At 53.8% G+C, this 281,187-nt stretch overlaps 10 protein-coding genes across 16 annotated transcripts in view; 4 read left to right on the top strand and 6 right to left on the bottom strand.

Moving 5' to 3' along the window:
• Positions 1-10,373: 10,373 nt before the first annotated feature.
• Positions 10,374-26,653, bottom strand: LOC308275768 (CMRF35-like molecule 2; the record flags this gene model as incomplete). The annotated part of the gene is made up of 6 exons (XM_080714120.1): positions 10,374-10,557; positions 13,229-13,331; positions 20,144-20,222; positions 22,062-22,379; positions 23,544-23,584; positions 26,554-26,653. The coding sequence occupies 6 exons, from the start codon at positions 26,651-26,653 to the stop codon at positions 10,374-10,376; spliced, it is 825 nt and encodes a 274-aa protein (XP_080570246.1).
• An 18,383-nt stretch (positions 26,654-45,036) lies between these two features.
• Positions 45,037-101,825, top strand: RAB37 (RAB37, member RAS oncogene family; the record flags this gene model as incomplete). 2 transcript variants are annotated; one of them, XM_080713433.1, is made up of 9 exons in its annotated part: positions 45,037-45,108; positions 89,838-89,948; positions 97,922-97,963; positions 99,160-99,226; positions 99,316-99,368; positions 100,748-100,813; positions 101,375-101,431; positions 101,510-101,586; positions 101,720-101,825. In XM_080713433.1, the coding sequence occupies 9 exons, from the start codon at positions 45,037-45,039 to the stop codon at positions 101,823-101,825; spliced, it is 651 nt and encodes a 216-aa protein (XP_080569559.1). The 2 variants fall into 2 exon arrangements, with proteins under 2 accessions (XP_080569559.1, XP_080569558.1); XM_080713432.1 differs by lacking the exons at positions 45,037-45,108; positions 89,838-89,948 and adding exons at positions 94,109-94,201; positions 96,865-96,975.
• A 2,711-nt stretch (positions 101,826-104,536) lies between these two features.
• Positions 104,537-122,780, top strand: NHERF1 (NHERF family PDZ scaffold protein 1; the record flags this gene model as incomplete). The annotated part of the gene is made up of 6 exons (XM_080712169.1): positions 104,537-104,953; positions 118,894-119,055; positions 119,870-120,023; positions 121,220-121,260; positions 122,272-122,361; positions 122,592-122,780. The coding sequence occupies 6 exons, from the start codon at positions 104,537-104,539 to the stop codon at positions 122,778-122,780; spliced, it is 1,053 nt and encodes a 350-aa protein (XP_080568295.1).
• Positions 122,781-125,838: 3,058 nt separating this feature from the next.
• NAT9 (N-acetyltransferase 9) lies at positions 125,839-131,937 on the bottom strand (the record flags this gene model as incomplete). The annotated part of the gene is made up of 6 exons (XM_080712235.1): positions 125,839-125,973; positions 126,066-126,160; positions 126,308-126,367; positions 127,396-127,539; positions 128,294-128,403; positions 131,846-131,937. The coding sequence occupies 6 exons, from the start codon at positions 131,935-131,937 to the stop codon at positions 125,839-125,841; spliced, it is 636 nt and encodes a 211-aa protein (XP_080568361.1).
• Positions 131,938-133,713: 1,776 nt separating this feature from the next.
• On the top strand, positions 133,714-194,622 carry TMEM104 (transmembrane protein 104; the record flags this gene model as incomplete). The annotated part of the gene is made up of 9 exons (XM_080712730.1): positions 133,714-133,758; positions 144,262-144,383; positions 146,644-146,725; positions 147,136-147,232; positions 148,319-148,399; positions 152,523-152,622; positions 153,189-153,297; positions 175,953-176,046; positions 193,862-194,622. The coding sequence occupies 9 exons, from the start codon at positions 133,714-133,716 to the stop codon at positions 194,620-194,622; spliced, it is 1,491 nt and encodes a 496-aa protein (XP_080568856.1).
• A 5,409-nt stretch (positions 194,623-200,031) lies between these two features.
• Positions 200,032-212,107, bottom strand: GRIN2C (glutamate ionotropic receptor NMDA type subunit 2C; the record flags this gene model as incomplete). The annotated part of the gene is made up of 12 exons (XM_080712962.1): positions 200,032-201,072; positions 201,962-202,194; positions 203,736-203,923; positions 204,383-204,543; positions 204,893-205,122; positions 205,236-205,361; positions 206,372-206,525; positions 206,699-206,864; positions 207,005-207,216; positions 208,030-208,144; positions 208,739-209,337; positions 211,709-212,107. 12 exons carry the CDS (start codon positions 212,105-212,107, stop codon positions 200,032-200,034), a joined length of 3,624 nt encoding a protein of 1,207 aa, XP_080569088.1.
• Positions 212,108-219,389: 7,282 nt separating this feature from the next.
• On the bottom strand, positions 219,390-228,757 carry FDXR (ferredoxin reductase; the record flags this gene model as incomplete). Of its 6 annotated transcripts, none has more annotated exons than XM_080713331.1 (12): positions 219,390-219,520; positions 219,668-219,838; positions 220,426-220,597; positions 220,680-220,879; positions 220,998-221,082; positions 221,283-221,390; positions 222,663-222,764; positions 223,015-223,128; positions 223,308-223,406; positions 223,601-223,693; positions 227,875-227,969; positions 228,679-228,757. In XM_080713331.1, 12 exons carry the CDS (start codon positions 228,755-228,757, stop codon positions 219,390-219,392), a joined length of 1,449 nt encoding a protein of 482 aa, XP_080569457.1. The 6 variants fall into 6 exon arrangements, with proteins under 6 accessions (XP_080569457.1, XP_080569456.1, XP_080569453.1 ...); XM_080713330.1 differs by having other exon boundaries at positions 223,308-223,430; XM_080713327.1 differs by having other exon boundaries at positions 221,283-221,408; positions 223,308-223,430.
• Positions 228,758-233,879: 5,122 nt separating this feature from the next.
• FADS6 (fatty acid desaturase 6) lies at positions 233,880-243,310 on the bottom strand (the record flags this gene model as incomplete). Its single annotated transcript, XM_080713647.1, has 6 exons — positions 233,880-234,029; positions 234,562-234,741; positions 236,328-236,515; positions 238,210-238,390; positions 242,381-242,547; positions 243,157-243,310. 6 exons carry the CDS (start codon positions 243,308-243,310, stop codon positions 233,880-233,882), a joined length of 1,020 nt encoding a protein of 339 aa, XP_080569773.1.
• A 25,828-nt stretch (positions 243,311-269,138) lies between these two features.
• USH1G (USH1 protein network component sans) lies at positions 269,139-272,535 on the bottom strand (the record flags this gene model as incomplete). The annotated part of the gene is made up of 2 exons (XM_080712731.1): positions 269,139-270,360; positions 272,372-272,535. 2 exons carry the CDS (start codon positions 272,533-272,535, stop codon positions 269,139-269,141), a joined length of 1,386 nt encoding a protein of 461 aa, XP_080568857.1.
• A 1,422-nt stretch (positions 272,536-273,957) lies between these two features.
• The window catches only part of OTOP2 (otopetrin 2), a gene marked incomplete at both ends in the record, with an annotated part of 9,232 nt that continues 2,002 nt past the window's right edge, over positions 273,958-281,187 (top strand). The window contains 5 exons of the mRNA XM_080712963.1: positions 273,958-274,270; positions 274,800-274,936; positions 276,546-276,604; positions 276,967-277,100; positions 279,315-280,192. Coding sequence (XP_080569089.1) covers positions 273,958-274,270; positions 274,800-274,936; positions 276,546-276,604; positions 276,967-277,100; positions 279,315-280,192 — 1,521 coding nt within the window. The remainder of the gene's footprint in view (positions 274,271-274,799; positions 274,937-276,545; positions 276,605-276,966; positions 277,101-279,314; positions 280,193-281,187) is intronic.

Genomic DNA, 281,187 nt, shown 5'->3' on the forward strand with positions numbered 1-281,187 from the left:
ACAACAACCAAAAAGAAAAACCAGCCAGGCGTGGTGGCGCACACTTGTAATCCCAGCATTTGGGAGGCTGGGACAGGAGGATCATGGTTCGTGGACAGCTTCAGCTACTTAGTGAGGCTCTCTGTAACTTAGTGATATCCTGTTTCAAAATAAAGAATAAAAAATAGGGCAGAGGGTGTAACTCTGAGGTCAAATGCCCCTGGGTTCCATCTCCAGACCCACAAAAAAAAAAAAAAGCCTACAAGAACAAAAATAACAAATGCTGGTAAGAATGTGGGAAAAGAAGAAATCTCATATACTGTTGGTGGGAATGTAAATTAGTACAGCAGGGAAGTACCTCAAACAACTAGAAATAAACTATGGTGTGATCCAGCAATCCCACCCTGGATATGTATCCAAAATAAATAAAACTGGAGCCAGACCTGGTGGGGCACACTTGTAACCCCAGCATTTGGGAGGCTGAGACAGGAGGATGGCAGTTTGCAGCAAGCCTCAGCTACTTAGTGAGGCCCTCTGCAACTCAGTGAGCCCTTATTTCAAAATAAAGAATAAAAAATAGGGCTGGGAGTGTAGCTCAGAGGTAGAATACCCCTGGGTTCCATCCCCTGTACTGCAAAAATAAATAAATAAATAAATAAATAAATAAATAAATAAATAATGAAACTGGTATGTTAGGGAGACATTTCCACTCCCTAGTCACAGTAGCCGGGATGTAATTCAAGTAATCATTAAATAAATAATTTAAGTAAACATGAAAATATAATTTAAAAGAACAAATGTGCTCATTAGTTAATCTGATCGCTCATCCTTTTACCAGTCTGCCTTAGAACAGCCGGGGTTAAGAAATATTCTGAGCAGGAGGTGTTTTCACTTTGTTTTCTTTTCTGTTTGTTTCTGTAACCCCTACCTTAGAACACCTGAAATAACAGAAATTGGATTTTCTTATTTAACGAATAAGTGTCTGGTGAATCCATGGCCCTGCATCTTCCCCTGCCAAGCTTCCTTCCCCCAGGACAGGCCGTCTGGGTCTCCCAACCCGCCGGGCACCCCAGGGCCCCCTCCAGCCCTGCTTACCTGGGAGGGACAGGAGGAGCAGGGCCGGGAGTAGCCACATGTCCTGGGTCCTCTCCGTCCCGCCGAGCAGCGCAGAGCCCTTCCAGGCCTTGCGGCCCAGCTCCCGGGCCAGCGAACGGCCGCGCTGGAACCTGCTGGACTCTCTTTGAGTTTCTCTCTCGTTTCCTTCCACGGTGACGGCAACAACTTCCTGATTTTACACATTAGAAGAAAAGGGGTGCCTTTCTGAGAAGACTGGGTCACAGATGTGGCGCAACCCAGAGGCTGTGGAAACTTTAATGTGCTGTTGGGGGGAGAGGAAGAACAATTCCAGCCTGTCTGGGTTTGCACACGCCAGGGAGAACGTGGAGGGTGGAGGAGGAGAAGCCCGGGAATTGAGGAGCCGCAGGAGAGACCCCCACTGGCAACAGGGCGGAGGCCAAGAGCTGAGGTGTGAGGAGCGTGGCATGCAGGGCTCTCACCCGCCTCTCTGGGACGCCTCCGCAGGTCCCCAGACACTGCAGAGACAGGAAGTGCAAGAAAAGAGAAGCTGTATCTTTCCTTTGGCCTCCTTTAGCCAGTAGCACCTTCTCATTCAAAGTGCTTCAAAATAAAGAATAAAAATAGGGCTGGGGGAGGGGCTTGGAGATAGAATGCCCCTGGGTTCCATCCCCAGGACCACAAAATCATCATCATCATCATCAGCAGCAGCAGCAGCAGCAGCAGCATCTTCAGCAGCATCATCATCGGCAACAGCAGCAGCAGCATCATCATCATCATCATCAGCAGCAGCAGCAGCAGCAGCATCACCACCCACAACCTCATACAAAGTGATGTCATCATTGAGAGTGGCCCGGCACCTGCTCCGAGCAGGTGAGATCAGCTAGGGACACAGCGCATCAGAAGAGGAAATGCTCAAGGCAGCAGAAAAGAGCTGGGACAGGCAGGCCCGCCCAGTCCTGGAGGAGCTCCCCATGTGAAGCTGAAGTTCACATGGTGATTGTGGGCAGAGGGAGGTTGTGGATTTTTTTATTATTATTTATTTATTTATTTATTTATTTTATGGTACCGGGGATGGAACCCAGGGCACTCTACCTCCAACTGAAACCTCACCTCCAGCCCAATTTTTTTTATCTTTATTTTGAAACAGGGTCTCGCTGAGTTGCAAAGGGCCTCACAAAGCAGCTGAGGCTGTCCACGAACCGCGATCCTCCTGTCTCAGCCTCCCAAATGCTGGGATGACAAGGATGCACCACCACGCCCAGTGAGGTTGTGCATTTGTCAAGAGTAGCGGGAGGTGGGCCAGAGGGAGAGGACTGTAGCCCGGCGATGGGAGGTTTGCAGTGGGGCACATCTTCCTTCTAGGACCAGAGCACAGAGCAGCGTGCTGGCGGCAGAGCGGACGCTCCGCCTCGCTTCCCCCTGTGTACCGTGCCAGGCGGCTGTTGGCTTCCATGGCGGTGCACCGGCCCATTCGCGGTCCTCTGTGTCTGAGACAGAGCCACGTACTTCTCTCTTAAACATCTTTCCCCTAGAACTGACCGAGCTAGAACATTCCCACGACCGGTCGCTTGCATTTTGCCTCCTGATGTAAGATGACAGCCACTGTGTCATGCTACAGACTCTGTGCTCAGAAGTGGGGACAGCAGAGATGGCTTGTGCCTTTTCCCAAACATCTGGGCCTCTGTTGGGAAGACCTGGGAGGCTGCGGCGGCAAATGGACGGGTGCTGCTGTCCCCGGGAGGCTGGGGTGGCCCGAGACTGAGCCCAGCGTGAATGTGCGGAGACCCTGCAGAGTCTCTCCCCGGGGCAGCGGGTTCGAGCAGGGGCCCCAGAGCAAGTCCATGGCGCGGCCGATCGGGAGAGCCAGAGGAGCGCGGCAGCCTCGGTCTCCTTCAGCCCCGGGAGCCGCGCAGCATCACTCTGCAAAGCTTCATAATGCATCCCCAATATTGGTTCTTGGAGGGTGAAAAATGTGTATTCTTTTGGGAGGTAAAACAGTTAAATACGGTTGACCCTCAGCTCCTGCAGGAGGTTGGTTCCAGAACCACCCCTCACCTGGGATCGGCCAATCCACAGATGCTCAAGTCCTTTATATAAACGACATCGTATCTGCAGATAACTTACCCTTGGTCCTACCATATGCTCTGTGTGTGTGTGTGTGTGTGTGTGTGTGTGTGTGTGTGTCTTACTGGGAATTGAACCCAAGGAAATTCATTCTCCAAGCTACACCCCCAACCCTTTTTTATTTTTTATCTCACTAGGTAGCACTGAGAGTCTTGCTAAATTGCTGAGGCTGTCCTCAAACTTGCGATTCTCTTGTCTCAGCCTCCCAAATACTGGGATTACAGGCGCGTGCCGTCACATCCAGCTCCTCCCATATACTTGAAAGCGTCTCTAGATAAGAATACCCACTAAACGTAAGTGCTATGTAAATGGCTGCTATAGTGTATTGTTTAGGGAAAACAAGGAGGGGAAATGTCTGTATATGTTCAGTACAGGTGCAATCTCTTCTTTTTCTCCTCCTCCTCCTCCTTCTTTTTGTAGTACTGGGGATGGAACCCAGGGGCACTCTACCTCCAAGCTACACCCCCTGCCCTATTTTATATTCTTTATTTTGAAACAGGGTCTCACTGAGGTGCAAAGGGCCTCACTAAGTAGCTGAGGCTGTTGGCAAAACATGATCCTCCTGTCTCGGCCTCCCGAATGCTGGGATTGCAAGCGTGCGCCACCACGCCTGGCTCTCCTCAGGGATTCAACCCAGGGGCATTCTACCTCCAGGCTACACCTCCAGCCCTATTTTTTATTCTTAATTTGAAACAGGGTCTCACTAAGTTGCAAAGGGCCTCATTGAGTAGCTGAGGCTGGCCTCAAACATATGATCCTCCTGTCTCAGCCTCCCAAGTACTGAAATTACAAGTGTGTGCCACCACGCCCAGCTTAATTTTTTTTTACCTTCAATTGGTTGAAATTCATAAGTCTGATTGCATATATAGACAAAAGTATACATGCAGTATCTCTTTGATTTTAAAACTCCATGGGGAGGAGTTTGAGAGGGAAAAATATCTCCTTGGCCTCCTTAGGACTCTAATGGAAAAAGACTGAGAAACGCTGTTGCTGTTGCTAACTGAAGCAGTCTCAGCTCACCCAGACTCCAGGAGAGGGGACATAGACTCTGACATTTTCTTTTCTGAAAATGGTACTGAGGATGAACCAGGGACATTCTACCTTCAGGCTATACCCTCAGCCTTTCTTTTGTTTATTTATTTTTTACTTTGAAACAGGGTCTTGCTAAGTTGCTGAGGCTGGCCTCCAACCTGCAATCCTCCTGTCTCAGCTTCCCAAGTGCTAGAATCACAGGCCTGAGCCACCCTGCCCAGCTAAGACCCTGATCCTTAGTGCAAGGAAAGCCAAGGAGTTTTTAGCCATGGTTTATAACCTGCTACACGGAGGACTTTCAACCGAGCACCTTCACATCACACGTAAGAACCAGGAGACTGAATCTGTGACATCCTCAGTCACAGGCAGGCAGCAGACATGGATGTGTCCCTGAACCGGGCTGGTGCTGGCCCCCAGCTCGGCCCCGCAGGCCCATCTGTGCGCCTTGGAAGGTCAGTCCCCAAGCCTGCTGGGGCACCGTATGGCCCGGGGCATAGACACCTGGCTCTGAAATTCCCATCCCTGATTCAGGCTCACAGACCTGCATCTGTGCCTTGCACGGGCTTGCAGACAGGTCCCGTTTTGATCACGATACATATATATATATATATATATATATATATATATATATATATATATATATATATTTCTAGTGGAGCGTGCTGCCTGTACCTAAACATGAGGAGTCCACCTGCCCCCTGTGACTCTGTCCTTGGTCCTGAATTTTTTCTGTAAAGACTTCGCCTCTCCCGGGGCACTAATTAGTTTCACAGGTCTTGCCTTCCGATGCAAATCTGCCCAACTGATTTTTAAGTAAAAGAGAAAAAAAAAAGCAATTCAGTAAAGGAAAGCTAGTCTTTTCAAAAATGCCACTAAAATAATTGGTATTCACAGATCTGAAGAAACATCTCTACATAAAGCAAATTTTTAAGCTGTGGGAGGTATAGAACACGCAGTCCAAAATGTGGCATGACTCATGAAGTCAAAGGTAAAATGTCAAAACTATAAGACTTTTATAAAAACAGATAGGAATAAATAGCAGGCACCTTATATTTATTAATGAGGATTTCTTTTGCTGCACGTCATTTTTTGTACTGCCAAGTGAACCCAGGAGCATTCGACCTCTAAGCTACACTCCAAGCCCTATATTGTATTTTTTTTTTTTTAAGATCTGGGGATGGAAGCCAGGGGCATTCTACCTCTGAGCTATATACCTGCCCTATTTTTTATTCTTTATTTTGAAACAGGGTCTCACTGAGTTGCGGAGGGCCTCACTACATAGCGGAGGCTATTCACGAACTGCAATCCTCCCATCTCAGCCTCCTGAATGCCGGGATTACAAGTGTGTGTCACCACGCCTGGCTCTATATCGTATTTTTATTCAGAAAAAGGATCTTGCTAACTTTCTGAGTATCTCACTAAATTGCCGAGTCTGGCCTTGAATCCATGATCCTCCTGTCTCAGCCTCCTAAGTACTGGCATTACAGACATATACCACCGTGCCTGGCTTAAACATAGATTTCTTAAATAGAACACTAAAATCACAACCCTTAAAAGAAAAACTAACAACTTGTACTTCATCAAATACAAGCTTTTGCACTGTGAAAGTTCCCATGATTAGGACAAAAAGGTAAGCCAAAGACTGAGGTTAAATATTGACAAATGATTGGGGTCTAAAATATATAAAGAGCTCTCAGAATTCAACAGTAATAAAAATAACAATTATTAAATGGATAAAAGACATGGACAGTTTACCAAAGAGACATTCAGGTGAAAAATAACCATTCTAAGGGGTGTTTAACATCATCATCCGTTTGGGAAACTCCATTTAAAGCCATATTAAAATATCACACAAGGAGTAGCATGTCTGAAATTTTTTTAAAAATGCAGGCAAAGGTCACAAAAGCGATTTCCCATACACTGTTGAGTACATGGTGGTACCGCCATTGTGAAAAGAGTTTGGCAGTTTCTTATAAAACTAAACATACACTCACCACACAACAGCGATGTCACCATCACATACCCCAGGGAAATGACAATGCGTATGCACACACAAAAACTTGAACTCATGAATGCTCGCAACAGCTTTATTCATAATGGTAAAATAGTAGAAATAACCCAATGCTCTTCAATGGGCAAACGCTTAAGGAAATTGTGGTACCTTCACACAATGGAATATTACTCAGAAGTGTAAAGGAATTAATGACTGGTGAGTGCAACGAACGGATCTCCAGAGCATCGCGCTTTGGAAAAAAAGGTCAGTCTCAAAATATGGCACCCTAGCCGGGCGTGGTGGCGCACGCTTGTAATCCCCGCGCTTGGGAGGCCGAGACAGGAGGATCGCGCAGGTTCGAAGCCAGCCTCAGCTACTTAGTGAGGCTCTCAGCAACTAAGTGAGACCTTGTTTCCAAATAAAATATAAAATAGATCTGGGAGTGTAGCCCGGAGGTAGGAAGCCTCTGGGTTCTACCCCCAGTACCACCAAAAAATAAATAAATAAATAAATAAATAAATATATATATATGGCACCCTTTATGCTTCCATTTATGACAGTCTCAAAATGACTAGCCAGACATGGAAAACAGAACGGTGGTTTTCAAGGGACGGAAATGGGATAGGGGCACAGATTCAGAGAGGAGGCAGGACAAAGGGTCTTGTGACGACGGGACAGCCCTGTGTTTGGACTGTGGTGGTGACTCCATCAATTTGGATATGTGGGCTAAAGATACAGAGCCCCCCCCTCTCTCTCACACACACATACACACACACGCACACACACACGCGCGTGAACAAGGCCTGCAGCCCAGGTGCCGGAGCCAGCCGGCAAAAGTACGGGTTCTGAAGAGAGGAGTGAGGATGAAAAGAATTTTATTCAATGAATTTTACTCATAGAATACTTTATTCTCTCATGGAAGGATCGGCAGTACACTCCCGGGTCGATATCTCTACTGACCGATCCCGGTTTTATCGCTCTCGTCCTATTTATACCGCTCCCGGTCAACCAACCCTCGTGACGTCACCACCTACACACGTAACAGTCAAACCAATCAACCCTGTGCCGTCACCACCTGTGCGCTTAACGGTCAAACCAATCAATTCCACCTGAGCTTCTCTCAGACCTTGAACTTTCCATGACCCCAAACCTTATTGGCTCTGGGCAAAGGACAGTCAGAAGTATTCTTAAAGGGGAAAGCCTTAATGGCTCCCCACACCCAGGTAATGGCGTTGCACCCGCACCACTGCTGGCTTCGGTCCTGCACCGCAGCTCAGCCCTGGGGACGCTGGGGCCAGGGTTCTCAGCCCCCACGGCTGCAGCCACAATGTTAAGCTCCTAATTGTTTCAAAATGGATGTCTGAGTAGTGTAAGGCCTCCAGGGGCTCCCGCTGGTCTCCAGGACACAGTCGAGCTCCCCGGTTGGACACGGGGGCCTTTTGTGGCGGACCTCCCCACATGCACTCTAGGCGTGTAAGGTTGAGCCAGGGTCCCGCGCCCAGTGTGCTCCATGGCCCTCCCTGCCTTTGCCTGAGACAACCCAACCTGCAGCTCCCCCGCCCGGGTCTTATAAATCCAGACCTGGGCCGGGCGTGGTGGTGGCGCACGCTTGTAATCCCCGCGCTTGGGAGGCGGAGACAGGAGGATCGCGCAGGTTCGAAGCCAGCCGCGCTGGCTTAAGAGACCCTGTTTCCAAAAATAAAAAATAGGTCTGGGAGTGTGGCCCGGAGGTAGAAGGGCTTCCTGGAACCCCAGTACCACCAAAAAAAGAAAAAAGAAAGAAAGAAAGAAAGAAAGAAAGAAAGAAAGAAAGAAAGAAAGAAAGGAAGGGAGAGAGAAACACTGTGAGGCAAGGCCAGTGCTGGGGCCTCCGAGGCCGGGATCGGAGCTTGCTGAGGGGTTAGGCCTATGCTGGGGCGAACGGCCAGCATCGGAGCCTGACAGGAGGCAAGGCCGCTACTGGGGCCTCCGAGGCTGGGATGGGAGCCTGCCAAGGGGTTAGGCCAGTGCCGGGGCCAATGGCTGGCATCGGAGCCTACTGTGAGGCAAGGCCAATACTGCGGCCTCCAAGGCCGGGATCGGAGGCAGCTGAGGGGTTAGGCTGGTGTCAGGGCCAGCGAGACCAGAATTGGGGCCTCCCATGAGGCAAGGCCACTGCTCGAGCCAGCGAGGTCTGGATCAGTCCACCGGGTAGCCAGGCCACTACTGGGGCTGTCAAGAGTGGAATCGGTACTTGCAACACGGCATGCACAGAGAAATATCGCAGAAAATATAAATCAGATACTTCCCCTAATCAACAGGAAGAGGTCGAGCTATAGAAAGGGCCCTATAGTGAAGCAATTAAGGTGACCAATCAGAGGGTATGGAATAGTGGAGGACGGATGCTCTTTACAACGCAGGAGGTACTTAAACAAATGTATCAAAGTTAATCACCAAACAAGCATGGGACCGAGGGAGGGGGAGGTAATGGGATGGGGACTGGATGAGGGCTAATTGGATGATGTGTGCTTGTATATCCTCTCAAGTCTTGTACTCCAATGTGATTGATATATGACTACAATGCACCAATTAAAAAATAAAAATTTAAAAAAAAAGAAAGAGAGAAAGAAAATAGGCTGGGGGTGTATCTTGGGGGTAGAATGCCCCTGGGTTCAATCCCCAGTACCTAAAAAAATAAAAAAATAAAACAAATAAAAAATAAAAAGCTTGAAGCTTGTTGAACGAAAGGGTAAATAAAGAAAAAAATAGAAGGGAGAATGAGAGGGACGACAGAAACCTCAAGGCACGGGGAAGCCACCGTCCCTTCTTCTTCCTCCGCTTCCTCCTCTTTCTAAGGCTGGGCTCCAGCCTCCCGTTGGAGCCTCCCAAGTCCGGGGGTTGCAGGCATGCGCACCTTGCCCGGCTCCACTGCTCGTGCTTAACTCGGCTCCCAGCAGCCTGGGGCCTGCCGTCCTGGGCGTCCCTGTCTGTGGCGCCGCCCCCATCCCGCTCCCCTCCAGCTCCCTGGCTCCGCTCTCCTTGGCACAGTCAAGGTCTTTGGCTTCTCAGCGCTGCCTCTTCCTTCTCTGCCACTCTGCTCGGTCTCTTCCTTCTATCCTTGGTCCTAGGGACCCAGGGGTCCAGGGCACCACTGGAAGAGCGCGGGGCCTCTGTCTTTGGTGCTGAACTCTTTCCTTGCCGATGCCCCCTCTCCCTGGGCCCTGGTTAATCTCTCCACACTCCTTCCTCTTCAGAACCCACAACTCCTGCTTCCTGCTAGACCTGTCTGGTGATCACACTCACACATGGAAAAATAAGTCCGGCATTATCGAAACCGGCTACTGACTGTCTCCCTTCCTCCCCCACCCTTTCTTTCCCTCCCCCTCGCCTCCTCTGTATCTCCTCCTCCTCTTCTCCCTCCTCCTTCTCCTTCATCTCCATCTTCTTTGTGGTGCTGGGATGGAGCCCAGGAACCCCACATGCTAGGCAGATACTCTCGCCCCGAGCTCCACCCCAGCGTCCTGCTCCCGACTCCTCTGCGCCTTCCAGTCTGCCCTGCTCTTCTCTTTGCAGGAGCAAAGCCTCCACATGCCTACAGCCGCCCTGACTCACTCCAGAACTTTAACCTGGAGTGGCCCAGCCATCAACCAGCCCAGGAAGAGACATGTGAGCCCAGCTGCATGTCCCCTGGCCACAGGGACAGAAGGAGGCTTAAAGTCCTGGAGAATTCCAAGAGTATCAGAAGACAGGAAGGGACAGTGGGTGTTTGGCACAGTGGACAGGTCATGAGCACATCCCAATCAGAAGCAGAATCCCCTGGGGTTGTCCCAGAGGAGGGTGAGAGCCCTGAGCACCCAAACACTGAAGCTGCACGGGGTGTTCCCAGGGAGCCTCCTGTCTGCGGGGGGGTGGCTGCTCCCATGGGGTACACTGACCTGGGATGGTGTGTCAGGAGCCAGGCTCAGGAGCAGGCAAATTTCAAAGAATTCTGGCCCTTGGGAGAACAGGGAGTCAGGAGGCAAGGCGGGGAGGGGACCCCGAGTGAGGGTCTGGGACAGTCTCATTCCCTTCTGAGGACTTGGAGGAGGTCCTCTAAGATCCAGAACCCTCCTCTGAGATGCAGGGACAATTCACTCCTTAAGAACCCGATCTGCTTCACTTCCCTGGGGTCCGCAGTCAAAGGTCTCTCTCATGCACTCCAAAGGGCCACGTCCTTGCCCAGGGTGTTCCTGCGGTGGCTCCCGGAGAGGTCGGCTCTTCTCCCCGGAGCCCTCAGAGGCCGGTTCATCCAGAGGACGGCAGCCAGCAAGCTCAGAAGCAGGGGCAGCTTCAGGAAGACCAGGAGCAGGAAATGGACGTTGCCGAGCAAGGGCCTGTGGGGGACATGCCTCCTTGAGGAGAGGAGCCCCAGGACCCTCTCCCCCCAACCCTCCCTGCGCCCTGACTCTGGAGCCCAAGCAATCCAGAGTCAAACTGGGCAAAGGCCCAGGGCAGCATGGCTGTGGCCCTCGTGCCAGAACTGGCAGGGGAGTCTCCCAGGGGAGAGTTGAGAGGGCAGAGGGCCCAGCAGGGCGGGCTTTCTAGAAGCATTCTCCAGAGCCACCCACTGTGCCCCTTTTTGGTCAACTGGCTTTTTTTGCATTGAAAACAGGTATTTATTAGAATAATTATAATATATATAAAGAAGTGGGAGGTAGCCGGATGTGGCGGTGCATGCTTGTAATTCCAGCATTTGAGAGGCTGAGACAGAAAAATTACAGGTTTTTGGCCAGCCTCAACTATTTAGTGAGGCCCTCCATAACTTAGTGAGACCCTGTTTCAAAATAAAAAATAAAAAATAGGGCTGGGGATGTAGCTTGGAGGTAGAACCTGGGTTCACTCCCCAGTACCACAAAAGAAGTAGGAGGTAAAGCTAAAACTTTAAAAAAAAACATACTTACTGGTGTCTTATACATCATAATGAGGTCCAGAGTATCAGAAACAATTAAAAATGGACAAATGAACAAAATAGAAAACCCACAAAAGAAGAAATATACATGGCCAATAAATCCGCAAAGAAATGTTCAGCGTCATTAGAAATCAAGAGAACTGCAAATCAAAACTACAACTTGAATTTTATCTAACTCCAATTAGAATGGCAGTCATCAAGAACACAAGCAAGCCGGGCGTGGTGGGCACACTTGTAATCCCAGCATTCGGGAGGCTGAGACCTGGAGGATCACGGTTCGCGGACAGCCTCGGCTACTTAGTGAGGCCCTCTGCAACTCAGTGAGACCCGGTTTCAAAATAAAGAATAAAAGCCGGGCGTGGTGGCGCACGCTTGTAATCCCAGCATTTGGGAGGCTGAGACAGGAGGATTGCAGTTCGCGGACAGCCTCAGCTACTTAGTGAGGCCCTCCGCAACTCAGTGAGACCCGGTTTCAAAATAAAGAATAAAAGCCGGGCGTGGTGGCGCACGCTTGTCATCCCAGCATTCGGGAGGCTGAGACCTGGAGGATCGCGGTTCGTGGCCAGCCTCAGCTACTTAGTAAGGCCCTCTGCAACTCAGTGAGACCCGGTTTCAAAATAAAGAATAAAAAATAGGGCAGGGGGTGTAGCTCAGAGGTCAAATGCCCCTGGGTTCCATCCCCAGACCCACACACAAAAAAAAAATATACAAACAATAATAAATGCTGGCAAGGGTGTGGGGAAATAGGAACTCTTATACAGTTTTGATGGGATGGCAAATCAGTGCCGCTGCCATGAAGATGAGTTTGAAGTTTCCTGAGAAAACTAGGAATGGACCCACCACATGACCCAGCCATACCACTCCTTCCTTAGCATCTTTCCAAATAAACTGAAGTCAGAATATGAGAGCGATGCATTCGGGGCCATGTTTACAGAAGCACAATTCACAAGAGCCAACCATGGAACCAGCCCCGGTGTCCATCAGCGGCTGAAGGGGAGCCGGGCGCCGTGGCGCACACCCGGAATCCCAGTGCTTGGGAGGCCGAGACAGGAGGGTGGCAGGTTCGCGGCCAGCCTCGGCTGCTTAGTGAGGCCCTCTGCTACTCAGTGAGATGCTGTTTCAAGATAAGAAGTAAAATAGGGCTGGGGGTGTAGCTTGGAGACAGAATGCCTCTGGGTTCAACCCCCAGCGCCAAAAAAAGAAAAAAGAAAAAAGAAAAAAGAAAAAGAAAAAGATGAGTGGGTTATGGGGTTGTGGTAGGTCCACACAATGAAATTTTACTCAGGTATAAAATAAAAGAACAAAACTATGTCATCTGTAGGGAAACAGACAGAACTGGAGGGTATTATGCTAGGTGAGATCAGCTAGTCTCAGAAAGTGAAGGGATGTATGTTTCCTCTCAACTGACTTCTTCACACCAATCCGCACATTTATTTATTTACTTACTTACTTATTTACTTACTGCAGTACTGAGGATTGAACCCAGGGGCATTCTACCTCCGAGCTATATCCCCAGCCACCTTTTTCAATCTTTATTTTGAAGCAGCGTCTCACTGAGGTGCACAGGGCCTCACTAAGTAGCTGAGGCTGGCCTTGAATGAGATCCTCCTGTCTCCGTCTCCCGAATGCTGGGATGACAAGCGTGCGCCACCGCGCCCCGGCTCCTCACTCGTACCTTTAAGTCCTTGTCCCTTGTCCCCGCCCCTCTGGGTCTGGCAGCGGTACCGTGGCTCTTTCTGGGTGTCTTTAGAAGAGCAGGGAGGGACAGATTTAAACTCCGAGGGTGGCCTGTGCCCCCAAAGACTTCACAAGCAGCTCCTGGGAGCAGGACTCTGCCCAGTTGAGCAAAGACCTTTGCAAGGGGCCAAAAAACTGAAACCTGAGTCTAGAGTCCAGTGGAGAAGAAGAAGGGAGGGTGGGGATGGAAGTTGGCTCCACACACCTGCGAGCCCAGCCGCCCCCGTGTCCTGTGGCCGCACACGCCGCATCCTCCAGCACCCACTGAGTTGCAGGAAACCCAGCTGGCGCTCCCGGCTCCGGCCCCTGTCTGGGCTCTCACCTGCCGAGTCCCTCCCCGCCCAGGCTATGGGCCCTACCCCAGGTAGCGGGTGAACAGGGCCTCGGCACTGACGTTCTGTCCAGCGGTCACCTTCAAGAAGGTGGACATCGTGGCTGTGACCTCCATGGGGGTGGGAATTGCTGCCGGAGAGAAGGCTCACATCAGGCCTCTGCTCCGCCTCCGCCCGCACCAAGCCCCGGTTTGGATCTGACCCTGCACTGAATTGTGAACTCAGAGGTGGCCTCCCATGAGGAACCTCTCAGCAGTACTGGCCAGAAAGTTCCCTCTGATAAGGGCCAGGTCTCTCCACAACAGTCAGACTCTGCCGGGTACAGGTTGGGGGAGGGCAGGAGTCGGCCAGCTCCCTATCCCATCCCACCCCCATACAGCCAAGTGAGGTGCCCCAGAGGGGGGTATAGAGGAAGATGACTCAGCCTGAGACCCGACCCTTCCAGAAGCCGGACATGGTGGCGCATGCCTGTGATCCCAGTGTTTGGGAGGCTGAGACGGGAGGATTGCAGGTTCTTGGCCAGCCTCAGCTACTTAGGGAGACCCTGTTTTCAAATAAAAAAATAAAATCATTCTGAGGGTGTAGCTCAGAGGTAGAATTGAAAGGACAAAGTTTGATCACACCAGAGACCACCTTGTAGCCAAGAGATTTATTGGAGGGGCCGGTATGAAAGGAAGAGAGAGAGAGAGAAAGAGAGAGAGAGTGAGAGAGAGAGAGAGAGAGAGAGAGACAGACAGACAGACAGACAGACAGAGGGGGAGAGAGAAAGAAGAATCCAGGAAGAGAGGGAGCATGTGCTGGGATCAGGGTTATATAGGGGCTTGGGGTTACAGATTGGGGGCTAATGCCCTTTGAACTAATTGGCTAGAGTCCCATGGGAGGGGGTCGTGCGGCCAGGTAATTGGCTCGGGGTCAGTGGGGAATGTCCCTTTCACTGATTGGCCAAAGGCACCAGGAGGGGGCAGGTCTCCCAGGCAAGTGACCAGGTTTCAGAGGGGGATGGTAGCTTAACTGGTCAGACCAGGGCCTTTCAGGACACTTAGCTTATGGGGGGGGGATCTGAAATAAGAACCGAATTCATCTAACATTCCTCCCTTTTTGTTTTGGTTGTGGAAACGGGGCGTCGTTCATCAGTCTGGCTGCTTCGGAGCTGAACAGGGGCGACGTGGGGTCACTCAGGGAGGAGTTAAGGGGAAGAAAGTCCAGTCTCAAAGTGACTAGGAGTCCAGCTAGGGGTCCAAGGACCCAGGTGCCAAAGGCAAAAATTTCACAAGGGCTGAATTCAGAAAAGGTTCCTTGTAGCCACATATCTTCAAGGACGGCGGCCCAGTTGGTGATGAAATTGATAGAAGGAATCATCCAGCTGCCTTGCCTGAGACTGTATAGGAAGAGCACACCTTGGCATGTCAGAGGTAGCATCTGTCAGCATTCACATGAAGAGGTGAAAGTGGGCAAGGCCAGCGGTGGGCAGATCGATGAGGTAGCGAGTCAGTGTCTGCTTGTAGATCTCGAGACTTTATATCGGGGCGATCGCTTCTCCCTGTGAGCAGTCTTCTGGTGTTGCTGTCAGGAGTGGCTGATAATCCCTGAGAAGAAGCTGGTTGAATGTTTGATTAAAGATTTGGGTAATTGGGTCTTGGAGGCATCAGATGATGCAGGAGACTACCATCAAGATCAGGTCTAAGGTTAGAAAGGGGCCCAAGAGTGGTAACAACCATGGGGCCAGCCCCTTCCATCTTCCCCAGGAGGCCTCTCGGTGCCAAGAGGTCCTCTTTACCCTTTAGGTCCTGTATTATCCTCTTAAAGTGCTGTAGGTTATATTCCACCTGACCTGATTGATTGACATAATAGAAGCAAGTACTATTCTGAAGTAGGACCTCAGCTAAAGAAGAAAGTTGTTGGAGTGCCTGGACAAGAGAATGTGCCAATTCCCCTGCTGCCAGTCCCATAGCTGTACCTGCTGTAACTAAACTATCCCCTAGGAGGACAGCTAGGGTGGCTGCCGTCCATCATGTGTCCTGGATAAGTCAAGGTTAGGTCCAGGGAAGGAGCTGTCAGCTATGGGAGAGGTGAGCAGGTCGGTGGTGAGCAGGTCGGTGACCTCGGCCTCAGTATAGAGGGTCAGGCTGGGAATCAAGGTAACTGAATGACAGGGCCCCGTTGTGGTGGGCCCAAGGCAAGGGAAGACTTGAGAGGAGCAAGGAAAACACATGTCTGGGGGAAGGGTAACTGAGTTCCCATTTAAAGGGATCCATCGGGGTCACAGGCAGCATAAGGAACTATTTCTGGCCCAGCAGGAAGTGAGATTGAGAAAAGAGGGAATCAGGGAGAAGGAGGAGCTGAGTAAGGGTCTCCCTGAGCAGGTTGGGGTGGACATAATGTTAAAGGACATCACTGGGATGGGAATGAGCAAGGACCTGTGGAGCGGTGCACATAGGGAACAGGCTGAAGTACTGACTGACGTTTGAAAAGTTAGCCAGTAAGGATAGGGAGAGGGAGAGAAGTGTCCCACGAGAAGGAGAGGGTGAGGTTTAAGTGTTTGAGATGAACCACTGTCTGTTGTCTAGTGACACTGAGGGCTTCCAGAGCCTTAGGTGTGCAAGAATTAATTTTTCGTAAGCCATGGAAGTAATCGTGATTATCAAATCCTATGGCTGCAATGCGGCTCTGCCAGGTGGTAGGGCTGTTAATTTTAAAAGGTACATTATTTTCGCTGCCTTTTGATGGTAACTGGGATGGTATAATTTCCCAGGTCTTAGTTGTTCCCATATATGGGTAGGCCCAGTGGTACCTGCCTTTCCAACGTAGGCATCCCTCCCATCCTACAGGGTCTCTGCTCCTGGTCCCCCTGGAGGCGGAGGTGTTTTCTCCTAGATTGTGGTAGGCACTGATGAGCACATGTGGAGACTGCAGCAAACATCAGAAGAACATGTGGGCAATTATCAAATGGGCACAATTTTTTATCAAGAAGACGGATTTGTCTTATCCTGTTACCTAATTGCCAGACTTGAAAAAGATACTGGCAAGGAGGTACAGTACACTTAGGCACTGAGCAGCATAGCTGACATAGGAAGGCAGGAAACAGGCCAAGAAAAGGTAGAATCATGCTTTCTCTGGGATGGAGGAAGAGGTATGAGCATGAGAGAAGTGGAGTTTAAGGGGATTGCCGAAAGAGGGTGTACAAGTAAAGTGAGAGGAGCGGGGTGGGAGATATTTAGGAGGGTCTGCATTGTCATGCTCAGCAGGCTTAAGTCGGGAGACATGAATTCAGGATGTTAGGGTTCCAGACGGTTTATGCAGCTTAGCAGCAGTGGGGTGCATAGCACCACTTAGAGAGGGCATGTCCACTTTGCAGCAAGAGAAACCTTTCTTAAGTTCCAAGGGAGAGAGAAATGGACCCCAGACCCAGGTGTTAACAGAAACTGGGAGGCAGGCCTATTTGTTCAGGCAGCAGTGTGTCCTGAGATTTCCAGTTAGTGCCTTATAAAGGTAAGAAGTGGGGAGACGAGATTCTTAGGCAAGGGCCCTTAATGGGTAATTCCAGGTGGGAGGGCCGGGTGCCTGAACATGGCCTCAGAAGGGGACAGCAAAGAAGGGTTTTTTTGTGGGGGAGAATTTAATTTTACCCAATCAAGGTGGAGTTGCAAAGAGAGCTTAGAGAGAACTTTTGAGAGTTCGACTGGTCCTTTCAACTTTACCTAAGGATTGAGGGTGATAAGGAATGTGAAAGTGCCACAGGACGTTAGAGCAGAGGAGGGGCACTGGGAGTGCAGATATGGGATGGAGACAAGGAAGTTTTGCATTAAGGAGGACCTGACAGAGAAAGCAATACAGAACGGGGGTGGGGGGCAATAGTGGAGAGGAAAGGAAGCGTGAAATCCCCACTGGTGGTCTTGATAGAGGCGCAGCAGGTGGGTTTCTGGGCTGCAGGCAGGGAGTTGGTTAGGATCTCTCTCCTGCCACTGCTGGAGTGTCTTGTTCCCTACCTCCTCTGGCCAGGCCTCACAGCCAGACCTCACAGTGCCCACATATTGGGAAATGGGCAGCTGGGTTTTCTCTCTGGCTACTTCCTGCATGACAATGGGACGAAGGTAGACCCAGAAATGGGAGCTGTGTCGCAGGCACTGTGAGGGTCTTCAGAGGTCCTGTGCATCTGAGAGGAGGGTATGTTGGCTTTTGGTCTGCAAGAGAAGAAGCTCCTTAACAGAGCGGTTAGTGAGTTTCTTTTTCTTTTTTTTTTTCTTTTTGTTTGTGTATTTGCAACCTAATCAGGTTGATTATGCATGGCCCAAAAAGTAGGATGAGTAAGGAGTTAGAGCAAAAGCCATGCTATCCAGGGGGATCATATCCAAAGATTTTACTTGCTTGGCAAGTAACGTCTAGTTTTACACGTCATATATCAAACTAGTTATGCCCTTGAATTATCAGTAATATTAAAACAACATACCACAGGAAATTTCTGACATCCCAAAGGATGAAGTAAGCAGGAGTAAGAGCAGGTTATCGTTGCCCTATTTTATCTATTGAATATGGGCAAGGGACAAAATATCAAGGTGAGAAGCAAGTTTGGAGATGAGGGTATTTAGGGGAACAGGTGCAACGAGGTTGATAACACCTCGAAGCTTTTGTGACATAAATCCTAGAAAAAGATTTTGCATGTTTTGTCCTCTAGGAATTTACACAAATAGGAATTTTTACTTGTTAGAAGTCTGACAGTCTTGGACCTGTAAAACTTACAAATGGCTTTAATACAGATCCTATTTGTCACTCTTGAAACAGCATATTTGCCTCTGGTTATACTGTTTTTCTGGGAATTCAAGGCCAAGCTGGGCACAAACATATGTGTTTAAGAATTTTGCTGTTGAGGTCAGTCGAGGCTCCTCAGGGTTACTCTTAGGGACTTGGTGAGGCTTCACCTCTGCCAGTCGTGCCCTCTGTCAGGACAGGTCATATCATGGTACTGCTGACCATTTTGCTTTACTTGAAGCATGAGAGGACTTTTTCCTCTCTGATGACCTTCCCTTTGCAGAGAATGGGTTGGTGGCTCTGTCTCTGGGTCTCCACAATCTCCCTTCTCGGGGGATTGGGTGACTTCCCAGAAAGTACAAACCCCTTAGAAGTCCCATCACGTATTCCCTGGGTTGCATTTGACCTTAGAGGACTAGGGCCAAAATATGGGTGGTTTTACCTTAGTCCTTTATTTCCAAATTGTTTCCTAAGTCTCAGCTTGAAGACCCAGAAGGTCAGTTCCACCAGGTCTATTAAGCTGCCTTGCAGGTGACAGAACAGTTACATAGCTCTTTTTGGGGAAAAAAAATACAAAGCAGAATTAGGCCTGTACATATTCAGAACACAAATATCTAAAATGTTATAGTTCATAGGTATACACAGGTCTTATTAAACTTTACCCAAGGCAGATCAATGTGATAGGAAGGATCATCACTGCAATATATATTTCCAGTGCCAAAGAAAAACCTTCTAAGAGAAATAAACATTGTATTTGGAAACATCCATGAGCTCTAAAAGAGCGAAAATGACCATAATAAACTTGTATAAAGGCTTGCATCAGAAAACTAGGTCTGCAGTTTACCCTTTTAGGTATTTGAGTTTTTAACTAGGAACAGAACCCAGGCTACCAGGGCATTTTAAAACTCCTCTAGCTTTAAAGGTGGTGCGGAGGCAAGGCTGAGGCTCAGCACCGGGTGTGGGCAGGAAACAGGTGGACTTGGAGCCTGGACCCTGGGCCAGGTGGATGGGCGCTCTGAGGAGGAGGGCCTGAGGGGGAAGCAAGTTTTACAAAGGGATGACTGGGACAGAGTAGGAAAAACTCATGGAGATAAAAGACTCATGCCTTTCGCTGGTCTGGGTTGCAGGAGAGCGTTTTTTACAGGCAGATTTTACAGATAGATAATTATCTTGGATATTATCTGCAGCAGCATCTGCATCTTGATGGCTTTAACTCTGTTGATGACAAACTTGACCACATAATTTAGTAACCATGGGCCAAATATAAGTATGAATTGAATGGTCTCCAGAGGCTTAAAAAGGTAGGCTGCATAGAAACTTACTGCAGGTTTTTAAATAAATTTTATATAAAACCATCTTTACACATATACAAACAAACATCCACAAATGCTTTACGATTTGCCAAAAACCCTTTGATTTTTATACTAGTCCCTCTTTTTTTTTTTTTTCCATTTGGGACAATTGTAGAATAAACATTACTCTATACCAAATGCTTTTTTATTCTTACAGACTTTCCGTTCTTTATATCCTACATACAAGCTGACCCAAAAGCAATGTCATTGTATAATGTTGTCTTTACACCAACAATCTAGAAATCCATTTAAAAGACTTAAATGTTACTTTAAACCTTATGAAGTTAAGAGCATTTTAAAAGCATTACTCACACTTTACATTTATCTAACTTAATAACCAAATTACAGTTACTGTAGAGAATTAAGACGTTAGATTTACAAACTAAGAAATCTTGGGAAACTGATCAGCGGGAGCGGGTCTCTCTGTAATCAGCCTGATGGTCCAGGCAGTTAATTTCAGCTTTCCAGTCCCATGGACAGTCTGACCTTTGGCCAGGGCTGTGTAAAATAAATTGTGCCTTCCCTCTTATCAGGCTGATCTTCCATCTTCCCTGGGCTCCCACCCCCTGGTTGACTTGTAAGGCACTTTCCCACTAGACTGAGGGTGTGCGAGTGCTGGCTGCGCTGGCCTGTGCTTTAGAGGAGATGGAATGTCAAGGCCAATGTTAAGGAAGCCTGGGAAGGAGATGCGCCAGCCTGGTTAGCCAGCACAGAGGGCCAGATGGTGGAAAGGGGAGAGTAGGGAAGATGAGCAGCCTGTGAAGGAGAGTGAGTAAAGGGCCCACTGAAGGTGGGGAGGGCGCAGAGGAAGGAAGAGAGGAGAGGGAAGAATCAGCCGCTGCACCAGGAGCTGCTGCGAGCAGGGAGAACCAGGGCTGATAGGCATTCCCTGAGGGTGGGGTTGAAGCAGCGGGGGACAAGACCTGAGGGTGGGGGAAGGGACTAGCTGTGAAAGGGCTGCAGGAGGAGGGGTCGCAGTTGTGCAGGAAGAGGAGGAAGGGTGAGGGGTGGAGCCGTGAAGAGGAGGCTGAGGCAGTTAGACTCAGAGGTTGGAGGGGGGGGCAGGGAGGAGCCACTGCTGATTGCAGAGCTGTAGCTGTGGCGGGAGAAGAGAAAAGAAAATCTCTGTCCATAGTTTCGATCACTCACAGAAGTTAAAAATATTCCTCAGCAGGGAGAAATCCAGAGACCCCTGGGGGACATTTTTTTTTTTTAAGGGCTACGTAGGCCAATCCAGAGTACAGAGTTTTATACATTGGGCAGATTAAGGGCATTTAAAAGACACCTTAGTGGAAAATCGGCCAGAATAGAAGAAGACCACCCATGAGGGGGAGGGCTTAGTGGTGGAATAGCTGGAGAAGCGTCCTTCTCGAGCTAACCACCTGGTCCGCTCACTGAATCCTCCGATCGTCACCGGAGTTCAGGAGGCGGAGAGAGGTCAAGAGACCGGAGATCGTGGGTTACCCGGCCGGGATTTTTCCCCCTGGGGGAGTGTGAGGAAGGGAGAGACCCACGATCGGAGGGGAGGGAAAGGGAGAGCACTTCGACTACTGAGGCCGAGTTTCCGAGAAGGAACAAACTGGGACTCCACAAAGACCACTGTGACCTTGAAGGTGGGGTACATTCCTCCCTGAGAGATCCTTGAAGGAGTTGCTGGGGACAATCAATGGTCAATCCCGAGTTTACGAGCCCAGGAGGGTGGGGAGACTTACCAATTGGAGATCAATGTTGAGTGCTGCTGAGAAGTGATCAAAAGAATGGATCCTGGCTAAAGGGGCTCGGTGGGTGTTTGTCCTCCGGTTTAGATGGGGTCCTGCCCCGGGTCACCACGAGGCAGGGAATCCCAACCGAGTCACAAGGCACCACTGAAAGGACAAAGTTTGATCACACCAGAGACCACCTTGTAGCCAAGAGATTTATTGGAGGGGCCGGTATGAAAGGAAGAGAGAGAGAGAGAAAGAGAGAGAGAGTGAGAGAGAGAGAGAGAGAGAGAGAGAGAGAGACAGACAGACAGACAGACAGACAGACAGACAGAGGGGGAGAGAGAAAGAAGAATCCAGGAAGAGAGGGAGCATGTGCTGGGATCAGGGTTATATAGGGGCTTGGGGTTACAGATTGGGGGCTAATGCCCTTTGAACTAATTGGCTAGAGTCCCATGGGAGGGGGTCGTGCGGCCAGGTAATTGGCTCGGGGTCAGTGGGGAATGTCCCTTTCACTGATTGGCCAAGGGCACCAGGAGGGGGCAGGTCTCCCAGGCAAGTGACCAGGTTTCAGAGGGGGATGGTAGCTTAACTGGTCAGACCAGGGCCTTTCAGGACACTTAGCTTATGGGGGGGGGATCTGAAATAAGAACCGAATTCATCTAACAAGAATGCCCTTGGGTTCAGTCCCCAGCATATCTCTCTCTCTCTCTCTCTCTCTCTCTCTCTCTCTCCCTCTCCCTCTCCCTCTCCCTCTCTCTCTCTCTCTCACACACACACACACACACACACACACACACACACACACACACACACTCTCCTCCCAGAGACCATGAGAAGCAATTCCAAGCACCCTTTCCAGCAGGGACTGTTGAAGGCCACTTTAAGCCAGCACTGGGAAGGGGATGGTTGCTCCTTGGCTCCTCCCAAGGACATCAGGTGTCAGAATTATTGGCTTACTCCAGACCCCACCCCTCTGCCCCAGGCTGAAGGATCAGCCTCCTCTGCCCAGGCCTACACTGTAGGCTCCTCCCAGCACCAGAGCTCAGCTATGGTACCCACCTTGTCCCCAGGTCCTGATACACCCCACGAGCTCTCACCTGGAGAAACATACACCTGAACCAGCACCGAAGGGTCACATGACCACGAGTCCAAGATCCATATTGTCTGAATTTTGCACCAGTACGGCCCAGCATTGTCTTGACTCAGGTTCTCCGTGGTCACGGCCATGGTGAGGTCGTCGGCACGGTCTTGGATGGACACGCGGCCGTTCCTCCCCTCGTCCTCTCCTCTGGTCTCCATGATGCTCTCGCAGCCCGCGTCATGCTGCCCTTGGCACCAGTATTTCTTACAGCTCTTGTACGCCTGCTCGTACCGACACTGCACTCACAGAGAGCTCCCCTCGATGCCTATCACAAAGCCGGAGCACGTCTCCCTCTCTCCCCTCTCTCCTCTCCCCTCTCTCTACCTCTCCCCTCTCTCTCCTCACTCTCTCCCCTCTCCTCTCTCTCCTCTCTCTTTCCTCATTCTCTCCCCTCTCCTCTCTCTCCTCTCTCCCCTCTATCTCTCTCCTCTCTCTCCCTCTCTCTATCTCTCCCCTCTCTCTCCCTCTCTCCCCTCTCCTCTCTCTCCTCTCTCTCCCCTCTCTCCCCTCTCTCTCCCTCTCCCCTCCCCCCTCCCCTCCTCTCCCCCCCCCTCTCTCTGAAGCTCACTTGTTTGGCACACACTGCCAGGGCCTTGAGATAACTCTTTTCCTGCCTCCGGGAACACTTGCTCCCCACCATAGGAGCTCTGGCCAGGATGGGAAACTCCTGCTGATTAATCGACACACCCTCAGCCTCAGCCCCAGCCTCTAAGCAGGTGTGGACTCGGCTCCATTCTTTCTTGGAGACCCCCTCCTTCACAGTCCGTTCTGCCATAGAGGTGTCCCCCTGGCCGTCTCTTTCCTTCCCCCAAACTCCCCTCTTCCACTCTCCAAAAGGATCAAAGAAATCTCCAGCCTCCTAGGTCCTGCTGGTTTTATTTATTTATTTATTTATTTATTTATTTATTTATTTTTGCGGTACTGGGGGTGGAACCCAGGTGCATTCTACCTCCAAGCTCCACCCCCAGCCCTATTTTTTATTCTTTATTTTGAAACAGGGTCTCACTAAGATGCCCTCACTAAGTAGCTCAGCCTGGCTGCAAACCCGCGATCCTCCTGTCTCAACCTCCCCAGCACTGGGATTATAAGCCTGTGCCACCACACCCAGCTTGCTGTTTTTTGTTGGTGTGTGTTGTGTGCGCGTTTATCCCCCCCCCCCCGGCCCAAAATGACCACTGGAGTTTGTTGGTTTGTTTGTTTGGGCACTGAGGATTGAACGCAAGGTATTCCTCCTCCAAGCTACATCCCCAGCCCTTTATTTTATTTATTTATTTATTTTTCTGGGGATGGAATACCCAGGGCCATTCTACCTCTGAGCTCCACCCCCAGCCCTATTTTTTTATTCACTCCTACTTTGAGTTTGTAGATGAAGACACATACAGAGGAGGACTCCACCTTGCCCTCAAGAGCTCCCGCTCACACTCTGCGCTGTCCCGCACCCCTGGGTGACCAGTGAAAGGACAAAGTTTGATCACACCAGAGACCACCTTGTAGCCAAGAGATTTATTGGAGGGGCCGGTATGAAAGGAAGAGAGAGAGAAAGAGAGAGAGAGTGAGTGAGAGAGAGAGAGACAGACAGACAGACAGACAGACAGACAGAGGGGGAGAGAGAAAGAAGAATCCGGGAAGAGAGGGAGCATGTGCTGGGATCAGGGTTATATAGGGGCTTAGGGTTACAGATTGGGGGCTAATGCCCTTTGAACTAATTGGCTAGAGTCCCATGGGAGGGGGTCGTGCGGCCAGGTAATTGGCTCGGGGTCAGTGGGGAATGTCCCTTTCACTGATTGGCCAAGGGCACCAGGAGGGGGCAGGTCTCCCAGGCAAGTGACCAGGTTTCAGAGGGGGATGGTAGCTTAACTGGTCAGACCAGGGCCTTTCAGGACACTTAGCTTATGGGGGGGGGGATCTGAAATAAGAACCGAATTCATCTAACAACCAGGCCTGGCTGGGTGGCTTTCCTCAGCTCTCTGACTGCACCCCTGGGGTGTCGCGGGTGAAATGTGCGTGGTGTGTGTGTGGGGAGAAGTAATTCCCCCGCCACCACCACACAGACCGACAAACAGAAAAACCGTGGATTCTTGTCCTAAGCTAAGAATAAGTATTCATCGCTTGGACAGCTGCTGAAGATTTAAAGAAGTTTATTAAAAAGATAGAAATATAGAGATAGTTACAGCCCTGTGCGGGAGCGGGCCACAGGGGGGCAATTCGAACGAAAATGCCCTAGAACTCCAGTTTACTGAGTGTTTTATCCCGACCAAGTCCAAGGCAGGCCCTTTGATTTGGAGATAATGCTACCCCTTATCTCCACCCCAGGCTCTGCTTCTGTTATCTCTCCAGCCAGATCTGGGGTGGGAGAGGGGAGCAGTCCTGTCTCCAAACACAGGCCTCTACCTTTTGTCTTATCCCCCAAAATGTGTGAAATTGTTTTAGAAATGTAAAGAAACCCTCTTTCCTGGCTCCAGCCTTACTTCCTTTAAAATGTAAATTACAAGTTTCTGCTAGCTAGCCCTGGCTTTCTTTAGTATAAAAGATATATTTTTAAAATTAGACTTCTAGCCCGGGCGTGGTGGCGCACGCTTGTAATCCCCGCGCTTGGGAGGCAGAGACAGGAGGATCGCGCAGGTTCGAAGCCAGCCGCGCGCGCTGGCTCAGGAGACCCTGTTTCCAAATAAAAAATGTAAAAATAGGTCTGGGAGTGTAGCCCGGAGGTAGAAGGGCTTCCAGGAACCCCAGTACCACCAAATAATAATAATAAAATTAGACTTCTCCAATACTGATACATTAATAAATTTTAAAACCTCTTCCCAATACTTGTACACTGGGGGCCACCTACCCAGGTAAGGCTGGACCCCAGAATTTTTGTCATCTTCCAATTCCCTCTCTGCAGTGCATCCCTGTCCCCACCCATCTCTTCCCCAGCGCACCAGGCTGGCTCCTCACACCTGCACCAGCCTCCAAGGAGGGGCAGGAGCACGGTCCTGTCTCTTGGCTTTCTCTGTCTCACCTGCCAAAACTTAGGAAGCTTCTGTCAGCTGGACTGAAATTAATTTTCATTTCCCTGCAGCTCCCTACAACTTTCTCATCTCCATTTCACTTTATTTTCCCGTCATGTCAAAATTTGGGGAATTAGCCAGGCGTGGTGGCGCACGCTTGTAATCCCCGCGCTTGGGAGGCTGAGACAGGAGGATCGCACAGGTTCCAAGCCAGCCTCAGCTACTTAGTGAAACTCTCAGCAACTTAGTGAGACCCTGTTTCCAAATAAAGTATAAAATAGGTCTGTGAGGTTAGCCTGGAGGTAGAAAGCCCCTGGGTTCCACCCCTAGTACCGCCAAAAAAAAAAAAAAATGGGGGGAATTAGTTGGCCAAAGAAGGAGGAGGAGGAGGAGGAGGAGGAGGAGGAGGAGGAGGAGGAGGAGGAGAAGAAGAAGAAGAAGAAGAAGAAGAAGAAGAAGAAGAAGAAGCAGCTGGTGGAAACAAGAAAACTGCTAACAACAACAGAAACTTTGTGGTCTTGACTCTCATAATAATTAGCATGCTAGGGTATTTTTTAAAAGAGGCCTACAAATTCCTAAAATGGACTAGTCGTATTTTTTATTTTTTTTTGGTGTGTATGGTACCAGGTATGGAACCGACAGGCTTTCTACCTCCAGGCTACACTCCCAAACTTATTTGATATTTTTATTTGGAAACAGGATCTCACTAAATTGCTGAGAGCCTCACTAAATAGCTGAGGCTGGCTTCGAACCTGCATAATCCTCCCGTCTCAGACTCCCAAGTACTGGGATTACGGGGCGTGCGCCACCACGCCCAGCTACAAGTCACAATTTTATGTATCACTGTGTTCTCAAGGGCACTAGTCAAGCAGAGTTATCTGGAGACAGGATTGGATATTCACAGAGCAAGCCTTACCTAAAAATCACTGCAATGGCCTGTATCACAATACTATTCATTAGACGGTCATTCAGTGAGCATCTACGAGATACAGGCGCTGTGGATACACCTCCAAGTGCACCAGAGAGTCAATGTCCTTGATCGGAAGGAAGAAGCCACAGAAGATGCTGACCTTTGCCGCCACCCCTTAAGATAAAATCTTTAGGGAGATATAAGGTAGAATAAGAAAGGTCCAATTTTCCAGCCCTACATACACTATCTGCTACCTTTAAAGCTTAGAACGATTTTTCCCACAGCTTACACAGACACAGAATGCCCAGCTGTGCTTCCATGTGACCTTCTCCTTGAAGTGAGCCATCTACTGTTTTTCTGCAAGGCAAGTACAAAGAGACCCAACATGCCTGAGCAGACCACCTGTTCCCAGCAGAGCCCCAAGTGCCAAGAACAAAGATCATGTGAAACACCAGCGCCAGTATTACACACAACACTCCAACCTGCCATACACGGTCCTTGCATTACCTGTGACCCTCCCTTCCCGCCACTGCTCCAGCCAGGGCTTCTCATTGACAAACAAATGCCCATGTGCCTTCTCGGCCTCCCAGTCATCTGGAAATTCCATTCTGGCACCAACACATACACATGTGCACACGCGTGAATACACATACCTACACACATAAACACGTGCATGCACACACATTGAAGATGGGGGGAAGAAACCCTGTGAAGAGAAAGAATACCAGCCCTCAGTGAAAGCCTGGCACATGAGACGCCTTACAGTAGCTTTATTAGAGATGCTACATCCCCTTTACAAGCGGAGACATGAAGTCTCAGGAGAGCCGGTGACATGTCCAAGCTCACTAGGACCCATGGTGAAAGAGGGACATTCAAGCCAATATCTGTCTGGTTTTGAGCCTTGGTCACCAAAGTATATTAAAGAGCAAAAGAATAGGAGGCACCTGAGATGCCTGAAGGTAAATGTGCGCAGTCTATGTTTATTAATAATATAATAAAAACCTCTTTCATTGACAGATTACTACTGTATCTAGTATCTCACTTCATCCAGATGACGACCTTATGAAGAAGATACTATTATTATCATCATTTTGTAGATGAGAAAATGGTAGCAGAGAGTCAATGTCCTCGATCAGCAGGAAGATGTGGACCTTTGCCCCCACCCATTAAGATTAAGAAAGATAACCCGGGTGTGCTGGTGAACACGCTTGTAATCCCAGCATTCGGGAGGCTGAGACCTGGAGGATCGCGGTTCGCGGACAGCCTCAGCTACTTAGTGAGGCCCTCTGCAACTCAGTGAGACCTGGTTTCAAAATAAAGAATAAAAAATAGGGCAGGGGGTGTAGCTCGGAGGTCAAATACCCCTGGATTCCATCCCCAGAACCACAAAAAAAATTTAAAAATTAAAATTAAGATTAAGAAAGATAAATTTTTTAGGGAGATATAAGGTAGAATAAGAAAGGCCCAATTTTCCAGTCCTACATGCACTATCTGCAACCCATATACACTATCTGCTACAAGTAAAAATGATCACAGAGCTGCGTGTGATGATAGACACCTGTAATCCCTGTACTCAGGAGGCTGAAACAGGAGGATTTCAAATTTGAAGCCAAATCTGAAATTCAGATTAAATTTAATTTTGAATTTCAGATTCAATTCAGCGATTTAATCTGGGATCAAAGCCAGCATGTTGCAAAGTGAGAATTCAAACTCTCATCCCTCTGCCCCCAAAGCCCATGCCTTTGACCCTTTTACTCTCAGATTCTGTTGGCTGAATGAGGCCCATGAAGTGAACAGAACGGATGTTCTCCACCACCGGCCTTTCTGTAACCGCTCTAAATTTAGGATTCTATCAACACACCCCGAGGACAACCTCTTCCTTTTCTGGTGCCAAGAAGGCACCAGAGATGAGACTCAGAGGATGGCAAGGGGTCCCAGATGTCTCCAGGGAGGTCTGTAAAATCCACCTGCAGAGCCCAGCCTCCTAGCTGGCCAGCCTCGTAGCAGAGCATCGGCAAACGCTCTCTGTCAAACACAACACGCCCCACAGAGTCGCATTCACATCCACGCTTGCGATGCCACCCGGCCCGCAAGGGAACGGCAGAAAACAAACTTCCAAATTAGTCATCTCAATGACCCGCAGTGCAGCGACTAACATTAAATGATCGACATTGCACAATTTCTTCTAAATCCAGCCCGCAGTTTCAACCACACAGAAGTTTCTGTGTGAGCTCATGTTAGGCGCAGGGAGGGGGATATTCTGCCAAATGGATGGGTACAGACAAACGTGGTCACAGGAGCAGTTCCAAGCCTTCTGTGGTCAGTGGTTACAGGTTTATTCCTCTAAATTTGTGGGTGGAGATGGGCAGATGATCGATAGGATTGTAGAGAGCTCAGAAATAGATTCACACAAACATGGTCCATTAATTGATTATTTTTACCAAGACACCAAGACCAATCAATCCTTAACAAATAGTGCTGACAGAGCAGGTGGTAAATATGAACCTTGCTCTCTGCCTCACTCGTCCACAAAAACTTTGAATGACTGACTGATCGATTGATTAACTGACTTAAAAATGATCACAATAGGCCGGGCGTGGTGGCGCACGCTTGTAATCCCCGCGCTTGGGAGGCGGAGACAGGAGGATCGCGCTGGTTCGGAACCAGTCCCGCTGGCTTAAGAGACCCTGTTTCCAAAAAATAAAAAACTACAGAATAGGTCTGGGAGTATAGCCCGGAGGTAGAAGGGCTTCCAGGAACCCCAGTACCACCAAAAAAAAAAAAGAAAAAAAAAAGAAGAAGAAAGAAAGATTGGGGGAAATCTTTCTTGTCTGTCTTCTACCTAAAACGAACTCAATTAAGAGGCTGATAAAATGCATCCTTCTGTGTCTGGCAGGGCAATATCTGTTGAGAAAATGTTGATTGACGGTCGTGTCTCTGGAGGCTGAAAGCAGGAAGCATCTCTGCCGATAAGAGGGAAGACGAAGCAAGCTCAGAAACAAAGATGCCCAGGAAGCCTTCTCCAGGGCCCTCGCCAGACACAGGGTGGGTTCTCAACACACACCAAGACGGCTTACTGCCTGGGCCTGGAGATTGCCTCTATTCAACCGGGGTTTATCCAGAGGATAAGGCATGGTTCTGAGTGATTTGAAGAGGCTAGCATGGGATTCACTGCCCAGGGGTTAAGGATCTAGTGGGAGCCAGGCGCAGTGGCATATGCCTGCAATCCCAGTACCTGGAGGCTGAGGCAGGATGATCACAAGCTTAGGAAAAATAAAAAATAAAAGGGGCTAGGGGTGTAGCTCAGAGGTAGAACACCCTTGGGTTCAATTCTCAGTACACACACACACACACACACACACACACACACACACCTAGTGGAGAAAGGAGGGCATGCACACATATATACCACATAGAAGCCAATTTAGAAACGTGGATTTATGGGTCAGACATCCCCAGACACTAAGCTTGTTGCATACAGTTCTCCATTATTCAAACATTCTATGCCATGCTCATGCTATACAATAGAAGAAACTTGTTACTAATAACTTCTAATATTTATTGTCCTAAATGGCACAGGTCTGACTCAAGCGTACCTTCTCACCTGTTCTTTCTGTCATGGGAGAAGGCTGGATTCCTCAACTCGGTATCAGCAGGGTCCTTGGCTTATGGAATGGAACCATCACAGGCATAGAGACGCACCATCGGAGACATAGAGATTTTTAGGAAAGTACTTCATACTTTCCTAAGGGAGGAGTGAGGCCACCCCCAAAGTGAGAGCGGTGCTTAGGAAGTGTGGGGCTCTTCGCATATAAGAAACTCTCACGACGGATGGGCGGGGGACAGGTGTGAGGATGGCCTCGGTCCAGTGGTCGCAGGGCAGTTTCCGGTGGTCTCATCTTCAGGATCCTCAGGCTGATCGTGGTCTCCATTACCCGATCAATAGATAAGCTGGAGAGTCCCCTGAAGTAGAGTTTTCACAAGATATCACATAATCTGTCTTGTTAAAAGGGCACAGAACAACTATATCTTCTTTTATTGTGGTTCTTAACTTTAAGATGTATATATTTTCCAGGGATTTGGGAGAGAAAGGCCTGGAAAAGACAACTGGTTTGGGGAGCACCAGATTCTATTAACATTATATCTTCTAGCTATTTCTTTTATCTCTTCTATCCTACGTCATTGCTGCTGCCTCTCCATGGTCCACCAAAGCCGGGGGAATAGGCAGGTGTAAATCATCCGGGGGGGTATGAAGAAGCAACAGAGCGTGGTCTCCCCACCCCCAGACTTTGGGCCTCCCCCAGTGAAAAAGGGTCTCTTTCTTTTTATTTTATTTATTTATTTTGGTCCCGGCGATGGAACCCAGTGGCCTCTACCTCCAGGCTATACCCCGACCTATTTTATTTTTCATTTGGAAACAGGGTCTCACTAAGTTGCTGAGAGCCTCACTAAGTAGCTGAGGCTGGCTTCGAACCTGTGCGATCCTCCTGTCTCAGCCTCCCAAGCGCAGGGATTACAAGTGTGCGCCACCACATCTGGATAAAAAGGGTCTCTTTCTATGTCTACCAACCACCTACTCCCATTCTACCAAGATTCTCCCAGCTCTGTGAAGCAAACAGAGCCCTGTGTGAATTACGTTTGGGGGCGCAACCATTCATCTTAGACCGAACAAGAATTCCAGACAACCACAATGGGCACTGTGCTGCGGGCTGTGCCCACAGCCTCCTCGGAGTCTGGGTCTCGCCTCTGTGCGCCTCGAGCTATGGGGAAAGTGCCGGGTTGGCAGCGAGGTCACGGAATGAATGGGTATAGAAGGGACACAGACAGGGCTAGACTCCAGGAGACTTCCGGGCTGGGTTTGTTTGGTGTGTCTCATGGTTGATTACCTGGCAGACCATGATGCCGTAGCTGATAAGCCAGTACAATAGCACCACACGCTTGCCCTAGGAAATGGAAGTCAGCACAGGGGCCAAAGTCCATCCTCAGAGTCCTCTTAAAAATAGGTTCCCCTCTATTCAGCCACCAACCCTGCCAGGTGACCTCACTCAAATATGGCCGGGAGACGGCGGCTGGGTTGCAGGCGCTCACCTGACTGTCACAAGTCTCAGTCCTTTGTCACTTCTCCCCTTTGAGGGCAGTATTTTTGTCCCTGCCGAGGCCTGACTTTTAGCACAGGCAGAGGCAATAAGGCTTTCCATCTGTTCTCACCTCTAAAATATCAGGTGCAAAGACATACTCTCTGGATTTAAAATGTTCCGCTTTGAACTATTAACGTGAAGATTGCGCTTTATATTTCCTCCCTCCTGGCTTCCTTGCTTCTCCGTTCATTCCTCTCCACCCTAGCCCATCCCACTCTGTCCTCTCTTTCTCTGTCATCCCATCCCTCTTCTCCAGTTCTCATCCCCATTGCCTGGCTCCTCTCCCTTCCATGGTTAAGACCCCAGGGAGAGGCAGACACAGGAGGATTGCAGGTTTGAGGCCAGCCTCAGCAACTTAGCAAGATCCCTGGCAACTTAGTGAGACTGTATTCCAAAATTTAAAAAAAAAAAAAACAAGGGCTGGGGGTGCCGCTTGGAGAAAGAACAGGCCTCAAACACACACACACACACACACACACACACACACACACACACACACACACACAGGTCTCCACAGCCCTGAGAGGGATTATCCTGGGTGTCTCAGGCCTCACCCTATACCTGGCTCTGTTCCCTCCTTGCCTATAACTTTATCTTCATATCATTTAAAGAGGGGTTCGTCTCCCATCATTCTGTTCCCTTCTGTCCCATCCACCTGGTAGAACACATCCCCATTACACATGGAGCAGTTATATTACTTAGGGCACCATACAGCCACTGCTATGGTTTGAATCTGGAATGTCCCCAAAGGCTCATGTGTTGGAGGCGAAGGCCTGGTCCCCAGGCCACGGTGCCATTGGGAGGAGGTGGTGTAATGGAAGATCATCAGGTCAACAGGAGCGTGACCTTGAAGGAGTATTGGAACTTTGCCCTTCCTTGCTCTCTTTCTCTGTCTTTCCTACTACCAAAAAGTGAACATCATCCTCCACCGTGTGCTCCCTGCCATGGAGGAGTACCTCACCACAAGGCAGTGGAGCCAAGTAACCAGGAACTGGAGCCTCAGAAGCCAGGAGCCAAAACAAACCTTTCTTCCTTTTAGGCTAATTATCTCTAGTATTTTGTCACAGTGACAGAAAGCTGACTACATAGGTACTGTTAATATTCTTTCTCTTTTTTTTTTTCTTAAAGTACTGGGGATTGAACCCAGGGGCATTCTATCTCCAAGCTATACCGCCTGCCCTATTTTTCATTCTTTATTTTTAAACAGAGTCTGAGTTGCAAAGGGCCTCACTAAGTAGCTGAAGCTGTTTGAGAACCACAATCCTCCTGTTTCAGCCTCCTAAATGCTGGGATTACAAGCGTGTGTCACCATACCCGGCTAGGTACTGTTAATATTAAGAGACAATTTAACTCTGGCATACATGACATGAAAATTTATCTTTCCTCTAGCCTCCAAGGGTAAGCAGCCCACGGCTGATCTGTCGGCTCCACAAAGCTCAGGTTTCATCCTGCCCCTGGCTCTACCATCCAGCAGCTGGCTGCTGCCTTAAGGTAAGGTAGCTGTACCAGTTCCCACCACTACCTCCACACTCCAGCCAGAGCACGTGAGGAGGCAGAGGGGAGGCTTGTTCCCTTCTACGGGTTCACATCTGCTCAGATATTACATTGGCCAGGACATAGTTACATCATCACACCTAGCTGCAAGGGAGGCCTGGAAATTTTTGTTAATATTTAATTTTTGTGTGTGTGGTACTAGGGATGAAACCCAGGGGTATTCTACCTCTGAGCTACACTCCCAGCCCTATTTTTTATACTTTATGTTGAAGCAGGGTCTCACTGAGTTCAAAGGACCTCACTAAATAGATGAATCTGGCTGTAAACCACTATCCTCTGGTCTCAGCTTCTCAAATGCTGAGATTACAAGGATGCGCCACCACACTCAGCTACTGTTTTTCTTTTTTAAACTCCCGGCCAAGTGCCCAGCTAAAACTTCTGTTACTATAAAATAAGAGGGGATGCCAGGTGTGACGGCACACACTTGTAATCCCAGCACCTGGGAGGCTGGGACAAGAGGATCGCAGATTTGCACCCAGCCTCAGCTACTTAGTGAGGCCCTCTGAAACTCAGTGAGAGCCTGTTTCAAAATAAAGAATAAGAAGCCGGGCGTGGCGGCGCACGCTTGTAATCCCCGCGCTTGAGAAGCTAAGACAGGAGGATCACACGGGTTCGAAGCTAGCCTCAGCTACTTAGTGAAGCTCTCGGCAACTCAGTGAGACCCTGTTTCCAAATAAAGTATAAAATAGGGCTGGGAGTGTAGCCCGGAGGTAGAATGTCCTTGGGTTCAATCCCCAGCACCAATAAATACATAAATTAATTAATTAATTAATTAAATTTAAAAAAAATAAATAAATAAAAAACAAGAGGGGATAAATGGCAATATATTACACTGAGAAATATTATCTCCCCTTCCTTAAAACCACGGGGTGAAAGAAACAGTAGTTATCCTTCCCTATCCTTCTAAAAAGTATGGTCGCAATTTAGAGGATCATTCAAGAAATCCTACGATAAGTAGAATTCATAGCAGAATAGCAGTGGTGATGATGGCGATGCTGATGCTGATGAAGATGCCGGGCGTCTCCCAGCATCTTGTCATCCCAGCATCTGGGAGGCTGAGACCCGAGGACCGCGGTTCGCGGACAGCCTCAGCTACTTAGCGAGGCCCTCTGCAACTCAGTGAGACCCTGTTTCCAAATAAAGAATAAAAAATAGGGCAGGGGGTGGAGCTCGGAGGTAGAATGCCCCTGGGCTCCATCCCTGATGATAACAGTGACCATAAAGGTAAAGAGGGAGGGGGACGTAGGGGAGGGCTAAACGAGTGATGTGTGCACGTGCGCCTCTGCCATCTTGTACCCCATTAAGATGTGATCACAGTGCACCAATAAAAAAAAGTAATGGCTAATGCTGTATGACACTTCCTAAAGGAAAGACGCCATTCTAAGTCTTCTTGTTAATCCACGTGATATCAACACACTGTATCCATACAACAACCCTATGAGCATACACTGGCATTCCTACTGTACAGGTGATGTAACTGAGAGCCGGAGAGGTCATGGTGACTAAAGTCACACAGTGGTAAAGGCCTAGGTGTCCTGGCTCTAGAACAAAAGCCGTGTAAATAGGTGCTATTCCTGTGCGGTATCTGGTTTTGGAGGAATGTGTTGGATCAGGAGTCCTATCTCCTAGGATGTGATGCTATGCTCTGGGGTGACGGGGTGGAGGGATCCATGCTCTGTTCTACGTGAATGTGCATGTGGCCGTCTATGTCATGTCCTAGCCCCTCTCCTACGAAGTCTAGATTCTCTTGTTGATCTCACGCAGTGTCCTCCTCCTATCCAACTGGAGCCCTTCCTCGTCCCTCTGGGGCAGCTAAAACCCTTTCTGAATGGTTTCCTGGGTCTGGTTGAAGGCGACATTAACAGGCACCATCCCGTAGTTCCCAGACTTGTCTCCACCACAAGTTCATGAGAATGCCAATCCCCAACCCTCGTCCCAAGACATCCTGTATCTGTATTTTTGGTCAGCACACCTGACCTCCCCAATTTTTTTTTTTTTTTTTTTTTTTTTTTTTTTTTTTTTTTTTTTTTTTTGTACTGGGGATGGAACCCAGGGGCTTTCTACCTCCAGACTACATTCCCAGGCCTATTTTATATTTTTATTTTGAAACAAGTTCTCACTACATTGCCGAGAGCCTCACTAAGTAGCTGAGGCTGTCTTTAAACCTGTGTGATCCTCCACTGTCAGCCTCCCAAGTGCTGGGATTACAAGCGTGCGCCACCACATCCAGCCTTGACCTCCACAATTCTAAGGAAGCTCACCCGGAGTCTGAATAGGGAAATATTAGTAGACATGCTCCCAGACAAGTCTGATATGTGAATCTCCTCTCCACTGTCCCCGCCCAGTGGACACAGCCTACATCAGGAGCTCACTCACACCGCACCCCATGTCGGATGACACCAGCTCCACTGAGGGCATCACCTGTGAGCCGGGCTCCAGGAAGGGTTTATAGACTATGTCATCGAATCCATGATAATGAAAGAATGGACACATGGAGAATATCACTATGTGAGCATTACTGCATTTGGAAACTGAAAGGTTTGAGCCGCTGCCCCGCAGGGGGCGGGGCCGGAAGCTAGGAGGCGGAGCCCTGTGATTCCCAGAGGAGACCACGCCCCTCGGTTTGAGAGAAGCCAGATAGAGACCGGCTCTAGCCCCGCGGGCTCACGGGGGCTGGCCGTCGACTCTCCACGAATAAAGGCATCCATACCACCTATAATGGATTTCCGCGTGTATCTGTGCGCCAAGGGGACCCCGCATCTTTATTTATTAATGAGAAACAGGGTCTCTTAAGACAGAGAGACTGGCTTCGAACCAGCACGATCCTCCTGTCTCTGCCTCCCAAGCGTAGAAGGTGGTCCAAGTCACATCCCTTCTAAATGGCCCGAGGAGACCTGGCGTCCCCGAGTCTGAACCTGAGCCTCGGGTGCATTTTAACGTGTCTCGCGGGCTTCTGGCGGGCGCCCTGCAGCCCCGCTGCCCCGCAGCCCACCCAGCCAAAGAAAGCAATGAAATTAAAAATGCATCGTTAAGGATACAAACAGATGCAATGAAACTGTCTACAGCGTGGTGGCGCACGCTTGTGATCCCAGTACTTGGGAGGCTGAGACAGGCGGATCGCAAGTTCAAAGCCAGCCTCTGCTGCTTAGTGAGGCCCTTTGCAACTCAGTGAGACCCTGTTGCAAAAATAAAAGAATAAAAAATCAGGCTGGGGGTATAGCTCAGAGGTAGAATGCCCCTGGGTTCCATCCCAAATACTGCAAAAGAAAAAAATCTATTATTTTAGAAAATTTTGAAATACACAGTACATTATTATTAACTATAATCACTATGCCATGCAATAAATAGCTAAAATTTAATTAGTGGTAACTAAAGTGAAACTTTACGTGTGTGTGTGTGTGTGTGTGTGTGTGTGTTAATGGGGACTGAACCCAGGGGCATTCTACCTCTGAGCTACACCCCCAGTCCTATTTTATTTATTTATTTTTTATTTTGAAACAGGATCTCACTAAGCTGCTGAAGGTCTTGCTAAATTGCTGAGGCTGGCCCCAAATCTGCAATCCTCCTGTCTCAGCCTCCCCGATACTGGGATTACAGGCATGCACCACCACACCAGCTACATTCCCCTCTTTTACCAACCTCTTTCCTAAAAGACTTCTTACTGAGAAGAGGGCTACACTACACAAGAGAGAAGAAACAGAACAAACTGGGCGGCTAAGAGAAGGGTAAGTAAAGTTTGCTGACTCTATCATTTTTTCTTTATTTGGAAACAGGGTCTCACTAAGTTGCTGAGAGCCTCACTCAGTAGCTGAGGCTGGCTTCGAACCCGTGCGATCCCCCTGTCTCAGCCTCCCAAGTGCGGGGATTACAAGCGTGCGCCACCACACCCTGCGACTTTATCATTCTGATATTCCCAGAATATCGGGCGGTGAGCCCTGGGCTTCTGCAGCCGCGCAGAGCAGGTTCTGAGACCCGGCTGGAAACAAACGTCCACAAGGCGGCGGCACTGAGTTGCGAAGAGCCTCCCCTCACCGGCGATTCCCCTGAGAGCTGAGAGCCACGTGACACTGGACACTTCTGGACGCCTCTAGATAGGAGGCAAGCCCTCTTAGCGCCTCTTCCCCCGGACCCTGATCTACCTAATGACTTAGAGCCAGCACGTGGCCCTAGAGGCCAGGGAGTTTTTCAGACCAAAAAGGTCTGAATGGTCTTCACAGCGGCCTCCCAAAGGATGAATCTGTGTCTGACTCTCACTTTAACCAGCTGTAAAGATGGAAGAACAGGATCCCCCACCAGGGGGTTATTGGATGAGATTAAATTGAACGGTATGCCTTAGAGAGCCCGCACCCTGGCTCGTTCTTTACTCCTGTGTCTCCCCATCAAGGTCGGAGCAGACGTGGCAGCAGAGACCTGGGATGCTAGCCGGAGTGGTGGCACACGCCTGTACTCGGGAGGCTGAGTCAGGAGGAGCATAGGTTCGAGGCCAGCCTCAGCAACTCAGAGAGGCCTTCAACAACGTAGAGACTCTGTACAAAATAAACAAAATGAAACGAGGCGGGGGAGAGGGCACCAAATACAGATTAAATGTATAACATTTACTTTCAATAAAATAAATTTTAAAAAATAAAATGATAATATTTTTCAAAAAAAATAAAATAAATTGTATACTCTTGGGAAAAAAAAAAACCAAAATAAACAAAATGGGATTGGGAGAATAGCTCAAAGGTGCAGAACGACCCTGGGTCCAATCAGACAGAAGGAAGAAAGGGAGGGAGGGAGGGAGGGAGGGAGGGAATTCATTATGCTGGAAAGATGCCCAGGGTGGGGGGCTTATAAAGACTTTCCTTTTGGAGGCTGCTTCTCAGTTGTCAAAAGTGTGACTCCTTGGGGGTGCTGGGACACGAGACGATACTATCTGGGGTCTTTTCTCAAAAAGAGTTGGTACTCGGTGGCCACGTCCTGGGTGAAGCCCTCCCTGACTGCCACCCCTCCTCACTCCAGGCAGAGCGAGGTGCTCAACCCCTCCCCTAGACCCCAGGACACTTGCACAGTTCACAGTGACACTGTCCCCCATGGAGCCAGTACCAGGCACCGTGCTGACCACGTCCCCGCCTTCTCTCATTTCTGCAACAACCATAAAAGACAAAAGCCAAGAGTAGCAACATAAAATAACAGACCAAAGGCAGAGTGCAGTGGAGCACACCTGTAATCCCAGTACTTGGGAGGCTGGGACAGGAGGATCGTAGTTCAAAGCTAGCCTCGGCAACTTAGCGAGACCCTCGGCAACTCGGCAAGACCCAAAATAAAAAATAAAATAAACAGGGCTGAGGGTGCCGCTCAGAGGTAGAGTGCCCCTGAGCTCAATCCCAGTACCACGTACACACACGGAAGAAACCCAAGGCCAAGCTGAGGGCTAGGACCGAGGCCCGTGTCGGCTGGGTCTAGCGCTTGAGGTCCAGCCCTGGGCTGCGCCATCTCCCCTCCAGCCCTTCCCATGCGGGGCGGTGTTTCTAACCTGTCAGTCACACGCAGCTGACGGCCAGCTCTTCAGGGCCAGGACTGGGGCTCTTTGTCTGTTACCCCGAGCGCCTGGCACAGCGTCTGGCTGGGAATGAATAAATGGATGAAAAATGATCTCTCTCAAGAAAGGAGACAGCGCCATTGTTCCTCGCAGGTCAGCACGACCCATAACCTCCATCCCCGCACAGGGACAGGTCACTGAGGATAAAGGATGCCCTGGTCCTGACACCGCCTCCCTGCTCTCAGCTGAGGGAATTGGGCCAGTTCCTCCTTGAGAAAAGAGAAGTTGTCAGTGTGTGTGTGTGTGTGTGTGTGTGTGTAAGGCGAAAGCAGCCCAGATGGATAGGTGAACAGTAGAGGGTCCACACAAGTGAGGGAGTATTACTCAGCCTTAGAAAAAAGGACATTCTGACCCCCGCTACGAGGATGAGCCGTGAGAACATTCTGCTAAGGGCAGCGAGTCAGTCTCAAAGGCACAGGCTGCCCGATTCCAATCACATGAGGTACACAGATTAGTCAAATGCAAAGAGATTAAAAGTAGGCCCAGGGCTGCCGGGGGCTGGCGGGAGAAGGGCCTGAGGGGTCACTGTTTGATGGGTACAGAATCTCCGTTTCCCAAGACAAAAAGAGTCATATAGGTCGTTTTATACAACACTGAAAATGTACTTAACACAACTGAATTATCATATACTTAAGGTCGTTAACATGGTAAGTTTTATATCATGTTTATTATGTTTATCTTACCGGTATTAAAAAAAAAAATGTTTCCTAGCCAGGCATGGTGGCTCAGGTCTGTAACCCCAGTACTTGGGAGGCTGAAACAGGAGAATCAGTTTCGAGGACAGCTTCGGCAATGTGGCTGGACTCCCAGCAATCTAGCCAGATTCTATTTCAAAACAAAACAATAAATTAAAAAAAAAAAAAGCTAGAGGTCTAGCTCAGAGGCGGAATGTCTCCGGGTTCAATCCTAGTACCACGCACAAAAAAATTTTTTTAATGGGGATAAAAAGTAATTACTGGAAAGTGAAAAGAAAGTTGCTTAAAAATGCATCGTAAGGATCTGAAGAGGGCGTGAAGGAAACGTCTCAGTTCACAGAACAAAAAGACAGAGAAATAAAAAGCGTGAGTTTTTTTTATTAAAGATTGTAAAAGAAATAATCTAAACATCTGACTACTTGGGAACTTCAGGAAATAATGGTAATAAACAAAAGGAGGGAAAATAATCAAGAGATTTTTTTCCCAGAAAGGAGAGGAGTCACACATCTTTAAATCGAAGGGATCTGGCCGGGCGTGGTGGTGCGCGCTTGTAATCCCCGCGCTTGGGAGGCGGAGACAGGAGGATCGCGCTGGTTCGGAGCCAGCCTCGCTGGCTTAAGAGACCCTGTTTCCAAATAAAAATGTTAAAAAAATAGGTCTGGGAGTATAGCCCGTGGGAGTGTATATTGGAGGTAGAAGGGCTTCCAGGAACCCCAGTGCCACCAAAAAAATAAAAATAAAAATAAATAATAAATTGAAGGGATCTGGCCGGGCGTGGTGGTAATACACACCTTTCCTCCCAGTACTTGGGAGGCTGAGACCGGAGGATCACAGGTTTGAGGACAATATCAGCAAATAGTGAGATTCCCATCAACCTAGTGAATAAAAATAAAAATGGCTGGATGTGTAGCTGGGAGATGGAACCCAATACCAAAACAAAACAAAACAAGACATCCCCAAAGAAACTGTTTGGCAAAAATCAGTTAGTGGTAGGAACTCCTATACAATCCTAGCAGAAGATGCAATAATGTCTTTAAGCCTGGGAGACATTCATCTTCAACCTGGAATTCCAAATTAAAGTAGGAGCAGGACAAATGCTGTGCAGACCTGCAGGCAGCAGGCCCGCCGCTCTGGCCCCTTTCCTAAGAAGTTACTTGAGCGCATTCTCAAGTAACTTCCTCGAATACTTACTCAGGAGGAATAAACCAAGAAAAACCAGCCAAGTTCATCAGAGAATACATCAAGAAAGAGGAATAAATAAGTCAGAGAAATAGTGCATCCGTGTCCTAATATAACTGGAGAAAACGGCAGGGCTCTAACTAGGCAGCGGCCCGGGAAGGCAGCCAGTTCTTGGAACAGATGGAGAGATGGAGAGAGAGAGAGAGAGAGAGAGAGAGAGAGAGAGAGAGAGAGAGAGAGAGAGAAGAAGAAGAAGAAGAAGAAGAAGAAGAAGAAGAAGAAGAAGAAGAAGAAGAAGAAGAAGAAGAAGAAAGAAGGAAGAAGGGGAGGGGGAGAGGGAGAGGAGAGGAAAGGAGAGGAGAGAAGGGAGGGGAGGGGAGGAGAGGAGAGGGGGGGAGGAGAGGAGAGGAGAGGAGAGGAGAGGAGAGGAGAGGAGAGGAGAGGAGAGGAGAGGAGAGGAGAGGGAGCTGTGGCAGAGAGGTTAGGGGAGGCTCTAGATGAAAGCTTGGAGAGGGAGCCCGGAGCTTATGAAGAGGCCCAGCATCCATTTTAAAAGCGATTAGAAAATTGAGGGAGAGAAAGTCACTAAGTCCAGAGAAAGAAAGTCATTTTGTAAATACACAGAAAGCAGTCCACATCAGAACACCAGGTAATTGAGGCTCAAGACAAAAATGGGATGCAAATCTAAGAAAGAGAAGAGTTAGAAGCTAAGGGTGTGGGTGACGCAGGGACGCAGGCCTGCCACGCTCCTGCCTCCGCCTCCCAAGCACCGAGATTGCAGGTGTGAGCGCTGTGCCTGGATGTTTACATGTTTAACGTAGAAGCTCACAATCACTTGGGAATACAATCTCTGTGCTGGCTTCTGTTTCCATATCTGTCATGCGGACCAGATAGGTAAAGGAGCTTCTGCTTCTTCTCCTTTTTTTCTTTTTTTCTTTTGGTACTGGAAATGGAACCCAGGGGCATTCTACCTCCAAGCTACACCCTCAGTCCTTCTTATTTTTTATTACTTTTTTTTTTATTTTGAAACATAGTCACACTGAGTTCCTGAGGCTGGCCACAAACCTATGATCCTCCTGCCTCAGCCTCCCAAATACTGGGATTATACGCGTGTGCCACCACACCTGGCAAAGACTTCTTGTTGTTCCATTTTAAAAACTTAAATGAAGTCGGGTGTGGTGTCGCACGCTTGTAGTCCCAGCATTCTGGAGGCCGAGACCGGAGGATGGCAGTTGTGGACAGCCTCAGCTACTTAGCGAGGCCCTCCGCAACTCAGTGAGACCCTGTTTCCAAATAAAGAATAAAAAATTGGGCAGGGGATGTAGCTCGGAGGTCAAATGCCTCTGGGTTCCATCCCCAGACCCGCAAAATAATAATAATAATAATAATAATAATAATAATAATAATAATAAAATTAAAACTTAAATGAAGTCACAAATCCATATAGTAAAAAAATTAAACGGCGTGAAAGACCTCGGCTATTATTATCCCCACTTCCAGCCCCCTCCTCTAGGGCAGGCTTTAATTGCACCATGCCAGTCGTTTTGTTTATCAGCCACAAACATCTTCAGTTGACGGGCACCCTGTGTGTCCTCTGCGCCTTCTTCCCAACGTAGCTACGCCGCTCTTTCCTGTTTCGCCTATTCAACTCTACCGTGGCACCCAACAGGCCTCACTAGCCACGGATGGCATGTCTTGAGTCACCAACATGGGAACCGACACATCAACACCCCATCCTTTCACTTCTTCTTTTTCTTTCTTTCTTTCAGTACTGGGGATGGAACTCGGGGCATTCTACCTCCGAGCTACACCCCCAGCTCTATTTTTTATTCTTTATTTTGAAATAGTCTCACTGAGTTGCAGAGGGCCTCCCTAAGTAGCTGAGGCTATGCTTGAACCACGATCGTCCTGTCTCAGCCTCCCAAATGCTGGGATTACAAGCGTGCGCCACCACATCTGCCTTATATTTCTTTATTTTGAAGCAGGGTCTCACTGAGTTGCAGAGGGCCTCGCTAAGTAGCTGAGGCTGTCCACGGACTGCGATCGTCTTGAAAAAAGCATAAGGATCAAAAAGCATAAGGATCAATGCCCACAGCATATAAAAAGATTTTGTAAATCAGTAAGAAAGTCTGAGCACATTTATTCTTGACTCTTAGTCCATTTTCCATATAGTAGCCAAAGCCATATTTTTAATGCTCAAATCTGGTCCTACAATGGCTTTACGCTGCTTTTAGAACAGAGTTTAAAACTCTTAACAGGGTTCACGTGATCTCACCACGCTCCAAACTTACTGCCCCTCATTCCTCTCTCCTCTGTCACTGGATTCCAGCCACACCGACACTAGAATCTGCAGTGCCTTCATTTAAATATTAAAGCCAATTTTATTTATAAAGTGTTATTACTAAGTGTTGATGATCTTCACATATTTAATCTCACTTACGCTTCACAAAAATAGAAAATAAAAAGGTAGGAGCCAGACATTTTGGCACAGGTCTGTAATCCCAGTACTTGGGAGGCCAAGACAGGAGAATTGAAGGCTCAGGGCCAGTCTCAGCAACTTAGTGAGACACTATTTCAGAAATAAAAAATAAGGCGGCAACAGTGGTACATGCCTTTAATTCCAGTTCTTGGGAGGCTGAAACAGGGAATTGCAGGCTCAGGGCCAGCCTCAGCAACTTAGCAAGACCTTATTTCAAAAATAAAAAATAAAAGCCGGGCATGGTGGCGCACGCTTGTAATCCCCGCGCTTGGGAGGCTGAGACAGGAGGATCGCACAGGTTCAAAGCCAGCCTCAGCTACTTAGTGAGGCTCTCAGCAACTTAGTGAGACCCTGTTTCCAAATAAAAATATAAAATGGGTCTGGGAGTATAGCCCGGAGGTAGAAAGCCTCTGGGTTCCACCCCCAGTACCACCAAAATAAAAATAAAAATAAAAATAAAAATAAATAAAGCGGGAGTGGTGGTACATGCCTTTAAATCCAGTACTTGGGAGGCTGAAACAGGAGGATTGCAGGTCCAAGGCCAGCCTCAGAAACTTAACGAAGTACTCAACAACCTAATGAGTCCCCCCTCTTTCTTTGAAAAAAAAATAGGGCTGCACATGTAGGCAAAATAGGGCTGGAGATGGCAGCTAGGAGGTGGAATATCCCTGGGTTTGATCCCTAGCACCACAAAAAGATAAATAAAATAATGAAATAAAATAAAAAGGGCTAGGAGTGTAACTCGGTGGCAGAATGTCCCTGGATTCGATCTCCAACACCACACACACACACACACACACACAGTAGGTATAGCTTGTTCTGTGTCCTACAGATGAGAAAATACAATCAATCCTAGAGAACAGAAATGATTCAGCAAAGGCCACTCAGCCAAAAACGAATTGATACCACCCAGGGGTGAAATGCACCCTTTTAATCCCAAGACTGACATAACCATGCCTCCGTTGATACTGTGAACCCCAGAGTCCGCGGTGATAGGGCCTGTCCCTGGTTAGGTAGCCGCCTGAGCACCAGGGCACTGTGTGAGGATAACGCTCCAGACCAATCTCAGCTCCCCAGCCCTGTTCCAGATGTTGAGACTGGAGATCTAACATCTCACAGAGGACCCCCCTGAAGTTTAGGGGAAGTCGTCAGATCTCCCGTCTCCTTGCCAAGAAAGCAAAATAGCTCGCGTTGCCTGCGCTCTTGGTACACACCAGACACTCTTCTAGGCCCTTTACGTTCATTACCTTATTAAATGCTCAGAACGACACCAAGAGACAGGCACTACTATGATCTTCATTTTGTGTTCCCAGGTTACAAACAAATTTCAGAGCCAGGGAACCTGCGCTCCCAGGCATTCCGCCTCAGTGGGTCTTAAAATTTCTGAGAGGTAGCCGGGCATGGTGGCGCACGCTTGAAATCCCCGCGCTTGGGAGGCAGAGACAGAAGGATCGCGCAGGTTCAAAGCCAGCCGCGCTGGCTTAAGAGATCCTATTACCAAATAAAATATTTTTTTAAAAAATAGGTCTGGAGGCCGGGCGTGGTGGCGCACGCTTGTAATCCCTGCGCTTACTGAGACAGGAGGATCGCACAGGTTCGAAGCCAGTCTCAGCTACTTAGTGAGGCTCTCAGCAACTTAGTGAGACCCTGTTTCCAAATAAAATATAAAATGGGTCTGGGAGTATAGCCCGGAGGTAGAAGGCCCCTGGGTTCTACTCCCAGTACCACCACCACGAAAAAAAAAAAAAATAGGTCTGGGAGTGTAGCCCAGAGGTAGAAGGGTTTCCAAGAACCCCAGTACCACAATAAAAAAAAAAAAAATTCTAGGGGTCCTGTGCATCTAGAGGGTGTAAGGAAAGCTTTGGGCCTTCTCCCTCAGGAATACCAGGAACACAAAACTTGGTTTATTTCGGGGCTTCAGGGACCTGTAAGGCCCATCGTCTATCCGCCTCGGGTGTAGACTCCTAACTAGCTTATCCATACGGGAGAGAACTGTGCAGGGACCGAAGGAGATGCGGCGCCGGCACCGCGGGACTTCACGGTGCTGAGCAGAGCGGAGCTGTGCGCCAGAGACTCAGGGAACCTCTCTCCCCTCCCCTGGAAATCAGAAATAGTGAACTCCCCAGGGTGGCTGAGCTCCAGAGTCCTGCAGCGAGGGAAGCACGCACGCATCGCATCTCGGTCCCTCCCAGCATCCCGGAGTCACAAGACCCGCCACTCGGCGGACCGCAGAACTCTGGCCGGGTCCTAGTGCTGAGCCCGGGCCTCCGGGGAGCTGTCCAGTGCTGACCGCCGAAGCTGCGGGGCCCGCGGGGCTCAGACCCCAGCCTGCAGCGCCCGGCCAGCTGAAGCAGAGCTCCGGGCATGGACCTGCAGAGACCCGACTCCTACCAGGGGGGAGCTGGCCCTGCCTACAACGAGACAGTCCTGCATAAGGTAAAATCTCCCCGCGGCCCTGCCCCTGCCGGGTGCTGGGAGAGGGCAACAGTCACCAGCGCGCTCTCTCTCCATCCCTGACTTTTACTTTGGGACTTAAATAAGAGAAACTAGCCGGCATCCCTGAGCCTTATCAAAAGAGAGGTGTGTGAGCGCTGGGGGAGGGGCTTCATTCATTGGGTTAAATTGCCAGAGCCCCTTCCTGCCTCCCTCCTCCGCTCACCCTGGGATTCCTGTGCACTCCCAGCACCTGGCTCGTCCCAAAGCTCGCAGGGGGCTGTGTTTCTCCTCCCACCGGGTCTCACCAGCTGCAGCCCCCGTAGGTCTGGGAGCAGCGGTCAAAGGCCTGCGCTCCGGGCCAACTTGCCTGAAATGGTACCGCAGGAGAGGCGATGTGGTGCGTTCCACCCCGGCTTCCTCGTGGCTCCCAAACCCCCGTCCTGGGGCCCTGACTCACACACACACTTTCCGCATGTGTGTGATTGCTTCGAATCTCTAAGGCATCTGTTGCTCTCTTCCTGCAAGTTTCTTAGGCCACTCAACTTACGGTGATGCGGGTCTCCTCCTGAAGTGACTAGTATTCGGTATGGGGAAAGGAGATAAGAGCCTCTCTCTCTCTCTCTAGGTATTACTTTATTTTTTTTTATTTTTTTGCGGTACCGAGGATGGGACTCAGGGGCATTCTATCTCTGAGCTACACCCCCAGCTCTATTTTTATTCTTTATTTTGAAACAGGGTCTCGCTGAGTTGCAAAGGGCTTCACTAAGTAGCTGAGGATGTCCCACAAACCGCAATCCTCCTGTTTCAGCTTCCCGAATGCTGGGATTACAAGCGTGTGCCACCGTGCCCTGCTAGGTAATACTTTTTTTTTTTAATCCAAAATGTATCATTCTGAAACCCTAGCCCAAGATGTGCCATAATAAATTATTATAAATTATATATATTATGCCATAATAAATTATTATAGCTAGCTGCGCCTGCTGGTGCACACCTGTAGTCCCGGTATGTGGGATGCTAATCTCCACAACTTGGCAAGACCCTTAAGACCTTAGCCAGACCTTGTTTCAAAATTAAAATAGGGCTGGGGGTGTAGTTCAGAGGTAGAACACCCTAGGTTCAATCCCCAGCACCATAAAAGAGAGAAATTGTTACTCTTTATTCCTTCTTTGAGTTGGCTGTGCCCGTCTGTTTCCACCTGTATTTTTTTTTTTTTTTTTGCAGTACTGGGGATAAAACCTAGGGGCATTCTACCTCCAAGCTACACCCTCAGCCCTATTTTTTATTCTTTATTTTGAAACAGGGTCTAAGTTGCAGAGGGCCTCACAAAGTAGCTGAGGCTGGCCGCAAGCATGCGATCCTCCTGTCTCAGCCTCCCAAGTACTGGGATCACAAGCGTGCGCCACCACGCCTGGCTCTCAGCCTGTATTTTCTGTGCTTTGCTAGTTTTATGCCAGTTCATCTGTTAATTGCCTGCAAGTCTATACATGATTCTGTACTTAAAGTTTTTTTAATTAAAATATTCCGAAAAGTCTCTGTTTCAGAGACTTTGAAACAACCTAATGCATCCTTCTCCTCTCTTAAACAATTTTTATGTTTGAAGGAATTAGAGGCCAGATAGGCAAAAAGACGTATCCACGAACACATGTTAATAAATGCCTGAGCCCATGCTCATTCTCCTTTTCTCTCTATGCTTCCTACTCTCACCAAGACACACCCCGTACACTCACAGCATTGACATACCTAGGAGCTCACTGAAAATTAGAATGTCAGGCCCCACCCCAGACCTGCTGAGTCTGAATGTACATTTAACAAGATTCCTAGGAAGCAAGTTTCAGATGCAGGACCCTCTGTCACACTGGCTATTTCTGAAACAAATAAAAAGAAAGTCAGTCCAGTAAAAAATACAAGCAAATGTTGAACGTGACAACGCATGCCTATAATCCTTGTGCTTGGGAAGCTGAAACTGGAGGATCGCAGGTTTGAGGCCAGCCTCAGCAACTTAGCATGGCTCTCAGCAACTTAGTGACACCCTATTTCAAAAAAAAAAAGAAGCTGGGCGTGGTGGCGCACGCTTGTAATCCCAGCATTCGAGAGGCTGAGACCTGGAGGATCGCGGTTCGCGGACAGCCTCAGCTACTTAGTGAGACCCTCTGCAACTCAGTGAGACCCGGTTTCAAAATAAAGAATAAAAGCCGGGCTTGGTGGCGCACGCTTGTAATCCCCGCGCTTGGGAAGCTGAAACAGGAGGATCGCGCTGGTTCGGAGCCAGCCGTGCTGGCTTAAGAGACCCTGTTTCCACATAAAAAAAAAAGTTAAAAAATAGGTCTGGAAGTGTAGCCCGTGGGAGGGTATCCCGGAGGTAGAAGGTCTTCCAAGAACCCCAGTACCACCAAAAAACAAAAAGAAAGAAAGAAAGAAAGAGAGAGAGAAAGAAAGAGTGGGGCAGGGGGGTGTAGCTCGGAGGTCAAATGCCCCTGGGTTCCATCCCCAAAACTGCAAAAATAAATAAATAAATAAATAAATAAATAAATAAATAAATGGATAAATGGATAAAATAAAATAGGGCTGGGAGGAGAGCTCAGAAATAGAATGCCCCTGGGTTCAATTCCCAGCACCAAAACAAAAGTACAAGCACTCAAAGGAACATGGTTACAGATCGATTACAAAATCATACTGGTGAGTAGATATATGGGCCACTCTTCGTTTAAACCATCCAGTAACAATATATTCTTTTTGAAAGCTTTAAGATTGGGAGGTCAGATTTCTCAAATTATCGATCAAATGCAGTCTTTCCCACTTCAATTATGTACACATGAAATATGGAATAAAGCTCATGAAACTTTTACTTCCTTTGGGCTGATTGATTGAAAGAGAGAGAGACAGAGACAGAGAGACAGAGAGACAGAGAGAGGGTTTGTTCCAACAAGTCCCAATATGTCTGAAGGCCAGTGTCCATTTACTACAGTGAGTGTGAGTGCTTGGTGCCTTCAACTTGGTCGTGAACATTTTGAGATCAGAAGTTAACCTGAAACCTCCTGTGGTATATATGTGTAAGGAAAGTCTGCCTTATTATATAGTTCGGGCAACCTCCTACTAGAAAATATTTTATGATTGTGCATGACTTTATTGTAATCCACTTAAAAATCTTTTTTGTAAAAAGGCAGGCTAGCCGGACGCGGTGACACACGCTTGTAATCCCAGCATTTGGGAGGCTGAGACGGAGGATCACTGTTTATGGCCAGCCTCAGCTACTTAGTGAGGCCCTTTGCAACTCAGAGAGACCCTGTTTCTAAATAAAGAATAAAAATTGGGCAAGGGGTGTAGCTTGGAGGTCGAATATCTCTGGGTTCCATCCCTAGTCCCGCAAAAAAAAAAAAAAAAAAAAAAAAAAAAGGTGGTGTGGCCAGGTGTGGCGGAGCATGCTTGTAATCCCATTATTTGGGAGGCTGAGACAGGAGGATCGTGGTTTGTGGCCAGCCTCAGCTACTTAGTGAGGCCCTTTGCAACTCAGAGAGACCCTGTTTCAAAATAAAGAATAAAAAACAGGGCTGGGGGTGTAGCTCGGAGGCAGAATGCCCCTGGGTTCCATCCCCGGCCGCAAAAAAAAAAAAAAAAAAAAAAAAAAAAAAACTCTGAATCATGTGAACATCTTGATAGACCCGTTCAACCACTACTTGGATAAAGACATGGAGCCCCTCATCCCCCTCCCACAGCCCGCTTCCTTCTTCCTAGAGGTTAACCTCATAATGAAGTATCCTATAATTTTTTTTTTTTTTTTTGTGGTACTGGGGGTGGAACCCAGGGGCTTTCTACCTCCGGGCTATACTCCCAGACCTATTTTATACTTTATTTGGAAACAGGGTCTCACTAAGTTGCTGACAGCCTCACTAAGTAGCTGAGGCTGGCTTCGAACCCGTGCGATCCTCCTGTCTCAGCCTCCCAAGCGCGGGGATTGCAAGCCTGCGGCCACCACGCCCGGCTTATCCTCTAATATTTTGACATGTCATATTGTAGGTAGAACGGTTCTAGAAACTTGCCAGCAAAGAAGCCTTATGGTATGCTAGAAAGAACCCCTGGGCTTGGAACTGTTCAGTCCTGGAGGTGCTTTTGAGCAGCATCTGTGAGCGTGGCTGTGTTAAGCTATAAAATGGAAATAATAATGCCTGGCTTAGCCGTTTCTTGATAATGTAACGTTAACCCCGCGCATCATCTCTGGAACAGAGGGAACATCTGATACATGGCGGGTGTTGACAGAGCCCATATCTTGCGCTCCGAATCAGTCTCAGAGGGTGTCACATTCGGTCTCATCTTAAATGATAAAGCTTCGTGAAAAGAGCAGCAGCTTCACACAGAGAAACCTCAGAAACACGCGCGCGCACACACACACACACGCACACACACACACAGATGGTTCACAGGCACGATCCCCAGAGGCTAAGCTCACACAACCCACCTATACAAAAAGCATGAGTTCTGTGCCAGTAAACACCCCAGTCCTGAATCCACTGTCTCCTTTCTTAGGGGAATGGGGTCCAGGACATGATGACGTTTCTCATTAAAATTCACTTCCATGCCGGGCGTGGTGGCGCACGCTTGTAATCCCCACGCTTGGGAAGCGGAGACAGGAGGATTGCGCAGGTTCCAAGCCAGTCGCACTGGTTTAAGAGCCCCTGTTTCCAAAATAAAAAGTATAAAAAAATAGGTCTGGGAGTGTAGCCCAAAGGTAGAAGGGTTTCTAGGAACCCCAGTACCACCAAAAAAAAGGAAGAAGAAAAAAAATTCACTTCCATTATATAAAAAGTAAATGCCAAAGCTGGGCCTGGTGGCACACGCTTGTAATCCCAGTAGGAGGCTGAGACAGGAGGATCAGTTTGAGGACAGCCTCAGCTACTTAGTGAGGCCCTTTGCAACTCCATGAGACTCTGTTTCAAAATAAAGAATAAAAATAAAAATAGGTCTGGAGGTGTACCTCGGAGGTAGAATGCTCCTGGGTTCCATCCCCAGTAACACACACACACAGAAGCAAATGCCAGCCGGGCGTGCTGTCGCACACCTGTAATCCCAGTACTTGGGAGGCTGACACGATAGACTCACAGATTTGAGACCAGCCCCAGCAACTTAGTGAGACCCTCAGAAACTTAGCAAGACCCTGTTTAAAATTTTTAAAGTCAGGCATGGGGGTGCACGCTTGTAATCCTGGTACTTGGGAGGCTGAGACAGGAAGATTGCATGTTCGGGGTCTGAGGGTATAGCTCAGAGCTACTTCGCAACTTGTGAGTCCCTGTTTAAAAAATAAAACAAAATAAAGCTGAGGAGGTAGCTCAGAGGTAGAATGTCCCTGAATTCAATCCCCAGTACCACCCCCCCACACACACACAGAAACATAAACTAGAGCTGGGATTGTAGCTCAGAGGTAGAACACCTCTTAGTTAAATCCCAAGTATCCAAAAAAAAAAAAAAAAAGCACATACCAAATGCCATCAGCATGGGATGGCGCTTATGCTTTTAGTCTTAAGAACAGTGGCTGGACTCCTGAGAGTCTGAGGAACTCCTGGGAAACCCTGGGGACTACTGGGAAATGGCCAGTTCATTTATCAGGTGCTTGGAACTCTGAAACAGAGTTGCTGTTGCCCCCACAAATCTGAATATTTGATGCAACTAAGTAATTTAAAACCCAGGAGCCCCACTGTTGCTCTGTTCCTCCGGGGACTCTGAGGCCCGCCTGGCTACCCTCCGTCCCCAGGGCCACCCAGGGCGATGACGGCAGGCGGGGCTCAGGAGCAGCCACGGGTTGGGTCCTGGCGGTGCCAGGCTGGACTTCACGGCCTGGGAAAACGAGCCAAGAGGGGTGAGCTCCTGCTCCAGATGCCAGCGAGCACCTCTTCCATCTAAGGTGTGTGTCCCTCGACAGCTTCTACTTCCTGAGTCAGCTGTAGCACTTCCTACAGGCAAATGGCAGAGGCCCACAGGGCGTCTCTGCCGCATCCCTCCCCTCCTGCGCCCGTCCCTCACTTCACCGCTGGCCTGTGCTTCCCACATCCCTCCGTAGCCCACGTGACACACTCACTCACTCGACAAATGTGTACTGAGCATTCGCAAAGTGTAAGAGACTGTGCTGGGCATTACAGAGCACACACAAGACATGGTTCCCTGCTCCCACAAGCCACTGGCCTGTGAGGCTCACGCAGACTGTGCCGCCCCGCAGATCCAGCCCAGGACGGCGCAGCGGGTGACCCGGGGAGAAGGGGTCCCTTCTGATGTCCTTTCTTGCGTATAACCTCTGATCAAAGTTAACATCTAAGAGAGACCGAGTTCCAAGCGCTAGCCCGGCCCCTCCGCCACAGGGCTGTCACCCAGGAGCCCCAGAGAAGGGTCTGGATAAATCAGCTGTTTTTCCCTGAAGAAGAAAAATTATCAGGCAAAGAAAAACCCACAATTACCATGCCCATTATTCTGTTTTCTTCTATGATCCTTTCTTCTCTACTCTTATTGGTACATTGTAATTATATATCATAGTAGGGTTCAAAGCAATACAAATACATATACACACATCACTTGGTGTCTTTCTTTATAATATTTATTTGTGGGCCTGGGGATGGAACCCAGGGACATTTGACCTCCGAGCTACACCCCCTGCCCTGTTTTTTATTCTTTATTTTGAAACAGGGTCTCACTAAGTTACAGAGGGCCTCACTGAGTAGCTGAAGCTATCCGCGAACCACGAGCCTCCAGTTTCAACCTCCCAAATGCTGGGATTACAAGCCTGTGCCACCACATCCGGCTTATTTATTTATTCTTGAATGTGTGGTACTGGGGATTGAGCCCAGAGGCATTAAATAAAACTATTTAATTATTTAAATTAAATTATAATTGAAATGAATGATTATATAATTTTATTATTATTTGAAAACAGAGTCTTACTAGTTTGATGAGTCTCACTACTTGCTGAGGCTGTCCTCGAACCTGTGATCTTCCTTTCCCTGCCTCCCAAGTACTGAGATTACAAGCATGCGCTTTCTGGCTTTCTTTCTTTAATTTTTTTTTTAATTTTTTGTACTGGGGATTGAACCCAGGGGCATTCTAGGCCAAAGCTACACCAGCCCCCTGAGACTATTTTATTTTTTGTAGTACTGGGATATCAAACTTAAGGTAGTCTACCTACCACTGGGCTACACCCCCAGCCCCATTTTATTTTTTACTTTGAAACAGGGTCTCACTAGGTTGATGAGAGTCTCACTACTTGCTGAGGCTGTCCTCGAACCTGTGATCCTCCTGTCTCAGCCTCTCGAGTGCTGGGATTACAGCTGTGCGCCACTATATCTGGCTTTTTTCATATTTTATTTTTGAAACAGAGTTTTGCTAGTTTGCCGAGGGTCTTACTAAGTTGCTGAAGTTGGCCTTAAACTTGCGATCCTCTCATCTCCACCTCCCAAGTACTACAATTTTATTTTTCAACTAAATTATGTTAAAGGAACACCAAGTGGTGGTCCAGGGACCCAGATCCTCAGGACAGCACAAGTCCTGTGGGTGAAGAGCGTGTGCAAAGCGGAAGCAGGAGCGCTGGCTCCAGTTCCTGCCAGATCGCCATCCTCCGCTCAGGCACAAGCCAGAAAGCCAAGAAAAGCTAGCCGCTCCCTGTCTGACGTTTCCATTTGCTTATTTTCCTCTCTCGCTCGCTCTGAGCACTTATGGATAAATAATGAGGCACATTTTACATCACTGACAATCTGGAGCCATCTGGGACTCCTTGGGCCAGGCGCGGGCCCTGCCCAGTCCCAGCAGGGGCAGCTGTCCTGGGGAGAGGCGCTGCTTGCTTCTCTGGCCTGACTTTAGCAGGAAGTGACAGAGATTCAGCCCAGCATCTGGGTCATTTTCCAAACTCCCAAGGCTCTCCTCCCCTGAGCTTTTTCCCTTTAATTCGGGAGTCCCTGGGATGAGAGAATATCTCACAGGTGAGGGGATGCTGGTACTTTCTCTTGTAAATCGTGCTGGGGAGAGGTTTCAGAGCAGGAAGCTCAGAGCAGGAAGCTCAGCTCTGCTGGAGGTACACAGGCAGAGGTGAAGTGGCTCTCAAGCAGAGTATCCATATTCTCATCTGTATCCCGTATCCCGACATGCTCCTGGCTTCCTTCCTCACCCTTCACAGGCAAGAGAAACCCCCTAGGGATGCAGGTGAAAATGGAGATCACAGCTCCTTGCTAACTTGCAGCGTGCTGGGGGATGTGATTCTCCAGCTGAGACCAGGCCTGGACCGGCCTCCCACCCGCCAACCATACCATAGGAGGGTTTCTGATCAAGTAAGAGCTGCAAGCCTGCAGCCAATAACAGATCTCAACATCTTAACCCCTGAGTGAGCGCCCCAATCAGCCTGCCCGGAGAAGGTCACAAGATCCTAAGCAGAACAGTGCAAAGAACATCACTGGAGGCGAGCAGGCCTCAACAATTTCCCTCACCCTTGGTTTCTGTTTCTCTGACCTCCAAGCCCGAGTCTATCCTCTTCTTTTTTGCATGTCTGATTCTTTTTTTTTTTGGTGGTACTGGGGGTGGAACCCAGAGGCTTTCTACCTCCGGGCTACACTCCCAGACTTATGTTTTATTTGGAAACAGGGTCTCACTAAGTTGCTGAGAGCCTCACTCAGTAGCTGAGGTTGGCTTCGAACCTGTGCGGTCCTCCTGTTGACTCAGCCTCCCAAGTACTGAGATTACAAGTGTGCACCACCACGCCCGGCTGCATGTCTGATTCTTAGTGTAGAATTCTTATCCATCAACATGAGGATGTTTATTTAATAATTTGGGCTTCTATAAATACCACCGGTATGCTTCTAAGTGACCTCAACCAAGCTGTGTTTGAGCTCATATTTTCTCTTGCTTTCTAGCCCACTGCTCTGGCAAACACACACACACACACACACACACACACACACACACACATACACACACAAGCATGCACACACATGCATGCACACATACCTTCATATACACATCTCCTCTTATAAGCTACAGGCAGGGCCAGGAATAATATATTCTTCTCTATTTCTCTTTACCTTTGATTGTGGCCTTTTAAAAGCAAAACCTTAGCCAGGCGAGGTGGCGCACACTTGCAATCCCAGCGCTTGGGAGGCTGAGACAGGAGAATCATAGTTCGCAAACAGCCTCAACTACTTAGTGAGGCCTTTTGCAACTCAATGAGACCCTGTTTCAAAATAAATAATAAAAAAAAAATAGGGTTGGAGGTGTAGCTCAGAGGTAGAATGCCCCTGGGTTTTATCCTCTGTACCCCACACAACAAAAATGAATAAAAAATAGGTCTGAGGAAGTAGCTCAGAGGTAAAATGTCCCTGAGTTCAATGCCCAGCACTGCAGAAAAAAGGAATAAAAAATCGGGCTGGGGATGTAGCTCATAGGTAGAATGTCCCTGAGTTCGATCCCTAGTACCACTAAATAAATAAATAAATAAATAGGAAAAGAAAAGCAAAACCTTTTCCCTCATCTTCCTCCTCTATTTGAATTTTGTATCCAGATCACTTCCTAGCAACTCTGTTTATTAGAAATCAGATCTGCCAAGTACCAGAGCAATACCCCCAGGGGACAGCCAGGAACCAGTAGCCCCTGCCTCCTCCAGCCCCTCCCCGACTTCTCTCTGAGCGGCTGTGAGGCCTTTGCAAGGAAATGAAGCAGCTGGTACAAAGTCCCACTGAGGCACAGCCCCCAACCCCAGTCCCTGCAGAAACACCCCCTTCCGGGGGCACAACCCCAAACCTTAGTACCCAGACTCTTCCTCCTTCTCTGCCCCTTCCCTTCTCCGACTGTTAGCTCATGAACTGAGAAGTAACAAAATCATCTCTGCGCTCTATAGTCTGGAGGGACCTGGGTAAACTAACAACTGTTAACCATTCCTTAAGAAATGATAAAAGTGACACCTGGCCCACTGGGGTGTCGTCTACAGTGGACGAAAGGTGCCGAGGTGTGTCACGCCGCCTTCCTTACTAAGTACTACTTCCAGGAGATGTCACTGCTAATTCCATGTCACAGATGGCAGAACAGAGACCAGATGGAAAACAATCAAAGAGTTCCTCGCCCAAGGCCACAGTCGGTACTGTAGAAATTCAATCCTGAAAGAGCACTTAGGTGCCAGAAACCATTCTAAGCCCTTACGTCCACTAACTCATTGGAGCCTCCCACAGCCCCACTTTAATCTCATTTTAAAGAGAAGCAAACTGAAGCAGACATTAAGAGGCCATCTGAGGTCAAATCCAAGTAAGATAGAGGAGCCGGGGCTATGCTGGGGCATCTCAGATGATCGCCGCTTTAAGGCACCATCTGCAGGCCGGTGCATGGCCCTCGGGTCCACAGGGTCAGTTTTCCTCGCTCAGGTAAATCAGACGCACAAGATTCCGGTGTCGCCCGAGATGCCAGGCCACGTTACACTCAAGGGGTTGTTTGCCAAGCATGAAATCCAGGAAAAAAGAGGCTTGAAGGATTCAATGTGTCACACTTACAGTTTGGCAGCTGGGAGATTGCGAGGATAGCCTCAACCTCCAGCCCCTCAGCCTCTCCACCCCTGGGTCCTCCCCACTGACCGCTGCCTCCCTCAGCTGGGTTTAAGTGTAACTTGAATTCCACAGCTCGGTTTCCTGCGATCTTTTAAAGAAACACTTGCCCTTGAGCTTAGACTGCCCTGGACTTGACCTGCTTAGGCAGAGGGGGAGGGAGAAGAGAGGAAGCTTCCTCTCTAAAAGCCTCCAGCCGTCATGCTGAGAGCTGTCATCTCACAGGCCTGTCTCCGGCTTGCTCAGTGCCCACGTCAAGGCCCTGGCAAGAGACTCAAAAAAGATAAAGATAAAAAAACTGCAATTGAGGCCATTTCTTTTCTCTCTCTTCCTCTTCCCCCCCCTCTCCCTCCCTTCCCTCCCTCCCTTTGTTCCTCCTGACTCATGACTCAGCCTCCCAAGTACTGGGATGGCAGGTGTGCACCATCAACCCTGGTGACTGAGGCCATTTTCTGTTGATCTCACCATGAACCCCCTCCCACTCTAGAAATCTTACATTTTGGATTGATAATATTGAGTGTTGAGTCAGCAAACATTTGTGGAAACAAGACCCATTCCCCGCCCCCAAGAAGCTGAGTGGGGCACACTGGCAAATCAGAGGGACAGCTCAGAAGTGACTCCGCCCACTCTAACTTCAGCCCCTGTGACACATGGACCTCCCAGCCCAGGAAGCCTCCTTAAAGGTCAAGGACCTTGGGTAGAAAGCTGGCCCTTGGGAAGCAGGTCAGATGCTCACAGCTGTCTAAGGCTGCGGAGTTCTGTGACTAGTGACTAATCCCAGGGTCTACAAAGGCCCGGGTCCGTAGAGAGCCCCCTCTGAAGGTCAGAATGGCTCTGGGTTCCCAGGCCAAGGAGCCCCTTAAGCCTACATCCAGGAAAGAAAGGGGTTTTTCCGTGTGCTTCCCAAAAGTGCCTGGACCAAAGATTCATGGCACCTCTCCCTGAGATCTCCAAAGATCTGAGCTGAGAAACAGATCAAACCAAAAAATACCAGGATCCTGACCCCTTGTGGTGATGCCTCGGTCAATGAAGAGGCTTGGGAAAGGCAGAGGCAGGGGCCAGGTGAGTTCCCCGGTCACCCAGGACCCTCACCCCCCACGTCCTGAACCAGGACTCGGCCAGATAGCAGAGCCCACCACCACAGCAAGCGCAGGCAGAGTCCCGACCAACCCCCCACCCTCCCACCACTTTTCTTGGCTACACCTGTCCACACGCTATCTGTTCCCCTCCCCGGCATCCCTGTCCACTCCCTGTCTTGGCCTCCCTGTCTGGTCCACCACCTGGCCTGACCACCAACCTTCCCTGACCACTCCCCGCCCCACTTGCTGATTTTCTTCGAGCAGGACGCAGCTCGTTAGCAAAGAAAGAGAGTAGGCCTGTGTCATTAAACCTGGACTTTTGTCCTGCCTCTGCTGTTAGCCAAGTGTACGTCATTGGCTATTCCTTCTAGTAGTACCTTACCAGCCAGGCCTAACAGCACACACCTGTAACCCTAGAGACAGGAGGATCGCAGGCTCAAGGCCAGCCTCAGCAACTTAGAGAGACTCTTTTTTCTAAATAAACAAATGGGGCTGGAGTGGAGCTCAGAGGCAGAATGCCCCTGGGCTCAGGGCCCAGTGCCAAATAGCCCCTTCGCTTTTGCAGAGAAACAAAACAAAAAGGCACAGAAACTGTCTCCTTTGAGCTGCTCTGCCCCGAGCATAGGCAGCGCGGGCACTATTTTTAGCTGTGAAAGTGGAACTCTTGTGGTCAAGACCCTTCTGTTTGCCAGTCACAGAGCCCAACTCAGACTGGCTTAGAGAAAAAGAAAAGTACCAGGTGGCTCCTGGGGTCGAGAAGGCCTGGGTGTGCGCTGACATCCAGCTCAGTTGAATCCAGGGACTCGGTGACACCAGTCCCTCTTGCTCTCCCGCGCTCTCTCTCTCTCAACATTCTTCCCTCCCTTGATTCAGGTGGGCAGATGAGATCACACGACCTCCAGCAGCTCCAGGACCGCAATCTCACAGCAACTAGCTTCAAGTCCTAGACTTAATGCTCATTGGAGAGGGAAATGGTCACATGTTCCTCCTTAAACCAATCACTGTGTAGAATGAAGAGGTCACATTCCCATCTCTGAGCCAATCACTGTGGAGAACGGAATGGTCACCTGTCCATCTCTGAACCAATTACTGTGTAAAATGAAATGAGCTCATGCTCATCTCTAAACCAATCACTGCAGAGACCACATGGTCACATGTTCATCTTTGACCCAATCACTGTAAAGACTGAAATGGTCACATGCCTACCTTTGAACCAATCACTGTGGAGACTAAAATGATCCCAGAGCCTTTCTCTTTTTTATGGAACCCAGGGGCATTTGACCTCCGAGCTACACCCCCTGCCCAATTTTTATTCTTTATTTTGAAACCGGGTCTCACTGAGTTGCAGAGGGCCTCACTAAGTAGCTGAGGCTGTCCGCGAACTGCGATCCTCCAGTCTCAGCCTCCCAAATGGTGGGATTACAAGTGTGTGCCACCACGCCGGCTCCAGGTTCTTTCTTGAACCATTACCCAGTGGATAGAGAAAGATGAAGAGCTTTAGCCCAAGCACAGGCCACCCAGAAGGCAGAGTCAGTCCCACCCCAGCCCTATGGATAAAAAATGGAAGATAGCCCAACATGACGGTACATGCCTATAATCTCAGTACTTGGGAGGCTGAGACAGGAGGGTCGCAGGTTCAAGGAAGCCTCTGCAAGTAGTGAGACTCGCATCAACCTAATGAGACCCTATTTCAAAATAAATATAAAATTGAACCCGGCGTGGTGGCACACGCTTGTAATCCCAGCATTTGGGAGTCGGAGACAGGAGGATTGCGGTTTGTGACAGCCTCAGCCACTTAGTGAGGCCCTTTGCAACTCAGTGAGAAGCTGTTTCAAAATAAAGAGTTAAAAATAGGGCTGGGGGTACAGCTCAGAGGTAGAATGCCCCTGCGTTCCATCCCCAGTACTGAAAATAAAATAAAATAGGGCTGGAGTGTAGCTCAAAGGTAGAATGTCCCTGGGTTCAATCTCCAGTAACACACACACACACACACACACACACACACACACACACACACACACTTAAGAAGAAAGAAAAAAAAGCAGAAGACGATAGATCCCAAAAGAAATAAATGTGGTGATCGTTGTAAGCTAATCACGCAAAAGCAACAGCTGCCCCGGTAACATTCCTGGGCGAGGCTGGACATGAACATTTTTAAATCATTAATGAGCAGTGACCAAAAAAGAAACTGGACGTGTCACTGTCCAACCTAAACCGGGCTGTTTGTGTCACACGCGCGGTGTGATTAGAAGACTGAGTAACCGGACTCAGCTACGCATCCCAGGACTTAGCAGATGCCCTGACATCGCCCTGTAAAGCAAACAGCTCCCTGCGGCTGTGGGGCCGGCCCCACCCCGTAGGAAGCAGGGGATGCGGCTGTCAGGGGAGATGTGGACTGGGGGAGACGGGGACTCGGGAGCTGGAGCGCAGGCTGCAAACAACGGGGCCCTTTTCTCTCTTTTTGGGACCAGGGTCAGCTGGTACCAGAGGCACTTGGTTTTTCCAGTCCGGGGCGAGGACCTGAGCAGTCCAGGGCTACACGAAGCAGATGGGAACTGAGGCCGAAAGCCTCCCCAGCAAGGCCAGCTCCACCGCGGCCTGCTGTACGCAGAGACACAAACCTGGGCACAACCTGCGCTTGGCTTCTCCTCTGTGGGCGCCGTCTTGAAAGTCTCGGTGACTTTTGCACATGGAGCCCTATTTTTATTTTGTGTTTGGCCCCACACATGACTTAACCCCTGCAGGATCAGAGCCTGGCTCCGTGTAGTCACCCCGGGCTGTTCTCTGGGCTGTGTCTCCTCTGCTGGCCTGGCCTCAGATGCGCTATGAGCAACCGGGAAGATGTCATCTTATACCGTGGGTCAGATGGCGGGCGGCGGGCAGCTCCCCTCCACAGAGGACTGGATGATGGTGTTCGTGGGCGAGGAGCAGCTGGGACCACACAGCAGCCCCTGCGAGGGGCGCGGGCAGCGGGCGGCGTGGTGTGACCAGCAGGGCAGGAAAGGCGGCCAGGCGTGGCCCCGGCCGGGGCGCATCCTTGGGGCCAAATGGCTGTAGCCCAGGGCTGAGGAAGGTGAAGCAGACTTGTGTTTGTGATTTATGCAAGGAACTGGACACACAATGAGCTTTGGTTGGTGGTTCTTGGTGTAGAGTGGGAGCCACTATCATTTGTGTGTGTGTGTGTGTGTGTGTGTGTGTGTGTGTGTGCGCGCGCGTGCGTGGTACCAGGGGTTGAACCCAGAAGCATTCTATTACTGAGCTACACCCCTAGTTCCATTTTTATTTTTTATTTCAAAACAGGGTCTCACTAAATTGTGGAGGGTTTCACTAAGTAGCTGAGGCTGGCCGCAAACCTGCGATCCTTCTGTCTCTGCCTCCCAAGTACTGGGATTACCACGCCCGGCTTCATTGATTATTATTAATACAATATTATTATCATTAACGCGTGTTTTAATGATGACATTTGGAAAGTGCAAAGCAAAGGAAAAAGTTACCCATGTTATTGATGCCACTTCAAAATACATACCATAAATAAAAGTGGAGCTGTACGCTAAAAGACATCGCCATAGCGAATACGCATGCGTGGGGCAGATTGCGCCATCATCTCCATGGGAATACGCATGCGTGAGGCAGATCGCTGCGCGCAGGCCTTTTGTCATACACATTTCACCTTCATCTGTTAATGACTAGATAGCATTCTATTATAGAGAGATATGAAAATTCGTTGTTGTTCTAAAATTTTGAAATTTAAAGGTATGAAGAATAACAACACAAAATATATATCCACTGTCTTGTTTACTAAGTGCTAGTATTTTGCCTTTATATAAAAAAAAAAAAACAGGTCAGGCACAGTGGTGCATGCTTCTAATCCTAGTACTTGGGAGTCTGAGACAAGAAGATGGCAGGTTTGAGGACAGCCTCAGCTACTTAGCAAGACCTAGTTTCAAAATAAAAAGGGCTGGGGGTGTAGCTCAGAAGTAGGATGCCCCTGGGTTCAATCCCCAGTACCCCTCAAATTTAAAATTCACAAAAGAAAGCCGAGAGTGGTGGCGCACACCTGTAATCCCAGCATTCGGGAGACTGAGACAGGAGGATCGAGGTTCGCGGACAGCCTCAGCTACTTAGTGAGGCCCTTTGCAACTCAGTGAGACCCTGTTTCAAAATAAAGAATGAAAAATAGAGCCGGGCGTGGTGGCACACGCTTGTAATCCCCGCGCTTGGGAGGCAGAGACAGGAGGATCGCGCAGGTTCGAAGCCAGCCGCGCGCGCTGGCTTAGGAGACCCTGTTTCCAAATATAAAAATGTAAAAATAGGTCTGGGAGTGTAGCCCGGAGGTAGAAGGGCTTCCAGGAACCCCAGTACCACCAAAAAAAAAAAAAAAAAAAGAATGAAAAATAGGGCTAGGGGTGTAGCTCAGAAGTAGAATGCCCCTGGGTTCCATCCCCAGGACTGAAAAATAAATAAATAAATAAATAAATATTAAATTTACAAAAAGGCTACAAGTATAGCTCAGCGTACAATGTTCCTAGTTTCAATTGTTAATACCACCCAAACAAAGCAAAAAAAATTATCTCCCCCCACCAAAAAAAGGCTCAAAGGGGCCTCCCAGAGCTTGTCTGAGGCAGCCCCTGAGAGCCTTGCTGTAGACATCTAGATCAGATCCATTTTGAGAAGTATGGTGGGACAACAGGTCATTTTCTTGCTCTGATATCACAGCCGTGGGGTCTTTGGTACTTTATACAGTAGCCCCCCACCCAGCCTTAACAGTGGTTTCAGCTTACCCGTGGTCAACTACAGTCTGAAAATATTACTAAAGTCCAATAAGGAAATGAGACATTTTGAAAGAGTGGCCCCATTCACATGACTTTTATTACAGTGCACTGTTATAACTTCTTTTTTTTTTTTTTTTTTTTGTGGTACTGGGGTTCCTGGAAGCCCTTCTTCCTCCGGGCTACACTCCCAGACCTATTTTATATTTTTGAAACAGGGTCTCTTACGCCAGCGCGGCTGGCTTCGAACCTGCGCGATCCTCCTGTCTCTGCCTCCCAAGCGCGGGGATTACAAGCGTGCGCCACCACGCCCGGCATAACTTCTATTTTAGCCAGGCTGGGAGGTGAGCACTTGTACTCCCGGTATTTGGGAGGCTGAAACAGGAGATTCTCGGGGTCAAGGCCAGACTCAGCTACTTATAAAACCCTATTTCAAAATAAAAAATAAAAAGGGGTTGGTGATGGTGTAGCTCAGAGGTGGAATGCCCCTGGGTTCAATCTTTTGTACCAAAGAAAAGGGGGGAAGAGGGTGTGGTGGCGCACACCTGTAATCCCAGTATTTGCAAGGCTGAGACAGGAGGATCTCAGGTTCACGGCCAGCCTCCCCTACTTAGTGAGACCCTCTGCAACTTAGTGAGACCCTGTTTTAAAATGAAGAATAGCCAGGCGTGGTGGCGCACGCTTGTAATCCCCGCGCTTGGGAGACGGAGACAGGAGGATTGCGCAGATTCGAAGCCAGCCGCGCTGGCTTAAGAGACCCTGTTTCCAAATATAAAAAAAAGTATAAAATAGGTCTGGGAGTGTAGCCCGGAGGTAGAAGGGCTTCCAGGAACCCCAGTACCACCAAAAATAAATAAATATATATATAAAATGAAGAATAAAAAATAGGGCTGGGGGTATAGCTCAGAGGTAGGATGCCCCTGGATTCCACCTCCAGTACTGCAAAAAAAACAATTAATTAGGAGAGGATTCTGTTTGTTGTTAATTATCGTTGTGAATCTCTTACTGTGCCTACATAATTTTATCATAAACATTACCATAATAAACATTAACTTATAAGTTAAGCTTAATTATAACTCAAACATTATCTTACATATGGGGGGAAAACAGTACATACAGAGCTTGGTACTATCTGTGGTTTGGATCCATTGAGGATCTTGGAACCTGTCCCCCACGGGCAACGGGGAGCTCCTGAACCCCACTTTGCGGAGGAACAAACAGACCCTGAGAGACAGTCTGCAACTGTGCAGTTGCAGAACCCCAACCCCAGGCTCTGACCCCGGCCCTGACTCTCCCCCAGTCTCACACTGCCACGACGTCCGTCCCTCTGTCCCGGGATCCTCGGGGAAAGGACATCCTGAACTGGAGATCCCACCAAGCCCCTTCTTGTCACTGAGTCAGCCATGCCAGCGAGGGACATCACTCATGAAGCAGCCTGAGGACTCAGCGAAGCAGGCCTGATTATGAGGAGTCACCGGTAATTGAGTCTCAGGGCGGAGGAGCCGGGCAACAGGATCCCCAGGGATTCACCTCCGTCCAAACCCAGCTGCAGGATAATGAGCCCAGGGAAGGAAGCCAAGCTTTACAGACACTGCTGTCCCTAGCAGACACCAGTCCCCACCCTGCCTCACCCACACGCATGCGTCTCACTGTAGCTTAAGATGAACCGCTTGACCGACCTCTCCTCTCCGCGGGCTCCAGTTTCACCTGCCACAGCAGGGCTTCACCATGCGAGGACGCAGGGTCTCTGGGCTAGTCCTTCTGCCTCCGGGGCTTATTACTGACTGTGTAAGGCTGTGACATTTTGAAGGTGTGCCAGGAGGACTCTGCAGCTCCTTCCGATGACCAGAGGCCCGCACTGGGCAGTGGGCTTAGACCCAAGGCTGAGACCTGTGGCTTCCTTGAGTCAGGAGCCTTCTTACCTTGGAAGATGGCAGCATTCTTTGTGAGAATGGCTGCTCGCTAACCATTTGATTCTTAAGTAATACACAAACACAGCTGGTCATTGGCTTGTGGTTTTATCAGGAGCAACACACAATATTAAAATAAGAAAGGCAGGTGTGGTGGCACATGCTTATAATCCCAATACTTGGGAGGCTGAGGGTGGAGGATTGCAAGTTCAAGGCCAGCCGCAACTTAGACCCCATTTCAAAATAAAAAATAAAAAGGGCTGGGGGTGTGGTGGTGCACGCTTGTAATCCCAGCATTTGGGAGGCTGAGACAGGAGGATCAGGGTTCGCGGACAGCCTCAGCTACTTAGTGAGGCCTTTGCAACTCAGTGAGACCCTGTTTCAAAGTGAAGAATAAAAAATAGGACTATGGGTGTAGTTCGGAGGTAAAATGCCCCTGGGTTACACCCCCAGTACTGTAAAAAAGGGAGGCTGGAGCCGGGCGTGGTGGCGCACGCTTGTAATCCCCGCACATGGGTCACGGAGACAGGAGGATCGTGCAGGTTCAAAGCCAGCCTTGCTGGCTTAAGAGACCCTGTTTCCAAATAAAAAACATAAAAAGTAGGTCTAGGAGTGTAGCCCGGAGGTAGAAGTGTTCCATCCCAGTATCACCAAAAAAAAAAAAAAAAAAAGAGGCTGGAGATATAGCTCAGTGAGTTCAATCTCCAGCAAAAAATAAATTAATAATAATAATAATAATAATAATAATATCTGCAGAAACTTGTCAGTTTAGTACAGAATAAAACATATATAATGACTTTCCTAATTAACAGGAGGGCAAGAAGAGTGGGCCAGGGCTTGTGATGGGCCTTTAATTTCCCCATGAAAGTTAATAAAAGACAAATAATAAGCCAAGTATCATAAGTACTATTGGTAATGTTCCATTTCTTTATAGGATGGCGGGTACCTGGGTGTTCTATTACCCTTTATGATGTGTACACACTACGTACATGTGTGTGTTACGTATAGCTTTATATGTGTATATTACATATGCATTGTGCACATCAAATATTTTACAATTAATGTTTCTAATTAATAAGCTGGTAGATGAGAGGGGATCGTGTGGGAACAGCTGGGCTTGAGGCACAGACCATGGGGGGTGGTGCTGTGACTCAGGATGAGGAGGCCTTCAGAGTTTGAATTCTGGGGCCTGCAGTGACGTAAGACGGGCTTTGCTCTGGCCACCCATGGATTTTTGGCCAGGCAGGCTTCGAAAGGTCACTTATTTTTTTTTTTGGGGGGGGGGGTGGTACTGGGGTTCCTGGAAGCCCTTCTACCTCCGGGCTACACTCCCAGACCTATTTTATACTTTTTTATATTTGGAAACAGGGTCTCTTAAGCCAGCGCGGCTGGTTTAGAACCTGTGCGATCCTCCTGTCTCCGCCTCCCAAGCGCAGGGATTACAAGTGTGCGCCACCACGCCCGGCCAGGTCACTTCTTTATTTCTGATCTTTGGGAACAATCTTTCTCTTAATTTTGAGTGCCTCCTCGGAGGTCGCAGCAGCTAACAAATAAGCAGTCCCTCCTCTCCTCTCTTCCTCTTCTCCTTTCCTTTCCCTCCTCCTCCTCCTCTTCTCTCTCTCTCTCTCTCCCTCTCTCTCTCTCTGTCTCTGTCTCTCTCTCTCTCTCTCTCTCTGCCCCTCCCTCCCTCCCTCATCTTTCCCATTTTGTTTTGTTTGGTACTCTACGCTGCACCCCCAGCCCTATTTTGTTTTTATTTCCAAACCAGGTCTCGCTGTGTCGCAGAGGGCCTCGCTCAGTTCCTGAGACTGGCCCCAAACGGGCAATCCTCCTGGCCGGGTCTCCCAAGCCCTGGGATTGCACACACGCGGCACCACGCCTGGAGAGTCACCCTCTCCTGATGCAAGAGCCCACAGCCCTCCGGGCAGAGCCCCTGGAGGTTGTGGTCTCCGTGGAGTGGCTTTAGGGAAGGGACTCAGGCTCGACCAGGCAGAATCTGACTCGTGAAAGAGAAGCTTACACAGTGACAGAGGATCACGGGGCCCTCGGGGGCCCTCGCGGGTGACACCCTTAATGAGAACGCAGACGAATAGATGACAGAGGCCCTTGGGGGGAGGATGCGGAGGAGAGGAGCCGGGCTGCCTTCCCTTGCCACCGCCTAACGGAATGGCAGACCAATGGCTGCCCACTTAGACCACACGTAAGGGTCAGCCCTTCGGCTCACAACGTAAACGGATGCTGGTCTGAAGTCACCCACTCACTGTCCTGTCTTGGGAAACACTGTCTGTCCTTTCTTTTATGAAATTAGGTTAGTAGATGCTTCCTTAGGCAATCCCCCACCTCTCCAGCTTATTCCACCAACACCTTCAGCCTCCTGGTGAAACACGTTGGCTTCATGCGTGTGGCAGGTTGCACGCTCGCAAGTATATGCTTCTCACCTCATTCTATTTATTTTATTTTTTGGTACTGGAGATTGAACCCCCAGTGGAGGGCTCTACCTCTGAGATATACCCCCAGATATATATATATATATATATATATATATATATATATATATATATATATATATATTTTTTTTTTTTTTTTTTTTTTTTTTTTTTTTGGTGGTACTGGGGGTGGAACCCAGGGGCTTTTCTACCTCCGGGCTACACTCCCAGACTCATTTTATATTTCATTTGGAAACAGGGTCTCACTAAGTTGCTGAGAGCCTCACTAAGTAGCTGAGGCTGGCTTCGAACCTGTGCGATCCTCCTGTCTCAACCTCCCAAGCGCAGGGATTACAAGCGTGTGCCACCACGTCCGGCTACCCCCAGATATTTTTATTCTTTATTTTGAAACAGGTTGATGAGAGTCTTGCTATTTGCTGAGGCTGTCTTTGGACCTGTGATCCTCTAGTCCCAGCCTCCCTAGTACTGGGACTAAATGTCTGCGCCACCAGCTTGGCTGGTTCTTCTTACTTCTGCCCGCTCACTTCTCCCACCTGTTGAGGTACATGGTTAGCCAGAGTCGGATGTGTTTGGGCCCAAATTTATTTATACCACTCACACATGTTAAGTATACTGATGTAATTGAATTCATTCACCCATAAACTCTTAGGGCAAACAGAAAGAACATTAACCGATGATGTAAGAATGTAATAAAAAATAAGGAGGACTGTTATAACTACAAAAATTAAATTGAATACTCTAGCCAGATATGGTGGGACAAGTCTGTAATCCTAGTACTTGGGAGGCTGAGACAGGAGGATCGCAGGTTCAAGGACAGTCTCAGAAAGTAGTGAGACTCTCATCCACCGAGCAAGGCCCTTGTTTCAAAATAAAAATAAAAGAGGGCTAGGAGTGTAGCTCAGGAGTAGAATGCCCCTGGGCTCAATCCCTAGAACAATAAATAAATAAATAAATAAGCCAGGCGTGGTGGTGCATGCTTGTAAACCCAGCATCCAGAAGGTGGTTCGCAGACAGCCTCAGCTACTTAGCGAGGCCCTTCACAACTCAATGAGACCCTTTTTCAAAATTAAAAAGAATGCCGGGCGTGGTGGCGCACGCTTGTAATCCCTGCACTTGGGAGGCGGAGACAGGAGGATCGCACAGGTTCGAAGCCAGCCGCGCTGGCTTAAGAGACCCTGTTTCTAAATTAAAAAGTATAAAAATAGGTCTGGGAGTGTAGCCCAGAGGCAGAAGGGTTTCCAGGAATCCCAGTACCACACACAAAAAATAAATTTTAAAAAGTAAAAAAGACTAAAAAGTAGGACTGGGGGGATAGCTCAGGAATACAATGTCCCTGGATTCCATCACCAGTACCACAAAACAAACAAACAAACAAACAAACAAACAAATAAATTGAATGCTCTGAAAAGAATCTGTATAAAAGCCTGTCTTTTTCTTTTTCTTTTTTCTTTCTTCTTTTTTTTTTTTTTTTCAGAACTGGGAATTTAACCCAGGGGCAGTCTACCTCCAAGCTAAACTCCCAGCCCTATTTTTTATAGTCTTTATTTATTTATTTGTGTGTGGGGGGGTACTGGGGGTAGAACCCAGAGACTTTCTACCTCTGGGCTATACTCCCAGACCTATTTTATATATTAGTTTGAAACAGGTTGCTGAGAGCCTCACTAAGTTGCTGAGAGCCTCACTAAGTTGCTGAGAGCCTCACTAAGTAGCTGAGGCTGGCTTCAAACCTGCGTGATCTCCTGTCTCAGCCTCCCAAGCGCAGGGATTACAAGCATGCACCACCATGCCCGGCTTTATTCTTTATTTTGAAACAGGGTCTCACTAAATTATGGAGGGCCTCACTAAGCAGCTGAGGCTGGCCGCGAACCTGCGACCCTCCTGTCTCAGCCTCCCAAGCGCGGAGATTACATGCCTGTCATTTTGTGAATGCTGGCAAAATGGGAATGGTTGAGGGAACTCTAAAATGCTGAGAGGAAATCCATGTCAACAAGGAGAGATTTGGTAATCAGGTTGCATCAGACGTGGCTAGAATTTCTTGCTTTATGTGAAAGAACCTGCAACTCCAGGACAACGCAATGTGCTTGTAGTTCACTCAGGAAAAACAGAGGCCCCATCTTTCATCAGGACAGGAAGAGAGGAAAAGGCCTGGCTTAGGTTTGTAATAAAATACCAGTAGATTCCTACAATTTAGATATTTTGAATCAAAATAAAACATTTGAAGAAAGAATATACCCTTTTATAATTTCCTGGCTTAACCAACTTTTTCAGTGAATTGACACATTATCAATTCCAATTGTATTTGATACAAATGTGCCTACCAGCCAGGCATGGTGGCGCACGCTTGTAATCCCAGCATTGGGGAGGCTGAGACCGGAGGATCACAGTTCACGGACAGCCTCAGCTACTTAGTGAGGCCCTCTGCAACTCAGTGAGACCCTGTTTCAAAATAAAGAATAAAAAATAGGGCAGGGGCTGTAGCTCAGAGGTCAAATGCCCCTGGGTTCCATCCCCAGAGCCGCAAAAAGTAATAATAAATAAATAAAATAAAAAAGTTCTGTCTGCTAGAAGTCAATCCTACGCTCACAGTTCTCCAAAGGAGACATTCCAAATCCTCCCAATTTTATCAAGTGGAATCTTTAAATATTAGTAATTCAAAAACCAAACAAGGGCTAGGTGTGGTGGAGCACGCTTATAATCCCAATACGTGGGAGGCTGAGACAGGAGGATCGCACGGGTTCGAAGCCAGCCTCAGCTACTTAGTGAGGCTCTCGGCAACTTAGTGAGACCCTGTTTCTAAATATAATATACAGAATATGCTCTCCTGGGAATGCCCCAGCGAGGTAGTAAAGAAATACCACCCACACTGGGCCTGGAGGAGCCATATCTGAACTCTCTGCCTTGCGGTAAAGGTGTTAACCAGCCGCCTAAAATCTGCTTTAGCACAATCTTTATGGAGTAGCAGGATATGGCTGAGACAATACCCAGATACAGATCTGTAAATATTATGAAATAGTTTCCTTTCCAACTCCTTGCCGAGGTGGCCTCCCTGCCTGCCACCACCCGACTACTTTCCCAGCATTCCCCAATCTGTAGTTCAAACTTCCTGCCACCACCAGACTACCTTCCCGGCATTCCCCAATCTGTAGTCCAAACTCCAACAAATGGGGCTGGGTTAGAGACTGACTCGCTGTCGGATCCAGCGGGGATAGAATCGAGACGCTTCCATCAGGAACACGGTCAGGCATCTGCTCTGTCCGCTTGGGAATGGATGGGATGGACCCATTTGTGAATGTCAGAAACTCTAATTCTGAGGAGTTAAAAAAAAAAAACAAAAGGTCCCTTTGCAGAGAGTAACCAATCCAGATGTCTGGAGTTTTGAATAAAAACATACCCAGCAATTTCTCTGTCTTGCAGACACCCTTTTCAAGGTCTGTCTAAGACACCTAAGAGTAATCGGGGGAGTCAGTCTCTGTAAGCCGATTTGCTCTCCTCAGCTCAGCCAGGCTGCCAGGACCTTCTCCAGCCCACGCCCATTGTTCAGATAAAGGCAGAAGCAGCGAGATTCCTGCAGCCAAGCCAAGCTGAGCTAATTAATCCTGGAGTCTCCTCTATTTTTTTTATTCTAAATTTGCCTCAGAGCCATATGTTCAGTAGAATCTGGGATCATGTATCACCAGAAAAGTTGATTCCTTACTATCCAACATGAGCCAGTTGGATATAGTCCGTTTTATGCCGAATGCTTAAAATAAGCTTAAAAAGAAAGGCACCTTGTGCATAATTGCTAAGGTGGGCCAGTGCTGCGCTGGCCCAAGGCTTATGACTTCTACTTCAACTCACTCTAATTTCGCTCTACTTTGAATTTTTCCATTTAATGCTCCCTCCGTAGGCACTTCTTGCTCTGTAAATCTTAAAACAGCCTGGGTCAAAACACAGTGTATCCGCCAGTTTGAGGCCAGTGTGTGGAAACAGGGCCTCTCACCCTGTTTTAAAATAAAAATTAAAAAGGGCTGGGGATGTAGGTTGGAGGTAGAATTCCCCTGGGCTCAATCTCTAGTTCCAAAATAACAACAACAATAATAATAATGCAAAACAGTGCAATGAGACAGAGAGAAATTGGAAGTGGGTAGCAGGAGCTGCTGCCCTGAGGGTATCAGAGAAGGGCCCCTTTGAGAGGTGATGTTGTAGCTGAAATATGATCATGAAAAGGAGCTAACTATTTACAGATCTGCAAGAAGAACTTTTCAGGGAGAAGGAACAGTGAGTGCCAATGCCCTGAGAAGGCAGCGAGCTGCATCTTACGTGTCAGTCAGCTTTCCGTCACTGTGACAAAATGCCCGAGATAACCTCTTATATGGGTGAAAGGTTGATCTGGCTCAGTCTCAGAGGTTTGGGTCCACGGCCACTTGGCCCCATTGCTGTGGGCCAAGGCATGGCAAAGCGCCATGGTGGGGGGGGCATGGAGCCAAGCAAGAGCGAGGGAAAGGGAATGGCGATGGAGCCCACCGTGCAGACAGGGGCCTGCGGAGCTCCCGGGGCCCTGAGCACTTGGGTCAGGAGCAGGGGTGCTCAGTTCTGTGCTTTGGAAAGATCGCTTTGGCTGCTGGCAGGAGAATGGACTGGGCAGAGAATGGAAGAGGGAGAACAGGCAGGGGATGGGACGGTTTCTTGGACAAGGCTGGTAACCATGGAGACAAGAAGAGGCCTTGGGATTCAGGAGTGGGAGGGGGCCTGCCAGGACCCCAGAATAAAGAGACTAAGGCCAGCACCTGGAAATACTCACTAGCCCTGCACGGGTAGCTAGCTGTATGTATAAGTGTGTACACACACACGCGTGCACACACACACGCACAAGCACACACTATTTTTCTTATACAAGCAAATCAGGATAATGGCTCAGACTCTGGAGCCTGGGTCTCAATTCCACCTCACCATCTGTAAAATGGGGCAATAATCCGAGCATCCCTGCAAGAATTAAATTAACTAATACACGTGAAGCCTTTAGGGGAACGTGCCCGCCCCCTAGATTCCTGTTGGTGCTGTAACAAATTAGAACAAAGTGAGTGCCTTATTTTAAAACAACACAAATTTATTCCCCCGCAGCTCTGGAGGCCAGGAGTACAAAGTCAGCTCCATGGCCTCCAGCCAAGGGGAGAATCTGTTCCTCGCCTTCCCTTCTCCTGTCCACATCGGTCCAACCTCCAATCCCGTTGTGAGCGTGGCCTCTCCCCACCCGGGTCCCTTGCCTCCTTCTGAGAAGGGCCCTTGTGATTGTGTCTTGGGTCCACCTGGATAATCCAGATAATCTCTCTGTCGCAAAATCCTTCGCTTAATCACATGTGCACGGCTTCTTGCTGGTGTAGTTGTTTTTCCAGAGAAGGCGCAGTCCCAGTTTGGGGAGCTTAGGATGCAGACATCATCAGGGCCCATTATTTAGCCCATGCACACGGAAAGCAATAAATAAAGGTTCATCACTGTCATCATTACTGTCCCCATGGCAAACCCAGAGTGTAACCCCAGCCCCCTCCCTAGCTATTTGGGAGAGGAAGGGATGCAGAGAGACCCCTAATTTCCCAAAGCCCCTTGAGACTGGGCCCCAAGCCCAAGCCATGGGGGCCATGTGGTTTGATAAAGCAGAGCCTTGGTCACCGGTTGGTCCTCGTGGGGGAACAGAACAGGAACGCTCACGGGCCTCTCACAGAGCCCAAGAGGGCAGCCGCCCGCGCTGGCTAAGGCTTCCTGATGCTGCTGTACTCTGTGGACTCCTCGTAGCCCCTCCTGGGAATGTGGCCAGTGTTGTTGTAGGTTGGCTCCTGATCCAAAGACAGGGATGCGTAGGAAACCTCCTCCCTGGGAAAGGGAGCCTGAAATTGTGAGGGTCACAAGGTCAGAGAGGCCAGTGGGAGGCTGTTACCATGGATGGATAGAGGTACCCTCGGAGGAGGCAGGTGGAGTCCACTCTGGGGCTCTCCTGCCTCCTTCCACTCTACTGGCCCCCGCAAAACCAGCTTGAGCCACAAGAGATGTCCCACCTCTACCCCAGGGCAGCAGGGTTCCTATGGAAACCACCCGGCTCTCCCCTGTGCTGTAGACTGACCCCCAGGGTTAAGACCTGGTGCATGGACACTTCTGAAAGCCTGGAGAGGAGGGGTCTTCAGGCACGTCTTGCAATGACTGGCTCTGCCCAGCGCCCACCCTCCCCAGCTGTGCCCGCAAGGGGTGAGAAGGCCCATGCGCACGGTGGGGGCCCGGACCACATGTCTACCCTTCCCAAGCCCCACGGGAGCTCCCATGAAGGACACACCATGGTAACATATTCCACTTCCGCCTGGTCGGCCTGGGCAGAGGAGGAGAGTTCGGCGGGGCCCTTTTTCTGGGAGGTTCTGGGCTGCTGCAGGGATAGGTGGGCATAGCAGATTTCACTCTCCAGGGGCTGCAGGGCCTGGGGATGAGGACACAGGTCGGGCATCACAGAGCAGTCGCGGGCACAGGCTCCCCTACCGTAAAGGGACATGAGCCTCTCTGCTTCCAGATGGCCCCTCTCAGCTCCCCGTGAGCCCCCACTGCCCACCTCCCACGCGCCCAGGTGTCCTGCCCACTGTCTCCAGGCACCTCATCCTCCCAGGCCATGAATGCAGGGGTATTATGGAGTATGGCTCAGCTGATATATGTGGGCACTGGAGCTCCTGGGAGGGAAAAAATGGGGACGGAGGGAAGGAGCTGGCTGATCTCTCTGGTGTCACCTCGGGGACTCTCTTACCTGCTCAGGGGACAGCTCGGCAACTAAAAGGCAAAAACAATCAAGAATTAGAAAACCCACCCCTAAGACTCACAGAGGTCCGCAAGCTCAGGGAAGAGAAATGAGGCTCCAGGCTGAGAGACAGCGGGCCCGGTTCTATCACGACTCCTCAGATAACGCGCTCTGTGACACTGGTCACTTCCCTCTCCGAGCTACCATTTCTCCATCTAAAGGGGACCTCAGCCCACTCGGTGCCCAGACCTTAGAACTGTGCCGTCGTCGACGCTGGCCCTCCCACCACCGGCTCCGCTCAGCTTAAGTTTCTTTCTGCAAACTCCTAGGCTCAGCCTGTAACTTCTAGAAGCTCCGCCTAAACCTCTACCGCTCCTCTCAGAGGTCAGCTCAAAGATGTGCCTGCCTTCCACAGTAACCAGGCTGCCCCCATGGAACTTGCTTTTTTATTTTTATTTTTATTTATTTATTTATTTTGGAACTGGGGATTAAACCAACTGTGTTCTACTTCTGAGCTGCACCCCCAGCCGTTTTGGGTTTTCATTTTAAAACAGAGTCTCACTAAGTAGCTAAGGGTTTCTCTAAGTGGCTGAGCTGGCCTCAACTCCGTGATCCTCTTGTCTCAGCCTCCTAAGTACTGTGATGACAGGCATGCACCATCATGCCCAGCTTGGCACTTGCTTCTGTCTGTCCCATCACCTTTATCCCACTAAATTCTAGTTTGTCTTCAGGCCAGCTGCAAACCGCTGGGTAGCTAGGTCTGTCCCCTCCCTGTACCTGGTGCTTGACAGTGCCTGCAAGGTAAGTCTTCCAACAGAGGCAGGACTGGACAGATTTTCAGGGGCTTGGTGGCCCCCACATTTCTTTCTGCCCTTGGTCCTCCCACCTGCTACCACCCCTACCTTCCCCCCACCCCACTCCAGCCACACACAAAAAAAAGGAACAAGGCGTTCACCCCGCCGGGTGTTTAGTTTCAAACATTGAGATGCTGAGGAAACCAGAAAGTATTTAGACCCTGGCCAACACAGTTGGGTATAAAAGTGGTGAATAAGAGTCAGGCCTCTCTTCCTCCCAGACTGAAAGACTCCCCACTGTGGGAGAAGACCTGAAAAGACCTTGCCCTCCCAGGCACGTAGACCAGGCTAAAGGGTACACCCAGACAAGGATAAAAGGTACAACTTTCTGAGAATGTGGAAATAAAGCCAGACAGGAAAAGGGTTTGGTTGACGCTGGACCCCATGATCAGGGTGGCCATCAGCCCTGCCCACCCCCTCTGGGCCAGCCCCAGCCCTGTGGGGTCACGACCTCTCACCTTTTCTCTGTCGCTTCACCATCCTCCAAGCCAGGAGCGAGGCCCCCAGTAAGAGAAGCAGAAACACAGCAAAGATGACCGGGAGGAGGATGCTGAGCTCCATGATTCTGGGCCTAAAACAGCAGAGGGACCTTCTGCCGCTCAGCCAGCCCAATCCCAGCTACTGGTGCCAGGCGCGTCACCTGCAAGACTGTGGCTCACAGCTGGAGTGCCCTCGGGCCTGGGTACCCTCAAAGGTGGTTTGTGAAGAAGAGAACTGAGTGTGGGGGCACACATCTGTAATCCCAGTGTTTTGACAAGCTAAGACAGGAGGATTGCAGTTCGAGGCCAGCCTCAGCCACTTAGTGAGGTCCCTCAGTAACTTAGTAAGACTCTGTTTCAAAAGGAGAAAATAAAATAGGGCTAGGGATGTAACGCAGAGGTAGAATGTCCCTGGGTTCAATTCCCAGTACCAAAAAAGGAGGAGAATTAAAAAAAAAAAATCTCTCAAAACAGAGGGCAAACAAGGCGTGGTGGCGCACACTTGGAATCCCAGCACTTGGGAGGCTGAGACAGGAGGCTCACACAGGTTTGAAACCAGCCTCAGCTACTTAGAGAGGCTCTCAGCAACTTAGTGAGACCCTGTTTTCAAATAAAATGTAAAAAATAGGTCTTGGGATGTAACACGGAGGTAGAAAGCCCCTGGGGTCCATTCCCAATACCCCCCTCAAAAAAAAAAAAAAAAAACAGAGGACAAATGGGATGGGAGAAGGGTAAGAGAGAAGAAAATGTGTCCCTGTCTCTAGTAATGGAAAGTCTAGGGATCCCTCATGGGAAATTTGGTAGGGGTGGGATACTGAGAATTGAACCCAGTGGCATTCTACCTCTGAGCTAGAGCCTCATCCCTTTTTTTAAAAAAATTATTTTTGTCTGAAACAGGGTCTCTGAAACAGGGTCTCACTAGGTTGCTGAGAGTGTCCCTAAGTTGCTGAAGCTGGTCTTGAACCTGTAGTCCTTGTGTCTCAGCCTCCCAAGTACTGGGATTACAGGCATGCGCCACCACGTCCAACTTCCCACAGGGATTTGCGGCAAAGTCCCAGCCACAGAAGACCTTGAGGGAAGCAAAAGGAGGAAATAAAAGAGGTCCTCTCGCTTCTAGAAAGTTGTTGGACTGCAGGTGACCCAGCAAGGCCCAGGGCAGGAACCTAGCTCTGAGCTTAGAGTCCAAAGACTTGCACTGAACTCCAGCGCCAACCCTCACCAAGAAAGCGATCAAGGTTCAGTTTCTTCTTCTGTGGTCACAGGTAGGGTCAAAGACAACAAAATAAGACACAGGAAATCCCTTCGCGAGCTGCCAGCTACACCAGGGACAGGAGGAACTTCTAATGTGGCTGTTCTGGTCATATCAGTAATTCGAGGAACACGAGAGGAAACCGGACTTCCCCATGCCCTTCTCAGCCTCCCGGAAGTTGGGTCAAGCGCCATCCCGGGGCCCTAATCCTGAGCCTCCACACACGCCAGCCATGTTGGCAGTCTTTACTGCCAACTCCCTGCCATGAGCTCAGCTGAGCACTCTGCCCCACGCTTGCCATGTAAAACTCAGAAAAAAGTAGGGTACATGGATGGATGGATAGATGGATGGATGGATGGATGGATGAATGAATGAGCAAATAAATGGATGAATTAATGGATGGATGGATGGATAGATGAATGAATGAATGAGTGAATGGATAGATGAATTAATGAATGGATGGATGAATAGATGAATGGATGGATAAATGGAAGAATGAATGAGTGAATGGATAGATGTATGAATAAATGAATGGATAGATGGATAATGAATGGATGGATGGATGGATGAATGGACAGGTGGATAAATGAATAAATGAATGAATGAATGAATGCACTCTGCTCCAAGATGAAGAATCTCTGGGGGCTGAGAGCAAAGGAGGGGCCCCCCCCACATCCTCACCCTCGCCAAGAAACCCGAAGACCCGGCAAGGACTGGCCTGGGGCTTAGCGTTTTCCCCTCTGCTTGGAGGAGTTTGGGCCAGCGGGACCTTGGGAGAAGGCGGCAGCAGCGCTGGCTTACCTGCCATTGGGGTAGCGACTGGTGTGAGTGGGGAGGCCGCTGGTGGCTTCCGGGGTGGCTGGTTCTGTAAACGTGTTGGTGGTGCAGGTGGTCGGGACCATGGTCATCACTGTAGCTGGTGCTTGGCATACAGACAGATCACACACTGCTCTTTCTGCCGGCCCACCCCAGTCCTGCGCCTGGCTCTGAGCCCCCCCCCAAAAAAGAGGTGCCTAGAGCAGAGCCACGCAGAGAGCTCATATCCCCCCAGCTAGCCTCTAGGAGAATCCAGAGCCTCCGAGATAGGTGGGTCTGGGCAAGAAAACAAAATCATGTGGACCCAAAAGGATCCCAGGACCCCCAGGAGGAGCCTTAGACCAGGACAGCTGGGCTCTGGCTAACCTGTGTGCGTGTGGTACTGGGAATCGAACCCAAGGCATTCGACCTCCATGCTGTACCCCTAGACCGTTTCTATTTTTTATTTGGAAACAGGATCTCACTAGGTTGCTGAGAGCCTCACTAAATTGCTGAGGCTGTCCTCAAACCTGCGGCCTTCCTGTCTCAGCTTCCCAAGTACTGGGATTACAAGCGTGTGCCACCATGCCTGGCTCCAGCTAAACTTTAAATCATCCCACTGATTACAACTGCTTCTGCTTCCTCCGGCATTCTTTTTTTTTTTTTTTTTCTTTTTTGTAATACTGGGGATGGAACCTAGGGGCATTCTACCTCTCAGCTACATCTCCAGCCCTATATTTTATTCTTTATTTGGAAACAAGGTCTCACTAAGTTGCTGAGGGCCTCACTAAGGAGCTGAGGCTGTCCTCAAACCTGCAATCCTCCTGTCTCAGCCTCCCAAGTACTGAAATTATGCCCGGCCCCTCCAGCCTTCTTTATCCAGTAAGGGCTGGACCAGCGTGGAAATTTGCATAGTGGCTAACACCCACCCTAGATTGGACACTTCTAAGATCAAGACCAGCTCTGGCCAAAATTATAATGTTCAAGAAGGCCTTTATTTGGGGCAAGTTATGAAGCTTCTATAATGGGGATACCTTCCTCCCAGGGATATTTCGGGGTTCAGTAAGATGACGCATGCTCTGTACTGTGCCAGAGAGAACAGGTTCCAATCATGGCGCCGGCCCTGATGACAGCCAGGCTCCTTCGTGCCCAGCATCTGAGCTGGCCTGCTGTCTGAGGAGCTGCAGCAGACAGAGACCAATAGAGAAGCTTTCTCAAAACAAAGCGCTGGGCCCTCTGAGCTGACCCTCCCAGGAGTGCGCCCAAGAGCCGAGAGAGGCACCAGGAAACCAGAGCTCACAGTGGGACTCCAGGCACAGAGATGCAGCCGTTATTTTTGTTGTTTGTTTTGTTTTTGTTAGTTTGTTTTTGTTTTTTGTGGTACTGGGGATTGAAGGACATTCCACTTCTAAGCTATACCCCAGCCCTATTTTATTTTTTTATTTTCCAACAGGGTCTCAGTAAGTTGTAGGGGGCCTTGAACCTGCAACCCTCCTGTCTCAGCCTCCCAAGTACTGAGGTTACAGATTTGTGCCTCCATGCCCGGGTTGAATACAGCAATTTGACTCTGAAGATCTTTCTAGATTTTTTTTTTTTTTTTTTTTTTGGTGGTACTAAGGGTGGAACCCAGAGGCTCTCTACCTCCGGGCTATACTCCCAGACCTATTTTATATTTTTATTTGGAAACAGGGTCTCACTACATTGCTGAGAGCCTCACTAAGTAGCTGGGGCTGGCTTTGATCCTCCTGTCTCCGCCTCCCAAGCGCGGGGATTACAAGCGTGCGCCACCACGCCCGGCTTTTCTAGATCTTGAGAAATTAGACCACAGCACCCTGACTAGGCTGGGCTTCCTTTCTCCCAAGGCCAAATAAGATTAAAAACAAAACCCTGATGGCCCAGGCCAGAGCTTGCCAAAAGGCGGGATACTCCTGGGTACTGAAGTCCTGGGAAAGCAGTGGCAGAGATTGGGGTCTCTGGGAACTACAGAAGGGAGACTTTTGGGCCCAAGGGCTGAAACTGGGGACCATCATCGTGTCCTCTGCTAGCAGTAGACTCAGCACTGAGCTGGGCAGAGGAGGAAAATGAAGTTTCCAGAGAGGCACAGTACACCCTAAAGGAGGCTGGGGAGCCAGGGGCACTTGAGAAGCCCTGTTCCTCCCGTCCCCAAGCGCTCCCTCGGGATTCCTGAGACCTCAGGACTCCACCCCCCCACTCTGAGGCATGGCTCATTCTCTTGTGTGGGACCTCAGGGACACACCCACACACTCACCTGGGTCCACGGTCACTTTGACTTGGGTCATTTTGTCAATTCCGGCTTTCTCAATCCCACACCAGTAAATGTCAGCGTCATCTCTCCTGAGCCCCTCCATGGTCACTGTGAACGTGAAGTCGTTCTGATGGTCCCTGATGGAGATTCGGTCCCTTTTCACCTCCTGCTCTGATGCAGTGGTGCTAACCAGGACCTGGCATCTATTCCAATGGGATCCCCGACACCAGTACTTGTTGTGGGTCTTCCATTCTGAGGCATAACGACAGAGCAGTCTCAGCGAGCCCCGCTCCGGGCCGCTCACGGTGGCTGGACCAGTGATTGGATCCCGGGCAGCAGAGCAGCCTGGAACACACAAATCCACCTGCGTGTCACCTCGCATCCCAAGGGCAGGGCCACGGCGCCCGCACTCCCAAATCCTAGTGCGCCGTGAATTGAATAACGGTCAAGGAAGACGCCTTCCCCAAGACAGACTCCCCGTCCTCAGCATTCTGCTGGGTCAAAGGCTCCCAGAACATCACGAAGAACACAGCCTCCGCTCTCCAAAGAAACAAAAATGGCGACGTGGTGACTATAGCACTCAGCCTGCTCCACCAGCCCGCTCCACCGCCCTATGTGCCAAGGAGCGTCCTTGTGTTTGTGCATTCCAAAGCCCTGGGCTTGAACTTGCCCACACACAGTCCCTTGGGGGATGGACTGGGAGGCCACAGCAGCCCGACGCTCTCCCCTCAGGCTGCATACACACGGGACCCCAGCACCCGCTACCGCTGGCGCCTGATCAGACACGTTGGTGGGCGTCTGGGTCTCCCCAGGAGTAACCGTGAGCTGGGAGGGTCCGTCCATCCTGGACCCACAGCCTTAGAGCACCTGCGTGAAGTGGCCCTCTCCCTCAGCCTGCACAGTCCACAGTACCGAAAAGACGACCTCGGCTCTTCTTTTGTGTCTGAATAAGCACTGAAGAAGCTGGTGCCGGTGATGTTAGGCTGATCTTGGGGAAACCTCGGAACTGGTCTCTTGGAACTCCCTTCTGCCTTTAATATGCAAGTGATAATCCACTGTTTTGTGCGCTTGTCTTCAGCTTCCATTTCAATAAGCACGATGATTATAGCTATTTCAATAGTTTAACTCTTTTTTTTTTCTTGGTGGTAATGGGGTTCCTGGAAACCCTTCTACCTCCAGGTTACACTCCCAGACCTATTTTTCTACTTTTTTATTTTTTTTTTTTGGAAACAGGGTCTCTTAAGCCAGCGTGGCTGGCTTCAAACCTGCGCAATCCTCCTGTCTCCACCTCCCAAGCGCAGGGATTATAAGCGTGCGCCACCAGTCCCGGCTAGTTTAACTCTTTAAAAAAAACTCTTAAACCGGGCGTGGTGGCGCACGCCTGTAATCCCCGCGCTTGGGAGGCAGAGACAGTAGGATCGCGCAGGTTCAAAGCCAGCCGCGCTGGAGTAAGAGACCCTGTTTCAAAAATATAAAATAGGTCTGGGAGTGGAGCCCGGAGGTAGAAGGGCTTCCAGGAACCCCAGTACCACCACCAAAAAAAAAAACTCTTAAAAAATATCATAAGTCAATAGCCAAATAATGTTGGGGGTGTGTGCTGGGGATTGAACCCAGGGGCATTCTACCTCTGGTTACCCCCTAGCCTTTTTTTTTTTTTTTTTTTTTGGTGGTACTGGGGTTCCTGGAAGCCCTTTTACCTCCGGGCTCCACTCCCGGACCTATTTTATATTTTGGGAAACAGGGTCTCTTAAGCCAGCGCGGCTGGCTTCGAACCTGCGCGATCCTCCTGTCTCCGCCTCCCAAGCGCGGGGATTACAAGCGTGCGCCACCACGCCCAGCCTATTTTTTAATTTTGAACCAGTGTTTCCCTAAGTGTAAGTTATCAATAATAGCCCATAATTCTTAACAACTACAGGTTTGAGGCCAGCCTCAGCAACTTAGTGAGATCCTGTCTCAAAAATTTAAAAATTATAAAGGACTGAGGGCATAGCTCAGCGGTAGAATGCCCCTGGGTTCAGTCTTCAGTACAAAACAAAAACCACCAAGAAATTACTTTAATCCAAACAAAAAAAGAGTTGCAGAAGAGAAAGAAAACACACACAACAGGATTTTACCAAAAGACACAAAAGGTTTAAATAAGAGTTACGATCCTGAATAAAATACTGAATATTGTAAAGAGCCCTCTTCTCCCAAATTAATTTGTAGATTTAAATTAAAACACCCCCAGAACATTTGGAATGCATGGATTTTTCATATAACTTCTAGTATAATTCTACATATAATCCTATATGTATGTATATGTGTGTTGAGACTGTGTCTAGTATATGTGTATGCGAACAAATAAAGTTCTTTTTACCTTTTTTTGTGGTCTGGGGGTAGAACCCAGGGGCATTCTACCTCCGAGCTACACCCCAGCCCTATTTTTTGTTCTTTATTTTGAAACAGGGTCTCACTGAGTTGCAAAGGGCCTCACTAAGTAGCTGAGGTACCCTTCTGGGTTTTTTTTTGTTTTTTTTTTTTGGTGGTACTGGGGTTCCTGGAAGCCCTTCTACCTCCAGGCTACACTCCCAGACCTATTTTTACATTTTTATTTGGAAACAGGGTCTCCTTAGCCAGCACACATGGCTGGCTTTGAACCTGCGCGATCCTCCTGTCTCCGCCTCCCAAGCGCGGGGATTACAAGCGTACGCCACCACGCCCGGCTTTTTATTCTTTATTTTGAAACAGGGTCTCACTGAGTTTCAAAGGGCCTCACTAAGTAGCTGAGGCTGTCCACAAACCGATCTTCCTGTCTCAGCCTCCCAAATACTGGAATTACAAGCGTGCGCCACCACGCCTGGCTTTTTTTTTTTTAACATTTTAAAGATGAGTAAAGAAGAAGGATTTTCCCTACCAGATATTAACACATTATCAGGCCATAATATAGAAACTGGCTTGGAAATCTAAGTAGCTGAGGCTGGCTTCGAACCCATGCAATCCTCCTGTCTCAGCCTCCCAAGAGTGGGGATTACAAGCATGCGCCACCATGCCCAGTGTTGGCTTCGAAATCTACCAACAACAGGTAAACCTATCAATAAGACTAAGGGCTTTAAGAATAGATAAACCTATCAATTCTTTCTCTCTCTCTCTTTTTTTTTTTTTTCTGAGCAAGAAAAACAGTGAGACTTCTACTTGGAAAATGCCAAAGGGATTTTTTAAAAAGGCAAGTCAGAAAGAGAAAATTCAAATGGATGATAAAATTATTTACTTTAATATAATTTAGCAAAAAGCCAGACATGGTGGCGCACGCTTATAATCTCAGTGCTTGGAAAGCTGAGACAGGAGGATCACAGGTTCACGGCCAGCCTCAGCTACTTAGTGAGGCCCTCTGCAACTTAATGAGACCCTGTTTCAAAATAAAGAATAAAAAATAGGGCTGGGGGTATAGCTCAGAGGTAGAATTCCCCCGGAGTTCCATCCCCTGTACTGCCAAAAAAGATTTTTAAGTAATAATAATTTAGCAAATAAAAGCCTTTTAAGCCAGCCGGGCGTGGTGGCGCACGCTTGTAATCCCCGCGCTTGGGAGGCGGAGACAGGAGGATCGCGCAGGTTCGAAGCCAGCCGCGCTGGCGTAAGAGACCCTGTTTCAAAAATATAAAAATAGGTCTGGGAGCGTAGCCCGGAGGTAGAAGGGCTTCCAGGAACCCCAGTACCACCAAAAAAAAAAAAAAAAAAAAAAAGCCTTTTAAGCCATGTTATTTTCACATGTCAAACCACAAGTTTGGGGGAGGTTTGGGAGTTTTGTGTGGGTTTGTCTTGAGATGGACTCTCAGGTGGCCTAGCTGGTCTTGCACCTGTGGGCTGGAGCCATCCCCCTGCCTCGGCTCCCTGGGAGCAGAGACCGCAGATGCTCCGCCTTTAGCAGCCTTGTGGCCCTGGACCAGTCATTTCCTTCCCTAGACCTTTACCCCAGTGCTAATAATACCCTCTCGACCTGCCCCACCAGGCTGCTCTGGAGCATGTGACTGAGCCACTGACGTCTCTGTTCCTCAGACACCAAGGCCAAGCATACCGCCACATCAGAGCTCCCCACGGCTGCTCCCCGCACCTGGAGAGCTGCCCCTCAGAAGCACCTGATCCTCCAAGTGCCAGGTCCTGCTCACGCGTCTCCTAGGGGGCTCCTCTCAGCCTCCCCCCTGAAGTCCTGCTACATGCACAGTACTGGGGTTAGAACCCGGGGGCCTTCTACCTCAGACCTACACTGCCGGCCCTAATTTAATTTTTATTTTGAGCCAGGCGTGGTGGCTCACGCTTGTAATCCCCGCGCTTGGAAGGTGGAGACAGGAGGATCGCGCAGTTTCTAAACCAGCCTCACTGGCTTAAGAGACCCTGTTTTGCCGGGGCGTGGTGGCGCACGCTTGTAATCCCCGCCCTTTGGAGGCGGAGACAGGAGGATCACGCAGGTTCGAAGCCAGCCGCGCTGGCTTAAGTGACCCTGTTTCCAAAAATAAAAAAAATAAAAGTAAATAGGTCTGGGAGTGTAGCCCAGAGGTAGAAGGGCTTCCAGGAACCCCAGTACCACCAATAAATAAATAAATAAATAAATAAATAAATAAATAAATAAATAAAATAATTTTTATTTTGAAACAGGGCCTCACTAAGTTGCTGAGGCTGGCCATGAACATGCGATCCTCATATCTCAGCCTCCCAAGTACCGGGACTACAAGTGTGGGCCACTACACCCGGCTCATATTTCTCATTTCTATGACTGATGAGGTGAAAGATAAAATTAGGCTTTGTAGGAGTTACAGACCATGAACATCCCCTTTCAGACTCGCCAGCACGCCACGTGCCACCCAGGAGCTTTTCCCACAATACTGCTCCTGTTCTCTTCTCTGAGCACCTATTATTTTGGGGTAAGGTGCTGGGGATTGAATCCAGGAGCCTTCTACCTCCGAGCTATACTTCTAGTCTATTTTCTTTTTATTTTGAGATGGAGTCTAAGTCAGTGAGGGTCTCGCTGATTTGCTGAGGTTAGCCTCAGACCTATGATCCTCCTGTCTCAACCTCTCAAGTGCTGGGATTACAGGCATGCCCAGCCACCCAGAACACTTTTACCGCCCCCAAGAGATACCCCGTATTCATTAGCAGTCACTCCCCCGACCCCTGCCCCTGCCCCAACCAACACCGATCTTTTTATCTTTATAAATCTTTTTTTTTTTTTTTTTTTTTTTTTTTTGCAGTACTGGGGATGGAACCCAGGGGCATTTTACCTCCAAGCTACACCCTCAGCCCAATTTGTTTTGGTGGTACTGGGGTTCCTGGAAACCCTTCTACCTCCAGGCTACACTCCCAGATCCATTTTATGTTTTTTATTTGGAAACAGGGTCTCTTAAACCAGAGAGGCTGGTTTAGAACCTGCGCAATCCTCCTGTCTCCGCCTCCCAAGCGCGGGGATTACAAGCGTGCGCCACCACGCTGGCTTTATTCTTTATTTTGAAACAGGGTCTAAGTTGCGGAGGCCCTCACTAAGTAGCTGAGGCTGTCTGTGAACCTGTGATCCTCGGGTCAGCCTCCCAAGTACTGGGATCACAAGCATGTGCCACCCTACCCCAGCTGAATTACAGTTTTAATTAGAGCCATTAGTGATAAGAAGCCACAGTGAGGAGTGGAGACAGGAGGATGAGAAGGACTGGAGCCTGTGGCTGCGCGGGGAAGAGCAGTCAGGGCAGAGAGACAGAAAGCACAAAGCCCTTCACAGGGCAGTGGGCTGAGCCGGGGAGGGAAGCCGAGAGGAGACCAGGAAGATGCTGGCCTCGCAGCCTCTGTAAACACTTTAGCGCCAGTCAGACATAGGGTTATGGAGAAAGAGACAGATGCCCCTCTCTCTTGGGTTTGGCCTGAGCACAGAGAGAGAGAGAGAGAGAGAGAGAGAGAGAGAGAGAGAGAGAGAGAGAGAGAGAGAGACTAGAGAGAGGGGAGAGAAATAGATCCACGGGGAAGATTTAGGCAGATCATATTTGAAATCTCAACACCTGGGTGGAGATGGGGTGTAGGCAGTTAGCTCTGTGATCTGGAGTCCTGGAAGATACCCAGGCTCCAGGTATAAAATTGGAAGTTGCCACACATGGTGGCACATGCCTATAATCCCAGTACTTTGGGAGGCTGAGACAGGAGGATTGCAGGTTTGAGGATAGCTTACGCAATTCAGTGAGGCCGTCAGCAACTTAGCAAGAAAGAGCCTGTTTTCTAAATTAAAATGAAATAGGGCTGGGGGTGTAGTTCAGAGGTAAAAAAAAAAAAAATGCCCCTAGATTCTCTCCACACACACAAAAAGGAAGTTTGTTGCCAGTGAGTATTTCAAGTCAAAAGAGCAGGTGACATCTACGAGGGAGTGGCTGTGGACCCAGGGGAAGCCCAGGGACTGAGCCCCGGGGTCTGGCAGCATCCACAAGCCTAGAAATTCCCCTTTGATCTTCATCAACATGCCCCCCCCCGTGGTCACCTCACCCCCCTACCCATGCCCGCAGCTCAGAGCCACCCTGCCTCCTCTTGACCTGGTAGTGTCTCAGCTTTATTCCCTTCTGCCCGAATGCCTAGCATCACCTCTCCCTCCTGACTGGCACATTCCCTCTGCCCTTCCTCGACACCCCCTCCACTCTGGCTTCTCCCCCAAAACCTTGCTTTGCTCAAAACACGCTCACGAGGGTGACGGTCCAGGCCAGGATCAGGCACTCTCCAGCCCACCCAAGCCACCGGGCTCCCCTGCCTTCCCCTGTGCCTGGGAAACTGGCCCATCGCCTGTCCACTTTATTTTTTATTTTTTGTGGTACTGAGGGTGGAGCTTTTCTACCTCTAGGCTATACTCCTAGACCTATATTTTTATACTTTATTTGGAAACAGGGTCTCACAAAGTTGCTGAGAGCCTCACTAAGTAGCTGAGGCTGGCTTTGAACCTGTGCGATCCTCCTGTCTCAGCCTCCCAAGTGCCGGGATTACAAGCGTGCGCCACCACGCCTGGCCAGCCTGTCCGCTTTAAATATGACCAGCCCCCGAGTGGTCAGGAATTATGCCCCGGGCCGGGTTCGTGATGAAGGGCCCGCTGTTTCTGCCCTGGCAACTGTAGGTCCCGAAACCCAGGGGAAGGCGCAGACAACTCACGCAGGGATAGGACCATTAAAGACACCTTCCTGCCGCCCCGGCCCTCTGACAGCTAACTTCCTCCGGCCAGTTAAGTGTAACCCACAAGTACAGACGAGGTCCACTCACCTGAGAGCCACAGGAGGAGGGGAAGGAGCGGCCGCAGGTGCATTTTCCCTTCACCCACGTCCCCTCTGGTGGCGCTGGGCGGCAAGAATGAACTAGGCGCGCCTCTTCATCTCCCAACCCTCCGCTTTCGTTCACTCTCAACCCGCACTTCCTCCCCCGGCCACTTCCCACTGGGGAACAAGACTAAAAGAGGAAGGAGGAGTGATGGGTGAAATTTGAAAGCAGTCGGCAATGTTGTCGTGATCATGAAAAAGTGTCTGAGAAATACCACCCTGTCCCAGAGCCACGGGGGATTCTCTAAAAAGAGACCTCGGCACCTCCTTCTCTATCTTGTGGATACTCAGACATGGAGCCACAAAGTCTGGCCAGGTCCTGTTCAGTCCTCTCCCGCCAGTAGGCACGGGGGCGCGTGCCTGTGGCCCCTGTGTGTGGGAGGCTGAGACAAGAGGATCGCAAGTGTGAGGCCAACATTGGCAACTGAGACCCTTGGCAACTTAGCGAGACCCTGTTTCAAAATAAAAAATAAATAAGCCATGATTGGAGAGTATAGCTCAGAGGTAGAATGCTCCTGAGTTCAATCCCCAGTGCCACAAAAATAAATTAATAAAATAGAGCTGGAGCCGGGTGTGATGGTGGCACACGCTTGTAATCCCAGCACTTGGGAGGCTGAGACAGGAGGATTGCGCAGGTTCGAAACCAGCCTCAGCTGCTTAGTAAGACCCTGTTTACAAATAAAGTATAAAAAAAAATAGATCTGGGAGTATAGCCTGGAGGTAGAAAGCCCCTGGGTTCCATTCCCAGTACCACAAAAAAATAAAAAATAAAAAAAAATAGAGCTGGGTGTGGTGGTGCATGCTTGTAGTTCTTGGGAGGCTGAGACAGGAAGATCACAGGTTCATGGCCAGCCTCAGCTACTTAGTGAAGCCCTCCACAACTTAGTGAGACCCTGTTTTAAAATAAAGAATAAATATTGAGCCGCTGGGCTCAATATCAAAAATAAAAAAATAAAATAATGAAATCCTCCCCTGCGTGGGGCACGGGGTCCAGAGAGAAGCCAGGCTGAAGGACAGTATCCCCAAAACCTGGGATTTGAGGTTCTCGGGAGCCCAGAAGACTGGGAGTTCAACAGCATTGAAACAGGTCAGAGGCAAAGCCAGAGGAGAGTCTAGACGGGGATGAGGTGTCGAAACAAACCACAAAGAAAGAGGCCCAGAGAGTCAGGAGATCTACCAGCCCTGACGACACACTGCAAGCTCTGAGCGCTGTTCCGATCGAAGCCCACCAGCCGAGATCCTTGGATATCCAGGCAGCCCGAAGCCTCCAAAAACTCGCCGATCACACAGGGCCCTACCCCAAAGAAGCCAGCATTTTGCTCCAGACTACTGACCCCCATTCCCACGTCCCCCCAACAACAACTATGTAACAAGGAAGAAAGGAAGGAAGGGAGGGAGAGAGGGAGGGAGGGAGGGAGGGAGGAAGGAAGGAAGGAAGGAAGGAAGGAAGGAAGGAAGGAAAGAAGGAAGGAAGGGTGGGTAGAGCTTCTTGTCCTGCTCCCTCTGTTCTGACCCCATCGCCCCCATCTCTCCTCCCCCATCAGGAGGCTTGCAAGCCTCTGGGGCAGAGTCCATGAAAAGACCGGGCAGTTTTGCACCTAAAGCCACCTTGGGTATGTGTTATATACACCCCGTGACATCCTGACAAGGGAGCCCCAAGGAGGGACCGCCACCCTCACACCCTAGCCAGAACCAGGAGGAGTCCAGAAGGGTTATTTGCCCTGAAAAACACAGCCACTGATAAGCCCTGGCTCCTCCAGGATGTGGCCAGAGATGGCCTCTCCGTTTACATATTTCCAGACCACAAAGTTAGATCAACAAGCCCCGGGCAGGGCTCAGCAGCCCTTGGTCCCCACCGCTTGTCAAGCAGACGTTCTCCCAGGGTGCCATTTGGGGACACTGAGAGACACTGCATCTTGGCAAAGCCAGATGGCTTCCAGGGGAATGGCTTCCAGGGAAATGACCAGGAATCCAGCAGGCTGGGGTGACCCAGCAAAACAAGGAGGTGGGTCATGGGGCAACCTTGGCTTTCTTGGGTATGTGCGTCTAGGGTGAGCAAAACATCTGCCAGAGGCCCAGCCAATGGTCGAACCCTCCAATCCTGGCCCCGCTAACATCCAGCTGGCCCAAGGAGGATTCCCCTTTTGAATCAAGAAAGACACGTGCAGGGTGTGGTGTGCCTACCTCTGATCTTGGCACTCGGGAGGCGGAGACAGGAGGCTTGCAGGTGCAAGGCCAGCCTCAGCAACTGAGGGAGACCCTGAGTAACTCAGCAAGAGTCTGTTTCAAACTGAAAAATAAAAGCTGGGCGTGGTGGCGCAAGCTTGTGATCCCGGTACTTGGGAGGCTGAGACAGAAGGATCACAGGTTCGTGGCCAGCCTCTGCTATTTAGAGACCCCCTGCAACTTAGTGAGACCCTGTTTCAAAACAAAAGAATAAGCCGGGAATGGTGGCGCACGCTTGTAATCCCAGCATTCGGGAGGCTGAGACCAGAGGATCGCGGTTCGCGGACAGCCTCGGCTACTTAGTGAGGCCCTCCGCAACTCAGTGAGACCCTGTTTCAAAATAAAGACTAAAAAAATAGGGCAGGGGGTATATCTCGGAGGTCGAATGCCCCTGGGTTCCATCCCCAGACCCATTAAAAAAAAAAAATAGGGCTGAGGGTGTAGCTCAGACGTAGAATGCCTCTGGGTTCAATCTCCAATATCACAAAAATAAATAAATAAACAAATAAATAAATAAATAATAAATAAATAAATAAATAGGGAGGGGGTGTAGCTCAGAGGTAGAATATCTCTGCATTCAGTCCTTAGTGCCATAAATAACAGTCACGCGTGAGCTCCCCTCACCAACAGAATTATTACATTTACAAGGGGGTTTTAAAATTATTATTATTTTGTGGTACTGAGGATGGAATCCAGATGCATTCTACCTCCAAGCTCCACCCCCAGCCCTATTTTTTACTCTTTATTTTGAAACAGGGTCTCACTGGGTTGCAGAGGGCTTCACTAAGTAGCTGAGGCTGTCCGCGAACTGCGATCCTCCTGTCTCAGCCTCCCAAATGCTGGGATTACAAGCGTACGCCCCCATTTCCGGCTCTTTTTTAATTTTATTTTTTATTGGTGCACTGTAGTCTCACATCATAGTGCGGGTCGTGTTGACAGTGGCATTTATTCACACAGTACTTGGTGCCCCCCCCCATTCCCCTCTCCCCTCCCCCAGTACTGAGAGTCCAGGTTAACATAGTCAAATGCAGCTTTTCTATTAATAACCCTCAGCCTTTTCTTTTTCTTTCTTTTTTTTTTTTGCAGTACTGGGAATGGAACCCAGGAGCATTCTACCTCCAAGCCACACCCCTAGCCCAATTTTTTATTCTTTTTTTTTTTTTTTTTTTGGTACAGGGGATGGAACCCAGGGGATTTCTACCACCAGGCTACACTCCCAGACTTATTTTTTTATATATTTTACTTGGAAACAGGGTCTCACTAAGCTGCTGCTGAGAGCCTCACTCGGTAGCTGAGGCTGGCTTCGAATCTGCGTGATCCTCCTGTCAGCCTCCCAAGCACAGGGATTACAAGTGTGCACCACCACACTTGGCTTCTGATTTTTTATTATTAAAACAGAAAAAAAAATGTTAAAAGGAAGCGTGGCTGTGGGGGGTATGGCTATTTTTGGAGGCTATGCATGTGTGGAGGGAAGGGGCACAGGGAGATCGCTCAGTATTCATGCGGACCTAAAACTATTCCAGGGAGCCGGGCGTGGTGGCGCACACTTGTAATCCCCGTGCTTGGGAGGCTGAGACAGGAGGATTGCACAGGTTCGAAGCCAGCCTCAGCTACTTAGTGAGGCTCTCAGCAACTTAGTGAGACCCTGTTTCCAAATAAAATATAAAATGGGTCTGGGAGTATAGCCCGGAGGTAGAAAAGCCCCTGGATTCCACCCCTAGTACCACCAAAAAAATAAATAAAAATAAGTAAATAAATAAATAAATAAATAAATATAAAACTATTCCAGGAACTAAGGGGTGTGTGTGCGTGTGTGTGTGCGTGCGTGCGTGTGTGTGACTGAAGACTGGGGTTTTGGAACAGGGTTTAGGAACAGAGTCTCACTGAGTTGCAGAGGGCCTCACTAAGTAGCTGAGGCTGTCCACAAACCGCGATCCTCCTGTCTCAGCCTCCCGAATGCTGGGATTACAAGCATGTGCCACCACACCTGGCTATTTTTTAATTTTATTTTTTATTGGTGCACATGCGAACCCCCCCTCTGTCCCTCGCCTTGCAGACCATCCTGGTGGGCGACAGTGGCGTGGGGAAGACGTCTCTGCTTGTTCAGTTTGACCAAGGCAAGTTCATCCCGGGCTCCTTCTCGGCCACCGTGGGCATCGGATTCACAGTAAGCACTGCGGGCTCTGGGTTCCCCTGGATTCACAGTGAGCACTGCGGGCTCTGGGTTCCCCTCGATTCACAGTGAGCACTGCGGGCTCTGGGTTCCCCTCGATTCACAGTAAGCACTGCGGCACTGCGGGCTCGGGGTTCCCCGTGCGCCACTGTCTGGGAGGCAGCAGGAAATGGGTGGGCACTCGCAGGGGGACACTCAAGGAGGCTGGACCAGAAGACAGCTTCCTCGAAGTACAGGCGAGCAGTGGCAACCAGGAGGGGCGGATGCATCCCCCATGAGTCCAGAGATCACAAATGGGGTGAGGGAGGATGAGAAGGCCGCTGGGCAGGCCGCCTGGCAGGAGCCTTGCGACCTCCGCTGGAGGGACACAAAGGCCTGTGGGAACCCCCCAGGATATAACCAGGGGGCCAACTCTTCCCATCCCCCCAGCTTTCCTCCTGCTCCCCCATGGCCTGCTGGGGCTCCCTATCAGTAGGAAGCCGAATATTTGGTATAGATTGCTCAGGTCAGCCCCCAGCCACGAAGAATCTGCAGAGGCCGAGAAATGATAAAACACACGGTCCAAGCTTAGCATTGCTATATGGAGGGCGCCGGCAGGCGAAGGGTTAAAGTCTGGGGTTTGGCCTGGCGTGGTGGCACATGCTTGTAATCCCAGTACTTGGGAGGCGGAGGCAAAAGGATCGCAGGTTAGAGGACAGCCTCAGCAAGTAGTGAGACTCTCATCAACCTAGCGAGACACTGTTTCAAAATAAAAAGTAATAAAATAGGACTGAGGGGGTAGCTCAGAGGTAGAATACCCCTGGGTTCAATCCCCAGTACCACACACAGAAAGTTTGGGGTTTAACTGGCTTTTCCCTGGGCACAGCACAGTAGGCAGCTCCAACTGGGACGTCTTCTCTAGCACCTTCCACCTGCAGCCCTCTGTGGTCTGCAGGCCTCCTGCACCCGTGTCTTCTAGCACTCCCGCCCCCTCTCAAGTTCCCTTAAGATCCCAGGAGGGCCTGTCACAGGCTTTTGCTCCCCGGGCTGCCGGGAAGTGGGCTGGATGCATCCAGGTCAGTGTGCCCTGCGGCCACACCCACATCTCCTCAACCGCTCTGCGCATCTGGGAGGGCGGCGTGGGCGGATGAACGTGTGGGTCTACGAACTGGTTCCCATCTCATACTCCAGGAGCGTGAGATCTTCTGACTGTCTGCTGCTAGCTAGGCCAGAAAAGTGGAGCAAATCTCCCTGGAGAAAGAAGAAAGCCTGTGGTCAAGCCTGAGCCAGGGCAGGCAGGGCTCCCATCCTCCTGGGGACACAGAGCCGCTGTACCAGCTTGGCACCTGTCAGCATCCAAATGGTCCCGGGCTTACGCTACTTAAGGCCTGAGGATGGGACCGGGGGCCACACACAGGCCCACGGCTGGGCCACCTGAGCCTGGGGACCTCCCACTGGTGGTGGCCATGAGGGTAACAGCCCACCACATGCGGGTGGAAGAGGCAGGAAGGAAACCAGAAACTGGGCTTGCCACTGGCTCACAGGGAGAGGGAGGCGAGGGTCCAGGCTGGACATGGCTTCCAGTGTGACCTGCTGGGGCCCGGCCACAGCCCTCCTTGCTTACAGAGCTCCGGCCCCGGCGGCGGCGACAATGTCTGTGCCTCCTGGGCTCCCTCCCCCACACACACACACAGGCCAGAGTTAGGGACCGTCCATTCCTTCTCTGCCCATCCCTCTGCTCGGAACAGCTGGATCTTTGGACAGTAGCTGGTCTCCCCCATCCTGCTGAGCGAGGAGGGCGGAGGACTTGGAGGTCTCCCTTAGATCCCAGTGGCCCTGGGATCCTAGAGAACCGGATTGTAAGACCCTTGCTTACTGATCTGTCATTTACACAGAGATCCTACATTTTCATTTATTTATTTATTGCGGGTCTGGGGGTGGAACCCAGGACCATTCAACCTCCGAGCTACCCCCCCAGCCCTGTTTTTTATTCTTTATTTTGAAACCGGGTCTCACTGAGTTGCAGAGGGCCTCACTAAAGCTGTCCTCGAACCGTGATCCTCCAGTCTCAGCCTCCCAAATGCTGGGATTACAAGGGTGTGCCACCACACAGAGATCTTAAATACCGTAGAGCTGGCAATTTGCAAATGTCCTGTGTGTGAGCCTGGCTGTGCCCAGAACTCCTATGTGATGGTAACTGAGGCAGAAAGGACCACCGTGTTCTGGCTGGCCCGACTCAGAGGCTTAAGTGCAGCCTGGGCCACAGGGAAGGGGTGGGGTACGAAGAAGGGAGGAGAGGGGCAAGTCGGGGTATGCTCTCACCCCAGAAACTATCAGGTGCATTTCCTTTTGGAAGCAGAGGCTGTCTAAGTATGGTGCAGATGCCACTCAAATCCTCTAACACCAACTCTGTCGAGCTGGCTGCAGAGCCCTCCTGATGGGTTTACTGGGGTGCCGGCATCGATGGGGTTCACACATTAGCCTTTCTAGCCACCCTGTCTCACAGCTAGAAGCAATCCCAGTACTTGGGAGCTAAGTGTAGTATGATGTGAGGTGCCTGAGGGCGTGTGCATGTCTGTGGTCGATGGTACCCTGCTCAAGCCACAGCCTCCACGCAGATAAGGCACACCTGCCTCCACAGGAGACGGCCAGGCTCCTGGCTCTGCATGGCATCACCTCTGTCCCTGCTCTGGGCATTTCTCCAGCCGCCACAAAGTCACTCCTCTGATGCCAAACACTACAGGCCCAGCTGGGCATGGTGGCACACGCCCATAATCCCAGTATTTGGGAGGCTGAGACAGGAAGATCACAGGTTCAAGGACACCCTCGGCAATTTAGCGAGAGACTCTCGGTAACTTAGTGAGACCCTGCTTCAAAACAAAAAAAATAGCCGGGCGTGGTGGCGCACGCTTGTAATCCCCGGCGCTCGGGAGGCAGAGACAGGAGGATCGCTAGGAGACCCTGTTTCCAAATAAAAATATAAAATAGGTCTGGGAGTGTAGCCCGGAGGTAGAAGGGCTTCCAGGAACCCCAGTACCACAATAAAAAAATAAAATAAATAAATAAAATAAAATCGGGCAAGGGGTGTAGCGCTGAGGTAGAATACCCCTGGGTTCAATACCCACTACCACAAACAAAACAAAACCCACAGGACCTTGTACTCGCAGGGCCCACGGGGCCTGCTCCTTGACCTCATCCCAAACCTAAGTTAGAAAGTGCCAATGCCCCTCTCCCCTCCCTACACACCTCTCAAACAGACCCTTGCCATGAACCCACCCGGGTCCCTGGTATAGAATGTTGGGATGGTGCAATCTCATGAAAGCTACGGCAACCCCAGACACATTGCCCATCTTCAGGGCTCCTGGGATGTACAGGGAACTCTGCTCAAAACGCCCCAAGACTCTGTGAACTCTTTTGGAACCGAGGCGCTGCCAGGGCCGGAGCCCCACGTGCAGGCTCTGCCCTCGGGAGCCCCGAGCTCGGAGGGTGTGCCATCGAGGCACCTGCGAAGGCCTTCCTAGGGTGGGACGATCTGGGCACAGCCCAACAAAGCAGGAGAAAGCGAGAGATGATCCCACTAAAGGGTCAAAGTCCTGGCATCAACCAGGGCCCCGGAAAACACCGCAGGGCAAATGAGCCTAAGCGTTTTGTCTGTCGGTAAACAAAACCATTATGCAGATGAACTCGGGCTGGTGTGTGTAAGCAAAAGTGGAAGCTCCTTGGCGCTACCTGCACAAGGATGGACTCAACGTGGAGGCCACACCGCGCAGCCCTGGGGCGCCCCGGGCCTCCCCGCCACCAGCACCACCAGGCTCCGGCTGGCCGGGGCTCGGGCGCCACCTGCTGGTCGCGCTGCGCACGGCAGCGGGAACCCTGCATCTGGCCCTGACTCGCCCTTCCCCAGGCTGAATCCAAGCCCGGAGCCCGGGTCTCCCGCAGGGAGGACGGAGTTCCCGCACGCAGCTCAACCTCTGGGAATCTGGGCTGCGGACCCTCGGTCCTAAGCGCCGCCATGGAGCAGCCCGGATCGCGCGGTTCGGGAGTAGACGAGAGAGAGGGCGGAGCCAGTGTGGCGAGTGGGTGGGCCCGAGGGAGGAGTGGGTGGGGCTGGGGCGGGGCGTGCCGCGCTCTCTCCAGCACGCAGTCCAGCCTCAGCTCCGCTCCTGTCCAGGGACATGACGGGCACGCCTGGCGCCGCTGCTGCCGGGGATGTCGAGGCCCCCGAGCACTCCCCGCCCTGCAGTCCGACCTACGATCTCACGGGCAAGGTGGGTGGGCGCTACGCCCAGCGCTAGGGACTCTCGTGCCGACTCTGAAGGACACCCTCCCCGCGCCCTTTGCGGCGGGACCCTCGCACTCCCGGGCCAGCGCCCCTTCCTGGCTTCCTCTGGATCGGATTCAACCGTTTTTCCAGGCTGAATCCAAGCCAGGCGCCCGGGTCTCCCAGAGGAGGGAGGACATGGTCCCTGGGCCGATCTCCACTTCTCGGGATCTGGGCTGGTTCCGGTGGGCAAGGAAAATCAGGACTGGAGACCCGAGGACCCCAACCCAATTTTCTTCTGCCACGCTGTGGCTAAAACAAGCCCCCAGGGCTCTTGGTAAAGCTTTAAGTGCACAGCCAGGAAGTGCTACGAAGAGGAGACCCCACCCCAGACTCAGAAAGGACGCCCCCTGGCGAGGCGACTCGTGGTCTATGCCCCATTTCCAGTTACACTCCCGACAGAGACCTGACTTCCAGTTCAAACCTTAGGCTTGCAACTCTGCAGGTCCCCAGCCAGCAGACCCGCTTGCCCCTTCTCTTCCCTGAGCTGCAGGCAGGCGATGCTTCAGAAAACCTTCCTCCCAGCAGCAGGACAGGCCTGCCTCCCAGGAGGCTGCTGCCAGCCAGGCCCACCTGGGAAATTTTAGAACCTGAGAAAGATCTCAGCAATTAGTCACAATGCCCACCACCTGGGACCGCTACAGCAGCTCTCTGGGGTATGTTCTTTCTGAAGCAGGTGGGCATTGGCCGCATCTGGAGTAAACAAGTATGTAGAACTCAGAAAGAGATGCCAAGCCATGTCTGAGCGTGCACTCTTCCTCTCAGGGTTGGGCCATGTGAGTGAGGCTGTGCTGGTTCAAGCTGTGTGGTTCTTTCTGTGTCTTGGTGCCTCCCCGATACTGGGGCTCACTCACGCCGGGAGCCTCAGTCCTCCACCCCAGAAGTTCACGGGGAAGCCACTCTGCCAGCCAGCCACCCAGAGCCGTTGAGATAAGCGTCCTGTGTGGGCTTATGGCAGGAAGTGGGCCCCTGCTCCCTTAGGGGAGGGGAGCTGCTGAAGGCCACCCCCTCGGCTGGTGGGGACCTCCTGGCCTGTCGCCCTGCAAGCCAGCTGAGCTGTTTGCCTAGGAGGTGGTGAGGCTGAGCAGCTGTTTGTGCTTGGTAGACTTGCCTGTCTGGGTAGCTAGCTGCATCGTTTGCTTAAGGCAGCTGTGATCAGTAAAGTACACAGGCCCTGGCCCTGCCTCCCTCCCCCTCCCACCCTGGGGCTGGGGCCCAGGAGCCAGGGAGTCATGCAGGCTCCAGAGGGGCTCCACTGCTCCTCATCTGTCCCCTGGCTAGGCAGCGTCCATGGGAGTTGGTCCCCAGGCTGCCCATGCCTGTCCCTGGGTCCAAGACAGTCTGGGAGGATCCTGGCAGGAGCTTCTTGGACCAGATTAGGAGGGACCGGAGGGCACAGGCAGGCAGTCCTCATCCCGGGGCTGCTCTCACCTGAGACCTAGGTGGTTCGTGACAACATTGTTGGCCCTCGCCATTGATGGATTCTAGAAAGGCTCAAAGAAGTGACCCTTCCTCCCCCTTCCACCTACAGTGGGAACCAGGCCACAGAAAGGCTGAGAATCTCCCCGAAGTCGCACAGGAGGCCGTTTACAAGCCAGAGCCCTAGCCTTATATACCTTTAGCTCAGCTTCCCTGGCAAATTATGGCAGAAGAAAATTACACTGGGGTCCGTGGGGCGCTGAGTTATTCCATCCCCGTCTCTCCACCAAAGCGGGTGAATCCCAATACCCCACACCCATGGCAGGAAAATTCAGAGCCTCAAAAATCATTCGAACCTAGTGTCCGCTTAACCCACTAAGCAGCCTAACCAGACAGGTGGGAACATTCCTGCATTGCGCCTGGACTCCCATTGCCCACAATTGAGGAATGGCAGGTCCCCTGGCCAGACAGTAAAGGGGCGGGCATCCACACGGCTGGCCTCGCCCCTGCCCTCTTGACCTGCCATGACCTAGGGGCGCGACCTGGCAGCCAGCTGTCCCACCCGAGAAACTTCTGCTGAAAAATCTTCAGTCTGTCTCCTGTCTCAGTATAAATTTCCACCTTCCCTAACTCATGCAAACCTTTTATAAACACAAACCCTCATTAGAAACGTCTAAATAAATGCCGTGACCCAAAAAGAAACCCAAGCAATTCTAATTTTAGGATAGGCCTGTGCCGGTGATGGTGTCTTGCCCCGTCAGGTCCTGTGGGGCTCTCTTGGGTAGAAATCCTTGTCCCAGGCATTGAGGGGTCCCTCCCTGGCCCCTGCCCACAGCCCTGCCCACGCACAGAAGGGACAGAATCTCTGCTCCATGTAGCAGCGGGCGAATGTGGCCAGAGTGTAGACCACGTGACCGTGAGGGTCCCCGGCACACTGGAGATCTCAACTTGGGTCTTCAAGACATTGTATAGGATCAGAGGGCGAGCCAGGAAGGCCAGCCAGGAGGGCAGAGAGGAGAGGCGGAGTGCGGACCGCGGAGGCCACAGCCGTCTTTCCAGAAGCAGTCGCCCCGCTGCGCTGCCCACTCCGTCCCTGCCCTCTCCCCTCCTCCGATCCTCTTCAAGTGTGTCTCCTGCCATCCCAGAGGCCCCTGCCCAGGCCCCCTTAACTACCTCTGCCCCATCTCCTAGGTGATGCTGCTGGGAGACTCGGGTGTCGGCAAAACCTGTTTCCTGATCCAATTCAAAGACGGGGCCTTCCTGTCCGGGACCTTCATAGCCACGGTCGGCATAGACTTCAGGGTGAGGTGGCGCAGGCTCCTCCTTCACGCAGGGAGCAGGGTCTGTGGCTCAGGCTCAGGGGGCTGCCCCCTCCTTGCCCAGCCTGGCTCCTGAAGAGTCCTGTGGCTGGCTGCCTGGAGGGCACCGGGGGTGTGCTCGCCCAGCCGCCCTGGGACCACAGAGGTAGCCAGGCTAGGGGGGGTCTGGGCAGGGTTGGCACCTTTCCCATCCACAGGACATGGAACAGGACTGAGTCATCTTCTCTTGTGCTCCGAGGGCTGCCAGGGCAGCTGAGTTGGTTGGCTCTGAGGGCCCCTTTAGCAAGCTCTCTAAGATGGGTTGGGCTTTGGTTTCCAGGAAGCACCGCATTGCTTAGTCTGAGGAGCTAGGATCCGCAGCTGGCCAGGGTCCCTCCCTCCCCCTTGATGACGCCCTCTTTACAAATCTGCATCCAGGCCTCTGAGCAGGGCACACCTCTGGACGGAGGTCTAACCACGTTGGGTGGGGCCACGTGGGAGCTCCGTCCCTCCTCCAAGTGGGTGGAGTTTTGAAGTTGCAATGAAAGTTGTGGGTAGCTAGATGGAAGATGGCCGTGCAGGGCTGGTTACTGAGGGGCCCAGCATGCTGGCTGGCGCGCCTCATCTCTAAGAAAGAGCTCAGGAACAGTCCTGGGGCTGAGTCTCAGTACCCTGCCCTGAGCTGCCTGCTGAGCCCTGGAAAGAGCCAGAAGGTTCTCAGGCTCCCCTGGTCCTGCTGTGTTACAAAAAGAGCAAGGAGTCCCCAAAAGAGAGGGCTCTGCACTGGAGGGGTCTGGGAACTGGATCCCCGCTGCGCTGACGAGTGATCTGGCTGAAGACATCTCTGGGGCCCATCACATTGAGACCTGGAGAGGGACCAGGACAGGATGTTGGCAGAGCCCAGGAGCCAGCCCCCCACCCTCCCCACCCTTGGCCCTTTTCTCTTTCAGAACAAGGTGGTGACCGTGGATGGCGTGAGGGTAAAGCTGCAGGTGAGACCAGACCCGAGGCTGGGCGAGGGGAGTGGGGGGAGCTTGCCCTGAACCACAGGAGGCCCGCAGCCCTGCAGCCCTGGGGTAATTTCCTGTGGGGCCCACTAGAGGAAATGACTCTTGTTTGATGTCTGCAGAAAAAGTGGTTCCCAAGCACCCTCTCTTCTATCAAAGGTGGCTCACAATGCCTTCTCCTCCCCAGTTTCCTGGGTCTTGACTGCTCTAGGAGGTTAGGCACCCCAACCCCTGGGCTGGGGAAGAGGAGACCACCCCAGTTGGTTTGAGAAGCCGGTAGCTACCACTGTCCAAGATGTCATCCATGCTAGGGAGTCCGCAAGAGCCTATAGAAGGAAATAGCTGGGAGCTAGGCATGATGGCGCACACTTGTAATCCCAGCATTTGGGAGGCTAAGATCGGAGGATCTGGGTTCGTAGCCAGCCTCAGCTACTTAGTGAGGCCCTTTGCAACTCAGTGAGACCCTGTTTCAAAATAAAGAATAAAAAATAGGACTGGGGGAGGAGCTCATAGGTAGAATGCCCCTAGGTTCTATTCCTAGTACCACCAAAAAAGGAGGAGGAGGAAGAAGAAGAGGAGGAGGAAGAGGAGGAGGAAGAGGAGGAGGAGGAGGAGGAGAGAAAGAAACAGCTGCGCGGAAACAGGAAGATCACAGGTTCATGGCCAGCCTTGGCTACTTAGTGAGACCTTCTGCAACTTAGTGAAACCCTTGTTTCAAAATAAATAATAAAAATAGAGGCCAGGTGTGGTGGCACACACTTGTAATCCCAACATTCGGGAGGCTGAGACCAGAGGATCGCGGTTCACGAACAGCCTCAGCTACTTAGCGAGGCCCTCTGCAACTCAGTGAGACCCTGTTTCAAAATAAAGAATAAAAAACTGGGCAGGGGAGTAACTCAGAGGTCAAATGCCTCTTGGTTCCATCCCCAAACCCACACACAAAAAAAATTTAAAATAATAAAAAAATAAAAAGACTACAAAACAGAGCTGGGGGTGTAGCTCAGAGGTACAATGCCCCTGGGTTCCATTCCCAGTACTGCAAAAAAAAAAAAAAAGGAGGAGGAGGAAGAGGAAGAAACAGCCCTTCCTACAAACAGCTCTCAGCTGCAGCGTGCACCCCCTCCAGCCCGCAGTCCCTGCGCCCTGTCCGCCTCCTCTTCACCTCCCCCATCCCTTCCTAGATCTGGGACACTGCAGGACAGGAGCGGTTCCGCAGCGTCACGCATGCCTACTACCGAGATGCCCAGGGTAAGTCCCCACACCCTCCAGCGCCAGCCACTCTGGAGCGCCCAGGCTGCTGTCCTGAGCCCGTCTGCCCTCTCTCTGTCCCCCTCTAGCACTGCTCCTGCTGTATGACATCACCAACAAATCTTCCTTCGACAACATCAGGGTAGGTCCTCCCTTCCCCACACGCCCCACTCACAAGCCACCAAGGTCCAAGCAATCCAGGATTGCTTCCTGCTGACTTGTCAGAAAGGCATGGTGGCCCACGCTTGTCATCCCAGCATTTGGGAGGCTGAGACCGGAGGATCGCGGTTCATAGACAGCCTCAGCTACTTAGTGAGGCCCTCCGCAACTCAGTGAGACCCTGTTTCAAAATAAAGAATAAGCCGGGCGTGGTGGCGCACGCTTGTAATCCCAGCATTCGGGAGGCTGAGACAGGAGGATCGCGGTTCGCGGACAGCCTCAGCTACTTAGTGAGGCCCTCTGCAACTCAGTGAGACCCAGTTTCAAAAAAAAAAAAAAATGGGCAGGGGTTGTAGCTCGGAGGTCAAATGCCTCTGGGTTCCAGCCCCAGACCCGCAAAAAATAAATAAATAAAGAATAAAAAACAGGGCAGGGGGTGTAGTTTGGAGGTCAAATGCCCCTGGGTTCCATCCCCAGACCCGAAAAAAAAAAAAAAAGAGCCAGCCATGACGGGGCATTTGATTGCCACGTGGGCATGGAGGCCAAGCAGCTGCTGTGCTCCGTACCCCCGCACGGTCCTGACCGTGATTCATGAGTTTGTATCATGTCCAGAGTGTCCAGAACAGCCCCAGCTCTACCCTGGACAAGGATCCACAGAGACCCAGGGCAGCCCCACCAGAAATGTCTCTCTCTACACCCAGCCCAAGGAGCGTCTCCTGCAGATGGAGTGGCTCTGTCCTCACAACCGAAACGTTAGAAAGCAGAGACATAATCGCACAATTATAATATAATCGCACACAGCATAATCGCGAGCACATCGTAATGGTTTCGTGTGCTCCCTGACCTCGAGGACGGTGTGCTGAGGAAACAACTGGAGGAATTTAACATCGGGCTATAAAAAGAACAGTAGAACAGTCACGCCAGGCGTGGCGGTGCACACCTGTCATCCCAGGACTTGGGATTAGCCCCGGCCACCTAGCAAGACCCTGTATCAAAACAAAACATTAAAAAAGGGTTGAGGGTGTAGCTTAGAAGTAGAATACCCCTGGGTCTAATCCCCAGTACCACAAAACAGAGAGAGAGAGCATACGAGGGAATGGTTCATGGCACCTCCAACCCCATGTTCATGGCAGGCATCACCAATCAATCACAGCACTTTTTGTGTCTGATAAAGGAGATGGAACCCAGGGTCCCTTGCATGATAGGCAAGCGCTCCATCACGGAGCCACATGCCCAACCCCTCAATCACAGTACTTGGATCACTGAGCCCTTAAGTGGGTTTAGGACCCTCAACAGGGCATTCCAGAAGGAGGGCGGCCTGGGCTGGCCTTGGCCTGGCGCAGCTCACCTTCTCCCACACAGGCCTGGCTCACAGAGATTCATGAGTACGCCCAGAGGGACGTGGTGATCATGCTCCTGGGCAACAAGGTGAGTGGCTCTGTGCGGGGCCAGCCTGCCTCCCCGCCTCCCCTACTGTCTGGGCATCAGCCCGCCCTGCCCCGTAGCCACCCAAGGACAAGTCCTTTCAGCAAAGGACTTTCCAGTCTCCACCTGAGGGCTCAGACCGTCTGGAGCTTCTGCCTAGCCCATCTGCCCTCTGAATACTTTAGAAACGGCTCCCTCCAGGGAAGAATGCCCAAGCTAAAGGGTTACCCTGATGCCAGTCCCCATCACACCATAGGGAGCAGGGTCGGGGTCAAGGGCGAAGACGGCAAAGGGTTATCCCCAGCTGCTGTCACACCTCTGAGGCTGAGTCACCGCACCCTTTGCCCGGGAGAGTTACCACCTCCCAGATCCAAGGGTAACATTCCAGGGCTGGGAGCAAGGTGCCCAGCCCACATTTAACAAGGCACAAACCCTGGACCCCAGCCAATCACACCTGCCTGCAGTACCTCTGGTGTCCAGCAGAGGGCGAGCAGGACTTGCTCCTGGGGCAAAAGATGGGGGGAGGGGCTTCCTTCCCCAGAGTGACCCGCAAGGGTTTTGCAGGCAGATGTGAGCAGCGAGCGGGTGATACGCTCCGAGGACGGAGAGACACTGGCCCGGGTAAGTGACTGCCCGCGGGGCGGGGTGGACAGTGGGGGCCGGCAGAGGCTGACCCTGAGGACACTCCCTTCTGGGCAGGAGTATGGCGTTCCCTTCCTGGAGACCAGCGCCAAGACGGGCATGAACGTGGAGTTGGCCTTTCTGGCCATTGCCAAGTAAGAACTGAGGAGGGAGCCACCCCCCGGAGTCCTGCAGCACCCAGACCCCCCCCCCAGCATTCGGGGGGGGGGTCGGGGAGGCGCTCGGCTCTGCACCCCCAGCCCAGCCTCTTGCTTCTTCCTCTTCCAGGGAGCTGAAATACCGTGCAGGGTGGCAGGCTGGTGAGCCCAGCTTCCAGATCCGGGACTACGTGGAGTCCCAGAAGAAGCGCTCCAGCTGCTGCTCCTTCGTGTGAATCCCAAGGGGCTGAGAGGAGCCCCAGAGGCCGTGGGGTGCCGCCATCTACCTTCCCCACTGGTGTATTCTGAGCGGCTGAGCCCATGGGGAGAAGAGCTGAGGGACCCAGTGCACTGCCCGTTCCCACAGGCTGCCGTTCTCCAGTGGAATTCCACCCTAGTTCCTGTAGCTTCCCTGCATCCCGAAGGAGGACAAAATACTTATATTTTATCTTAATGATACATAATTTAATACAAAAAAAAAAACCCACACTTACCAGGATGCCAGGAAACCCAGATAGGGACCTGGTGGTCCTTTGCCTTCTGGGACTTGGGACCTTCCTCCTAGCACGGATGAGGGTGGCGTTGCTCCAGCATAGCACCAGGGGACACTGTTGTACTTCTGGGGTGTGAGGGTAAGCAGTGACCCTAAGACCACCCTCACTTCAGCTGGAGGGAGTCTGGGCAGACCCCGGGCCTTCCGGCTCCTCCAGGAAACTGTCTCCCCCAGTAAGTTGACCCTTGTGCTGGGGGCTAAACCAAAGCTTCAGGAAAGACTGAAAGCTGTGGAGATTAGGAGGGGCCCAGGTGGAGCAGCAGTAACAAGAGACCAGGGTTGACAGGTTGTGCGACCTCGGACCTTCTTAACTCCTCCCCTCCCGGAGGTGCGCCCCTGTTCCTCCCACACACAAGCACATTGGGGTACCTGCAAACATTGCTTCCTATTATCTGGACCTCGGCTCTCAGGGGAGCCCCTGACTCATCTGCCTCTGTCTGTGCCAGTAGACACCTGAGGTCACCGCTAGGAAAAATTTTTTCTTCCCATTCTAATTCTTCGGCAGGCCTGTAGCCCCGGAAAATCACTTTTTCAAACAGCTATAGTGCTCAGTTGGACTGGGTTAAGAGCCAGATAGAACAAAAACAAAAACAAAAAACACCCGGCCTCTGGAACAAGTGGTGGTGGTGGTGGTGGTGGTGGTGGTGGTGGAGGGATAAGGGCAGAATTAAGTAAGACTGTGCCCAAGACTGAAGGCTGTTTCCATAAACCCAAGCTCTCCCTCCTCTCTGACCACCGTGCCCTTTTCTTTAACTTCTGGGACAAACACCAGAGTCAAAACTACTTTATCTCCCCTCCTACTGAGTCAAGGCAGAGAGGTCATCCATTTCTGGGTGAACCAATACAGTGTGCAAAACAAGGTCATGGGGGGGGAGGGAGAGGAGCCCCTAGGAGTTCAGGTATGCCCACCGCATCCAAGGTCCTGACCCCAGCCCTGGGAAGCCAACAGGAAGTAAGCAGCCGGTCCAGGCCCACAGGCACCTGGACTGCAGCTCTCCGGGCCAGGGGAGGGGAGGGGCGGAACGAAGTATGAACTGCACACCCGTTAGAGGCTCCTGCATGGCTTTCAAGGCAGAAATCTTGTCTGAGCTAAGTCAGCGGCTCCAGCCTGAGCAGATAAGGGAGCTCTGGGAGGCCTCCCCCAGCGGGGAGCCGGGAGGAGCCTGACCTTGCCCCGCTCTCTGGGGCCCTAAAGCAGGTTGCAGGAGATCCAGTCACAGAGACTGCTCTGGGTCTCTCTCTAGCTTTGGTATTTTTCAGAATTAAATTGCAGTATTTTGGAAAGTACACCCTATTCGCTGCTTGTTTGAGGTGGGCACGGGAGGAGGCATCATATCTAAGAGATTGTCATAGCATGGCGAAGGGACTGTTCCTGACTGCCCAAATCGCTCAAGTATCACCCTTCAGTGTCCTCACAGGGTCATCCCCTCTTAACTGACTGCCCTCTCCTTGCCAAGAGGGAACTGGATGGCTTATCTTACAGTCCTCAGGGCTCCTCCTTTCCCTCTAGAGTGTACCCGAGGTAGGTTACTTGCGGGTTTTGCCTCCTCCCCCACTCCACCTTCCTAGCCCTAGGGCCCGGCTTACAGGGGCTGCTTGAAACCTTAGGCTCTCACTGAGCCCGCGCCCCTAGACGTAGGTCCTGGAACAGTGCAAAGTGACTCCACGAACGGAAACACTTAAAACAACTCTGTTGGGTCGGAGGGGGACTGCCGCCCAGATCTTAGGACCGCCAGACCTCTCAGTCCCGGTGCGGGGCTGGTTTCCCTGGCAACAGTCACTCCCACACTCCGAGCGCCACACCCGGCGTTGGCTAAAGGCCGTTAGAGCGTGAAGGTCCTCTGACTGTGGACAGGCTCTCCTCCACCCCAGACACAAGGGGGGAATCAGAAAGCAGCCAGCCGGACCCTCCGCAGGCCGGGTACCTGGAACTCGCCAGGACCTCGCCCGCCCAACTCCGGCACTTGGTAACAAACACTTCCACTTCCTGAGTCCTCTTCCTTCGCCCGCCACGGGGCGCCGCGCCGAGCGCAGGCTCCGCCCTCGCACCTTCCCATTGGCCGGCGTCGTTCACCCGGCCCTGAATGTGGCTTCCGATTGGTCCTCGTTGGTCCACACCCTCGGCGAGGCCCCGCCCCCGGGACTAGGGGGCCGGGCGATTTCTGGAAAGCTCAGACGCCGCGCGGGGTGGAGATTGGTCCGCGTCCTCCGTCCGCTCCTTTCGCTTCGCCGGCGAGGTTCCCGGGACACCCGCGCGCCCAGCCCGCCCGGGGGCTTCCCTGCCGCGCTCCCTCCCGCCTCCGGGTCCGTAGGGCTTGGAGAAAAGCTGGGCGGTCGCGACCCCGGCCCCCGACGGCCCCCCCGCTTCGCGCCACTGAGCAGTCGCAGGACAAGATGAGCGTGGACGCAGCGGTCGGGGCACCCCTGCCCCGGCTCTGCTGCCTGGAGAAGGGTCCGAGCGGCTACGGCTTCCACCTGCACGGCGAGAAGGGCAAGGTGGGCCAGTTCATCCGCCTGGTGGAGCCGGGCTCGCCGGCCGAGAAGGCGGGGCTGCTGGCCGGGGACCGGCTGGTGGAGGTGAACGGCGAGAACGTGGAGGAGGAGACCCACCAGCAGGTGGTGAGCCGCATCCGCGCCGCGCTCGACGCCGTGCGCCTGCTGGTGGTGGACCCCGAGGCTGACGAGCAGCTGAAGAAGCTCGGCGTCCGGGTCGGGGAGGAGCTGCTGCGCACCCAGGGAGGGCCGGGGCAGGCCGAGCCGCGGGGCGACGACGACGAGCCACGCGCGGCCGAGAAAAGCCACCCCGACCGGGTAAGTGCGGGCCCGGGCCGGAGAGACCTGCACTCCCGGGACGTCTAGCGGCTTGGGAGACTGCTTCCGCCCGCCGGCCGGCCGCCCTAGCAGTTCCCGGGACGGCTTGGGGCCGCGTCCTTTGACCCTGTCCACCTGCCCAGGCTGGCCTGGGAGCCTGAGCGGCTTTGCTGCCTACACGCCTTGTCCCTTGACCTCTGGAAGGGTGTCTCGAGGGAGCTCAGGCCACCTTTCCTTGGCCCCAGTTCCTTGAGACCCCTCAGACTGGGCCAGAAGGGCCCAGAAGAGGTGCCAGTGTTTTCTATGGCCTCCGAGGGTGGTAACCGAGGCTAAGGTGAAGGCCAGCTCTTCCCAACTTTAAAAAGCTGGGCGTGGTGGCACACGCTGGTAATCCCAGTACATGGGAGGCTGAGACAGGAGGATGGCGCGGCTCTAAGCCAGCCTCAGCTACTTAGTGAGGCTCTCAGCAACTTAGTGAGACCCTGTTTCCAAATAAACACAAGATGGGTCTGAGAGTATAGCCCGGAGGTAGAAAGCCCCTGGGTTCCACCCCCAGTACCCCCCCCACACACACACAAAAAAAAAAAAGCTGGAGGAATGATAGTCCTTTTTCTGTGCGGAGCCGGGCTCCTCCACCCCTCAGCTCCTGAGTGTGTGTATCATTAACTTTACTCCCGCTGGGCCGGGCTGGACTTCATCCTCCCCGAGTCTGTGTGACTTCTAAGAGAGGAAGCCCCAGCAGCTCAGGGCCCAAGTGTGGGGGTGGGGTGCCGGGAGGAGGCTCTTAGGCGGCCTGGAGGTGGTGGCTCTGCCACCCAGGAGGATTTATGATTCTCAGGAATGTGAGTTGTAAGCTCTAGCCTGCATCTGGGAGAAGGAGGGGATGGCTGGGGGAAGGGAGCAGGCATACTTGGAGGTGGGCAGGTGATCTCTCTCACAGGACATTATCACTGCTCACTCCAGCGCCCCCCAGCAGGCCGGCGGGTTCCTGGGTTGCTTCTTGCCTGTGTTTGGTCTTTCCCAAGGATCCCAGTTGGAATCAGCTGCAGGAGGGGCAGCTGGCAGAACAGGAGCTGTTTTGCTGAGCCTCCAGTCCCCAGAGAAAGCGGGGAGGGGAGGGGCGCTCAGGGTGTGCAGACCGTGGGAGCCGGGCCTGTGCAGTGTGCACCTGACGTCGGCAGGGGTGGCCGTGGGGCCAGGAGGATCCTGCTGGACAGAGAAAGGGCACGATTTGGCCTTAAGGTAGAAGGTGGAGCCTGAGAGGACCGGCTGGTTTGGTGGAGGTGAGGTCACCAGGAGCCTTACTTATCCAGGCAGAGCCAGGTGCAGGGAATGCCAGCCACTGGGCTCCCGCTTCCTGCCACTGCCAAGCTGGCATTGGCAAGGGGCTGGGGAGAGGTCGGAGCAACCCCGGCAGGGAGCTGGAACCGATGACCTCTGTTCCCAAGCAGACACCCAGATTGGACTTTGTACTGAGTCCATCCATTTGCCACCCCCCTCCCCTTTTTTCCCCTTTGGACTTTGGCACTCACACAAGTAACACCCTCACCACCACCGCAGCCGTGTTCAGCTCTTCCTTTGCCCTTTTGGTTCTGCTACTGAGGGCCTGGGGCCTGGGGGAGGCAGCGGGGAGGGCTAACCTGGCACTGGCGTTCCACCACGCCTTCCTTAAAGGCTGTCCTCCGAACACAGAATCAGGCTCCCGCGGTAGTGATATGATGCCTACATCCGTGTGTATTCCTTAGGCCAGGAGACGGAGTAGAGTGGTCCTGGGATATCCTCCCCAAGCAAGTCAGGTGTTGTTGGAAATCTGTTGCTCCCATCTATAAAACGGGGTGACACCCGCTTTCTCTCTAGAGTTTTGAGAAATCAGGGAAGGGATTGCGCCCCTACTGGATACCAAATTGGGCTTATTTATGCCCAGACCCTGGAATCCCAGCTCTGTGCAACCAACTCCTGCTTTCTTCAGAGCCAGTCAGCACGGCTGAGCCCCTCCAGTAGAAAAGTCCCATATTCTGGGACAGTGAGCTTGCAGGTGACCCACCCTGATGTTGCAAAAAACGTCAGTAACGTTGTAAGGATTTTCACCCCCTAAAGAAATCCCTTGGCGGGCATTGTGGCGCATGCTCCAAATCCCAGCATTTAGGAGGCTGAGACAGGAGGTTTGTGGGCAGCCTCAGCTACTACTTAGTGGGGCCCTTTGCAACTCAGTGAGACATTGTTTCAAAATAAAGAATAATTAAAAAAAAAGGAATGGGGGTATAGCTGGTACCATCCCCAGTACTGAAAAGAAAAAAAATAGGCATCCTTTTCCTACATAAAGCATCTGATTGAGATTCCCTCTCATTAGTTTCAGCCTGAATTTATTCGAAGAGTGGGGGCTGCGCTGATATTCTCATCAGTGTTGTGCAAAGTACTTGGCTCGGTGGGAGAATCAGCCTGGGGCAAGCATAGTACAGGGCAGACCACCTGTACCAGTGGTGGCGCCAGGACATAGGAAGCTAAGACAGGAGGAGCACAGGTTTGAGGACAGGCTCAGTAAATGGGGAGACTCTCTTTAACCCGGCGAGCCCCTGTTTCAAAATAAAAATAAAGTAGGACTGGGGGTATCGTTCGGAGGTAGAATGCCCCTGGACTCAACCACCATTGCCACGAAAAAAGAAAAAAGAGCGAGGGCTGCTGGGAGCACTGGCTATCTATGCTGGCCCAAATAGGCCCGAGGAGGAGGAGGTGGGCTTCCAAATCTGCCTGTCTACCTTCTTTTGTGTTGTTGATCCCAGATGCATTCTCTCCCTGTGAGCTATGGCCCCAGATAGCTTCAATTTTTATTTTGAAACAGGGTTTTGCTTAGTTACCTTGGCTGGCTGTGAACCGTGATCCTCCTGTCTCAGCGTCTCTCAAGGACCGGGATGACAGGTGTGTGCCACCACGCCCGGCTCTACCTGTTTTATTGATGGCTCTGCCCACCTCCGCCCGTGGAAAGGTGGAAAGGGAGGCGCAGCGGCGCTGAGCCCTGGTGCTTGCCCGCTGAAAACCCCTCCGTTCACCGCCGGGCATAGGATGAGGCCCGAGCTCTTCAGCCTGGGCCCGGGGTGCCATGCACACCTCGGTTGTACCACCGCGTTACTTCACCTCTCTAGGTCTCCACTTCCTCTTGTGTAAGTTGGGGTGACGGCAGCGGCCTCACCATGCTGTCAGGATTACGTAAGAGGATAGGTAAGTCACTCAATGCCTGCCACGCAGCAAGCGCTCGATAAACGTGCATTGTGGCAGCTGAATTCATAACTGGTTCCCAGTGGTTATTCCACCCCCACCCTTGGGCAGCTGGCACTGGATCTGCCTCCCTGGCTGGGCAGGTGCAGCGGTGGCCTAGCCCAGCGCTGAGCAGCGTTCCGTCAATGGTCGCCCTTGTTTAATAGTTCCGTGCTATTCCATGACGCTGCGCAGTAGGCAGCCCCCTCTCCCTCCTGACCTGCTAACCCCTCCCCAAGCCACGCCAGGGGTCTGAATTCCCATTGCGCACCCATGCCCTTTGCGCCTCTGAGCCATCACACTGATATTCTTGGGACCGGGAATCCTTCATCCCTTCTGCGCCTGGCACACTCTTCACAACCACGAGCCTTCCCAGGAAAGCCTCTCCTTGATCCCAGAGGCAGCGAGCAGTTCCGTTCCTCCTGCTCTTTGTCCTTATATCTTTGATCGCTCTGAACATGCAATCGCTTAATCATGTGTTCATGACCTCCTCCTCCACTACCTGGGAAGCCCCAGGGCAACAGCGGTGGCTTCTTCGCCTTGCTCGCCCCAGCGCTGTGCCAGGCTCACAGTGGGGAGGCGCTCAATAAATATTTTCCAAATCAGTGAATGAAAATAAAACAGCTGCAAAGGACCCGTGTCCCAGTGTATCCATGTCTAGCACACCTGGGATTGTTTGTGCCTCCAGCACACCCAGAGATTAGAATTCCAGATAGAACCTTCCCACTCGCTCCTCTTCCCTGCAGACCGCTTCCATTTTAAGAGGAGGAAGCCCTGAGTCTACTACATATTGGTGTCAGCCAGGTCAGTGTGGGAAACCCAGCCCTGCCCCTTGCTGACTCCAGCTCCCAAAGAGTTCACTGTTACCTGCAAGCATCAGCTGCCAGCTCTGAGAACTGGGGACACCTGCACCTGCCCCTCAGGGTGGCCAGGAAGTTCTGATAAAATGCACGTGTGCAGGTGAAAGTGCCCCACTCGAAGGGGTTCCCATTGTCCTTGGCCCTGGTCCTGGTCCCCATCTTAGAGGCAGAGACAGCGCAGGCCCCCCAGGTCACTAGGTGGGTGGGTGGGTACAACTAGCTGGCAGACAGTCTCCCTCTTTGCTGGGCCAGATTGGAGCTTTGATAGGGTGGGAGAGGGTTTGAGTGACTGATGTGTCGGCCTCAAGTGGACAGGCTCTGGCGATTTGTACGTCGTTTCCTCGTGAATCCCATGTTCTTGATCGCTTTCTTTACTGGTGAGACAGTGGAGCCCCCCAGCCCCCGTCCCGTTCTTACCTCCAGCTTCTGTTAAATCTCTCATTCAGGAAATAATTCCCTGGGAAATAGGAGCTTTCTTCTCAGGGAACCTCGAGTAGATGGGGGTCTTTCCCGGAGTCCCCATCCCAGGGGTCCCTGGGAAAGCGGAGAAGCACTTAGGAATTAGAGGAAGAAGGTACTCAGCCAAGATCTGCAAGTACTGTTTCAAAGTAAAAAATAGGGTTGGGGAAGCCAGGCGTGATGACACACACTTATAATCCCAGCATTTGGGAGGCTGAGACAGGAGGATCACAGTTCGAGGACAGCCTCAGCTACTACTTAGGCCCTTTGCAACTCAGTGAGACCGTTTTGATATAAAGAATCAAAAATAGGGCTGGGGATGTAGCTTGGAGGTAAAATGCCCCTGGGTTCCATCCCCAGTACCACAAAAATAAATAAATAAAATAAAATAAAATAAAATTGGGTTGTGGGTGAAGCTTGGAGGTAGAATGCTCTGAATTCTATCCCCAGACTGGGGGTTGGGGGGAGGGATAGCTGTTTTTCTGCTTTGCTCTGCTCTTCAAAAAGAATGGCCCTCCCTAGGGAGGAAATTCAGATTCTCACTGTGCCTGCCAGGTCCCAGCCAGTGCCATACAGATATGGGTATGCATTGCGTCGATTTCCTGCTACAGCCCTGCAAATTCGGTATTGTTTTCTCCATTTCGTAAATTGATAGGAAGTGTTCGATCCATGACAGCTGTGGCCGGGTGTGGTGGCACAGGCCAGTGATCCCAGCGACTCGACTCGGGAGGCTGAGGCAGGAGGATCGCAAGTCCAAGGCCTGCCTGGGCAACTTAGTGAGACGTCTCCAAATAGAAAGTGCTGGGGCCCTCTGCAACTCAGTGAGACCCAGTTTCAAAATAAAGAATAAAAAATAGGGCAGGGGGTGTAGCTCGGAGGTCAAATGCCCCTGGGTTCCATCCCCAGACCCGCAAAAAAAAAAAAAAAAGAAAGTGCTGGGGATGTAGCTCGGTGGTCGAGCACCCTGAGTTTAATTCCCAGTACTGCCAGAAGAAGGAGGGGGGATAACAGCTGTTACTTGTCTGGTAATATGCTAAATATACTTTATCTCAATTAATGCATATGACCCCCACCCCAGCCAGATAGAGCCGCCTGTCAGATCAGCTAAGGTGACAGGTAGCCAGCGCCGTGACTCAGCTAGCGAGCCCAGAGCTTAGAGGTAGCCAAGTCTACCTCTACCTGGCCCCCTAACCCGCCCTGACTGGCTCTCCTGCTCCCCTGCAGTGCAAAGAGCCCCCCATCCCCACCCACCTTGACTGTTGACTGAGCCTTCCCCATCAAGGCAGGACAACTTGCCCAGGCCCCGGGCAATGTTTACATTTCTCTGTCCAAAAGAACTATAGATTCCCTGAGGTCAGGTCGCCTCAGGGGCAGTGTGGCAGCGTGCACAGGACCTTGGTCACGCTGCACTCCAGGACTGAGGCCAGGACTCCACCTTTGCCGGGACAAAGGCGCAGTCTCTCCCCGTGCTTGTAAGGGCATGGGGGCCCGAGCCCCACAGCAAGTTTGAGGGGTTTTAGGAAAGCGTGTTTGGGGCTCTCGGCATAGTGAGACCACTAGACCTGTCCAGTGCTAGACACTGGCCATGGCTCCTGGACACTTGAAGTGTGCTAGCCTGGCGTGTGAAATGCACACCATCCTGAAGATTTGTTTTAACTGACTCTCCCTTATCCAAAATCCTTGGACTCCAAAGGGTGTTGGAGTTCAGATTTCTTCGGATATTTATTTATTTATTTATGTAGTACTGGGGATGGAACCCAGAGACATTCTACTCCCGAGCTACACCCCCAGCCCTATTTTTTATTCTTTATTTTGAAACAGGGTCTCACTGAGTTGCAGAGGGCCTCCCTAAGTAGCTGAGGCTGTTCACGAACCGCGATCCTCCCGTCTCGGCCTCCCAAGCGTGCGCCACCACGCCCGGCTTTTCTTCAGATTTTTAGATATAGAATGAGACCCAAGTCTAAAACATTTGTGTTTCATATATATCTTAAATACCTGGCCTGGAGGTAATTTTATACAGTGTTTTGATCATTTTCTTCGGAGGAAACAAAGCTTCATAGCGTGGAATTTTCCATTTGTGATGTCACGTCTGTGTTCACAAAGTTTCACTTTTGGAGCATTTCAGATTTCTAGATTAGGAGTGTTCAGCCTCGTACAAATGAAAGGAGGTAAAATACCTCAGTTTTTCAAAACAAGATTGATTAGCCAGGCATGGTGACACAAGCCTGTAATCTCAGCCACTCTCAGGTTCACATGTTCAAGGCCAGCCTGGATAACTTAGCAAGACCCCGTCTCAAAATAAAAAGTAAGCTGGGCTGGAGATACAGCTCAGTGGTAGAGTAGCCCTGGGTTCCATCCCCAGTACCACCACCACCAAAAATAAATTTTTTTATTTCGTATTGAAATGGTAATATTTTAGATACATCGTGTTAAATAAAATATGAAACTTAATTTATCTTATTTTTTCTTATTTTTTTCCTGTGTGCTTGGTGCTGAAGATTCATCCCAGAGACTTGAATGTGCTAAGCAGGCATGAGAAACACCACTGAAATACTGAGATGCGCTTTACCACCTCCTGCCCACCCACCCCCTTTACTTTTTTTTTTTTTTTCAGTACTGAGGATTTAACCCAGGGGCATTCTACTTCTAAGCTATACCCCAACCCTATTTTTTTTCTTTTTTTTTTCCGATACTGGGGATGAAACCTAGAGGCGTTCTATCTCCAAGCTATTACCCCCAGCCCTATTTTTTATTCTTTATTTTTGAAACAGGTCCTCACCAAGTTGTGGAGGACCTCACTAATCCTCCTGTCTCTGTCATCCAAGTACTGGAATTACAAGCATGTACCACCACGCCCAGCGGCTCCCCTTTTATTTTATTTTATTTTTTTTGCGGGTCTTGGGATGGAACCCAGGGGCGTTCAACCTCTGAGCTACATCCCCTGCCCTATTTTTTTTATTATTTTATTTTGAAATAGGGTCTCACTAAATTGTGGAGGGCCTCATTAAGTAGCTGAGGCTGGCCGCGAACCATGATCCTCCTTGTCTCAGCCTCTGGAATGCTGGGATTACAAGTTTATGCCACTGTGCCTGGCTTCCCTTTTACTTTTTAATGGGGCTACTGGAAAACTTGACATTTCACACATGGCTTGCATTACATTTCTGCTGCACAGCGCTGCTGTAGACTTGAGTTCAAGTTCTGCCATCTCCTATTACCTGTGTGCCTGAGCAATTTACTCTTTGAAAAAAAATTTTTTTTTGGTGGTACTGGGGTTCCTGGAAACCCTTCTACCTCCGGGCTACACTCGCAGACCTATTTTTTTATACATTTTATTTGGAAACAGGGTCTCTTAAGCCAGAGAGGCTGGCTTCGAACCTGCGTGATCCTCCTGTCCCGCCTCCCAAGCGCGGGGATTACAAGCGTGCGCCACCACGCCAGGCTTACTCTTTTTTTTTTTTTTTTTGGCTTTTTTTTTCTTTTCTTTTTCTTTGGTGGTACTGGGGGTGGAACCCAGGGGCTTTTCTACCTCCGGGCTATACTCCCAGACCTGTTTTATACTGTATTTGGAAACAGGGTCTCACTGAGTTGCTGAGAGCCTCACTAAGTAGCCGAGGCTAGCTTCGAACCTATGCGATCCTCCTGTCTCAGCCTCCCAAGCGCTGGGATTACAAGCGTGCGCCACCACACCCAGCGTACCTGGGTTTTCTGAGAATCTGTGAAAGATGGGCAATAATGCCTCCTTTGCAGAGTTACAATTAGGTTGTCATGAGAAAATATACGTTACAGCTCCTAGCACATTGACCAGCCCTTGGTAAATGGTAGGTAAATGGTAGCTGCTACTTGTGACTTCATTGTTGAGTTCCAACTTCACAGGCTCCTGGAAGGTCCTTCCTTAGCCTTTGGGATAGTCATAGACATTTTGCTGAGGTTGTCCTCAATCTTGCAGTCCTTCTGTCTCAGCCTCCCAAGTACTGGGGATTACAGGTCTGTGCCACACCATGCCCGGCTGCATTCCGGCAACTTCTAAGGGAAGGCTCAGAGATGCTGGCGGAGCCCCTGTGGGGCAGGCAGGAAAACATGGCCGGCGTCCAGCCAGGCAGCAGCCCAGGTGCCAGCCTGCTCCATCCCAGGCCTGCCCAGCCCAGAGACCGGAGCCAAACTCCACTGCACTGTCCAGCACTGGGAAAAGACACTATTAGCCAGAGGGTGAAACTGGCTCAGGACCCCTGGCCCCAGGGTGTCTCACAAGGGCCCCCCACTTTAGCCGTGTGTCTGTCCTCTAGTTTCCCCCAGCCTGGTTCCAGGAAAGGGCCTTCCTGCTGAAAAGCAGGAAGTACAAGTTCAAGGGCTAGAAGCAGAGTCCTTTTTTGCAAACAGAGGCGTCCGGCAGTCCTTGGCCTGCGCAGAGGCAGGGAAGGAGTCTTGTAAGGAAACGAGAGGCGGCCTGAGGGCTGTGGGGCTCGGGGTCAGTAGTGACCTGGCCCACTGTGCCTCACATGGGTTCGAGAGGACGCCTTCAGCCCACAGATCTGCACGCTGACCCCTGCTCCGCTTCTAACCAGCCCATGGAATAGCCACCCCTGCCGCCCATTCTGCGGCCACCCATCCCCATTGAGCTTCCCCTTGAAGGGCCAGCACCAGGCCCAGAGTCCGTGGGAAAAATAGAACTACCCCCAGAGCAGCCGGAGCTTATACCCCAAACATCCTTCCCCGCCCCTGTGCGGCTCCCTGCCTGCTCCTCATCTGTGTGGGCCCCCCCCCCCCGGCCTTATTTATATAAACAAGAGCCCTGGGCACTTCTGCTGCTCCTTAAGCACCCACGGCCTTCCTGCACCCCAGCCCATCCCCTCTGGGGCCTAGATGGGACCTGGCTGTGTCTGCCAGGTCCATCACTATGGTAGCAGTCAGGGAGGGGCTGGGCCTTGTGGGTATTGCCCTCCCCCCTCCACCGGCCCTGCCCAAGGAGGAGCAGCCTAGGGCCCGCTCCCCAGAGACCTTGCCAGGATTAGAGTATCGGCTTTCCCTGCTGGCTCTCCAGGTGGCTACTGGCTCTCCAGGTGGCTGCTGGCCACACCTATTGGGTTCCTTGCCCACTGTCTGCTCCCTGGGCCGCGTGGGTGGAGGTGATGGGGCGGCCACTTGGGGTGCGGCTCCCTGTGGGAGAGAGGGGTGACCTGGTGGTGGTGGAGAGGACCCCCATGCAGAGGGTCTCTGGACAGCTGTCCTGACGGGGTCTCTTTCTGGAAAGCCAGACTCTTCCCCCCACCCCCACCCCAACCACTGCAACTCATCCACACCAACCCTGGCTCCTGCTTCTAGGTCTCTGCCAGCGTTATCTCTGTTTTTTGTTTTTTTTGTTTTGGTACTGGGGATGGAATCCAGGGGCATTCTACCTCTGAGCTACACTCCTCAGCCTATTTGTTATTCCTTATTTTGTTTTTGCAGTACTAGGGATGGAACCCAGGGCATTCTACCTCTGAGAGACACTCTCAGCCCTAATTTTTAGTCTTTATTTTGAAACAGGGTCTCACTGAGTTGCAAAGGGCCTCAATATGTAGCTGAGGCTGTCCTCGAACTGAGATCCTCCTGTCTCAGCCTCCCAAGTACTGGGATTACAAGCATGTGCCACCACGCCCAGCTTTCTGAGCAGATCTTAGTTTTTACTTCCAGCCATTCGAAACTTACAGGAAAGCTCTGCGCAAGCCCTGGGGCTCTGAAGTCTTCCCCCAACGCCTGCTTGGGGAGCTTGGGATGGGAGCCGGAGCTGACACTTGGGCCAGGCCTCACAGATCCCCAGAAGGACACCCCCAGGGGACTCCTGGCTCCACCCAGGCTGGGATGGGCTGATTGAGCAGCTGCAGTGACACCTCCTGCCAAGCGGCTTCTGCATGGGGGCTGGCTGCTTTCCTTGGAAGTGTGGGCAGCCCCTGCGGGCCCCTTTGTGGGAGGCTCCAGGACTTGGGAGGGCTGGACTGGCCAGGGCTCCGGAGGTCTCCAAATCTTCATGGAAGGGACCACCTGGGGCTTCAGATTCCCCCAGCGCCCTCTTCCTCAGGCCCTGACACCACTGCAGAATCACCCCCAGGGCAGTGGAGCAGCTCCGCGTGCAGGGGGAGGGAAGAATGGGTGCTGAGCACCTCGGGCTTGGTCCCCGTTCCTCCTGTTGGTAGGAGGAGCAGCGCACAAAGCAGGCCTCTGAGTGTTGGTACCCTGTCACTAGGCAAGGGGTATGGGGGTAATTCTTGCAGAGGTACATCCAGCCCACAAGCTGGGCATCACGGGGGCAGCTGGCCCAGCCAGCCAGAGAGTGCCCAGCCCAGCTCCGACCGCAGCCCCAGCCCAGGCATGCTCCCTGCCCTCACCCAGGCCACGCTCTATCCCCTCACCCTGGCAGCAAGAGGCGCTGAGCACCGGAAGGAAGAAGGGCAAGCCGCGGTTCAGTCAGCCTCCAGCAGGGGCTGCAGCCCATTCCCCAGAGAGCACTGTTGCCTGCCCTCGCTGCTGGGGCTGCTGGGTCTCCGCTCCAAAGGGTTGCCCGTCTCTGGGCCTGAGTCCTGAAGGACCAGCCCACAGCAGGGTGGGAAGAGTGCGGGGCTGGCCTGGAGTTCTGGCTCTGCAGTGTTACTGGGGTGCACCTCTCTGGGCCTTACTTTCTCCCTGTCAAAAACAGAGATGACAAGCCGCAGCCAGGGTACTTCGGGAAGTCTTTGGGTTGAGGGGGACAGTTTTGGGGCAGTAGAGCATTGGCGTCACCCCTGCCCATCCGTGAGGTGTACCCCCCTACTTTCTCGGGGTGAAGAGCTGGGATTGTGGAGCTGAGCGAGGAGCTCAGTATGGCTCAGGCCGAAAGCTGAGCCTCTCCTGGTGGTGACAACTGGTCCGACCTGTTCCTGTGCTCCCTGGGGGAGGGCCTCCTGGCAGCTCATGAAGCAATTAGCTGCTAGCTGCAGGGGAGAAGAGAGCCTCACTCCCTCCCAGAACAAGATATGGGGCTGCTCGGAAGGGGGTACCTCTGTGGGGCCCTTTATTTATTTATTTATTTATTTATTTATTTATTTATTTTTATATATTTATTTAGTGGTACTGATAGGTGGAGCCCAGGGGCTTTCAACCTCTGGGCTATACTCCCAGCCCTATTTTATAATTTATTTGGAAACAGGGTCTTACTAAGTTGCTGAGAGCCTCACTAAGTAGCTGAGGCTGGCTTCGAACCTGTGCGATCCTCCTGTCTCCGCCTCCCAAGTGCTAGGATTCCAAGCGTGTCACCATGCCCGGCTTGTGGGGCCCTTTTTTTTGCTGCTATCTTAGTTGTCTTTGGTGTTTGAGGTGAGGTGTACCCAGCCGCAATTTGGGTAAGCGGCTGCTAGGACAAGTCCCAGCCATCGGTCCGCTTCCTCCCTTGGTCTCTCCACCCGCCCCCCCCCACACACACACATATCCTGAAACAGGCACCAGCGACCTGCTCAAGGCTTCAGAGGAAGGCGAGGCCACCCTCCAGAGGCCCCCACACCCCTCCCCCAGTGAAGGGGGATCATCTCCTGCAGATGGCAGCCGGCAAGTTGGGGCAGGAGGCTCTAACCTCCCCTCCCTTCACTCTTCCCAGCCCTCCCTCACCTGCCTTCTCCACCCCAGCTAGGGATTTGGGTTTCAGAGCAGCCTGACACACCCCCTCCCCCGCCAGCTCACTGCTCGGCTTAGCAGGACTGTTGAGTGGCATTAGGGACAGTGGCAAAGTTCAGGTTTACATGGGCCCTGCAGTTAAGCTCTGTAATTATCTCACTGGGCCTCACAGCAGCGGGGAAGGCAGAGTGGACTGTAAATGAGGGCCCTGGGGCTCGGCGAAGGGAGTGACCGGCCTCTGGTCACAGCGGAGGAGCTCAGAGGAGCTCGCTGCCCCCCTGGGGTGGAGGGCCTGAGCTCAGGCTTCCTCTTCACCCACGTTAAAATGGAAGGAGGACACTGAAAACCATTTTCAGCCAAGTGTCCGAGTACTCAGAAGAAATTTGCATGAGCCTCCCCCTTTTTCAGTACCAGGGATTGAACTCCACCACCACCACCCTGGTTTTTTATTTGATTTGCGGTACTGTGGATGAAACCCAGGGGCATCTGCCTCCCAGCGACAACCCCAGCCCCCCCCCTTTTTTTTTTTTCTTTTGGCGGGTCTGGGGATAGAACCCAGGGGCATTCGACCTCCAAGCTACAGCCCCTGCCCTGTTTTTATTCTTTATTTTTTGAAACAGGGTCTAAGTAACATAGGGCCTCACTAAGTAACAGGCTGTTCGCGAACCGTGATCCTCCGGTCTCAGTCTCCCAAATGCTGGGATTACAAGCATGTGCCACCACCACCGGCTCCGGCCCTATTTTTTATTCTTTATATTTTGAAACAGGGTCTCACTGAGTTGCAAAGGGCCTCACTAAGTAGCCGAGGCTGTCTTCAAATCACGATCCTCCTGTCTTAGCCTCCTGAATGCTGGGATTATAAGCAAGCGTGACTACGCCCGGCTACCACCCTGTTTTTTATTTGGAAACAGGATCTGGCTAAATTGCTGAGGGCCTCACTAAGTTGCTGAGGCTGGCCTTGAACCTGCAGTGCTCCTGTGTCAGCCTCTCAAGTTCTAAGATTACAGGCGTGCACCGCCACGCCCGGCTCTGTGTGCCCTATTGGTAGGTCACGCGTCCCGGGTCCTGGCCACACTGTTCTTTCCTTGGCCCGTCCCCACCTTTCATAGCCACCTCCCTGGCGAGGCACCTTGGGAGCAGTGATAAGGCCTCCGTTGTCATCTCTGCCCTCCTGAGGATGGCCCTGTCCAGCCGGGGACCCCTCACTGTACCACCACCAGCTTGCCAGTTATCTGGCCCCTTCCACCTCCCTTTGGCTATTCCATCTGGCTTGGTGGGGGCAAGAGGGAGCTTGAATAGGGGAATACTTTACTGTAAACACGCTGGCCAGCTTGCACTAAACACAGCCTCCCTGAGGGAGGGAACAGGTGCAGAGGGCTGGGGTCCCCACTTGCAGGCAGTAGGCCCCCGCCGCACTGACAGGGTGCCCTCCTCACCTACCCCCAAGGGCCAGATCGAGCCATCAATGGGGAGGGTTAAGACCGGAAGAGCATGGGATTGACCTTAGAATGTCAAAAGAGAATGCAGCTCAGTGCTAGCCTCATCCTGCTGACCTCGGGCCGGGGCAGCGTCCCACCCAGGCAACAGGCTCCAGTGCAGGTCTCCCAAACCGCACTGCCGGGTCGGAGGAGAGCATATTTGTGGTTTTCTGTATCTCCTTTGGTGGGGGAGTTGGAGTCAGGTGGAGGGCAGAGGAGGCAGAACCCGGGACATTGTGAAATAGCTGTGGATGCTCCGTTATCCCCACAGCACGAGCTCCGGCCGCGGCTCTGTGCCATGAAGAAGGGCGCCAACGGCTACGGCTTCAACCTGCACAGCGACAAGTCCAAGCCGGGCCAGTTCATCCGGGCGGTGGACCCAGACTCCCCGGCCGAGGCCTCTGGGCTCCGCGCCCAGGACCGCATTGTGGAGGTGATGCCCTCTCTGTCTCCCCCAAACTCTTTCTAGGAGCTTCCTTCCTGATCTTTAGCTCCTGGGGCACAGACAACCCGGAGATGCTAGGTGGGCACCTGGATGCACAGATGAACAGGAGAAAGGAAGAGAGATGACAAATCGGGAGTGGAGGAGGGACAGACAGACAGACGGGCTAACTTCTTTCCCACCCCTGCTCTCCTCTGGGCTCTTCACCGAGCACCCTCTGCAGCCGTCAAATCCCTGGGGTCCCCAGTCACAGGCACGGAGTTGGCAGGGGTCAGCTGTCATGAGGGATGGTGTGACATGGGCAGGAGATGCCAGGGGCCATCTCCAGAGCTCCGCTACCCCCGAGCGCCCTGTGCTGTGCACAGGCTCCAGGGTATAAATCCCATCTTCTGAGTTAGCTTGGAGACATGCACACCCTGTCCTGCCTTGTGTTCACGGGAAAGGAAACGTGAGCTGAATGCTCGGGCTGGTCCCAGAATCACAGTCTCAGAACCTCAGAGCCAGAGATCAGCTCTCCCAAGACTTCTCATTTTACACGTGAGAAAACCAAGGCCCAGAGGGAGAGGTCGGAGGAGAGCCCAGCCTGGGCTCCAAACCTCCCGCCCCGGCTCTTACAGCTGTGTTTGTTTAGTCTTGTCTGGGTATTTTCTCTGGCTCTTCCCACGCATCCTGCCCCCAGAGCCGACCATCAGGTGGGAGGACCACTGGCCTCGTACAGGATCCTACAGACAAGGGGGCTGCAGTCTCCTCAGGTGGGCCCCCATCTATGAGGCCTGTGCCCGTAACCCCTGACCCCACCCTGCAGGTGAACGGGGTCTGCATGGAGGGCAAGCAGCACGCAGACGTGGTGTCTGCCATCAAGGCCGGAGGGGACGAGACCAAGCTGCTGGTGGTAGACAAGGAAACCGACGAGTTCTTCAAGAAGTGCAAAGTGATCCCGTCTCAGGAGCACCTCAACGGTGAGTGGCCGGTGCTCAGCTTTCTGGCTTTGATGCTTCTCCAGGGGCGGCCCAGCAGCGTGGCTGATGGAGAGTCGGGCCCAGGGTAGGGGAAGGAAGAAGATAGTGTGTGTCAGGGTGAGGTGGCCTGAGGGATGGAGAGACATGGGGCAGCGCTTCTGCATCCCCGGCTGCAGCTAAGACGCCAAAGGATGGCCCGATGCCCCTCCCCCACAGGTTCTCAGCAGCGCCTACCCAAGGAAAGGGTTAACTCTGGGGCGGCCTCCAGCCTTTGCCGGCAGATCAGAGTCCAGCGAGTGGCCCAATACCTCCCTCCCATCCTCTGTCAGGTTGTCTTGGAAACTCAGGCTTGCTGGCCCCCTTCAGTCCCTGGGCCCCTGTCCTTCCCCTTTCTCCCCCTGCCAAGCCTGGCACCTCCCCCAGCCCAAGCCAGGCCAAAAGGGGCAGGGCTGCTGCACCAGGGCAGGGAGGGGTTAAGCAGCCTCTTTCCAAGCTCTGGACTTTCTCCCTGGGAAGATGGCTCTTGGAGGGTGGAACCTCTCAGGACTTTGCAGTGGGTGGGGCCTCCCTTAAGGGTCAGGGTTATAGTTGTAGGAGGGGGTCCATATGACTCATCCCCAGCTGGAAGGGCCATGGGGCACCCTAGGCCCTATCTCTATCTAGCCCTACCCAGGTTCCCTGGGGCTCCTGAAAGTCCCCAGCTCTGGGCAGGAGGCGGGATGCCCATGTTCATGGAAACTGGCTGACTCAGGTGAGAAGGAGACCAAAGCCAGAGAAGCTTCCAGCCTTGTTCTTGGGGGCCTGGAGCAGGGAACACATAGCTAAAGTCTGGACTATACTCAGCTCCTCAGGCACCATGCCCTACCTCCTCTGGCATCCTTCTACCCCCTTCCCCTGGGACAGTCTCCCTCTTCGTCTGTCTCAGTGGCTTCTGAGATCAACTTGGCAGATAAAGACCAGCACATTTATTTAATAAAGTTTCATAGAAAATGTCGAGGGCGCCGCCATAAGTATTGTTTTGTGGAACTTTTGCAAAACAAACAATCCCTGTGTAGGTGGGGTCATCAGAATGTCAAAGGTTCTTGCCTGAGTTGCAGTTTCAACCACTGATTTGGGCCTGAGGCAGCAGCCCTCCCCTCCAGGCTGCACCACTCTCCCAAAGCTTCTGGACTCACCCTCTTCTCTCTCTCACCTAGGTCCTTTGCCTGAGCCCTTCACCAATGGAGAGGTACAGAAGGTAAGGGCAGTTCCCAGCCTCAGGGGCACGGGCAGCCACGGGAAAGTGATATGGTTGGAAGGAGAGCCATGGCTCAGGCTGAACCCTTGGGGTCTAGTCCCAGCACTTTCCTGAGCTCCAAGCTCCACCGCTACCAATGTACTCTTCTCCCCCTACCCAGAGCCAAGGCTGTCCTTCAGTAAAGGTCTGGCTAGGCCCCTCTGCAGCCCGCCATCATGGGTGATAGGCCCCCACTTCCAACTCCCCACCGTACAGAAGAGGCCATTCTTCTCTCCAAGAACAGAGCCCCAGTGTCCGGCAGCACGCTGCCAGCCCTGCTACTTCCAGCCTGGTCGGGAGAACAAAGCCCCTCCTCCCGGAGCAGAGGGAAGGGGGTGAGCCTTGGGAAGGGACTGTGGGCCAGGCGCCAGCTAGAGAGGCGCGGAGGGACCCAGGAAGGGGCACAGTGCCAAGCTGATGCCCAGCCAAAGCCTTCCCCCTCAGACGGCCGACTTGGGAGTCGGACCACGGAGCCCTGCATGAACTTCTTTCCTGGGGCTCCTGCTTGGGGGCCCGGGACAGAGAGGGCCCCGGACCTTCTGTTCCCCATCTATGGGTCTGGCATCCACCTTGTTCTTTCAAGGCCCTGCTTGGCTGCTTTGGGGTGAGGCTTTGGAGGAGGGGCCTTAAAGGTTTAGGGATCGGTGTACAGATCCTTGTGTCACAGAGAGGGCCCTGTCCCAGAGGGTCCTCCTGGGTCACTGGCCCAGCAGGTGACTCAGTGTTCAAAGCCAGGCAGGGGAGGACAGAGAAAGCCAGTGATCCAGCGAATCCCACCACAGGACTCCACCCACGCCCAGGTGATAGATGAACCAGGCGCCCTGATCCTTTCAGGAATGTAAAACTGTAACGCTGGAATTTGGGTGGATGGCCAAGGCCTGAGCCGCCCTTCTCAGACTGAGGCTCCCAGCTTCCCTGATCAAGGTTTCCTTCCCCATCCCCACCAACCCTCGCCCTTCCTCCCTGTGCCAGGAGAACAGCCCTGAAGCCCTGGCCGAGCCAGCCTCCGAGAGCCCCAGGCCAGCCCTGGCGAGGTCTGCATCCAGTGACACCAGCGAGGAGGTAGGGCAGGCCTGGCGGGGGTGGAGGGGGGGGGGGGATGGCGACTAGGGAGCCGGAAGCCAATTCCCAGGCCACTCAGGGTCCTGGCACAACAGCCTGCCTCTGAGGTCGCACGCATTCTGTTCTTGTGACCTGGCTTCCCAGAGCAGAGCCCCCAGCCACGAGGCTGAGGACCAGGGAGCCTCCACAGGCGCTGACACACCATTTCTACCTTTCCCTCCTCTTCCCAGCTCAATTCCCAAGACAGCCCCAGGAAAGAGGACTCTGCGGAGCCCTCATCTACCTCCTCCTCAGACCCCATCCTGGACTTCAACATCTCCCTGGCTGTGGCCAAAGAGAGGGCCCATCAGAAGCGCGGCAGCAAGCGGGCCCCACAGATGGACTGGAGCAAGAAAAACGAACTCTTCAGCAACCTCTGAGCACCCGCCACCAAGGTCCAGGCTGGCCATCCGCCAGCCACGCCGCTCCCCGCCCGCCCCTCCCATTACCCGCCAATCAATGTTCAAATCAGCACCAGCATCTCCCTTCTTCATGAATTTGATTTTCCTAGAAACTGTTCTTCCCTGACCTCAGGGAAGGCCAGTGTTTTTCATTCCTGTCCCAATCACAAAACAGAGTCTTGTCTCCCTCCTCCTGCCTGAGGGCCTGAGCCTTCCAGTTGTCCCCTGGCCACCGCGGCCTGGTACATCACTGGGACCCATGCCAAGCAAGCAAGGATTGCTGGGCCAGGCCAGAGAGGCCGTCCATCCTCCCTCCCGATCCCCGTGATGACCGGGTCCATCACAGTGGACAGGCACCCGCTGTCACTTGGGCATCTTTGTTCAGTTGATTTTTTTTTTTTTTAACTGTATCAAAGTTTAGGGAGATTCTCATTACCTTGATTCTCGTGATTTTCCTGGTCGTTGCACTGGGGTATAGCAGCGGCCTTGGCCTTAAATTTTTCCCTCCCTCGGCGACCTGGGCAGCAGGTGGGGCTGATCAGCTGTCCCTGTCCACTCCTGAGCCACGGGCCACCACTGTAAGGAAACTCCAGAAATCCAGCTGGTTTCTCCAAACCGCACCAGCCTCCGTGTCCTTTGTCCTCTGGCCCAGCCCTTCTAGGTGGGAAGTGGTCTGTGTCCCAGGGGCCTTTGGGTGGCTTCTGCCAAAGGGCCCGGGGTCTCTCACTGCCCAGGGTCACCGTGAGCCGTCACCGCACACACGGGGTTCCTCTGCAGCAGGAGGGTTTGTGGGAAATGGAAGCCGAGGCCCAGAGATGCAAAGCTCGGGATGGAGCTGGGCTTGGCAAGCGTGGACTTGGTCAACCCTGCCCCAAGCTGATGGGGCGCGGGACCCCTGAGGCAGGTGCTGCTGGTGCCAGATACTCTATCTTATCTGGCCACTGACCTGACTGGAGGGCAGTTTTTCAGCATTGAGAACAAACTGGTCCACTGAGCCCGGGGACACATGGCCAGGTGGGCTGGGGACGGCTTTCCAAGGGTGTGCCCTGCCCCTCACAGGCCCAGAGCCCTCAGACCTCGGGCACCTGAGGCCACTTGCCGCCTGCCCAGGGTGGCCTGAGACCAGAGGCTATGCAATTGGCCCCAGGCTCCTGTCCACCCAACCTGCAGGGAGACTAGGAACCTGGCAGCCGGGCCTGGCCTACCCCACCCTTGCCTCTGCCCTTTGACCTTTAGTGGAGGCCCCCACTCTGGTGGAACAGGGTGAGGATGACCTCACAGGACTTGGAAGGGCCCCTCCCTCCTTTACCTGCTGGGTGAAGGCCTGGGGGCCTTTGACACTAGGACAGGGACTGGTGGCTCGGAAGGTAGCCCTAGCGAGTGGGCGTATCACGTTAGATTCAAGCATGTTTTACCTCTATAAAGTTTTTCAGCAGAGTCTGATGAGACGTCAAGACCAAAGGGTTCTCTGCCAGGCCTTGGACAAGCCCTAACCTAGGACTTCTCCCCCTCCAAAATGCCCCACCAGCCTCCTTCCAGGACTGTGTGGTGGTGAGTGTGTGCCCATGCACACAGTACTGGGGATTGAAGCCAGGGGCGTTCTACCTACAAGCTACACCTCCAGCCCCCAATTTTTTTTTTTTTTTTTTTGCGGATGGAAACCAGGGGCATTCTACCTCCAATCTATACCACCAGCCCTATTTTTTACCCTTTATTTTGAAACAAGGTTTCACTGAATTGCAAAGGCCTCACTAAGTAGTAGCTGAGGCTGTCCACAAACTGCAATCCTCCCATCTCAGCCTCCCAAATGCTGGGATTACAAGTGTGCACCACCACGCCCAGCTTCCCATTTTTTGTTATTTTGAAACAGGGTGTCACCAAGTTGTGAAGGGCCTTCCCACAAACCCTACTTAAGTAGCTGAGACTGGCTGTGAACATTTATCCTCCCGTCTTAGCCTCACAAGTACTGGGATTAAGCTTGCGCCATCTTGCCCAGCCTGTTTTATGTGGTGCTGGGGATTGAACCCAGGGAAATCTACCTCTGAACTGCACTGCCAGCCCAATTTTTTGCTTTTTGAAACGAGGTCTTAACAGGTTCCTATGAGTCCTGCCACACTGCTGAAGCTGTCCTCAAACCTGTGATCCTCCTGTCAGCCTCCCAAGTACTGGGATTACAGACACGCACCATCACACTTGGCTTATGGCTATGTTTTAAAAACCTGCCTGGCCTTTCTTGACAGCCAACCCACATTGTGACAGGGCATGAAGGACGACTGGGGTTCAAGAGGTACCCCCCCCCCCAAGGTGGGGAGTAAAGGGCTCTTGCCAGCAGCCTGGCCATCCTGAACCTGTGCCTCCACTGCCCCCTCGTGGCCAGGCTGGGTACAGAGCCCAAGTCGGAGGGTGAGTTGCTGCAGGGACTGAAGGCAGGCCCGGTCCATAGCCCCAGCAGCTGAGCAGGAAGCTCCAGGCTTTGTCAAGGGTGGTGGGGGAGTTCTCCAGCCAAGAGGAGCTATAACCAAAACTCACTGGACAGTCAGGGCCGTCTGCATCTCGGTGGAAGGCTGACCACTCCCTCACCAGGCCTCCTGTCCTTCCAGGGTCAAGCCCTGCTGCTGCTCACGGGGGAGGACTGAGTACCCCTGCTCCTCCCTCCCATGTGGGACAGGGACTGGGCTCCTGGTAGCTCTTGTCTCTGCAGGCCAAATGAGAAGACCAGGGAGGGTGGCCAGGCAGCAGACTTTACTACCAGGCAGGGCTGCTGCCCCAGAGTGGTGCCTCTGGCCTTGGTGCCCCGGGAAGGCCGCTGTTGGCTCCCCTTCCCGCTCTCCCTCCTCCCTGAGCTTCCCAGCCAATTCCACCGTCCACTCAGGGAGCCAGTCAGTTGGCCAGGAGGGGAGAGGAGTCCGTTCAGCCACTGCTGTGCTGGGGAGGCTAGGGCGAGCTGGGCTGGGTCTGAAGGGCTCTGGAAGGTGGTTCCCAGCGTGGAGCAGGACGAAAGGCGTTGGATCTCCAGGCTGCCCAGGAGCCGGGCCTGTCAGCGGGGCTCCGCCGCCCCCTCTCTGTAGGGCTTCTCTTTTACGTGGCTCGTCTGCTCCAGCAGCCACTGCTGCTCCGGCTCGGTCATCGTCAGCCTCAGCGTCACCTCCTCAAAGACACTGCTCACGGACGCCTGCGCGGGCCAGACAGTGAGGGCGGGGCCCGCAGAGTTGCTGCCAAGGGTTCTAGCCCCGCCTGCCACACCAGCTCTGCTGAAGTCCTCACCTGCTCAAAGTGAAGCTTCCGGAACATGCGGAGGCTAGGTTCATTTCCTTGGCCGATTTTGGCTTCAAACTTGGTTAGACCCAGCTTGGTCACTCCTCCATAGGGATGGGAGAGACAAGAGGTGGGATGAAGCGTCCTCACTGGTACCCCTCCCCTTCCTGCCTGTGTGCAGGGAGGGGGCATACCCTGCCCCCACCCTCAGGCCCCCCACGTCTCCCCGTGCGGTTCCCTCAGACGCTTACCATAGGCCATCATGAGGAGAGCGGCCTCGGTGCCGAAGCCCCGGCCCCTGCAGCTGGGCTCTAGGAGAGAGAGCAACCGCGCATGCGTGAGGACCAGGAGCCGCACCGGGTGTACCTGACGTCACAGCTCTGCGGGGCAGGGGACCAAGGGGAAGAGAGGCAGAGTGAGGGGTGCGACCCAGGCCCCGGCACGCAGCCGAGCAAGCTGACCCCTCCACCTCGGCGCGCAGCCATGAGGCAGCAGTCGGGGCCCCTGGGGGAAGCCGAGGACTAGAAACAGGAGGGGCCCCTCCTGTAGCGTGACAGGATGCTCCAGCCAAGATAATTTAGTTTGGGGGGGGTCCCCCACCCAGGCTAAGGAGGGAACAGATTGAATTTTGAGGACCTCAAACACCAAAGGTTAAGTTCATGCTAAAGCATTAGAAATAACATGAAGCAGGGCGTGATGGTGCACACTTGTAATCCCAGGACTTGGGAGGCTAAGGCAGGAGGCCCAGTTTGTGGCCAGCCGCAGCAACTTGTGAGGTCCTCCGCAACTTAATAAAACCCTGCTTCAAAATAAAGAAATAGGGCTGGAGGTGGAGCTCAGAGGTAGAATGCCCCTGGGTTTAATCCCTAGTACCTAAATAAATAAATACATAAAGTGAGGACTCCAGGGAGGAACCACCAGGCTAGGGGTGGGGTTAGGGAGGCAGTCTCCTCCAGACAGATCCTGGCTCATCAACAGGGAGCCTCCCTCTGCACTTTGGTTTTCTGTGTTGTTTCTTTTGTACTGGGGATGGAACACCAATCACATTCTATTTCCAAGCTACAACACCAGCCTTTTCTTAGTTTTTCTTTTGAAGCGTGGCCTTGCTAAGTTACCAAAGGTCTTGTTAAGTTCCTCTAGGTGTGAGTGGCTGAGGTTGGCCTTGAACCTGCGATCTCCCCGTCTCACTCTCCCAAGTACTGGGCTTACTTGCAGGCGTGCGCCACCAGGCCAGGCTTTCTCCCTGAGCTTTCTGAATGCCCGGTGCAGCTCAGCAGACTTACAGTTCAACAGATCTCAGGGCCAGGTGGAAATGAAGGCCGCGTCAGGTGGGACAAACCTGCAATCATGACTTCAATCTCCCCCAAGGTGGGGTCTTCGAGATCCGTGAGGAAGAGATTCACGTCTCCTGCCATGCAGCTGTCCTCGGTGGGGACGGGCTGGGCCAGCCACCTCTCTGCATCCAGCACGATGAAGGTGCACTCTAGGGGGGGAGGCGACAGGGCTGTCACCCACCACAGTCCCCAGAGAGGTGAAGATGGTGCTCCTACCCCAGCCAGAGAACCAAAGAGCACGGTCCCCTGAGCCCAGCAGGAGAAAAGGGGCCCAGGGCCTGCAAGTCACTACACAGGCTCCAAAGCTCCTTCTCCAAATAATAGCAGTACTCTTTTTCTTTTCTTTTTTTGTGGTACCAGGGATGGAACCCAGGGGCATTCTACCTCCGAACGACATTCCCAGCCCTATATATATATTTTTTAATTCTTTACTTTGAAACAGGGTTTCACTGAGTTGCAAAGGGCCTCATTGAGTCACAGAGGCTGTCTGCAAACCCAGATCCCTCCTGTCTCAGCCTCCCAAATGCTGGGGTTACAAGCATGCACTGTAATTGTGCCAGGCTATAGCTGTACTCTTAAAGAGCAAGGGGATCCACGGAGGGCAGTGACAGCACCAGCTGTTGCAAGGGACAGGAGGACAGGGCCGAAATTCACAACTGGAGCCCAAAATGCTCTGCTTTCGCTAAGTCCTCCCAAGGCCGGTCCAATGCAGGGGGAAGAGGGCAAAGGGTGTGCCCCAGGGAGCAGCTTCAGGCAGCAGGATATGCGGCTTTCCAGAACCTTCAAGGCTTCTCATAAAGCTTCTGCCCCAAGAAGGACAGGCTGGAGGTGAGGAGGGGAGGGGACCTGGGCTGCCTCTGGAGCAGCCTTCCCACCCCAGGGCTGGGGGCCTCAGCTCCTCACTGTCCGAGTCTTCCCGCCAGGAGCGCTGCATAGCGTACTCCTGCTCCAGGGTCAAAGGCTCCGAGGCCGTCAACCGCTGCAGCTCCTCGGATTTCATCCATTCGTGGTACCTGTGGGGACAGGGATAGCCTTAGATATGCAGGACTGGCCCAGAGGCATGGGTCCCATGTGAGTTGTATACGGTAAAGAAACGTCTGGGTGCCACGTGCGTACCTGTAATCCCAGAACTTGGGAGACTGAAACGGGAGGATTGCAGGTTCTTGGAGGCCAGACTCAGCAATTTAGCAAGACGCTCAGCAACTTAGTAAGACTTGCTTCAAAATGAAAAAATAAGCCAGGCTTGGTGGGGCATGCCTGTAATTCCAGCACTTGGGAAGCTGAGACAGGAGAACTGCAGGGGTTTTGTTTGTTTGTTTGTTTGTTTGTTTTTGCGGGTCTGGGGATGGAACCCAGGGGCATTCGACTTCCCCTGCCCTATTTTTTATTCTTTATTTTGAAACAGGGTCTCACTAAGTAGCTAAGGCTGTCCGCAAACTGCGATCCTCTGGTCTCAGCCTCCCGAATGCTGGGACTGCAAGCGTGCGCCACCACGCCCGGCTAAATTGCAGGTTTTAAGAACAGCCTCAGCAACTTAGAGAGCCTCTGGCAACTTGGTAAGACCCTGTTTCAAAATACATTTTTTTATTATTTAAAGTTTACTTAAAGGCTGAGACATGAAGATCACGGTTTGTAGCCAACCTCAGCTACTTAATGAGGCCCTTTGCAACTCAGTGAGACCCTGGTTCAAAATAAGGAATAAAAATATAAGGCTGGGGGTGTAGCTTGGAAGTAGAATGCTCCTGGATTCCATCCCCAGTACTGAAAAAAATAAATAAATAAAAATAAAGTTTACTTAATAAATTTATTTTTAAAATTTATATAATAAATAAAATATAGATTGTTTTTTAAATAAATAAAATATAGGCTTAATAAAAAGGTCTGAGACTGTAGCTCAGAGCTCTGGGTTCAATCCTCAGTAACAAAATAAACAACAAAAATTAATAAATAAGCCAGGCGTGGTGGCGCATGCTTGTAATCCTAGCCCTTGGGTGGCTGAGACAGGAGAATCGCGCAGGTTCAAAGCCAGCCTCAGCTACTTAGTGAGACCCTGTTTCCAAATAAAGTATAAATTGGTCTCAGGGTACAGCCGGGAGGTAGAAAAGCCCCTGGGTTCCACCCCCAGTACCACAATAAACAAACAAATAAAAAAGAAGCTGACAGAGCTGGGTGTGGTGGCACAGGTTTGTAATTCTAGCATTCTGGAGGCTGAGACCAGAGAATCACAGTACACAGACAGCCTCAGCTACTTACTGAGGCCCTCTGCAACTTAGTGAGACCCTGTTTTAAAATGAATAAGCCGGGCATGGTGGCACACGCTTGTAATCCTCGCGCTTGGGAGGCTGAAACAGGAGGATCACACAGGTTCGAAGTCAGCCTCAGCTACTTAGTGAGGTTCTCAGCAACTTAGTGAGACCCTGTTTCCAAATAAAATATAAAATAGGCCTGGGAGCCGGGCATAGTGGGGCACGCTTGTAATCCCTGCACTTGGGAGACGGAAACAGGAGGATCACGCAGGTTCATATATATAAAGACCCTGTTTCCAAATAAAAATATATATATTAAAAAAAAAATAGGTCAGCCAGGCGTGGTGGCACACGCTTATAATCCCCGTGCTTAGGAGGCTGAGACAGGAGGATCGCACAGGTTCGAAGCCAGCCTCAGCTACTTAGCAAGACCCTGTTTCCAAAATAAAATATAAATGGGTCTAGAAAAAAAAAAAAAAAAAAGGTCTGGGAGTGTAGCCAGGAGGTAGAAGGGCTTCCAGGAACCCCAATACCACCAAAAAAAAAAAAAAAATAGGGCTGGGAGTATAGCCCAGAGGTAGAAAGCCTCTGGATTTCACCCCCAGTACCACCAAAAATAAATAAGGAAAGAAAGAATTAAAAAAAAAAAGGGCAGGGGGTGTAGCTTGGGGGTTGAATGCCCCTGGGTTCCATTCCCAGACCCCGGAGAAAAAAAAGAGGCTGAGAGTGTAGCTCAGAGGTAGAATGCCTCTGGGTTCAGTCCCCAGTACAAAGTCATAAGATAAAGAAGTGGACCTTAAGTAGCAGGGTCCCACAGGGCTAACATTAACATCAGGCTCATAGAAGACAGAGGGCCTCAGACCCAAGACAGACCAGGCCTACAAAAGAACAGCAGGAAGGGCAGTTCTATCTGTAGAGCTTTGTATCCTGGCCCAGGGGCCAATGTGGAGGAGCCGTCTGAAACCAAACATTCCACAAATTCCTAAGGGGAAGTCTAATGCAAACCAACCTTGTGAAAGGCTAAACAGATCCCCACAAAGGCAGGGACCACCCCCAAAGGAAAACTGCATACAGAACACCCCCTACACCACCACTTTCCCAATCTGCCAGACATCTGCCAAGTGGTCCTGGCCTTTCAAAGGGCAGACGTGGAAATAGCCCATCAGCCCAGCATTTTGAGATAAGCAAATGTCAAGTCTCCAAGGAACCCAGTAAGTATTCAACGAGACGCCAGGGAATGCCACTAACTTGCAAGTGGGCGAGAAGACAGTTTCTCTTCCTTTCTTATACACATTTAGTTGACATGAAATAATTCCTTACTGAAAAGACAGAAAGGAAGTTGAGAAGGTGAAAGGGGAAAAAAAAGGGGGAAAGGGAGACTTCCAGGGAAGTCAGAGTCATCAATTTCAGCTTTTTTCTTGTATATAATTACTCTCACAACCAACTTTCTTTCTTTCTTTCTTTCTTTCTTTCTTTCTTTCTTTCTTTCTTTCTTTTCCTTTCTTTTCTTTTTCCTTTTTTTTGGTACTGGCGATGGAACCCAGGGGCATTCTACCTCTGAGCTACACCCCTAGCCCTAATTTTATTCTTTATTTTGAAACAAGGTCTCACTGAGTTGCAAAGGGCCTCACTTAGTAGCTGAGGCTGTCCTTGAACTGCGATAGTCCTGCTTCAGCCTCCCAAATGCTGGGATTACAAGCATTCACCAACACACCCAACTTTATTCTTTATTTTGAAACAAGGTCTCACTAAGTTGCGTATGGCCTCACTAAGTAGTTGAGGCTGTCCTCGAACAGAGATTCTCCTGGGATTACAAGTGTGCATCACTACCCCAAGCTCTTTCTTATTTCTTTATTTATTTGTAGGTCTGGGGATGGAACCCAGGGGCATTTGACATCTGAGCTACACCCCCTCCCTGCCCTATTTTTTATTCTTTATTTTGAAACAGCGTCTCACTAAGTTGCAGAGGGCCTAAGTAGCTGAGGCTGTCCGCGAACCTTGATCCTCCTGTCTCAGCCTCCCAAGCGCTAGGATTACAAGCATGCACCACCACGCCAGGCTCACAACCAACATTTCTTCTCAGAGTAACCAGCCTTCAAGATTGAGGCTAAAGAAGCCTCCTTGCTGTGCTACGGGGAGTTGATCTGCTCAACCCTACCTGTGACTACAACTGCATCCATCCTCCACCCCAGGTCCAGTGGACAGTTACCTAGGTACATGTTCCGAGGTGTAGGGGACCAGGACCACCTTCTTTCCCAGTAGCAGAGTGTTCTGATTCAACCTCATGGTAGCAGCCTGCATGTGGAAGAGCAAAGACTTAAGAACCCCGAGTTTCTTCCCATTTAGGCTGGGAATCAAGGTTCTCCCTCTGGGAGGGGGATAAATTGATAGAAGGGCCTCCCTCCTTCTTTCCTTCCACGCACTTCAGAGAACACGGTTTCTAAAACCTTTTGCAAGAACAGAGCTGGTTAAGAAAAACTAAACAAAGCTGGGCGTGGCGGTCCACGCCTGTAATCTCAGTACCTGGGAGGCTGTGACAGGAGGTTTACAGGTTTGAAAACAGCCTCCGCAACCTAGCAAAGCTCTCAGCAACAAAGCAAGACCGGTTCAAAACAAATAATAACAATAAACAAACAAACAAACGGGCTGGGGGTGTAGCTCGAAGGTCGAATTCCCCTGGGTTTGATCCCCAGTACCAAAAGGAGAAGAATCAAACAATCCCTGGCTCGAACCTCAGGAACTAAACCTGGGCTGCCACTCCTGCCTGTCTCTTCCATTTACCTCCCTGAACATCACCCATTAAATACAACCGCCGCCAAAACCAAGACACGTCCTGAAAACTCCCATCACTAGCCCCAGTCCTGGGACTCCAGACCACAAACAACTTCCAGGCCTGCCTTACACCGATTTTTCCAACCTCTCATCCCAGTGTCCAGGTCATCAGGCTCTAGCCCTCCCTCTTCCCCGCCCCAAAGTCCGGTCTCCCAGCCCACTCAGGCCCTCCTCTCTGCGTGGCGCTGAAGGCTCCTTCCCTCTACCCTCTAAACACCCGGGTCCCGGAACTGCCAAACTCACACCCATCCCCCGAGGACGAAAGCGTCCCCAGCAGAAAGAGTGATCGGCGTCTCCCGACTGGCCACGCTTCCCGGCCCGGCCGCGGCAGCCCCTCGCGCATGCGCGTGGGAGCGCACTACCGCTTCCGCCACGCAGACGGCAGCCGCCAGGTCCAGTCCCGGCCCCGCCCCCGCCCCCGCGCGGCGTCCAATCAGCGCGCGGCGCCCCTCCCGAGGCGCGCGCCGGGAAGGTGGTCCGGGGCGCCGGCGCATGCGCGCTGCGGGCGCTGGTGCGGGACAGCTGGCGCCGGCAACAGCGGAGGGGCCGGCGGCGGCGGCGGCCGTGAGCGACCTGTGCCGCAGGTGTCTGGGCTGGAGGGAGGATGGGAGGGGATAAAGAGGGGTGCCCGATTTGAGGGCTCCTCCGGGAGATGGGGCGAGGGTCGGGGTCAGAGCGGGGCTCTTGAGAAAAGAAGGTTTGAGGGTAAGAATCCCCTAAGGCAGGGCAGAAAGCAGGTTGCGGGGCCTTGGTTAAAAAGAGGTTTGGGGCTAAGTGGTTGTGTTGGAGGGGCGACCTAGGATAACCCCAGCTCCCTCCATAAACGAAGGCGGCAGATAGTCTTGTGGGTTGCCCAGTGTGCTAGTGAGCTCGCAGTTCCTGGAATCGGGTGGGCATAAGCCCTTCGGAGTGTAAAGGCGGTTCTGGGGCTGGGTGAGACTTAGTGGCTTGGGAAGCTCCTTAAATCACTAGAGTCCAAGCAATATCCATGGGAGCCGTGCCCTGCGCAGAATGGGGAAAGTTAGCAGAAGCTGCCGGGACTTCCAGGCTGAGTCTTGTGACTGAGGTTCTGAGTGTTTGTGATAAAAGGACAAGAGGTGGGAGCAGGCTGCAAGCCTGCCTCCACCCCATCTCTGTCCGCCGCCGGAAGACAGAATTCTATTCTTTTCGTCTTAGGGAACTGCTGCCGCTGCTGCTCCTGGAGGGAAGGAACTTCTGCTGTCCGTCCTTCCTCACTTTTTGGAGATGGCGGGTGAAATCACAGAAACCGGGGAGCTCTATTCTCCTTACGTGAGTTTTCCTTTTGAAATCGTCTATGCACACACCTCTTTGCTCCTGGCTGCCAGAGAAGCCCGGTGCTTCCTGTGGACTGTACTAGTGATGGCCCTGAATTAAATAGATCCTGGGGAAAACAGATGAGAGAGAGTTCAGTGTAGCCACATTGCTGTGGTGCCGGCTCAGCCTATGAGTCAAGTTCATTCCCTTTGTAGGTGCTTTTCGGAGAGTGCCCAGTCAAACCAAGTTGACTTGCTAAGTCTTTATCACACTTTTCTCGGGGTTATCACCCGATGCACGGGTTGCCCTTCAGATGTGCTCTGATTGACAGCTGTTGACTTGGGGTTTTTCTCATCTCAGCAGGCTGAAACTGCTTCAGTCATTAGCTGAATTTTAAGTTGCACAACTTTTATGGTCTTGGATGGCGAAAGCGGCGGCGAGACCACAGAGACTTCCAATTTGCAGTTCGGTGGAATCGAGAATTAGGGCAATTAGAAAGATTGATTTCACTCTGTCTGAAGTCTTACTCCTCATTTACCCCTACACACACACACACACACACACACACACACACACTCAGTTTATCTTCTCTGTGTAACATCCAGTTGCTCACAGTTGTTACATCACAGAGGTCTCTATCTAGCCTGGATAAGTAGCTGGAGGATAAATGTTTGAATAATCAAATGATTCACTCATGTTTCTACCAGGTGTCAGGGCAAAGCATCACTGCCCTAAGTAGCCAGTGCCTTCTTTCTAGGACCTACCTGCCTTCCACAGCATTTTTTTTTTTTTTTTTTTTTTTTTTTTTTTTTTTTTTGGTGATACTGAGGATTGAACCCAGGGGCATTCTACCTCCAAGCTATACCCCCTGCCCTATTTTTTATTCTTTATTTTGTAACAGGGTCTCACTGAGTTGCCAAGGGCCTAAGTAGCTGAGGCTGTCCGCAAACCGCGATCCTCCCGTCTCAGCCTCCCAAATGCTGGGATTACAAGCGTGCGCCACCACACCCGGCTCCACAGCTTCTCTGCATCCAGTTTCCCAGCCTTTGAATCCTTGCTCCTTTTCTGCTTAGCATCACAGACCCTAGTCTTGTGGTGTGATGCATCTCTGAGAACAGCTGGAAGAAGCCTTCCTCGTTCCAGGATCTTCCTCTTGGGCCTACGTTATTCTCATGCGGCCATAAAGGTCCCCCTTCACCTCTGTAATTTACTGGGAATCTTTTGTGAACCCGAGAGTGGGATGAATATTGTCCCTCTCCTTTGTGGAAATAGGGAACCGCTCCCTGCCATCTGTATTAGCAGTGAAATGTCCATGCCGTTCCTAAAGGTCATCATAGTTCCTGCTTTTCCTTAAAACATCTATAAATTTAGAGATGAGGAAATGAGTCATTTCTATAACTGAGGTTTGGAAGGAAAAGAGTTTGATATGGTCCTGTTTCTTGTGCGTCCAGTTGTTGAAGTCATAATTTCATGTGTCAGCATGTCCCCACAGGAGATCGGACAGGTAGGCCTACAAACTTCAGGAGATCTGCTTTTTTTTTCTTCTTTTTTCTTTTTTCTCCATTTTATGTGATTTATTGTGTTTGGAGTTTTCATCTGCGGGCCAGCTCTGGGCATTGCTGTGTTCTCTTATCTTACTGGTAAAGAGAGATGGAGGGGAAAGAAAGGCACAAAGGAACGAGGTGGTGTTAACCAGAAGGTAGTGGTCAGCGTTTAAAGGGGAAGTAACACCTTCTCCCAGAGGGCTTCTTAATTCACTATCCTGGAAGAATGATTCTTGGTCCCCTGGAAACAGAAGATTTTACCATCCACTGAGCCCAGATGAGCAGTAAAACTGGCCCTAACACCAAAGCTGCTCTGAATACCCTGCCAGGCCCCAGCTCAACACAACATATACACAAACCCATCTCCACTGTCTTGGGAGATTAAGATTCTGGGCACATCATGCATAAAAGTGCACCAGCCCATGCACAATCCTGAAAAGAAGTCTCTCCTAAGCTCTATATTGCCCCCCTGCTTTAGTTTGACTCATTCCACATTAAGGGTGTTTGTTTTGCAGTACTGGGGATTCTTTATCTTTGAAATAAGTTCTCACTAAGTTGCAGAGCATCTCACCAAGTAGGTGAGGCCGGCCGCGAACCTGTGATGCTCCAGTCTCAGCCTCCCAAGTACTGGGATCACAAGCGTGCACCACCACACCTGGCTCATGTAAAATATTCGTAAGAGGCAGCCAAGCAGCTCAGGGGCCTGAGATGCCACACCTCAAGGACAGTGCTAGGCACGGGAACATGGTTCAGGCCTGCACTTTGTCACCGGGAGTGAGCGAAGGACCGGCATATCTGTTTCTCCATTTATGGGGACCAGGAGTGGTGGCTCAGGACTGAAGTGGCCGTATGAGCAGAATACAGGGTGAGGTGGGACTTGCTCAACGGAATGGTAGCTGCTGAGGTTGCCTCTGTCAGCCGGTTCTCGATGGGGAGCATTGCTCCTGCTTTTGAGGGAGAGGGCACTGGTGTCCGGGCCTTAAATCCTAGTCAGCGTTTGCAAAGCCCTGCTGCCTTCTGTGCCCTTTGACAGCTGTCAGAGGGGCAGCTTTGAAAGAGCCTGGTGACCGCCGCCTTCTGCGCATCATGGGTGAAGCTGCTGGGTTGGACTTGAGGCCAATGGAACGCTCCACTGAGCTCCTAGAGCACAGGGGACAGCTCAGTTTTCCAGGGCTGGGAATTGGAGGAAGCTCAGGTTAGCCTGCGCAGGAGGAGACTGTGCTGGGGCCTTATTCCCTGCTTTCTGCTGTGGGTCCCAGGAAGCAGGCCTCACGGAACTGTCACGTGGCCAGCGGAAGAGATCGTCTCCTTCCTCTTCCCCCTCCCCTCCTAGTCATCTTGACCCGGCCTCTGGCTTGGCTCAAAGAGTATGCTTGCTAGGACTGCTGAGGCCCTCAGAAAGCAAAGAAGCCAGAGCCGGGCACAGTGGTGCACGCTTGTAATCCCAGCATTTAGGAGGCTGAGACAGGAGGATCGTTGTCTACAGCCAGCCTCAGCTACTTAGTGAGGCCCTTTGCAACTCAGTGAGACCCTGTTTCAATATATAGAATCAAAAATAGGGCTGGGAGTGTAGCTTGGAGGTAGAATGTCCCTGGGTTCCATCCCCACTACCACAAAAAAGAAAGAGAGAAAGAGAGAAAAGGAAGGAAGGAAGGCAGGCAGGCCGGCCGGTCAGCCAGCCAGCCCTACATTAGCCCACAGGATTGCCTGAATCCCTGCTAGGATCTACAAAATATCAACAGAGCAAGACAACCTAACTACCCATTTGTACTCCCAGCTGCTGATAATTTATTGTTTTCTTCTTGTGTGTGTGTGGTACTGGGGATTGAACCCAGAATTATTCTACCTCTGAGCTACACCCCCAGCCCTATTTTTATTCTTTATCTGGAAACAGGGTCTCACTAAGTTGGGAGGGCCTCACTAAGTAGCCGAGGTTGGCTGCAAACCTGGATCCTCCCGTCTCAGCCTCCCAAGTACTGGGATTACAAGCATGGGCCACCATGCGCAGCAATTGGTTTCTTTCTTTCTTTTTATTTTTATTTATGTGTTTGTTTGTTTGTTTGTTTGTTTGTTTTTTGCAGTGCTGGGGATGGAACCCAGGGGCATTCTACCTCTGAGCTATACCCCCAGCCCTATTTTTTATTCTTTATTTTTAAACAGGGTCTCACTGAGTTGCAAAGGGCCTCAACTAAGTAGCTGAGGCTGTTTGCAAACCTCTACCTTTTTGTCTCAGCCTCCCAAACGCTGGGATTACAAGCGTGCGCTGCCACGCCCGGCTAATTGGTTTCTTTATAGTTACTAAAGCTTCTTTTTTACCAAGGTTTATTGGAAGTCACTTTTGGGCCCCTGCCTTTGTCACTGTGTCTCTGTCTTCAGCCAAGGTCCTCAAGCAGTGATAATTTTGTCCCCAGAGGGCATTTGGCAATGTCTAGAGAGTCTTTCGATTTTTGGGGGAAGGGGTCGTTGGCATCAGGTGGACACCATCCTGCCGCATGCAGAACAGGTCCCTACGGCAGAGAAAGATCTGGCCACAGAGTCCAGGCTGAGAAACCCTGGCCTGTAGTCGGCCTTTGAACTCTTACATCTCAAGACCATCCGTGAGTTTGCAGCTGTCTCTTAGGCTATTTAATTTCCCTTTTTTTTTTTTTTTTTTTTTTTTTTTTGCCTGAGTACCATCATTTCCTTAAGCCTTCCTGCTTTCTCTTTTTTCCATCGTGAGAACAGTCACCAGGACCATATTATTATACAAAAAGATAATAATAACACAGTAAGAGTTGCAATCCCTTGACAGAGTTGCTTCTGATAGAACCGAGAAGTGGAGAACAAAGCTGGGGGGCTCAGGTGTTGGGGTCTGTTAGCGCCTTGCTCAGCACCCTCCAGCTCCTGGCTCCTCCAGCCCCCCACTGCCTGGCTCTGGGCCCAGCCACCCCCGGCCTGGCACAGCCCCCCCCCCTCCTTACCTTGGGCCTTTGTGCCGGGAAGTCTCTTCCCTGGCCTGCTGCCGCGGCCACAGCGTCTCCTCTTCCACGTCCTGGCCTCAATGTCATCTCCAGCCACTCCTTGAGTACACTCCATTTAAAGTGCTTTCCCATTATTCTTTGTCAAGATGCCTGATTCCTTTCTTTAGGCCTCTCTCAAGCTGTAGTCAGTTTGTTTTTCCTCTTGTCTCTCTCTCCTCCTCCCCCTGAGGCTCCAGCTCCTTCGGGCCAAGGGCGTGTCTGCTTGGTTCAGTTGTATCCCCAGTTCCCAGCCCAGCACCTGGCCCGCAGCACAGTTATGCACACCAGTAAATGAGCAGAACGCAGCTAGCCCACGCCACCGCTAGCCCCACCGCGCCACTGACGAAACGACCCTGCAGAAGGAAGCATCAGCTTGTTATCGATATTCACAGTCATTTGCGAGAAGCCAGATGGTCCCATCCTGAAGGCCGGCAAAGGGCCGTCAGATCAAGGGAGCCTGAGCAGGGTCCCGTGAAATCAGCCGAGCTCCGTCTCCAGGCTGTACCCTGAAAACACGAGGAGGAGTGAGACCCAGGCCGCCGCTCAGCCTGCCTGGGCTGCAGTAACGGGGAAAGATAAATATGTGAAAACTCAAAACCCAGGACAAGGCATAAGAACCGTCTTGTTCCCAGGACCCAAGTTGGGAAGCAGGTTGGACTTGGGAGACTAGGAAGGCCTTGTGGTGGCAGCCGCATTTGAGTGGGCCTTAAAGGCTGAGCAGGATTGAGGGCGTGGGAGGAGGCGCCGGAGGGCTCCTGCCCCGGGTAAATGGACCGTGGGCTGAGCGCGTCCCCTCAACAGGTTCCATTAGGCTAGCGCTCAGGTGTTCAGTCAGCACCCGCCAAGAAGTCTGCCCTTCTGTACCCACTGCCCAGCCCCTCTTCCTCTAGCCAAGGGCCCCAAGGCCTGTCTGGTTCCTGTCTCTATTTCTTCATGCTTTTTTTTCTTTTTTTTAATGGTGCTGAGATGAACTCAGGAGCATTCTATCTCTGAACTTTATTTATTTATTTATTTATTTATTTATTTATTTATTTATTTATTTTGCAGTACTGAGGATGGAACCTAGGGGCATTCTACCTCCCAGCTACACCCCCAGCCCTATTTTTTGTTCGTTCTTTCTTTATTTATTTATTTTGGTGGTACTGGGGTTCCTGGAAACCCTTCTACCTCCGGGCTACACTCCCAGAGCTATTTTATACTTTTTTATTTGGAAACAGGGTCTCTTAAGCCAGCGCGGCTGGCTTCGAACCTGCACAATCCTCCTGTCTCCACCTCCTAAGCGTGGGGATTACAAGCGTGTGCCACCACGCCCGGCTATTCTTTATTTTGAAATAGGATCTCACTAAGTTGCAGAGGGCCTCACTAAGAAGCTGAGGCTGTCCGCGAACCGCCATCCTCTGGTCTCAGTCTCCCAAATGCTGGGATTACAAGCTTGTGCCACCAGGCCCAGCTTTTTCCACCTGCTTCATAAAAAGTTCATTTATTTATTTATTTATTTATTTATTTATTTATTTATTACTGAGGCTATGAAAATGGCTCCAATTTGTATATTTCTGATCACAAACTCAGCACGTGGCTATCTGAGAAAGACTTAGTGCATCTTTCTAAGAATTGGGAATGAAAATAAGATATAATTCGGGGATTGCCAGAGAGGAGCTGTTTGTCTGTTTTAAAGCCTCAGAAACAGGTGGTGAAGCAAACTGGAAGACAGCCATCTTAGCTTACAGTAAGACTAGTTTGGAATCTGTTGTCAGGGGCTGGGCCAGAAAGGAGTCATCTAAATTGTTAATAAGCCGGGCGGGGCGCGGTGGCGCACATTTGTAACCCCAGCATTCGGGAGGCTGAGACAGGAGGATCACGTTTTGCAGACAGCTTCAGCTACTTCGTGAGGCCCTCTGCAACTCAGTAAGACCCTGTTTCAAAATAAAGAATAAAAATAGTTCTGGGTGTAGCTCAGAGATAGAATGCCTCTGGGTTTCATCCCCAATACCACACACACACACACACACACACACACACACACACACACACACACAAATTGTCAATAAGAAGAGGAGCTAGTGGGAGCCACAAGAAACCCTTCAGGAGTAAAGTCAGTACCACAGGGATCTGAGAAGGAGGAAGGAGGCCAAGGCCATTCCTGGGAGGTCCAGGTAGTTGGGCTTAAGGTCTGCAGAAAGGTCGGCACTATGAGGAACATGGCCACCCTTTGTCCAGCTGTGCTACACAGGTTTGCAGCCAGCCTCAGCTACGTAGTGAGGCCCTCTGCAATTTAGTGAGACCCTGTTTCAAAACAAAGAGCTAAAAAATAGAGCTGGGGGTATAGCTCAGAAGTAGAATGTCCCTGGGTTCAATCTCCAGTACTGCAAAAAATAATAATAATAATAATAATTTTGAACCTAACCAACTACCATCATGTTTGGTACTAAAGGTATATATTGAATGCAAAAAAAAAAAAAAAGAAAAAGAAAAGTACAGTTTCAGCCAGGTGTTGTGGCGCATGCCTATAATCCCAGTATTTGGGAGGCTGAGACAGGAGCGTTGCACGTTCACGGCCAGCCTCAGCAATTTAGGCCCTCTGCAACTTAGTGAGACTGTGTTTCAAAATTAAACATAAGATAGGGCTTGAGGTGTAGCTCATAGCTCACAAGTAGAATGCCCCTGAATTTAATCCTCGTAAAAAAAAAAAAAAAGAGTGCAGATTCACCAGGCATAGAGGCACATGCCTATAATCTCAGTACTTGGAAAGATGAGACAGGAGGATTGCAGGTGTGAAGCCAGCCCCAGCAATTTAGCGAAACCCTGTTTCCAAATAAAAAGAGCTAGGAGTTTGTCACTCAGAGGTAGAACACTCCTGGATTCAATCCATAGTACCACCGAAAAGAGGGAAAAAAACAAAAGTCAGTTTCAAGAGTCCTGGGAATGGAGCCACCAGCGTCTGGGAAGAAGACAGAGGAGGCGGCTTGCCTCTTCCCTGAGCTCCGTGTAGGGAAAGCCAAGGAATGAAATTGCCAAGGAAAGCTGTAGCCTAGAGGAAGAGCTAAGGGGAGAGAGAGTTCCAGGCTGGATGGAGCCCAGTTCAGGTGCCAGCGTGGCCTCAGCAAGGAGGCCCAGCTCAGGGCAGACAGGGAGGAGGCAGACACTGGTCTTTGAGCTGGGAAGGAGCGAGGCCTTGGGAGCGTGCATCAGGAGGCCTCAGTCACCTCCACGAGGTAGGAGAAGGGGCCTTCATCTGAGAGCGAGCCATGGAGCTGTGGGTCTGGTTGGTGAAGAATGAGCTTTGGGATAGTTACTGTGGGAAATCCTCAGATCTCCAGGTCAAGAAGTAAGTCTGATGGTGCAGGACCCCAGTCAGAGGGATCACCCTTTCATCGTGGGACCCATCTTAGGAGGCTGGGGAAACATCTGCAGGAACCTTCGGCAGCTGTGGCTTGTGGGTGGAGAGCAGGGATGGGGCCTTGTTACAGGCGGGAAATGAGAGGAACTGGGGCACAACATGGCCCCCCAACCACCTCAGGGAGACAGGGTCAACAGTGCCCAGGCGGGCTGGGCCTCGGGAGGCAGGATTCGAGGCAGAAGCAGCTCAGGGCTAATGGAGTGCTTCGTGTCGGAGCTGGGGCTCTGTCAGAGAGGAATTGTGAGGTTAGACTCTGGGGAAAATAACTAGTTGTAATTAACTGAGTCAGGGTAGCTACGTTCGAGTTAGGTTTGAAGCCTGAGTCAATGAGCAAGTTACCCTGAAACTGGGGATGGATGGGGAGGCGTGGTGATAAGATGGACGGAGATGGTGGTGCGCTTATGTTACTGACACCCACTGAACTGTGCGCTCCAGAGGGCCAGACTTAGGGCGCATGAATTGCACTTCAGGCTTTCTTAAAACCCTGAAGCAGGAGGCCACGCCTGCCCATAATCCCAGTACTTGGGAGGCTGAGCTGGGCGGATCACAGATATGAGGCCAGCATTGGTGACTTAGCAAGATTCTGTTTCAAAATAAAATGGCTGGTGGGGATAACTTAGTGGTAGATCATCCCTGGGATCGATCCCCAGTACCATCTAAAATATATATATAGTGTACTAGGGATTAAACCCAGGGGTGCTTCACCTCTAAGCCCCACTTCTTTCTATCTCTCCATTTATCTACTTATTTATTTATGTGGTGATACTGGGCATTGAACCCAGGGGCATTATACCTCTAGCTACACCCTTACCCCAACTCTCTTATTTTTCTTTTTATTTATTTATTCATTCATTCATTCATTCATTTTTGGTACTAGGGATTGAACCCAGAGGCATTCTACCTCCTCCTGTCTCAGCCTCCCAGGTACTAGGATTACAAGCGTGCATCACCACGCCCAGTTTATTTTCTTATTTTGAGACGGGGCTTCACTAAGGCTGAGGCCCTGGGTAGGTTGCTGAAGCAGGCTGGGAACCTGTGGCCCTCCTGTCTCAGCCTCCCAAGTACTGGGATTACAAGGGTGCACGACCACACCCGGCTTGTTTTTATTTTTTTAATGGTACTGGGGACCAGGTGTGGTGGCCCACACTTGTAATCTTAGTACTTGGGAGGCTGAAACAAGAGGATTGCAGGTTCACAACCAGCCTCAGCTACTTAGGCCCCCCGCCAATTAGAGACATGACATCCTGTCTTGTTTTTGTTATTTTTTGTGGTACTGGGAATGGAACCCAGAGGCCTTCTACCTCCAAACTGCACCCCAGCCCTATTTTATATTTTATTTGGAAACAGGAGGATCACAGGTTCAAAGCCAGCCTCACAACTTTAAGCAAGGCTATCAGCAACTTAAAGAGACCTTGTTTCCAAATAAGATATAAAACTGAGCTTGGAGGTAGACCTATTTTATATTTATTTCCTGAGAGCCTCACTAACTGCTGAGGTTGGCTTCGAACCTGCAATCCTCCTGTCTCAGCCTCCAAAGTACTGGGATTACAAGTGTGCGCCCCCATGCCCATCTTGACACCCTGTTTCAAAATAAAGAAGAAAAATAGGGCTGGGGCATAATTCAGAGGTAGACTGCTCCTGGGTTCAATCCCCAGTACCAAATAAATAAATAAATAAATAAATAAATAAATAAATAAGCTGGGCATGGTGGTACATGCTTGTAATCTCAGCATTTGGGAGGCTGAGACAGGAGGATTGTGGTTCTCAGACAGCCTCAGCTACTTAGCGAGGCCCTTTGCAACTCAGTGAGACCTTGTTTCAAAATAAAGAATAAAAATCATGCTGGAGGTGTCGCTCAGAGATAGACTGCCCCGAGTTCCATCCCCAGTACCATTAAATAAATAAATAAATGCCAGACGTAGTGGCACACGCTTGTCATCCCAGTACTTGAGAGGCTTAGGCAGGAGGATCACAGTTCATGGACAGCCTCAGCAACTTAGTGAGGCCCTCTCTAACTTAATGAGACCCTGTTTCCAAATAAAGAATAAAAAATAGGGCTGGGGGTGTAGCTCAGAGGTAGAATGCCCCTGGGTTCCATCCCCAGTACCACAAAAATAAATAAACAAATAAAAAATAAATGCCAAACCTTGAAGTTGGCATAGGGAGGAGGCAGAGTGAGGAACGCGTGAGCGTCGCTGTCCAAAGGACAGTGGCCAGGACGGGCGGGGAGGCCGTGGAGGCTCAGGCCCAGCGGTCTCGGAGGTGTCTCGGAGGCTCCAGGTTCCTGGTGTGCGCGGAGCCCCGCCACGATGCCCTGACCTCAGGAAGCCTGGCTGGGCAGAGCAGAGCGTTCCATCCGGGACACAGCTTTGTCTGAAGTAGGGGGCTGGCATCCTTGACAGCAGAAACGGAGCCTAAACCAACACCCAGAGACAGTCCCCGAAGGGCCTGGCTCGGCCAAGTGTTTGGCCAAGTGTTAACATTGGGTCCCGGCACCCGGCACCCCAGGTGGCCCTCGGGAGCTGTTGAGGGAGAGGCGCGCTCATTTCTGGGCTCAGCCGTCACTCCTTTGTTCCAGGTCGGGCTGGTGTACATGTTTAACCTCATCGTGGGCACGGGCGCGCTCACCATGCCCAAGGCCTTCGCCAGCGCCGGGTGGCTCGTCAGCCTGCTCCTGCTGGTGTTCCTGGGCTTCATGAGGTAAGAGGCCGTGGCGGGCTGCGGGCGGAGCTGCCCGGGGGCAGAATGTCTCTTTAATTCACAGGAAGGCACTTGGGATGGGAAAACTGCTGTCTACCATGGATTTAAGTAAATGAGCCCTAAACAGGGTGGCCCAGATAGAAGACAGGAGACAGAGAAGTCTCTGGTGCCTGGTGCTAATGGAGCGGGCACAAGCCCGAGAGGCCTTGGGATGCCTCACGCGCCGCTGGCTGGCTCTTCCCAGCAGATTGCTGCCCCGGGGCCCACTTCATCACTGTAACCATCGGGCCTTGCGCGCTGAGGGAACGCCACCTAGCCATGGCGCGTCGCAGCAACAGGAAGGGGATCTAGGGAATCAGTGTGGAATATAGACTTGGCTTCCGACGACTCACCAAGTCACTGCTACGCACACAGGTACACTTACTGCGGTCACTTCAGCCACCTGCCTTGTGTCCCCCAGGCCTTTGGGGGCACCTGCTCCATGAGCCAGGGGTGTGGTACTCAATAGCCAAGCTTCCGAGCAGGCGGCCTGCCATGCTACAGCTCAGGGCCCCACGCACTCTGAAGAGGTTCCCAGAGGGCCCAGGCTACTAAGGGACTGAAGAGCAGGTGTGCCCAGCCCCCTGGGCCAGATAAGAATGCACGTACAAGAGGTAGGAACACCTGTACCCTGATACAAGGGGATCGCAGGTTCGAGGCCAGCCTCAGCAACTTAGCAAGATCCTATTTCCCCCAAAAAATATTTTTTTTAATTAAAAATAGCCAGGGTTGTTGCTGGCTGTTGCTCAGGGGTAGAATGCACCTAGGTTCAATCCATAGTACCAAAAAAATATAAAGTGCTGGGGAGTTGTGGCTCAGTGGTAGAGTGCCCTAGGCTCATTCCCCAGTACTGCAAAAAGAATAGGGGAAAAAAGCACGGGGTAGGGGCTGCAGTTTTAAGCGGGGGGGGGGGGGGGGTTCATAGAACAGCATGGGAGGGGAGGGAGTGGGCACCCTAGAAAGTAGAACGCAGCCAATCAGCTGAGGCCTGCTGAGCCCTGAACAGGTCGTAAGAGGTAGAAAGAGACCAGCTGCTTCTTTATGCTTTCTTTTGGGAGTTCCGAGGTGAGCTGGGGTACTGTTGACTCACACACTTTTAGCTCTGGTGCCAGAAACTCGAGAAGGCCTTGTCCTTTTGTGACTCTGTCCCCTTTAAGGGACCTTCGGCGCAGGCGGCCGCCTAACAAGAAAGCGCTTACCGGGGACCCCCAGGTAGGGGCCGCCATGCCCCCTCCTTTGCTGAGCCCGTTTATGTTTGAACATGATCAATGAGCTGGCTTTGTGCAGCCACGAGAAGTCTCTTTATGCCTTAATTAAGATTGATTTTAGTTTCACTTCCAAAAAGAAGGGAAAATCAAAAGCCCTTAAAATGGTCAGTTAGGCAAGATAATGAGAAGCCCTTCTCTGCGGCAGCACAAGGTGGCTGGCCGGGGAGCCTCAGGCCTGGCCGACCCCCCCCGGAGGCGGAGACATGTGGGTGTAACTGCAGAGGGCTCCTCTCCCACCTCCCCGGCCAGCCTGCCTGCGGCCCAGTGCCCACTGCTGTGGTCAGCACTCGAGACTCGAGCGTTCGCCCCAGCTTGTTTGATGACGGGCAGTTTCAAGCCTCAGGGTTTATCAGCAGGAAGACGGCCGCCCTGTATCGTCTGTCAACAAGAACGTCCGTGTTCCGGCTGCACCTAGACTCTGGGTTCTGTTCAGAGGCGCAGAAAAGACGACTTCGCCACCCTAGTCTGGCATCTCAGCAAGTGCCCGCTGCTGCCTCCCAGGAGCCCTTGAGAGTCAGGCCATAGTAATGCAAGTCGTTTTGGGTTTTGCCTGGTGTTTCTGATACTGGAGATTGAACCCAAGGGCATTCTACCTCTGAGCTACTTACTGGCTCTGGGGATTGAACCCAGGAGTGTTCTACCTTCAAGCTACACTCCCAACCGTATTTTTTAATTCTTTATTTTGAAACAGGGTCTCCCTGAGCTGCAAACGGCCTCGCTAAGTGGTAGCTGAGGCTGTCCGCAAACCGTGATCCCCCTGTCTCAGCCTCCCAAATGCTGGGATTACAAGGAAGCACCACCACGCCCAGCACACATACACATTTTTACCAGGAAAGACCCATCTGGGAGTCCCCTGTAGGGAACAGCTCTCTGGAGAGAGAATGCTGGGCATTGTTGGCCTTTCTGTACCTCCACGACCTCCTGCCTGCAATTAACGTGTGGCCCCTCCTCAGCTTTGTGACAACTACCTTCGTGATGGAGGCCATGGCCGCGGCCAATGCGCAGCTCCGCTGGAAGAGGATGGAGACTCACAAGGTGCGTGTGCTGCCCGTGTCTCCGGGCAGTGCCTCTGTTCAGTCGTATACCCAGATACGGTCTTAGCAGCCGCTTTTGGTCCCCCTGCAGGGAGGGCGCCGTACACCGTGTTGTTCTAGGAACCTAGCCCAGGTCCCCAAGCCTCAGGGCCCGCCATCGAGCGCCACGGTGCCGGTCCCCCGCCCCACCCTGAGCCGGCTCAGGCCTCCGAACCCTCATCCCCAGGCACTGTGTAGCGTGGTCTCCAGCTTCTAGTGCAGTAGCGAGGGTGCATCGGGTGCTTGCCGATCAGGTGCTTTCTAGAAAGACAGAGCAAAGCTGGGAGGCTTGCCGTTGCCTGGGGCTTCCTGTAGCACCGCAGGCCTGTGTTCTTGGCTTTTCCTCGTCTCATCCATCCCTTCGACCCCCAGGAAGAGGAAGAGGACGACTCCTCCACGGCCTCCGATAGCGACGTTCTCAGCCAAGACAGCTACGAGCGGGCAGAGAAACGGCCCATCCTGTCTGTGCGTAAGTCCTGGGCTTGGGGCAGGCCCTGCGCTTCCCTCTGGTCCGCAGGGCCCCCTTTCTCTGTGGAGAGGGCCCTGGGGAGTCTCCCCACAGACATCCTCTAGGCTGGTGGGTTCCTAGGAAGGCGCCATGGCAGAGTAAGCGGAACACAGGCACAGGCCTGGCTCTGCGGGCTCTGCCCTTAGCAGCGGTACTTTTGCCCTGTGCCTCAGTTTCCCACTAGCCCTGCTGTTACTGAAATGATCAGATGCCTGGTTCTGCACCCTGTGTACACCAGAACCCTGAGTGAGTGTGGTCTGTGTCTCCACCCCTCACCCACCCCTCTGTAAACATACCCTACCTTGCAGTCTCAGCCCTGCTCCAGCTGGGCCAGGGCTGAGGGTCTTTGTTCTCCCTCTACTCTAGAAGGAGCACCCCCCCCCCCCCGAATTCCTTCTAAAAATATGGGCAGAGGCCGGGCGTGGTGGCGCACGCTGGTAATCCCCGTGCTTGGGAGGCGGAGACAGGAGGATTGCGCAGGTTCGAAGCCAGCCACACTGGCTTAAGAGACCCTGTTTCCAAATAAAAAAGTATAAAAATAGGTACTGGGAGTGTAGCCCGGAGGTAAAAGGGTTTCCAGGAACCCCAGTGCCACCAAAAAAAAAAAAAAAAAAATACAGACAGAGGGATGTGATGGCTTACACCTGTAGTCCCAATACCCAGGAGGCTGAGACAGGAGTGTTGCAGATGGGAGGCTTAGCAAGGCCTTCAGCAACTTAGCAAGAGGCTATTTCAGAAATAAAAATTAAATACAGCTAGGAATGTGGGTTGGAGATAGAATGCCTTTGGGTTTAATCCTCAATACCAACAAGTAAATAAGTAAATAAATAAATATATAGACACAGGGCTGGGGTATAGCTCAGCAGTGGAGTGCTTAGCTAGCACAGGCAAGACCCTGGATTTGATCTCCAACACCACAAAAATAAAAAAAGAAAAAGATTTAAGCTGCTCCAAGAGGAAACATTTGTCCCAAGTTTGGGACACCCGAGGATTCCCTCCTTCCGGAGACTCCACTGAGCACCCCTGCCTTGTTCTTTGACTCCACAGAGAGGCGCACATCTCCTGCCCTTTTTGAAATCACAGACCGGGTAGAAATGGGACAGATGGCCTCCATGTTCTTCAATAAAGGTAACAAATAGTTCTTGGGGACAGGGCAGCGTGGGGAAAGGGCGAATTGGCCTTCCCTGCAGACCTGCCCTGTGATGTGGGTTCCACGGCAACTAGGGACCGGGCCACGGGGAGCAGCAGGTTGCCAGCCTGCTGCCGAAGCGCCCCGGGGGGGCCACTTTGGCTCAGTCTCCTCATAGCCCTCCCTTTCTCTCTCTCGGCATGAGGAACCCAGAGCTGGCACCCTAGGGGAGGTCACGAATCCTGGGCAGCTTCCCAACAGAGGAGGCCGAGGGAGGCCGGCTGGCTGGCAGTTTTGTGCCTCTCACTTGATGGCTTCTTACTTTGCTGAATTATTCTGGCCTGTTCTCTCTGTGACAACTCCCTCTGACATTGGTGGGATCTGTGTGCGACTGAGGGGGGGGGGGTCCTCACGGCGGCCAGCAGAGGGCGCCAGGAGCCCACGCTGGGGTTGTGTGTGGCCCTGAGCTGGAGGTGATGCGCTCCTTCCCTCTCTCCCTCTCTCTCCCCCTCCCTCTCTCCCCCTCCCTCTCTGCCCGCTCCTCACTGGCATCTAACAACAGCCTACAGGGATCATCCCAACTCCAGGCTTGGGTGGTTGGGTCTGCCAGTGCGGCGCCCTCACCTCTGTGGCGAATCTTGTCCTTTTGGAAGACGAGCCGTTTAAAGAGTTCAGTTGTTCATGCCCAACGTGCTCTGCTTCCTCGAGGGTCAGGCTCAGGCCCAGTGGATCCTTCCCCTGGCAGCTGTTGGGGAGACCTTCTGCCCCTCCGGGGTAGTGACTCTGACTCTGCCGGAGGGCTGGGCGGCCTCCAAGCCAGGGCAGCCGCAGACTCCAGAGCCTTCACTGCGCGTGAGGATGCCGAGCCCTCTGCTGGCATTGGCCGTGCGCTTTGAGGTCAGCCCAGGAGAGGTGATGAGCCCTCTCCTGCCTCGGAGAGCGTTCCCAGGATTCACAAAGCGCCCGGCCGTGCTTGGCCCTCTCCTGCGCTCTTCCTGTGCTCCGTTTCTCTCTCCCCCTCTCACCAGCCTGAGAAGGAGCCTCTCCCCTTCCAAATGCAGGCTGGTAAGACGGAGCGCACGTCCAAGGGAGAAAGGTGATCCTGTAAGAGCGCTGAGAACTGGTGCTTTGCTTGTACCAGCGTCTGAACCCAGGGCCTCACGCCCACCGGGCAAGCGCCCACCACTGAGCTCCATCCAGCCCTGTTTTGTTTTGACTTCGAGACTGGTTCCCACTAAGTTGCCTGAGTTGGCCTCAACCCTGTGCTCCTCCTGCCTCAGCCTCCTGAATAGCGGGGAGGACAGGCACATGCCACCGCGCCTGGCTAGTGGTTTGTTAGATCATTTCAACCCCCACAGTCAAGACTTCTAGTTCATCCGAATGTAATAGAAAATAGCAGGTTTGTGTGAAGGCAGCCCCACGCTTAGGGGGCTTCCTCGTTGTCTGCTGCGGGCTTCTCGGGCTCTATGTGGTTGATGTTGGGCCAGATAGGTTTCTTGTGGGGCCTTTCCTGGCAGTATAGGATGCCAAGCGGCATCCTGCCTCTCGCTGCCAGTAGCACCTCCTAGTTGTGACAGTCAGACTGTCCTCAGAGCCAGGCGTGGTGGCACGTGCTTTTGTAATCCCAGTACTCGGGAGGCTGAGACAGGATTGCAAGTTTAAGGACAGCCTCAGCAAGTAGTGAGACTTTCATCAACCTAGTGAGACCCTGCTTCAAAACAAAAATAAAAGCCGGGTGTGGTGGCTCATGCTTGTAATCCCAGTACTTGAGAGGCTGCGACGGGAGGATCACAGGTTCGAGGCCAGCCTCAGCTACTTAGTGAGGCCCTCTGCACCTTAGTGAGAGACCCTGTTTCAAAATAAAGAATAAAAAATAGGGCTGGGGATGTAGCTCAGAGTTAGAATGTGCCTGGGTTCCATCCTAGTACCACAAAAAGAAAGAAAGTAGGGAAGAAAGAAAGAAAGAAAGAAAGAAAGAAAGAGGGGGGAGGGGAGGAGAGGGGAGTAGCTCAGAGGTAGAATGCTCCTGGACTCAATCTCCAGTGCCAAAAAAAAAAAAAAAAAAAAAAAAAGCCTGGCATGGTGGCATAAGCTTATAATCCCAATATCTTGGAGGCTGAAACAGGAGGACCACATGTTTAAAGCCAGCCTCAGCAACTTAGTGGGACCCTGTTTCAAGTTAAAAACTAAAGTAGGAGCCAGGAATGGTGGTGCACACTTGCAACCCCAGGACTTGGGAGGCTGAGACAGGATGATCACAGGTTCGCAGCCAGCTTCAGCAACTTGTGAGGCCCTCTGCAACTTAGTGAGACCCTGTTTCAAAATAAAGAATTAACTAGGGCTGGGGATATAGCTCAGAGGTTGAATGCCCCTGGGTTCCATCCCCAGTCAGTACCACAAAGTAAAATAGGGCTGAGGGTGTAGCTCAGAGGTAGAATGGCCCTGGGTTCAGTCTCTAGGACCACCAAAAAAAAAAAAAAAAAACAGAACAAAACAAAACCCAGAGACTCTTCTCAGAGTTGCCAGGTGTCCCCAGTGGCAAGTGGGGTGCAAAATCACCCCTGTTCTGCTCTGTCCATAGCTCACAGATTGTCGGATTGTCCTCTGCACCTGAGACAGGGCTGCCGCCTCTGTGAAAGGGCCCCTCGGACTCCCCGCTCATGTGTCATAATTAGAAATACCAGGGCTGGCCATCGACATCCTCTCAGGAAGCCCATTGATCCGCCCGCTCCGTGTCTAGTAATGAAACTGTATTGATCAGGGAGGGCCGATGGCAGTTTATAAACAGCCGACACTGGTGTCAGCAGGTGGCGGGAGGGGTGAGGAGGGGACGATGCGTCCTCAGAGGCCTCGGTGTCCGAGCAGAAAAGCCAGCCAGGGCCGGCTGGGCCAGGAGCCTGTGGTGCGAGGTTCAGGCAGGCGCAGGGACTCCGAGCTTGGACACCAGGCCAGCTCTGATGTGCCAGCTAGCGTGTTTGGAAGCAGCTGCCGGGCTCTGGTGGGTCCCATGGAAAACCACGTTTTCCAAGCCTTTTTCCCCTAAGTTCCTAGGAGCAGGACTGACCTCAAATAGCCAGGACTAGCGTGTCCCAGGCTTTCCCCCGGGAAGCCTCGCAGGCTCTCCTGAGCCACCAGGACTAGAGGGAAACTGTCACTTCATTTCTTTCTGTTCTCCGAGAAGCCAGCAGCTTGAGACCAGTGACACCCCAAACTCAGCAATGAGCGAGAGGGGGGCTTTGAGATGCGCGGCCTCGGCCCTTAGGTCGTAGATCTCCAGCTGCTATTTTCAGAGCTGCTGCCCCCGATCTTTAGAGCTGGAATCGTGCATGGAAGGTCGCACGGGGGAAATTCTCACCGTAGAGGATGGAAGACGTCCAGGGCTTTGCTCAGCATGAGAAGGATGTCCCCTGGAATCGGGACTAGAGCCCCGAGTGCCCATCTCTTAATGCACACCCTGCAGTGATGGGGGACAAAGGTGCCTCTGCAGAGGGACACAGCACCAGACACCTTCCACATCAGCACGGCTGGCGGCCCGCCGGGAGCACTGTCTCTCCCCAGCCCACCAGACGCCCTGGGCCACCGGGCACTGGGTGATTAATCAGTGAAGGCTCCATGTGCTCTCGGGTTCAGAGAGCTGGACCACTTCCTGACAGCTTCTCTGTACTCTGATTCTCCAGCAGGGCTCTCCTGTCTTCTGCAGAGGGAGCCCTGGCCCCAATGCTCTTGGGTGTTCCAGCTCCTGGCTCCAGCGCCTCCCCTTCCCCTCCACACGCACAGCCTGTCCCCAGTGCCAAGGCGCCCCCGGTTCCTCCCCGGGCGGCCACGCCTGAGAGCGACCTCCCCTGTCTAGAGTACAAACCTCTCTGACCTCCGAGCCCCAGTGAGCCTTCTCAGGTGTGCGGGTGAGCGAGCTCTCAGGCAAGTCCCAAGCCAGCGCGTCCCCTGCCAGCATCGCCGCATAGCCAGCTGGAATGAGTACCAGGACTCTGGGGTCATGTTTCCACTTCTCGTAGGAAGTAAACGGCTTGGAGAACTGAAGGCCACGGGAAGGGTAGAGATTTAGTCATGAGAAGGGAGCGCAAATGTGTCCTGGTCCCTGACCCGTGGCTTTGCTGCTTTCAGTGGGGGTCAACTTGTTCTATTTCTGCATCATCGTCTACCTGTACGGGGACCTGGCCATCTACGCCGCGGCTGTGCCCTTCTCCCTCATGCAGGTGACCTGGTGAGTACCCCGCCCCACACTGGCTGCAGCGGTGGGTGGTCTGGGCCAGTCGGGGCAGAGTCCGGCACAGAAGCCAGCCCAGGGTCCTGGAGGGATGTGGACGCCCCAGGCCCCTTCCTCCCTGTTCCACAGTGGGCTGTGCCGTCCTCAGGAGGCGCTCTGCACTGCCGCTTCCCTTCCCTGCCCCACTGAAAAGCTGGCTTAGAGCCCCTCTGGGGGGTCTTGCGTCATCAGGAAATGGTTCTACACCAACAAGGCGGGCAGGGCCTAAAAGATAACTAATGAAAAGTCAAGTCATAGCTGGGCATGGTGGCGCACGCTTGTAATCCTAGCATTCGGGAGGCTGAGACAGGAGGATCACGTGAGGCCCTCTGCAACTCAGTGAGACCCTGTTTCAAAATAAAGAAGAAACATTAGGGCTGGGGGTGTCGCTCGGAGGTAGAATGTCCCTGGGTTCCATCCCCAATACTGAAAAAACAAAAAAATCAAGGCATGGCGGGATGGCTTTTGTCCCTTTCCCGCTGAGCGGGGTCAGCCCAAGCCTGAGTCTGCCACTGTTCTGTCAGCAGTGCAGCTGGCAACGACTCCTGCGGCGTGGAGACCGACACCAAGTACAACGACACCGACCGGTGCTGGGGGCCCCTGCGCCGCGTGGACGCCTACCGCATCTACCTGGTGAGTGGCCTCGCCCAGCCTGGGTGGCCGGCGCGTTTGACCGCCTTTCCCCAGAGCAGAGTGCCTACGCACCTCCGCCTTCTAGCTCAGTACTGGGGCCCTGGCAGAAAACGGATCCTGTCAACAAGACTAGCCCCAGAGCGTCCTGGCTCCCAGGCCAGTGCGTTGGGGCTTGGCCCCTGGGTCCTCGTCAGTGCCAAGGCTGAGAACCGGTGTAGACTGAGCTCAGGGCTCGCGGGGAGCTCTCGGCGGAGCGCTTTAAGAGTGCCAGGCTGCAGGGCTCGCTTCAGCTGCACATACACTGAAGTTGGAACAATCAGAGAAGATTGGCGTGGCCTGTGCGCAAGGAAGATAATGCCAGTCCGTGCAGCCTTAAGTATTTTTACCTGTTTCTAAAATACAGCGTCTTAGCCAGGCATGGTGGTGTACACTTGTAATCCCAGTACTTAGGAGGCTGGGACAGGAGGGTGGCAGGCAGAATGATCCATCTTGCTATGGACCCTGGTTGCAAACAGACTCTGTAGACTGAAGGATCAGCCTGGCCATCTTCCCGCCTCCCCGTGGACAGGGGAGAGCACGAATCTCCAGGCTCGCTCTTGATTGCTTCGTGCCTGGGGGGCTGGGGGGCTGAACAGGATGCAGGCGGGCCTCCACCATAAGATACAAAGCAGGGCAGTTATTTATCTCTGCCTGCTTCGCGGGCAGGGCTCAGAAATGGTTTCCTCCAGCTTTTGCAGTATTTATTAATATCCTCTGCTTCCTCCTGGCCCTCCTCCGTGCGGGCACAAGTTTAGGTGTGCTCGGTGCCACAGAGTTGGACATATGGCCACTTAGCTGATTTGAAGGAGGTGGGCCGGGAGGCGGCCAGGCCTTTGGGGCAGTGGCCCCTTGGCTCCCTTTTCCCCGTCCTGGCCCGGGCTCCGCAGGCACTGCCAGCGGTGTTATTTGGATCTGGATGTGTTCACCCCAGGAGCCACTGGATGGTGTGTTTTGCCTTCCCCGCCCCGCCCTGTGGTCCTGCTGAAGCCCGGGCCGTGGGAGAGAGTTGTTTGCCTCCGCGTTCTTGGAGCGGTGGGCGGATGGCCTCGGCTGGCTTTCTTGCCGTGGCTGGGAATTTGTCCCGTAGAGTTGTGTCTTCAATCCTTCCGCGGCAGGTCTGGTGGAATCTGGCAGCAAGCTAATGGTCGGGTGGCCCACTCCGCCTCTCCCCGCCTCAGAGGTGGTGCCGGAGCCCGCAGGGCAGCCAGGGATACCGAGGCCAGAGAGGCCCTCCTGAGGTCCTGCGAGCCCCATAGCATTAGAAGTGCTAAAGCACAGGCCCTCTGGATCGCGCCTTCCCCTGCGTGATGGTCGGGGAGGAGGTGAAGGAGGATATCCCGGGGCTCCAGGGAGGGGCCCAGCGGCCCAGCAGGTGCGTCCCTGGGGGAGGCTGCTGGAGCCTGCACGCTCTGCCTGGCCCACCTGCAAAACGGACACGAGCACTGGGAGGACTGGCCCCTGCCACTTGCTTGGTGAATTTTTCAGAAGCGTCATTATCGCCTTGTTAAACTGTTCCTTCCCTTCTCCCTATAATCCTTCTGCATGCTGGAAGCCTCCCTCCCCGAGTCTCAATAACTGATGGAGCAGAAGGAAACCCTCAGGAAAGCAGACAGCCATTCATTACTGCCTCCATCTCCCAGATATTACACTTATAACTCATAAAACTAATTGTCCTAGTGCCTGTGATGCTCCCAGCAGGGAGGCCAAGGCTGCAGGCGGGGGACGGGGGAGCAGCAGCCCCTCAGAGCCTGTTCTCTGGGCCATCGGCACCTTTGCTTCTGCCCTGGGACACCGCAGGGTGCGTCTGCCCTGGCACTTTTGCTTGACCTGTGCTGGTCTGCCTGGCTCCCAGGAACCGAGGCAGGTGGCCTGGGCATTGTCTCAGAAGTTGCTGTGTCTGTGGCTTCAGGGTCCCAGGTCGCGCCGCACAGTGGAGCCTCCCACCCAAGGCCTGGCACTGACGGCTCCCTGCAGGGCCTCTCTCCCTCCCTTAGTCACAAGGGTAGCAGGGATGTGGGTTTCTTTCCCCTGATGGAGCCCCCTCCCAGGTGATGAGGGTGCCTTCCCCTCACATCTTCAGGGGAGCTGGATTCCAGCAAGTGGCCTCTTCGGATCTTGGAAAGAGGGCCATCCTTTTCTTTACCCCTGGCCATTCACGTTCAGATCACCCAACCTTTCTAGAGACCCCACGTGCCTCTCACCACCGGCCGTGTCTGATTCCGCTGCCAACCATGCTTCTACAAGGCAGCAGGCAGGTGGGGGTGCACACTTGTAACCCCAGTTCTTGGGAGGCTGAGACAGGAGGATTACAGGTTCACAGCCAGCCTCAGCTACATAGCATTCCACAATGTAGTGAAACCCTGTTTAAAAATAAAGAATACACGCCGGGCGTGGTGGCGCACGCTTGTAAGCTTGTAATCCCCGCGCTGGGGAGGCGGAGACAGGAGGATCGCACTAGTTTGAAGCCAGCCTTGCTGGCTTAAGAGTCCCTGTTTCCAATTAAAACTATAAAATGGGTCTGGGAGTGTAGCCTGGAGGTAGAAGGGTTTTCAGGAACCCCAGTACCACCAAAATAAATAAAGAATAAAGAATAAAGAATAAAATTAGGGCTGGGGGTATAGCTTGGAGGTAGAATGCCCTGGGGTTCCATCCCCAGTACCTTAAAAAAAAAAAAAAAAAGGTATAGGCTTCTATACTGTGGTTTAATTTTCAAAAGGTCCTCTGAAATCTCTCTCTTCTGCTGTTCCTTCCTGGGAAAGTTCCTGAGAAGGCACACACAGAATGAAAATATCTGGGATTTTAACTGTCTCTGAGGCCAGCCTGTGCGTAGCATCACGATTACATCCAAGACGAGAGCTTTCTCCACCGGCAGTTACCAGTCGCCTCCCAAAGCCCTTGACCTTAACAAATGGAAAATTCCTCCTCCCCTTCTGCACCCTCGACCCCCATCCACATCCCGTGACGCCCAGCGCAGCTGACATGAGTCAGTCTCTCCTCCTTCACTGCGGTGGCCCCAGCACAGGGTGCTGTGGGGCGGAGGGTCCCCTGCTTCACAAGCACCCATGGGTGTCCCAGCAGGCTGCCACAGCTGGAGCCAGCGGGGCCAGGGCCCACGAGGGTCATCAGCACCTGCTCTCGGCTGCCCTTGGACTCCCAGGGCCCCGCCATTTCCCCGCACGCCTGCGCCTTCAGAAGTGCAGTGGGAAGTGTCAGCCGCCCGCCCTTTCAAGCGGTAACCTTCCTCCAGGCGGGAGCGGCTTGGGATTCTCTCCACGGAGCTTCTCCAGCCTTAGTCAGGAAGAAAGTCGGAATTTGGCATTGGGTTCCTTCCTGTGCCAGGGCACAGAGGACCCCGGCAGAGCAGTAGGACGGCATGTGAATGGCTCCATCCAGGACCTGGGGTCAGGCAGGCTTCCTCCTTCCCGCAGCCCCTGGCCCAGGATCCAGCCCTCCTGCGAGTGCGTGGCAGAGGGAAGCCTTGAGGGCACAGCGGGGACTCCCCAGTCCTGAGAGCGGGCGGCGGCGTCACTCACAGGTGGGCAGGTGCTGCCGGCACAGGCAGCCCAGAGGCACCCGCCCAAGAGAGCTGGGAGCGCAGATGGCGGAGCGGAGCTTATCCAGGCTGGAGACCCGGCCGCAAACTGGCTGTATGGAGTGCGGGCCCTTGTTGGCTGCCTTGGGCTGGGACAGGGTCACCCCAGTGTGCTATCCTGCCTTGAACTCAGGCGCTGGGAGCTGCACCCTCGGCACCAGTGACTCGGGAGAGATGCAGCTCACAAGTGCCTGGCAGGAGCCTGCCACCCTCTGCAGGCGGAGGGCATCTTTCCATCCTCCAGACAGCCCCATGGGGGAGCGGTGGCGCATGGGAGAGTCCTGCCTGGCAGCCTGCTCCTACAGCAAGGTCTCCCTGAGACTGGGGCTAGGATTAGCGCAGGGGACCTTCACCCAGAGCCCCGTCTTCCTTCTCTTCCAGGAGACCACGTTCTCCGATGCTCCCTGGCTCCCACTCAAGCTGCAACACTCGAAATACCAGGCAGCCCCCTTTGCCAACCAAATACTTTCTTCCTGAAGTACTGCCACTCAAGGAGAAAATGCCCTCTTTCCTAAAGGGATGGGCCAGGAATGCCGCACCCACGTGGCCGTGCCACCCCCAGCCCTGGACTTTCCTCCCAACCATGGTCCCCACATGGGTGTAGCACGTTAATTACCAAAGAGTGCTTTTCTGACTTAGGCCTCCCAGCCACACAGAATGAGGCAGTGTCCCATTTTACAGCTGGGAAAACAGAGACTCGGAGGTGGTGGCTTCCCCAGGTCCAGCCCGGCTCTTTGGACTGCCAGCCTGGTCTTCCTGTCTCCCCAGCAGACTTGCTCCAGCTTGCCCTGCACTCAGGCCCCTGCTCCCCACTTGCAAAGAGGCGCCAGCTGTGATGCCCACGCTGGAGTCCAGCCTGGAAGCCTGACGTTTGCAGGGGGTGGGGACACCGCCACCTGTGCGTGGCGTCGAGTGGGTGACGCCATTGCAGGTCCCACCCGTTGACAGATGCGCTGTGTCTCCTTGCCCTCTGCTCCCAGCAGGTGGAGCAAGAGGGGCTGGACTGGAGGGCCTCTTCCCAAGGACGTCTCCCTCCCCCGCCACCGTCTCTGTACTTCAGCATCCGCTGTGCCCTGGGGCTCTGGCGTGTGCTCATAAGTGGGTCGCCGCTGCCATCCCTTGAATATTTATTCTTACCCGTTCTGGGGCAGGAGGTGGCCTAGAGGCCTTCAGGACCAGCGAGGGGGGAAACGGAACATGAAGCAACAGGTCTTGGGGCAGCAGCTCCAGCGTGGGACCCGGCGCTCTCAGGTCATGGCGCCGCACCCTCGGGCTGTGTTCCACGGCGGTGGTGCCCCCAGAGCACGGTTCCGGGAGAAAACAGTTGACAGTTGCCCCAGACTGGTGCAGTGTCCGAACCTGGATGGAAATGAGGCCCTGCGAGATAGGGAGGTGAGCTCTCGGGAGGGCTGGCAAGAACTCCGACAGGACCCCAGCTGGTCTGGAGCCATGTGTGTTGGTCCCAGCTGAGCCCCGGGAGCAGGACCCTCTGCCTGGAGAACAGACGGGCTGGGCACGCCTGATCCCCTTCTCTGGGCCGCGTGCGCCCACCTCTCTGGCTCCCATGAGTTAGGTCTTGGCCCAGCACCAACCAGAGCAAGTCAAGAGGGGGTTCCTGGTGCCTGGGGTGCAGGGGCATTGCTTGTGGAGTCTGGGGCGTCTGAGTGTCTCCTTAGAAGTTCAGTGACCACGTGGGGTCCACTGGGGCTGCCCCCAGCCCGCCTCTCGTCCCCCGCTCCGCGTCCTGCTCCAGAGGGTCTAGAAGTCAGAGCTGTTGAGCTGTTCCCTTGTCCCCCGCTCACCCGTGGAAGGATGAGCATCACAACTGGGCAGCCCCCACAGCTGCAGAGAGAATAGTTCTGACCAGGCCAGGGCCCCACGGCCACCAAGCATGCGCTGTGATGTAGGGGTCGGGGCTTCAGTGTGGCCCAGAGCCTCCAGGGACATGCATGGCCCTGGGTCCGGCTGAGCCTCTGCTTTGGGAGATGGGGTTTTGAGGAGGAATCGATGTCTTCCCTGTCTCCCCAAAGGTTGGCGCCTGCTGCCCGGATGGAGCTAGGGCCTGATACTGAGCCTCCAGCTGCCACCGCGCTCAGGTTGGAGTGATGGGTGTGCAGGGATTCGCTTGTCTCTTTCTTTCTCGAGAAAATCGATAACACAGGGGACAGGGCTGGGTTTTTCTTTTATAATCTCATCCTGGAGCAGCCTCTTATTTTCTGATGGGCTTCCCCTGCCTCCCACCCTCTCAGAATGAAATTCGGGTTACCTGTCACTCGCTCTATGACACTGTGGTTTGTCTTACCAGTGCCTGAACAGGGGCCCCATGAATGCCCACTGTGCTGCCGTCACTCCACCACTGCTGCTGTGGCCCTGGCACCGGTTCCCGTTCCCCCATACCTCCCCATCTGCCGCCAGCATCGCCCCAGACCAGCCCCCCAGGACACCTGAGTGACCTCCCCAGCCACCCTGTGACCACTCCCCCAGCCCCACCCTGGCCCATCGGTGTTGGCCCAAGGCTGCTCCCTCCTGCCCAGCCAGAGGATTTTGTTCTTAGTGGAGCGCTCAGGGACATGGGTCTGTCAGCTGGCATTAAGCCCACCATCCATCAGGCCCCATTTCCTGCCTCGCCAAGGCCAGTCCCTGATGCTTTGCCGCACCAGGTAGAGGACAACGCTCAGTCCCCGAGCCACCTCCTCCCGTCTCCGTAGAGGCCAGTCTGGGACTCTGGATCTCAAGGCAGCCAGGAGTGGTGCTTTCTCCACCCTCCCCACCCACAGCGAGGAGCTGCCCTTGGTGCTAATTGGGGCCCCTGGGGTAAAGGGGATTCAGGTCTAGCTCCTGAGCCAGGTGCCAACCCCCCCCTTCAGGCCCCCTGCTGGGCCTGGCAGATTGAGTTATCTCTCCCACCCTGTTAGGATGTCCCCCCTCCCCTTCCCCTTTGTCAGGAAAGTACTAAGTACTTATTACCCTGCAAATATCACTCGCCCAGAGCAAGCCAGGTGCTCCTGTGCACTTGAGGAAGCACTTGATTTACTGGGTCATTAGTCCTTTTTCTCGCCATTCTTCCAGCGAACAGAAAGGAAAAATGATCGATCGGTGTGCTATGTAACCCATAACCTTGCCCCCACACACACACATGTATCACACTAGCTCTTAAGAAACCAACCAGATGAACACCTGCAATCCTAGTGTTTGGGAGGCTGAAACAAGAGGCTAACAGGTTTGAAGCCAGCTTCAGAAACTTAGCAGGACACTGTTTCCAAATTTTAAAAAAAAAATTTTTTTTAAAGTAGGACTGGGAGTGTAGCCCAAAGGGAGAATTAATGTCCCTGGCTTCCATCCTTAGTACCACCAAAAACAACAACAACCAAAAAAAATGTGTACAACAAACTTAGGGGGTAATTATTTGTTACAAAGTAATTCCCTATTTCACAGAAGGCCTCCCTGCAGGTCTCTTATAAGCACTTAGCTACCCTCCTGCATTTAAAATGTTACTCTGTGGAAAATAAGTACTCATAAATAGAACTCCAGGACCCATCTCTTGTGAGAGGGAAGAAAGGCATCTGTGTATCCATCTGCAGGATGCAGAAGCCCAAAACCCAGTTCATGTGGCTGGAAAACCAAACCAGGCAGATGCGGCTTGGAGTGGGCATGGTCAGCAGCCCCCCTGGCCTAAACCAGGGACAACCCGCCCGCACGTGTCCCCGAGCTGGGAGGCTTGGTGGCGCTGTAGCACACGCCCATGGACCTTGCGCACAGGCCAGTTTGGTTGGGAAGCCTCCAAATAGGTCTCCGTGGGGAGTGTTCATCCCTGCTGGGGACCTTCTGCACGGAGCTTTTTCAGGACCATTCTTGTACACGCTTCACACCGATCCCAGGCAGACCCTGGGCTTGACGTGCGAGCCCTCCTTTTTTGCGAGCGGCACCGTCAGGATTAAAAATTGAGTGCACGTCACTTCCTAAGCCACTGGGCTGATCTCCACCTGTCCCACGTCTGTGCGTGTGCACTTGGGCTCAAACGTGCCTCAGGTAATTCGCCTCGAGAAGCTACAGGCAGATCCCCAGGCCCCTCCACCCTGCTGCCAGAACGCCTGGTGCTGGGCAGAGCTACACGTGTCTTTTAACATAACTTTGTGTGTGGGGGGGGGGGGCACCAGGGATTGAGTCATTTTACCTCTGAGCTAAACCTCCAGCCCAATTTTATTTCTTATTCGGAAACAGGGTCTCAGTAAGATACAGAGGGCCTTGCTAAATTGTCAGATGTTGGCTACGAACCTGAGATCCTTCTGTCTCAGATTCCCAAGGATTGGCATTACAAGCGTGTGCCAGTATACCCAGCTTGACTTTGTATTCTTTAAGGAAATATCGCAGTTGTTAGTTGCAGATTTCCCCTACCTTTTTTTATTGCGCGCGCACGCACACACACACACACACACACACACACACACGCAGTGCATAAAAAACTAATCTACAGAACCTTCCAGCAACCTTTCCCATATTCCCAGAGTAATGTAGAATGTACTTAAGTGTCTTGTGCTGGCAGAAAATTGTACTGCCAGACTATTTCCTTCTCTGTCCCATGCCCGCTCCTGTCCCACAGGTGAGCCTGTGACACTTGGTGGCCCTGCTGGGCTTTGGGAGGCAGGGCTGTCCCCTAAATGACGCCCACTGTCTGTTACAGGGTACATGTTGTAAGCAGAACCTGGTGCCTTTCTAAATAGAGCCCCGGGGCCCTGGTAATAATTGTTTAATTAAATAAAGCACTCACTCTAATGACTACACGCCTTCATGTAGCCCATATCCCAGCCAGCAGCGCTGGTCCTGCACACGCTCAAACTCAACACCTGTGTGCAGAGAGGAGGTCTCTGGGTACGCAACCCTGCCCCTAGGAGGCAGAAGGAGACACAGAAACCCAGAGGAGTTCCAGGCTGCAAAAAACACGTGGGACGTGAGGATGAAGGGCGTGACACAGAGCTAAGCAATTAGGATGCATATTAATGATGCCATGTGATTAATTAGCATGAGCTCTGGGAAGTCTTGTGGCTCAGCAGAGAGCAGACCAAGGTACATCTTAATAAGCCTTCAGGCGCAGAGGGAGGTGCAGCCGAGGGTGTTGCTGGGCCGGTGGCAGGTGAGAGTGTGAACCCAGGAGGAAGAATCAGAGGGCGCGTTTGGTTGGGTGATGGCAAGAATTTGTGTAGCAGCAGTTTGAGGCATTCCCCAGAGACCCTGATGGGACCGGCATGCAGGGCCCAGTGCTGGGTGCTGGGTGCTGGACGCTGCCCTGGGCTGGAAGGTCCCTCCGGCCTGTGATGTCCACACAGTTCCGGCTGCTACAGGGAGGCTGTGCCCCACCTGAGAGGCAGGTCAGCCATTACCAGGAGGACTGTCCCGCTCTGCCCTTCCTCGGATCAGAGACAAGAGCCTCAGCATTGACTCTCAGTGTCTGATTCTCATACCCTGCCACAAGAGTGCCTCAGGCCTTTGTTAAGAATACAAATTCTGCCGGGCGTGGTGGCACACGCCTGTATGTAATCCCAGGACTTGGGAGGCTGAGACAGGAAGATCGCGGGTTCGAGAGCACCCTCAGCAAGTAGTGAGACTTGAATCAACCTAGCAAGACCCTATTACCAAGTAAGAAATAAAATCAGGTTGGAGGTGTAGCTCAAATGCCTCTGAGTTCAATCCTCAGTACCAAAATAAATAAATAAGTAGAATACGGGTTCTACTGGGCATAGTGGTGCCTGCCTGAAATCCCAGTACTTGTAGGCTGAGACAGGAAGATTGCAGGTTCAAGGCCAGGCTCAGCAATTTATCGAAACCCTGTTTCAAGATTAAAAAATAAAACAGGTCTGTAGCAGAGGAAGAATGCCCCTGGGTTCGATCCCCAGTACCCTCTCAAGAAAAAAACAAAGCTGGTTTTGCCAAGCATTGTGGTATATGCCTGTAATCCCAGTATTTGGGAGGCTGACACAGGAGGATCACAGGTTCAAGTACAGCCTCAGTAACATAGACTCTCAGCAACCTAGCAAGACCCTCCCTGTGTCTAGACAAAACAATAAAAAGGGCTAGGGATGGAGCTCAGGGTTAGAATACCTCTGGATTCAATCCCTTAGGTTCTATGAGAGGGTGCGGTGGGAGAATCACAGGTTTGAGGCCAGCCTCAGCAACTTAGCAAGACCCTGCTTCAAAATAAAAAGTAAAATAGGGCTGGAGGAATAGCTCAGAAGGAGAATGCCCCTGGGTTCAATCTCAGTACCCCCCCCCCCAAAAAAAGAGAGAGAGAACAGGTTCCAGACTAGGAGTGCGGCGCGGTGGTAGAACGCTTGTGTGGCACTTGCACAAGGCACCACATTCCATCCCCAGCATAGAAAAGTAGAAGAATACAGATTGCTGAGTGCTACACCAGGCCCAATACTAGAGCGGACTCTTAGACCTCGAGACCCAGGAATCTGTGTTTCCCAATGGCAGGGCTCTCGCTGGCACCTAGTCCCCCACAGAGAGGTCACTCCGAGGCACCGCGGTGGGGCAGCTGTCAGGGACTTCCAGGGAAAGGGAGGTGGCCAGGCCATCCACAGGTGTCCAGCCTGGGGCCACAAGTGGCATCCCAGGGACACATAGAGCATCCCTGGGCAGACAGGGAGCAGCAGCACCCGTCTCCACACGCCTGTTTTCAGGCTCTGTGTATCTTTAGGAGAAAAAGGCTCCCAGGATCCATTTACTGGTGGCTGCTCTGTCACCTGAGGCCAACAGGTCCTCCCGTGTCCCTGCTCAATGCTTCTCCCATAGCCTTCTGGCTTCCTGTGAATCTGACGCCCTGTGCCAGCTCCCCATGGAGGGCCTCTCGCATGGACCACCAGCTAGGGAGGAAGCAGGGGGTGGGGCAGTGTAATTTCTTACACTGGGTTCGACAGAGCTCATTAATCAGCCAGCCTGATGTGCCATGTCCCCTCCCTCTCCGCCTCCAAGGTTGCTCAGCCCCAGGTCTATTTCCAGGTCAGACGTCAGCAGGGAAGAGGCGGAGCCAGCTTGGCCCGTGTGCGCCTCTCCGCAGGGGCGCCCTGGGCACCTGACTGCCCTCCTCCCTTCCTCCTTCCAGCTCCAGGGAGGAGCATCCCCCACCTCCACCTGTCTTGCCACTCGGAGGGAGGGAGGGAGGATGCTGAGCGGCACCTGCACCTCTCAGAGAGCTTAGCCCCAGTGCCGGACAGGTGAGGCAGGAGAGGGCAACGCCTCCTGTTCCCAGGCCAGATTCCAGCTGGTCAGGGTGCCGCCAACAGCCCTGTAGGCTCTCTCGAGCCCAAGGCTTCATTCCTGACCATGTGCCTGTGCGTGTGTGTGTGTGGGGGGGTGCCTTTTCCTAAGATGCCGAGGGGCTGGATTGATGCCTTAGAGAGTCCCCCTTCCTCTGCCACTCAGGACACAGCCCATCCACAGCTCAAGAGCCCTCTTGTTCTGGGGTCCTGTCTAGGCCAAGGAGACCTCCGGCCCAGCCCCTGCAGTGGCTCCCCAGGCCACAGTGGCTGAGGCCAAGCAGACGCAGCTGCCCTGCTCACGAGGGTGAGGTCGCAGCACCTACCCTTTTCTCACCCTCCTCCTTTTCTTACCCTCCCCCTTCTCTTTGCCATCTAGCATAAATAAGCAAGGCAAGAGCTGCTTCTGTGCGAAGACGGCAGTAACTAAAAGCAAGCCAGTAGCCCACGTGAGGCTGGGGTCTCTGCACCTGTTATCTTGGTCCAGGAGAGGCAGGCACCGCTCTCTTCCACAGCTCCCTGTCACCTCTAGAGAGCCCTGCCCTCCCCCGCCCTGCCTTCTACCCACCAAGGGGCTTTCTCCAGAGCCCTACTGGATGGGTGGACGGCCCTCCCTCTGCCTTTAAGGAGGCTCCTGGGACAATCAGGGGCAGCTACCCGCCCCCACCCCCTTCTCATGCTCATAGTCTACATGATTACAGTCCCTTTAAACCCTCATTGGAAGAGACAGGAGTCCGGCCAGGCGTGGTGGCACACGCTTGTAATCCCAGTGCTTGGGAGGCTGAGACTGGAAGATCGCAGGTTCGCGGCCAACCTCAGGTACTTAGTGAGGCTCTCAGCAACTTAGTGAGACCATGTTTCAAAATAAAGAATAAAAAATAGGGCTGGAAGTATAGCTTGAAGGTAGAATGCCCCTGAATTCAATCTCCAGTACATTAAAAGAAAGAAAGAAAGAAAGAAAGAAAGAAAGAAAGAAAGAAAGAAAGAAAGAAAGAAAAAAAAGTTAAATAGACAGGAAGCAGGAGTCCTCCCGGGTCCTGTGACATAAGCCCAAGCCCAGGTGAGTACACTTCTCCACGCCTGGGGCCGCTGGTCCAGCCCCCGCCCAGTCCAGGCCCGCCATTGCACAGCACAGTGTGAGCATTGTCCCTAGGTCATGGAGATGGTCTGTGTCTGTCACTCGCATCTTTCAAACCTGCTTTTGGGTAAATCGGAGTCCTGTTTCCCTGCTGGAAGGCCCCCAGAAGCACTTCCCCAAGAGGCAAATCCCAACGCCCATCTCCATACTCATACCGCCCTCCCCTTGACACCCCTGCCAGGGAGCTCCTCACGCCAGCTCTGGGCCATGCCATGCCTTGGCCCCCCCCACAGTCCAGGAGCCCTGTTGTGCACTGGGCCCCAAGGTCCCTTCCTCTGAGCTGCCATCTGTGGGCTGCTCCTCCCCGTCCTCGGCATTAGTCAGATTTTTCATTGCGCAGTGACTCGGCCTTCTCGGGCGCTTCTGGTGGGCAGACGCTGTCTCCTTCACTTTGTATCCACAGCCAGCGGGGCTGGGACAGAGCTGTCTTAAACACAGTGTTTTAGCCGGGCTGTCCCTGCAGGGTCAGAGGCCAGACATCCACACAAACCCCTCCTCAGCCCCTGGGCCTGCTGACAGCTGGCGCCACTGCCCTGACTGGACCAGTTCCATGCACAGCTGGCCCCTCCCGTCCCATCTTCACCACCAGGACAGAAGCTCCCCCTCAGCAGGAGCTGGGGCAGCTCTGTCTCTGGGGGCTGAAGTACGGGGAGCAATCAGAAGCCCTTTGGGTGCGGGCGCCGTGAAGTCGCGGGCAGCTCGCTTCCCATCTCCCCCTCCGCCGCCGCCTCTTCGCACCTGACGCAAACAGGGCATCATTAGAGTAGGTGCCAGCTGCTGAGTCGGGTCTGCTGCTCCCGGCAGGACCCCGCCTCCCCCGGCCCCACCGCCCACTGCGCATGTGCCCCACGGCAGGCTCTCAGCCCTCCTGGCTCATGATCGCACCTGTGTCGCTGCGCCTGGACTGGCTTCCGTCTCCTTGTCGCTCCTGTGAGGAGCCAGGCTGTCCTTTAAAACCCTGATGACATATAATCATTAAGTGAATGACTATGTGGGTTTTCCACAATATTTATCTTTTCCCCCAATCCACAAGGGTTGCAGCTCTGGCACCAGATACTTGGAACTCCGCCCACCACCGAGTGCCATCTGGCTTCTCAGCTGAGAAAGAGACCACACAGCCACGCAGGCGTGTCCGCCAGTGGCAGGGCACGAGAAACTGACCGCGCCAGACTAAGGCCGTCAGACCAGCCCAGCTCTGCCCTCCTCCCCCGAGGGGGCATGGCGGAGACAGTGGGAGAGGTGGCCCTTTAGGACATGATCAGGGATGGGGGCGGTCAAGTGCTGCAGAGAGGAGAGGGCTTTGGATCTGTATGACCTGGTCCCTGACCCCTCCTCTGTCCCCTTGGAAGGCATCTCCGAAGGCTTGGAGACAACTGGGGAGCGCTCCCTGTTCCAGGTGTGTGGAACTTGTCCTAATCCCAAAGGCTTAGGAGGAGGCCGGGAGGAGATGGGAACCTAGTGGGGCCGTGCTTGCATCCTGGGCAGACACAGGCTCCCCAAGGCAGGGGGCAGGAGCCCTCCAGCGCCTCGTAATCCTGGGCCTGGCCCACATAGCTCCCTCTCCGCCACCGCGCCGCTTGATGAGGGGTCAGGGATGAGGGGTCAGGGACGAGCTTCCATCCTCTGCCCCTCTTCTCATCACGGGCCAGGAAAGATGCTCCCCACTTTGCCTCCCATGAAGATAGGTCTCAACTCTCAGGCCCCTAACTAAGAAGTTCAGAGCCTCCTCTAAGTAGGGGCAGCCGGAGTGCAGAGGAGGAGGTTCAAACAAGGAAGTTGCCTGGGCTTTTAGACATATTTCCAGGTCCCTTGGGAGAGGGACACACAGGAAGGGATGTGGGTAGTTTCAGTGTCCGACACTCAAAAGCGGCACTTGTGCTCCAAGCAAAGGCAAGGACGGCCTTCCAGGCTCCCTGGTCATCTCCCCACCGGCAGGGCCGAGGAGGCAGTGCGTGCCCCGGCCCTCAGGTCACTGGGCAGACATCACTCCTTGGTTTTGCCTGGGCTCATCCTCCAGGCTCTCTCATATCAGAGCGGAAAAGGTTTTCTCCAGCATCCCTGCGTGGCCAGTCCGCGTGGACGCTGAGTTCACCCCCAGGTGCCCAGCATCTTCCACACGTTACCCGGGTGGAGGTGCAGGTCCCTCTTAACTGGTTGCTGGGCGCCTGCTGCGTGCCTTTGGTTTCTCTTCCCCTGTTGCATAGCTCAGCCTTGCTTAGAGCTCGTGCCCTGCTGGACCCTTTACCTTTCAGCTCATTCTGCCTCTGCCGGTCCTCAGCATCCTCCTGCTGGGAGATTCACCTCTGATGAGATCTGTGGATGTCCATCGTGGTTGGGTTGGTGTCTACAGCCCAACAGCCTGTCCTGGCACAAGTTTCCTCTCCCAAGACCCCTCTGGTTTCTTGGGTCAGCCCATAACTGGGCTAGTCTCCAGGAGGGTGGCTGCCCATCTTCTGCCCAGAGGAGGTCGTTCCTAAAAGCTCCTCACCCATCTTCTTACAAGAACGTGATCTGCTACGTAGCACAATGCCTCTCATCCCGTGGTTTTGGCCAATAGGCTGTGCTGAGGGTTCGCTGGATTTGACACGCATGCGCTGCTGACAGTCTCCACGGAGGCACCTGTTCTGGTTCCCCAGCCTGGTGACGGATTCTTCATATTTGGTTGGGAATATCTTGAACTCTCCTAAAGAGCACCGTAGAACTTGCGTGGAGGTGATAGATATCAAATAAAATAGTATTGTATGCCAGGCGTGGTGGCGCACGCTTGTAATCCCCGCGCTTGGGAGGCGGAGACAGGAGGATCGCGCAGGTTCGAAGCCAGCCGCGCGCGCTGGCTTAGGAGACCCTGTTTCTAAATAAAAATATAAAAAAAAATAGGTCTGGGAGTGTAGCCCAGAGGTAGAAGGGCTTCCAGGAACCCCAGTACCACCAAAAAAAAAAATAATAATATATATATATATATATAGTATTGTAAGCCAGGCAGGGTGGCACATGCCTGTGATCCCAGTACTTGGGAGGCGGAGACAGAAGGATCATGGGTTCAAGGCCAGCCTCAGCAACTTAGCAAAATCCTGTTCAAAATGAAAAAATAAAACAGGACTTGGAGGTAGATCTGAGGTAGAATATCCCTGGGTTGAGTTCTCAGTAACACACACACACACACACACACACACACACACACACACAGCATTGTAGCCAGGTATGGTGTGGCCAGGTATGGTGGCATGTTCCCATAGCCCTGGCTACTCTGGAAGCTGAGGCAGGAGGATCACTTAAGCCCAGGAGTTCAAGGCCATCCTGGGCAATACAGGGAACCCCCCTCAAAAAAGAAAGAAAGAATAGTATTGACTTACATTCCCTCCATGGAGGTCTGCTCTGCTTCAGTAGCACGACGTCCCCGTGCCTGGGTGCTCAGGGGATGGCTAGGCTATGAAATGATTCCTGTTCTTGCTGGAGCCAGGGCTGATGTCTGTGGACTGTCTGTCGGCTAAGTAAGCACAGTGTACTTTGAGAAGGTCAGGACCTCGCCAGACCTCGCAGTGGGCAGGGACGACATGGGGACGCAATCCCCGCCCCGTCCCCTGCACCCGGAGCCTGTCCGTTCTGCCTCCCAGCTCCCCTCCCTTTGGCAGGTGAATTCCCCAGAAGCTGTCATTTGAATTAGGAAAATAAAAACTCCCAAGCCAAAATGTTCACAGCCACTTGAGAAATAAAAATAGACTCCTTGAACATTCCTTCACTGCGCTTCAAGGACGCGGTGCAAGTTCTGCTCCCACTTAGGGCTGGATCATGCTGAGTCGCCATTAACCCCGATTAGCTCCCAGCCCTCAGCGCCCAACAGGAGCAGCCCCGGAGGCCGGGGCCTCCTCCCTTTACCACTGAAAGTGCCCTCCAGGACCACTCCAGGGAGCTCCGCTATGTGGCTGGCAAGTGGCCATCCCTGCCTGAACCCGCTCCCCCCCGGGCCTCATGTGCTCCGAGACAGAAATTTCATCTTCAGCCGCCCACAGAGCCCTGTATGTTGCCAGCAGCCCCTCTCAACCCTCCCGACACTTGTTACCTCCTGAGAGCTGCCTTTGTTACCCCTGTTAAATCAACAGAGAAATCTAGCCCCGCCCCGGAGCAAGCAGGGCTCTGAGTGGGGTCAGGACCTTCCCCTGGCTGGACCAGCAGGCAGCCTCCTGGCCGGCCTCCCTCAGGTGTTCCCCGCCCTCACCTGTTGCAGAGTGCCATGGGTGTGCCGCCCTGCGTCCTGTGGCTGATTTGAAGATGGCATTGCTCAGAAGGTGTAGGAGGTCTGCTTGACACTGTAGTCAGCACGGCATTATATCCCTCTCCCCTTGCCTCCAAGAATGGAATTCCCCTTTTCCTTCCGGTTTTTTTTAAGAAGAGCGAGAAGGAACTCTAATTGTTGAATTTCACCAAAGGTTTTTTGTTTTTTTTTTGTTTTTTTTGTTTTTTTTTTTGTGGTACTGGGGTAGAACCCAGAAGCTTTCTACCTCCGGGCTATACCCCCAGCCCTATTTTATGTTTTTTATTTTGAAACAAGGTCTCAGTAAGTTGCTGAGAGCCTCACTAAAGTAGCTGAGGCTGGCTTTGAACCTTTGTGATCCTCCTGTCTCAGCCTCCCAAGCGCGGGGATTACAAGCGTGCGCCACCACGCCCGGCTTCACCAAAGTTTTAAGTTCTAGTTAGGAGCTGTACACAAGAACCCAGATTTTGGAACCAACCTAGGTGTCCATCAACAGATGAATGGATTATAAATTTATGGGATATGCACACATGGGAATTCTAATCAATAAAGAATAAAATTATAGCCAGGCGCGGTGGTGCATACTTGTAATCCCAGCATTCGGGAGGCTGAGACAGGAGGATCGCATTTCGCGGCCAGTCTCAACTACTTAGTGAGGCCCTTTGCAACTCAGTGAGACCCTGTTTCAAAATAAAGAATAAAACTTTGGGCTGGGGGTATAGCTCAGAGGTAGAATGGCCCTGGTTCCATTCCCAGCACCAAGAGAGACAACAATGACAGGCTTTGGGGCTCTCGCTGGCCTGAGCCTGGATCTGCTGTCTGCAAGCCGTGGGTGTGGAAAGAGGCGCTCCTGTAGAAGCCTCCCTTTAGGGTCCTCAGATGGCGCCTCTTCTGGGGGACCCCCTCCCTTGGGGGGTCCTGGGCTCTGCTGTTCACGGCAGGAGCCCAGAGCCTCGGGCTCCTCTCAGGTGCACTCTTTCCCCTTCACAGGGGTGAATAGGATTCTCCCCTGAAGACCCCGTGTACACTCAGAGCAGCGCTGTTCTGATTCAGTGCTCATCCTCACCAAAGCCTGTTGATTTCTCTTTCCTGTATCGCCATGCTAGGGAGGAACCCTGGGCTCCGTGCATGCTGGCCAAGCGCGCTACCCCCGAGCCACACCCCCGCCCTCTCAGCAGTGTGGAGGAGGGGCGTTCCCCAACAGAGTAAACTCTTCTGGCCAAGCAGGTGCTTGTCAGGGCAGGAGGATGGTGGGGGATGCAAGACAAGTCAATAAGACTGGGGCTGCCCCACCCCGACTTCAGGATGACCCCTTTGCCCCAGGGACTCCCTGCACCAAACTCTGCATTCTCGTCGATGCTTTTGCACCTGATGTGTGCAGAGCCCCTCCTGGGTGCGGGACAAGCAGGGATGCAGTCCTCGCCTTCAGAGTGCCTGAGGCTGCACAGTCAACCCCGGCAAAAGGAGCAGCTCTCCCCCCCCCACCCCGAGAATAAGTCATGCAGTGCCAGCTGTGCGCTTGGTAATTCAGTCAAGAGCCCCCTTGGACAAGTAAAATGACTGCAGAGAAGACTGGCTCTCACACGGGGCTTTGAAGGCAGCGCCAGCGAAGGTAAAGAGGGAACTTCTTTGCCAGCAGGAGGGATCGGGAAGCTTCAGGCGTAAAGTGAGGCTTAGCTTGACATGGGGATAGGAGGCGCCCCAGAGGGGCACAACTCGGCCAGGATGGAGTCAGAGTGCGGGGCTTGCGGAGGACCAGGGTCAGGAGCCACCTGTGCTCTGAGCCTCTCTGCTCCTGGCCAACAGGATGGGGCACCGTCACCTGCTCCCGTGACTCCAGAAGGGCCCGAGAATGCAGCGAAGGCGCATGCGCCAGCGCTTGTGGCTGCAAAGGGGTCTGCGGCATCGGGGTGACAGTGCCCCAGGGCAGCTTTGACCAACAGCTACGGAGGACAGTGGGGTTGAGAGAGGCTGGGATAGTCACCAGGCAGGTGGCAGGACCCACAGCTTTCGCTCCCTCTTAAGCTGGAGGATTTAATTTGGGATTAGCACCAAATTTAAACATTCATTTTGTTTTTCTGACCAACTGAATACGCAGAGGAAGTTGGGGACAGGGAGGTAGAGGTCGGGCCGCTCTGTGTGTTCCGATGTTGGCGCTCACGCGTGCCTCCTACTGGGCACAGCTGAGTAGAGGCCCTCCGCCGTTGCCAACCTGGGTCCTTTTCGCATGCGAAGCAAGCTTGCGTTGAGTTGGAGCCCTTCTCTGAGTGCATGGTGTTGTGGAGTCAGAGCAGAGACGACGGGGCGGGGAGACAGAGGGTATCGGAGCTCGCCCTTGGCAGAGCCCAGTCAAGAGTTCTTGATTTAAAGATCTGTTCCTAGCCGGGCGTCGTGGCGCACGCTTGTAATCCCCGCGCTTGGGAGGCGGAGACAGGAGGATCGCACGGGTTTGAAGCCAGCCTCAGCTACTTAGTGAGGCTCTCAGCAACTTAGTGGGACCCTGTTTCCAAATAAAATAGAAAATAGGTCTGGGAGTATAGCCTGGAGGTAGAAAGCCTCTGGGTTCCACCCCTAGTACCACCAATAAATAAATTAAATAAATAAATAAATAAATAAATATCTGTTCCTGGTTTGCCCTTGTTTCTCCCATTCGAGAGCTAGACCACCGAGGCTCCGGTTGCTGGCTGAGCCTTTAAACCCAGATGCAGCCTCTGCAGCAGGCATGAGCCTCTGCATATGGGGGGGTCAGCACAGCCACACACCGTCCAGGGAAGCTCTGAGCTCAGCCCAGCCCAGCCCAGACTGCGAGGCTGCCCGTGCCTGAGGCTGCATGCCATCAGGCCCTGGTTCTGATAAGCGGTGGACCTCCTGCCCCCAGTGGGCAGTGGGCAGAGGGCAGGGACGCAGACCGACCGGAGGAGCGCTCTTCCCTGTCCTTGAGCCCTGTCCTTGGTGCACATGCAGTACACGGCTCCGTCCTTTGGGGGGCGCTGTGCTGCGCCATCTGGAGCCCTGCCCGGCCAGACCTGGGACTGCCAGCCTAGGAGAAAAACTTGAGTGGTTTAAAGTCACCCGGGTTGTGATTATTGGTTATAGCCACAGAAACCTGATAGAGGAGGGAAGGAGCTGGAGATGGCTGGAAGCTCAGAGTCTGAGCAACTCGAGTGGACAGTGCATTTCATCTGTATGGGGACACAGGAGGGCAGGCAGCCCTGTTGAGCTGTAGACTGCAGAACACTCTAAAAGAGCTGTGGCCGAGCACTGCCTGCAGTACCTTGGGACCTGAGCTGTCTCGTGTCCATCAAGACTCCTGCAAGACTGCCACGGGGCCCGTGATGTGATGCTGAACTCACTGACCCAGAAAGAAAGAGACTCCAGTGGCCCCACTGGCACCCTCCAAGGTCTGTCTCGGACTTCACTCCGGGGGACCAGTTTTGAAGATTTCTTTAGAAATCAAAGACTTGTCCCTTTTTTTTTTTTTTTTAATGCTTTTGTCTGCAGCGACTGGTGTCCCTGCCTACTCTAATGAGTGGGGAGACAAGAGTCCTTGAACAGAGACTGAGTTTGAACTGATCAGTGGCATGTGAGTTGGAAAATTGCTCCGGAGCCAGCTAATTTATAACGTCATATGGGCTAGACTTGAAGACCCAAGAGGATAGACTGTCTCTTGGCTTTTTATTTCATCCTTTTTTTTTTTCTTGAGAAAGAAAGAGAAAATATTAAGTGCCACATTCGAGCATTCAGAGATAGACTCTGCCCCCTAGGCCATTGGGAGAACGGGGCCCGTCCTTCTACCCAAGCTCCTTTTTCCCAAGGACCTTGGCAGCCACCGCCATTCCTATCTTCTGTCCTTTGTCCCTCCGGATGCCTCCTTCCACGATGGCTGAGTTCTGACTGGAGCTAATTTGCAGAGGACACCTGTGTCTTAATTAGCCCGGGCTCCAGGTCTGCGTCTTCATCTGGGCTCCCTCTGATGCGGGAGCTCGAGGCCCATGCAAGGGCTGCTGCTTGGCAGTCCGTGCGTGTTGGCTGCGACGCAGTGGACCCTGAGCTCCCCAGGTGCACAGCCAGTCTGTGCTCCTGAGCGCTGAAAGAGCGAGCAGCCGCCGTCCAGCCGTGGGCACCGCAGCTGTTAGCCAGATGTTCCACAAGGGCCCTTCACTGCCAGTGCCCACACGCGAGGACAGGCCCAGACACGGGGGCACTAAGTGGGGAGGACCCTCGTTCACACTTCTTATGTGTGTGCGGTCCTAAGGATTGAACCCCGGGGCCTTCTACCTCTGAGCGGCACCACCAGCCCTATTTTATTTTTCATTTGGATACAGGGTCTTGCTAAGTTTCTGAGGCTGGCCTTGAACCTATGGTCCTCCTGTCCCAGCCTCCCAAGTACTGGGATTATAGGCATGGGCCACACTACGTGGGCTCCCCGCACACTTCTTACTCCTTCTTTGGAGGTGTATATGCTTAGGTTCTTTACAAAGAGACGCCCTCCGCAGCTAGGATTTCATCCCACAGGGTTTTACAGAATCGGGGCCTCCTGTGCCCCCACATCTTGGCAGATGTATACTGAGGAGGAGGTCTGCAGCAGCAGGATTCTCTTCCACACTTGTTTTATGTAGTAGAAACTTCTTAGAAAACATCCATGAGATCTGACCTCCCCGCTAAGCCACCCCCAGAAGCTTTCTGGCCCCCACAGCTGGAGGCGCCCCAGGTCACAGGTGAATTAACCCCTGGGCGCACCTGGAGCCCGGTGTCCCTCCCGCAGGCCACGAATACTTGGAAACATTTGTGGCAAGTGGCCTTGTATTTATTCCTCTACCTGACACCCCCTTCTCCATCCTTCAAGAGAGAAATTCATCAGTGGAAAGTTTCCCTGAAGTGGTAATTTTCCTAAATGACTTCCTGATGGTGCCGCGTGCAGATGCGGGCCAGAGGTGGTGGCTGTGCGTGTGTTAGTTATGGCCCCGGCTCCCGGTCCTGGTCTGAGGCAGCGACTGGGCCGCGCTTGCCTTTGCCAGGAGAGTCCCTTCCTCTGCCTTCCTCTGTCACCCCGGCCCCCCCGTGGAAATGCTTCTCCTTCCCCCTGTCCCAACGGAAGCAGGATGGTCCAGAGGTCCCCGGCAGAAAGCCTTTGCAGCAACCTCCCCTGCCTGTCACGGGGACTGGCCCCCGCAGTGATGGAGTCACCCAAGTCACGAGGCCAGAGCCCGGCCCCACCGCGGGCTCCCTCCCCACACCGTGTCTCCAGTGAGTGTCATTAGCATTAACGCGATGAAACGGCACAGTGTAAATGTTAATAAGGTCTGCTGCCTTGCCTGCTTCCGAGTGGCAGATTGGAAATGGTACCATCGTCTTAACTCCAACGAGCAGCTTTTAATTCCTCAGCTCCCTGAGCAGCCAATTTGGCATGGAAAGCCTAACCTGCCCCCATCCCCTCCCAGGCTCCTGCGCCGCGCCCACCCCAGCTTCTCCCGAAAAGAGGCTCCAAACTTCCCGTAGACTGGTTTTCTCCGACAGGGTTTAATTTTCTCTTTATTAAACATCTCCCCCTATTCTAAGAGAAAACCGGGGCGGGGGGGGGGACAGCACCCATTCCCACCCCCAGACTTCCTCACGCCACCCCTCCCCACTGAGGCACCTTTTCTCCCTTTCAGAACATTCCTCCAAGTGAATCTGACCTGGAAGCCTCCGGCTCCCGTCCCCCAGGCTTCCTCTTCCATTTAGCTGAAAATATGGCTGATAGACAACGTCCTGATTAATCCTTCAGAGGGCTGCCTCGCAGAGCCCCTGTGTCCCCTCCTCCCTTTCTTCTCAGTATCAGTGTGGCTGGGGAGCTGGGATCCTGATCTTGCTCCTCCCTCAGGAGCTGCAGAGCGGGGGAGGGGCTCCCTCATTGACCCCTGGACCTTGCTGGGAGGTACAATAGTGTCCAGACTGAGCGTGCGCAGGGACAGTGGTGGGGCACCAGACCTCTCACCCCACACACTTAGCACTTGCCCACCGCAACCCATGTGGGGTTTTTTGTTTGTTTGTTTTATTTTGTTTGTGGTTTGTGGATTGAACCCAAGGGCATTCTTCTTCCAAGCTTTACCCCCAGCCCTTTTTATTTCTTTTGCCCTGAAACAGGGCTTCCCGAGGTTACTGAGGCTGGCCTCAAACCTGCCATCCTCCTGTCTCAGCCACCCAAGTACTGGGATTACAGGCGTGCACCAACATGCCAGGCTCACACCGAACCATCTGAACCCCAGGAGCCCCCGCCAGCGCCGGTGACCCGGGGTTAGGACGGGGCCTCAGCTATGGGCAGCACGAAGCACTGCCCCTCGGACCACCCACCGTGTGCACCTGCTTCTGCACCCGCTCACTGCGCTTTCTGTCTCCCAGGCTGTCTTCACTCTCCTCCTGGGACCGTTCACCTTCTTTGACGTCCAGAAGACCAAGTACCTGCAAATCCTGACCTCCCTCATGAGATGGATCGGTGAGTCGGAGAAATGCCCCATCCTCCGCCCTTCTCCCGTTGTCCCAGCCTCCAGCTGGCCTCCGCGAGGCCGAGCAGGATCCGGCGGGGCCTGAGTGTGGAGGTGGCCGCCTGAGCTTGGCTGCCAGGGCCCCCACCTTCCCAGAGGGCAGGGAACAGGCAGGGGTCCGCCTGCCTTTTCTTGGTGGGGAAATTTAATGCCCAAAGGGTAAGGGACTTTTTGAGGTCGCGTTGTGTGGATGGAGCTGGGCGAGGACCCAGACTGCTGGTTCTGGGACCGGGCTGGGTCCCTGCTCACCCGCAGGCGGGCGGTGGGCTCCCGAAGGTCTGGGCTGGACTGCGCCCTGGAGGAGGTAAGAGCATCACCTCTGCCTTCCTGTGGGCGTGCTATGCGGCACGGCCATAAAACTCAGTGTTGGCAGCCACTCTGCCTCAGAGTCCCGGACCACCAGGGTGTTAAATGTCACCCCATCCACAGCGGGTTCTAGCCAGCCAGTGCTGGTTGAGGAAGAGTACTGATGTCACCAGAAGGAGTCTGGGGGTGTCTTACCCCTAAGGCAGGTGGGCTGCAGGGGGCGTAGCCACTTCCTTTACAGCTGTCCTGCCAGCCCGTGCTGGGGGAGGGGCTGCTGCTCCTGCACGAGGGTATGAGGCTGTTGCTGGGCAGCTGTTGGGCACTAGTTTTGCCTAATCTGAAAGCAAAGAAGGTCTGGTTTGATGGTGTGTGCCTGTAGTCCTAGCACGAAGGAGGCTGAGATGGGAGGATGATTTGAGCCCAGGGGTTCAAGACCAGCCCAGGCAACATTGCCAAAAAAAGAAGAAAGAAAGAAAGAAAGAAAGAAAGAAAGAAAGAAAGAAAGAAAGAAAGAAAGAAAGAAAGAAAGGACCATCCTGACTTTTAAAATAATAAAATCCAGGCATGGTGGCGCACGCCTGCGATCCCAGTACTTGGGAGACTGAGACAGGAAGATCTGCGTTCGCAGCCAGCCTCAGCTACTTAGTGAGGCCCTCTACAACGTAGTGAGACCCGGTTTCAAAATAAAGAACAAAAAATCGTGCTGGGGTGTAGCTCGGAGGTAGAATGCCCCTGGGTTCCATTCCCAGTACCACAAATAAAATAATCAATAAAGCCATGCAAGGTGGTGCATGTCCACTCGGGGGCTGGAGAACAGTGCCCATTGATGACCGTACCCAGATGGGGCAGAATTCCTGGCCTTTCCCATCCCACAAGGTCCAGTTCTACCCTTAGCAATGGTGTGCTGTTCTCCAGCTCCATCCCAGGCCCCAATGCCCTGCGTGGACATGACCACCTGTGGAAACAAGAACTCATTACTTAGAGTACGAGGGTCCCCAAGCTGATGGATGTGAGATGTTGAGATGCAGCCTCCGGATGCCCAAGGGGCGTTGTGTTCAGAAGGCAGGGACAGCAGGGACCAGAAACTCAGCCTGTGTGTGTGTGTGTGTGTGTGTGTGCGCGCGCGCGCGCGCGCGCGCGCTTAAACTCAGGGGCATTCCACCTCTGAGCTATACTCCCCAACCCTATTTTATTTTTCATTTTGAAACAGAGCCTCACTAAGTTGCTGGGGCCTCACTGAATTGCTAAGGCTGGCCGTGAACCCGTGACCCTCCGGTCTCCCAGACACTGGGGTTACTGGCAGTGTGCCGCCACATCCAGTTCGTCTACCCGTATTGCTCTGCTTATTCGAAAGCCCTGGTGGTCCTCCCAGGGCGGGTTCTGAGCCAGGGCTTCGGCCTCCCTCCCTGTAGCCATGTCTGCACCCCAAAAGCTGGCACTGACCGAGCTTGGCTCTCTCTGAACTGCCCGTCAGTGGTGGGAAGGGCTCGTTAGGTGCTGAGATCTTTCGGTTCCTTCCCTGGCCAGGGGGGACAGGAGCAGGGACAGAGGTGGCGGGCGCATGGCTTCTCTGGTCAGTGGATTCCCCTGTCAGCCCAAGGGGGACAGTCACCCAGAGAGTGTTAGTAGCTTCTATGGCACCCTTGCACTGTTAAGTGTGACAGATTCCTCTCTGTGTCTGGGCAGCAATCCCTTCATCTGAGGGGGAGCTGTTGAAAGGAAGAGGAGGAGACTGACGGTAAATGGATAAATCAAGGCAGCACATACCCAGACTGGGTTTGAGAAGAAGCCGGGGCTCCTGGTGCCGGCAGGCGTAGGGTCTTGGAAGGAGCCGCAGAGCCCTTGCCCCCTTTCCCATGTCTCCTCCCAGAATCGGGTTCACGGAGTGGATCGACAGCTCGGGGACTTGAGAGGATCAACCACGACCCCATGGTGGCCTCCCCTGTCCCCTCCTGAGGCCACTTTGCTGCTGCCTCCTCGTAGGGCAGCCAGCAGCCGCGGTTAGCCCAGACACTGCAGCTAGACTGCCCCCGGGGCCCTCACTCCACAGGCAGCTCTGTGGAGAAGCCCCCTCTCGCCCCAGCCCAGGCCTGCGGCCCCTGGAGCACCGCAGAGCCCGGCGGTGGTGGCCCTGAAGGAAGCTCTCAGCAGCGCTGGGAGCCTGAGCAGAGACCGGCTCGTGAAGGTCACGGGCACTTGTCTCTCACCGGTGACATGGCTGTCCTGACAATTTGTCTTCTCGGCCGTTTGCCTCTTTTCTCCCTTTGATCTGAGAGATAATCAGATGCCAGGAGTCTCTCTGGCACACTACTGCCGCGGGTGACAGAGCACGGGCAGTCGTTTTTCTCCAAGAGAGGCGCAAACCCCTGGGCTGGAAGAGCAGACCTCTTGGCCACACAGAGGCCGCCCAGGAAGTCAACTAAACCACACCAGGCAGGCCCGGTGTCCGGTGGGCACGATGGCACTGCCAGGCGCTGCTCCTGTGAGCCGGACCCCGGGCCTCCCTCCTCCTGTGTCCCGGCCACCGCACATCAGGAAGAGAGAGAAAGAGGGAACGGAGGTTGTGGAATCCTCCAGAGCCACCAAGCAGCCCCGCATGGACAGCCCAGTTCATGGGAGGGGCCTCAGTGAGCCTGCTGGACACTCACAGGCCCACTCAGAAATGGGGCAGGGCCCGCTGAGGGCATCTCTCCTCTGGGCCCAGCCTACCCCAGGCAGTTTTTCTAGAATACCGGAGAGGCGATGACCCAGAGGGCCCACATGTCCTCTCGAGCCTCTGCCAAGCCGTCAGCCTCCAGAGCAGCTGTGTGGCTTGTCCCTGACACGACCCTCCCTCCTTCCCACACCCCCGCCTGCCTCTCCCCTCTCCTCCGAGCAGGGTGGGAGACAGGGTGGCAGTAAGCTGGCTTGGGTTCCAGGAAGACAAAGAGGAAGAAGAGACACCAAAGGGACCGGAAAATCACAGATAAATGTGCTGAGCTGGAAACTTTCTCGTGCTTAATTAGGAATTTGTTCTGCCATCTGTTGAAAGGAGGCCAGGGGAGATCACAGGCCCGGAGCTCCGCGAGGAGCCTCGGGCCAGTTCCTCCGAGGGCTTTGGCTCTCAGCCACCTCGAGCGGCCAGAGTGGCACTTAAAGGGTTAAATATGGGGGTTTCTTGGCACACACCTGTAATTCCAATACTTGGGAGGCTGAAATGGGAGGATCACAGGTTTGTGGCCAGCTCCAGCAATTTAGTGAGGCCCTCCACAACTTAGTGAGAGCCTGTTTCAAAACAAAGAATAAAATCGGGCTGGGGATGTAGCTTGGAGGTAGAATTTCCCTAGGTTCAATCCCAGTACCAAATAATAATAATAATAATAATTATTATTATTATTATTATTATTATTATTATTATTATTATAAAGTAGGTCTGTGAGTATAGCTGAGAGGTAAAGCACCCCTGGATTTAATCCCCAGTGCCCCCCTACACACACACACACACACACACACACACACACGTTAAATGTCTTTTTTTTTTTTTTTTTTTTTTTTGCAGTATTGAAGATTGGACCCAGGGGCATATTACCTCTGAGCTACATTCCCAGTCTGATTTAATTCTTTATTTTGAAACAGGGTCTCACTAAGCTGCGGAAGGCCTCACTAAGTAGCTGAGGCTGGTTGTGAACCAGATCCTCTTGTCTCAGCCTCCCAAGTCTTGGGATTACAAGCGTGCGCCACCACGCCTGGCTAAATGTCCTTCTCAAGCAGCCACTTGTCCAGGGTAAACACCAGAATGTGGGTAGGTGGCAGTTTGATTGATTTCTTATGTGCCGCAAGCAAGCTCTAGGGATACCAGCTCAGTCACTCGGCCGGTTTGGGATACCTGGACTGCAAATACCTCTGGATTCATAGGTGCAGGGAGGGTCTGTTTGCAGTCCCCAGCGAGTGAGGCCGCTCCTCGGACCTTTGCAGACCTCCTGGCAGCCCCTGGGTCTCCCAGGCAGCTACCCTGGGCGCGTTCTGAGCCAGGGCTTCGGCCTCGCTCCCTTTGATGTGAGTGGACGAGAATGTTGCTCCCCCATGCACAGACAGACCCAGCCTCTTCCTCCAGGCTCCTGTCTGTGTGTGGCGGCAAGGTCTCACCTCTCTGAGCACCTGTGAAAACACAGAGGATGGTGTGGAGCGCGTTGGCACCATGCCTGGTACCTGAGCCCCGTAATCCGCGTCGCCCCCTTGCCATCTCAGCCAGCCTTCCCACGGGGCTGGCCCTGAGGTCAGGGACACGGCTGAGGGCCACACCAGGAGTCCACGGTGAATCCATGCAGCTCCTCCTCGCCACACCCCAGCTGTGGTTCCCTGGTGCACACCAAGGGGCTTCCCTCCCTGCAGCCCCAGCCTCCATCCCGCCACGGTCAGGGAGGCTCAGGCTGAGAGAACAGAGAAGCAGGCCTCACCACGGTGGGGGAGAGGCTCCTCTGCAGCTCCTGGCTTCCTGACAGCAGCAGGTGGGTCAGGGACCCCAGAGAGGCAGCCACGGCACCGGCCTTCACACCCACAGGCCCAGCAGCCACGGCCTCAGATCCTAAGCCTGAAGCAGCTACACTGAGTGCGTGGGCTGCTCCACCCTGGACGCCTGGGGCTGGCCAGCAGAAGCTGTCAGACGGAGGGGGCCCTTACTCAAGTCCCATTGCTCAACCCCCTTCCCCACCCCATACAGGCCTCTCCCCTGGGGACGCCAACAGCTGGCTCGGTTCCCAGTGCCCCGTTTGGCATTATTAAAAACCCAATTCTTTCTAATAAAGGCTGCTCTGTAGCGCCACCGCCCTCTCGGGTCTGGGCTGTCGAGGACCCACAGGGCTCCCTCCTCCCCTTGTTTGTGGATTCAGAGCAGACAGGCGCGCATTCTTCCGTCTCTGTTCCCCTCAAAGTGGGTCAGACGCCGTCCTCCCCGGGCGCCGTGGAGGGTAGAGGCGCTCGAGCCTGCCGCCTGCCGCCTGCCTCACTAAGTCGCTCGGCCCGCTCTCCCCACCCCACCCAGGTGCCCCAGATTTGTTTTCCAAGCCAGAGGGGGAAGTGGGGCCCGTTGGTGGTGGCGGGCAAGACACTGGGGGGCCCCAAGAGGAGACCACCACCTGGAAACGGGAGGACTTTCTCTTGCTCTCCTTTTATGGTGCTGGGAACTGATTCTGGGGGCATTCTGCCTCTGAACTAAGCCCCCAGGCCTTTTGATCTTTTATTGTGAAGCAGGGTCACTAGGTTACCGAGGCTGGTCTCAGACCTGTGATCTCTCTGTCTGTCTCTCGAGTCCTGGGATCACAGGTATGTGCCACCATGCCTAGCTGGCTTTCTGGTCTCCGCCTGTGCCCAGGTCCACAACTGGTCCTTGTGTGGAGAGGTGCCTCCCAGCGGGACCCCTCCAGTCTGTCACGGCCAGCAGCCAGGGGTCTTGGGAGCCTGGGCCATCTGTTGCCCATCGCTGCCAACGGCATTCTTTTGAATTCTTTTACAGCTCCTCAGCTGGCCCTTCTCAGAGGTCCAGGAAGGACACAGCCTCCAAAAACGAAGGCAGCACGTCCCTGTCCCCCACTCCAGCCCCGCGTGCAGCCAGCCCCCGCGGCCCTGCCCGTCCGCCCGCTGTGGGCCACTGTCCGGGCTGTTTGGGGTCCGACTTTCATTGATTCCACAGCCAGGGGAGGGAATCCAGCAAAATCCACTATGTTCCCCATGTGGTCTTCATTTTACTCTTGTTTCCGAAAGTTTCTGTGCAAACAGAGTTCCGTTTATAGGAGAGGAGCCTAGGGTTTCTGTCCTCCGGCTATTAGGAGAAAGTGGACGTTTGGTTAACCTTTGTTGGAGAATAGCCAGCCGTGAGCCGGCAGGTCACCCCATCCCCACCCCGGCATCCATCAGGACCGGCCTGAGCGTCCTGCTGGGCCCCGGGCACGGGCCGTGGCTCTTTTAGCCAGACCTCTCCTCTGCCAGCAGCTTGGCCGTGCTTTACGTGGCCGTTGCAGATCCAGCCCCCAAACAAGGACTCCTACTCCACTCCTGCGTCCCCAACCCACGGCCAGTGGCCGGAGGCAGCTGACCCCACGGCGGCCACAGGCACCGGACCTCCCCTGGGCGGGCGAACAGCACAGCCGCAGAGCCGCTGGCAGCCACAGCAGCTCAGGAGCTCCGGAGCCCAGGCTCAGAGCAGAGTGGCCCGACGCCCTTGTCCCGGTGCCCTCTCCCTGCCTCCCTGCTCCTCTCTCCTCTGGTCTCCCTGTGCGCCTGGCTGGCTGCTCAGGAGCAAGGGGCCAGTTACCCTTTGGGGGAGAGCGACAGTGCCGGAAAGTTGATGTTTTCAATCTCCAGGCAGGAGATTAGTTGGCCACACAGTTACAGACCGAGCTGTTCTGACAGCTTAGGAATGAAAAATGGGGAGTTGGCATCCCAGGAGCCACCTGCATGCGCTGAGGCGGGACAGGCTGAAGGATGAGAAGGCCAGAGCCCTTGATTTTGTGCTGGGGACTTGGTTGCTCCCAAGACTCGTTGTCCACAGTGGGAAGAGGGGAGGGGCGCTCTGCTCGGCCCCTCCAGGAGGACGCCCAGCTGTGGGGCAGAACCCAGTGCTGGAAGTGGGTTATTTCAACTCTTCTCCTTGGAAGAGAGTTGGGCAGAGCTTGCATTGTCTGGAAAGCTCAGGAACCATTGGTTTTAAATCCTCTCCTTTAAGTAGAAACCAGAGTAAATTTGGAGCTAGTTGTTACAGACAGGGCCAACATGGAGGGAACGCCGTGCAGGCCCGAGGGTAGTGTCTGACCTGGAACCCAGAGGCACATGCACGTAAGGCCCCCTTGCTCCACCAGGGGACTCCTCCCAGAAAGAGGCAGCATGGCCTGTCCTCTCAGGACATACACAGGTGACACAAGGTGACAGCCAGGGAAGATGGCCCTCCTCGCCCCCCAGCCCATCCCTGAGCCCCAGGGGTTAGCTGACAGCAGTGGCAATGCTCTAAAGGGTTCTTTTTTTTTTTTTTTCAGTACTAGGGATGGAACCCAGGGGCATTCTGCCTCTACACCCTCATCCCTATTTTTATTCTTTATTTTGAAACAAGGTCTCACTGAGTTGCTAAGTAGCTGAGGCTGTCCACAGACCATGATCCTCCTCTCTCAGCCTCCCAAATACTGGTGGTGTGTGCCACCATGACCGGCTTTATTTATTTATTTTTTTTATTTTATTTTTTTATTTTTTTTGGTGGTACTGGGGTTCCTGGAAGCCCTTCTACCTTCGGGCTACACTCCCAAACCTATTTTTATATTTTTATTTGGAAACAGGGTCTCTTAAGCCAGATCAAGCAGCTGGCTTTGAACCTGCGTGATCCTCCTGTCTCCGCCTCCCAAGCGCGGGGATTACAAGCGTGCGCCACCACACCCGGCTTTATTTTTTGTTTTGAAACAGGTCTTGCTAAGTTGCTGAGGGTCCTGCTGAGTTGCTGAGGCTGGCCTCAAACCTGCAGTCCTCCTGTCTTGGCCTCCCAAGGCCTGGGATTACAGGCATGTGCCACCAGGCCCAGCACCTGTTCCTGTTTTTAGGACTGAGAAATTGCTTGGTCCTGGGTGGCTCCCAGCTCAGGCCTTCAGCCCCTCCTGGCCCTCCTGATGACCCAGCTCAAGTCAGAGAAAGGTCCCGGCCTGCACCCTGCGAGGACCATGTGGCCGTGAAGGAAGGAGCTGGCGCCGAGTCCTCCCTGGACCCAGCTCCCTGCCTGCGGCGCCGGTGCCCGAGCTGGCAGCGGGCACACTCTGGCCATTTGTTCTCATTAGCCCTGGCATGTTGATTCTCTGTTTGGAGAAGAGAGGGCTGGCCCCTCGACAGCCACCTTGATGGATGGTCTCCATCCCATGTGCTGGAGCTGGAGAACAGGGTCTGGGCCAGCCCAGGCTGGAGCTTCCCCCATTCAGGCATCCAGGGCTGGGGGCAGAGGGCAGAGCTGAGGGGCAGCTCTCCAGGAAGCAGCCCTGCCAAGGGAAGGGCCTAGGGCCACAGCACCGAAGGGACTCAGTGAGGTCCACCTTTGGCCCTCAGAGTCTTGACCTGAGTGTTTTTGTACGTCATCACCCATAGGACAAGGTAGAAGGGCTTCGCCATGTGGCCTGGGTTTTATTGGACATTTGTCCCCTCTCGTCCTCCGTAGCTGTATTCCTTATCCCTGCCAGGCCCTGCTAAAGGAGGGGAGCGGGCTGGGGCCTCAGCGCAGGGCTGTTGGGCAGAGCCTTTATCAAGATGTCCCTCCAACTTGGTGGCCCAGAGCCCCAAGCCACTCCAGCACCCCAGGCCCAGCCAGCACCTCCCTTCTGCAGGGCGGGCCACCCTGGGCATCACAGCCTGGGGGCTTAAGAGGGGTCAGTGGTCAAAGCCCAGCCTGGTCTTCAGTGTCTGCATGCAAATCAAGGCAGGTGACAGAGGCCAGAGTTAGGAGACCTGAACCGTTGGGAGTGGGAGGCAGAAGGCTCTCAAATTCCCAGCAGGCCACGCTTCAAAACTGCTCCATAACACCACACGCCCACAGGCAGGCCGCACTAAAACGAAACACTGGCTACCTGAGTGGATTTTAATTTTTTTGCCTCAGCAACTTAGCAAGGCTCTCTGCAACTTAGTGAGATCCTGTTTCAAAAACAAAAAATTGTTTTGGGAGCCAGGCGTGATGGCGCACGCTTGTAATCCCAGCATTCAGGAGGCTGAGACTAGAGGATCGCAGTTTGTAGACAGCCTCAGCTACTTGGTGAGGCCTTCCACAACTTAGTGAGACTCTGTTTCAAATTAAAAGAATAAGAGATAGGGCAGGGGGGTGTAGTCAGAGGCCGAATGCTCCTGGGTTCCATCCCCAGACCCGCAAAACAAAAATTTGTTTTGGGCTGAAGGTATAGCTCAGATACCCCCTGGGTTCAATCCTTAGTATCACACACACACACAAAATAGTAATCATCATCATCAGAGCCGGGCATAGCTAATGCCCATGATCCCAGCTACTCAGGAGCCTGAGGCAGGAAGATCACCACAAGTACAAGGCCCGCCTGGGCAAATTAACAAGACACACACACATCAATATTTATAATATACTTAACATATCAAAAAAGTTTTTTCAACATATAATCAGTAGGAAACAATTACTGGTGGGTTTTTTGTTTGTTTGTTTGTTTTTGTCTTTGTCTTTTGAGATGGGTCTCACGATGTTGCCAGGCCAGTCTCAAACTCCCAAGCTCAAGTCAGCTTGTTGGATTCCCTAACGGTGGGCATCCAAGCCCTGGACCCCAACCTCAGATGCCTGCCCAGCCCCCCTCTGGCCCCAACAAGTCAGCTGCGACTCCCCTGAGCCTGGGACCCACCGGGGCCTCACCCCCTCAGCCAGACCCTGTTCTCCCGCCCTGGGGCAAGATACCCAGAGCCAGGGATGCCGAGAAGGGAGGGAGAGATTTGGGTGTTTGTTTACTCTCAGCCTCTTAAAAATCAGCATCGCCTTTGCCCTTTGGTAGGCGCCCTGAAGGGTGTTGGCTCGCCTATCCTCTCTGCCAAGAAGAGCCACTCTGAGGACAGACAGTGTGGTCCATACGGCTCTGCCAGGGGCTTCTTATCTGGCTCTTGCTGGCAAAAGAAAGAAGGGGGCCAGAACCGCTCGGGAAGCCAGCGTGACGGCACACGCCTGGTAATCCCAGTGCTGGGGAGACTGCAACAGGAGGAGCATAGATTCGAGGCCAGCCTCATCAACTTAGACCCTCAAAAAAGGAAAAAGGAGTAGGAGTGCAGCTTGGAGATAGAATGCCCCCAGAGTTCAGCCCCCAGTTTAAAAAACAAAAACAAAACAAAAGCTCTCCGGAAGGTGGCATCTCTCTTCTGATCACTCTAAGAAACTGACGGAGCTGAGCATGGTGGTGCACGCCTCTAGTCCCAGTACTTGGGAGGCTGAGACAGGAGGATCTCAGGTTCCAGTGCAGCCTCAGCCAGTAGCGAGACGCTCATCAACCCTATTTCCAAACAAAATATTAAAAAAAAAGAGGGCTGGGATGTAGCCTGGAGGTAGGATGCTTCGGGGTTCTATCCCCAGTACCACCAAAACAAACAAAAGGAACTGACATCTCCTTGACTGGGTGAGGAAGGATGTAAGTAACACCACCTTGACCAGCACAGGTGAAGTGGCTTTCATGCTGAGTGGCTGTTAGCAAGACCCCACCGACCTTCCCTGACTGTCCCAACACCCGCGCCGTGCTTCTGCAGAGGGAGGGATGGAGCCACCCAGGTCCTGCAGGCGGGCGGGGCAGCCCTCATGTAACTTTTGCTTTGATCCTAACATCCTGAGATAGAAGGGAGATGCTTTCTCTCTCGGAGCGGCTGCGCAGGATTCGGATGCGCGCCTGTTTCTGTCTCAGCTCTGGAGATAATGACCTGCCTTCGAGAGCCGGCTGTCTCCCTCCCTCCCTCCCTCCCTCCCGAGGAGCTGGGGGTGGGGGAGCGGGCTGCGCCTCAAGGTGAATCAATAAGGCAGGGCCAGCTTGTAGAACTCGCATCAGCTGTCAGAAGTCTGTGCGAGCAGCAGGCACATCGCGCAGCCGGGGCGAGAGCTGGGAAACCCCACAGCGAGCCCCTCCTCCCCTAAGCCACAGCCCACTGGGAGCAGGACAGCCGAAAGGTCCTTGCCGTCCTTCACCCCCGACGCCCCTCCATAACACGCCGCCGGCGGCTATCTACCAACACAGGGACGCCATCCGCCGCCCCTTGGCTGGCGTCCCTGGGTTCTGCCTTGGGATTATTGTGCTGCGATGGACCGGGTGCTGCGGTCGCCGCTTGCTAAAGGCCCACACGGGGAATGACTCTGGGTCCAAAAGTATCATTTTCAACATTGGGGTCGGCTGAGGAAGAGCCAGCAATTCTCCTATCCTCCTGTAGCCAGGCTCCCTTTTTAGGGAGAATTGAAGCAAAGCAAAGGGCAGGGAATTCTCAAGCTAAGCTTAGAATTTACACGTTTTAAGGAGAGGCAGTAAGCTAGGTTTAAAGCATGGCCCACAGGCTAAGACTAGGGAGAAGCAGGGCAAGCATTTCAGGGAGAACGGAGGTCATCGAAGGCCACCGTCCAGTCCCATCCATCCAAGCAAGATTGTCAGTTCGAGCCGGGCGTGGTGGCGCACGCTTGTAATTCCAGCATCTGGGAGGCGGAGACAGGAGGATCGCTGTTTGAGGGCAGCCTCAGCTACTTAGTGAGGCCCTTTGCAACTCAGTGAGACTCGGTTTCAAAATAAAGAATAAGAAATAGGGCTGGGGGTGTCACTCAGGGGTAGAATGTCCCCTGGGTTCCATCCCCAGTACCACAAAAAAAAAAGATTGTCACTTAGCATGTAGTATGTACGCTGGGCAGAGACGTGACCTCATCATGTGGCCTGAGATGGCTCCTGACACTGCTGTCTGTCCCCAGGTGACTCGGTGACACTCCAGTATATCTTTGTTAAGCAAGGAGTGAATGGTCCTGCTCGAGCCTTGGGTTATGTAGAACCAGGACAATTGTCTCTATGTAGGGCACTACTGAGACACAGGGGTCTCTCCCCGGCTCCTAGCCACCCCCCAGCTGAGCCTGCCTTCCCCACCTGAGCCCCCCCCCCAGAGTGACTTCCTGTGTGGAGCCCAGCCCCCAGGGGGTCCTGCCCTTAGGGAGCCCAGCCCTGCCCAGGAGCAGACTCCCTGCACGGGGAAGTGCCTGGTGCGGGGCACGCTGGCTGCTCCATGGCCTCCCACGCGCCTCCCAGGTGGGCCCGCGCCAGGAGCCTGATGCGCGCGCCCGGAGCCCCACCATGCCTCCTGGCAGCGTCTGTCGCTCACGGCCTGCCATCCTCATTTCACCTTGATTTATGAGCAGACCTAATGAGTTTTTGGAGCAGCTGTCTCACAGGGACGGGCGATCAATCTAGGAGATGCTGTTGAACTCTGCTCCTCAGGCGAGGAACAGAGGGAGGAACTCTGCTCCTCCCTCAGGGGAGGGAGGCGCCTAGACCAGGGGTGTGGTCCCCACACAGTAGGGGGAGGCCTTGTGGCCCTGGGTCCCTGCTTCTGCAGCCCCTGCCCCAGCCCCTGCCCCTCCCATCCCTTCCCTATCTGCCTGGTTACAAGCCAGGGTTTGGGCCGTACAGGCTTCTTTTTTTATTATTATTATTTTTTTTTTTTTTTTTTTTGCAGGTCTAGGGATGGAACCCAGGGACATTTGACCTCCGAGCTACACTCCCTGCCCTATTTTTTATTCTTTATTTTGAAATAGGGTCTCACTAAGTTGCAGAGGGCCTCACTAGCTGAGGCTGTCCACGAACTGCAATCCTCTGGTCTCAGCCTCCCGAATGCTGGGATTACAAGCGTGCGCCACCACACCCGGCTCCATACGGGCTTCTTTTGCGCTCATCCATCTGGAAGCACTCCACTTCCCCCTCCACTCCCAGGGGACAGCCAGCATTGTCCAAAGGGCCTGCCTGTCCTGGCGTTGGGGTTGGCCGGGGCCGGTCTTCAGGCCACTTCTGCAGGGGCTGTCCTTGCCGGGTGTGGTAACACAGGCTATAATCTCAGTATTTGGGAGGCTGAGACCGGAGTATCATGCAGGTTCGAAGCCAGCCTCAGCTACTCAGTGAGACCCTGTTTCCAAATAAAATATAAAATAAGTCTGGGAGTGTAGCCTGGAGATAGGAAGACCCTGGGCTCCATCCCCAGTACTACCAAAAAAAAAAAAAGAAAAGAAAAGAAAGAAAAAAACGCCGTTCTTTCCCTGGTATGACCATGTGTGTCCGCTGGGGCTGAGCCGGAGGGCAGAGCGAGGCCAGGTCTGCTGCTCCAGGGCTAAGGCCTGGCACACAGGGGACACTGGTGAGGTGGCGCGGCTTGAACACGGGTGCTGTGGTTTGCTTCTGACCAGGGGTCCCTCCATGTGCCTCACACAGCGGGATGAGGTTTCCATGGCACCGCGCAGGGCAGGGAGGGAGGGGGCTCGCTTATGAAGACCGTACACCACCCGTGAGCCTGCCCTCGGGTGCTCACCCTCGAGCCACCTCCCAAGAGCCTCTGGCGTCTTGTCACTCTTAAAAGCCAGGAAACATGAAGTAGACTCTGTGTGTGTGTGTGTGTGTGTGTGTGTGTGTGTGTGTGTGTGTCTGTGTGTGTGTCTGTGTGTGTGTCTGTGTGTCTGTGTGTGTGTGTGTCACGAGGGGGTGAACCATCCAGGGGCATTCTACCTCTGAGCTATACCCCAGCCCTAATTTCTTATATCTTATTTGGAAACAGGGTTTCGCTAGGGTGATAAGAGTCTCACTACTTGCTGAGGCTGTCCTCAAAGCTGTGATCCTCCTGTCACAGCCTCCCAAGTACCGAGATTACAGGCATGTGCCACGATGCCCAGCTGGAAATAGACTTTTCTGGTGTGTGTGTGGCACTAGAGATTGAACCCAGAGACAGTCTACTTCTGAGATATACCCCATTGTATTTCTGACTTGGAAACAGGGTCTCACCAAGTGGAAGGCCTCGCTGCATTGCCATGGCTGGCTTCAGACCTGCGATCCTCCTGTCTCAGCCTCCCAAGTATTGGGACGTGCACCGCCACGCCTGGCTGGAAACAGACTTTTTGATGAAGAAGATTAGAAGACCCAGATGGGACCCAGGCGTGGCGGCACAAGCTTGTAACTCCAGCACTAGGAAGGCTGAGACAGGAGGGTCACAGGTTCAAGGACAGCCTGAGCAAATAGTGTGACTCTCAGCAACCTAACGAGACCATTTCAAAATAAAATAAAATAGGGCTGGGGATGCAACTCAGAGGTAGAATGTCCCTAGGTTCAATCCCTAGTGCCACACACACACACACACACACACACACACACACACACACACAAAGAACCAGATAGGTGACTGTTCTAGGTAGTAGCATTATCAGAAGACCGTGAACTACATCTTTTCCTCCCTCTCTCCTCCCTCCCTCTCTCTCTCTCTTCTCTCTCTCTCTCTCTCTCTCTCTCTCTCTCTCTCTCTCTCTCTCTCTCTCCCACACACACCCTGTAGTAAATAAGCATCAAACCCAGTGCCTTGTACATGCTAAGCAAGTACTCTACTATTGAACTATACCCCCAGTCCTCCTCCCTCCTTTTTTTCTTAAGGTGTGTGTGTGTGTGTGTGTGTGTGTGTGTGTGTGTGTACTGGGGATAGAACCCAAGGGCTTTTCTACCTCTGGGCTACATACCTGACCTATTTTATATGTTTATTTGGAAACAGGGTCTCACTAAGTTGCCGAGAGCCTCACTAAGTAGCTGAGGCTGGCTTCAAACCTGCATGATCCTCCTGTCTCAGCCTCCCAAGCACTGGGATTACAAACATGCACCACCACGCCCGGCTTTTCTTAGGTTTTAAATAGCACCTCACAAAGTTACCCAGGCTGGCCTCAAATTTCTGCATCCTAAGTAGCTAGGAATTATTGGTGTGCACCACCACACCCAGCAAGCAAACCACTTCCTCCAACTTCTTAGAGGTTTAGGGCTGGGGAGAAAGGCAACCGGCGAGCAGTAGCAGAGGCTCACACATCCCAACGGGTAGCCGCCTTCTTGCCCCCTCGCAGGACCAGGGATCTGAGATCAAGCAGCAGACAGCTGGAGGGTTTCTCCACTGGTCTCTTTCCAGCTTGGTGCCGGCCTTGGCCAGGGCCCGGAGCAGGTCCCCAGCATAGAGGGCACACTAAACCGTAGTGGCAGAGCGGTCCCCGGCATAGAGGGCACACTAAACCGTAGTGGCAGAGCAGGATTTGAACGATGCCTTTAGCGCCCTTCCTGCGCAGCTGTCTGCTGCAGCCTCCTGGATACCTAGCCCAGCCACCGGTGACCCCGAGACCGGACCCTGTTCCTTGGCTTTGTAACCTTTCCTCCGCCCATCTAGCCTTGCACAGGTTCCCCCACATCCTGCCCTAACGTCGCCCCAGTAGAGTGGGTCTCTTTTTAGACCTTGCCCTGTGCATCCCTCCTGCACCCAACCTGGGCATCTCTGGGACGAGCCAGCCTGCCTGGTCCTAGGCTAAGACAGGGTCACTTCTTCCCTTTGACTGGCCAGGGCTGGGGAGGTTGGTGACACCCTGGAGCAGCAGATGTGGCAGGACGGAGCAGGCTGGGAGCGGCAGAAACAAATCATTTTTTCCACAGGCCTGTTCCCGCGCTCCCGCCTCCCCGCCCGTCCCCGGCAGTCCTGATTAAAAGTAATAGATGATTCTGTCCCCTCCTCAGTGTCACTGGCCTGGCTGCCTGTGAGGCCCGGCAGAATGGCCTCTCCCAAAAGCCGGCGAGCGCGTCACGGCCGGAGGAGACAGCGCCGGGGAAGCTCCTGAGCCTCTGCTGGCGCCGGCAGTCAGGGACGGCCAGGCTGCACGCTGTCCTCCCGGCCACTTGAGTTCACCCGTTGCTCACCAAGAAGTGTGGCTTCATCTGCGGGGCCAGGGCAGGGCTAGGTGTTCTGCACAGAGACAGCGGGAGTTGGCAGACTCCAGAATGGGGACAGAGACACAAGCAGAGTGTGTGTGTGTGTGTGTGTGTGTGTGTGTGTGTGTGTGTGTGTGTGTTTTGACTGACTAACAGTGGCCGTCCTGAGTAATCTGGGTGGCAGATACAGAAGCCACAGAGACTTGGAAACACGTAGAAGTACAATCTTCTCAGAGTGCCACGAATGCTCGTCCGCTGGTCGCTTGGTTCCTCTTGAGCACGGCCGTGCGTGGACACTCTGCTCAGCCTCCTCCCGGAGCTCAGGCTCTGGAGGCCCCGGCCAGAGAGCCCATCTCCTGGCAGAGGACCCACAAGGAGGCTTCTGGACAAGGCGGCTTGGATGCAACCAGCCTGGTCTCCATCCGCGGTGAAAGCCTGACTGCCCAAGACAGACGGGGTCATGCTCCCCTTCTGCTTCTGCTTCTGCAGCAAACCCTGTCCCCTAACTGCACCGCCAGGCCCTGGAGAGCCACGTGCCGCTTGCCTCCAGCCTTGGGGCCAGCCGCTCCGGACTCCACGGTCCCCGGCCGCTTCTTCCCTGGAGTGGAGCTGGGCCCCACCTCTGCTCAGGACTCCCAGCATTCCTGCCGCTTAGCTCTGATATCTAGTGTTTCCTTGGCCTTAGGGTGGGGGGCGGTTGAGATACTGGGGATGGAACCCTGGGGCATTCTACCTCCAAGCTACACCCCCAACCCTATTTTTTTACTATTATTTATTTTGAAACAGGGTCTCACTGAATTGCCGAGTTCCTCACTAAGTAGCTGAGGCCATCCACGAACCACAATCCTCCTGTCTCAGCCTCCCCGAATGCTGGGATGACGCGCGCGCCACCACGCCCGGCAGGCATTTTCTCCCGAATGCTCCCTGCCCCTTCCGCCCTGTGCTCTCCATGAGTTCCTCAGTCGCATCCTTTACACCAAGAGAGGGAGGAGGAACACGAGCGCTGACCCAGCCATGGCCTGCCAGGAAGCTGGCAGGATCCCCGAAAGCCCCTGGGGGCTGAGGGAGGAGGCTTCAGTGCCTAGCCCGGGCCGGGCCACCCTGCCCATCACCCCAGCTCCTCCCTGCTCTGAATCATGCCCCGGCTCCTCTGCTGGAGAAAGGGGTGGAGAGAGGACGTGGAGAGGGACGCACGGGATGTTAGAAATTTAGTAGTGCTGGGGCATGGTGGCACATACCTGTAATCTCAGTACTTTGGGAAGTAAATAAATAAACAATATAAAACAATAAAAAGGGCTGGCGTATGCTTAGTGAAAGAGAACCTCTGAGTTCAATGCCCAGCACCACAAAAATTAAGTTCAGTAGCCACTGTTGACCTGCCCCAGAATGTGGCGTTGGGGCTGCCTGAATCTGCACTGAAAGCTTCCTGCTCAGCGGGCGTGGTGGCGCCCACCTGTGATCCCAGTCCTTAGGAGGCTGAGATGGGAGAATTGCACGTTCGAAGACAGCCTCAGCAAGTAGTGAGACTCTCATCAACTTAGACCCTGTTTCAAAATAAAATAGGGCTAGGGAGCCAGGCGTGGTGGCACACGCTTGTAATCCCAGCATTCGGGAGGCTGAGACAAGGAGGATCATGGTTCGGGAACAGCCTCAGCTACTTAGGCCCTTTGCAACGCAGTGAGACCCGGTTTCAAAATAAAGAATAGGCCGGGCGTGGTGGCGCACGCTTGTAATCCCCGTGCTTGGGAGGCAGAGACAGGAGGATCACACAGGTTCAAAGCCAGCCACGTGCGCTGGCTTAAGAGACCCCGTTTTCAAATAAAAATATAAAATAGGTCTGGGACTGTAGCCCGGAAGTAGAAGGGTGCCATCCCCAGAACCACCAAAGAGAGAGAGGGAGGGAGGAAAAGAAAGGTAGGACGGCCCTGGGTTCAATCCCCAGTGGCCCCAGTCCCCCAGTCCCCCCACAGACCCCAGGCTGGGCTGTGCGCGTCCACTGGCTGACGCCTGTCCTGTGTTTCAGCTTTCGCCATCATGATCGTACTGGCCCTGGTCCGCATCGGGAGGGGCCGCGGGGAGGGGCACCCGCCCCTGGCCGACTTCTCGGGAGTCCGGAACCTGTTCGGAGTGTGCGTGTACTCCTTCATGTGCCAGCACTCGCTGCCGTCCCTCGTCACCCCCGTGTCCTCCAAGCGCCACCTCACGCGCCTGGTGCTCCTGGACTACGTGCTCATCCTGGCCTTCTACGGCCTCCTCTCCTTCACCGCCATCTTCTGCTTCCAGGGCGACAGCCTCATGGACATGTACACCCTCAACTTCGCGCGCTGCGACGTCGTGGGGCTGGCCGCCGTCCGCTTCTTCCTGGGCCTCTTCCCCGTCTTCACCATCAGCACCAACTTCCCCATCATCGCCGTGACGCTGCGCAACAACTGGAAGACACTCTTCCACCGCGAGGGCGGCACCTACCCGTGGGTGGTGGACCGCGTGGTGTTCCCCACCATCACCCTGCTGCCGCCCGTGCTGGTGGCCTTCTGCACCCACGACCTGGAGTCCCTGGTGGGCATCACGGGGGCCTACGCGGGCACCGGCATCCAGTACGTCATCCCCGCCTTCCTGGTGTACCTGTGCCGCAGGGACACCCAGCTGGCCTTCGGCTGCGGGACCGTCAACAAGCACCGGTCCCCGTTCCACCACACCTTCTGGGTGGCCTTCGTGCTCTTCTGGGCGTTCTCCTGCTTCTTCTTCGTCACGGCCAACATCGTCCTCAGTGAGACCAAGCTCTGATGGCAGGCAGTGCCTGGCGACCAGAGGACAGGGCGCCCGCCCTGGCCGCCCCAGCGCACAGCAATATTTCTGTTGCCACCCCGGACTCCGTCCACGTGCACCTGGCCTCACTGGCCGGGGCAGCTCTTTGCCCTCACCCTCCTGCCAGGGTTGGCGTCCAGCTGCCCCCAGATCCCAGGATGCGCCCCTCGGTTTTACACACACTCCTCCACCCCCGACATCGGAGGCGGGCTCCTCCCTCTGTGCGGTGGGGGATGCGGTGCTGGCACTGCTGCTATTTATACCAGACCCGGTCCCTCCTCCTCCTCCTCCCGCTCAGCCCCTTCCCGCATCCTCATCTCTCCACTTGCAGCTGCTGCTACTTCAAGGGGCAAAGCCTGGGCCCTGGACATCCTAACCCAGGCTCGGCATCACCAAGTACCACCTGCAGGGGCCCTGGCCGGCCTGGGGACCAGAACAGGAGGTGCCAATTGGCACCAAGATCCCCACCCTGGAGCCGTGAGGGCCCTTGCTGTGGGTGCCATCTCTGAAGCAGCAGGCTGGTGACATCCCTTCCTCAGCCTGGGGCTGCTTTAAAGCCTGTTGTCTGTGGTCCCTGAAAGGGGCTCTTTGCCCCGTGGCTGCCCTCTGGGTCTCGGGACACCGCCCTCCGCAGCTGCTGCCCTGGGCACGTGGCACAGAGGGTGCTGTGACTTCCACCGCAAGAGCCGGCCCTTGGTGGCGCTGTCTGCTCCTAGGCTCCACTCCTCCACCCTCAGGGAGTCCAGCCATGAGTCCTGGTCTTGGGGGGGAGGGGGCGCCACCATTCCCATGGAAGGAAGCCTGGCTTACAGCCCCCCACTCTCAGTCACACGTGCACCTGCCACGCAGGACCCAGACGACCCTAATGAACTCTGAATTTTCAACGTGCCTTCTGCTTCGGGCCCTGGGGCACCTTCCTGACTCCGGCTTGCCCCAGCCCTGGGCCCGCGCCCACCCATCCTGGAGCTGTGTATCTGGGGGAGTGAGGGGCGTCCCGGGCTCCTGCCCCTGCCTCTTGATTTCAGTGCCTTGCTGAGCCCTCGTGCGGGAACCTTCACCACCTCCCTTCTGTGTCTTAACGTCTCTGAAGTTTGCACAGCGCGCCCGTGTTGTCCCAGGGCCCACCCCTCTGGCCCTGGCATCCCCCACACACACACCCTGGAAGAATCCCTGGGTCATAACTGGCCTCTGTCTAGGAGCTGCTGTCGTGCCTCCCACAGAGCACCATCTTCCATTCTCGGGAAGAACGGCCGTCCCCTCCCCACCTGCCCTCCTGGCGTCTTCCCCGAAAGCCCTGTCCCCGGTGGGCCAAGCAGAGATGGCACCGCAATGGGGAGGCCAAGAAGAAGGAAGACCTGCGTGTTTCCGTGCCCAGGCCCTCCCTGAAGCTGCCCGGCTGTTTGCTGAGAACTCAATTAAAACATCTGTACTTACTCTTCTCCAATTACATTCCCTCTTGCTTAAGGACAAAGCAAATTAAATCATCCCACCCCTGGGCTCCAAACCAAAATTTGGAAGCAAATTTATTAGCATCATAAAGCCCAGGTTGATTTATGTGACACCTGGAGCCACGCGCAGCAGTGGAGTCTCCGCCGCCTCTGAGCCGGGCGGCCCCAGCCCTGTTCGAAGCGACGAGGCTCGGATGCCAGCGGGGCCCTCCCCGCCTCTGTCTGCGGTCTCGGCTCCTCCATCTCCACTTGCTATCTGTCTGGCTCAGAGTCGGGCGAGGTCACCTTCCGCCCCCCTGGCGGCCAGGTGGATTTGGGGCGAAGGGAAAGAAACCCCAACAGTAGACCTCACCACGGCCAGCAAGCACATGCGCCTGTGGCGTTTCTCATCAATGCAGTGACGGGGGCGAGTCAGATGATGTTTTTTATTTGCAGAGGGGCTCAGGGTCGGGGGGGACACCAGCCCTGCACAAGGTACTGCTGTCGCTGCAGCAGTCTTAAGCCAGCGGCGCCCACCAGCGGCATCTGTTCAGACCAGCCGGGTCTGGGTGGGAGTGGACCTTGGCCTTGCTCGCTGGAGAAGTACCAGACCCACATGGGCAGCAGAGGCGGGCATGCGCTGTGCCTGAGGCAGATGGCAGCTGACGGGGCCAGGGGCGCTGCTGAGTGGGGTGAAGCGGCAGCGGGCACCAGTCCAGCTCCCAGGCCACACATCTGGGCCACCACGCGGGGCCAGGAACTGCCTTAGCAACAGGCCGGCAGCAAAGTGGTGGGGAGCACGGGCCACTTCCAGAAAAGCAGGGAAGGAGGTGGGGCTGGCGGCACCTGGCTAGAGTCCCCAGCAAGGCCGACTCATGCCAGAGGCCACAGAAAGACTGGATCTTGGAGACCAAGGTCCAGAGCTGAAGGACAGCCCTGCCATCCCTCCTTCCCTGGGGCCTGGGCTGGCAGTGTCAACTACACGCTGGAGAAAGGGAGTTGCAGTCACATGGAGGGCCTGCTCTGGGCCCCGCACGGTGCCAGCCAGACCTCTGCCTGTGAGCAGCCTCCCCGTCCCCGTCCTCTGTGAAGGGGGGCAGCGGTACCTACAGGGCTGATGGGCCATGGGGATGAAAGGGTTGAGCTTAGTGCTTGGCACAAACGTGCTCAATAAAGCTGCTACTTACTGATGCCCGCCTCCCTTGATGCTCACCAGCCGGCGCTGCGTTTGTAGCCCAGCATCCGGGACTCACTTCAGACCCCAGACATCCCATTGGTTTCATAGCCTCCCAACGAGGTGAGTACTGTAACCATTTCAGGCTGCAATTCAGAATCAGAGAACGGACCTGAATTCTTCAAGGTCTTAGAGGAGAGAGAGAGAGAACACACACACCAGGGATTGAACCCAAGGGCATTATATCTCCAAGCTACGCCTCCAGCCCTTTTTTTGTTTTTTGTTTTGAAACGAGGTTTTGCTCGGTTACTGATAGTCTTGCTACCTCGTGTGGCCTTGAACCTACAACCCTCCTGTCTCAGCCTCCCAAGTACTGAGATTACAGGTGTGCACCGCCAGGCACAGTTAGCTCTCCTCTTGCAAAGAACAAGGTGAGGCTAGTCCTGGCCAAGGACAGCATGTGGAGCTCTGATCCCCTCTCCCCACCTGCTGTCTCCCTGGAAGAAGCTGGGGTAGGCATGAGTGTTCCCCTAAAGACAGAGGAAGGAGAGCTGCTGGGAACAGCAGCTGGAGGGAAGCAGGTCGGACTCGAAGGTTTTCCTACTGTGAGGTTAGTGAGGCCTCTCTTCCTGTGCCCCACCAAAATGTAAAGAAAAAATGGCACGTGGGTGTCTGGGTCCTCAGACCCTTGCTTAGGATGCTTTTACATCCTTGACCTGGCTTCCTGTCCTCCCCCTGCCAGGCTTTCTGCCTCCCCTTGGAGGTGCAAGACAGGGAGGGCACCAAGCGGGAGAGCACGGAAGCCAGGCCACACCCGCTCCGAGCCAGGGGCGGAGCATCCTTCCTGCCTCCCCTTCCCCCAGGGCTCCCCCCCATACATTCCTAGAGGAGGAACAAAGCAGCCAGTGCCAGGCGCTGGCCGCAAGCAGGAGTGGCCCCCCTCGGAGCCAGCAGCAGGCTCCGCGCCACGTTTGCTTCTTAATTATCTTTCCAGTTCTTGGTTATTAATGATCTTGCGCAGTGAGCAGAGCAACCTAGACCTCACACCTCCTCCCAGCCTCACCTGCTACAGCCTGAGCTGAGCTGAGCTGAGCACTGCCATGTGCAAACCCTGATGCCACCCTGAGAGGGTGGGGTGGGGTGGGGTGCAGGGACTTAACTCCCTCACCACCTTAGCTTTGACCAAGGTCAAACTCGCATCCAGACCCTAGCCTCAGTACTCGCCTGAGCTCACACACCCCACCTGTTGAGCCCCTGATCCTCATCCTCATCCTCATCCTGGCTCCAGCCCGTGAAAATGCAAAGGGCAGAGAAGGTGAACCTGGCTGTGATGTATGGGCCACCCATCCTTGGGGTGGTCAGACTCTCTGGCTACCCGTGAAGGTATATCCTACATATGCTACCATCTTAGCTGCTCTCACCCCAAAGCACAAAGGTTCGTGGCCCCCACCCAGGCAGCGGGGTCTTTGGAGACTGAAGAGGGAACCCAGCTTCCTGGGCACCTGCTGCGGGAGGGGGCACTGGGCAAACACCAGCGGTCTGTGCGCCCAGCTCTGCCCCTCCGCGGCTTCCTTTCTGTCGCATGCGGTTCCTGCGCGCCCAGCCTCCACCCAACCTGTTGAGGACAGCCAGGCCCCTGTCTGCATCCTCCGCAGTCAGGAAAGGGTCTGAGGAAATCGATGGCGCTGGCCATGTTTGTGGAACAAATAGGGCAAACTCTTGCTCGCTTCATGGAGTCATTGTGGGGGATAAATGTAACTGCAGATGCGAAAACACTGAAGACTGTAAACAAGAGTCACCTTTTCAGAAGCCCAGAGCTAATGACTTGTGACAGGGGAAGAAGGTCAGCTGGGGCCCCAGAGGGAGGATGGAGGGCCAGGATGACGGGCGGGTCCTCCTACCTGAGCACCTGGCACTGGTGCGGCTGAGCCTAGCCTGGCATGGATGCGAGCTGGGCCCGGCTCCCAGAGCCACGGAGCAAGTACAGCCACCCAGGGCCCAGGTGAGGCTGGCAGGCTGCCCACCACACACAGGCCTTCCCACCCTGACGCATCCGACTCCCAGGTGGTCCCTGGCAGGCGCCTCCCTTTTCCAGGAGCCGGAGAGATGAACTCTATCCATCCCACCACCAGCAGGGCCTTCCTGTAGAGCACATTTGTCAGGCCGGCACCAGGTTGGGTGGAGCTGGCCGTGAATACCAATCAGCTTCTGTTGCCCGGAGCCCCTCCCTCAGTTCCACCTGCTCCCCACGTCCCTCCTGGACACTACTGAGCTAAGTCTCCCCCAGAGAGCTGCCCACCTGCTCCATGCAGATGCCCCACCAGGGATACTCCCATGATGCTCCTGTTGCAGAAAGAGGCAGCCAGGACCACAGGGTTGGAAAAGGTTGGTTTAATATTCCACTTCTCCGATGAGAAAGAATTCCAGCCAGGCAGAGCAAGGGGCAGGATGGTCCCACCCCAAGGCCCAGTTCTAGCCTCCATGGCCCCCACATCAAGGCCACAGCAGCTATGACCAGGAACTGGCTACCACCCGGGCAGGAGCATCCTCGGGGTCCTCCTGCTCCCTGTGACTCCATGATGGGTGAACAGGACTTTGCACGATGAGGGGACAGCAACAGCCCAGCCCACGCCAGGACGGAGCTGGCCATGGAAGACACCGGCTGCCACTGGGGTCCCACAGCCAGGGTGCTACGGTAGAAGCCAGACAAGCCCAGGCCTGCCTGCTCCTTAACCCTGGCAGTGCCAGGCAGAGAATCCAGCCCAGCAGATCAGAGAGGCTGGCACCTCACACTTCCGACTCCAGGCTGGAGATCCGCCTCCAGGTGCAGGGCCGCGGGAAGCCTTTCTCCGCACAGGCTCCGGGGCTGACCTCTTCCAGCGCCCTGCTGTCCCTGTAGCTTGCGCTCAGCCCCAGGGTCCTGCCCCTGGGAGCTGGAGGCTCCCAGGCCCCAGGGAGCCAGGGGCCATGGCTGGCGCAGGGCGGGAGGTGAGAGCAGACGGCCCTCCAGCAAAACGGCAGGTGGGCATGGGCGTGCAGACACACGTGCTGCCTGGGCTGCCAGACGGGAGCCCCTGCCAGCACACCCTCCTGGCAGGCCTCCCGGTAGGATGGCAGCCGCATCGACCGTGCGGGCGTCGATCGCCTGCAGGCCGGCCTGCTGTTGGGGCAGAAGCAAGCGCGGCCCGGGCACCCGGCGGCGGGCAGCGAGTTGGGCCGAGCGAAGGCCTCGGCCACCGAGCTGGGCAGGGAGGCGTGGCGCGGGCGCGGGCCCCGGGCCCAGGCGGCGCGCAGCAGGGCCTCCCTCCGGGCCAGCTGCTCAGGCCCGAGCAGCGGCAGGTCCTCGGGCTCCGGGGGCTCCGGGAAGAGAGGGAGGAAGGGGCGCCCGGAGCGATCCCCTCGAGGGAAGGAGCTGTAGTGGCAGCGCGCAGCAGGCAGGGGGCGCTCCGGGAGGGCGCGCCGCTCCGAGGCCCAGACGTGGCGCCCGCAGTGCCGGGGGGCGCGGGGCGCGGGCGTCGGGGGGCGGCCGGGGGGCGGCGGCGCCCTTCGCACCAGTGCGTCCTTGGGGCTCGGCGGCGGGTGCGGGCCGGGGCCGGGGCCGGGGCCGGGGCCGGCGGGCGGGGGGTGCGCGCGGCTGCCGCCCCAGTGCTCGATGGTGCGCGCGGCGCGGTCCAGGGAGCTGCCCACGCCCGCCGTGCTCACCATGTCGCGCGCCGCCTGCAGCATCTTGAGCACGCTGGCCTGGGCCGAGCCGGCCGTGAGGTCGGAGCTGGGCGGCCGCGCAGGGCTGGTGAGGCTCTGCACCCCACTGAAGCAGCTGTAGATGCCCTGGACCAAGGGGAAGAGACAGGGTGAGCCGCGCCCTCCGCTGTCCCTGTCCTGTTCCATGCATCCGCCTTCAAATGCCAGAGGCAACGGTTGGTGCGTTCTACCTCCGAGGCAACCCCAGCCCTAGTTCATGGTTGTTGTTGGGTTGTTTTGTTTTGTTTTTTCGGTACTGGGCATTGGAACCCAGGGGCATACCTCCGAGCTACACCCCCAGCCCTGTTTTTTATTCTTTATTTTGAAGCAGGGCCTCACTAAGTTGCATAGGGCCTCACTAAGTAGCCGAAGCTGGCTGTGAACCGTCCCAAGTATGGGATTACAGGCATGCGCTACCATGTCTAGCTTGATTTTTTTTTGGGGGGGGGGCGGGGTACGAGGGATGGAACCCAGAGGCATTCTACCTCCAAGCTACACTCCCAGCCCTAGTTTTTATAATTTTTTTTGAAACAGGGTCTCAGAGTTGCAAAAGGGCCTCACTAAGCAATAGCTGAGGCTGTCCACAAACGGCAATCCTCCTGTCTCAGCCTCCCAAGTACTGGGATTACAAGCGTGGGCCACCACGCCCGGCTCCTGTTTCAAGTTTTATTTTGAAACAGGGTCTCGCTAAATTGCTGAGGTTGGCCTCAAACCTGCGATCCAACTGTCTCAGCCTCCCAAATACTTGGGATCGCACCCCGCCTGACTATCGGTTCAGTACATTGTCCCCGGGTGAGATGCAGTGAGACATTCTCCTAATCACTCTCTGGTAAGCGGGGATTCCAAGGCCAATCTCCCTGAGAGCCAGCCACGTCTCAGGGCTCCCAGTCTCCTCGTCTGAGGCCACGGCCAGCTTGACTCATCCCGGCTGGTGGCCCTGGAGCCAGGGCCCGCGTGGGGAGGAATGGGCACCTACCCTGCTGAAAGCCAGCAGGAAGTCCAGCTGGGACGTGTTGGGCACCGAGTGGCGCAGCTTCCAGTAGACCAGGTGCTCCCAGGCAAAGACCAGCAGGGCCAGGCCCATGGCCACCAGCAGCATGTAGAAGACGCCGGCCATGTTGTCGATGTCCAGCTTACTGCTCATTACCTCGTTCTTCTCGTTATGGCAGATCCCGGAGAGCCAGACGGTCTCCAGTTTTTGCGTCTCTCCTGGGGAAGGTGCCAGGCTGGCTCGGAAGCCCCTCCCCCACAGACCTCCCGCCAGCAAGCAGAGGTGGGAGCTGGTGTTGGTGTGTTTGGGGGCTGGGGTCCACGGCTGGCCAGTCCTGGGCTCCTCCCACCTGCCCACCCCCAGCAAAGGGGTGTGTGTGTGTGTGTGTGTGTGTGTGTGTTGTTGTTGTTGTTGTTGTTGTTTTGCTTTGCTTTTTTTACTGGGAATTGAACCTAAGAGCATTCTACCTTTGAGTTATATCCCCAGACTTTTTTTTTTTTTTTTTTTTGGTAGTACTGGGCATGGGACCCAGGGACATTCTGCCTCCGAGCTACACTCCCAGCCCGATTTTTTATTCTGTATTTTGAAACATGGTCTCACCGAGTCATAAAGGGCCTCACTAAGTAGGAGCTGAAGCTGTCCTCAAACCACGATTCTCCTGTCTCGGCCTCCCAAATGCTGGGATTACAAACGTGCGCCACCACGCCCGGCTTACTTTTTATTTTGAGACAGAGTTCACTAAATTGTCCAAGCTGGTCTCAGACTTATGATCCTCTTGCTTCAGAGTCCTGAGTAGTTGGGATTACAGCTGTGTATCACTGCACACTGCCCAGTAAAGGCTTGTTTGATTGGGTAAATTTTAGCAGCCATCTTTTATGCATTTACCCACCATCATACATTTGACCACCTACATGCCAAGCATGAGCTGGGCCCCTTGCAGACTGCGGACACCCTCATTGCTTGCTCTCATTATGATATGTATTGGTGGGAAATCAGACAGCATCTTGTCTAAAAAGGATGGTGCTCAGCTGGATGTGGTGGCCCACACCTGTGATCCCAGCACATGGGAGGCTGAGACAGGAAGGCGGCAGATTGAAACCAGCCTCAGCAATTATTTATCAAGGCTCTTAGCAACTTAGCAAGACCCTGTTTCCAAATAAAAGATAAAATAGGACTAGGGTGTACCTTAGAGGTAGAATGACCCTGGGTTCAATCCTCAGTACCACAAAGAAGAAGAGGAAGAGGAAGAGGAAGAGGAGGAGGAGGAGGAGGAGGAAAGGAAGAAAGAAAGAAATAATAATGCTAGGGTCCCTCTAACTCAAAGCTCTCTGGGGTTTGGGCAGGCTGAGCTAGACCACTCACACATGTGAGCCCCCTGCTGCAAACACAAGCTTAAGCCCCAGTTCTGGACTACCCCAGGTCATCTCAAGGTGAAACTGGGGGGCTATACAGCCAACGAGATGCTCATCTGGGAAATATTATGGCAGGGGTCTTGGGACAAAGGAGAACTCAGCCACCGCAGCCCCTGATTGTGGCCCGAGCTCCTCCCCGCCTTCCCTGCCCTTGGGGACCCCCAGCTCAGATCCTCACTCCCCCCTGCACACCCATTCTTCCCCAAACACTCCGACCTCAGCCGGTGCACCAGCCTCTCCCTACTACACACCCTGCACCCACAGCGATGGCGGTGGCGGTGGGAACTAACTCCCAGAGGCTCGGAGCCCACCCCGACCCCGCCCAGCCCGGCAATGGCGGCACCCACCGTCTCCCAGGAACTGCAGGAGCGCCAGGTCTATGGCCCGCTTCCAGTGTGAGTCCTTCTGCATGGCGATGCCATAGCCTGTGGTGGCAAAGACCTTGCCAGACCCAATGGTGACCAGCTTGCAGCCCTCGTCCTTGCCCGCCATGTAGTTGAGGACGGCAGCGTCATAGATGAAGGCGTCCAGCTTCCTGGGGACAGGCTCAAGCCTCAGGGCCAGGGACCACGCAGGAGGGAGGGGCACCAAACCTGGGGCTGGCAGGGGGCTGAGCACGTGAGCTGCCGGCCGCAGCCAACAAGGGACAGATGGGCAGAGGCTTCATTGATGCCTTTGCAAGGACCCCTCCCAACCTCCTCCTCAGAGGGGCCCCAGAGGACACGCTGCCCCCCACTCGACCCCCCCCATGCCCCTAAGACCCAGAGAAGGCCACTACCACCACCGCAGGCCAAGGCTGAGCTCTGGTCAACAACACGGCAGCATCTCTGGGGCATGTGGTGGGCATCCATCTTCGCTTAAAGCTCCACTCTGCCCCAAGACCTCCCCATGCCTTCCCCAGAAGTCCTGCAGGGCAGCCCTACAGTCTGGTACCCGCCTCGGGACTCTCGGAAAGGGATGACGGAGCTAAGGCTGGTTGCCGGGAGACACGCACCCCATCTTGAGGCTGGTGAGCGCGTCTTCCACGGAGCGCTGGTTGAACTTGACCATGTGGCTGTGCATGTCCCGGTAGTTGCTGCGGATGTTCCGCTCCGTGCTGCCGTTGGGCACCGTGCCAAAGCGGAAGGGCGGGTACTGATCCTGAGGCCGCTGAAACTGCAGGCGGGGAGGGAGCAGCAGCGTTTGCGCCCCTTCCTCTAGCCTTCTGGGCTCCAGAGTCCCAGCCCCCGGCCCCCTGGTCTTGCCTGTGTACTCAGAGCACAAGGGTCTCAGACACCGGCCCCGCCTGCTCGTTTTACAGGTGGGGACTCCAGAGTGAGGCAGGGGGATTCTTCCCCCAGGTCCCAGGACTCGCAGACTTGGGTCGCTTCCAGGCCCCCTCCCCACTCCTCTCCAACCCCCAACGTCTCCCTGCTCTAGGTTACAGCTCCAATTCCCCACGCCCCGACTGTCCTGTGTCTCCCCACCGAAGCCTGTCCCCCCACCCTGGCTGCGGCCCCCGAACCTTCTTGTCACTGAGGCCCGACACAGTGTCAATGTACTGCTCCTGGATCATGAAGGCGGCCAGGTTGGCCGTGTAGCTGGCAAGGAAGATGACGGCAAAGAAGGCCCAGACCAGGACCATGATCTTGCTGGTGGTCCCCCGGGGGTTCTCGATGGGCACGGAGTTGTTGAAGACCAGCGCCCACAGCAGCCACACGGACTTGCCGATGGTGAAGGACGGGCCCCCGGGCTCTGGGGGCGAGGGCGGACGCTGGGGCTCCTGTCTCCCTGCCCTGGGGGAGCCCCCCACCCCCCGCCCGCCATCCCCACCCCGGGCCCCCTCCCCCGCCTGGGCCACGGCTTACTCTTCCCCCTGGTGAGATTCTGGTTGTAGCTGACGGGGCTGAAGTACTCAAACATGAAGACGGTGATGGCCACCACGGTCAGGCACATAACAAACATCATCACCCACACCGCGGGGCTGTAGGGCTCTGGGGGAGAGGGCGGTGCTCAGAGGCCTCAGGGGCGCTCCGGAGCAGCCCGGCAGCCGGCCCCGCCCGCCCAGTGGGCAGAGCCAGGGGGCCTCTGGCCCAGCATGAACGAGCTGGTCTTTCTGCTGGAATCAGAGGCTGGAATGTCAAATCTTGTGTTCCTCCTTCAACTGAGGCAGAAACTGAGGCTCCGGGGAACCGGGGAGAACCGCCCCCTAAAAAATCATTACTCCCTGCTGGGCGTGGTGGCGCACGCTTGTAATCCCCGTGCTTGGGAGGCGGAGACAGGAGAATGGCGCTGGTTTGGAGCCAGCCTTGCTGGCTTAAGAGACCCTGTTTCCACATAAAAAAGTTAAAAAAATAGGTCTGGGAGTGTAGCCCGTGGGAGTGTAGCCCGGAGGCAGAAGGGCTTCCAGGAACCCCAGTACCACCAAAAAAAAAAAAAAAAAAAAAAAGAAATCATTACTCCAATGGGTACTGGTTCTTTTGTGCAAAAACTATTCGAGGAATCCGAGTCTGTACTAGTCTCTGTGGCTGAGGAGCCTGCTCAGAGCGATTCCGCGAGTTGCCTAAGACTGCCCAGCGGAAAGGGGTAGCGCCGAGGTCCTCCCCTGCCTAGCCAGCTCTCAGCCCTGCCTGTCCTCACCGTGCCACCTCAGGCTGCAAATCCCACCTGCTCTCCTCCCTGGACGCTCTGGGAAGGCCAGCACCAGGGCTGTGTCCCTCAGCACTTAGTTGGGGCCCTGGCACCAGAGCGCTGCCATAAAAATACTGGGTTCCTAATTGAGTGAGAAATCAGCATCTCTTCCCCCACGCCCCACAGCCCCGCTCCTGGCACAGCCTAAAGCTAGCCTGCCACCCTGTCCCACCCCCACCCAGCCTCCGCCAGCCACTGAGACTCCCAAGATGGCGGGGGTCAGCATCTCAGCATCTACCCCCAAACAGCCCATCTCCACCCACGCCATGGGCCCCTCTGCTGGAGACCTTCCCCGACCCCGCCTGAGCCTCACCCAGGAAGGCCGAGGGGGAGACAGTGCCGTTGCTGCGAGCCACCATCACGCTGATGCCGGTCTCCACGAAGGGCACCGAGAAGTCCACGATCTCTGAGCGCTCCTCGTTAATGGTAAGGGAGCCGATGGCCATGTCCGCTCGCTTGTAGTACACCTGGGGCCACGTGGGGATCCCGAGGGTCGGAGCACACTCCCTGGTCCTGGTCCCTCCCCCTGCACCCCTTCCAGCGCCCACTGGCGGGGTCCTCAGAGCTCGCCCTTCAGTAGTGACCACTAGTATCAGCCCGGCCCCCACCCCGAGGGGGCCGCGAGATGCCCGAGGCCTACCTCCCCGATCATGCCGTTCCACACGCCGCGCACTCTCTTGCCGTGCTTGCCGTTGGTCACCAGGTACAGGTCGTAGGAGAACTTGACCACCTTGGCCAGCTTCTTAAGGATGTCGATGCAGAAGCCCTTGCAGCAGAGCTTGGTGTACGGGGGCGCGTCGCCACTGCTGCAGCCACAGAAGACCACCCGGAGTTAGTGCAACGCAGCCCGCTAGCCCGGGGTGCAGACCCGGCCCCCACGCCCAAGCAGAAGACACACGCACATGACCGCTGACCCTCACGCGACTGCACCCGGCTCACACCGGACCTGAAGGTGTGGTTGCTCTGGCGGCGGCAGGGCACGGTGTTGGGGACGCAGCCGCCCGTGCCGGGGTCAGGGCTCTCCACGATGACAAAGGGGCGCTCTTCCAGCGTGGCCACCGTCAGGTGCCGGCTGTCAACCACGGGCTGCAGGGAGGCGCTGTAGCGAGGCCACACCGGGTACTTCATGTAGAGGACGCCGTGATCCCAGCGCCCCACCTGCAGAGGACGATGGGCCTCAGCCTGGAGCCCCCAACCCTCTAGGTGGGGCCTCTGGGTGCAGCCTGCTGGGGCCAAGAATCCCCCTGTCACCTAGGGACACTTGAGGCAGAGTGGGGTTGGAGCAGGGGCATCTGGAGCACAGGAGAGCCAGAGTGAGGGGCCGAGTACCGGCTGAGAATGGGCCAAAGGGCAGGTTCCTGCAGTCTCCGCACCCTGACCCAGAGCATCTCCCTAAAGCCCAGGCTACCTGGACCTCCCCAGCGGTCCCTGCCACCCCTTCCAACTTCCCCAGTCTCCATGCCCCAAACACACCTGCCACATCGCCTCAAAATGTCCCTCTGTCTATACCGGGCTACACTTGCTCCTGGTGGACTTCTGCTCAGCCCTCCGCAGCCCCCCTCGAATGTCTCTGTCTCCCCCATTTCCTCTTTTGAAGACAGAACTTATTCCTGCTCCTCCTCTCCAACACCCATACTGTGCACACAAGTCTCTACTCAAGCACAGATCTCTCTCCCTCCTATCTGTTCTATTTGTACGTCTGTCTGGCCAGCACAGACGTGAGTTATTCCTCCAGGGGCAGGACTAAGCGATAAAAGTGCTTGATACATTCTTCAGCGGAAGAGCTGAGTGTTCTGGGAACCAGAGCAAGGCTCTACCGGCTCTGGGAGAACCTGGAAGGCTTCCCAGTGAGCCCTGAAAGATGAAGGGTTGGATAAGGGACAGAAGAGACTCTGCTCAGCTGTGGACTCGACAGGGGCTGGGGACACCACGAGAGAAAACCAAGGGCCCCCGGGCTCACCCCCTTCTCACCATCTCCCAGAGGCGGTGCCGGTTGAGGGCGATCACAACCATGGTGGGCTGGACCAGGTACCCACCAGGGCTGAAGGAGAAGTCTCGGCCCTCCCAGGTGACATTCAGTAGGTGCCTGCGACAGGGAAGAGATGCCAGGGTGTCCCCATATCCCCGCCTGTGGCTCTGCCCAGGACCCCTCCCCCAATCCTGCCCCTGCCTCACCCCGACAGGAGGGGGCATCTGCTGCCTACTGGCGTTCTGTTTCCCTGCACTGACTCCCCAGTCCTCGCCACACCCACACTTTTTTGCGTGTGGTACTGGGGATGGAACCCAGGGGCATTCTACGTCCAAGCTACACCCCAGCTCAATTGTGTGTGTGTGTGTGTGTGTGTGTGTGTTTGTGTGTTACTGGGAATGGAACCCAGGGGCATTGTACCTATGAGCTACACTCCCAGCCCTATTTTTTAGTCTTTTTGTTTTTGAAATAGGGTCTCACTGAGTTGTAAAGGGCCTCAGTAGCTGAGGCTGTCCGCGAACCGCGATCCTCCCGTCTCAGCCTCCCAAATGCTGGGATTACAAGCCTGCGCCACCACGCCCGGCTGGAAACTTGCTTTTTTCAGAGCGATGAGGTTACTTGGCCCCAGACACACAGCTAGTGGGAGGTGGGACCAGCCAGGTCCCCGGAAGTAGCCTCACTTCTCACCCCCGTGCCTGGGCAGGCCCCCACCTGTAGAAGGCTTCCCGGGCAGGGCTGACAGGCCCGGGGTGGCCGCGGCAGTCCCCGGCGGGCGCGGGCAGGGCGTCGTGCTGGCGCCGGTAGCCGTGGGCGCCCAAGGCCAGGATGGCCACACCGTCGCGGACCTTTTGGCGCAAGCTGAGGCGCCAGCTCTCGGTGACCACGCTGATGAGGCCCACGGGGAAGGCGGCCGGGGGTGCGTCGGTGCTTCCCAGGGCCAGGTTGGGCACCAGCCACACGTGGCCCGGCCCCACCAGGCCGGCCTGCGCCGCCTCGGCGAAGAGCACCTCGGCCTCCTCGCGGGAGCAGTAGGCCACCAGCACCGGCGCGTCGATCTGGCGCAGCAGGCGCCGGGTGCGCGCGCGCTGCCCGCCCGGGCCCAGCTCCAGCGTGAGCACGTCCAGCAGCTGCCAGCTCAGGTAGCTGGCGTCGGCCGCGGCGCGCACGCCCTCCAGGAAGAGCGCGTGGCCGGGGTGCAGGCTGGTGATGACGGCGAACGCGCTCCAGTCGTACTCCTCCAGCACCTTGAACAGCACCTGCAGCTGCTGCTCCAGGGACACGCCCAGCTGCAGGAAGGCGGAGCCCGGCTCCTGGGGGCGGGGCCCGAGTCAGGGGCGGGGCCAGGCGAGCTCGGCCCCGCCCCTCGCCTTCCCCTCCATCCCCCCCAGGGTGCTGCGTCCCCAGCCTCTCCTGCCCCAGCGTGGCTCCAGCCCGTCGAGCCTGCCGGGCCCCCACCCGACCGCGCTGGACCACAAACCAGCGGCTTCAACCTCACCTGGGAGCTTGTTCTAAAAAAGGCAGCTTCTCGGGCCGCACCCCACCCCGAGCGGATCCGCAGCTCTGCGGATGGCGCTGGGAACCTGTACGTTAACAAGCTCTTCTGGTTTTTCTTCAGCTAGCGCGAGAAGCGCCGTCCCAGACCCAACTCTCTCTTGGGTCGCTGATGCCCAAAGCTATGTTTTGCAAACATTGTGAGGGCTGAGAACCACGGGCCAGAGAGCTGACGCCGGAGCCCCAAGGTAACTGGGAAGCACCAGCCTCCCCGGAGCCAGGGGCGGGAAAATCCCCCTCCCTACCCCTCTGCCACCAGGAAAGCCCAAGGCCAGGGCGCTGGCCTGCTGACCCGCAGTCTCCCTAGGGACACTGGAGCTCCTTGGAGACTTCCCACACCGCCACCTACACAATCTTTTTTTTTTTTTTTTTTTTTTTTTTTGGTGGTACTGGGGTTCCTGGAAGCCCTTCTACCTCCGGGCTACACTCCCAGGCCTATTTTATATTTTATTTGGAAACAGGGTCTATTAAGGTCGAACCTGCGCGATCCTCCTGTCTCCGCCTCCCAAGCGCGGGGATTACAAGCGTGCGACACCAGGCCTGGCTACACAATCTTTTTGAAAAGTTAATTGGGAGAAACTACAGGCCAAGCAACCCAGTTATTTCAATAGACAATTTGTGGTTAAAAGAGATGCGAAGGGCCAAGAGGTTGAGACGGAAGCCACACCCACTTATTATTATTATTATTATTATTATTATTATTATTATTATTATTAGACATGATCAGGTATGGTGGTTTTATTTTCTTAAGCCCTTATCTGCTAGAGATACATACTGGCATATTTATGGGTGGAATAATAAGGTGCCTGGGCTTTGCATGACACAGAAGGAGGAGAGGTGTTTGTGAGTGAGAAGGGGAAGGTCGGCTGAGGCAGATGAGGGACAGAGAGGGATGGTTTATTTATTTATTTATTTATTTATTTATTTATTTATTTATTGGTGGTACTGGGGATGGAACCCTTCTACCTCCAGGCTACACTCCCAGACCTATTTTATATTTTTATTTGGAAAAGGGTCTCTTAAGCCAGCGAGGCTGGCTTCGGACCTGCGCGATCCTCCTGTCTCCGCCTCCCAAGCGCGGGGATTTCAAGCGTGCGCCACCACGCCCGGCGAGAGGGATTGTTTATTACTCTTGTATGTATGCTCAGAATTCTCCATAATAAAGTAGAGACTGGGCAGGTCAGCACCTTCCTTGGCTGCTGCTAAGAGTTCAGCCCAAACACGCGCCTTGTGGCAGGGCCCCCTCCTCTGTAGGTTTCTCTCTGACCCCCAAACTGCAGCTCTCTCCACACCTTGCTGGTCCTTTGAGCTGCCCTGCAGCCTCCAGGTCTCTGCATAGACGAGGCTTTTTGTGTGTGTGGCACTGGGGGTTGAACCCAGGGGCATTCTACCCTCCAACTCTACCTCCAGCCCTAATTTATTCCTTATTTTGAAACAGGCTCTCACTAAGTTGCTGAAGCTGGCTTCAAACCTGTGATCCTCCTGTCTCAGCCTCCCAAGTACTGGAATTACAAGCGTGCGCCACCATGCCCTGCTTTGGACATGGCTTTTTGAGGGACCTTCTCTGACCAACACCCTCTCCAAATGGGGGCTCCATGGGATTCTCTGTGTTTTCCCCTGAGCACACTCACCCCATTTGGGGACTGTCTATGAATGGGTGCTCAGATCATTCTCCCAGGTAGAGGTGAGTTCTGTGAGGGTGGGACCTTTTCTGCTTCCCCAGTGCCTGGGACAGTGACCTCCCCCTGGGATGCCGTCCCCTGCAGGTGACCATTGCCCAGAAGGCACAGCATCAGATCCCAGCCCAGTGGGTTCCCTGCCCTCCAATTCTGAGCCTGATGGGGCCAGGGGAGACAGGAGAGCTGGAGCTGGAGAAGCCAGGGGGCAGCCTGCCGGTCTGACCACCGTAGCCAGAAGCAAATGCTACCCTAGAATCTTCTGGAACATGAGGACATCCTTCCCAGTCTCCCCTCCACCCCACATTACACCTTCAGTCCACCTCCTTGCCAGGGCCACCAGGTCCTAGCCGTCCAGGACCTAAGCCACTCCCTACTCCAGATTCAGCCGCAGTCCCAAGCCCCAGCCTGGCTCTGGGCCCAAGGGAGAAAGGGACATGGGCTTGGACGGCACCTTGGGGGTGAGGACCACGGCGGAGCCCCCGCTGATGCTGAGGATGGGCACGTGGGTCTGAGAGGAGACGAAGTCCAGGAGCTGGGCCACCGCCTCCGTGCCCACATTGTCCTCAAAGACGATGCCGTGGACATGGGCAGCGCCCAGGAGCCCACAGATCTGGGTGAGGAGGCTGCTGGGGTTGGTGCTGTTGACTCTCAGGGTGAGCGGCTGGATCTCCAGGGGCAGGTCCAAGAAGCTCTGGGAGGTGAGGCGGGGATGGGCCTGGGCCTGCGGTGGCTCCGAACTGCCAAACACCACGGCCACTGTCAGCGCCTGCTCGCCCTGCCCCGAGCCAGACCCTGCCCAGGCACCGAGGAGCGAGGTGAGCAGCAGGGCCGGCCCCAGGGCCCCGCCCATGTCCACGGACGCTCCTGCAGAGAGACCAGAGGGACAGAGAGGCAGATGGACAGACAGGCGGTGAGCGCCAGGGTCAGAAGACACACATCCAGAGAAAGAAAGAAAGAAAGAGAAGAGGGGAGCACCTCCCTCCACAGAGAGGTGCAGACAGACAGATAGACAGACAAACACAGAGAAAGAAACAAAGGTTAGCTGAGCTTCCCCGGGCACCTCAGAGAGCAAGGGCTACAGACAGGAGCCGGGAGAGGAGCCCAACACCCTGCGTTCTACCACAGAGCAGCGCACATGGCTAGAAAGGCCAGGCCTTCTGCCACTCAGCCACCTGGGCCCTGAAAATGCTAGTCTGGCGTTCAAGTGCCTGGGTTTGAGTCTGACACACCTGAGTTCAAGTCCCACACCTGCCACTCACTAGCTGTGCAATCTCAGGGCAGTGGCTTGCCCTCTCGAAGCCGTGTTTGCTCCCGGGAGCTAATGACAGACCTCCTTCACAGCCGTGAGGGCTTAAGAGGCTGCTGGCTATCATTAGCAACTTTCTCTGAAAAGTGACAGCCCCTCAACCAGGGGAGGAAGGCAGCTACGTGACACCCCCACGCCCCACCCCAGTCCTCTCTGCAGCACAAGCTGAATCTTCCATCTGTCCCTCACCGAACGAATGTTACTGCTCAGAGCATCTTGGTGGTCCTGGAGCCAGCCCCAGGACAGACCTGCTCTGCCCGGCAGACGCCCGCATCTGGGGCCCTGGTCACTGCCACCCTCCCCTCTGCGGGCTCGTTAGAAGCAGCCTTCCCATCAGAGGTGGCAGGACCGACTTCTCCAGGGCTCAGGGCTTCTGAATCCCCAAGGTATCTCACACATAGGCTGCTTTTACCCTAACCCAAGGGCCTGACTCGACTCCTGTATATTATGATTTCAGATCAGGACCAAGAGCAGAGCTAGGAAGGTGGCTCTTGGACACCCACTGATAGAGCTCCCCCTCCAGTGGGTGTCTCACCTTTGCCACGTCCCAGCAGAACTTGTGAACAGGGAGAGCCAAGGGGTGATGGGGAAGGCCTGACACTCCAGCCCCTCATCCCATGCACACAGGATGTGCACATCTGTAGCAAAAATGCAGACAAAAGCCAAGCAGTTGCCAACACACAGGCTCCAGAAAGCAGCTCTGAGAGACAGATGCCCTCCAGGGCTGGGGCTTGAGAAAACAGTTAGGAAGGCTCTAGCTTTTGGACGAGGTTTTTCTTTGCCTGCCTGCCACCAAATTTCTCTCTTCCTTCGGTCCAAAGTCTAGTTTCTTACATAGCATAGGAATAGGGGCTGACCTGGGCCTCCAGTTCTCTTTAAGGAAGACGGAAGGCAAAAAAGAATGCCCCTGGGTTCCATCCCCAGTACAAAATAAATAAAGAAATAAAAGCCCAGAGGCTACCAGGAATCATTCCGGGAATCTCAATTTCCCAGGGTTGTAAAAAGCGATTACTCCAAGGGCGACCACTAAATGGATTTTTTTTTTTTTTTTTTTTTGTCCTTGGGATGGAACCTAGGGAATTCTACCTCCGTGCTACACCCCCAGCCCTATATTTTTATTATTTATTTGGAAAGAGGGTCTCACTGAGTTGCAAAGGGCCTCAGTAAGTAGCGGAGGCTGGCCGTGAACTGCGATCCTCCCGTCTTAGCCTCCCCAGTGCTGGGATTACAAGTGTGCACCACCATGCCCGGCTTCTAAGTGGACTCTTTAGCTCAGAAATGTGACAGGACACATGGTATTGAACACTGTTTATACACTAGGCACGGAACGTCCTTATGAGTGAGACTTGAACCCTGCCCTCCAGGAACTCCATCAAATCTGCGGAATCCGTGGTCTGCCCTTAGCAACCCAACCTCCTTGTGCTAAACTCCCCTTTCCACCACACCTTGCCCTCCCTGCTCTCCGTAGGCCCCCAGCCTCCCCCAGCAATACCTCCTCTTAGCTAAGGCCCTGGAGCTCACTCACATGCAGGTATAAGGGGCTGATAATAACTCGAAGTGTTAAAGCTTTCAGCTAAAGCGCCAGGTGTGGAATTCCAGGCTGCGAAGGCAGGGATGGAAGCAGTCCTCATGCGGTACCCTTGATATCTCCCCACCGCATGGTTGCCTAGTATGCTGGAGAAAATGTTAGCCCGGAGGCCTGTTGGCGTCTGAGATGGGACCCAATGTCCTGCCACGACACAGACGCTTCAGCTACTACCGGTCAAGGACTTCAATCCATGACCGCAAAGGGCCCTGTCCTGCTCGCTGCCCCTTTGCGAGGCCCCTGGGCTCATCTCTGCTCACAGGTCAGTCCCCGCCCTCAGGAAGCCCCAAGCTTCCCAACACCCCAGTGTCTAAGCGCTGAGCTCCTGACCTGCGCCGGCCGATGCTGCAGCCCCGGTCATGTGCAGCTACGGAGGACCTGAAATGTTCCCCAACACAGGCATGCTGTCATGCAAAATACACACCAGGCACTGAGCGCAGTGTGGGAAAAGGATGCCGACTGTCTCCTTCATGTCCTTATGTTGATTACATGTCAAAATAATTGTATATATACATTCTTTTTTCTTTTGTGGTACTGGGGACTGAATCCAGGGGCATGACTCCCAGCTACATTCAGAGCCTTATTTTTTATTGTTGTTTTTGTTTTTGTTTTTGTTTTTTGATGGGTCTGGGGATAAAACCCAGGGGCATTCTACCTCCGAGCTACACCCCCTGCCCTATTTTTTATTCTTTATTTTGAAACAGGGTCTCACTAAGTTGCGGAGGGCCTCACTAAGTAGCTGAGTCTGGCTGTGAACCATGATCCTCCAGTCTCAGCCTCCCGAATGCTGGGATTACAAACGTGCGCCACCACGCCCAGCTGTGTTGTTGTTGTTTTGAAATAGGGTCTCACTAAGTTGCTGAGGGCCTCACTAAGTAGCTGAGGCTGGCCATGGACCTAAGATCCTCCTGCCTCAGCCTCCCAAGTGTTAGGCTTACAAGTGTGTGCCACCATGTCCGGCTTTAGATATGTTTAGTTAAACAAAATATACTTTTAAATTAATTTCACACCAGGCATGGTGGTACATGCCTATAATCCCAGTACTTGGGGGGCCAAGACAGGAGGATCTCAAATTCGAGACCAGCCTCAGCAACTCAGTGTGCCCCTGTTTCAAAATAAAAATTATAAAGGGCTGGAGTGTGGGTTCAATCCCCACTACCAAAAAATTTAAAAAACCACTTAATTTCACCTGTTTATTTTTACATGTGTGTATGTTAAAGATAGAACCCAGGAGTGCTCTACCACTGAGCTACACCCCCAGCCCTTTTTATTTTGAGATGGGGTCCTAGTAGGTTGCCTAAGCTGGTCTCAAACTTTTGCTTCTCCCAAATCAGCTTCCTGAGTTGCAGGAATTACTGGCTCTCTTTTTACTTTTGAAAAAGTGGCTACTAGAAAATTTAAAACTATGTCCGTGGCTCCCATTTCTTCCAGACAGCATGAGTCTGGACAAAGGGCTGAGACTCCTCAATCCCAAGGAAAGGCCTGCAGCGTCTCGCTCCGATGCAGAGAGGACCTCCGGGATTGGAGAGGAGGGAGTTCAGGGCTCAAATGAGGCAGGGCCCTCTGAGCCCCACAAGCAGCCATTCTCTGATCCCTGTGCCCCAGCTCAAGCAGGACAGTGGCTCCCGGGCGCCCAGAGAGGAAATCGCAGGCACTGTATCCCCTGCCCCTGCCCTCGACCTTCAGGACCCTCATCCTGCCATTCTGGTGGCCCAACAGACCACCCATCCTGCCCACATCCCCAGACCCTGTTTTCTGCTCCTCCTGGGGCTAGAACTGTCCTTTGGAGCCAAACCTAAATTTGCCCCTGCAGGTGACTCCCTGGATGGGTGAGGTTCTGGACTGGGGGGAGAAGACGCCACAGTTCTGGTTCCACACTGCTGCCACCTCCTCTCGAGGCTGGGCGCTCCTGCTGGCCTCCGCAGTGGCCCCTCCATTCCAGCCTGCAGCTGGGGGCTTCTTAGAGACCTCTGCTACCCATGTGGGCTCTCGTCCCTTTCACCAACAGCCACGTTTTCTGAGCACCTGGATCCCCAAAACCCTCGGGCAAGGATGGCAGTGCTGTCCTCTGGGGCGCTTGGCCCCCCTATAGAGGCCCGGGAGCGTCTACCGCTTAATGCTCCGTTCTTTCCCCAGCTCCCCAAATCCCAGGCAGGCTCCCCGCGGAGATGTGCACGCACACACCCTCCACACTCACGGCCGGACTGGTGGCTCCCCTCTCCCAGGCCCGGGGCTGTGGTCGCAGGAGCCGGCCCCCTCCACCGGCGGAGGACCCCGGCATCCGACCCACGACCCCGGCGGAGCGGCCCCCTCTTTGGCCGTCGGGTTTCCCTCCTTCCCTCCCTCGCTCTTGCCCAGCTAAAAACCTGAGCCCAGGCGCCTGGAGAGAGACCGTCCCGCCATCCTGCCCCGGTGGTGGGGGGCGCGGAGTTGCGGCTTCTCCAAGGCTAACTGCCCCTCCCGGGGGCGCCCCGCCCCTCCCCGCAGGAATCTCTTACACTCAGGCTGTGAAGTTCGGGGTATTTTTAGGCCGGCGATAAAAAAAAATTCATACGGAACGTGGCATCAGGCTGCCCCCGCGGGAGGAGGGGGCGCGGGCGGCGAGAGCCACCGTCACCCGCGGCTCAAGGACACTCGCGATGCGGCGGCGGCTCGGGACCCGCGCCACGCCTCCTGGCGGCCGAACGGGGCACCACGCCGGCCCCTGCGGGCGCCCCCCGCACCCCCCAGGCTGGGTCCCGCCTCGAGCCCCGCCGTGGGGTGGCCGAGCTGGTTCAGCCCAGGCCGCCCTCCCCGGGGCAAACCCAGGAGTCCGGTATCCTGCCTAACCGTCCCTTCGCGGCCCCATTCATCCGAGTTTAGGAGCAGGCTCAGAGCCACCGACAGGTCCAGGGAGGGTATGTGTTCGGAGACAGAGCCAGAGAGAAGTCACCTCTTCCAAGTAAGGTCCTTTCCTCGATTTTCCCATGGCCGGGTCCCAGACCCAGCCAGGAAGAGGCCACCATCCATCCAACGGCTGGGTGGTATGGGGGTCATAAGTCCCACTGGGCCAGCGGACCTGGGGACCAGGGCGGACAGATGAGATGAAAGTCAGGTCCAGCCTGCATCCCAGCCTCCACCACCCAGCGGGTGCTTTAAAGGGTCTCCAGAAGCACCCATGGGGGTTTTCAAGTGCCTTTGCCTTCAGGTGCCCGGGGCCCTGCCTGCCTGGGCTTGGGAACAAACGCAGGAGGCTGGGCTGCCCCTCTCAACCTGGGGGGGGGCTCTCCAAACCCCCAAGATCAGAGCAACCGGCTAGAGCGCGGGTCAGGCCCCAGGGGCCGGCTCCGGCTTACCCACATCCCTCTTGGCCACTCTGCCCATGGAGCCTGGGTCCACCAGGGCTCAGAGCCAGCCCTTGGAGGGTCCCACCACCCCAGACGCCCACCGATTCCCCGAGGTCAGAGGAGGGAGCCTATGACAGGCAGAGGAAAGCTGAGCGGGGAGGGTCTGGACGCAGGGGGTCGGGTCGGGAAGGTAGCTGCGCGCCGCAGGTGCCCAGTAAACACGGGGGCAGCGAGGACCCGCTCTGGAGCCCACAGCGCCCTTTTGCCCGGGTGCCCTCTCCAGCCTCTCTCACCCTGGTCCACCGGCCCCGACCCCTGCCTGACTCCTCGCCCCCGGCGGCTTCCAGCAGCAACAGTTGGGGGGCCAGGCAGCCCGGCCCCGCGCTTGCATCCCCGCGCCGCCCCCCGCCAGGGGGAGCGGCGACCCCGGGACACGCGACTTGGGCGCTTCGCCCCCTCGGTGTCCCCAGCTTCTCCCCGCCTTCTCGCCGCCCGCCCCGGTCCAAACCCCAGGCTGGTGCCCGAGGGTCCCGGGCCCCAGCCGCCCCCTCCCCTGTCCCTGCGCCGGCCGGATTCTCCCCGGTGTCCCCCGCCTATCTCCTCCGTCCTTGCCCGCGGGGAGCTCCAGCCCAGCCCCAAGTTGGCGACGAAGTTGGCGCCCCCGGCTCTCCGCGCGCCCCGGCCCCCACTCACCGCGGGGAAGGGGCGCTGCGCCTGCGCCCGCCGGGAGCCCGCCGCCGCCTCCCGCCTCCCCGGCGCTGTCCGGGCTGTCCGCTGCTCCTGCTCCCGGGCGCTGAGCGGGCGCAGCGCGGCCTGGGGCTGGGTCCCGCCGGACCCGCTCCGCGCGCAGCCCACGACCCGCTGGGCGCCCGCCTGGCCCCGGGCTGGGCAGCGCTCGGCTCCCGGGCTCCCAGCCGACTGTGGCGGAGCCCTCGCCGCCGCCCCGCCCCGGCGCGCCCGCCCGCCCGTGCCCCCCCAGGCCCCTCCCTGCGGCCCTCGCTCCCGGCCCGGTCCTCTCTTCCCCTCTCCCGGACTCTGTCCCCAGACTCCACTTTCGAAGGCAAGTGCGGTCTCCGGGAAAACAGGAGCTTGCCCAGAGCCCTGGGTCCAGCCCTCCGTTCACTGGCCGCATGACCTTGGGCCAGAGAATTTAGAGGACCCCTCGGTTTGTGCGGGAGGCCAGCATCTTGGGGTTGCCATAAAAGAAAATGTCAATTACCATAGACCCAGACACTGTTTCTAAACAGACTTGTGGATCTGGCTGGAAACGGATGGAGGTGGGAACAGGAAGTGTGCACTGAAAGTGGGGTCGCAGGTCGGACCTGCCCAGCCCCCTCCCCACCTGTTTCCATTTCTTTTTCAGTGTTTTGATGGTTCTGGAGCTATCTGGGGAGGTCATGGGGCAATGGGGCCGGCAGGGAGGGCAGGCTGGGCCGGGCGATCAGTGTAGGCAGAAGACCAGCAGGCTGCAGCAGGAAGGCCAGAGTGAGAGGGCGGTGGGCACTTGTGAGGCAAGGCCGAGCCCCTCCAGCCCCTGGAGGCCCTAAGCGGGCAGCTGTTTCTGCAGCGCCACCTGGCGACCCCAGGCAGGCTGCAGCTAGAGGGTACCGGCCCCCAAAGGAGGAGTCCCATCAACCCTGTCTCTTGGTAGCAGCTGTTTTATTTCCAGTGTGTCCTGGAGCTAGCGGCCCCCCAAAGTCCATCAGGAGCGAGGTGGGAGGGCGCGTGCTCAGGCTACACCTCCGTCCATCCTTAAGTTCAGGTTACCCTTGTGAGCAGGGGTGACCGGCAGGCAGGAGACAGTGCCCTAAGGGGCACAGCCAAACCCCAAGCTGGGGCCGGCAGGGCTGCCTCTGGGCTGAGCCCCCTCCCCTGTGCAGCTCACGTCCCTTCCCTGAGGCGCTGGGATCCGGGCTCAGTGCCCCAGCAGCCGCACCACATCCCGAGGATTCACCAGCTTCTCTCGTGGCTTCCCGGAGCCCTGTCCTCGGGACACCTCCTCGGCGTCCACCTTCTCCCAGTCTGAGAAAGAGACTGGCCGGACCCCTGAAGCAGACGGAAGACGAGTCAATGCCGCCTGCCACCTCTTCCTGTATCCCAGCCTCACCCCAGGACCCTCTTCCCAAGGAGCGGGGCCCCCAAGAGAAGCCATCCCCATCCCCATCTCCCAGGAACTCAGCACTGGGCCCAGACCTCGGCTGCTGAGCAGGGCCTGGATGGCCGCGAAGCCCGGCCTGGGGCCCGCGGGCAGCAGCCCGGCCTGGAGGTCCTTCAGCAGCTCCTGGCTGGTGAGGAAGCTGTCTGTCATGGTCGTAGCAATGACCCCCGTAGGTCCTCTCTTCACCCAGCCACTGCAGTAGAGACCTAAAGGGGCAGGAAAGGAGAGGAGGTGATGTGCCACCGGCCAGCAGGCCTGTGCCCCGACCTATACACACATGCACAGGCAGACAGCTCCCCAGGCCCCGGAGACCCCAGCAGCTGGGCTGTTACAGCCGCTGGTCGGCCACCCTGGATTCTTCTCAAGCTGTTCTTACCGCTGTCCCCCTTACACCTGGGGCTTGCCACCTCTAGTCCAGGCTCTTAGTATATATTTGCTGAATGAATTAGTAACGAGACAGGCACGTGGGCATTTAATCAGACTGAAGGCAGAGGACGAGGGCATCCTTAGCTCCAATCCCGGCACCGAGCACAGGGCCCAGCCCACGACAGGCCTCAGTAAATGTTTACTGAGTGACTTAATGACCAGACATATGTCCAGTATGTCCCGGCTGGCTTGGGAACTCTAGGGCCGGGATGAGGGTGGGCGGGGTCTTGGGTCAAGGCCTAGCTCAGAGCACTTGTCAGTGTGTGTCAGTGGGTGAAGGGGCGGTGGGTGAATGAGCGGCCCTGGGGGCACCGGCTCTCCAGCCTCCCACCGTAATTAGGTACCCAGGCTTCCCATACTGTCTCACCTGGCACATCCACAACCCGGCCCTCTAGATTGGGGATGACCCCAAGTTTGGGGTCAAAGGGCACACTGGGGTCGATGGAGCGGCTCTTATACCCAACGCTGCTCAGCACCAGCCCACAAGGGAGGTCCTCCACATCTCCCGTGGGCACTGCCCGGGTGGTCTCACCGACACCCTGTTGGGAAGAGCAGGGGCAACACCAGGCTGGGGGTGGGAGGCCTGAGACGGGGGGCGCCTTTGGGGAACATGAGGCTCACCTCCAGTCTGGTGACCGCCAGGCGAATGCCTGCTGCCCGCTGCCCATCTGGGGAGGGTAGCACCTGCTGGGGGCTCCGGAAGAAACGGAGGCCCCAGGCACGGGGGGCCGAGGCCTGGCGGGCAGCCTCCTCCGCCCCTGGCTTCTCCGTGGCGGTTCGAAGCAGCAGTTCCGTCAGCCGCTTCCTTGGACGGGGCACCTCTGTTAGCGATGCAGAACATCTCAGGGCTGGCCTGGCCCCACAAGCCACCTCCCCTAAGCCTGCCTGGACCTAGGCCAACCCTCCTCGAGAGCTGGGGGCCAGGCCGGGGCCCTTCACCTTTGATTCTGTCCTGGAGGCCCAAGAAATCTGCAGGATCTAAAACAGGCCGCGTTCCTGGTAACTGGATCATCTCTCGAAGCTCCTGGAGGTGGGGGGTGGGGATGGGAGAGGGGATCAGGCCCAGAATATGTCTACCCTGGGCCCACCCCAGAAGGCACAGGGCCCCGGTCTGCCCTAGGCAGCAGCTACAGCTACTCCCCGGGGCCCTGTCCCAACCCGCCCTGCAAGGGAAGACCCTCTATCTGGGGCCCTCATCCGTCCCTCCCCATCCGGCTCCAGTACCTTAATGGTGAAGGCCACTTGCAGGGGGCCGCGCCGACCCACTATCCACACGGTCTTCACCCGGCTCCGCCTCAGCTCCCTCAAGGCAGCCTCCGTGATATCTGTTTTCTGGCACAAGAGGAGGTCCTTGAAGTCATCCGACACTGACCTGGGGAAGGGGACTGTTTCTCCTTTTGCTGGGTCCCCATCCTGAGCTAGAAGCCGTGGAATGCGCACCACGGCTCCCCCTGGTGGTCAGATGAAACACAGCGCCAATTCTGCGAGGGGCTCCGGGAGGAGCAGACCAAGCAGGCCTCTTTCACGGCACAGACAGGGGTGACTGGGTGTCTACCGCGCGCTCAGCACTGGGCAAGGGGCGGATATACGGGGACAAGGGCTTAAGGCCAGAGGGTGGATGTGAGCAAGACAGACGTGGTGCAGGGCCTCGCAGAGGTTATTTGGTGGAGAGGGAAATACTCCAATGAGCATAAAAACTGCGGTGGTGATAAGATGCTAAGCCGGACACCAAAAGTAGACTGACTTGTGAGAAAGAAGGTATTGCCCCCAGGGAAAAGGACCTATTTGGGGAAGTCCAGGAAGGTGGAAGGAAAACTGAGCAAAGAGTCAACAACCAGCAGGAGATGTGCCAGAATGTTCTAAGCAGGGGACACTGATGTATAAAGGTCCTGCGGCAGGCTGAAGTTTTTCCCTTAGAAAAGGCCCACGGTAGCCGGGAGTGGTGGCGCACGCTTGTGATCCCAGCGCTTGGGAGGCTGAGACAGGAGGATCGTGCAGGTGCAAAGCCAGCCTCAGCTACTGAGTGAGGCTCTCAGCAACTTAGTGAGACCCTGTCTCCAAATAAAGTATAAAATAGGTCTAGGAGTATAGCCTGGAGGTGGAAAAGCCCCTGGGTTCAACCCCTAGTACCACAAAAGAAAGAAAGAAAGAAAGAAAGAAAGAAAGAAAGAAAGAAAGAAAGAGAAGGTCGACGTTGGCCAGGTGTGGTGGCACACGCTTGTAATCCTAGCATTTGGGAGGCTGAGACAGGAGGATTGTGGTTCTCGGACAGCGTCAGCTACTTAGGCCATTTGCAACTCAGTGAGACCCTGTTTTAACATAAAGAATAAACAATAGGGCTGGGGGTGCAGCTCGGAGGTAGAATGCCCCTGGGTTCCATCCCCAGTACCATGAAGAACAAGGAGGAGGAGGAGGAGGAGGAGGAGGAGGAGGAGGAGGAGGAGGAGGAGGAGGAGGAAGGTCCACGTAGCTGGAGTACTGAGAACACAAGGAGGAATGGTAGAGTGCAGCCTAGGAGGAAGCCTGTGCCCCTGCAGGGCCTGGGCACCTGGCTGAGCTCTGCAGGGAGGGTGGAGCCATGCAGACCTGGACTCTGCCACCTACCTCCAGGTGCTCCAGGGGGCTCAGCAGGATCCGGGCCACGTCCAGAGCCACGTTTCCCTGCCCCAGAATCACGGCTGTGTCACAGCTCAGATCCGGTGCGAGCTAGAGGAGACAGGTCTTGATAGGGCACCCGGCCTCAGCTGCAGTCAGGCTGATGTCACGGGCAGACACCTCATGCCCGGGAAGGGCACCCTACCGCCCCACCCTGGCCCCATCCTGCCCTCCAGGTCAACCTCCACCTCTCAGGATCAATGATCGATGGCTTCCCTCCTCATCCAGCTCTTGCCTTTAAGGGCTGGCCTTGGCCAGGGGGTGGGGAGGAAGAGGCAGCAGGAGCGCTCCCCAAACTCACCTCCCGGTTCTCAGGGAGCCCATTGTACCAGCCCACAAAGGCCCGGGCTGAGTACACACCAGGCAGCTCCTCGCCGGGAATTCCCAGGGCCCGGTGGTCCTCAGCTCCGTAGCTCTGTGGAAAGAACACGGGCCCAAGGCCCAGAGCCCTCAGCACCAGCTGCCAGGGGCCTGGCAGCCCTGCTGGTTCCCAGGGACCCCCTCCAGAGGCTTCCAACCTGGTCCGCCCTGTGCCCTCCATCCCTCAGCGGCCATCTCCGGCCCCGGCCCCGGCCTTCCCCACCTCCCACTCACCAGCACCACAGCATGGTAGGCCTCCCGGAGCTCCGGCACCGTCACGTCCCTGCCCACCACCACGTTGCCCCAGAAGGCACAGCGCTCAGAGTGGGCTGTCTGGGTAAAGGTGTTGATAACATTCTGCCAAACAGCCCCAAGAGGGAGGGATCAGAGGCTGGTGTGCCCTCATCCCCACCTGGGTGGCATCCCCACGGAAGGCCTGGGTCGCTCTGTCCAGCCAAGGAGCCTCCCTGCCGTCCTCCTCCTGGTCAGCATCTCCGAGGCCACGCTCAGTGCCCGGAGAGACCCACCTTCACCTCGGGGTGGTCGGGGGCCACACCAAAGCGCACCAGGCCGAAGGGTACAAGCTGTTTCTCGTAGATGTCCACGTGGGCTTGGGGGTGGTGCTGCAGGGAGAGGGTGTAGCTGAAGAGGCTGAGGGAGAAGGGGGTGCGTGGGACCTCCCTTTGCCGGACACAGCAGGGGAGTTCGGGTAGGGGGCTGAGGACACAAAGAGGTTTTGGCTGGCCCCTCGCCTTCCCACCTGCTTGGGGAGCCTGACAAGCTCAGGGTTTAGCACCTCTGGGTTTGACCCCCCAGCACCTCAAAAAAACAATTCTTGCCGGGTGTCGTGGCGCACGCTTGTAATCCCAGTCCTTGGGAGGCTGACAGGAAGACTGCAGGTTCGAATCCAGCCTCAGCTACTTAGTGAGGCTCTCAGCAACTTAGTGAGACCCTGTTTCAAAGTAAAGAACAAAACATAGGGCTGGGGGGCGTAGCTCAGAGGTCGAATGACCCTGGGTTCAATCCCTAGTACTGAAAAAAAAAATTGTTTTCCTCAGTATGGGTCAGAAGGCTCTCTCCAAGGACGAGGCTTAGCTAATCTTATCTCAAGCAGCTAAAATCCTCATCCTTCAGGAAACCCTCCCCTTCATGGCCCCTCCTCCCTCTCCAGCTCCTCCTCCTGGGCCCTTTCCTCTGCTCCCCTCTAACCTAAGAGTTTCTGAGGTGCTTCCAGTCTGGGGCCCTTGTCCTGGGAGGGTTTACACATTCCCTCTGGTGACCCCAGATTCTCCTCCTGCCCAGACCTCTCCCAAACGCCCAACCTGAGACCCCCAGGATGCCACACCCCGATATCGCAGGACAAAATCAAATTTCTGCCCCCCAAGTCTCTCCTCTCCTGCTGCTGGGCTTCCTTCCAGCCCCTCCCCTGGAAGCCAGGACCTCCTTGCTTACCCTCCTCTCCTCCATCAGCCCTGCATCCTTGCCCCTCTCCCCCTGCCCCACCACTGTCCAGGCCACCGGCCTAAGTCCACCCTGCACACAGCCGGAACATTCGAAATAAAGAAATGGGAGCTGGGCATAGTGGTGCACACTTGTAATCCCAGCATTTGGGAGGCTGAGACAGGAGGAGCACAGGTTCACAGCCAGCCTCAGCTACTTAGTGAGGCCCTCCCAACTTAGTGAGATACTGTTTCAAAATAAAGAATAAAAAATAGGGCTGGGGGGGTGTATCTCAGAGGTAGAATGCCCCTGGGTTCAATCCCCAGAACCACTAAATAAATAAATAAATAAATAAATAAATAAATAAATAAATAAATAAATGGTTCCTGGGTTATAGCTCAGTATGAGAGTGCTTGCCTAGCATGCATGAGGCCTGGGGTTTGATCCCCAGCTACACACACACACACACAGGCATTCTACCTCTGAGTTACACCCCCAGCCATTTTTATTTTTATTTTGAAATATAGTCTGGCTAAGTTGCTGCAGCCAGCCTAGAACCCACAATCTCCTTGTCTCAGTCTTCCCAGTTCTGGGACTACAGGTGTGTACCACCATGCCGGGTTCTGTGCCCAAAAATGTGTCAATGAAGCCAGCCACCTATAGCACTGGGCACCCAAATACCCGGGGGGAATGGGTTTAAAATTGCTGATTCCCCAGCCACAGAGTTTGATTAGGTCTGAGCTGGGCCCAGAAATAGTCAGTTTAAGAAGTCACCCCAGGGGACTCAGATGGATGGAGGCTGTGGACAGTGACCAGGTAAACCTACCCCAGCCTGGCTGCTGGCTTCCAAGCTCCCTGGGATCTGGTCCCCGCCCCTCCCCAGTCCCAGCTCCCAGGCACACCCACTTCCAGGAGCTTGCCTTCTCTGAAGGGCCATTCTCTCCCTCCCCTGGACTTTGTCCTAAGCCTGGGCCACTTTGGCCACTCTATCCCTTATCTGATATCTCCTCCAGCCTGCGATTTGGACATCTCTCCCTCTGGACTGGGTGAAGGGCCCCTCATGAGCTCCCAGGGCAGACCCTAAAATACTCTGTAAAACAACCACCTGTCCCCTCAGGCTAGCACGTCAGGTCTTCAGCACAGGAACGTCTGTCCTGCTCACCCCCTGGTCCCAGGGCAGCCTGTGCCCGGCGCGTGTCGGTGTCTAATAAATATCACCGGATGGACCACCATGGAGATCCCAGGCCTTCCCTGCCCAGAGGTGGCCAGCTGGGACCTTGGACCACCTCCCCCAGCCTTTGTGTGCTCTCCTGTTAAGAGGCGTGATACCCGCACTGCAGGTCGACACAAGGATGCTGCAAGATGCTGTAGCCAGCGCCTGACTCAAGCCAAGGATCAGCTCAGAACTGATCCCTGGGTCCATCCACAGGGAAAGCTGGGCGAGTGTCTGCAGGCCTGTCCCCAGAGGTGCGAAGAACCCTACTCTCCCCTCACCCACAATTTTAGGCTCAGCTAACACAGTTCCCCTTACAGGAAGTCCTCCAGGCCCTGTGGCTCCCTGGCCTCTAATCAGAGCCCAGGCTGTCTTCCTACGTCCATGGCCTGGATTCCAGCTTGACTTCCTGCACACGGAGGCCACAGCCAAGGCTAGTGGCCTTCAATGCGGCTAAAGTGTGCCTTTTCAAGGAAACAGCCCCTCCTCTTTCTCCATTTCTCCCACCTCCTCCTCCATCTTCTCCTTCCTCTTTCTCCTCCTCCTCCTATTTTGTGGTACTAGGAACTGAACACAGGGCCTCACACATGCGAGGCAACTGCTCTACCACTAAGCTACACCTCCAGACCCCTCCCCCCCACTTTTTTGGCAGTACTGGGGATTGGACTCAGGGTCATTCCACCTCCGAGCTACAACCCCAGCCCTATTTTTTCTTTCTTTCTTCTTCTTATTTTTTTATGGGTTTGGGGATGGAACCCAGGGGCATTCTACATCTGAGCTACACCCCCTGCCCTATTTTTTATTCTTTATTTTGAAACAAAGTCTCACTGAGCTGCTGAGGCTGTCTGCAAACCACAATCTTCCAGTCTCAGCCTCCCAAATGCTGAGATTACAAGTGTGCGCCACCATGCCTGGCTCTTTATTCTTTATTTTGAAACAGGGTCTTATCAAGTTGCTGGCTGCAACCTGCGATCCTCCTGTCTCAGCCTCTCAAATGCTGGGTTCCATCCTAGCCCACCATGCCCAGCACCAGTCCTTTTAAATTTTTTTAAATTTTGACACAGCGTCTCACTAAGTTGCAGAGGGTCTCACTACATAGCTAAGGCTGACTGCAAACCTGCGATCCTCCTGTCTCAGCCTCCCTAGGATTATAAGCATGCACCATCACACCCAGCTCCAGCCCTTTTAATTTTTTTTTTTTTAATATTTTGAGACAGGGGCTCACTCAGTTGCCCAGGCTGGTCTCAAACTTGCAAACCTCCAACCTCAGCCTTCCAAGCGGCTAGAGTTCCAGGCATGTGCCACTGTGCCCAGCAGGAAACAGTTTCGGAAGGAGCCCCCTGGCTTGGCTCACTCTGCTCGGACCATTATAATTAGCCTGTCACCTGTGATGCTTGGGAGGTACACGCTGGTCACTTTTGAGCAGAGTGATCGGCTCATGCCGATCTTCATGAGACCTTCCGAGTTTCAGCACTTAAAGCCTCGGTCCCAGGCAAACCGGACAGCGGACCACCCCTACCTTTCATGTATCTGCATGTGTGCATATTAATATCCGCAGCCTTCCTTCTGTCTCTGCAAGTCCCTCCAACACGAGGTCACTGGCTCAGCTCATCAACCGAGTCTCCCCTCCCCCCACCTCTAGCCTTGAGGCCTGCCTGCTAAAGCCAGTACTGAAAGCCTTGAGACTTTAACCCTTACTGGGGGAGGAGAGTGGACAGGAGGAAGGCTGGAACTGTGGGTGAGGAAGGAACAATATGGCGGGTAATGTTATAGAACGCTGAGAAGTGGGGGGAGCCCCAGGATGCAGGATGTTGGGGATGGAGTAGAGACAGAGGGGACGGAAGGGAAGATGAAGGGGAGACGAGTCACCCTCGAGGCCTGCAGAAGCGCCCTGGATTGCTTGGTCCCAAGGAGGCAGAGCTGTCCATCTGCCACTGACTACCAACCACGGGCAAACACACTTCTGCTACAGTGAAGGCCGCGGTGGGAACCCCGCGTATAGGTGAGGGGGCAGGCAGGAAGTACCCAGTCTACCTGGGCTCGGAGCCCCTTCCATATGAGGCAACCCCAAAAGGGTGAAATGTGCCCTTAGGATCAGGGCAACAGGTGAGTGAACGATGGGAAAGGAGCCTGGAGAACGTGACTTACCTTGAGCAGGTGCTGGGCAGTGTAGAAGCCAGCTGGACCACTGCCCACCACACAGATCTGGGGAGTCTCCTGTGCAGAGAAATGCCGGCAGGAGCCTGGGGCTGGGCAGAGAGGGGAACAAGGTCAAATGAACACTCTCCCCCAGCTCAAACCAATCTCAGCGTCCAACAGGAGATGGAGCTGGCTGACTTCACCCTCACCTGGATGGAATCTTCCTTCTCTTCCCCAAAGCTTTGGCATTTGTGGAGTCTGAAGCCCCAAAGACTGTGTCTTCATTCAGAGCCCCACACCTCATCCACGAACGACTACACAAGCACTTGTTGGCCTGCCCACAACCAACCCCTTGTCCCTGAAACTGCCCCGCCACCGCACTTGTCTTTATTATGGAGTTCCCACCGGTCAGCTCTACTCCCACATCTGTCCAGACTCCCTATCAATCCTGCCACTGTGGGTCTCCCTACAAAGCCTCGATCTCTCTTCTTCTAACCCCTCTCCCCCTCTCAATAGAGAACTCCCTATATATACAGCTCACACAGACCTCGGTTTCAGCTCGGATATTCCTGTCTTCCCATAGACCTCCGCATCACCCCGGCTCGCTCAGCCCCACGCCTGCGGACCTCCTGATCGCTCTTTTCCCCCGTTGCTGACCCCCGCCTCACAAGTCGCCGCACGGGGCCCCATCTGCCCCCTACACCAGCTCCACTGTCTATCGTGAACAGACCCCTCCAGTCTCGCCCCTTCCCCTACACTCAGCGCGCACAGGCCTCCCGGAGCTCCCTCCAGCCCGCAGTGCCCCGCTCCTACTCCAGGTGCTCCTAGCGGGAGGCGACAAAGTCCGAGGCCACACCGCCCAGTTCCACCAGCGCCAACAGCGAGGAGCCATGACTGGAAAGAGTCAGGAGCAAGCCCTATCTGCAGCCCAGAGCTCCGCGCCGCCAGACCACGCCCACACGACCACGCCCACTCCCAGCCTCCAGGCCCGCCCACCCGCGTGGCCCCGCCCCCACGCTCCGGGAAAGCGCTGCCTTTGGGGTTCCGCTCCGATCCCCCTTCCGAAAGAATCCCGCCCCCGATCCACTCCCAACTGTCGAAGCTCTGCCCCTAGAACTTCAGGGCCCTCTGAGACTTAATATATTTTCCCTTCGATCTTCACTCTCCCTCCAAATGCCGGAAGCCTAGCACTGAACGCGAGCGAATCCCCATCGCTATTTCAGTCTCTCTTGAAGAGAGAGCCAATTAAAAAGAAGCTTATTTCACGTCGCCTTCCTTTCGGCGCTCACTGATGACGTGTACGCCTATGCCTTTTGATAGAGCGTCCGCCGGCCTGCGTGATTTTGTCCCAGCCAATCAAGAGGCCGCTCTAAGCGCGCCTCACCGCCTATTGGGTAATAACTATAAAGTCCGGAAGTCTGGAGACTTGAGCGCCCACTTCGACCCTTGCCGGCTCCCGGTCCAGCCTCAAGTGTTGGCCATGGGCAGATTCTGTCCATAACTGGTCAGGAGGAATATTAAGCCGTAGAGAACTTGTCTCACGTCACCTCCTGCTAAGATCCGACCCCGACCTCTGACCCTTGCCCGGCCCTCGCTTCAGGTGTAGAATTTAAGAAATACGTATTACTTATTTGGATTACCTAATTTAAGAAAATTAGGTAATCCAAATAAGTAATACGTATTTTAATGTTGAGTCCAAAGCAATAGCCTCCTGTAATCTTTAAACTTTTATTACTTTGCTTGCTGTAACAGAAAAGTGCTCAAACCATAATGTACAGTTTGATGAATTGCGAGGTAAAACCACCACCCAGATTGAGAACTAGAACATGGCAGTAACCCAGGCGTCCCCTGTAGCTAGTCACTTCTGCCTCCTATTGGTGAAACTGTCCTAATATGTAATTTTTTTTTTCTTGGTACCAAAGGTTGAAGCCAGAGGCCAGCCTTATTTTTTATAGTAAACAGGCTTTCTTTCTTTCTTTTCTTTCTTTCTTTTTTTTTTTTTTTTTTGTGGTACTGGAGGTTGAACCCAGGGGTTTTCCTATCTCCAGGCTACATTCCCAGTTCTATTTTATACTTTATTTGGAAACGGTCTCACTAAGTTGCTGAGAGCCTCACTAAGTAGCTGAGGCTGGCTTCGAACCTGTGCGATCCTCCTGTCTCAGCCTCCCAAGCGCGGGGATTACAAGCGTGCTCCACCACGCCTGGCTCGAACAGGGTTTCAATAAGTTGCTGAGTCTGGTCTCGACCCTGTGATCTCGTTCCCCATCCTTCCAAGTACTGAGATTAGTGGCATGTGCCACCACGCCCAGTTTATGTCATTTGTTTTATGGCTGTCCCACTGTATGGTGAATAGGCAAATTATGGCTTGCAAGCCAAATGCTGTCCCCAGGACTGTTTTGTATGGCCCATAAGATTTTTTTTTTTTCATAATGGAAAAAAAAAAACTTGAGTATTTTGTGTGGTATCTGAAAATCACATGAAATTCACATTTCAGCTTTTTTTCTTTTTTTTTTTTTTTTGGTGGTACTGGGGTTCCTGGAAGCCCTTCTACCTCCGAGATACACTCTCACGGGCTACACTCCCAGACCTATTTTTTACTTTTTTTTTTTTTTATGTGGAAACAGGGTCTCTTAAGCCAGCGAGGCTGGCTCCGAACCAGCACGATCCTCCTGTCTCAGCCTCCCAAGCGCGGGGATTACAAGCGTGCGCCACCACGCCCGGCTAAATTTCAGCATTTATTAAGGGGGTGGGGAGGGAGCCCAGTTCCATTCACTCATATCTCCAGACCCTCCCATAATTCCTAACACCCAATGAACATTCATAAAGAATCTGTCTTAATGATAAACATCATTGATTATCCACTCACACAGAGGGATAAAGAGGTTGAAATTCAGGATCGGACACCCAGGAAGCTCTGTAGTGCTCCCCCTCCAGAAGCAGTATGTCTGGTGGTTGAGAACATGGGTTCTGGAATCAGGCACGGAGTTCAAATCCTCCTGCCACTTATCAGCTGTGTAACACTGAGAATCTCCTCAAGCCTTTTTTCACCGTCTGTAATGTGAGGAAAATTACCAACTTGTTGTAAAGATTGACTTTAGGTGACCTAGGTAAAAAAAAAAAAAATCTGCCTTACGTAGTAAATAAATAGTAGCTATCATCATCATTATTATCACCAATATATGTGACCTCATATCCCCCTGTAAATTAGACCTTTACTCCATGCAGAGCCCTAGAAGCATTTCATTTTTCTCCTCTCGTCTTCCCTCATCTTTCAAGCCAAAGTCATTCCCAACCCACATCCACAGAGCAGAAAACTGAGCTTCAAAACAAGCAATGGTGAGCCGGGCGTGGTGGCGCATGCTTGTAATCCCAGCATTTGGGAGGCTGAGACCAGAGGATCTCAGTTTAATGACAGCCTCAGCTACTTAGGCCCTTTGCAACATAGTGAGACCCTGTTTCAAAATAATTAAAATAGGGCTGGGTTGTAGCTCGGAGGTAGAATGCCCCTGGGTTCCATCCCTGGTACCGCAAAAACAAACAAAAACCAGTGGCTTGTTCCCGGGGTTCCCATGGTCGCCTACCAGGGCCTCCAGCTGCTGCCCATACCCCGGTCAGGCCCAGATCAATAACCATGAGTCATCGATTCTACATTTGGATAGATTTAATAATTAGCTCGGAGTATGCAACTGGGACCTTCTTCTGACATTGCGTTTTTCATACGGAGATCTAGCCGTTTGATGAATTGCGCGCCTGGACCTTCTGACCATTTCTGAGCTGTTAATGCAGTTCAAAAGAGCAGCAACCACAGAGCAAGGCCGTAGGCCAGGGAGACCGCCAAGCCTGCCCTGTGCCGAGAGGGCTGCTTGAATCCAAGACTCTGCTCTGCCGCTGAGCCTCCCGGCAGGAAGCAGATGGCAGAGTCGAGAGGGTGACTAAAGAGAGGTTAATGAGGGAACATGGTGCAGAGGTGTGAGCAGGGCCAAGGGAACGGAGAAGCAACAGCTGGAAGCACCTGCCAAGGCAGGCCCTGCAGAATTCCAAAGGGAACTCAGCGAGGTGTGGTCGTAGGGGAGGGAGCTGTGGGGGGCAGAGACCGCAGGGCGAGGATCTGGAGCCTGAGCTGACACGGGTCACTGGAGAGGTGCTCCGCAGCAGGCTGGGCTCAGAGAATGGCTTTGCTGTGGTCAGCCTCCTCCGCCCACCCCGCAGGTGTCCTTGTGCTGGCAGTCAGCCCCATCATCCAGGTCGTCATGCCCATCACCCTGTCCCCTCCCCTTCAAAGACTGAACTGTAAAAAACAAGGCTGTGCCGTGCTCAGAGGAAGGCTTGCATGTTCCCAGTCAAGGATAACTTGTCCCTTCAGCGGGCGTTTGGCCATGTCTGGAGATGTTCAGCTCGGTGTGACGTTGCATGCCTGTGATCTCAGAGATTACGGAGGTGGAGGGAGAAGGATGGCAAGTTCCAGGCCAGCCTAGGAAACTTGTGGAGAACCTGTCTCAAAGTAAAAAATCAAAGCTGGGCGTGGTGCCGCACACTTGTAATCCCAGTACTTGGGAGGCTGAGACAGGAGGATTGTAGTTTGTAGCCAGCCACAGCTACTTAGTGAGGCCCTCTGCAACTTAGTGACACCGTGTTTCAAAATAAAGAAGAAGAAGAAAAAAAAACAGGGCTGGGGGTGTAACTCAGAGGTAGACTGCTCCTGGGTTCCATCCCTAGTAACACACACACACACACACACACACACACACACAAAAAAAAAAAAAAAAAAAAAAAAAAAAAACAATCAAAAGGGCCACGAGTGCAGTTCAGTGGTAGCGAGCCACTGGATTGTTTTCAGTACTAACAAAAGAGGAAGAGAAAGATTTTTTTTGTTGTGACTTGGGCAGCTGCATCTAGTAAATAAAAGGCAGGGCCATGGCTAGATAGCCTACAATTCGCAGGACGTCCAGCAGGAATCATCCCGCTAAAAAGTCACAGCGCCGAGGTGAGAAATTCTGTTGGACACTCACTGCTCCGGCCTCCTACCGCAATACCCGGCCTCCTCCTGCCTCTCTCAGCCCTGCCTACTTGGGGTGAATCTCGGTGGGATCCTCGCGCCCTGGCCCCCTCCTGGGTCTGGTATCAGTATTTCCCTTACATTCCCACCTCAAGCCGCGCTGCAGCCCGTCCTGTCACTAGAAGCCCAGCCCTTAACCTCAAGCTCTACCATCTCACCCCAGCCCTCCTCCTCTCCTCTCTAAAGCCATCTGTGCGTCAGACCCTGTCCCCATAACCCCCTCCAGCTCAGCTCCCTCCCAGGCTCATTGCTTCTAAACATCGTGGCGATGTGAGACTGTCATGCACCACTAAAAGCATATTTAAAAAAATAAACGTCATGGAACAAGGCAGACATTTCTAGAGCCAGCCAGGGCCACGCCGGAGCTACTTATACTCTCCCAATTCCATCCTCAAGGGATTCTCCCCTCGTTCCCCTGCAGAGCTTTCCCCACAAAACACACCTACTTTCACCTTGCTGGTGCTATGGCCCTCGGGGACTGCTGAGCCTGTGTCTTGAACTGACTTCTCTGGCTGAGAAACTAGGGTGTCTGCCAAGAGGGACCTGGTCCTGAGGTCCCTGGGAGGCCAAGGGCACCGGAGGAAGCAGCACCGAGCCGGGGTGCTGCTTTCATGGGGAGGGAAGCCCCAGCTAAAGAGATGACCCTCCCGCCTGGGTTCCTCCGTCTCCCAGGTGACCTGGGCCTGGATCCCAGGCCACCTTCCACTGCCGCCCCCTTGCCCAGCCCAGGCTCAGCTGGAGCAGGGCGAGGGATCCTGAGCTGAGGCCATCTGCGGCCAGGCAGACCAGGGGATCCAGTCACCATCGTTCCCTTCACCCGGGCACCCCCTTGAGTGCCAGGAAAGCAAACAGGCATGAACTGTCCTGCCTCACTCCTGGCTCAAGGCCTCAGTGCCCCAAGTCCACCACCAGCCACACCCCACCCCACCCGAGAGCCAGCGGCATCAGGGGCCAGCCCTCACTGCAGCCCCACCAGCTCCGTGATGGGCGGGGCCTGCACCAGGAGCTCCTCGTAGCGCCTGAGGAACAGCTGGAAGCGAGCCAGGTATGAGTCCTCATTGTACGGCAGCTGCTTCTCACGCAGGAAACGGGACACCACTGGCTTCACCTGATGGGAGTTGGGGGGGGAGGAAGAGCCTTAAGCAGGGCCTGCGCAGGCCACTCCATCCCAGGGGCCCTCCCGTCCCTGCCCCACCTGCCTCATCCCAGGATGCTGAGGGTGTGGGGACGGGGTGTGGACTGAGGGGCTGGGGACTCCTGCCTCCTCAGCCCTACTAGCAGACAAGGGAAGGGGCTTTCTCCCCTGCATCCTCCCTCAGGCCGCAACTGCACGGCACCCCCTTGGTTAAAAGGGGTAAAAAGCATAGCTCCCTTCTGCCGGACGCCTTTTTGGTGTCCGATATTTCAGATCTGGTCCTTTGTTTCACCCTCAAAGCCCGTCCAGGGTTAGTCCTGCTTCCTCCCACTTTACAGACAGGGAGGCGGAGGGAGGGCCAATTAAGTTCTCCAGAGTCGCATCGCCAGTAAGAAACCAGGTGTCTCTGATCTGAACTCCGGCCAGGCCGGGGGCCGGGGGACTCGGGGTGCGGGTGGACCCCGGAGGTCACGGCTGCCTGCCCTCACGGGCCCTGGCAGCCTACCTTCAGGCACATGTTGTCGGAGAGCTTGGGGAAGAGGTGGTGCTCCACGTGGCAGCTGATGAGGGAGTGGCCGAAGGCCCAGTCCAGCAGCGGCATCCGGGGAAGGTTGAGCACCCCCAGGCTCATCATGTGGATCCGAAGGGGCTTCTTGTCCAGGGAGAACATGGGCAGCCCGATGTGCTGTGACAGACGCAGGGTCACGTCCAAGGGCTGAGCTCCGGGCGTCCCAGGCCCAGGCGTCCTCGCTGGGCGCCCCGGCCCAGCTGGTTCTGCCCCCAGCATGCTACTCCCGCGGGGCCTGGTGAGGTGAGGGGCTGAGCTCCTGGCTCTGCTCTGACGCCACCCGAGTCTGTGCGCATCCGAGTCACCTCAGCTTCTCTCCTGACCTGGACCAGGAGCGGCTTGGCCCGGGCATCCCCTTGGGCCCCTAGCCCTCGAATGCCCGATGCTGCCCAAGCCTTGCTCTCCCGGCCCTGAGCCTCTCCTGATCCCGGGGAGACCCTCCCTGCTCCCTTCACCAGTCCAAACCCTGCTCATTCTTCAAGATGAAGCTTGGGAGCCTGGCGTGGTGGTGCACTCCTGTCACCCCAGTACTTGGGAGGCTGAGCTAGGAGGTTCACAAGTTTGAGACAATCCTCAGCAAATTAGTGTACCCTGTTTAAGATTTTTTTAATTTAAATTTTTTTTGGTACTGGGGTTTAAACTCAGGGCCATTCTACCTCTGAGCTATCCTGATTTTTTATTCCTTATTTTGAAACAGTCTCACTAACTTGCAGCTGGGCTCACTAAGTAGCTGAGGCTGTCCACAAACCTGTGATCCTCCTGTCTCAGCCTCCCAAGTATTGGGATTACAAGCATGTGTCACTATACCTGACTTTATTTTTATTTATTTTTTGTGGGGGTCTGGGGATGGAACCCAGGGGCATTCTACCTCTGAGCTACACCCCCTGCCCTATTTTTTTATTCTTTATTTTGAAATAGGGTCTCACTGAGTTGCAGAGGGCCTCACTAAGTAGATGAGGCTGGCCGCGAACCACGATCCTCTTGTCTCAGCCTCCCAAATGCTGGAATTACAAGTGTGTGCCACCATGCCTGGCTCTGACTTTATTTTTAATTTTGAAATAGTAAATTACTGAGGGCCTTACTAAGGTGCTAAGGCCAGCTTGTTGCTTGTTTTTGTGGTACTGGGGATAATAGAACCCAGGGGCATTCTACCTCCAAGCTACACCCCCAGCCCTATTTTTTATTCTTTATTTTGAAACAAGGTCTCACTGAGTTGCAGAGGGCCCAAGTAGCTGAAGCTGGCCGCAAACCGCAATCCTCCTGTCTCAGCTTCCCAAGTACTGGGATTACAAGCGTGCGCCACCATGCCCGGAGCTAAGGCTAGTTTAGAACCTATAATCCTTCTGTCTCAGCCTCCCAAGTATTGGGGATTACAGGCATATGCCACCATGATTAACTAAAATTAAAAAAAAAAAAAATTAAAGGCTGGGACTGCGGTGCAGGGAGGCACTCCTTTACCAGAACGGAGAGGCCCCGGGCCTCACACCAAGTCGCTGTTGGCTGGGACCCTCACATTGCTCCTGCTGGGCATCCACACGCAGACCGAGACCTGCCAGCCAGGGTTGAGGAGACACAAACTCCACACCTGAAATCAAGCTCTCTGATGGCCCGCGGAGGGGAATCCTCAGGTGGCCCCTCTCGGCCCAAGCCCTGGTGCCGCCTGGGGTCAGGCTCCCTGGGGAAGGCTCCCGTGGAAGCCTCACCTGGAAGATGTTGACGTGCAGGTAGGGGTGGGCCAGCAGGGAGCGGGTGAGGAGCATGCAGCCCAGGGCCGAGCCGGCGCTCTGGAAGCCCGACACGTTCAGGAGCAGCCAGTACTGAGAATAAAGGCCCAGGGCGATCAGGGCCAGCGTGCGCAGGGCCGCCCTCGGCTCCACCGTCCGCAGCCGGTCTACGGGGGGCGAGACATAGAGTGAGGGCCCGCAAGGTTGGGAGCCATCGACAGCTGGCTGCTGGCATCCAGGGTGCTAAGGTAGGGGCTGGGTGAGTGCGTTCAGTGAGTCCACGCGGCAGCTCCGAAATGTGTGTTTGTCTTTCTTTCTCTCTCTCTCTCTCTCTCTCTCTCTCTCTCTCTCTCTCTCTCTCTCTCTTTTTTGGTACTGGGGATGGAACCCAGGGCATTCTATCTTTGAGCTACACCCCGCCCTATTTTTTATTCTTTATTTGGAAATAGGGTCTCACTCAGTTGCAAAGGGTCTCACTGAGTTGCAAAGGGTCTCACTAAGTAGCTGAGGCTGGCTTCAAACCTGCGATTCTCCTGTCTCAGCCTCCCAGATGCTGGGATTACAAGTGTGCGCCGCCCTGCCCGGCTTGCTTGCTTGCTTGCTTGCTTGCTTTCAGTACTGGGGATTTGACTCGAGCATTCTACCTCTGAGCTATACCCCCAGGCCTTTTTATTTTTTGTTTTGAAACAAGGGTCTCCCTAGGTTGTTGAAAGCCTCTCTAGGGTGCTGAGGCTGGTCTAGAACCTGTGATCCTCCTGTCTCAGCTCCCCAAGTACCGGGATTACAGGTGTGGGCCGCCCTGCCTGGCCCATTGCTTTGATGAGGAGAGGGAGACATTACACATTGTGACCAAGGTCAGGGCCAGCCCCGCAGCCCTGCCGCTTTCCCGGTGGCTCTGCTCCCAACATCAACTAGAACATACAGTGTGATCCGAAGAGGCAGCCACAAAGGCGCTCTTCGCCGTGCCTGGTGGTGCATGCCTATAATCCTAGTATCTGGGAAGTGGAGACAGGAGGATCCCAGGTGCAAAGCCAGCTCAGCAACTTAGCAAGACCCTGTTTCAAAGTAAAAGAGACGGCCAAGGGCGTAGCTCGGAGGTAGGAAGCCCCTGAGTTCAATCTCCAGTACAAATAAATAAATAAATAGATAGATAGATAGATAGATAGATAGAAGCACTCTTCTATGTGTTCCTGTGTGTGTGTGTGTGTGTGTGTGTGTGTGTGTGTGTGTGTGTGTGTGTTTTGTTTTTATGGTACTGAAGATGGAACCCAGGGGCATTCTACCTCCGAGCAACACCCCCAGCCCTGTATTTTTATTCTTTATTTTGAAACAGGGTCTCGCTAAGTAGCTGAGGCTGTCCGCAAACCACAATCCTCCTGTCTCCGCCTCCCAAATGCTGGGATTACAGGCTTGCATCATCACACCCGGTTTCCTGTTTGTATTTTGAAGCACTGGGGATTAGACCCAGGAGCGCTCTACCTCTGAGACACATCCCCAGCCCTTTTCAACTGTTTGAGCCCCGGTCTCCCTACACTGCCCGGGCTGACCTCCAACTTGCAATCCTCCCGTCTCAGCCTCCCAAATATTGGGGCTACAGGCACACACCACCAGCCTGGCTTATCTATGGCCTCTTTATATGTTCACATGGTATTTTAGGAGCATATAAGGAACCTAAGAGATGTCAAGTTATCTGCCCACGTTCACCAGCTAGTAAGTAGCAGACCAGGCTTGGACAAGGTCTGCGGGTCAGTCTTAACCCAGGACTCGCACGTTCTTCTGTAAACAGCCATCGGGGCCAGGACGGGGAGCAGGAGGGGCAGGTCTTTGCAGGGCGCTTGGGCCCAGACTGTCCTGTACTCACCGAGAGCCACCAGCGGAGTTATGATGGGGACCAGGAAGGGTGCAAGGAGCATGTAGACGTAGCGGTTGAGGAAAGGCAGCTTCCACGTGCTCGAGTCCCCCAGCCCCACCACGTTGGTGTAACCGTGGTGCATCTTGACGTGGCCGTACGTAGCATACTCCGAGGTGAAACCCGTGCACACCTAGGGGAGGAGCCAGAGATGACCGCAGGCACAGTCAGACCCCGGGCGCCTCAGGAGCACCCCCTCCTAGAGCTCTCCTCCGTGCCCCGTAACCCAACCCCCAACCCCTGCACAATCTGCAGTCCGCCAATTCACAACAGAACAACAAGCACAGCAAACGGCCAGAAAGAGCCACCTTTCCTGGCTGCTGACTGGGTGTTCCCCTCCTGCAAAAAATATGGGAGCTAGAGTCTGCGGGGCACTAAGGTCAGGAGCAGGCCGGCGTTAACCTCACTCCTGCAGATTCCACAGGGAACTAACGCTGGAGGCACCTGCCTGAGGTCAGAGCAGCCGGGGCGCTGGGATTCCAACCCGGACTGAGCTCTGATGCCTGCCACCCTGACCCTGGCCCATAAGACCAGCACCCTCCTCTAGGACTGCAGCCCCCCACCCATGCTGCCTGGCCACCCCCTCCCCCACAGGGACTGGACCCTGTCTAGAGGGCAGCCAGAGCCACCTCCTGGGGTCGGAAGATAGAGGTGCCACCCACTCAGGAGTGCTACCCACTTCTGCACCTAGCCACGGTCACAGCAGAAGGTGGGGCCCAGCCTCCCCTCCCCAGCCTTGAGGGGCACAGGCCTCCGGAATGTGCCTCTCCACCAACCAGCTTTTCCCTGGACCTTGTCCCCAAGAGAATTGCAGGGTCACGGCCAACGAATACTGACTGAAGACCTGCCAAGGGCTCCAGCCTGTGACAGGAGCTGAGACAGAGAGGCGGAGGCGATGCCGCTGGCCCAGGCTCCTGGGCACAGGGCTGGGTAAGGCGAGCAGAGTCCAGCCCCAAGCTGCCTGGGCCCTCAGGTCCCTGTGCGCGGGGCTCCTGGCAGAGCCCTCCAGCAGGGAGCTTTCGTGAGCTCCTCAGGGTGGCGTCCTGGGTCCCTGCCCTTGCTCAAGACATCGGACAGCTCCTGAGTAGGCATTCAGATGCCTGAGAACTTGATGGACGTGGAGCGGCCAGGGCCTCTCCTCCAGCCGCCCTGCCTTCCTGGTCACCCAGCTGCAGGGCGAGTTGGAGAGGCCGAAGCCGTCCCTGGGCCACCAGGCCCCAACAGTGATGGAGGCCCCAACAATGATGGAGGGCACCGTCCCCGCTCACCCGCAGTGCCACCCAGACCCTGCACACAGCACAGCTTTTAACACAGACTGAGCCAATCCTGCCTGTGACACCGTCACGTGATAACAGTGGCACCCCAGCCTCTGCCTGTGCCACACCCAGGGCTCCCGGCAAGGAAAGTGTCTTGAAATTGACCTTGAGGATCAGGAGCCTGTAGATTCCTGGCTAGTTGGGCATGGTGACCTATGCCTATAATCCCACTACTTTGGAGGCTGAGATGAAAGGTACACAGGTTCAAGGCCAGCCTCATCAATTTAGTGAGACCCTTAGTAACTTAGCAAGACACTGTTTCAAAATAAGAAATTGAAGCCAGGCATGGTGGCGCACACTTGTAATCCCAGTATTTGGGAGGCTGAGACTGGAGGATCATGGTTCACGGATAGCCTCAGCTACTTAGTGAGGCCCTCTGAACTTAGTGAGACCCTGTCTCAAAGAATAAAAAATAGGGCAGGGAGTGTAACTCAAGGATCAAATGCCCCTGGTTCCATCCCCAGACCCACAAAAAATAAATAAGAAATTGATAAAATTGATATAGGGCTTGGTATGTATCTTAGAGGTAGAATGTTTCTGGATTCAATCTCCAGTACCAAAAATAATAATAATAATAACAATTAAGAAATATGTACTGGAGCTAGGCTTGGTGGCCTGTAATCCCAGTACTTGAGAGGCTGAGACAGGAGGATCACGGGTTCAGGGTCAGCCTACACAATTGAGTGAGGCCCTCCATAACTTAGTAAGACCCTGTTTTGAAATTAAAAAATAGGCCTGGGGGTGTAGCTCAGAGACAAAGCACCCCTGGGTTCAATCCCTAGCACCACACACACATACACATACACAAAGAAATGTGTGCTGTTGGGAAGAGGTACAGCAGGGGAAAAAGGTAGCTGAGAAATGTTTTCTCCACTCAACTGATACAGTGTAAGATATGTGCGAGCCGGGCGTGGTGGTGCACACCTGTAATCCCAGTACTTGGGAGGCCGAGACAGGACGATCGCAAGTTCAAGGACAGCCTCAGCAAGTAGTAAGACTCATCAACTAGCAAGACCCTGTTTCAAAAATAAAAATTGCCGGGCGTGGTGGCGCACACTTGTAATCCCAGTGCTTGGGAGGCTGACACAGGAGGATCACACAGGTTCAAAACCAGCCTCAGTTACTTAGTGAGGCTCTCAGCAACTTAGTGAGACCCTGTTTCCAAATAAAATATAAAATAGGTCTGGGAGTACAGCCTGGAGGTAGAAAGCCTCTGGGTTCCACCCCCAGTACCACAGAAAGAAAGAAAGAAAGAAAGGAAGAAAGAAAGAAAGAAAGAAAGAAAGAAAGAAAGAAAGAAAGCAAGCTAGTTTGGAGGTAGAATGCCCCTGGGTTCAATCTCCAGTAACACACACACACATACACAAAAGAAAAAAAAAAGATGTGTGTATGTATATAGTTATACAAAGCTATACAAAGTTATGTGATTTTATAAAAAGCGGAGGGTTCATGGTCATGGTAAACAGTCCCGGCTAGGAAAGCAGTGTTTCTGATACAGGCTTCATTGTTCATAAAGGGTGGCCAGTGGGGGCCCCTCTGAAAGGGAAGAAAGGACAAGTTTAGCAGAAAAGCTGGAGAGGCCTAGAGACCTGTCAGGAGGGGACGACCTCCCGGCCAGAGCCCTCGGCCTCCCTGGGTGGCCCACAGGTGAGAAGGGAGGAGTAGGAGTGGAGGAAAGGAGGGCAGGGGCAGGGGAGAAGAGGGTCCTTCCTGGAGCAGCAGATTGGAGCTGGGATGCCCTGCTACCAGGTCCGCAGCCCTTCACAGGGCACATTATTTTGACACAGTACTGGGGATGGAACCCAAGGGCTTTCTACCTCCAAGCTGCACCCCCAGCCCTATTTTTTATTTTTTTATTTTCAACAGGGTCTCACTATATTGTGGATGGCCTTACTAAGTAGCTGAAGCTGGCTGCAAACCCGCAATCCTCCTGTCTCAGCCTCCCAAGTACTAGGATTATAAGCATGCGCCACCAAACCCAGCTTTGCAAGTCACATTTTCTGTTTGTTTGTTTGTTTGTTTGTTTGTTTGTTTTGTGGGTCTAGGGATGGAATCCAGGGACATTCGACCTCTAAACTACATCCCCAGCCCTATTTTTTATTCTTTATTTTGAAACAGGGTCTCACTAAGTTATGGAGGGCCTTACTACGTAGCTGAGGCTGTCCAAGAACCGCGATCCTCTGGTCTCAGCCTCCCAAATGCTGGGATTACAAGCGTGTGCCAACACGCCTGGCTGCAAGTCACATTTTAAACCCAAATTGCAAAACCTGGAGGCCATGAACCAAGACAGGCACAGGCGGAACCTGCCAGCCACAGGTGTCCTGGCAGGAGGAAGCCTTTCTGCGGGTCATACTTGGCCTGGTACTGCAGAGTGAGTGGGCATCCCCAAGCCAGGGGTGGTGGCACATGCCTGTAATCCCCGCACTTGAGACAGGAGGATAGCTTGCTTGTGGCCAGCCTCAGCAACTTAGTGTGGCCCTCCGCAACTTAGTGAGACCAGTTCAAAATAAAAAAATAAAATAAGTCTGGAGGTGTAGCTCAGTAGTAGAATGCCCCTGGGTTAAATCCCCAGTATCAGAGAAATTTTTAAAAAGGGGGCATCCCCAGGAAAGAGAAAGGTACTCAGGCCAAGTTCACTGCCACGGGCAATCACTGAGTCACACACCATGCAGTTCTTTACCTACCAGGTGCAAACTCTGCCTCCAGGGTTTGGAGACGTTCAAATTCCACCCCCCACACACACACACCTGCATGCCTGCACAGGGTAATGAGGCTGCCCGCAGAGCATGCCCCCTGCCCCCGCTCACCTCCACAAAGAAAAGCAACCAAATCTTGTTCCAGAGCTTGGACTCGGTGAGGGCTCCGTGCGTGGCCAGGTGGCTGCCCTTGACACTGAGTGTGTAGTGGCTCACACCCAGGATGGCAATGCCCACGCCAAAGACCAGGACGTTCTCAGAACGCAGGCACAGGAACCCTGCGGGGAGGAGGGGCAAGGGAACAGGGTCTTTCTCCAGCTCCTGGAGATCTAGGTCCAAACACCTCAACCCAGAATCCTAGGCCAAGGGCTGCCCAGCCCCTGGGCTGCCACAGACAGAGCTTCTGTGGCCCTGGGGGATGCTTTCTCTACAGGATTTGGGGGAGGGGAACCCCCACGGGCTTGCCATGGAGACCCCAAGGGTCCTGAATCTGCGGAGTTTCCCTCATGAGACCCAGATAGAGCAGAGGCATGGCAGGGGATCCTGAGCCCCAGACCTGGAGAGGTCCAGGAAACCCCAAAGCCTCTCACTCCTCTGGTCCTGCCCCTGGTGTCCCCATGGGACGCCCGTCTTCCTCTCAACTTGTCCCTTCAGCACCTTCAAACAATCCAGGCTTTCTCCCAACTTCAGCGTTCAGCTCCTTTTGGGGACAAGTGGCCGGACGCCCCACAGCAGACTTTGGGGTTTGAGATGTGACCCTCGGTTTCCGAGTCCCCGCCTAAGTCCGTCTAGCCCTGACCGCGGCAGCGGCATCACCCCCTGCGGCCCGGCCCGGCCCTCGTCCCTCTGTCACCTCGTCCCTGTCCCCGTGTCCCCGTGTCCCTCACCGGCCGGCAGGACGAAGAAGCTGAGCGCGAGGATGGCGCAGTCCACACCCCGGCGCTCCCACCAGGAGCTCGTCCTCACCACGTCCTGCACCAGCCCCGCCAGCTCGCCCAGCAGCGACTCAGCCCCGCCGGCCCCCGGCCCCAAGGGCTCCATGGTGCGCGTCCCGGACTCCGCGGAGGACTGCAGGATCCCGGTGCGTGTGGCGGCGGGGGAAGCCCGAGGTCAGAGAGCGGGGCGCACAGCTGCAGGGACACAGACAGCCCCAGCGCCCTCTGCCTCTCCCGGCTGCACCAGAACCGCCCTGGGAGGAGCCCGGGGGATGCGGGGAGGAGCCCGGGGGATGCGGGGAGGAGGCGGCTGGGGGAGAGGGGACCGGGTGGGGGAGGCAGAGACCCCAGTGGACACCCCCGAAGGCCTGCCCTGCCCTGACCACCAACCTCAACTCCCTCGCCTTCTCTCTGTGCCCGGCTCAGGGCTGTTCAATGTTCGCACACCCAGGCCCTGAGTATTTCTTTGAATCACGGTTCAAGCCCTCCCACCTGCCAGTCACTGCGGTCCTTCCAAGGTGTCTCTGCCAACAGAGCCTGGGCCAGCCGCTGCAGGGCTTTCCTTGAGTTTCCACTTTGGATCAAGCCTCCCAAATCCTGGGGGTACAAGTGTCCCCCGCCACGCCCACTTCTATTTATTAATTATTATTATTATTATTTATTTTTTTATTTTTTTGGTGGTACTGAGGTTCCTGGAAGCCCTTCTACCTCCGGGCTACACACCGAGACCTATTTTTACATTTTTATTTGGAAACAGGGTCTCTTAAGCCAGCGCTGCTGGCTTCGAACCTGCACAATCCTCCTGTCTCCGCCTCCCAAGCGTAGGGATTATAAGCGTGCGCCACCACGCCCAGCTCAGTTCTAATTTTTTTTTATCTTTTTTCTTTTCCTTTCTGACAATACTGGGAATTCATCCCAGAGGCATTCTACCTCTGAGCTACACCCCGAGCCCTATTTTATATTCTTCATTTTGAAACTGGGGTCTCACTAAGTTGCAGAGGGCCTCGCTAAGAAGCTGAGGCTGGCTGTGAACTCCCGATCCTCCTGTCTCAGCCTCAAGTACTGGGATTACAAGTGTGTGCCACCATGCCCAGCTTCTTCATTTTGAAATAGGGTCTCACTAAGTTGCAGAGGGCCTCAATTAAGTAGCCGAGATGTTGGGGAACTTGCAATCCTCTTGTCTCAGCCTCTCAAGTACTGGGATTATATGTGTGCACCACCATAAATGGCCAGATGCATGAATATCTGTGTGTGTGTGTGTGTGTGTGTGTGTGTGTGTGTGTGTTACTGAGGGTGGAACCCAGAGGCTTTTCTACCTCCAGGCTTTACTCCCAGACCTATTTTATACTTTATTTGGAAACAGGGTCTCACTAAGTTGCTGAGAGCCTCACTAAGTAGCTGAGGCTGGCTTCGAACCTGCGCGATCCTCCTGTCTCAGCCTCCCAAGCGTGGGGATTACAAGCGTGCGCCGCCACGCCTGGTTCAGATGCATGGATATTGAAGAAATCATGGAGTAAATAGTCCAAGGATCTCCCCTCCCAAGTAAATAGGGAGTGTGGAGTGGGGGGCTAGGGAGAGTCTCCTTTGAGTGTGGCTTTAGCAGAAGTGAGCCATCGGGGATCGCTCTAGCCCAGTAATGTGTCTAGAGAGGGGATGGGTACAGCTGCCCGTCCGAGGGCAGCATCCTGGTGGCAGACAGGTCAGCTGGGATCCCTCTGCTCTCTGGTGGTCTGCTGCTCAGGTTGTGAATCCGGGGACTCCGCCAGGCCTGACGCCCGAAAACATCTGTCCTGGCGGGGTGTGATGGTGCACATCTGTAATCTCAGTACTTGGGGTGCTGAGATAGGAGGAACACAGGTCTGAGGCTAGCCTCAGCAACTTAGTAAAACCTTCAGCAACCTCACAAAACTGTTTCAGAATTAAAAGATCTGGGAGTGTAGCTCAGAGAAAGAATGCCTGTGGGTTCAATCTCCAGTACGGAGGAGGAGGAGGAGGAGGAGGAGGAGGAGGAGGAGGAGGAGGAGGAGGAGGAGGGGGAGGAGGAGGAGGGGGAGGAGGGAGAGGAGGAGGAGGGGGAGGAGGGGGAGGGAAAGAGACCAGTCCTGCCTCTCCCTCCCATTAGCCCAGGTCTAGCTGCCCCTAGACCTGCAAGAGCTGCCCCTGGTCCTCCAGGGACAAGCCCCTGACCTCTGCCTCCCCGCCACACCCCGCCGCACCCCTGCTGCAGGAGCCAATTCTCCCTTCGTCTCTTTCTCGCCCTTTCCTCCAGTTTCATACTGAAGCCACCTCGGAAGGGAGGACCGGTGTGCTGAGGACGGGCAGTCTCAGCAGAGACCCTTGGGAAGGACTGTAATGACAGGCTCCTTCCGGAATTCCTGCATGCTTATCTGTCCAGTTCTTCATTAAAGGGCAAGATGTCCTCACCAGATCCGTGTTCCAAGGGGCTCACAGCCCGCCCGTTCTGAGCACTCCCCGCAATTCTGACAGGCTCCTTGCAGTCTGCCCTTGACTTGAGCATACTTAGAAGGTTTTGCCTACTCTGCACATTTCTGGGAAGATGACATCCTTGCCTATTTATTTTTTATTTATCTTTACTGTTTAATCAATGCCCAGAGAGATGAGCTGACACCACAGTTATGAAATGGAGGAATTAGAACTCCAATCCAAGACATCTCCTTCAAACCCAATCACCTTTTATTGACATATTGACATCAGAGGTTCTTTTTTTTTTTTTTTTTTTGCAAGTCTGGGGATGGAACCCAGGGGCATTTGACCTCTAAGCTACACCCCCTGCCCTATTTTTTATTTTTTATTTTTTATTTTGAAACAGGGTCTCACTAAGTTGCGGAGGGCCTCACTGAATAGCTAAGGCTGTCCTTGAACCGCGATCCTCCAGTCTCAGCCTCCCGAATGCTGGGATTACAAGGGTGTGCCACCATGCCCAGCTCCAGCCCTATCTATCTATCTATCTATCTATCTATCTATCTATCTATCTATCTATCTATCTATTTTTGATGGTACTGGGGTTTCTGGAAACCCTTCTACCTCTGGGCTACACTCCCAGACCTATTTTATACTTTTTTTTGAAAAACTGAAAACAGGGTCTCCTAAACCAGCGCGGCTGGCTTTGAACCTGTGGGATCCTCCTGTCTCTGCCTCCCAAGCATGGGGATTACAAGCTGCGCCACCACACCCGGCTCCAGTCCTATTATTTTAATTCTTTATTTTGAAACAGGGTCTCACTGAGTTGCAAAGGGCCTCACTAAATAACTGAGGTTATCGCGAACCGTTATCCTCCTGTCTCAGCCTCCCAAATGCTGGGATAGCAAGAGTGCACTACCATGCCTGGCTCAACATGAGAGATTCTTAAAGAGGGAGGGATCCCCTTCTCCTGTCCTCTCCCACCCTTAAATCTACCCCTCATAGCCTAGAATTTTTGAGGAGCACATTTTAAAAAAATTTTTAAGCACATCCTTTTTTTTTATTTAAACAATTTTTTATTGAACGTAAATAGTATACATTTACACTATATTTGATGCCCTCCCCCCCCGCCCCCGTTTCCCTTCCCCCCTCCCACCAATGGCTGTCCAGGTTAACCATGACTTATTCATAATTTTACACATGTTCAGGTGTAGACCCTCATTAATCAAGACCGGCCTTCCTCCTCTCCTATCTTACCATCCAAACTTAGCTAGTATTTCCCCTTCAATAACTGGAGTCCCACTGGTATTCTTTGTGTTTCCTAGTTTGGGCATATTAGAGGAAACATATGTATCTTCTTCTTTTGTGCTTGGCTGATCTCACTTAATGTTCTCCAGGGTTGTCCATCTTCTTGCAAATGACATAATTTTGTTCTTCTTTATGGCTGAATAGAATTCCATTGTGTGTATTCCCACAGTTTTGCTATCCATTCATCTGTTGATGGTGATCTGGGTTGGTTCCATATTTTGGCTATTACATATTGAAGCACGTCCTTTTTTTTTTTTCCACTACTGGCAATAGAAGGCAGGAGAGCACTTTATCATTGAGCTATATCCCCAAGCCCTTTATTTATTTTTTTAACTTTGAGACAGAGTCTCAGTTGCCCAAACTGGCTTTGAACTTATGATCCTCCTGCCTCAGCTTCCCAAGTCACTGGGATTACCGGCATGCGCCACCACACCCAGCTCCCAGATCGATTGTTAAAAATTTTTTGTTTGGAAACAGGGTCTCACTAAGACCCTGTAAGACCCTGTAGTAAGAGGACCTCACGAAGTTGCCAAGGCTGGCTTCGAACCTGCACCCCTCCTGTCTTAGCCTCCCAAGTACAGGAGGCTCTAGGGTTCACAGCCAGCCTCAGCTACTTAGAACACTCTGCAACTTAGTGAGACCCTGTTTCAAAATAAGAAATAAGCCGGGCGTGGTGGCGCACGCTTGTAATCCCCGCGCTTGGGAGGCTGAGACAGGAGGATCGCACGGGTTCAAAGTCAGCCTCAGCTACTTAGTGAGGCTCTCAGCAACTTAGTGAGACCCTGTTTCCAAATAAAATATAAAAAAGGTCGGGGAGTATAGCCCGGAGGTAGAAAGCCTCTGGGTTCCACCCCCAGTACTACTACTACTACTACTACTAATAATAATAATAATAATAATAATAAGGAATAAGAAATAGGGCTGGGAGCTAAATGTGGTGGTACACTCTTGTAATCCCAGCATTTGGGAGGCTGAGACAGGAGGATGGCACAGGTTCAAAGCCAGCCTCAGCTACTTAGCGAGGCCCTTTGCAACTCAGTGAGACCCTGTTTCCAAGTAAAAAATAAAAAATAGAGCTGGGGGTATAGCTCAGAGGTAGAATGCCCCCTGGGTTCCATCCCAGTACAGGAAAAAAAAATAGGGCTGGGGGTATAGCTTGGAGGTAGAATGTCCCTGGGTTCAGTTCTCAGTACTGAAAAAAAAATTGGGCTGGGGGTATAACTTGGAGGTAAAATGCCTCTGGGTTCCATCCCCAGGCCCAAAAATATATAAATAAATAGTAGCAAATGGCCAGGCATGGTAGAACACACCTGTAATCCCAGCCACTCAGGAAGCTAAGGCAGGAGGATAGCAAGATTGAGGCCAACCTTAGCAAAACCTTGTCTCAAAATAAGATAAAGGCTGGAGGTATCGCTCAGTGGCAGAGCTCCTGCCTGGCTTTGCAAGGCTTGGGTTCAATCCCCTGAACCACAAGAAAAGGAGGAAGGGGGGGAGAGGAAGAGGAGGAGACAACAGATTCTGAGTACCAACCTGGAGCAGAGGCAGCTGGCACTGAAGAAACTCAGCGAGCAGGGAGGTCTGAGCAGGGGTCCAGCCGGCAGCCTCCCTGGAGAAAGGCAGACTTGATTCATAGCAAAGTACCCCAGGGTGAGCAGGAAGAGAAGGCGATATTCTGGGTCCTCACGGCAGGGGCAGGAGTGGGGTTCAGAAGACTGGTAGGAGAGACAATGGAAAGCGGGAGACACAGACGGCACCAGGGGCCGGAGGTGCCCAAATGGCTGATGGAGAAGTCGGGGCTTGCCCTCCATGCTTGGGAAGCCATAGCCACATTTAGACCGGGGGACGTAGGGAGATCGCCTAGCACCATGAAGTAGCCCCTGGAATGAGGAAGATTAATTTGGACAATGTTTCGGTCCCCCAAACAAGAAGTTCCCGGGGTTGTAGGTGGCAGAGGCAGGGGCTGTCACGTATATGACGGAGGATTAATAACAAAATAAAGAAGTCTTGAGTGGGCAATGTCCCACGGAAAACTTGCAGCTGGCCAAGAAACACATGAAAAGATGCTCCCGTGTAGATAGTCTTTGGGGAAATGTGAATTAAAACCCCAGCGAGGCCAGGTGTGGCAGCACATGCCTGTAATCCCAGTACCTGGGAGGCTTAGACAGGAGAATCGCAGGTTCAAGGCCAGCCTCAGCGATTTAACAAGACCCTTAGCAACTTAGCAAAACTCGATTTCAAAATAAGATATAGGCCGGGCGTGGTGGCGCACGCTTGTAATCCCCGCGCTTGGGAGGCTGAGACAGGAGGATCGCACAGGTTCGAAGCCAGCCTCAGCTACTTAGTGAGGCTCTCAGCAACTCAGTGAGACCCTATCTCCAAATAAAGTATAAAATAGGTCTGGGAGTATAGCCTGGAGGTAGAGAGCCTCTGGGTTCCACCCCAGTACCACCAAAAAAAAAAATAATAATAATAATAAGATATAGGGCTGGGGATGTAGCTCAGAGGGAGAATGCCTCTTGACTCAAACCTCATTTTCACACAAACAACCAAACAATAAGCTAGTCCTGCAGATGAACTAGAAGGGCTAAAATGACCACAACACTAGGTGTCGGCGAGGCTGTGAAACAGCTGACTTCTCACCCATCGCTGCTAAGAGTACGGCGTGGTGCAGCTTTATGAGAAACAGTTTAGCAGTTTCTTATAAAGTTTAATGGACGCCTCCCCTGTGACCCAGCCGTCTGCTCCCAGGTATTTGCCCAAGAGGATGAAAACACGCTCCCCACGAAAGTCTTGGGCCTCTATGACCACAGCGGCATATTCACTACAGACCAGCTGGCAGGAGCCCGTGAGCCATGATGCATTACTAACGCGCGCGGTAAACAAGGAGCAACTAGTACCGGCAACGGTGCAGACGCGCAGGGAGCCGCAGCCTCGCAGACCGTGCGCCGCCAAGGGGAAGACACCCAACGCAAGCTGGTACTTACCGTGGGACTCGCTTAGAGGAAGCTGGGGACAGGCAAAACTAATAGATACCGAGAGGAATCAATGCGTAGTTGTCAGCAGTGGGGTGGGGGATATCGATTGCAAAGGGGCTTGAGGAGACATCCTGAAAAGATGGAAATGTTCTGTACTGCGTGTGTGTGTGTTGCTGAAGATAGCACTCAGGCCATTCTACTCCAAGCTATACCCCAATTTTATTATTATTTTGTTTTTACTTTTCTTGTTTTTTTTTTGGTGGTACTGGGGTTCCTGGAAGCCCTTCTACCTCCAGGCTGCACTCCCAGACCTATTTTAGATTTTTTTTTTATTTGGAAACAGGGTCTCTTAAGCCAGGGCGGCTGGATTCGAACCCGCACGATCCTCCTGTCTCTGCCTCCCAAGTGCGGGGATTACAAGCGTGCGCCACCACACCCAGCCCATTTTATTATTTATTTATTTATCTATTTATTTTTTTGAAGGTCTGGGGATAGAACCCAGGGGCATTTGACGTCCGAGCTATACCCCCTGCCCGATTTTTTATTCTTTATTTTGAAACAGGGTCTCACTGAGTTGCGGAGGGCCTCACTAAGTAGCTGAGGCTGTCCATGAACTGTGATCCTCCGGTCTCAGCCTCCCAAATGCTGGGATTACAAGCGTACACCACTAACCCCGGCTTATTTATTTATTTATTTATTTATTTATTTATTTATTTATTTTGTGGTACTGGGGATGGAAACCAGGACCACTCTGATTCTGAGCTACACCCCCAGCCATATTTCTTTTTCTTTATTTTGAAACAGGATCTCGTTGAGTTGCAAAAGGCCTCACTAAGTAGCTGAGGCTGGCTGCGAGCCACCATCCTCCTGTCTCAGCCTCCCAAATGCTGGGATTACAAGCATGTACAACCGTGCACAGTTTATTATTGTATTTTATTTATTTATTTTGGTACTGGGGATTGAAACCAGGAGTGTACTATTTCTGAGCTCTTACCCCCAATCCTTTTTTTTACTTTTTTATTTTGAAATAGGGTCTCACTAAGTTATTGAAACTAGCCTTGAACTCATGATCCTCCTGTCTCAGTCTCCCAAGTACTGGGATTACAAGCATGTACCTCCCACATCCAGCTGTGTTCTGTATCTTTTTGTTTATTTTTTGTGGCACTGGGCATTGAGCCCAGGAGTATTCTACCTCCAAGCTACATCTCTGCCCTATTTTCTTTTTTGTTTGCTGAGAACCTCCCTAAATTTCTTAGGCTAACCTTGGACCTTCAATCCTCCTGTCTCAGCCTCCCAAGTACTGTGATTACAAATGTGTGCCTCCATGCCAGACTTGTGTCCTTTATCTTGATTGTGGTAATGTGCTAATGGTTATCAAAAAGTCATCAAACTCCACATTTTACGTGGGTGCACTTTATTATATTTAACTATGCCTCAATAAAGCTGATTAAACAAAAAAAAGCAAGAAAGATTTCTCTTTTAAAATGGAAAAAGCCAGCCGGGCGTGGTGGCACATGCTTGTAATCCCCGCGCTTGGGAAGCTGAGACAGGAGGATCGCACGGGTTCGAAGCCAGCCTCAGCTACTTAGTGAGGCTCTCAGCAACTTAGTGAGACCCTGTCTCCAAATAAAATAGAAAATAGGTCTGGGAGTATAGCCCAGAGGTAGAAAGCCTCTGGGTTCCACCTCCAGTACCACCAAAAAAAAAAAAAAAAAATGGAGGCCGGGCGTGGTGGTGCACGCTTGTAATCCCCGCACTTGGGAGGCAGAGACAGGAGGATCGCGCAGGTTCGAAGCCAGCCGCGCTGGCGTAAGAGCCCCTGTTTCAAAAATATAAAATAGGTTTGGGAGTGTAGCCCGTAGGTAGAAAGGCTTCCAGGAACCCCAGTACCACAAAAAAAAAAAAGAAAGCCAGGCATGGTGGCACGCATTTGTAATCCCAGTACTTGGGCGGCTGAGACAGGAAGATCACAGGTTCGAGGCCAGCCTTAGGCCCTCCACAACTTAGTGAGACCCTGTTTCAAAATAAAGAATAAAAAATAGGGAACCAGGCATGGTGGCACACGCTTGTAATCCCAGTTCTTGGGAGGCTGATATAGGAGAATCTGGATTCACAGCCAGCCTCAGCTACTTAGTAAAGCCTTGTTTCAAAATAAGGAATAAAAAAAACAGTGCTGGGGATGTAGCTCAGATGTAGAATGCCTCTGGGTACAATCCTCAATACCACAATAAATAAATAAGTAAGTAAATAAATAATAAAATGAAATGAAAAGCGCCTAGCTGGGTGTGGTGGCGCACACTTGTAATCCCAGCACTTGGGAGGCTGAGAAGGAGGGTCGCAGGTTTGCAGCCAGCTTCAGCTACTTAGTGAGGCTTTCACAACTTAGTGAGACTCTTTCAAAAGTAAGTAGAATAAGCCGGGTGTGGTGGCGCACGCTTGTAATCCCAGCATTCGGGAGGCTAAGACAGGAGGATCGCAGTTCGCAGACAGCCTCCGCTACTTAGTGAGGCCCTTTGCAACTCAGTGAGACCCTGTTTCAAAATAAAGAATAAAAAATAGGGCTGAAGGTGTAGCTCAGAGGTAGAATGCCCCTGGGTTCCATCCCTAGTACCACAAAATAAAAAGTAAAAAGAATTTTAAAAAATAGGGCTGGGGTGTAGCTCAGAGGTAGAATGCCCCTGGGTTCAAGCCCCAGTACCACAAAAAAAGGAAAGATCTTTATTGAAGCTGAATGCATACATACTGTACATATATAAACAACAGAAAGGCAGAAAGATATATAAAACATTTCATAGCAGATCTATACAAAATAGGTTAAAAACTGGGACAACTCAAAGGCCCACTAATAATGATATAGATACATTAAATGTGGCTTATGCATGCCATGGGATACTATACAGCCCAAATCAAATGTTGAACAAGATAAACTTGACACAGAAAGCTCAGGGTGTACACGTGTCATCCCAGAACTAGGGAGGCTGAGACAGGAGGATCGCAGGTTCATGGCCAGCCTCAGCAACTTGTAAAGCCCTCTGCAACTTAGTGAAACCCTGTTTCAAAATAAAGAGTAAAATATTGGGCTGGGGATGTAGCTTGGAGGTAGACTGCCCCTGGGGTTCAATCCCTAGTACTGCAAAAAAAAAAAAAAAAAAAAAGCATAGACTGGATGATCCTATCTATCTATCTATCTGCTACTAGAGATTGAAATCAGGAGCATTCTACCTCCAAGGTCACCCCAGACCCTTTCATTTTTTTTATTTTGATGTATTGTTTTGCTAAGTTGCTGAGGCTGGCCTCAAACCAGCAATCCTCTTGTCTCAGTTTCCTAAGTACTGAGATTACAAGCATGCATCACCATAACCGGCTTAAAACTCTTTTTTTTTTTTTTTTGTTGCGGGTCTGGAGATGGAACCCAGAGGCATTCGACCTTCGAGATACACCCCCTGCCCTATTTTTTATTCTTTATTTTGAAACTGGGTCTCACTGAGTTGCAGAGGGCCTCACTCAGTAGCTGAGGCTGTCCATGAACCACGATCCTCTGGGTCTCAGCCTCCCAAATGCTGGGATTACAAGCGTGCGCCACCATGCCCGGCTTAAAACTCTTTTTTAAGATAAAGTTCTTTTAGCCATATAAGTCAGAAGTATGATTCATAAACCCAACACGGCAAAACATGGGAAAGCAGAACGCCTGGTCCCTTCAGCCACGGAGGCTGGCAGCTGAGCTTGGGTGGAGGCCAGGAGGCTGAGTTACCCTGTCACCGCCACCAGAATCTGGGTGAGTCTCTCCCATCCCCTCTGACCCCCAGGCCCTTGTCCTGCTCCCCCTTGCACTGGATCCTGCTCACAGAGGTCAGGATGAATTGCCAAGCTGAGACAGAGGCTTTGGGTGGTTGGCGGCTGGCCAGCCCATCTCAGGCCGTCCGTCTGGCTCCTCAGGAGAGGCTTCAGAGGGCCCCGTGAGCAGGCCTGTGCAGGCTTCCCGGCCTCTGCCCCCAGTGGGCTACTGGCCTGCTGCCACAGCAGAGGCAGCCAGAGCCAGGGGCTGCCTGCTCCCCCATCCCCTCCCCTAGGCCTACCTGTGCCCCCCCACCCCGACCTGCACAAAGTCAGGGCCTCTGAAAAGCAGGCTGGGCTTTGGAGTCAGGACACTTACCAGCTCTGTGACCCTGGAGGAGTTACTCGACCTCGCTGAGCCTCAGTGGTATCGTAGATACTAAAACAGGAGACGAAGTGGGGTGTGGGGCTGCAGGCCTGTAATCCCAGTATTGGGGAGGCTAAGACAGAAAGATGGCAGGTTCAAGGTCAAATGAACTATTTATTTATTTATTTATTTATTTATTTTATTTTATTTTTTTGCGGGTCTGGGGATAGAACCCAGGGGCATTCCAAACTATAGCCCCTGCCCTATTTTTTATTCTTTATTTTGAAACCGGGTCTCACTGAGTTGCAGAGGGCCTCGCTAAGTAGCTGAGGCTGTCCGCGAACCATGATCCTCCAGGTCTCAGCCTCCCGAATGCTGGGATTACAAGCGCCCGGCTTCAAATGAGCAATTTAGAGAGACTCTGTTTCAAAATAAAAAAATAAAAAGGGCTGAGAGTATAGAATGCCTCTGGGTTCAATCTCCAGTACCACTAAAAAAAAGGGGGGTGAGATGAATAAAAATATAATAATATATTTTTTCTGTACTTCATGCTACAACTCCAGCCCAACCTACCTACCTTCCTTCCTTCCTTCCTTCCTTCCTTCCTTCCTTCCTTCCTTCCTTCCTTTTGGTGGTACTAGAGGAGGAACCCAGAGGCTTTCTACCTCCGGGCTATACTCCCAGACCTATTTTCTATTTTATTTGGAAACAGGGTCTCACTAAGTTGCTGAGAGCCTCACTCAGTAGCTGAGGCTGGCTTCGAACCCGTGCGATCCTCCTGTCCCAGCCTCCCAAGCGTGGGGATTACAATTGTGTGCCCCCACACCTGGCTATTTCTTATTTTTTGAAACAGGGTCTTACTAAGTTGTGGAAGGCCTAAGTAGCTAAAGCTACTCGAACCTATGATCTTCCTGTCTCAGCCTCCCAAGTACTGGGATTACAAGTGTGCACCACTACGCCCAGTGGAATTTCATTATTTTATTCCTATACTCCAAAAGATTATTATGCATACTCCACTTTGAAGACCACTCCTGAGACTGTGATCACTAACAATTTCTTTTGTGTGTGTGTGGGTCTGGGGATGGAACCCAGGGGCATGGGACCTCCAAGCTACACCCCCTGCCCTAATTTTATTCTTTATTTTGAAATGGTCTCACTAAGTTGCGGAGGGCCTCACTAAATAGCCGAGGCTGTCCGCAAACGGCGATCCTCTGTTTTCAGGCTCCCGAATGCTGGGATTACAAGCGTGCGCCACCGCGCCCAGCTGATCACTAACAATTTTGACAATATAAAGTTTTTTAGGTCGAGAATGTAGCTCGGTAGCAGAGAACTTGCCTAGCAAGTACAAGAACTTGGGTTCCATCCCCAGTGCTGCAAAGAAAAGAAGGAAAGAAAGAAGGGAGAAGGTCTCCAAGTCCCACCTTCCTCCCTGTTTATCTCCTGCTTGGGCATGAGCGACTTCACTGACCTTTGGACAGGGACTGCCCTTTCTCGCCTCTAAGCATTGATTCCTAGAATAATCGTTTCTACTCTCAGCCCTCCCTGTGAACCCCACCTGTACTCGGGCTTTTGATGATTTTAGCCACCCTACAAAGCTCTTTCAATATTCTCGTGTATTTTGCTCATTCAACCAGTTTTACTGGACATCTATAATATGCCAGTATTTTCCTTCATATTTTTCTCATCCTCTGACCTCATGACATCTACCAGCTAGTGTTAGGCATCAGTTAGGCATCACATAGCACCTGGCAACGAGCCCTCTCAGATGCTCTGATGCAACAGTGGTAGTCAAGGTGTTCCCCATGTCTGGGTTGTCTGCCTGTTTTAGTCAGGAAAAGTAACACTAGCTGTTATAACAATTATCCCCACCATCTCAGTGGTTCAACACAATATAATACATTTGCTTCTCTCTCTTTTTCTTCCTTTCTTTTGTTTCTTGTTGCTGAAACTTTTTATTTTTTATTTTTATTTTTTTGCAGTGTGGGGATTAAACTCAGGGCCTCACACACACTAGGCAAATGCTCTTCCACTGACCTATATTCCCAGGCCCCAGGGTAATTTCTTGCTCAGATCCCTGTGCAATGTGGGTCAGGTGGCCCTCCTCCATGTGATGACGGGGCATGCAGGCCCCTTTTATCTTGAGATGACTTCATCCCCAACACTGGGCCACCATGGTTCCCATGGCGGTGGAAGGGAGAGAGTAGAAACGTGGTTTGAGCTCTGGATCTTGATGTGGTCACACCGCTTCCATCCACACTCCACTGGCCAGAACCGAGGCAGGTGGCCCCAACTGACCCACAGGCGGACGTGGATCCACAGCCCTCCTGGGTACCCGGGAAGAGAGAGTAGCATAAATGGTGCACAGCCCATGGTGCATAGCCATAGCCAGCTACACTGTGAAGGTGAGGAGCCTGCATATGCTTTCCTTAACAAACAGCTTCCTAAACCTATTCCATAACTTCCAACTTGCCTGTCCCAACCCATACTCACCCCCCACGCACCAGGCCCAGCCCGCTGCCCCGTGCCCATCAGTGCCCAGTACTGACCAGCCAGTGAGCAGGCAAAACAGGTACCCAGAGGAGAAGAGCCAAGGCCGGCAGACAGCAGCTTCCCTGGAGCCTCACACGGTGCTCGGCCCGTGGAAGATGTTCAGAAGCATCCAATGGATAAATGAATAGATGGATTCCAGGCCCAAGGGACTGAAGGAGGAGATCAAAGATTTTATAAGACACTAGGTGGTGGAGAAGATGTGGTCCAAACCCGAGACTAGCTATTGAATCCTGGAGGTGGTGTCCTTCTCCCAGCCAGGTGGACTGGGCGCCTCTGGACCCACCTTGGCCATGACGAAGGAGCAGGGTGGGGCCGGGTGATCCGGGGCTGGCCCTGCCCGGGGCCTCTGGAGTTCCCCATCCCAGAGCCGCGATGATTCCTCCCTGATTCGGATCTTCATGCGCTGGGTTTACTGGGGCTAATTACTGTTGTGGCCAGAGCAGGGTGGGAAGGAGCCCTGCCCTGGCCCAGAGCCAGGAGGGGGATCCTGAGACTCAAATGGGGATGGAGCCCTGCAGGGGCTGGGACTGGGCTGGGGGTGGCAGGGGTGGGTTAGGGAAAGCATTTCACTGTTCCCATGCCCTGAGCTTAGTTGGCTGGGTCCTTGACCCTTTCTTGCCCCCCAGTCATTTGTCCCACCCCCCCAAAACATCAAAGCCTAGGGAAGCCCAGCTCCTTGAGGCAACTGGCATTATTCACAGGGGTGGGGCTGGGCGAGCCAGGAGAGAAGTACCCGGGCCTGGCCGTGGCTCAGATCCCGGCCAGCTGAGGGTGGGACTGGCACCCCGAACTCCCTTGGGTCCACATCCACAACTCTCAGCACCAGCCTCGTCTTCGAGCCCGTCCCTGGCTTTCAGGACTAGTCTTCCAGCCAGTCCTCCCAGGCTGCCAGCAGGTCTGCAGGGACAAGCCAGGTGAGTGCTGGCCAGAGAGGGAGGGAGGGAAGGGCAGGAGGGAGGGGGCAGGGGGGAGCCAGCAGGACTCTTCCTCCTGAGGCCCCAAGGGCTGTTGGCCTTTCCCTCCCTTGCAGGAAGGGAAACTGAGGCCCCGGGTATCTCTCAGTTACATGGAAAGTTAGGTTCTTGAAAACCTAAGGCGTAGCTGGCTGTGGTGGCACACGGCTATAATCCTAGAGGCTGGGACAGGAGGAACACAGGTTTGAGGCCAGCCTCGGCAACTTAGCGAGCCCTCAGCTACTTAGCAGCCATGTTTCAAAGTTTAAAAAAAATTTTTTTTTAAGGACTAGGGGAGTAGCTCAGAGGTAGAATGTCTCTGGGTTCGTTCTACAGAAAAGAAGAGAAAGGAAAGAAAAGAAAGGTCTGGCACTATTGACTGTGCAGACTCCATTGGTGAGGCTGGCCGGGGTCACTTGGCCTATCCCTCCTGCCCCACAGTCAGGGTGGCACCTGTCCCATGTGTGATACCGATTAACCTAAAGACTATGTGTTATAGTGGCATGGTGGAGCACGGCTCTAATGCCAGCACTCGGGAGACTGAGACAGGAGGATCACAAATTTAAGTATAGCCACAGCAACTTAGCAAGACCCTATTCTTTTGGTTGTTGTTTTTTGGTTTTTTTGCAGTACTGGGGATGGAACCCAGGGGCATTCTACCTCTGAGCTACACCCCCAGCCTTATTTTTTATTCTTTATTTTGAAACAGAGTCTCACTGAGTTGCAAAGTACCTCACTATGTAGCTGAGGCTGGTGGTGAACCACGATCCTCCTGTCTCAGCCTCCCAAATGCAAGGATTGCACGCGTGTGCCACCACGCCCAGCTCAAGACCCTGTTTTTAAAGAAAAAATTTTTTTTAAAGAGCTGAGGAGCTCTTTAAAACAAAACAAAACAAATCCTAGTACTTGGGAGGCTGAGACAGGGGGATGGCGCAGGTTCAAAGCCAGCCTCAACTACTTAGTGAGGCTCTCAGCAACTTAGTGAGACCCTGTTTCCAAATCAGATATAAAAATAGTTCTGGTAGTGTAACCTGGAGGTAGAAAGCCTCTGGGTTCCATCCCCAGTACTACCCCCCCCCCAAAAAAAAAACCCTAGGAGAAGCTGAGTGTGGTGGTACAAGGTCATAATCCCAGCCTTCAGGACAGCCTCAACTAGTTAGTGAGGCCCTTTGCAACTCAGTGAGACCCTGTTTCAAAAAAAGAAAGAATAAAAAATAGGGCTTGGGGTGCAGCTTGGAGGTAAAATGCCCCTGGGTTCCATCCCCAGTACCTAAAAAAAAAAAAAGAAAAAAAAGAGCTGGGGATGTAGCTCAGAAGTCAAATGCCAGTGGGTTCAATCCCCAGTACAAAAGAAAACAATAAAATATAAAAAGAAAGAAAAATAATAAGTAAATAAATCCTGGTATGGTGGCACATGCTGCTTATAATCCCAGTACTTGGGTGGCCAAGACAGGAGGATCAAAAGTTCAAGGTCAGCCTCTGCAACCTTGTGAGCCTCTGTTTCCAAATAAAAAATAAAATAGGGCTGAAGTGACCTCAGAGGTCAAATGCCTCAGGGATCAATCCCCAGTACCACAAAAAAGGAAAAACAGGGAAGCCGGGTGTGGCTGCCCACGCTTGTAATCCCAGCATTTGGGAGGCTGAGACAGGTGGAAGGCAGTTGTGGCCAGCCTCAGCTACTTAGTGAGGCCCTCTGCAACTCAGTGAGATTATGTTTCAAACATAAAGAAGCATGTGCACTGGGCGTGGCGGCGCACACTTGTAATCCCCGCGCTTGGGAGGCGGAGACAGGAGGATCGCGCAGGTTCGAAGCCAGCCCCGCTGGCGTTAAGAGACCCTGTTTAAAAAATATAAAATAGGTCTGGGAGTGTAGCCTGGAGGTAGAAGGGCTTCCAGGAACCCCAGTACCACCAAAATAAATAAATAAATATATAAACAAATAAATAAATAACTACAGCCGTGGTATCACACATGAGACAGTGGTGCCACCCTGACTGTGGGGCAGGAGGGCTGGGCCAAGTGACCCCTGCGCGGAGGTAGAATGCCACTGGGTTCTATCCCCAGTACCGAAAAAAAAAAAGGGGGGGGGGGAAGGAAAAAAAAAGCAAAAGAAAGAGAAAAGAGTGTGTGTCAGGCCTGCCTGGCCGGGGCGAGGCCCAGAGCAGGGTGAGGGCTTCATCTAGAGCCGGGCTCTGGGCTCAGACACCCGGCTTCCAGTCCCTGCTGTGTGGCCGTAGGTAAGTTGTTTAAGCTCTCTGAGCCTTGCTCTTCTAAGGGGGCCAGTTGCAGTGGTTAAGGGTGAGGCCACCCACTTCTCTGGGTCCCTGGAGAGAGCAGGGAGGTAACTGTCCGTGGCCCCAGTTACCACCACAGGCACGCTCTCCTGGTAGACACCGCTATCGCTAGCGCCTCTGCTTTTGCTGCTGCGATTGCGATTTAAATCTAACAGAGTGGTGTTGGTAATGATTGTGAATGGCTTCCATCCTCAGCACGAAAGCTCTCCCTCACGTCCCCTCTCTCCTTGCCCTTCCCGTGTGTGTGTGTGTGTGTGTGTGTGTGTGTGTGCACGTGTCTGTATGTTAGAGAGCTGAGGGTTCAGGGACATGTTGACCCTGCTCCTTAACACCTGAACAAAGCCAGGCAGAGTGGCACACACCTGTAATCCTAGTACTTGAGAGACCTAATCCTAGTACTTGTGGATCGCAGGTTCAAGGCCAGCCTCAGCAACTCGGTGAGGCCCTCAGCAACTTAGTGAGACCCTCACTAAATTAAAATTTAAAAATTAAAAGCCGGGCATGGTGGTACCCACTTGTCATCCCAGTACCTGGGAGGCTGAGACAGGAGGATTGTAGGTTCAAAGCCAGCCTCAGCTACTTAGTGAGGCTCTCTCAGCAAGTTAGTGGGACCCTGTTTCAAAATAAAGAATAAAATATAGGGCTGGGAGTGTAGCTTGGAGGTAGATGTCTCTGGGTTCCATCCCCAGTACCGCAAAATTAAAAAAAAAAAATTTTTTTTAAAGAGCTGAGCGTGTGCGTTAAAGTAGAATGCATGCTCCTGGCTTCGATCTTTGGTACCTCCTAAAAAGTAGATTTGTCTCAGCCTCATGTCCGGCCTCTGGAGGACAGGACCTTCTCCCCTCCCACCCACCTTTCCCCAAAGCTGGAACCACAGGAGCCAGTTACCCAGAGAGAGGTTAGAGAGCAGCTCTGGGGCAGCCCCTGGTACAGGATGGGGTGGAGCTAGGGAAGGGGGTGCCCAGAAGTTTCAACCTTCTAGACTGTGGGAGCTGGGGCCCTAAAAATAGATAACAGGCAAAGGAGGAGTCTAAAAGTAGACTCCAGCTGCAAGCTTGTAATCCCAGGACTTGGGAGGCTGAAACAGGAGGATCACAGGTTCAAGGACAACCAACCTAGTGAGACCCTATTTCAAAATAAAAAATAAAGCCAGGCATGGTGGTGCACGCTTGTAATCTCAGCGCTTGGGAGGCTGAGACAGGAGGATCGCACAGGTTCGAAGCCAGCCTCAGCTATTTAGTGAGGCTCTCAGGAACTTAGTGAGACCCTGATTCCAAATAAAGTATAAAACAGGTCTGGGAGTGTAGCCTGGAGGTAGAAAGCCCCTGGCTTCCACCCCCAGTACCACCAAAAATAAATAAATGTAAATAAAAAAAATAAAATAGGGCTGGGGTGTAGCCTAAATGTAGAAGACCCCTGGGTTCCATCTCCAGTACCACTAAATAAATAAACTCCAGATAAAGTAATGGGGCCCTCTGTAGGCATGCGCGCGCACACACATACACACACACACACACGCACACACAGCTCACAGATCACCACGACCCAGTTTCTAGGAAGGCTCTGGACCCACTCTGCCGGCCCCACACCCACAGAGGTGCGTGACAGTGCCCTCACCCACGTGGCACACTTACACGCAAAGGTGTACAGGGCAGTCAGGGACCCTCCGAGGGCTGAACAGGCAGGAAGTGCCTTGGGATGGAGGGCAGGATGCAGCGACCTCCTGTCCCCATCCCACCTCCCAGGCCCTGCCAGTTGAGCCCGTGTTCCCGGCCTGGGCATCCACGGCAGGAGACGAGGCTGCGCAGCGCTTGTGACAGGGGCGATCCCAGGGAGGGAGGCTGGGGCCGCCAGAGTTGGGGTTCAAGTCCCACAGCCCCAGCACCTGGGCACTGCTGGACTTAAGCCAGGAATTGATTTACCCTGCCCGAGTCAAGCGTCTTTATCCAAGAAGCAGGACAAAGGGACCGTTATCATGGCTTGTCACACCTCAAACATAGAAGGTGCTAGGTCTACGTTGTTGTTGAAGTGTGTGTGTGTGTGTGTGTGTTACTTAGGGATTAAACCCAGGGGCATTCCATCTCTGAGCTACACTCCCAGCCCTATCTTATTTTTTTTAGTTTGAAACAGGGTCTCACTAGGTTGATAGAGTCTCACTATGTTGTCAAGGCTGTCCTCAAACCTGTGATCCTCCTGTCTCAGCCTCCCAAGTACTGGGATTACAAGCGTGTGCCATCATGCCTGGCTATTATTGTTGTTGTTGTTGTTGTTATTATTATTACTATTATTATTATTATTATTATTATTATTATTATCTGGTACTGGGAACTGAACTACCTTCTGCACGCCAGGTTGAAGGAGTTCAAGGTCAGAGACCCAGCAAAGATACAGTTACATGCGGGTCACAGGGCACTGCCCATGGTAGGTTTCAGCATCAGAGAAATCTTGCTTTAAGGCCTTGGTAGCTCTGAGACCCAGCAGGGCAAATCCTATCACCACTCTGAGCCTCTCTTTTCCCACCTGTAAAATGGGACTGATAAGTAATGGTAATGGAGGATTTGGTCTGTAGGCAGGAGTTGTGGTTTTACTGTGTGAGGGTTAAATGTATTTATAGTACTTAGCATAAGGACCCTGACATCTTATAAATTGTCAACAATTAAGAGTAAAACCCTGAAGGTCTAGCCTGGGAACAGCTGGATTGTACTGAACAGAACAGCATATAGTGTGTGTGTGTGTGTGTGTGTGTGTGTGTGTGTGTGTGTGTGTGAGTGGTACTGGGGATTAAACCCAGAGATATTCTACCTCCAAACTATACCCCTGACCAATTTTTTTGTGTGTGTGGTACTGGGGTTCCTGGAAACCCTTCTACCTCCGGGCTACACTCCCAGGCCTATTTTATACTTTTTTTTTTTTTTTGGTGGTACTGGGGTTCCTGGAAGCCCTTCTACTTCTGGGCTACACTCCCAGACCTATTTTTACATTTTTATTTGGAAACAGGGTCTCCTAAGCCAGCGCGCGTGGCTGGCTTCGAACCTGCGCGATCCTCCTGTCTCAAGCCTCCCAAGCGCGGGGATTACAAGCGTGTGCCACCACGCCCGGCCTATTTTATACTTTTTATTTAGAAACAGGGTCTCTTAAGCCAACGCGGCTGACTTCGAACCTGCGCAATCCTCCTGTCTCCGCCTCCCAGGCGCGGGTATTACAAGCGTGCGCCACCACGCCCGGCGCTACCCCTGACCAGTTTTTTATTTCTTAATTGGAAACAAGGTCTCACTGGGTTTCTGAGAGCCTCGCTGAGATGCAGAGTCTGGCTTTGAACCTGCGATGCTCCTGTCTCAGCCCCCCAAGTACAGGGATTACAGGCATGAGCCTCCATGCCCAGCGATTTGAGAAGCTTTCTGACCATCTCTTTGTCAGGGAGTGGGCTGCCTGCCCCACAGAGGCAGGGGAGACTTTGAGGAAATCTAAATCCAGAGCGTGGAATAATTGGGGTGAAAAGATGCAGTTCCTTGGGCACCCCAGGAATAGTTCTGGCCTTTCCTCCTGTTGGCCAGATCTGCCCCTTGGCTAGCTGGGCACTCTCTGGCCACGGCTGAGTTTTCTGTGCACCCTGCTGGTTTAGAGAAGCTGCCTCTAGTGCTGGCCCCGGGATCAGGGTGTTGCGGGGATGGTGGGGTGGACTCGTTCCTACTGAAGGTCTGGAGGGCAGGGCTGCCTCCCGAGATTCCTAGCATCCACCTGCTGGGTGACTGTGCCAACCCCACGTGGAAGGAACCCCCTGGGCCTCTGTCAGACTGATAATAACCATGATTGTTATTAACTGCTGTGGACTAAAGATCACGGGTAAGCTAAGTGCTTCCTAAGCACTATCATTACACCCTCTTAATAGCCGATGGGATTAATGCTATCATTATAACACCTAGTTTACATATGAGGAAACAGTCTGGGAGAGCAACTTACCCGAAGCCACACAGCTGGAAGGGGCAGGCCAGCTTTTTTTTTTGGGGGGGTGGTCTGGAGATAGAACCCAGGGGCATTCAACCTCTGAGCTATACCTCCTGCCCTATTTATTATTATTATTATTTATTATTTATTTTAAAACAGGGTCTCACTGAGTTGCGAAGGGCCTCACTAAGTAGCTGAGGCTGTCCGTGAACCACGATCCTCCAGTCTCAGCCTCCCGAATGCTGGGATTACAAGCGTGCGCCACCACGCCCAGCTGGCAGGCCAGTTTTGCTGCCCAGTTCTGGCTGTCCTGAGCCCTGCCACCTTTTGGGCTTATCTCAAAGAAGGTAGTATATAAGGGCTGTGCTGCCTGGGGCTGCCATAACGTGGGGACAGGAGGCTTTGGGAACCCCACAGAGCATCCGGAGACCTGCCACTATTTGTTCCTGTGACTGCTGTTTGACCTTTGGCTGGGCCTCAACTGGATCATCTGTAAAATGGGAGGAGGGTTGGGCTGCATACCAAGGAGGCTCTTCCTGCCCGTGATTCATCCCACCACCCCCAGCTCCATCAAATGGTAACTTCATTTATGATGTATTTACGTCACAACAGTCAAACCAAAGCTTCTTAGCCCAGGGTCCCTGGCTCCATGAGCTGCCTGGGACTCAAGCAAAAGCAAAGTTCAGAGCTCGCTCAACATGTTCTAGAAAAGTATTGATGTTAGCTGGGTATGATGGTGCACGCTTGTAATTCCAGTACTCGGGAGGCTCAGACAAGAGGATCGCAGGTTCGAGGACAGTCTCAGCAAGCAGTGAGCTTCTCATCAACGTAGTAAGACCCTGTCTCAAAATTTAAAAAATAAAATAAAATAAATAGGTCTGGGGAGGAGCTTGGAGGTAGAATGTCCATGGGTTCAATTCCCAGTACCACAAAAGGTGGGGGGAAGCCAGGCATAATGGCGCACGCTTGTAATCCCAGCATTTGGGAGGCTGAGACAGGAGGATCACAAGTTCGTGGCCAGCCTCAGCGACTTAGTGAGACACTGTCTCAAAATAAAAAAATAAAATAGGGCTGAGGGTATAGTTCAGAGGTAGAATGACTCTGGATTCAATCCTCAAACCACCAAAAAGAAGGGGGTGGGGGAGGAGGAGGAGGAAGGAAAGGAAGGAAGGAAGGAAGGAAGGAAGGAAAAAAGGAAGGGAAAAGGAAGAAAAAAAGGAAACAAAAGAAATTTGAGTGTAAAATTCTTCCTTTTGTTTCCTGAGGCTTCTTGGAGCTGGACCTGTTCCCAGCGCCCCAGGCTTTCCCACCACGGTCCCCCCTGGCCCACCTGGACCACGGAGACCTCTGCCCCACTGCTTCCGGTTAGCCCCTGCCTGCTGCCCAGCTCGGATCCACTCTGACTGGCCCCTGAGAATCCTTCTCCCCTCCAATGTCCTCCCCTGGTCTCTGCCCGGCGGGTCTTCCTGGAGGTAGGTGCAGTACGGAGGATGGCCAGCAGAGGTCGCAGGGCGGGCGCACTCCATGGGACATCAGCCGCCGGAATAGCGTCTTGTTGGGTGTGAGAAATTCATGTGTGAGAAATTTGTGGCAGCAGTTGGGAAAACTGGGTTCTGGGTCTGACCTTCCCCCTCTGTGGGCCTCAGTTTTTCCATCCGTGCAGTGGAGGGAGGAGACTAGAACCCTTGTACGGTTGCTAGGCAACCCCCCAGCATAGACATCCCCTGGACCTTTCTGATTGATGCTAGGGGAGGAGGCTGTCTTGAGCTCCCTTTGGCAGAGGCATCTTTAGAGAATGGGGCAGCTGACCCCAGAGTTGACTGAGAAAGCAGAGCCCCTTGTCCGCCCACTTAAGGGAAAGACTTACCCTGGGGAGAAAGGAGGGCTCCTGGGACCCAGGGAAATGGAGGCCCCCACTGGAGGCTTCCTGGGGGCGAGAGAGCTCAAGCCTGGGTGACAGGCAGCAGACTCCTGGGGATGGCTTCTGCCTAGCCCTGGAAAAGCCCAGGAGGGCCTGGTGGGAAGAGAGACAGCACCATCCTGCCCTCAATGTTGGGCTGAAGGTCCTGGAATCAGGCTGGAGCCTGCACATCCTTACTCAGCTACTAGGGGCTCTCCTGGTCCAGTTCTTAACTCTTTCCACCGGCAACTCGTTCCGGGCCCAGATAGCATGACAGAGGAAAGGCCCAGGGACGCAGCAGATGACCTATGCAGATGCCCAGGGTGGGGGCGCCAGCACCCCTCAAGGACCAGGACCCAGTCTTCACAGGCTCAAGGAAGATCCCTTCCCACCCCACCCCTCTCTCTTCACCCCATGCTGCTCCCACCACAGAAAGACTAAAAACCAGAACACAGGCTTGTCAGTGCTACAGAGCTTTCTTTACAAAAGTCATAATGCGCCTGAGGGAGGGTTTTGTACCGTGGGGTCACAGAGCCTGGCCGCCTGAGCCAGGTGGCAGGAGGGGATGGGGGGCACAGGGACAGGTAACAGCTGAGAAAGGGCAGAGCCCGGGGCTCCGAGGAGGATGAGTCGGCACTTGGGGTGGCCCCAGGCTCAGGCCCAGAGAACAGCCAGGCAGGCTGGGCTGGCTCAGGATGGCTGTGGCAGATAGCCAGGCCCTCTGTGTCCTGTAGTGAGAAGGGGGCCGCTCCTCGACACCCCAGCTCTGGGCCTGTGCCCGGATGGGGCCACATGCACGCATGCATACCAGAGAGATCTTTGGGGGCTTTCGCCTGTGCCAACCGAGGGGGCCCAGGAGGAAGGGCACATCTGCATGGAGCACAGATGTGCCAACACAGCTCAGCTCCCGAGCCCATAACCTCGGCCTGGCAGGAGAACTGGGAGGACGCGCCCCAAGGACACACACTGGCCTTTCACCCGGTTTCACCACCATCACAGCTGGGACACATGGTGAACTTGTGACTCTCCATCATCCCTGCAGGTCTCCAGGGAAAGCCACCAACCAATCCCAACACACACACACACACACACACACACACACACACACACACACACACAGATCCCAGGGGCCTGGGCACAGTCAACAGTCTAGACTAGCCATATCCTCCAGCATCCCCTGCACAGGACTTCCACACTAGAAGGCCTGACCCCGGCCGTACCCAGCCCCCGCCTGCCTGGGCCCGGGAGACTCTGAGACAGTTGGCAGACGCCATTCTCCAGCCAGTGTGTGCCCACCAGGCCTGGGGCTGTAATACTGCGGCCTCCTGCTCTAGCACCTTGCATTCCAGCGGCCTGGCCCTCCGGGGTCCCCGGGGGACCAGGCTGCACGGCGGAGGGGGGGAGGCAGGAGGACAGGCCCAGCCCACCCCAGCCTGGCTCTCCAGTTCGGGACCACGGGCAGCAGGTAAAGGAAAAGGGACTGGCCTTCTCCCGTAGGGGATGGGGTGGGGACTGAACGGCAGGCGTTTGGCTGAAGAGTCTGGCTGGGAAACTTCCCCTCTGGGATATAAGGGGAGAGGGGGCTGCCCAGACTCTTCCCTTCACAAAAATGTAAGAATCCGGCAAGTCTCCAGCTTGAGAAAGGACAGGACCCTCCCCAGAGGGCGGGAGTGGAGATGCAGGAAGGACAAGTGCCCCTCCCCACCTCACTAGAGTTCTGATGGAGTCTAGCGCCAGGGGCCCAGCAGCCCCAGCCCTCCCTCCAGGCCGGCCTTCCACGGATCCGAGTTACTTCGGGGCCACTCAGAGACGGCGCTTGGGGGCTCTGGGCCCTCAGAACTGGTTCCAAGATGAGCCACGTGGCTCTTGTTCCTGGGGAAGGGGCCGCAGGGCTGGCGGCTGTGAGGACTTCAGGCCCTCACTGTGGGTTGTGGCAACTTGCAATTCATTTTGGTCAGGGGAGAGGAGTCCCCGGTTATCTGTGGAGAAAGAGACAGGCAGAAACAGACCTTAAAGATAACCTTCAAAAACATAATTTTCAACCAGAACCAACCACTTGATGACTTAGCCTGCCCTCTCTGGACAGGCTAATGGTCAGGGATGAGGGACATTGGCCTCCCCGTTCCCCAAACTGTAAACCAAGCTCCCTCCCTACGTCTACCTCTGCCCCAGCCACTCAGGCTAAAGGCCATCTGTACCAAAGTTTGCTGGGCTTGTGGTTTGCTGGGGGATGGGGCAGGGCAGGGGCCAGTCAACTGGAGGACCAGTGTGGTGGCGGCAGCCTTGGCCAGCTGTGATGAGTTCTTCTTTTTATTTTATTTGTTGATCCTGGGGATAAAACCCAGGGGCATTCTACCTCTGAGCTACACCCCCAGTCCTATTAATATTCCTTTTTATTTGGAGACAGGGTCTCACTAAGTAGCTGAGGCTGGCTTTGAACCTGTGTGATCCTCCTGTCTCAGCCTCTCAAGTACTGGGATTACAGGCATGTGCTTCATGCCTGGCTTGTGATTTTCTTTGGGGGGGGGTGTGGTACTGGGAGTGGAACCCAGGGGCTTTCTACCTCCGGGCTACACTCCCAGTCCTATTTTTATATTTTATTTGGAAACAGGGTCTCACTAAGTTGCTGAGAGCCTCACTAAGTAGCTGAGGCTGGCTTTGAACCTGTGTGATCCTCCTGTCTCAGCCTCCCAAGCTCGGGGATTACAAGCGTGCGCCACCACACCCGGCTTGTGATGATTTTTTTAAACTGGACAACTCTGCCCCCATGGCTGCTGTCCGCCGCATAGGGAGCATTTGCTGGTGCTGGCTGCGGGGCTTGGGAACAAGAGGTCAAACATCTGCCTTGAGGGTCCGGCTTACCAGCTGACCTGGCTGCCAAACCCCCAGACTACGGGAGTCACCCTGTCACCAGGCTCTAAGCCAAAGAACCAAGGATTGAGCCCAGGTCCACTGGGAACAGCATGGGACAGCAGGGTATGGGGTTAGCTATTATGGGAGCCCCCCACCCCCAGTCTCCACTTGTTCATCCAGTTACAAAGGGGGATGGTGCACCTCCCCAAGGAGCTCAGGATTCCTGGAACCAGGAAGGTGAAGGAGCTCAAAACATCCCAGCAGTGATTACTGTGGCTACCGTATTTCATCAACTCTAAGATTTTTCCACATTTTCCACATTTTGTTTTCTTCAGAATCTAGGTATCTTTTATATAGTGATAGTAAGAAAAGCTCCGGTCATTATTAAATTGGCAGCTGCTTCTTCTGAGCTGGTGGTAAATAAAATAGCGAGGCATCTTGGAATTGGTGGCAGCTTAGATTTTATGAAATACGGTACTAGGCCCTCTCCTCGGTCCTGAAAAGGCAGGTAGCCGCTACCGCCTACTCCTCCTGGGGGGCCGTAGACGGGACTCCTCCAAACCCTCACCCCCTGCCCGGACCCCAGGCTAGCACTCACAACTCTGTGTCCTCCAGGGCCGGCGGGCGCTCCAGGGCCTGCCTTCGCCTCCTGACGGCCCCCATGATCTTCTTGCGGGGCCCCAGGGGGACGCTGATGCTGCGGAGGTCCAGGTCCGAGCACAGCATCAGCGCCTCCAGGTCGATCTTCTCTTGCCGAAGGAGGGCGGCAAAGTCCTCCATGTGCAGCGAGGCCAGGAAGGTGTCCAGCGGGCTCGTCTCGGGCTCCAGGTCCTCGTCCAGGCCCAAGTCCAGCTCGTCCCAGGGCAGCTCCTCCCCGCAGCTGCGGTCCTGCAGGCTGTTGGCACTGCCCAGGCTGTCGTCGTCCAGGCTGGGGGAGCTCTGCAGCCGACCCCGCGGCGTGCCCGCCCCGTCCAGGCCCGCGTCCTCGCGGCCCAGCCCATGCAGACCGCTGCTCACGTAGTTTCTGCGGAACACCATGGTGCCCAGGCCGGGGCGGGTGAACAGGGAGTCGTGACCTGAGTCGGTGCTGACCTCCGAGTGCGCAGGCTCGGCCGCCAGCGTGGCACGGGAGACGCTGTCCTCGTCGGAGAGGAACATGTCCCGGAGCGGGGCGCGGCCCCACTCCTTGGGATTGGCGTAATTTCCCTGGCGCACGAACATCACGTCGCTGCCCAGCTGCAGGCCCGAGAGCGAGCGCACGCTCTTGCGCCCGTCCTCCGAGACCTTGAAGGTGCCCTCGCCGCCCTGTTTGCGCCGCTCCAGCTTCTTCTGGATCTTGGTCTTGCCCCTGGCCGTGCCGTGCAGCGTGGCCTGCGAGTAGGGCAGCTGGCTGCCCAGCGTCAGGTGCTGCAGCCGGCGGCTCAGGGTGCTGGACGTGAGGCTGGAGAAGCTGAGCGTGTCGGAGCGCTCGGCCAGCTCGCGCCGGTAGCGCCGCTCCATGCGCTCGTGGTGCTTGCGCTGCAGCTTGGCGCACGCGCGGATCCGCCGCTCCGCCTCGCGGAAGGCCTTGTCTTTCAGCTTGCCCACCAGCCTGGGGTTGAGGCTGCTCTGCTTGGCCGCGATGGAGTCCAGGTAGCGCACGCACTCCATGTGACCCTTCATGGCGGCCATGTCCAGGGGCGTGTGGTAGTCGTTGTCCAGGCACCAGATGTTGGCCCCAAAGGACACCAGGAAGGACAAGCAGTGCAGGTGGCCATTGGAAGCTGCCAGGTGCAGGGGCGTGTTGCCCCAGATGTCACACTTGTCTGGGTCACCCCTGCAGGGAGAGCACGTGGGGGGGGGGGTGAGAGAGAGTCTTCTATAGCTGGAGGTGGAGGGAATTGGGGGGGCCGGGTCGAGGACCCCTCCCCGCCCTCCCGCCTTGTCGCGCTTCCCTATAGGCACGCTGCACCCCAAAGAAACCCGTGGGCCTGAAACCTCTCCTCTGAGTCCAGGATACCTGCTGACCTGGGCCACCAGACAGACCCCAGAGTGAGCCCGGGTGGTGGTGGTGGGGATGGCCTCGAGCATAGGGGGCGGGGCGACAGGGAAGGCGGGGCCTGGGCGGGGCTTTCCTCCGGAGAGCTGAGGGCTGGGAATCTCAGGGGATAAATATTTGATGCCCAGAGAGAAAGGGCTGAATTATTCATGGGCTCAGCGGGGAGCTGGCCCAGAGAGGTGGTGGGCCAGGGCCGAGTCTGGGTCTCTAGGCAGGTGCGATGGTGAGTGTGGCCCGCGTTGCAGGGGACTCGTGAAAGAGGACGAGAGGGTGGTGTGTGCTGGGCCTGAGCCTGGGCTCCGGGAGGGTGGGTGCTCCCGTGCCCCGGGGAGCGCCGCGTGTGCAGGGAGCCGGGCCAGGCCTGGCAAGACCGAGTGTGAGAGCAGGTGTCGGGTCTTGGCCTGGGCCAGGAGGGGACCGTGGGGGCAGCCAGGACTGGAGGGGAGGCGGAGGCAGGCCGCAGCCCTGCTGGCTCGTCCTGCCTTGCTCAGACTGCCCCTTCTGGGGGGCAGTCTGTGAGGCTGGCTGGCTTAGCCAGTGCAGGGACCTCATCTGCCCCCTTCAGTGCCCTCTGTGCTGGGCTGTGCCCCCTGGGCAGCTCCCGCTGGCTCCTTCTGAACTCTGGCTTCCCTCTGGGGCCTAGCCCAGGGCCCCTGCCCCACATTAATGAGGCCACCAGGCCACCCCTGGGGCTGGCGAAGAATCACTTCCTTGTCTGCACATCTCCCCGCACACCCCCCGCTCGGCCTCCCTTACTGGGCGCCAAGTCCTGCAGGGCAGTGTGGGCACCAGACCCACAGCCATCGAGCACCGTCTTTGCCACTGTAGGACTCGGGGGTCCATACACCGAGGGGGAAACCCTCTTTCCCTCCAGTCCTCTTTGTGAGTGGCAGGGGGACAGTGTCCCTGCGTACCCTCCTGGAGTTGAGAAGGAGCCCGTCAGTCCTGCCCGCCGGGGACAAGTCCAAGGAGCAGCCATGGAGGGATGCCACTGCCCGTGCTCAGGCCAGGGGCCAGCTCAGTCCCTGCCCCTCTCCCCCAGGGCCTAAGATGCTCATATGAACCCCACCCACCCCCTTCCCTGCCCAGGTCACCCCTGGGAGAGGCGATGCTGTCACAGGAGTGTGATTGAGCCCCTCCCCTCCAGTGGCCCCGGGCCCTGCACCCCTCAACTGGCCCTCCTGTGTGGACTCTATGCCCACACTGCCCACAGGACAACTCCAGGGGGAGGAGTGGGCCAGGAGCCCCTTCTTGGGTGAGGACCATCACCGCTCAGCTGTGCCCTGAAGGGGGGGAGGGGTGCAGAGCTCAATGGGGTGGCCAGGCCAGTGACATTTGGTCCCGTGGACAGTGCCTATAAATCCCAGGAATGAGCCAGACGAGGGAGAGAGGTGTGAGCCCCGGCCTGGCCTTGGGGCTGTGGGTGCTGGCTGGGAGAGCCCTGCAGCTCAGGGCTGGGGAGTGGGCGGCAAGGCTGGTACTTGGTAACCCCCCACCTCCGCGCCTCTCCCCCTCCTGCAGGTCTCTCCCACCTTGCCCTCACTCTGCAGCACCCCGCCCACAATCATGGCCCCCCAAATCCCAGTGCCTCCCCTCCTAGCCCCACATCCAGGTCACAAGTGTCACATGTCCCAGCTTATGTTCCTCTCCACGTGTGTCTCCCCCGGGTGCCACGCTCCAAGGTCCCAACCTCGGGTGGTCCATCCATCAGAGGAGGGACAAAGGATGCCGCGGCGTGGGGCGGGGTTGGGACTCTCCCCCGGCCGGCAGGCTGGGGGAGGACACTCACCCGCGGCTCACGATGAGGCGCAGCGACTCCAAGTTTCCGTGGTAGGCAGCCCAGAGGGTGGGGGTCATGCCATCCTCGTCGGGGGCATTGAGCTCCTTCCGAGTGGCCTCCTTGAGGAGCTCCAGGTAGCCATCTCGGGCGGCCCGGTGGTACTGGTCACTCATGGCGCCCAGCTTGGACGGGGCGGGCAGGGGGCACGGGGGAAACGCCCCCCGGGGGGAGGGCAGCGGGGTTAGGGCTGAGGCATGGGGTTAGGGGAGGGGGCCGGGCCGGGGCCGGGGCCGCCAGCCCCCACTGCGGCAGACTGATGGTGCGGAGCGCCAGAGCTGCGCTGCTGCCGCGACATCTGAGCCGGTCACCCGGCGGCGGGGCGGGGTGGGGGATCTCCCGCTGCCCTGGGAGCCGCCCCGGGCTTCCCCTGGGTCCTAAACACCTTTCTCCTGGGCGCACAGGGGTCACCCACGGGAGGCCCTGCCCTCACTCCCAAAGCGCCCACCCCCGCGCTCCACCCGTGAGAGCCCAGTCTGGGGACAGTGGGTGGCCTGTCCATACCAGCGCTCCGGACCTGCGGCTCTCGACTTCTCCGCCCGTCAAAGGGCCCGGGAAAGGGCTGGGAGTGGGAGGAGGGTTGCAAAGACAGTCCTAGTCCCGGGACAGTGGGCCGAAAGGGGCGTGAAGACTGACCGCAAGATCGTGGTCGCGGGTACCAGGCAGTGGTCTTCCGAGCACGGGGTGGTTCCGCCGCGCTCCAGCAGGGGGCGCGAGAGGCCTGAAAGCCGACTGCAAGCACCGGGCGAGACTTTGTTCCCAAGGCGCAGACTTCGCAGCATCCCCGGGAGCAGCGGAGGGGGCGGCGTAGGGATAGCGGAAGAAGAAGCCGGGATCAGTGTGAGGGCGAGTGGGGAAAAGAGGGCTGGTTGTCCTATGCCAAAGGCGTAGGGCTGGGAGGGCGTCAGGATGGCGGCGGGCACTGGGGCTTCTCTTGAGAGTCGGGTCTGGGGGTCCAGGCGGGCGCGATCGCAGCGCATGGGTTCGGGGTGCGGTGCCCCTTGGGTGCCGCAGTGCAGGGCTGCGCCTCGCGCCGGGGTATCGGGCGGGGTGGGGATGCTTCGTAGATAAATATAAATCTCGCCTTATCTGGCTCCCGCGCGCTCTTCCCTAAATTCAGCCCAGAAAAAAAATGGATCATGTGAGTGCGACTGAGAGGTTTATGGAACCCATCTCCGACAGCTGTAAATCACCCTACCCGCCCGAGTATAAAGCACCCGTCCAGCCCGGCGTGGGAGAGAGGAGACGCTCGCTGCCCCCTGACCCCCAGCTCCGCGCAGACTCCCAGGCCAGCCAGGTGCGTGCCCCGGACTGTGGACGTGGGGGCCTTGGACGGGTCCGCTGCTACCTTCTTTCCCTTGGAAGAGGAGAGGTTTTTCTCTTCCCCTCGTCCAGCCCCCACTGTCCCTGGGTTAGGAACCCCCCTGCCCCCGAATCTAGAGCTAAGATGGGGGAAGGAAAGCCCTTGGGGTTCACCTGGGGTCCTGCCCGCTCCTTCCCCGCAGTGACGCCCCCAACCTCCTCCAGCTGCCCCCATCATGTCGGAGGAGCTGACCACCGGCCCCAAGGAGAGCCCGCGGGCGCCCCGGGCCGCCCCCCGCGAGGTGTGGAAGAAGGGGGGCCGCCTGCTGTCGGTGCTGCTGGCCGTGAACGTGCTGCTGCTGGCCAGCACGCTCATCAGCGGCGGCGCCTTCAACAAGGTGGCCGTGTACGACACCGACGTGTTCGCGCTGCTCACGGCCATGATGCTGGCCGCGGGGCTCTGGATCCTCTTCTACCTCTTCCGCACCGTGCGCTGCCCCGACGCCGTGCCCTACCGGGACGCGCACGCCGGCCCCATCTGGCTCCGAGGTGCAGGGGAGGTGGGGACAGAGCTGGGGTGGGTACCTTGACCCTCGGGGCACCTGCGTGCGGGGTGGAGGGCCGAGGAGTTCCCTCCCATCTGGCTCAGGGTGAGGCGGGCAGGAAAGAGAGGATGGCGGAGGGGAAGGGGAGGGGTCGTGGATGGAGGAGAATTTATTGCCTTGTCCAAGGATTAGACATTAGATTGATGAAAAGGGGGGGATTGGAAGAGGCAGAGGAGGGCCCTTCTCTATCTCTGCATCCCCAAGAGAGGGGCCCCGAGGACATCTACCCATCCACCCACTCCATCACATCCCATGCTTCCTCCCTCCCTCCCTCCGTCCCTTCCTTTCTTCCTTCCTTCCACCCATCCATCGTTCAGGCCATCTCCTTGCCCGTGCACCTTTTTATCCACCCATTCATTGATGCTCCCCATCCATCCATCCATCCACCCAGGCACACAGCCACTAAGTTCATGGCCCTACAAGCCCTCTGCCTGCCTGGCCCACCCCCAGCCCCCGATGCCCCTGATTTCCAGGTGGGCTGGTGTTGTTTGGGATCTGCACCCTGGTCATGGATGTCTTCAAGACCGGCTACTACTCCAGTTTCTTTGAGTGTCAGTCGGCCATCAAGATCCTGCACCCCCTCATCCAGGCTGTATTTGTCATTGTCCAGGTGGGTGGCAGGCGTGTCCCCTGAGTGGCAGGACGGAGTCAGTGCTTCAGGGGTCAGGAGGCCCGAGGTCCACTCCCCTCCTGCACTCAGAGCAATTGCAAAAATGGGATCGGACTGTAGAGGGGTCCTATGAGCCCCAAAGGAGGAAGCAAGCACCGTGTCATGAAGTAATATCTAAATGCGAGCTCCTGCCCGGGGTGCTGCAATTTTATTTTAACCTAAGCAGTGCTGATAGTTGACACCGGAGAGGTGTGAGTCCTGACAGCCAGCTCTGTGTGCTGGAAGCTGGCCCGCCCCCACTGGGTGCCTATGGAGGGCATGGGTCTCAGCCCGGGGTCATGTGGTGGGCATGGTTCCTTTGGCCTCAGCCGTGGCTGCTGACCTGGGCTTTTGCTTAGGAAATAGGGTGTCCTGTAACTGGGATTTTTTTCAAACCAGTTTGACTTCTTTTTAATTTTGTTGTATTAATGCCGGTCTGGGAAGGTCTTCTGATGGCGCTGAGGCAGGACCAGTTTTACATGAGACCAAAAGAGACCCTAGCCCTGCAGCAGGACCAGAGTGGACCACAGGCAGGGTGTCCTCGCCCACAGCACTGCCCAGCCTCTGCCTCCCAGGTTTCCACAGTGGGAATTGGCATTCATGTCACTTTAGATTTTCACATTTCGTGAGTTTGAAGAGTGCTCAGGTGAAAATACAGATTCCCCACATCAACAAATGCCAAGGTAGGAACTCACTGGCAGCCAGAGAGAGCGAGGCTTTGCAGGATAACAGAGGAGGAGGACGGGCAGGGGTGTTGTGAAATGGCAGTGAGCGGTTGCCAGAGACCCTTTCTGCTGCGACTCTGGCCTTGCTCCCGGGAAGAAAAAACCTAGGTAGTCAGAATCCACTTACCTCTCCATCGCTGCTCCCACCCGCACCCCCAAGACCAGAGAGCACGACAGGTGACATTTTGCAAACTTTAAAAAAAAAACAACAACAGAGAACCCTTTTTATTTCTCTATTTCTGGTTCTGGGGATGAAACCCAGGGACATTCTATCTTCTAGATACACCTTCAGCCTCTTTTTTTTTTTTTTTTTTTTGGTGGTACTGGGTTCCTGGAAGCCCTTCTACCTCCAGGCTACACTCCTAGACCTATTTTTTATATTTTTATTTGGAAACAGGGTCTCTTAAGCCAGCACGGCTGGCTTCGAACCTGCGCGATCCTCCTGTCTCCGCCTCCCAAGCGCGGGGATGACAAGCGTGCGCCACCACGCCCGGCCTTATTTTTTATCTTGAAACAGATCTCACTAAGTTTCCGAGGGCCTTGCTAAGTTGCTGGCGCTGGCCTCAGACCTTTGATTTTCCTGTCTCAACCTCTCAAGTACTGGGATTACGGGTGTGCGCCACTGTACCGGCCTAGAGAGTCCCTCTTTTTCTACAAACCATATTTTAGGGTGCAAAGAGAAAATATTCCTGGCTTCCTTTTGTAAAGCTAAAGTAGACACAATCACTTAGTAGAAGGGCTCCTGGAGTAGAGAGAACAGAACAGCAGACAGGTGGACCTGAGCTCCCTAGACTTGAGCCCGTGCGCACACTAATGACTCTCCCACTCTCTCTCTCTCAATGCAGACTTACTTTCTCTGGGTCTCGGCTAAAGACTGTATTCATGTCCACCTGGATCTGACTAGGTGAGTGCCGCAGGTCAATGTCTGTGTCCACAGTGCCCACCTGGCATGAGAGCCGAGGTTTTCCGGTCTGGATGGGCTCTTTTCTCTGCTCCCTGGCTCCCCACCCCCATCCCAGTTTTAGCCCGATTTTCACCATGCTGAGCTGTGCACTTTCCCCAGGAGAAGGGAGCCTGAGCCTGGGCACCCCTGGCTCTCCCTTGCTTGGCATTCTAGCCAGGCTAAGTGTTCCTGCCAAGCTCAGCTCCTCTGTCCCCTGTCAACACCATCTCTCAGAAGAGCGTCTCAACCGCCCGCTTCGCCAGGGACCCAAGACCAGCCCAAGACTCACCGGCCTCCCTGCCTCCCCTCCATCTCCCAAACAGATGCGGGCTCATGTTCACGCTCACCACCAACCTGGCCATCTGGATGGCAGCCGTGGTGGACGAATCCGTGCACCAGACCCACTCCTACAGCATTTCCCATAGCAACACCAGCTACACCCGCCTCGCCCCGGACGGTGAGTTCCTCCTAAACCCTGGCCCTGTGGCCGCCGGGCCTTGGGCTGACTGTGTGGATTTGCAGTCAGTCAACCGTGCCCTCACTCACTAGGGCATGGAGGCAAAGGTGAACAGGGCCTCCCGCTGCCCCGGGCTCTGCCTGGGAATTGTGGGCGTGGAGGAAGAATCCAGGCTCTAGGAAGAAAGGGCATCGGTGATCAGGCTGGGGAGGGGAGAGGAAGCCAGGGTGGTTCTGCTGGGGGAGCCTGGGTCAGACTAGATGGACTGGGAAGGTGAGACTCATCCCATGACAATGAGCTAGTGACAACCTCCCCAGCTCTGTGAGTCCTGCCCAGTGCTAAGTGCCTGAAACAGTCTACCCCTCACAAGGCCCCTTGCAGATGGATGCTGTTAAGACTCCCATCCTGCAGATGCAGAAACCAAGGCGTAGAGGGGTTAAGTAGCTTGCCCAGGGTCCCAGAGCCTGAAATCAGAGCGCTGCTGTTCAGCTCCCTCTTCGCTTTCAATTAGCTGCACTAAGGAAGAACAGGGTTCCCAGTGTCCCAGTCCTAGTTTTCTGGACTTCTCTAGGGTCCAGGACCAGATCAGAGACTAAGGTACCTGCACACCCCCCACATGGCAGGGTCCAGGGACAGAAAGTGTGACCCCAGCCCCCAAGGAGACCCCAGCCCAGCAGGACTAATAAAAGGCCTCCTTGCATACCCAGTAGACACTGAAGTGGTTCAAACCTACAGAGAGTGGTCAGCCTAACAGGTGGGTCCGTGGAGGTGGATGAGGCTGCTGGAGAGGGTCCTGCCTGGGGGTTGTTTACTTTAATTTCCCCAATAGTACAAGTCACTTGACCTCATTGAAAATGAGCTCTTTGCTTGCAAATCCAGCTGAGATGATTCTGGGGATTAAAAGAGATATTTGCACCAGGCATGGTGGCTCACGCTTGTAATCCTAGCATTTGGGAGGCTGAGACTGGAGGATCGTGGTTCACAGACAGCCTCAGCTACTTAGTGAGGCCCTTTACAATTCAGTGAGATCTTGTTTCAAAAATAAAAAGCCTAAGCCGGGTGTGGTGGCGCACGCTTGTAATCCCAGCATTTGGGAGGCTGAGACAGGAAGATCCGGGTTCGTGGACAGCCTCAGGTACTACTTAGCGAGGCCCTTTGCAACTCAGTGAGACCCTGTTTCAAAATAAAGAATAAAAAATAAGGCTGCAGATGTAGCTTGGAGGTAGAATGCCTCTGGGTTCCATCCCCAGGACCACACAAAAAATAAATAAAAATAATAAAAAAGACTAAAATAAGCCGGGCGTGGTGGCACACGCTTGTAATCCCCGTGCTTGGGAGGCTGAGACAGGAGGATGGCACGGGTTTGAAGCCAGCCTCAGCTACTTAGTGAGGCTTTCAGCAACTTAGTGAGACCCTGTCTCCAAATAAAATATAAAAAAGGTTTGGGAGTATAGCCCAGAGGTAGAAGCCTCTGGGTTCCACCCCCAGTACCACCAAAAAAAAAAAAAAAAAAAAAAGACTAAAATATAGGGCTGGGGGTGTAGCTCGGAGGTAGAATGCCCTTGGGTTCTATCCCCAGTACCACACACAAAAAAATAATAATAATAAATAAAATCGGGCTGGGGGTTTAGCTCAGAGGTAGAATGCCCATGTTCAACCTCCAATATCAAAGAGAGAAAAAGAGAAAGAGGAGTGAGAGACAGAGAAGAGAGAGATTTGCCAGGGCTTAAGGTACCCTATAAGGTGTACTCTGGTTCCAAGAGTCCTTTCAGTACAAATCAAAGTAACAAAGACACTTTGGGGACACCGCGCACTGGCTTCCTGGGCCACGTCAGATGCCGGGAAGAGCTACGAGGAAAACTGGACTTTAGGGGATCCCAAAAGGGCCACTTGCAGGGGACCAGGGCTTACCTATCTCGGGCCGCCAGGGGCCGCCGTGGGTGGGGAGGGTTAGAGGCACGGAAGGGTGACGTGGGCAGTGCCCCGGGTCTGACTCTCCTTTGTTACGGTGCACCGAGGTGTCTTGGCGTCTCTGGCCCTTCCTAAGGCTCTCAGTCAATATTTGTATACCAAATGAACACGCCGAGCCCTGTGAAGGCCTTTGAGTTGCCCTAGTGACTCAGGCGGGGAGAGAGAGACCCTGCCCTCACACACACCACAGGCTGGGGCCGGGGGGCCTGGAGGACCACCCAACCCCGGTCCCTTTCTTCACAGTGGAGCGTGCAAGCAGCCCCGTCCCAGGAGACCCCTGCCCCTGCAACACGGCCATCTGCCAGATCTTCCAGCAGGGCTACTTCTACCTGTACCCCTTCAACATCGAGTACAGCCTCTTCGCTTCCACCATGCTCTACGTGATGTGGAAGAACGTGGGCAGGCTGCTGGGCTCCCCCCACAGCCACGGCCACGCCCGGTCCCAGATCAGCCTCTTCCGGGAGACCTACTTCGCGGGCCCGGTGCTGGGCCTGATGCTCCTTGTCGTGGGACTGGCCGTCTTCATCATCTACGAGGTCCAAGTGAGTGGGGAGGGGGGCAGCATGCAGCAGGCCCTGGTCACCTACTACATCTTCAACATCGTCTGTCTGGGGCTCATGACCTTGGTCAGCCTGAGCGGTTCCATCATCTACCGCTTCGACCGGCGGGCCATGGACCACCATAAGAACCCCACCCGCACCCTGGACGTGGCCCTGCTGATGGGCGCCGCCCTGGGCCAGTACGCCATCTCCTACTATTCCATCGTCGCTGTGGTGGTGGGCACGCCCAGGGACTTGCTGGCGGGGCTCAACCTGGCCCACGCCCTGCTCATGATCGCCCAGCACACCTTCCAGAACGTCTTCATCATCGAGAGCCTCCACCGGGGTCCCCCTGGGGATGAGCCTCACGAGAGCCCCCCCAAAGAGCCCTGCCAGGGCCTGACCTTTGCCAACCTGGACGCCCTCCACACCTTGCCCGCCTGCCCGCCCACCCCCAGGCTGGTCGGCACCAGCCCAGCCGGACCTCAGGAAGCTGTGACCGTCATCTTGGCCCCCAGGGGCCACTGGAGACGCCGGTGCCTCAAAGATATTTCTCTGTTTCTCCTGCTATGCAATGTCATCGTGAGTACCTGGGGAGGAGGAAGGATGCGCCTCCGGGTCTGTTCTCTTAGCCTTCTCTGTCTTGCCCTCAGCCCACCTGAGAATCTTTAGAAAATCTTTAGAAAAGAAGAGGGCTGCCGGGCGTGGTGGCACACGCTTGTAATCCCCGCGCTTGGGAGGCAGAGACAGGAGGATCGCGCAGGTTCGAAGCCAGCCGCGCGCGCTGGCTTAGGAGACCCTGTTTCCAAATAAAAATGTAAAAATGGGTCTGGGAGTGTAGCCCAGAGGTAGAAGGGCTTCCAGGAACCCCAGTACCACCAAAAAAAAAAAAAAAAGAAAGAAAGAAAAAAAAAAAGAAGAGGGCTGGCTGCAGTCATGGGGCAGGGAGCATCTCAGGCACACCGAAGGAAATCCCGGTGTTCAGGCTCCTGGGGCTGGAGGGGGCCCCAGAGAGGGCTGCCATGGGGGCAGGGCAGAGATGACAGGGAGCCGAACTTATGGGAAGGGGGGGGCCCTCACCCCCAGGGGGTAGGTGTGACTGCTCCCGGGATCTTGTGACCCGCCTGCTTCTCAGAATAATTGGAGCAGCGTCAGGAAGTAGCCGAGACCTGCGAAGGTGCGAGAGGTCTGTGTGGTGTGTGGGCCGCTCACCCTTCCCTGGTGACGTGGCCAAGCCACCTCGGAAGAGTGACGCTCACCAAGTCCACATACACATCCCCGATGGAAGCACCCGGGTGGGGACTCTCATAGTGAGGCGCCCCCCCCCTCCAGGAGAGGAGCATCCGTCGCATAGCTACAGTCCAATACAGAAATGCTGGCGTAGACAGGCTCTCCAATACAGAAATCTCTAAAATAGAAGGTGTGCCTGTGCAGGGACGGTCGGCCCTCCATATCTATACGATTTTATATACCGGGAGTCACCCGACCTTCACACGGAAAATGCTAGGAAAAAAATCCATCTATACTAAACACGCAGAAGTTTTTTATTATTATTATTCCCTAAATAATACAGTATG

The sequence above is a fragment of the Muscardinus avellanarius genome, assembly GCF_963383645.1.
Source record: "Muscardinus avellanarius genome assembly, chromosome: 16".
Classification (NCBI taxonomy): domain Eukaryota; kingdom Metazoa; phylum Chordata; class Mammalia; order Rodentia; family Gliridae; genus Muscardinus; species Muscardinus avellanarius.